General features: G+C 41.3%; 11 protein-coding genes and 21 non-coding genes across 42 annotated transcripts; 20 read left to right on the forward strand and 12 right to left on the reverse strand.

The window, feature by feature from the left end:
- Window positions 1-5,661: 5,661 nt before the first annotated feature.
- On the reverse strand, window positions 5,662-16,185 carry LOC139631139 (inter-alpha-trypsin inhibitor heavy chain H3-like). Of its 2 annotated transcripts, XM_071495121.1 has the most exons (22): window positions 16,006-16,185; window positions 14,016-14,051; window positions 13,847-13,870; window positions 13,106-13,263; window positions 12,909-13,013; window positions 12,623-12,785; window positions 12,330-12,440; window positions 12,080-12,208; window positions 11,887-12,003; window positions 11,641-11,809; window positions 10,823-10,948; window positions 10,460-10,641; window positions 10,143-10,328; window positions 8,858-8,997; window positions 8,507-8,667; window positions 8,236-8,265; window positions 8,086-8,127; window positions 7,581-7,694; window positions 7,296-7,497; window positions 6,692-6,867; window positions 6,437-6,548; window positions 5,662-6,308 (listed from the first exon to the last, which is right to left on the reverse strand). In XM_071495121.1, exons 1-22 carry the CDS (start codon window positions 16,111-16,113, stop codon window positions 6,170-6,172), a joined length of 2,730 nt encoding a protein of 909 aa, XP_071351222.1. In that variant the 5' UTR covers window positions 16,114-16,185; the 3' UTR covers window positions 5,662-6,169. The 2 variants fall into 2 exon arrangements, 1 of the variants encoding a protein (XP_071351222.1); XR_011693305.1 differs by lacking the exons at window positions 5,662-6,308; window positions 6,437-6,548 and having other exon boundaries at window positions 6,726-6,867; window positions 7,296-7,409; window positions 16,006-16,182.
- A 363-nt stretch (window positions 16,186-16,548) lies between these two features.
- On the reverse strand, window positions 16,549-24,889 carry LOC139631138 (inter-alpha-trypsin inhibitor heavy chain H3-like). The gene is made up of 22 exons (XM_071495120.1): window positions 24,607-24,889; window positions 24,294-24,323; window positions 23,907-23,930; window positions 22,925-23,079; window positions 22,625-22,729; window positions 22,348-22,510; window positions 21,860-21,970; window positions 21,620-21,748; window positions 21,302-21,418; window positions 21,059-21,227; window positions 20,801-20,926; window positions 20,505-20,686; window positions 20,063-20,248; window positions 19,808-19,947; window positions 19,424-19,584; window positions 19,169-19,195; window positions 19,000-19,065; window positions 18,331-18,444; window positions 17,941-18,142; window positions 17,645-17,817; window positions 17,336-17,447; window positions 16,549-17,218 (listed from the first exon to the last, which is right to left on the reverse strand). Exons 1-22 carry the CDS (start codon window positions 24,718-24,720, stop codon window positions 17,080-17,082), a joined length of 2,745 nt encoding a protein of 914 aa, XP_071351221.1. The 5' UTR covers window positions 24,721-24,889; the 3' UTR covers window positions 16,549-17,079.
- Window positions 24,890-26,886: 1,997 nt separating this feature from the next.
- Window positions 26,887-30,485, reverse strand: mustn1b (musculoskeletal, embryonic nuclear protein 1b). Its single transcript, XM_071495146.1, has 3 exons — window positions 30,342-30,485; window positions 30,082-30,205; window positions 26,887-28,332 (listed from the first exon to the last, which is right to left on the reverse strand). Exons 1-3 carry the CDS (start codon window positions 30,348-30,350, stop codon window positions 28,217-28,219), a joined length of 249 nt encoding a protein of 82 aa, XP_071351247.1. The 5' UTR covers window positions 30,351-30,485; the 3' UTR covers window positions 26,887-28,216.
- trnae-cuc (transfer RNA glutamic acid (anticodon CUC)) lies at window positions 29,306-29,377 on the forward strand. The gene has a single exon. It is a non-coding gene; the product is annotated as a tRNA-Glu (tRNA).
- A 1,666-nt stretch (window positions 30,486-32,151) lies between the features above and the next one.
- Window positions 32,152-32,223, forward strand: trnae-cuc (transfer RNA glutamic acid (anticodon CUC)). Its single transcript has one exon. It is a non-coding gene; the product is annotated as a tRNA-Glu (tRNA).
- A 148-nt stretch (window positions 32,224-32,371) lies between these two features.
- stimate (STIM activating enhance) lies at window positions 32,372-49,556 on the reverse strand. Its single transcript, XM_071495141.1, has 8 exons — window positions 48,549-49,556; window positions 45,868-45,916; window positions 45,680-45,775; window positions 45,367-45,488; window positions 45,022-45,134; window positions 43,398-43,475; window positions 43,033-43,176; window positions 32,372-34,371 (listed from the first exon to the last, which is right to left on the reverse strand). The coding sequence occupies exons 1-8, from the start codon at window positions 48,772-48,774 to the stop codon at window positions 34,258-34,260; spliced, it is 942 nt and encodes a 313-aa protein (XP_071351242.1). The 5' UTR covers window positions 48,775-49,556; the 3' UTR covers window positions 32,372-34,257.
- On the reverse strand, window positions 35,451-35,523 carry trnar-acg (transfer RNA arginine (anticodon ACG)). Its single transcript has one exon. It is a non-coding gene; the product is annotated as a tRNA-Arg (tRNA).
- On the reverse strand, window positions 39,379-39,451 carry trnar-acg (transfer RNA arginine (anticodon ACG)). Its single transcript has one exon. It is a non-coding gene; the product is annotated as a tRNA-Arg (tRNA).
- trnar-acg (transfer RNA arginine (anticodon ACG)) lies at window positions 40,267-40,339 on the reverse strand. Its single transcript has one exon. It is a non-coding gene; the product is annotated as a tRNA-Arg (tRNA).
- trnae-cuc (transfer RNA glutamic acid (anticodon CUC)) lies at window positions 41,384-41,455 on the forward strand. Its single transcript has one exon. It is a non-coding gene; the product is annotated as a tRNA-Glu (tRNA).
- On the forward strand, window positions 42,407-42,478 carry trnae-cuc (transfer RNA glutamic acid (anticodon CUC)). The gene has a single exon. It is a non-coding gene; the product is annotated as a tRNA-Glu (tRNA).
- Window positions 49,557-49,700: 144 nt separating the features above from the next.
- Window positions 49,701-67,158, reverse strand: sfmbt1 (Scm like with four mbt domains 1). Of its 3 annotated transcripts, none has more exons than XM_071495124.1 (21): window positions 66,737-67,158; window positions 62,603-62,660; window positions 62,408-62,502; window positions 61,145-61,388; window positions 60,166-60,254; window positions 59,168-59,420; window positions 57,956-58,053; window positions 57,665-57,766; window positions 57,170-57,329; window positions 56,909-56,991; window positions 55,871-55,997; window positions 55,041-55,154; window positions 54,809-54,851; window positions 54,639-54,703; window positions 54,403-54,542; window positions 54,059-54,168; window positions 53,453-53,628; window positions 52,752-52,930; window positions 52,404-52,628; window positions 51,817-51,945; window positions 49,701-51,624 (listed from the first exon to the last, which is right to left on the reverse strand). In XM_071495124.1, exons 2-21 carry the CDS (start codon window positions 62,625-62,627, stop codon window positions 51,484-51,486), a joined length of 2,598 nt encoding a protein of 865 aa, XP_071351225.1. In that variant the 5' UTR covers window positions 62,628-62,660; window positions 66,737-67,158; the 3' UTR covers window positions 49,701-51,483. The 3 variants fall into 3 exon arrangements, with proteins under 3 accessions (XP_071351225.1, XP_071351223.1, XP_071351224.1); XM_071495122.1 differs by having other exon boundaries at window positions 54,639-54,706; window positions 66,737-67,156; XM_071495123.1 differs by lacking the exon at window positions 66,737-67,158 and adding an exon at window positions 66,292-66,677 and having other exon boundaries at window positions 54,639-54,706.
- Window positions 67,159-68,745: 1,587 nt separating this feature from the next.
- Window positions 68,746-91,466, reverse strand: prkcdb (protein kinase C, delta b). The gene is made up of 17 exons (XM_071494361.1): window positions 91,327-91,466; window positions 80,186-80,316; window positions 79,662-79,934; window positions 76,888-77,056; window positions 75,158-75,189; window positions 74,968-75,053; window positions 74,322-74,451; window positions 74,100-74,200; window positions 73,874-73,958; window positions 73,568-73,695; window positions 72,469-72,642; window positions 72,157-72,248; window positions 71,344-71,406; window positions 71,100-71,238; window positions 70,675-70,863; window positions 70,370-70,498; window positions 68,746-70,221 (listed from the first exon to the last, which is right to left on the reverse strand). The coding sequence occupies exons 2-17, from the start codon at window positions 80,292-80,294 to the stop codon at window positions 70,063-70,065; spliced, it is 2,058 nt and encodes a 685-aa protein (XP_071350462.1). The 5' UTR covers window positions 80,295-80,316; window positions 91,327-91,466; the 3' UTR covers window positions 68,746-70,062.
- trnae-cuc (transfer RNA glutamic acid (anticodon CUC)) lies at window positions 78,924-78,995 on the forward strand. The gene has a single exon. It is a non-coding gene; the product is annotated as a tRNA-Glu (tRNA).
- Window positions 79,307-79,378, forward strand: trnae-cuc (transfer RNA glutamic acid (anticodon CUC)). The gene has a single exon. It is a non-coding gene; the product is annotated as a tRNA-Glu (tRNA).
- Window positions 91,467-97,315: 5,849 nt separating the features above from the next.
- On the reverse strand, window positions 97,316-133,517 carry fgd5a (FYVE, RhoGEF and PH domain containing 5a). Of its 2 annotated transcripts, none has more exons than XM_071493784.1 (21): window positions 133,242-133,517; window positions 128,622-131,394; window positions 120,921-121,038; window positions 119,910-119,968; window positions 119,473-119,503; window positions 116,561-116,712; window positions 115,088-115,244; window positions 110,614-110,704; window positions 110,346-110,396; window positions 110,080-110,138; window positions 109,279-109,350; window positions 109,111-109,179; window positions 106,316-106,399; window positions 106,119-106,198; window positions 105,917-106,013; window positions 104,834-104,971; window positions 104,472-104,574; window positions 104,221-104,357; window positions 101,465-101,566; window positions 100,913-101,067; window positions 97,316-98,966 (listed from the first exon to the last, which is right to left on the reverse strand). In XM_071493784.1, exons 1-21 carry the CDS (start codon window positions 133,249-133,251, stop codon window positions 98,930-98,932), a joined length of 4,575 nt encoding a protein of 1,524 aa, XP_071349885.1. In that variant the 5' UTR covers window positions 133,252-133,517; the 3' UTR covers window positions 97,316-98,929. The 2 variants fall into 2 exon arrangements, with proteins under 2 accessions (XP_071349885.1, XP_071349884.1); XM_071493783.1 differs by having other exon boundaries at window positions 101,438-101,566.
- Window positions 100,785-100,856, forward strand: trnae-cuc (transfer RNA glutamic acid (anticodon CUC)). The gene has a single exon. It is a non-coding gene; the product is annotated as a tRNA-Glu (tRNA).
- trnae-cuc (transfer RNA glutamic acid (anticodon CUC)) lies at window positions 101,835-101,906 on the forward strand. The gene has a single exon. It is a non-coding gene; the product is annotated as a tRNA-Glu (tRNA).
- Window positions 102,703-102,774, forward strand: trnae-cuc (transfer RNA glutamic acid (anticodon CUC)). Its single transcript has one exon. It is a non-coding gene; the product is annotated as a tRNA-Glu (tRNA).
- trnae-cuc (transfer RNA glutamic acid (anticodon CUC)) lies at window positions 103,477-103,548 on the forward strand. Its single transcript has one exon. It is a non-coding gene; the product is annotated as a tRNA-Glu (tRNA).
- Window positions 103,849-103,920, forward strand: trnae-cuc (transfer RNA glutamic acid (anticodon CUC)). Its single transcript has one exon. It is a non-coding gene; the product is annotated as a tRNA-Glu (tRNA).
- A 20,747-nt stretch (window positions 133,518-154,264) lies between the features above and the next one.
- Window positions 154,265-160,067, forward strand: uba3 (ubiquitin-like modifier activating enzyme 3). Of its 6 annotated transcripts, none has more exons than XM_071494873.1 (18): window positions 154,265-154,375; window positions 154,499-154,537; window positions 155,240-155,360; window positions 155,454-155,534; window positions 155,637-155,719; window positions 155,828-155,908; window positions 156,207-156,250; window positions 156,704-156,768; window positions 156,940-157,095; window positions 157,204-157,306; window positions 157,467-157,580; window positions 157,853-157,906; window positions 158,062-158,098; window positions 158,203-158,284; window positions 158,378-158,478; window positions 158,636-158,699; window positions 159,291-159,345; window positions 159,486-160,067. In XM_071494873.1, the coding sequence occupies exons 1-18, from the start codon at window positions 154,356-154,358 to the stop codon at window positions 159,572-159,574; spliced, it is 1,389 nt and encodes a 462-aa protein (XP_071350974.1). In that variant the 5' UTR covers window positions 154,265-154,355; the 3' UTR covers window positions 159,575-160,067. The 6 variants fall into 6 exon arrangements, with proteins under 6 accessions (XP_071350974.1, XP_071350975.1, XP_071350972.1 ...); XM_071494871.1 differs by having other exon boundaries at window positions 154,341-154,375; window positions 154,499-154,552; XM_071494874.1 differs by lacking the exon at window positions 154,499-154,537 and having other exon boundaries at window positions 154,293-154,375.
- Window positions 160,068-160,464: 397 nt separating this feature from the next.
- Window positions 160,465-171,690, forward strand: tmf1 (TATA element modulatory factor 1). The gene is made up of 17 exons (XM_071494337.1): window positions 160,465-161,087; window positions 161,183-162,570; window positions 163,243-163,346; window positions 163,720-163,846; window positions 164,027-164,132; window positions 164,830-164,972; window positions 165,687-165,853; window positions 166,351-166,507; window positions 167,078-167,170; window positions 167,273-167,429; window positions 167,527-167,719; window positions 169,651-169,720; window positions 169,804-169,896; window positions 170,028-170,150; window positions 170,256-170,414; window positions 170,690-170,815; window positions 170,944-171,690. Exons 1-17 carry the CDS (start codon window positions 160,952-160,954, stop codon window positions 171,082-171,084), a joined length of 3,483 nt encoding a protein of 1,160 aa, XP_071350438.1. The 5' UTR covers window positions 160,465-160,951; the 3' UTR covers window positions 171,085-171,690.
- trnar-acg (transfer RNA arginine (anticodon ACG)) lies at window positions 169,269-169,341 on the forward strand. Its single transcript has one exon. It is a non-coding gene; the product is annotated as a tRNA-Arg (tRNA).
- Window positions 171,691-172,913: 1,223 nt separating the features above from the next.
- eogt (EGF domain-specific O-linked N-acetylglucosamine (GlcNAc) transferase) lies at window positions 172,914-191,620 on the forward strand. Its single transcript, XM_071494625.1, has 16 exons — window positions 172,914-173,057; window positions 174,173-174,425; window positions 174,716-174,813; window positions 175,078-175,186; window positions 175,394-175,488; window positions 175,583-175,687; window positions 178,349-178,455; window positions 178,818-178,921; window positions 179,818-179,910; window positions 180,280-180,351; window positions 181,090-181,176; window positions 188,518-188,586; window positions 188,930-188,991; window positions 189,170-189,289; window positions 189,709-189,811; window positions 190,133-191,620. The coding sequence occupies exons 2-16, from the start codon at window positions 174,222-174,224 to the stop codon at window positions 190,277-190,279; spliced, it is 1,575 nt and encodes a 524-aa protein (XP_071350726.1). The 5' UTR covers window positions 172,914-173,057; window positions 174,173-174,221; the 3' UTR covers window positions 190,280-191,620.
- trnae-cuc (transfer RNA glutamic acid (anticodon CUC)) lies at window positions 176,133-176,204 on the reverse strand. Its single transcript has one exon. It is a non-coding gene; the product is annotated as a tRNA-Glu (tRNA).
- On the reverse strand, window positions 177,089-177,160 carry trnae-cuc (transfer RNA glutamic acid (anticodon CUC)). Its single transcript has one exon. It is a non-coding gene; the product is annotated as a tRNA-Glu (tRNA).
- Window positions 177,684-177,756, forward strand: trnar-acg (transfer RNA arginine (anticodon ACG)). The gene has a single exon. It is a non-coding gene; the product is annotated as a tRNA-Arg (tRNA).
- trnae-cuc (transfer RNA glutamic acid (anticodon CUC)) lies at window positions 182,322-182,393 on the forward strand. Its single transcript has one exon. It is a non-coding gene; the product is annotated as a tRNA-Glu (tRNA).
- Window positions 182,661-182,732, forward strand: trnae-cuc (transfer RNA glutamic acid (anticodon CUC)). Its single transcript has one exon. It is a non-coding gene; the product is annotated as a tRNA-Glu (tRNA).
- Window positions 184,381-184,452, forward strand: trnae-cuc (transfer RNA glutamic acid (anticodon CUC)). The gene has a single exon. It is a non-coding gene; the product is annotated as a tRNA-Glu (tRNA).
- Window positions 191,621-192,548: 928 nt separating the features above from the next.
- Window positions 192,549-232,222, forward strand: tafa4b (TAFA chemokine like family member 4b). 2 transcript variants are annotated; one of them, XM_071494627.1, is made up of 6 exons: window positions 192,549-192,895; window positions 208,312-208,478; window positions 209,632-209,747; window positions 218,660-218,815; window positions 228,853-228,977; window positions 231,211-232,222. In XM_071494627.1, the coding sequence occupies exons 2-6, from the start codon at window positions 208,405-208,407 to the stop codon at window positions 231,220-231,222; spliced, it is 483 nt and encodes a 160-aa protein (XP_071350728.1). In that variant the 5' UTR covers window positions 192,549-192,895; window positions 208,312-208,404; the 3' UTR covers window positions 231,223-232,222. The 2 variants fall into 2 exon arrangements, with proteins under 2 accessions (XP_071350728.1, XP_071350727.1); XM_071494626.1 differs by lacking the exon at window positions 192,549-192,895 and adding an exon at window positions 195,233-195,722.
- Window positions 232,223-258,506: the final 26,284 nt, after the last annotated feature.

Consider the following 258,506-nt stretch of genomic DNA (forward strand, 5'->3'; position numbering starts at 1 on the left):
AAAGGGCTGAAATGCAAATAGCCTACAACATGATCCAGTCATATACTAGGTTTTAAACTAGTCTTGTTTTTGTATCAACAAAATACAAATCTTATTCAATGCAGACCTGTCTTAAACTGGCCTTTTGGGAGTACAAATAATAACTTGTCCAGTTTGCCCCAAATATAATTCCTGCCGTCTGTCAGTCTGCTCTTTCTTTTTCCCCACTTTGTCTATTTTTGTATAATTGTTTGCTTGTTTTCTTCATTATCTCTCCATCTGGAATTCAACTCCCTGCTGTGATAAACATTAGGCCCCGCTCAGTCTCTTTCTCTTTCTCTTTCTCTCTCCAACTCCTTGCACCTAGATGAGATGCAATTGTGATTAACAGCGCCGTGACAAGAGGACACAAGACTTTCGTCATGATGGAAAAACAAACAAACAATAACGACAAGATAAAATGATGGAAATATGCACAACATCTTATCACAGATGTTAATTGTTTCCGTGTGGGAGGGGAGGGTGGCTGTGGGGAGGAGCAATTCACGTGAGGGAGGGAAAGAGGAACTTGAGAATATCCTCCTTCTGACTTTGGCCTGTGCCTGACTTTAGAGCTAAGCCCTCTCTCAAGAGAAGGTCAACACCAGGTTCAACTTTTCACCTCAGCAGCCTGAGAGAACACACTAAATACCAAGGATTACACCATGGTGCGCTGCAATATCTCATAGCCTCCCACTGCATTTCAGAACAGACCTACACAGCACATTTCAAAACCACAAAATTCAATAATGCACTTTTAATATAAAGTAAATGCCACAACAATGTGTCTGTTGCCATAGAGTTAGACACACTTTGTATAATTGAACAGAAATATGACTGCATGTCCCGGAAAAGCAATGGCATAAATTTACCCTAATACTATTATAAATATAGTACATGTGCAACAGCAGTAATTCAAATTTTATGCAGGATGCATTTTTTTTAGATTACTTGCAAACTGCATTTTGAAAAAAATTTTAGTAACACTCTTGAATTCACAGCAAGTTAGCAGAACATCAAAGGCAAACCCAAAGCCTCATGCCATCTTCCTATACTGGAGAGATGAGTGGGGAGACCACAATGGAAGGGAGTTGGTGACCCTTAATTTGACATTGGGCACCATGTATAGTGGTGCAGTCTATATCTTTCTGTGTGTGCATATTAGTGTGTGAGTGTGTGTGTGTGTGTGTGTATGAGGGCATGGCGATGTCAGCGCTGGTCAGGTGTAACTGAACAGGCAGAAAGACAGACAGGCAGGCGGCCGGCTGGCGTCAGCAGCCACACGCCTGTCACGACACACCACATGCAGGACAGCCACATACCGCAGCACCCACACTGCGTACGCACAATGAGCGCTCAGTCCCCCACATCACGCACCAGCGGCAGCAGCAATGTGAAATATTCACATAGGGACAAAAGGTAGAGAGACGGGCAGGGGAGGGGGGAGATCTGGGAGGTGAGGACGGACGAAAGGGTTCAAGAAAGTGGCGCTGAAATGGAAGGAGTGACATGAAATTATAACTTTTGACAAACTTGAGAGTTCAAACAAACGTCTCACTGCACAGCTGTTTGAGATCCAGAATCATCCGGGACAGCTGTTTCCAAATGCAACATTAATTTTGAGATTTTCTTTGATGAAAAAACTGTAAAAATATTTTATAATCAGAAAAATGTAAATGACCATTGACAGCCTTTCTCAGAAGAATTTACAGCTACTTTTACTTTCATCTAATGTATTTCAAGAATCATTACAAGAGCACAAGCTCAACATTTTCTAACTGACTGATTATAACTGAATAATTGTTTAAGTCAATATAAAGAAAAAAGTCTAGTTTCTCAAACATGATTATTAAACGTGATAAATTAAACTGCTGACTAGGTTGGGTTGAGTTTGGACTGATGAGGTCTCTCTCATGAGTAATGAGTTTCCCACAGTCACTTTGGGCTCAAGAAACTTGGGTGTTAGATAGACGAAACAATTAATAAATTAATTACAGTATATTCAAATAAAAGATTACCAACAACCATTTATTAAAAAAATTAATACTTAGTTGCAGCACTTATCGTGACTTTAATTGAGTCACTTCCTCAAAATATTGCAATATTTTCTATGTGGAAATGTTTATGTAAACCCTTTAAAATGTAATTTCAACACAGTAATTCAGTACAAAAAAAACAATGTTTCTGTGCTTTATATCAACTGGAAAAATTGCAAAGATCTCAAAAAAAACTAGCAAGGTACAGTACTCAATCCTGACAGTGGGAACAGAGTTCAATGCACTTGCAGATATTTTACAGCTCTCTCCCGCCCCCTGGTGGAGCAGAAGGACACCTACACTAACTCCCTGCTTCAGCTGCACAACCTCCTTATTAAACTTCCTTTGGCTCAGACTGACCTGATGTTTCAAACCTTGTGGGGATCTGGGGAATGAACAGCAGAGATATTACTCTCGGCCATGTGTGAAGAAGTCGCCTGAGCATTTTCTACAAGCAAGGCTGAATGGAGTACAGTGGGGCCCTCTCAAGCTATTGCCAACACCCTGAGCCGTGCACATCTGGTGTTAATCAGTGAAGCTTACACAAACACACCATAGACACACATACAAAGAGACAGACACACACAGGCAAACACTTCTGCAAAGATCCCCTTAAGAAAATCCCTCTCAACTCCTGAACTTCCGACATGACTGGGGTCAACACTCTTGCCCTGGATCTATTAGTGCACATGCCACGGCCGTGTAATAAGAGCTGGTGAGTTGTTACAGTACAAGGAGTTCTCACACACACACACACACACACACAATACATTTTAGGTTCACTGCATATGGGCAAATACAGCACATAACCACCCATGCATATATAAACACACATTCAAATGAGGGTATAGCAGGGGGCAGAGAATGAAATGAAACTATGCGTTTTAAGCTGTTAAATGAAGAATATACCTCACCAGTCACTGACCACATCCATGAACAATCTCACAACTCAAAAGGTGGAGCTCCAAATTTTACAAAGGCAGGCGATGCCTAGGTGTTATATTTTGACTTGTGCTCTTCTACTTAACAATAAAGCTTTACACAATAGAAAAAAACAAACAAACATCAGTACACATTAATATGCATTCATTGACTCAAAAACATAAAAAGGAGACCCCACATGAAAGTGAATAACTTTCCACAAGTATCTGGCAATAATTACATACTTAATTGGGCATGCTTTGGTGAAGTTAACAATTGTATTAAAGTGCTGCCCAAAAAGGAATTAAAAAGGTCTATGTCTTGATCTTTTGTGGTGATTATATGTTATGTTATTATAATCTTCTTATTTTTCATATTTTTATTATTCTGGTCTGAAGAGCCTATATGATCTATATGTGTATAATGTGTTGAATAATGGCTGATCTTCAATTCATTCAGTCTCTGGCTAATTAGACCTCTGCTCTGCTTGAAGTTGCATGGAGCTATGAAGTGCATTACATTCTTCTTCTCACTAATAAGAATGATAAAGGTGTATTTCTTCAATCACCCAGGTGAAACAAAGCAATTTAGAAGACTGAGGAAGAAGTCAATAAATTTTTTTTCATTAAAGACATGTTGGCATGTCACAGGAGAGAAAATACAGTGCTGGCTCATTGTCATGATTTACTGGTGTACTTGAACAGGACAGAGACATCATTAATGTTATTAGTAACGCGTGTGAATTTCCTACTGTGACAAGTTAAAATGTCTGCTATGAAAAATGTGTATCAACCACAGTCTGTGCAGACCCACAGAGACCAGGGAAGACATACAATCAGTGAAGTGAAATCTCCTGTGTGGGTGTGCCATGGGTGTTCAGTTTTTAAATATTTTTTTATATTAAAACACATCAGCATATCTGTTGCTTGCTGAGAATAAAATAACTAAGCACAAACTGTCGCCTTTTCAACATCACAAGAGTTACACCTTTCTATCATTATTTAATTTGGGGAAAACATTTGCTGAAATTATTTATTTTCTAAGGGTGCTGTCACAACACCCAGATGAGATTTATTCAAAGAGAACAACATCTTCATTGGCAATGGCATTAATTATTAAACTAACTGCAGCTTGATTACTTTTATCCTACACTATTGTATTAACCCGTATTTAACAGTATATATCTATATCATCATAGTTTTAGCACTTGGAAAAATTACATACCTCCGTCCACTCGTTTGTTGGACTGATATCAGACCTGCATTGGCTCAGTTTCATGCCAGATGCTTCAGGCCTTCCCTCCTCAGGTGAGGATCAGGCGGCTGTGGCTCAGTGGGCGGTGACCTGTCAACAAACACTGACCCATGAACAAGCCTACATGGGGCGACACATACAGCAGTATTGGTATATAGATAAATGTGAAGTCAATATAATATAACCACAATGTGTCAAGCTAACTCATATACTATGATTAGTTGTTGTTTTTTGTTTGTTTTTTTAATAACTCGCCCCTTTTATTGAAGTTTTAGCTGGTTTGTGTAGCCTGTGTAGCTTGCTAGCTAGTGCGGGCTAACGTTAAATTAGCTAACCGTTGCCCGGGATAGTTTTTCTCGGAAAGTCGTTAAGTTCAACCGGGGTACTTTTGCCAGTGTCTCCCTCCCGACAGTCATTTCGCTTGTAAATGTTGAAATATACTGTTGGAAAATAATTCTAATAAAGCACAAATCTTACCTTTATGTAGCTTCTCAAATTAAATTTCGGGTGCAGCGTCTTCTTTACCTCGGCTTGTCCGCGCAGCAAACCGTAATAAGCTCACTGCTGCCCCCTGTGGCCAGAAAACAACGAACATGTCCCTCCTTATATCTGCCTAACCAATGAATAAATAAATAAATAAACTTAAAAAAACCGTCACATTTACCACATGGAAAAGTTAAATAACTGAAGCAATGTAAATATATTCAGTGACAGTTAAATTGCTGCATCTAAAACTATAGTAAATGTACATTAGTGTTCTCTACTAAATACACACTACATCCACTCAAGACAACTTCATTCATTATGTTCAAATGAACAGTGGCAATACTGTTGAGTTAATTAAGTGATAGCTGTGCTTGGGCCTCTCCAACATCCCATGAGTGGCAACGGACCCACCAGCTGCATGTTTTCACAATGGACCATCTCCAAACTCAGCATCACCTCCAGAGCTTGGCCCCTCTGCTGCTCCACAGCGCTGAGAAAACATATCTGGCAACTACCATAAAGTCTGAGGAAGAGAGACGTGGTGGCATCCAGAGAGGCAGGACTGTGTGTTCGTCCTGCCCTCAGTAGCTGAAGCACCAGCCAGTAGGCCTCAAGCAAGCAAACTGTTTGATGAATCTCTTCTCAAACACAACCTTTATTTATTTATTTAAGGCGCTCAAAGAACCAATGTCAAAACAGTTATTTTTTTTATAGTCTACAACATTTAACCTGAGCAACACTTGACATTAATCTACTAAATGATTGCTTTGTTGTCAGCCCTGGCTCTCAGTGATCCAGTTTAGTGCAGAGTTTCCTTAGTTTCTTTAGATGACTCTTTATATGACAACACATTTGGTCATGTTTGGTACCTGCTGCAAAGCACATTATACATAAGTTCAACTTTTCTTTACATCAGCTATGGACATAAATAAACACACTGAATGTCTGACTTTTTGAAATTGCCTTTTATGTTATGCTGTGATAATATACACTGAGCTATGCTGTTATAATTTGGCATTATAGCTATGTCATTAGTAAGTATATGTAAACTGTATAAAACAAACTTTGCATTGCACAACTTTCACAAATTGCACACAATGTCATCGTTATCTTTTTTAACACGTCACACAGTTATCTCACAGGTACCATTCAATTATAAGTAATGCCCAGGAACGAGCTTAAAGTAAAGTGGTGATTACGCTGCTCTGATGTAACCGCACAGTTATCAAAAAAATAACACCAGTTCAAATCATAAATTGGCATTTTGTACTTTCAATAATTTCATTATCCAAGTCATTTTCAATGTGTTTGATTGTGTCTGTGTGTAATTTTTGAATGGCGACACACTGTGACTCATTGTAACCTGCTATCTCCCACCACACTCAACGCTGTCACCATAATCATGGACCCTGTGGCCCCGGTGCAATGCTACTGAGATTTTCAGTTTTCAGGACTCAGATAGTCTTAAAAAGCCCTGACACAATGTAGTCTGAGGCTCTTCCATCAATGAGGCCAGTTCCATCATTGTTAACAAACCAGCAGGGAATATTTTCCCCATTCTTCACATTCCTGCTGAAGTCCTTCTGCCAGTGTCTGTGCGGGAAAGAAAACTCATGATGAGATGAGGTGTGTATACATGCATACACGTTACCCTCACATGCATTCTGTGTCCGTATGTGTGTGTGTGTGGGTGTGTGTCTAAACTTCATGATCATGTGCACCTGGTCACGTTGATTGTTTGTCCCTTCACATACATGGTGGCATCTAATTTCTCCTGCTCTTCACCTGCACGCAGGTCAGTCACCTCAAACTCAACCCCACGGTAGAACTGACCTGGAGCAAAGAAAAAATCTTTTAACTTAATTAATTTAATACCATCTGATTTATTTAAAATTGGGATTAAGGAAACATGAAATAGCTATAAAAACAGTGCATCATACAATGGGAAATCTTCTCTCAGCTCCTTCTGTTCCTACCTAGGAGGCCATGAGCTGAAGCAGACAGGTGGTGGCTGTCCAGTGTGTAGAAACCTAGGTAATCTTGTTGATCGTGGCGTCTCTTCCACACCTTTGTGTGTTTGATGACCATAAATTTGATTGAGTGTCTCAGTGTCACTGTTAAGCTGCAGTTCTTTGTTAACTTGAGGTCCATACTGGAGGAGAGAGAACAAACAAGAACAGTTCATTGTCATTCCAACTGGCTGAAAGCAACAGCAAAGTTGTATTATTTTGTTGATGTCAAGTATAGCTTTTTGAGTCTGGGTTTGATAGTTTACATTTGGTTTTGTAGTTTTTAACGATCCTATTCATTGTTTAGTTTTCATTTAGATGACATACTCATACTTTGCTCATTAGTAGTAGACTGTAGGAGTGATATCGTTAAGGTACGATTGAACTTTAAGTTTTCATTGTGTGATAAACACATATTAAAAATAATTTTCAAAATGTCTTAACATTCACTTCTAAAAGCATTTTAACCTGACATAATGACAAAATAACTGCATTATTTCATAATTTCAGTTTAAGGCGTGTGTTGCTGTCCCTTAACTTTAGACAATATTTGCAAAGCAGTGTTACTCACTTGGCTTCTTTGATAGAGGCTGTATCAGACCACAGCAGCTTCACCTGTTTGCCATCATGGAGGACTGAGATGTCCTGCGTGCTCATCTCCAGCCTCACTCCCAGCTTCTTGTGGCTGATACCAAAACGCCCAAAATAGGTGTTAACGTTACCATCTGGAACAACTTTCTTTTTGCCAATAATTTGGCCATTCACCACAAAGCCTGGAAAATAATGATAGCTTTGTTTTTATCAAGACCTTTTGCTTCCTTTCAGAATAATTGAGCAAGTAAGAATCATGACTGACCTGATCCTGGTTCTCTGACCAGAGTGAAAATAGTTCCTGGTTTGTCATTGATGTTGAAGCACAGAGCGTCGTTTCTGTCTGGCAGCTCTATCATGAAATGAGGATCTCCATCCACTGCACAAGCATCATCAAAGTATCATGTCAGGCTAAATAATAGTTACACTGAAGTATAACAGGTGTATTACTAACTGCAGTGTATCTGATTTCTTCAGTACTAAATTCCTGCTACATATGTGGTGAATCAAATAACAACTGCTGAGATAGAAAATGAATAAAACTGAATAATTAAATATCACAGGTATATCTGATATGGCTGGCCACTGTAATGATTTAATTTTACAATGTTTTTTTTTACAGATAAAAAAAAAACATTACTTATTTCTGGATTATTCAATGTACCAATACAAACTTCTATTTGAAGATATAAGTGCAATTGGCAGCAATAATGAGAGCATTTATGACAAAATGATGTATGAGTGAAACTGCTGCTGTATGAGAAGCTTACCATCTGATAGGCCATGGAAACCTCGAGCATGGGGTGAGGAGCCTGTTATCACAAATAATAAAAGTAACTACATCGTCAAAGTTGTTCAGACAAAATCAGGTTGGTAAAGTATGTCATATAATAACAGTAAGTTAAAAGAGATTGTCATACTGCGGTGTCTCTCTGCTTTCTGTCGCTGGTCTGTGAAACAGAGCAAGAGTTGGAAAACTCAAAGTTAGATGGATGCCTTCAGTAAATTCTACTTACACATACTGATTCAACAATATGATATACATTTGCAAGAAAAACATATACTAGTTTACTTGTCAGTTTAGCAGATAACCTGTGCTATATATTATTTTTCTATTCATACAAATTTTAAAAATCTGTTGACAACTAATTATACCAAATTTAAATTAAACACTGGTTATATTTCCTTTACCCTCAGTTAGCTTGTCAGCAATGAGAGGGCTGTTTGATCCGTCATCAGTTTCAGGCTTGGTGACCACCATGGAGGTGAGAGGTGTGACGAAGCTGTACTGCAGAGACATGTCCAATGCCTTGGCTGTCATAATGTCTTTTTCTTGCTGAGTACCAATGTTACTGGGGGATAGAAAAGAAAGAGGAGTTTAGCTGATTGTTTAATAGTGACATATGATGCGTGTGATGTGCAACAAAAAGTCTGATCTGAGCAGTTTCTTTGAGTGATCTATCACAGTTCACAGAGAGTCTTACTTTAAGTCTTTGTGCATATTACAAATAAAGCTGATAGACAAAATTCAGATGAACAAACCTGTCCTCCAGTAACTGCTGGATGGTGAGGTAGGCCCACAAACGCTCTGTAAAATTCCCAAAGATGTAATTCTGTTCTGGGTAGATCATCTCCCAGTTTACCACACTGGCCTTTCTCTGCACTTGGAAGTCATTGTCTGGCTACAGAAAAAGGAGAGATTCAATGACCGATGACAGGAGAGAATATTAACAGTATAATTTGATAACAAGACTGAGAGTCCGCAGCTGAGGTAGCAGCTCTGACAGGCTGTAAATTGATCATTAGTAAACCAAAGTATTGGTCAAATAGAAAATTTAACGTACCTATACACAAATGTAATATATGTACATATAATATATTTCTATAAATGAAATATATATACATATTAAATAAAGAAATATATAAATCCTATTGGAAATTGGAACAATTTCAGATATTGAAATATCTAGCCCATACATATGTATATGTATGCATATGTACTTATATCTTATACATATGTTATGTAAAATATATATCCATCCCATAGCCTGTCAATATATGTTGATATTATATATAGTTTGAGGCCACTTTCCCAGAATGGGAAGCTAGACATTAAGATGAAATTAAGAAATACATAAATAAACATATAGAATTTTTATATGTAAGTTGTTTTAATAAACTTGCATATATATAAATTGAATATATATTATAAACATATATGCTTGCAACATGTTATACCGTATAAAAATTAATTATAGATATTTTCAATATATATGCATACATATGCTCCAATGTTATATTTTATATACTGTATGTATAAATGTGATAACAATATATCCCTTTATAGGTGACAAATTTGGCAACAGCACTCCTGATATAGGGACATATATTGTACGTCATATATAACATTTCTGTATGGGTAGCTTGATGAAAAGTTAAGGTCTCATCATTAGGATCTATCCTGAAGGGACCATGACTGTGTGTACAAAACTCCACGTCAGTCCAACAAGGGGTTGTTGAGATTTTTTGGTTCAGACCAAAGTGTTGGACGGACCATCCTTAAAAAAAAAAAAAAAAGTAAAATAGGAACCTCATGGCATAATGACTTGATCCTCACTGAAGCCCCAAGAAAGTCTGGAAAAAGTGTCTTACAAAAAGCTAAAGCAAAAAATACCTAGACCTACACTACATCAACCTACCAAGATTCATTTTATTCATAGTATCATTCCTTCATTGCTCAGTCTCATAACCCTTTTCTCTTATTATGAGAAAAAGTATGTATATTGTCAAATCTTATTCATGGCATAATTGATATTCAAGTTCTCACCCCCTGGGCAAACACTTCCACCAAGAAGTTATCCAGATCACTGTCACTCAGCCGACCAGCTACCACAATCTCTGAGCCATTAAACAGCTGGCTGAAGTGTTTTTTGGTCATGAGGTCCACTGCATTGTCAGGATAACGCAGGTCCACCTCCAATAGCAGAGGGCTGGAAATTTCGTTGTAGAAACCCTGGAAGAAAGACACACTCCGAATCATGCAATATCTGGTCACCAAAAGCTCCTGGAGGTGCAAACAAACATCGCTAAATTAGCATGGACCTTCCCTTTGCTGTAAAGCAGAGTTTTCTTGTTTTATCCCACCTTGAGTTGAACGACTGCATCTGAAGCCTCATATATTCTGCGGGCCACTCCTTTGTTTTGTTTGCTCATCACATCCAGGAAGGAGTAATCCACATCATTTCCAAATCCAAGACAGAACAGAGACATGTTTCCTCCAATAGCAGAACGCACATTCTCCTGGATCCTTGGGAGGTTAGACACCCCTGTATGCATACATGCATGCACACATGTATTATGTGTGAGCATGCAATGAAAGTCTTGTTCCAATAAGACACTTAACATATTTCTAAGATTATTCAAGAGCTTCTAAATCTTTGAAAATATTCAATGAACACTGTCTCTCCAGAATAACATATTATCATCCTCCAAAGGACGACATCTCACCGTGGTTTGGCATCCCATCAGTCAGTAAAATAATCATATCCGAACTCCTCTCTGGAAGCCTCTTATCTTCTCTTTGTCTCACCAGCATGCTCACTGCCCTTAGTACAGCGCCATTGATATTGGTGGCTGAAAGGCAATGATACAATGAGATAGTATTTATCATAGAGAAAATGAAGTTGCAATTTCTCAGTGGCCTATGTTCTTTAAAGGAATAGCTGAACCCTTTTCTTCTTGCTTCCTTGCCAACCATCAGATGAGAAGATCAACACCACTCTCACTTCTGTCCACAGTTAGCTTAGCTTGACATAAAGATTGGAAGCAGGGGGAAACAGCTTGTATGGCTCTGTCAAAGAGTTGCAAAATCCCTCATTTGTGTAATCTGTACAAAATCCTAACAGTAATTATGAGAATTAGCTGTTTTATGTGGGGTTATGTGTGTGAGTTAATGGAGTCTCCAAGCTGAGCTAACTGGTTGTGGCGTTGAACAGACAAATAAAAGAGTGGTTAAATCTTCTTATCTAACTGAACCTGTGTACCTGTGTTATTCATCTATAACTTATATACTCTGTTGACATCTCTCTTCACTACTAACTTTCCTTTCCCTATTTATAATATAGACGTTCTCTATATAATAAATAGGGAAAGGAAAATTAGACTTTTATCTCATAATAATAGATATATTATATATAATATATCTGCAAAAACGCATGTGCTAGTTTTTTTTTAAGTGCAAATTATAAAATGTATAGGCTATTTAAACTGGATTTCTAGTCATCTGAATGAAGAAGTGAACAAAATATTTGGCACTAAAGTTGTACCTCCATTTTCTCTTAGTTTGCTGATGTAGGCAATGGCTTTGGCCACATTTCCCGTAGTTGCTTTGGTAAGAACATCCTTCCAGGTGATAATGTCAGAATCAAACAGGATTAGAGCAAAGTGGTCCTCCTCATGGAGGTCTTTCAGAATAGCAACCATTGCATCCCGTGTCTGCAAAGGTTCACAGTTTAACATATGAATATGGACATACATCGATGCAGCTTATACCCACACGTGGAGTCTTCTACCTGCTCAATCTTTTTTCCACTCATTGATCCGCTCCTATCGATCACAAACACCACATTCTTTGGGACTCTGGGTAGGTCAGGGGGAGCGAAGAAGTGCACAAAGTATCCATTCACTATCTGAAGGGAAGTAAAGAATTTGATTAAAGCTAATGTTTGATTATGTGCTGCTGTAAAGTCTGTGTTGGCAACTGACCTGAACTTCCCCGGGGCCCCCTTCACGTTTCACATCGTACTTGATGATGAAATCTTCATCAATGATGGTGCCTTCGCAGCCTGGACACTTCCTCTGCTGCTCCAGTGTTGGTGAGAAAGAAATGTGTGCCTAAGAGACAGAAAGATTAATTTCAGTTGACAGTATAGTATTGAACAAAAAATAATTTAAAAAAAAAAACTGTTTTTATTCATCTATGAACGGAAGCATGGAAATCTTTGCAATGTTTTACCTTTGTGTCCGTGACAGTTTTCTCCACCAGGGGGAGCAGGTCATTGGTGAGGAAAGATGCAGTGGCATCTACAAAGTCAATACCCTGGGGCTCATAGATGTTTGCCACAATCTGTCTCCACACACACACACACACACACACACACACACACACACACACACACACTTAATCACTGACTCAGATCAAGTGTGTGATGTAAAGTCTCATTAATGTCGACACAAAAACACTGAAAAAAGCTCCTCTTGACCAACATGTCATTATTCATAAAAATAAAAGAGGAGAGTGAATAGAACCTGAAACTCCTGCACTGGATGTTTGGGTTTAACCCGGGTTAAAATCTCATATTGGCCCAGTTTCCTCTGAAGGAGCTCCTCATAGGTCAGAGTGAAAATCACATTACTTTTGGTTGCAATGTTGACAGACACTGAAAACTTCTCCATCTTTCTCCCAGAGGCCCTGTAATGAAACCCAGGCATAACTGACAAATATTAAAATGATCAATTGAGGCTTTTTACAAGAAGTCCATAAAAATGTAGATTTTGCATTTAATGTGTCTTTTTGGGTTTGCGACTGACTCACTTGACCAGGCCAGCAGTCTGTCCAGAGGAAACAGCCTTCTCATATTGATTCTTAGCTTTTTCTTTCTCCTTCACCTCCCCAACATACACCTGACCTTCAATTTCCCTGTGATGTGAGGCACAAAGACTTCTGTCAAAGGTATAGAAACACATACAGTAGCTGATGTTCACTGTCAAATATACTGAGTTTTGACTGACATGCTGAAGTTGGTGATGAAGGCGGTCTTGGGCAGCTCCACTTCGAAGAAGATTTCCTGGGAGGAGTTTGCTTTGTTCAGGGCCTTGGAGGTCATGACGGTGTGGGCGAAACGAGACGTCACCGTGCAGTCCACTGTCACGCTGTACACTTCCACCATCTGAAAGGATGCTTAGAGAGTAAAACGTTTTGTCTATAGGGATTCAGCATCAGTAAATCATAACCACACAAATTATAAACATAATGCCATACTACTGCAAACAACCAAGACCAGTGGCCAAGAGGACTCTCTGCTGAATTCTGTCTGTGATATCAGGAGACATGACCTAAAATGATTTATGTCACAAAAGAGATCACTTTTCTGTAAACACAATGTAACATGAGACTTAGAGTTTCTCATACTCACAAATGCATAAGGGAATAAAACACAGATGGACAAATCACTTCCAGCATGTTTATTGTCTCAAGTAAATCAAAGAGAAAATAAATGCATGCCAGTGGACACCACAGAGGGAAGTGGCATCTGGAAGCAATGCGGTTTATGGGAAATGTGGACTTCATTTGGCAACCAGTAACAATACCACTACTATGAGATAGAAACAGTCATCTTGACCAGGGTCTCGTGTATTTCTTATTCAGATTTCAATTTATTTGTCAATGATACATAAACATAAATAAATGTTAGGAAAGGTCATGCCTCTGTTTTGATTCTTTTCCTATCAATATCATAAATAGTTACTTACATTTGCAGAGTTTGTGCTTCTTTTCTACAGGAGATAAAGAGACAAAAATATTTTCACAAGCAACACTGTACTTTTTGAGTTTTATAGCAGGGTGTGACCAAATAATTAGTGATATATAAACACAGGATTGAAAGAAAGTTCAGCAAAATGGTAAAACTAAGCTGAATACCTTTATTGACCTGGTGCCCATAGCTTCTCTGTTCTCCTGGAACAGAACATAAAATGATGACATTGTTATTGAGAAAGGAAAAGCAAGAGTGGAGAGAGATGAGAGTATGACTATTTGACATCACTACACTTGAAATGTTTACCATTAGTTACACCCTGGCTCAGAAAATGCTGATTCCCAAACAGTCCCTAATCCCTGTTTGAAGCATCCATGCTTTTGATACTCGTCATCTCCTTTATGAAAAGTGCCTCCTCTTTGTTTCTCAAAATGTGAAAGAGCAAGTTCTTTGAAAATATAAAGCAAGCATTGTAGTAGCATGTCTAAGAAGCAAGGTGTGGACCCACAATCAGACAAAGGTGACGGAAAAGAGTTGTGGATGTAAAGGTCACACAACAAACGAGCAGCAACAAGCAGACAGGGAAGGCTGGCTGGCATCTGGCAAACTGGAAGAAGCACATACTGTAGTACACAGGTAAAGAAGCATGACAAGGTCTGAAATGATAGAACATGGTTAGTTAAACAAACTATTGCACTGGTGAGTTGGAGAAAGACAAAAGAAGAGAAGAAGAGGAACAGGAGGACTGAGAGGGACAGAGCCATCACCAGAACGGCACATAACCTGCTTGGTCGAAATGCAGCTGCAATGCATTCTGGTCTATTGAGCTTCGTCCTCTGCCTTTTCTTTAATGGTTTTCTTTGTGTTTTCAGTAAAGTGTCTACAGTAAAATGTTCTCACTCACTCATTTGATTGTGAGACGAACAGACTGTAGACTTGAAACTCGAACCTCGTAACCTTGTAGCCTGTCCCAGACAAAATGTCACAATCATGACAACGACGTGGAGAAATCCACTTCCGCTGACAACTGATTTCGAGCGTTGTTGACCAAAAACAGCCAGCATCAAATATTAGTTCTAACAATATGACTTTTTGAAAGAGTTTCAAAATATTTTGTATATTTTCTAGTGCTAAAGCCAAGAATTCAAAATTGATCTTGCACTGTGTGAGACCGATTGCAAGATTTTACCCAACCCATCCCAGAAGATCACTGTTAATGCACAGGGGCCTTTAGTGGCAAAAATTAGAATTGAATTGTACTTGACTGATGTGACAGTTGTCTCCTTGAAGACTCGGCTTAACTTATTACAAGTAGAGAAAAATCTCAAAACAAGTCTCAAGGTGTGAGCTGGTAAAAATCGAAAGTGAAAAAACGGTAAAAAGTAAATAAGACAACACTAGACATGCGCTGTCCAGTCTCCACCTTAAAGTATTAAGAATGTATATGTTTAAATCACTATTAATATTGCTCTGGAAGGAAAATGTTCAAGTGCAACATCATTTTAAGGGTCAGCATTGTGACACTTGAAAGACCTGAATCTTGACTTGCACTTTGCTTATGACAACTGACAAGGACTTGCACTCAAGGACATGGGACCTTTGGATGTGCATTAATTATCTGAGGCTTGACCTGGACATCCATCAAAAGAATTAAACTCAACTCTGCTTGCACCCCTGCCTACATCTAATGTTTCAATCTGCTGAGGTTTTCTTTTCTATGAAGCGCCATTGTGCCTACAGATAAAAAGTTAAATCACCAGCAAACAGCAATACTGGCTCCAAAATGCAACCCACACCACTGATATCTGGCTGTTATAATATACATATATTTTTAAAAATATACAGGATATTTCCTGTAAGCTGTCCTGGAGATGACTGAGTCACTGAAGTTTGCATCTTTTTTATTTTATTTTCTCCAGCTCTCCTCTGTTGCACTCCTTGAAAACAAAAGGCTGCTGCAAAACATGCAAAGCACATCACTTCCTGCATGCCTGAGGATTCTTCATGGGAAAGATGTGCTCTTAGGACTGCAGATACAAGCTTTCATAAACAGTTTATAGACTCTTCATCAATGACATATCAGCTGACATAGAAAATAAGAAGAGAGGCATTTGTTTACATGCATTTGCTGCACATAAGGCTTCTGTTAAATACCTGTGTCAGGACATCTCTCCTGGAAATGACCAGAGCTCCTCGGGCCTGAGCTGGAAGCCAGATGCACACACAAGCCCACAGCAGCAGGACACTCCACGCCACACTCATGCCTGGGAAACAGAAGAGCCTCTTCTCCAGAATGGCTGAAAACAAGTGTGGCAGGAATTCAAGGCATGTGGGGATCAACTCTTCCAGTAAGAGTTATACTCCGCCTACACTTTGTCCTGCAGGAGGAGGGACCCTCTGCATCAACACCTCTCATAGTATGTTTATGTCAGGTAGCCTGCATGGTTTCCCATAAACTGGCGGGGGTGTGTGTGGGTGGTCATCCAGTCCTGACTTGCCTATCTAGTGCTTGATTTCGGGTGTGTACTCATGTGTTTACCGCATGCTAGAGTTAATCTTTTCAGGTGCTATAAATCACAGGATTTTCAACCAACATTAATTACTGTTAAGTGTGGATTTTTCCTGTAGTGAAACAATAATCAGAATAATTTAGTACACAAAATACTTTTTCTCTCTATTGAAGAAATGATTCACCAATTTGTTACTACCAAGGTAAAATTTATTAGGCATCATGTTTAGGAATCCTACAGTAGACTTCACATGATATCTATTCACTGCTTGGAAACACTTTATATCCCTATGTATATCCTGTCACCTCCAGCCATTAACAAACGATTAGACATCCTCAAAGTCAAACATTTGTTTTCAGGAAAACACAGGAAATACCAAAGTAAAGATGTGATAAACACTAAACAGCCTTTTCTGTCATAATCAACAATGCTGGAAACAATGAAAAACTGAAGTATAATGAGCAAATCTAGCTCATCCATCAATCCATCTTTTAGAGCTGGGTCCCACTTATTGTAATACAAATGACAGTTGAGTCTGTGTCCCATTGTCACTATATTGGGTTACTCCTACAATTCCAGGAAATTCGCTCATGATGAGGCCTGTTTGCCTTTGGGTACATGATGTTAGATTATTCATGGTGTAAGTAAAGGCAGATTTTGATATTACTTTTTATGATTTTGACCATTCGTGTTGTAGAAATTGATGTGTAACCCGTTTTCAAACAGTTTTAAAAAGTCCTGACACGACGTAATCCCTTTCATCTCCATCGATGAGGCCTGTTCCATTATTGTGAATGAACCAGCAGGGAACGTTTTCTCCGTTCTTCATGTTCCTCCTGAAGTCTCTCTGCCAGCCTCTGTGGACCGACAAAGAAACGTCAGCAAGCACAAAGCAGGAGCCGTTTATTCATTGAGGACACACATTACATGCAAACACTGAGATGGGACATGCTTATCTGAGGCGTGTAGTGTACCTGGTCACATTGAGCGCCTGTCCTTTCACAAACATGGTGGCGTCTGGTTTGTCTGGGACTTCTCCTGGACGCAGGTCTGTCACCTCATATTCAATCCCATGGTAGAACTGACCTGGAGGACGACATTTACAGTAAATAGTATCTTATAATATTATCAGTCTGGCTCTGTATCTTTTTACCTTGTCAACTGATGTCACATAATTACAACTATTATCTACTATGAAGAAAGAAAAAAAATCCATCACATCACATTTCATCCACTGCTATAAACCATGCTATCCATTTCCTGGTAAGTGTGTCATGTGGTACCTAGCAGGCCGTGAACAGAAGGGGAGAGGAGGTGGCTGTCCAGGGTGTAGAAACCCAAGTAGTCCCGGTGATATGGATGCTTCGCCCACACTTTGTGTAGCAGGATCACAAACTTGACTGAATCTTTGAGAGTTACCATTAGGCTGCTATCCTTGTTCACGAGAAGATCCACACTGGAGGGGAAGAGTGAAGGGGAGGAGAGAAGATGATAATGAATTTATTACAGTTTATATTATTCGTGTTGAGGGTGGTTCTATCACTGAAGGAAATAACAATGTGATGGTGCAGCCACTCACTTGGGTCCTTTGAGAGAGGCTGTATCAGACCACAGCAGCTTGATCCTTTTGCCGTCCTGGAACACTGAGATATCATGAGTGCTCACCTCCAGCCTCACCCCCAGAGTCTGGTGGATGATGCCAAACCTCCAAAAATAGGTGTTAATTTTCCCACTGGGGGGAATTTTCTTGTCTCCAATTATCTGGCCGTTGACCAAAATACCTGAGGAAACAATTTGGGATTCAGTTATTTACTGTTTAACTGCTGGATATGATTTATTAGCACATAAGTTAACAAAGAGAGCAATATTAATCAGCAAAATTATTGGTTACTGAGCTCACCAGGGACTGCAATTTTGTACTTGTCAACTGGTAAGAAACTCAGGATGACAATCAGGGCTCAGGACTGACCTGATTCTGGGTCTCTGACCAGGGTGAAAATGGTTCCTGGTTTGTCGTTGATGTTGAAGCACAGAGCATCGTCTCTGTCTGGCAGCTCTATCATGAAATGAGGATCTCCATCCACTGCAGGTGATACCAGAGGATAATGACAGTAATAAACAAAATGAATATGATTTTGTTTTTGATATAGTCTTAGCTGATGACATCAACAAGCCTAAGAGTCCACAGCCATACTAGGAGCTCAGTGAGGCAACACTTGGGCACAGCTGTTATTTAGCTAAATGCTAACAACTGCATGCTAACATGCTCACAGTGACAATGCTAACATGCTGATGTTTATCATGTAATGTTTACCATGTTCACCATTTGAGTTGAGCATTCTAACATTTGTTAAAACTGTTATCTAAGGTTAAGGGATCACCAAAGTGTTTACAATTTATTCTTGTAGGGACATGAACATATGTTCAGTAAAATATTGAGACACCTCACTCAAAACAAAAAAATGTGAACCTCATTGTGGCACTAGATGAAAAGTCAGGGGATCCCTGAAGTCATGAGGACTCACCATCTGAGGGCCATGATTGTCTGTACTAAAGTTCTTGGCAAGTTATCTGCTAGTTGTTGTAATGGACTGACATTGTCATCTCATGCAGCTCGCACTGCTAAAAATGAACTTACCAAAATATGTGGGTGCTGGCTGGTGGTGGTAATGTGAGTGCAATGCAGGGCTTGCAAAGCGATGTGCTACATACAGGAACAATAAAATCCAAATTAAAATCAATAAACTGAATCAACTGAAAGCTACAAATCTTTTTTATGCTATATGGTAAAAAGATGACTGTCTTACCCAGTTTTTCAGCTTGTTGTCTTTGCTCTGTTAAAAAAAAACCAAAAAAAAAAACAGATGGACAAGAGCAACTTGGTATGTTACACAGTTCAAACTGGAGCACCAGCCTCTACTGGTATTGTTGAATAAAGAGACATAATATTATGAAAATGTGAATTGTAAGCCAGTGCTGCCTGTGAATGTATTACAGTGAAGTTTATCAAAAAAGCTTGACTGTCCAGTATCACTGATTAAACCCTCTCTTTCCTCCCTCACCCTCAGTCAGCTTGTCAGCAATGAGAGGGCTGTCTGTTCCGTCCTCAGTTTCAGGCTTGGTGACCACCATGGAGGTGAGAGGGGTGACAAAGTTGTATTGCAGAGACATTTCAAGTGCCTTGGTTGTGGCATTGCCTTTTTCATCTGGGGAACCACTTTTGCTGCAGGAAGAAAAATACAGTCAAGTTGCCACATATGACACTTGCATTCAGAAAACCACAATGGAATCTATAAATGGATATTACAAGATTTATCATGGGCTCCAGGTCAAAGAGGCATCAAAGGGTATCATTAAAAAAAGATTTTCAAGAGACCAGTGGTAAATAAGCATTTTCAAGCTAAAGCAATTCAGGTTTCAGTTTGAGTGAAATGACTCAAACGGACCTCTTCTCCAATAGCTGCTGGACGGTGAGATAGGCCCAGAGTCGCTCAGTGAAATCCCCAAAGATGTACTCTTCATCTGGGTACATGACGTCCCAGTCAAAAGCTGTGGCCTGGCCCTGCACTTTGAAGTCCTCCTCAAACTACCGGGAAGAGGAAATATAGAGGAAATGCTGTCTAATAAACATAGTAATAGAGTAACGAGTCTGCTCTTCACCTTAGCATTGTCTCTAAATTCTGCTATTTCCTTCTCCTTACCCCCTGCCCGAACACCTCCACCAGGAAGTTGTCCAGGTCATTGTCTGTCAGCCGACCAGCCACCACAATCTCTGAGCCATTAAACAACTGGCTGAAGTGGTTAGTGGTCAAGAAGTCCACCGCATTGTCAGGATAACGCAGGTCCACCTCCGAGAGCAGGGGGCTGGCCACTTCATTATAGAAACCCTGAAATAAATGCATGGACACTTTGTGTTACATGTATTTTAACAGCAAGTGCTATATATATATATATATATTTTTTTTTTTTTTTTTTTTTTTTCTCAAAAACTGCCAAAAAAGGATCACACATTGAAGAAATGAACAGAACAGAATAGAATAGAATAGAATAGAATAGAAATGGCATTATTTATATTTAAGTTTACAAAACTCTGATTGATCACTAATTGGCTCAGAAGTGTATTCATAGACTAAACCCACCAACCTGGAGTTGAAGTGTTGCATCTGAAGCCTCATATATTCTGCGGGCCACTCCCTTGTTTTGTTTGCTCATCACATCCAGGAAGGAGTAATCCACATCATTTCCAAATCCAAGACAGAATAGAGACATGTTTCCTCCAATAGCAGAACGCACATTCTCCTGGATCCTTGGGAGGTTAGACTCACCTTCAAAGCCACAGACACAACATGCATAAATTTAATGCTAAATATGATGTACACTGGTCAAATGTGCATTCACACAAATACATACTACAGTATGTACACACTCTGGATGCTCACCTGAATTTGGCATTCCATCAGTCAGCAGAACAATCATATCAACGCTCCTCTCAGGGAGCTTCTTCTCCAGCCTGTCTTTGACCAGCATGTCTACACCCTTCAACACTGCAGCATTGATATCGGTTCCTAGAAGAAAAGTGTGCAGTAAAATGTATAGTATCAGAGTGTATTTTTATACTTGAAGGAGTAAAGACAACATTTGAAAAAGAGCTAGTGCATAAGAACATAAAAGCTAGTGTCACTTGTTTTTCTCTTTACCTCCATTGTCCCTTATCCCTCTCACATAGTCCATGGCCTCATCCACATTTCCCTTCGTTGCTTTGCTAAGCGAGTCCCTCCAGGTAGTGATCACGTGATCAAACTGGATAAGGGCAAAGTAGTCCTCCTCATGGATGTCTTTGAGGATGGCCAGCAATGCCTCACGTGTCTACAAAGAATTACAAGGTCAAAATATGTGCGTGTGGGCATCAATACATTAGAACCACAGCAGCAGTCTCTCACCTGTGCCATCTTTTTTCCACTCATTGATCCGCTCCTGTCAATCACAAACACCACATTCTTTGGGACTCTGGGTAGGTCAGGGGGAGCGAAGAAGTGCACAAAGTATCCATTCACAATCTGCGAGGAAGAGAATCACAACAGTTACACTAACAGTCATATACATGATTGACTTAGAATGACACAGTCCAATCACAGAAATATCATAGACATATCATCCGTACAAAGAATGTAAAAATGATTATGTATAGTTTTAGATTTGAAGCATTATTTAAATGTGTGTTCAGCAGATCCTGAGTGCAGTAACTGTTGACAGCCAACCTGAATGTCTCCAAGGCTCTGTGCTCGGTTTACATCATAATTGATGATAAAATCTCCATCGATCAGGGTCCCGTCGCAGCCTGGACACTTCCTCTGCTGCTCCATAGTTGGTGAGAAAGAGATGTGTGCCTGACCAGGGAATAAATACAGTCAGTTTAGCTTATTCTTAATTCTTGAACCAGAAATATATTTACTGTTTATTTATTGTGATCATTTTTAATGATCCATTGCACCATGTACCTTTTTGTCTGTGACCGTTTTCTCCACCAGGGGGAGCAGGTCATTGGAGAGGAAGGTTGCATGGGCATCAACGAAAGCAATGCCCTGAGGCTCAAAGATGTTTGCCACAATCTGTCTCCACACACACACACGCACACGCATACACACACACATATACATTAGGGTCCAAATGTCTGAGACCACTTTGCCAGATTCGGAGGATAGACATGTTTAAAATTAATGAGAGATTAATGTTAAGAAAAACATATATAAGCATATAGACTTTTTTATGTTGTTTAATAAACTTGCATCTATAAATTAGATATATATTGTTAACATATAAGGTTGTAATATGTTATACCATGTAAAAAATCATCATAAAGATATTTTTAATGTGTATATATATGTAAAAATAACATTCCTCCTGTATATAGTTAACATATAGGGCAACATCACTCTTGATATAGGGGCATATATGTCATATATTACATTTCTGTATGGGAGCTCACCTGAAACTCCTGCACTGGATGTTTGGGTTTAACCCGGGTTAAAATCTCATATTGGCCCAGTTTCCTCTGAAGGAGCTCCTCATAGGTCAGAATGAAAGTCACATTACTTTTGGCTGCAATGTTGACAGACACTGAAAACTTCTCCATCTTTCTCCCAGAGGCCCTGTAATGAAACCCAGGCATAACTGACAAATGTTCATATGAATAATTTAGTATCTTTACAAAAAGACCATTAAAAATTTGATGTTGCTTTGATTTTTCATTTGGACTGACTCACTTGACCAGGCCAGCAGTCTGTCCAGAGGAAACAGCCTTCTCATATTGTTTCTTAGCTTTTTCTTTCTCCTTCACCTCCCCAACATACACCTGACCTTCAATTTCCCTGTGGTGTGAGGCACAAAGATGCAGAATGACATGCTGTAACATATGCAAAGTAAATTAACTGTATCATTGTGAAAAATCTGCTCTAGAGCACAACTGTGAAAGGAAGCAGGGATAAATGTTGTCCCATACACAGATGGTCATAACACATGCAGGAATGTCACCAGAGTGGAAATGGGAGTGGAGAAAGACTGACATGCTGAAGTTGGTGATGAAGGCGGTCTTGGGCAGCTCCACTTCGAAGAAGATTTCCTGGGAGGAGTTTGCTTTGTTCAGGGCCTTGGAGGTCATGACGGTGTGGGCGAAACGAGACGTCACCGTGCAGTCCACTGTCACGCTGTACACTTCCACCTGAGACAGAAAGGATGAGATGGAAAGACAGAAACACTAATGATTATGAGAAGCCTGTCACAAGCACATATGGCATTTTTAGTACAGTACCATTTGCTAATAATATGTCATTTGAAAATGAATTTTTTTGTTGAGTCCAGCCCACAGTGTGCTGCCCTGGTTGGTGCCAAAGAAAATTATAACAGCTTGAAAAAAAGTTTAAAAAAGACATTATGTCACTGATTCCACTTTGGGAGTGTTGTGATGAGGCTGTTTGGGCGAGTCAACCTGGGTGCTGTAAGCAGGGATAATGTGTATATTTAAAAACCAAATTGTTTTTCAGTCACTTCAGTTATTCTCAATCAGTTTTTGAGCCTGTTGACCTTTTCTTTTATGTGAAAGACAAACAGTTTGAACAGTGTTGTTTTGATCTGTTGCTGGAGTCACTGGGATCAGAGTTCGTAACCAACAAATCATAAGGAAATCAATGAAACCTACATGAGCAGATCTTGCATGAAGTCTCATTGCTTCCTGCAGGACGTTGCTATCCTTTACTTGCTTGTAACTGCTACTCTAAGAGCTTAATTCCCTCTGCTATCTGTTCTCTTAAAGCATTATAGGTTTTCTTATAATTTTATCTATCTATGTTTTCATTACCAACTTCACATACAGTGTTTAAACTTAGGCCTTTTAGTTGTTAGTTTACCAATGAACAGTTTATCCTTCTTTCCCCTCCTATCTGTTGTGTGTGGGTACCTGCTGATCTGGGTGACAAACTTAAATTATCCTTATAAAATAAATGGTTATCATTATAATCATAAAGAGATACAAAAAGATTATTTTCTTACCGTGGCATCTTTTATGCTTCTTTTCTGTGACATAAAAAAGAAAGAGAAAGAAAAAGGAGATGATTTACAGCTGCACAAAGCTCTGACTATGGCTTTATGATATATATATATATATATATATATATATATATATTTATGTGTGTGTGTGTGTGTGTGTGTGTGTGTGTGTGTGTGTGTGTGTGTGCAGTACCTCTTTAAACATAGTCATTTATCTTAGGTTGAGGTTTAAGTCATGTTGTTATGATTCAGTGCCTAATTACTGATATTTAACAAAGACAAGAACTTTGGTAAATGTTTATGAGAAGAAAGATGTAAATTCATAACAAGTCATTTTCACTGTAACATGAAAAGCCTGTGTGTCTGTGGATAGTTTTTATACCAAAATACCTGCAGTGATCTGGCAGCTCCGCTTGTCTCCTGAAATACAAATACAGCAGGGTGAACCAACATGGTGCCAGATATTAGAAAAAACAAAACAAAAACACTGCCTTAAAATTAAGTAGGTAACATTTGTCACACATACACATACAAACAGGAGAAGTCAGTAGGAGTAAAACTGAACAAGATTTAAAATGCAAACTCGTGATGAAGGAGCAGTTTGTGTCAAAGACGTTTTTCATAAGAAAGCAGGCTAAATCAGAACTACCAGATAAAATAAACGCTAAAATCAGAGTAGAAAGAGGTGAGTGTGTGAGGATACCTGTGGAACTTCATGGTCCTGGGAGATGACCAAAGCCCCGCGGGCCAGGCTGGGCAGCCAGAGGCAGGCGCAGCCCCACAGCAGCAGCAGTCGAACACCCATCAGTCCAGACATTACCAAACTTCAACTGAACACTGGCCGATTTCAGTGCTAAGAAAAAAGCTCTCAGCCCAGGGGGGAGGGACAAAATGTTTCTGTGTGTGTGTGTGTGTGTGTGTGTGTGTGTGTGTGTGTGTGTTGTCCTGCAGTATTGACCAACAGACCTGAGCTCTGTGGGCAGCAGGCCCTGTGGCAGAAACACTGATGCTTGTAACTCTTAAAGAAAATATCTGTGCTCATGTGGCTCCATGTGTGGGACTGGACTGAGACCCAACTTACACCTAATTAGATGAGCCAGAGCTTCACGTCCAATGTGAAAAATATCAGAAAAGCACCAATTAGTACCAGCAAAATTATTACTTAGTGTATGAGATAATAGAGGTTATTATGTCTGCTCATGTTACATCTACTGTAGACATCTGTGTTGTTCCACACAGTTTGTAATAAGTATACAGTGTCTATATGTTTAAACGGATATGATGCCAATATGTGTATTTACAAGGCTGTCAAGTGTAGTATTTTACAGTTACTGCAAGATGTTTGGTTTCAGATGTCTTTTTCTCTTGTTTCATGTTTCTGAATAATAACTAGATATGAAATTAAATCAATAGATTTGTTTTATTCATTTATTCTTCAGCATCAGATACGTTTGCTTAACTTACTTACTGCCTTTAATGCCTGGTGGCATGTAGGGCAGCAACAAGGATCACCACTCCTGTCTGTCCTGTGTCTGTCTTTATAGGACCCAAGGTGTAGTCTGCTGCTTTCCATCAGGTGTCCAGTGAGGGAAAGTTCATGTGATGTTGTCCTGCTCACTTCAGTGCCAAGTCCATTTCCATCGCCTTCTCATGGTGGTGAATGTTTCTTAACTCGTCCCTCGATTAGAGAGATTTCTTCCTCTTCCTGCTGGACTCTTTCACTCGGCAGCTTGTGCTGCCTCGCCTGATGTGTGTGTGTTTACATAATTTCCCATTTAGGAGCAAACAGTTGACTACTGTAAGAAAATCAGAAAGACTCTTTTGTATGTTTTTCTAGTGAAATTATCAAAACAAGACATGATTCTGGGCTACACATATAAACTTGATTACGGGGTGACTTGAAAGTAAATTTCATTACATACAAAAAAAAAAAAAAAAAAAGGAGACTCAGCAGCTCCACAAATGACAAGTGTAGATTTAACTTTTACAAACAACTTTTGGCTGTGTATTTGGAGTGGTGTCAATCTGAACCTGCTGAACAAACAATATTATTTTCCTACTTGGATAAACTGGGCTGTACTCTGCACTGCATTTGGTGAGTCATCGTCAGCTGGTTAAAGTGGTATGAAATCAGTGCTATAAAAAAAACAAGCCAATCATTTTGTGATGAATTTTTGTACTTGATAACATACCTTTACGCTATACAGAATGAGCCATTTGCCGCTATGTTATTTGCCAGGTTGCTTATTTTGTTATTTGGCTGAAATACTTACTCATCTCAGCCAAGGCCGAGTTTACCCACTAGAGTTCTCAGGGCAAAAAATGTGCTGTGTGCCACCACTGGCCCCAGTTTATCTGTGTATTGTGCATGTATTGGTTATTGACAGGTAGGTTGTGATAACTTGATTATTTGGTACAATGCACCATTTAAGCACAACATGAAAAAAAATGCCTTGAAACTATATCTAAATAAGAAGAGGCCAGAGGAAACTTCAGTGGTCAATATAGTAATAAAACACAAATTTGCAGTTACTTCAACCAATAACAAATCATTTGGCCAGTTGGGGGCAGTAGAAACAAGCCGATAATACAACACTGACTTATTATCACCCTTTGAATTGATATAGCAATCTCGTTAGCAAGGAGCTGCCTAACGAAACACCTAGGAGAAATGGAGCAACATTAGTATTCATTTAGAGTCGTGTTTCTGGCCAACTGTCTCAAGTGTGTCCAGAAAGAAAATGAAGCAAATTTTTCACCATGTGCTCCCTCACTCCCAGGAGTTGAGGGAAACTAGAGTGTCAAGTGATGGTTCTCTGTTGGTTTGCCAGTAGCAGTGAGGCCTGTCAAAGCTTTAAATTAAAATATAACATAGAGATCACCACATAGTGAACCTGTAGTCCCAGGGGTTGTTGCCTTCTTTTCCTGAATACTAATCCAGCCTTGGTCTCAGATTCCTTATTTATGCACAAAAATAATCAAATGTTGACAAAATGTTCTTTATTTACTGAGGACTTAATGTTGATTTACAATTACAAGCGGAATCATCACACTATAAAGACAGAGAAACTTGTACAATCAGGCCACTGTAAATGTAACGAGACAGTGAATGATAATCACATTAACACTCTCTTTTTAACACTTTCGTCTCAGCTAAAACACCTGAAAACTGAATCATTTCGAGGTACTGTCTTTGACCATAAAGAATAGTAAATCGCACTGATAGTCAAACTTGCCTACACTTGCAATAAGACAATAATTGATCAATTAATCAACAAATCTGTGTAGTACAAACAGAAGCTATGTGCTGCACATGTGCTGCATAACTCAGCCCTTTATGTTCATCATTGTGATTGTTCTGTTGAAATGGAGGAATTCAAGTTGACAGATCTGCTTGATGAGATTACCTGCCACAATTATTGTTTACCTGCATTTGTTGGTTTATGTTCATTTCAGGCCCTTAATGCTTCTTTACCCTCTTTTTGTACTTTACTACAGACAAATTAAAGGTCCCATATTTTATAAAGTGAGATTTCCGTGTCTTTTTTTGATTATAAATCAGGTCTAGGATCAATATTGATAATGTGTGCACACAGCCCTTATTCAGAAATTAAATGACACTACAAAGCAGTCACCGCCCTCAGCCTCGCCCCAAGCCCCGCCCACATGGACCCACCATCCAACCTTGCAGAATTTGGTTTCTCTGAGTGTTTCCCTGAAATCTGCTTTATTTTTACTTGATCACAGAAAACAGTCAGAGCCTCTCTTCTGATTGGCTCCATGAGCTCCAGAGAGAAGCCTATGAGAAGAAATGTAAAACTATTTTGAGATGGTTTTTGTTTCTTAAAACAACGAAAATATCTTCTTATGGATATCAGAACTATCAAAACACTGGAAAAGTGCAAAATATGGGACCTTTAAAAAAATTAACAAAAGAAGTTACATTTCAATAAAAATAGGTAAAAAAAAAAAGAAATTAAATAGCAAATGATTTTTTAAAAAAAACGTCTTTGTTAACACTGATATATAATGTTACAACTCATTTGCAGCTCATCAGCCACATTAAAGGCATAAGCCATTCTCCAAGTCTGATGCACAGTTCAAAGTACAGCAACTGCTTACGCAGGCGTACTGTCAACACACATGACAAACACAAAACAAACCTATTATCTCTCCCAAATTCCACTGCTCATTTATATGACAGAAAAAAAAACACACACTTTGCAATCCATATTAAGCAGTAACACCCTTCAAATAAGTAAAGACGACAATGTGTGTTTCTTTGGTGTTTTCTTCTTTGTCCTGCAGTGTGTCTACTTGCTGAACACACTGGCTCCAGGAGCTTTGGCAGCAGCGGGCTTGCTCAGGGCCGTCTCTTGTCCCGACCTCACACCACTAAATACAGACGGAGCCACTTTGCCCATACGTTCTAGACACAGAAAAAGACACAGATATGTAGCTGTCATCAGGAAACCAGCTGCTTTCTCATCCTCGACGAGCAATGAGAATGATCTCAATTGTCTTTGAGAGAAGTACGTGGGGGCAAACATATCAGCTGTTTCATTTCATGTCTGTGCTGGTCTTGTGTTTAGCATTTAGCCTTCTCAAAACAGGGATTTTTGGTTTTTTCATTCAGCTGACCGATATTTTTATGTTTTGTGAATTATCATTTTAGTTGGAAAAAGTATGCACATGTAAACATATAAAATCACATTCTCCCAAGTGGTATTCAACAGGCACTTCTGACTTAGAGAGTTGCAGACAGTGAACTTTGGCTAGTGATTTTGATTCTTACCACATACACAAATATAGAGCTAGAATCTGTAAAGTAAAGTTGAAAGGGCATAAAAGCAAACCTGGGGGCAAGACGTTTGAGCTGGTAAACAGTGGGTGGGAGTTATGCAAGCCCAACTGTTGTGTGTGTGTGTGTGTGTGTTAGTTACTGCAAGCAAAAGCAAATATTTAAGGGCAACTGCAGATTACTCAGCATTTGTACAATGAGCAAGAATTTAATTAAAAAAGGATGAAATATTACAATACGGACAAGAATTAACTTGAAGCTCACAAGTGAACAGCATTTGGATTATGTGTGAAAAAAGTTTACTATGCTTCCATCTTAATTAACTGGCAGAACCCACAACAGACACTACAGCATGAACACAACAGCACAAAATCCTACCAAACATTATAATCATTTAACAACAGGCTGATGTCTAAGCTACATCAAATAAGGATGTCGACCGTGTGAAGAACGTCACAAATACGCTCCTGACAATATTGTACCTCACAATAGCAAAACGGTACCAGCCCATGGTGTTTAGACCGGGTCACACATCTAGTCAGGCCACCAGTCGTCCGTTTTGCCTCAGAAAGAGAAACGCACTCACAGTATTTTACAGGTCTCCCTGGTGGTCTAGTGGTTAGGATTCGGCGCTCTCACCGCCGCGGCCCGGGTTCGATTCCCGGTCAGGGAACATATGTTTTAGAAAACCGTCTGTGAATCAGGACAACCTTATCTAAGAAATGTTACTTACTTGAATAATTATTCAAATAAATAAATGTTGGTTATCAAATGAAAACTAAATAAATAGCTTTAATTTAAAGAATTATTTTTCTACAAATTTACATTCATTAACTTCTTTATAAATTTCTTCTTCTATTTATTTAAGTTTTTAAAATTATTTCCAACATGCACTAATGCCTTATTTTAATTTTATTTTTTTTTAATTATCATTTCAATTTGATTATATATAGATGTATTCATTTCAGCTTTGATGCATCTGTTGTCATTTTATTTATTTTTTTTAAATATTCATTAATTTTCGTATTTACTTCAGCATTCATTTATATTATATTATATTATATTTATTCACTGATGACTGCAATGTTTTTTCTCTATAGAAGAGGCCAAACCACACGACTTTCTGGAACAGTGACATGTCCACCCTGTCACAATAATCAATCTTCTGTTGGAGTTGCTCAGTCGGATATTAAACTCTCAAGAAGCATGATATGTGAGATCTACCGTTCAAGCAGGAATAAAACACACACATTCTCAATGGAGAAATATTACATTTGAAAGAACAGACACGCAAATTATCTGATGTTAGAGCTGACATCAGATATAGTGACGTATCACTATGTCAGATGAACAACATGAATAAAAGGCTTTACTCACCACACTCCACCATGACCTCATAGGTCTTACTCTTGACCTCGCCCTTCAGTCCCAGTTTACTGCGGGCTCCTTTCAGGTCCTCCTCCTTCATTGGTGGACGCTTCTTTTTCTTCACCTCGACTGGCTGGAGTGAAGTAAAGACAGAAGGAAAGATTATGAATGTTAAGGGTGGAAAAAAGGAAATATAGCACAGTAATGTTGTAGTCAAATCTGGAGCAATATTTGCAATAAAACAGTAAATTTGACTTGACTTGGCTTACCTGTGACATGTTGATTTAAGTTGGTGTATTGATCCAACAGACACTTTCCAGTGTGACAGAGTCGCTGCTATTTTTCTTGTGTGTGTCTTTGTCCCGTAGCAAGCCTGCTATTATATACAGTCCTGGTCCAAACCCAGTGAGTCAGTCATACCCCTCCCCTCTACCCCACTCTGCCTGTTGTCAGTGTGTATTATTAGGTGTGACGTGAGGGATGGTACAGCTGGAATGGGTCTCCCATCTTTTACGATAAGCTTACAGGCCAACAGCTGATAATTCAACACAAGTGGCTTTCTGCCTCCACCTCCCCTGACCAACCTGGCAGGGACACCTTTTTTTTTAAATGTTGGTGTGGGTCTTGGCAATAAAAAGGCTACTGAGAGTGTCCACCACCCAGCAACACCTCCCTGCAGCTCCAGGGGTTGGGACACTGCCTGGCCATTGCAATAACTTGATTTAAGCCTGAGGGAATGTCTTTTTGGGTCTTATAAAAAGCATTTCCAGACAGTTAACACATGAGCCAATGAAATGAGGGCTGAAGCAAGCGGAGCACTATGAAAAACCGTCCAACTGTCTTGTTTGAGCCACAGAAAAGCCTTTGGTGCATTTCTAATGCAAGTAAAGGCAACAAGCAGTCTCCAGGTCAAATCTGAACCCATGCAAAATCCTCTATTACTGTGTAAAGCAGCTATAATATAATTTACAATCACAATTACACCTTTACCTGTAAACCAAACCAAATAAATAAAATGCAAAAAATAAAAAAAATGTGTGCACACAATTTATTGCACAAGCTGGTCAACATTTAGACAAAGACACTGAAGTGTAGTGTGTCATCTGTCATCAAGTCATCTCTGGCAATAATATCATATTATTTTCATTTCATGTCCTTTTGTTCACATTTTCATTTGCTGGCTCCTCGTGATGACAAGCCATACTTCAGGCTGGAATAAATAAGCAAACAGTTGAGGCAAAAGATGCCAGAGGCCTGGGAAACATAATCTGAAAATGATTTGAATACCTGAACTGACTCACTGTTTTTAAATGACAAACCCAGAGACACAGAGAGAATCCAGCTCTGAGATCCTGCACGCTCGTCCAAGCTGTTTTCTTGGCTTTAACACCACAGCACCAAGATAATCAGGCAGTCATCAGTCATTTTCCACATTAGCCGTCTCCTGTATTTGTCACAATAAGGTACATGTTTGTGCAGGTGCTTATTAGCCCTCCCCAAGTGGAAGGCTTAAGGTAATGAGCATTTCTTTGCAAATGTGTGTTTGTTGGCCAGTTAAATAGGCTCTCTCTTCAACTAGTCAATCAGAACCTGTAGTTGTGGCTCCACCAGTGCCTTTTAAAAAACAACAAACACAACAAATGATATGCTTGTGTCAGGCAGGGCTGAGTCAAATCACTGTGAAAGTGATACATGGAAAACTGGCGTTTGTTTCCTAAACAGAAGCTGAGCCAGGATGTTACATATTTTTTTTAAGTGCTTCTGAGGAATAAACGTGACTCCTGACGCTAAATGTGTGTCTGTGTATTTCCTTCAGTATTTGTCAGTAGCTTTAAGTCCAAGCTAGGTCTATTTCTGGGTACACAATCATGACTGTAGGTCCAGCGGCTCAAATTACCATTAAGTCTCTTCCTAAATGTGTCCTGTCCGCATGTGTCTGTGTCAGGGCGCTACATCCAGTGCTAAACCATAACCAGACCCGCGATTATTTTTACCTACATGATCCCCCTCAAAAACTATAGCTCAGGCTTGTAACAGTAATTTGTTTATGTTGCTATGCCTTGCTCTGGGACGTCATCTTCCCTGGTGGTCTAGTGGTTAGGATTCGGCGCTCTCACCGCCGCGGCCCGGGTTCGATTCCCGGTCAGGGAACAAGTGTTTTTGTTTAATCATTTTTCTTATTCAATATTATCTTTATAATTATAATTTATAATTTTATTCATAATATTATAATTTATATTATAACTAACTTAACTTACAAGAGATTCACCTATAACAGAAATGAAACATAGGCTCAACGTAGTGTATCACATCCTTTATTGGAAAAGCAGTTACAATGATAATTTACCCCCTTCACTTTCCTTTTTACTCATCTAGCAGTTTCACTTTGCAAAAATACTAAACATCCTCTTTGTCCTGGCTGGGCTGAGTTACCATTACTGCTGCAAGATGCTGTACTTTCCTCCTTTAAAATGCACACTCATTTATTCCTTAGCAACATGCCAAAAACATCATAATGAAATCATCACCAGCAACGTAGTCATTGCAGTCACAGTTTATGTCACTCTCCATTAACTTTAAAGAGAACCAACAGCCACACCAACTATGCACACATGCATCCAGCACAAGCCAGCGCATACAGGTATACTGTGTATATATACTGGCATGCACGCACAAAAAAACACACACACACACACGCACACCCTTTCTCTGGTCCATCTGGTCCACAGTCACTTAACAGTTTAGAGGTCTATGCATGTCACATTCTTAACATCAGAGCCTGCTGAATGCTGCTTCATGCCTGAAGATCTGAAGCTCTGGATAAAACCGTCAAAAGAAAAAAAAATCTAACAAGCAAAAAATAAACAAAAGACCTGCTGGTAATTTGACTTAGGCACATTATTGTAACACAAAAGGAAAGATGAAAGCTATGATAAATGGGAAATTGTGCAAGAGATGGTTCCCATATCTACTCTCCCTGTTGGAGTGAAGGAATAAAGAACACTTTTGGAACAAGCATAGTCACCTTTTTGGCCCAAAAACAACACTCAAAACTTATATGTTAAAAAAAATGCAAAAAAAAAAAAAAAAAAACAACTGAAAATGAGACAAAAGATATTCTAGGACAAAGAACACACAGTCAGAGCACATCAGTAACACACAAACAAACAACAAACAAACAAACTACAGTCTTTGTGTCTACAGACAGATGACACTGACTGAGCTGATATTAGGATGTTGCAGTGTGGCACTTGCAGTCCTACAGGTTAAACAGCTGAAAGAACGCTACCAGAAGATACAGTAAAAATGGAAAGTTGCTGCAAGCATTAATGTGCTCCCTCTGACACGAGTAACATTACATACAAGGTATACAGTAGTAAAGTGTGTAATTGTGCTCAAAAGTGTTAGAGTCACATCAATATAGTGATTCGAACACTCTGACAATAATGCTCCCTCTAAATTTGAGGCATGTCTGAGTGCACACACCCTCACATACACACACACACACACACACACACACACACACACACACACACACACGCAAACACACATCACAGGCCATGGTGGTGTGTCTACATGAGAAAACAAAAGCACAATGTTTACATGGAATCTACATCAGGAATACAATCACTTTAGGGGACATGTTACAGTATAAAATGTAATCAACTGTGTGTACAGATTTGTTTGCATGATGTCTGGCTCTGTTGTGGCCATTTCAATTTGTCCGACCAACTTGATCCTGGACACAACACCATACACGCTTATAATGAAGTCCGAACAGTATCAAACCAGTGTTACCCTTTTCCTACGTCCCTCACATTTAGGATTTAATATAATTTTGTTCATGGTAGAATCCCTTTTCCCAAACAGCGTCTTTATAACCACAACACTCGCCACAGGAGCGCCAAAATGCAACAGTGATCCAAAGTACCAGGTTAACTGCAAAAATATCTCCCAGTGTGTTAAATTAAATCCCAGGTTAAACACAGTTTATGCAGGAGTCCTCCAGGAGTCAACAGTGAAGAGAATTCAATTATAGTAAATTCTTCTGCCATCAAAGAGCATCCTATGTTTGAACACAGGCTGATATCAGAACCTGTAGAGAAACTGGGAATGTATGTGGGCCTGCGTGGTGAAGAGCTACCAGAGGAAATTAGCTCGGAGCACTTAAGCTAGGCACACAGGTCAAACAGGGATCCCCATGCGAAGCTTCTTCTTCTTCACTGTCTTCATGCCAGTTAACCGACGGATATCATCTTCATCTGACTCATCCATTTCATCATCTGCTGAGAAAAGGATCTAAGGAACAAGAAAGAGACACAAATAAATATCAAGACTAAATGGCTTATGGGGATATAGGTTCATTGCAATATTATAAAGATATACCGCAGTCTCTCAAAACTGAATAAAAATCTGCCCCGCCTCTATACTTCACTTGGCTGAGTGTTGTAATATGAGTCATAGGTACATCCCAAACTCTCAGACTGAAATTTTGAAAGACTTTACACTGCCTGATTCTGTCCATTTCCTCTGAGGATACGATGTAAAACTCATGGACTTTGCCGTGACAAATAAATGGGTCCAGCAATTTAGTATTTTTCACAAAGAGAGAGATTAAAAAAGAAGCAGGTAAAATATTGAGGCAGCACAGGTTGGGGTATCCTGTTCTTTAATCCATAGTATTGGTCAAGCTTCAAAAAAAAAAGGAGCCTTTACAGTATTTTTCCCACAATACAGTTGGAAAGCATCCTTCTTTAGAACCTCCTCGATGGGTAATGTTAATGTTTAAGTAAATAAAATTCAAAAGCAAAATAAAAGCAGGGATTCCTTTTTCATATTATAACTAGAAGCAAGTAATGTCTATTGTATATCTTGGCCATTGAAAACTCTTTTAGTGGGCCAAGTTTAATGACCAAACTTATGTAAAAGCTTGTGATAACTACCAATAAATGCAACCAATGTGTATAACTGGAGTTGTGACATTTCAGTCCCCTTGATACTTTTTGTCTTCAATTTAACTCTGTTCAGCTGCACTTCAGTTATATCCCATGACTCATTCTCAAATGCACAAAATGTGAGAAAGAGAACACACTTCATAAATGTCAACAATATGTCTGCTTATGTGCCTGCTTAATTTCCATAGTATCTATTGGACTGTGTCTCTGTACAGATGGAAATGTTTTCATTGTACCATGCAAGTTCATAAGTGAAAGCAACTTGCCAGTATGCCTGTCTTCCTCTCACCAGAACGAGCCTTTCACAGTGATCATTTTGGTTTTCACAATCAACAACAGATATTACTGCATTTAAGCAATAAAGGACAAAACAGAAATCCCAGTCATTCCCCAACGAATATGGTGAGACTAGAAAAAGACACACGAGCCAGCCAGGAGTCGAACCTAGAATCTTCTGATCCGTAGTCAGACGCGTTATCCATTGCGCCACTGGCCCGCTGTGCATAGCCTCTGCTGCTGAGAACAATACGTGTGTTTCAGCACAGCTCAGCCCATCCCCCACAGCTCAGCAGGCTGCTGAAGGCATGCGCTGTTACGGCAGCTGCTGCCACAAATAGGAAGTGAAACACGCCATGAAGCTGGCTCTTATCTGCACTGCTTTGACCATTCAGATATTCAACTGCCTTGTAAACCAGCTTTACAAACCAGTGATCTAAATACTTACTAACATGTAGCCCACTGATGAAATACAACTAGTGTTTCAACAGAATGAACACTCTTGCTCAAATATTTGATCAGGACCTGCTTTCAGTCAAAACAGCACTTACATATTCTTAGATACAAGTTGTCTTTGCAAAATGAAAATTACACAGGGGTTTTCTACTTCCCCCAATGGGATATTGAGCTTCATGAGTTTTTTTCAAGACCCTCATAAATAAAGTGTGAAAATGACTTGAAGCTGGAGTGTGGGTCTTTTATATATATATATATATATAATATATATATATATATATATATATATATATATAAATATAAACATCCTTTACATTCAAGCCCTTGCCAACTGAGTTCACATAATCCTGATTAAGCCTATCAGCGCCAGGTAAATCTCTCTCGATTTTGCAGTACACTGGAGTTTGTAATCTGTGTCTGTGGCGACATTCCTATGCTGGCAAAAAGTTTCTGATGCTCCAGATGAAAAAAAGTAATTTAGTGATCAGAGGAAGGATTACATTCTAAAAAAGAAAGCAATCAATGGCGAGGACAAACATGGATTACCATTGGTGTGGCTTTTCCTCGTTGGTGAGGGATGAAAGAAGAGAAGGGACTGAGGGCAGACAGATGTCGCCTTACTGCCCTTGGGCCAGTTGATGTTTGTTAAATATTTGGAGTAGGCTGTGTAACTTTTACATGTTTTAATGGCACTAAAGATGCATCAACCGTGTTTGTGTAATTACTCTGACTGCCAGAAGGGGGAGACAAAAGTTCAACACTGCAGGTTTGAAGGCCACTTTGTGGTGTGTTTTTGTTCCTTGTGGGGCAGGGAGACATGGCTGAACGGGAAAACACCAAACTGTTCATTGGAACTAGCAGGCTTCACACTAGTTCTGGTGGACATGGGAGAAACACAACTTTTAATTGTTTTTGTTAATTATTAATATCAAATGATGTAACCCAGGGCATGTTATTATGAATACAGATACAGCAAACTCCTACATAAAGCCTGTGGTCAGTGTTGGGAGGGTCAATTTTAAATTATATTCCAATAAAGATTACAGAATACACCCTAATGTGTAATTTGTAACCTTTTCAGTTAGATTCCTCAATATGAGTAACATATTCTAAGTATTTTGATTACTTCAACATTGTCTTACATTTTATGCAACAGTATGAATGTGGCATTCACACAATACTGATCGCTCATTATTTACTTGTTTTCTTGTACTTTTTAATCTGATATTTGGGCATTAAAAAAATAGGTTTGTCTTATATTTCAGCACTAGACAATTACATGTTTATTCATTACAACAGATATTCTTTTTGAATGAAGGGTCTTGCATTATGGGTTGTTTGTAGCCTTCATGTTGCTAGGCTAGTAAGTGTTTTCTTTCAGAGTTAATCAGCCTTAAAGGTGTTTCTGTCTGTCACCACCAGGACTGTGCAGCAGTGGTCTGTGGAGGCACAGGACGCCCTGAAGGAGTGTTACAGCATAACTGAGTGGGAGCTGTGTCAGGAAAACTATGGGGATGACATTGAGGCAACGTTCACACTCCTACGTTTTCATTTTAAAATGGTGTTTTAATACAGGAATGATCTCCATCCAGACAACCATTTTAGCTCCCTGTCAGAAACGATCTCTGTCCTTACTATCAAACCTGAAAATGCATACATGACCATTCATGTGCACCGTGCATGTGTGACCCAGTGTAAACAGGAAGCAAACCGTTTACTCTACAGTTGATAAATTGCAGAAAATACTATAAACGAGAAACAGCAAAGACAGTTGGAACATTAAAATAGAGAATTTAGCACCACAACAACTGCTAGCAAAGACAGCAAGGTCAGTAACTCCTGTCATTTGTTATCCATTTTGCTTTCACCACTGGTTGTTGAGGCAGAAAAGACCCAATCAGGGAGTTACAGTGAGTGGGTGCCTACGTAATTGTTTCCAAAGGTCTCCGGTTTTACCTGTGCAGACTACAACGCAACCCAGTGGCCAAACGAAACTGAGGCCAGCAGCGTTTACAGAAGTCTTCGTTTTAGGCACTCTAAAATGCTGGAGTAGTGTGGATGCCAGGCAAAAAACAGCAAAAGTGCTTTTTAAAACTAAAATGTAGTAATGTGGACGTAGCCTGAGGGTTTCACTCTGTATGTAACCAACTCCAGCAGGTTCTGTGAGAAGAGTGTTGTCCTCACCAAGAAGGTCCACTGCTTCCCTAACAACAAAACATGTATCAACAGGGACATCAAAGCCCTGAGGATGATTTCTGGCATGGAAAGGTCAGAAGGAGCAGTAGAGGGGACAAAGGGACACACTAATGAGTTAAACCAGTTTTGCAACAGGTTTCACTCACCAATGCAGGCTGAACCTACCCCCACCTCCTCTAATATCGCTGTTTTCACCTCAGCTACCCCCTCCTCAGCAGGTCTCCCCATACCCTCCCTCTCTCTCCCTGTGTCTCCACCACCCACTTTCTCCCTCTCTGTCTTCCTCCCCTCCACACACCTATTTTTTGTCCCCGTTCCTTCTCTCTCCTCCGACCCCTAACCGCCCTCTTATATTCCTCTCTGCCCACCACCTGCACCCAATTGGACAGTCCTACCTTCACCATATCCACAACCACCCCAGTCATCCCAACCAGCCAGGTGAGATGGCAGCTCACCAGGATCTGGATTAACGAGGCCAGAGGACCTGAGAACAACCAAATGAGGGAGCTTAAGGTATGTGCAGAGCATCTGGCAGGAGTAGTCTGGCATCCTTTTGACCTCTCCCTAGGGCTGAAAAAGGTCTGGAGGACATCCTGCATAATCTCTGCACCCAAGAAGGGACATCCCAGCACTCTCAACTACTTAAGGTCTGTGGCTTTAACGTCACATGTCACGAGGAGCCTTGAAAGGCTGGTTTTACAGCACTTGGTACCTGACTGCCTACCCGCTGCAGTTTGCATACCAGGCTGATACCAGTGTGGAGGATGCCATCATCTACCTGAGCAGCTAACATCAGGCTTTTGTCGGCAACAGAAATGGGTACAATCGGCAATCACAACCAGGTCAAATGACTCTGCAGTAGACGTGGCTATTTATCAGCTTTGGCTCCGATTGGCACTGATGTAGACATAACATCGGGGTGAACCCACTTGTTTTCACCCCTTTTCCTGCTGTGACGTCTTTCAGAGCACACAGACATAGGAGACAGACCTGTCACCTGCCCAGCACAATGCTGTTAAAACAGAAACACAGCGGCTAGGTTGCAGAAACACTGCATCTATATACACGGATCTATTTTCATTATATCCATTATTCCTATTTTGTTTGATTTTTTACTTATGAATGAGTATAAATGTAAGTTTCTTTGTTTGATGTTAACTACATTCCCTTGTGCTGCTGTGTCCATAGTATGTATTGGACTGTGTCTCTGTACAGATGGAAATGTTTTCATTGTACCATGCAAGTTCATAAGTGAAAGCAACTTGCCAGTTTGCCTGTCTTCCTCTCACCAGAACGAGCCTTTCACAGTGATCATTTTAGTTTTGACAATCAACAACAGATATTACTGCATTTAAGCAATAAAGGACAAAACAGAAATCCCAGTCATTCCCCAACGAATATGGTGAGACTAGAAAAAGACACACGAGCCAGCCAGGAGTCGAACCTAGAATCTTCTGATCCGTAGTCAGACGCGTTATCCATTGCGCCACTGGCCCGCTGTGCATAGCCTCTGCTGCTGAGAATAATACATGTGTTTCAGCACAGCTCAGCCCATCCCCCACAGCTCAGCAGGCTGCTGAAGGCATGCGCTGTTACGGCAGCTGCTGCCACAAATAGGAAGTGAAACACGCCATGAAGCTGGCTCTTATCTGCACTGCTTTGACCATTCAGATATTCAACTGCCTTGTAAACCAGCTTTACAAACCAGTGATCTAAATACTTACTAACATGTAGCCCACTGATGAAATACAACTAGTGTTTCAACAGAATGAACACTCTTGCTCAAATATTTGATCAGGACCTGCTTTCAGTCAAAACAGCACTTACATATTCTTAGATACAAGTTGTCTTTGCAAAATGAAAATTAAACAGGGGCTTTCTACTTCCCCCAATGGGATATTGAGCTTCATGAGTTTTTTTCAAGACCCTCATAAATAAAGAAATGCATGAAAATGACTAATTCCCACTTTGTGCTATGTTTTTGATCCTTCTAGGATGGGGAGTTACTGTACTTGTAATTCCACAACCTTTGGCAAAAATTGGTCTTGAAAATGTTGAAAGTGACCAAAACAGGAGATGTAAAAAAACACTATTTAAGGACAGACTGTGGGAGCAGGACTGAAGGCTGTTCTCCTGTTTTGATTTTGGCAATCACTTGACCACTCTGAACTCTGCCAAGTGAAACAAGTTAGCACAGATCTGGTCCTAGGCAATGTTTAACTTTTGTCTGCTATACGCACTTCTGATTGACACAGTGATAAAGGCTAAATCTGATTGGGTCAAGTGATGAACACAAAAATATTAAAAGTCACGAGCCAGCCAGGAGTCGAACCTAGAATCTTCTGATCCGTAGTCAGACGCGTTATCCATTGCGCCACTGGCCCAATGCAGTCACAACAAAGAAATACTGAACAGGAGCCGAAAACTCAAACATGCGTACCCAACTACTTCCTCTTGATTTCTGTCTGACCTATACTTCCGTGCCTAATTATCCAACCACAGGAAGACTGATGTGACATGATTAATAGTCTGTGCAACAACACTTTAACAGGAAGTGAAGCATGATTGAACAAACACTGCAAGTTCAGCATCAAACGTAATTTCTTTACTCAGCACGAGCTGTCTCAAGTGGTGGAAGGCAACTCTCTTCTTTTGCTTCCATTTCTATCACCTCTTTTCTTCTACTGAAAGTTAGCATGCTATCGAGCCAGCTCAGGCCTAGTTGGCCCATTGCATCACTTTCCGACAGCGAGTCACTGTGGTGTTCACTCTGAGTGAAGAAGTGTGTATTACAACCTCTTTTATTATAAACACAACGATGACTGAACATCTCTTAATTTTTGTTATTAAAAATGCTATACCTAAGTTTTCTCAGCTACAGAACATGCTCTCTAGCTGGGAGTGGGTGGTGGATCACAAGTGCGACACCCATCAACATGTTTATGTTCTGACCCATGAGTACTCAGTAGTTATTAATACATTATTACAAGAACACTCAGTGAAATATTATTACATGACTACTCAGAACTCAGTTCTCATGAGTGATGTCAACTATACACCTGTAAAGCCTCTTGACTATATATTGCACGGTTGTGTCACTATCGCAATGATAGTGACAAAATCTGTCCACAGACACATGAACACCTGCCACAATAGTCAAAACTGCCTCATTAGCAGTTACAGAAGCCATTACAGAAGGTGTCTCCAGGACCACACATTTTGCCATGATGACTGACTGACACAGCAAAAATGCCCTGGTTACTGTGGTCTGCTTAGACACATTGGACTGTCTTCTAAAATATTATTATTTCAAATGTGCATTCATGTGTCTCACTTAAAGCCTCTCACCCTTTCTATCAAATTAATAGTAAATATAGGACAGTAAAGGAGTTGATGGTAGTCCTCCAGTAAAACTTCACAGAGCCAGTTCCCTGGTGGTCTAGTGGTTAGGATTCGGCGCTCTCACCGCCGCGGCCCGGGTTCGATTCCCGGTCAGGGAAGAACTTCTTATGTATTTTTGCATACAATGAAATACAATTTAGCAGTGCAAGAGCGGAATGTATACTGTACATGTATGAAAAGAAACCAGATCACTGGGAGAAAGCAGTAGCGTGTCTCTTGAACTATTGGACTTCTAACAAAAATGGCACTCAGTGGCGCCAATACCTCCACCAAGGCCAAATAATCTGAGTCTTTAATAATAAATAATGTGGATCTGTCATAGATCTCAATGTCATTAACATGTCTGCTTTTTTACACCAAGATACATCATTTCCTGAGAAATGTCCTTTTCTTGCAATGTTAAGGTTAAAAAATATTCCTGGATCTGCCCTTTTAACTGGATTGACACCAAAATTTTTGCATCATCCCTCCACCAAACCCGGTGCAAATTGGTTCATTACTTTTTGAATAATCCTGCTGACAACCACCCGACTGACTGGCTGACCGACCGACCAACCGACACTAGTGAAAACATAACCTCCTTGGTGGATGTAATAATACATAGAAAAAAAAAAGGTGTACTATGAACTACAATCTACAACGTGCAGTGAGCAACACTGATCAGAGTCTGATTTGACATGTCACAAGTTGTTTTCATACAACAGAATAGCAGAGTGAAAATGATCACATTTATTTCTCCACAGCTTCACTATTTTTATAGTTTCCCACAAACTAATGACTATTCACACAAATGTGTTTAAACAATCACTAAATAATAAAACAGTAATTTTAATAGTGTGCCTTTTGCTCCACAATCAAACAACCAGAAGGAGTCTTGTAGGTGCTGCACAGGGCAACAATGATCTACTGTCAAGTTCATAGTTACAAGTATTCTGATACATTCATAGTTCAACAGCATCACTAGTGGCAGGTTGTGGTACTTGTGGTACCCCTGTCCTACTTAAAAGCCAAAGATTCCAGACAATATGCTTTCCACTTTCTAACAGCTGTCCCTGGTGGTCTAGTGGTTAGGATTCGGCGCTCTCACCGCCGCGGCCCGGGTTCGATTCCCGGTCAGGGAATGACTTATTGTGTATCAAGACTGCATGGGCTGTGTTTGTTTGTACACAACACACCAGATTACTGTGAGAAATGAGAGGCCTGTCCTTGGAAGTGCATTTGTTGGTAAATGTTCTTGAAAATGTGCATATACCAGACTGGTGTTATGACTTCATGGATATATAACTGGTGTGTGAGGAGTGGAGCGCTGCTCTGGGCTCATTTGTTTCACAAGCTTTGAAAGTAACTAGGAACCATGATCTAGGCAACCGTAACAGCTCAAGGGCATGCTCCCCTAAGACTGAGGGTGTGCTGAACTAGTGGCAAGTTAGTTTGTCCATAACAGGGTGCCAATAAGTACTGTAGACCAGGAACAACTGAAAGTCAAGAGACTATGTCATACTGAGAGAGTTTCAGAAGCTCAGAGGAGGGCTAATGACTGTGTGCAACTTCTGTGCCTCTGGGCATTCACACATCTTCAACTATCCATGTTTTATGAATAAAAACTGATGTCTAGGCTGTGATATTTTCCTATGCCTGGTGTGTCCTACAGCTACATCACTACAGGGCGACTTACCTCCGACTCTGATTCATCATGGGACAGAGCTCGTCTGTAGCGCACTTTGCTGTTTCCCCGCGAGTCTTCCTCTCTCTCCTCCAGCTTTGCTTTTGTCCTGTGCTTCTTCATTAGAAAATTATCTACCACCCAGAACATGAGCGCCTAAAGGAAGCGCAGAGAACACTGTGGTTAATGACGTTTCCTCGTGTGGAATTAACAGATGTGATTTTTACATTACTCATCAAAACTGGAAAGATTTTATTATACTCAAACACACAGGATGATGGCCATGATATGAACAAACACGCACAATTTAGGTTACAAATCATAAACTTGCGCCACATTGGCGTTGCAAGAAAAACACATAGGAACAGCAGACTTACGTTAACGAAGAATGGAACGATGAGCATGACGATGGCCAGTTCCAGATCAGGATTCTCTATGGGGTTGAGGAGAGCCAGCTGCGACACACATAAACATACATAACAAACATACGGGCACAGATATAAGCACACACGCCAACACCGACAGCACAACCAGCTTTTTACAGTCCAAATATCAGTAGGGACAGTCCCTATCTATTTAAATGGAAGCAAACAATTTGCAAGAAACTACCAGACATCATCAGTGAGTAACCTGAAGGAGTGTTTACTATACGTGATAATTTGCTTAACACATTTCTTCAACAAATGTGGATTATGAAAACTTTAGACTGCCCCTTTTAAAGCAAATGATATTTGGTTCAGAATGAATCTGCACTGCAGGCTACATACATATGGACTTGAAACTTGGCTTTTCTTTGTTTATTCACCTCAAGTGGCAAACAGTTCTCTAAGAGGCTTGTAGGTGCTGAATTTGACCATGGACGTCTTATCAAGAAAAGTGAGACACCACATTTATGGTTAGTGGTCAAGTTCCCTCTTGTTTTACTGTGGACATTTACCACTACTACAGGCAGCACTATAGTAACTGTCTGCTGTCAAAACACAGACAAAATGACACATTGTAACAGAGTAATTACAAGGATTCGTGACAACAGCTCTTCCAACTCTTCAGCCCTCCCTGGTGGTCTAGTGGTTAGGATTCGGCACTCTCACCGCCGTGGCCGGGGTTGGATTCCCGGTCAGAGAACAGCTCTTTATGAGTCCTAACTATGTTATATTGCATACAGTAAAAAGGCCCTCATCTTATGCTGTGTCTCATATCAGACACCTCATTCAGTACACTGTGTACACTCAGTGGCGTACTGTGTGAAATTTGACAGGGTGGTGTTGTCCCAACAGAAACACTGCCATTGTGCACTCACCGGAAATGACGGTCGCAACATGTGACCGAGATCGTAGCTTGCAGGCTGCTTTGCTCATCTGACTTAAATTGAAAGTTTTACTTTCTTGTATGCACCCCTGTGCCATGTGACACTGTAATTGAGCCGTCGACACCGGCGATGTGTCTTACTTCCTCTGTCGCCATTTTCACAAGTGTAAAAATATGTTGGCGGCCCCTCTCCTTCCATTACCTAACCAAGATGGCGACCACTGACAGTGAGAAGTGTCCATCACTCTACACTCTCAATTTTTTTACCGTTTTGAAACCTACGCACTCTGTGAAATCAAGCACCAAAACATAAGTATTTCAGTCCAAGTCCGCAGGTGAATTTTGACTAACTCATCAAGTGTTTTAGTAATCAGTCTGCCCTGATAACTCTTGCTATGTTGCTCTCCTGCGGGACTCGCAATCCTTGAGCAGGTGCTACAGCATTTAAAAAAGCACTCCTGCTGTTTTCTTTGTTAATCATATCTGCCACAATGATCTGCATCTTTAACAAGCTACCACAAAACCCACAAAATTGTTGGAGTAGTTGTGTAACCTGAGCAGGTTAATAATAGGTCTGGAGAATGCTAATACCCTTTAAATATTGAGAATTTGTCTCTACTTTAAAAAGAAATTTACAATAATTGCACACTAACTAAACCTGCAATCTTTTCAAATCATAGCCACTTTTCTGACCTTTTTCCACTGGGGAATGAGGAGGACCAGCATGATAAGGACTTTCTCAAACATCATGATGAGGATGTAGAGGATACACTGGCCCAACCAAGCTGTGCACTGCACGGGCTCTCCTATACACACACAAAGGAAACAAGAGACACAACATTTTTGCTTAGGTATGAAGATATGTAGCACAGACCATTATTCAATTTCACAGCTTCAGTGTATTTGGAGAAAAAGAAAGCACAGGCAGTGTAAGCCATGATACTGCAGCACTGCAGTACTGAGGGCAGCTACTGCCCTCCATTGGGCATTACAGGCATTTTAGGAATGCACTTTACCACTCAGACATATGGTCCTCACCGTATTCTCCAAAACGCAGAGAATCCCACTGCCTCCACTCTACAATGGCACTGACGGCTCTCACCCCAGCATAAATCAGCAACATGCCCAGAGAAGCATCTAACAGGAAGTTAATGAGGTATCTGGGAGAGAAAGAGAAAGAGAATGAAAATAGAATCTGCAGTCAGACCTTGGACAGTGTAGTGGTTTGGATTCAACACTTCATGTCTACAAGGCTAAATAATCTTAATTTTAACAGGTTCTTGGTGACGTATCTGTAAGATGCAGAATCACAGAGCTCTGAGGTGAACAGTCAAAAACAGGATGGACTCACAGTGAGCAGGGATCCTCCTCTGTGAGGTCCGACAAGTAGACATTAGCAAAGTGGATGAACAGCATCCCTATGGCCTGTTTTGAGGTATCCAGGAACCTGCAGAGATATGGGACAGTCGATATGCTTCTGGGGCACTCCATTTGATGCCTTTGCAGAGAAGGGAATTTAAGCTGGCTCAGCTGCCTTACCAGATCCTCCAGGGTCTCCTCTCATGTTTGGGCTCCCTGAAGCGCTTCACTGTGGAGAAAAGAGTGCACCACAAAGATTGTAGGATTTTACTACAGATCACTCATACAAAAACAGAATCAATCAAGAGTCAATCAAACTGATTCTTACAACTCTCCTTTGAGCTGTCAAATGACCAATGAGCATTTTATAGGTTTTATAGTAGAATATTTACTCAGCCCATCTGAAAATCTAGTCTTGTACAAACATGTTTTGATTTGGGAAGGAAGGTTTATGTGTCTTTTTAGGGCAGTTAAACTCACAAGTGAGACCTCAGACAGTTTCTCATCTAGTCCACAGGAAACTGAAACCAACCGGTCAAGGCAGACGGCCGCCCACCCTGAGCCCGGTTCTGTTGGAGGTTTCTTCCTGTTAAAAGGGAGTTTTTCCTCCCCCCTGTCGCCAAGCGCTTGCTCTTTGTGGGAACTGTTGGGTTTTTCTCTGTAACAAAGTAAGGTTTTGACCTTACCCTGTGAAGTGCCTTGAGATAATGATGATTGGCGCTATACAAATAAAACTGAATTGAATTGAACTGAATTGAAAAGCAGCTATTTGAGCTGAAGTGAGACAGAGTGCATGATACAGGCTGAATCAATGTGTGAATGATTTGTCGTCGCAGACTGAGAATTGAGCAAGGCCAATATGTTGTTGGTCACAGAAGAAGCAGAACTAGTGGCCCAGACCATAACTTAAAACCTGACCTAATAACCATGTGGAGCCGCTGTGAACTGATTAATTTGATACCCTTATTTTCAGACCAGCTAACAGGAATTAAAAAAAATGTTTCATGCGAGATTCCCAAAAGGAAGACGTGGATCAAGCCCTAATTCCTCAGTGTTTGGTAATCTGTCATCGAGCCTGACCATTTTTTAAAGACATGGTAGCAATAAAGTGATGAAGATTAAGTTGTTTTGTCCAGAATCAAACTGAAAAGAAATAAAACCTGTTTGTGTTACATTGCATGGAAATGGTTATTATATTGTTATATATATTGTTACAATATATATATATTGTTTACAACCATTGTTCCCCAGGCAACAGACTCTGCAGCTACTGAATATATATGTAAGTATGTAGGTAAGTATATGTGAAAGTAAGTAGCTTTTAAGAAGTCGTCACTTTAATTAATCCCTGTGTGTAAAGGAGTCTGAGCGGTTTATGCAAGAACGCTCATCACTGAAAGCAGTGAAATGTCCAACACAAATAAAGCTCTTGCTGTTCCTCACAATAGTTGCTTGTTTTCCATGACACCCCCACCATCCTCTTCTTTAAACTGCTATGACACAGAGCTGCATGATGACAGGGGAGCTTCAGTGTTATGACATGACTGGTTTACTTTTCTATCTTTAGAGATGGACATTAAATACATTGTTCAAAGCTGCAATACCTAAACATGACAGCGTTCATCAAACAATCTCAGCTCTCTGAACTTGCACTAAATACTGTAGTGTTGCCCAAACGTTTACTGAGGGCTTTTTGTGTTTTCATGAGGGCAAGTTATACTGTGAGTTATGACCTCACTTTCTGCTGTGAATGCAAGTGTGACTTCAGACTGAACACACCCTGCATGCAGCTGGATGTGATGTGAACACAGGCGGAGGCCTCGGCCTCTACGCCTTTTGCTCAGAGAGCTGCCTTGAGCAAAAAAAAACTAAACTAAAATGCTGAACATTCCTCACTGCACTGAGACGGCTGGGACACACCAAACTGAGGCTGCTCTCATTAGGTCACACGGCTGTCAGTGCAGTGCCAGACACTGACTGAATGGCACCATGGCAAAATCTTGAGTGTGATGATCTTTTCTATGTCAGTGTTTCCCTCTGTAATATAAGTTCAGCTGCCAGCTCTAATGTAAAGCCACCTCAGCCAGAGATAAAAAAAAAACAAAACATATGAAGATGATTCACAGGGAGAAATTAAACAAGAATGAGCTTAGCGGGCAACAGTTATGAAAATTCAGTTTGAGCAGTATCCTTTTAAAATGCACATGTACTAGTTCCTTTAAAAGACTCTGTAAAGAGAAACGATAATGACTGTTTCTGTCAAGCAGCTGCAGGGTATACTGAATAACCGTCACTTGAGGATGTATACTTTCCACTGGCAGTTTTTTGCATGCAAATCAGTATTGCACAAGTGAATTGGAGCTGCAGGAACTTATCACAAATTAAATGTACTTTCAACCCATACAATCAAAACACAAACAATCAATGTTTGCAGCACTCCCTTCCCTTGCCATTGCTCTCATCCGGATTTTTACACTTGCAAAACAAAACCTCTTTTCTGAAAAGCAAGGCTGTTTAGTTTTAACCTGAGAAGACCAAAATGAATACTATACGTCAGGAAAGGTCGTGTGACAGGAAGTGCAGAGAGTAAGCAGCTTTTATTATCCTCATCAACAATATAAGAAGTGACTAGGTGTTGTGTTATCTTGAACTAAAGCCCCTGCATTTAGTTCTCAAAGCGAATGAAGACATTTCTATCTCACTCTTGTTTGTCCATCTCTGTTCTTGAGTCGGAAGTGATCATCCCAGCTGTGATCAATATGGCATTCGATTAACCGAGTGATGTTATTGGATAATTGGCCGATTACATCAGCAGCTGGTGTCAGATATCTGGCACACAGCAAAGCCCTGGTCATACTCACACATCAGTGTGCTGAAAGCCATCACGGCTAGAAGTCCTTGCAGGAAAATCCCAAACGAGTCCATCAAGGCGCCATTCTCGCATCCCCGGTTATCAGTACCTGGCGTCGGGCTGGAAGACACCGACGAGTTGGTTAGGGACACGGCGGGCAGCCCTGCTCCTCCTGGACCTACCAGCGCCACGTCTCCGGGCTGGGACAGCATGTTGACACCACTAACAGCAGCCATGGGACACAAGAGCTGATCGAGACTAATAAAGAAAGCCGGGGACGCTAGCTTCTCTCGCAGAGACTCTGCAGGCTCCCCAGTCCTCGCCGGCAGTTGATGGTCAGCTAATCGATATATTGAGGAGGACAGTCTTCGGTGAAAGACGGTGGCATCCTCTCCCTCGCAAGCGTGCACTCATGCTCCTGCTTCAGACGCCCATGAAGACATGGCTGTTTATATCATCGGAGAAGTACCACCGTCGCTCAAACGGGTTACTGGAAGTTACAATAACGGGCTGCGTAGCTCCGCCTGACCCCTTTAAACACTTTAAAACAGGGCTGCAACATTAAAAAATCAATATCTGGTTTAGAGTGTCCGTGCAGAAGAGCAAACCTTTCCTGGCTCGACCCAGAATCTGCGAGCTAACGCCAGTGACAGACGCTCGAGTTTCACCTGTGTCACATAACTACTCAGACAGACAGAAGCAGGGTGATAACTTATCTTAAATGTGTTGTTCAGTGCGGGTCAACCCGGCAGAAGTGAATTCATGCCGACTGACTAACGTCAATTTAAAAGAGGGGGGGGAAAAACCCCAGCGGCTGAGACGCTGCTATCATTACCTACCTAGCTAGCCTTCGAGCTAACTTATCAGTTACATGGACATATACCAGGCTAGCAAACTTGTAGTTTTCTTCGGACACGAAAAAACCAGCCCGTACACTGGTCGGCCGTGACTTTAACGTCTGTACAAACCGCTGCCCCAAAATAAAAAAATTAATATGATGGATAAATGCAGGTCACTGTTCGCGTATATCCAGCTGCTTCTCTGCCCAGCAGTGCCCACTCATGTTGACAGACGTTGGGTCATGTGACCAACGTATACACAAATTGCATGCTGGGAATTGTAGGACAAACGCCAGGAAACGTCTAAAATTCATTGTTCGCCGTTTTTTTTTTTTTTTTTTTAATTTTTATTGCAGAATTCTCTTTAAATAGCAGTAATAATCTTAAAACATGAGATAAAAATATGCCCCATTGCTTTGAGTACTGCAGTAACTACAAGCAAATGAGTAAACGAATACCCACGGAGGTTTTTCTCACACAAAATGAAGCACATGACAAAAAAAAAAAAAAAAAAAAAAAATCTCACTACTGGAACGGATAAAAAGAGGAACAACTGATTTACAAAAGCATTTTTTGAGAGTATCCTCTTGCTTTAAAACTGCCCATTAAGTTAATTAGTTGATTAAAAAAATTACTAATCAATGATACGAAATGGCTCATATCAATTGTAGCTGAATTTGTTTTAACCATACCCCCCATATGAGAGTTAAGGCTCATTCTGTGCAAATATACTGTATATTTAGAACATTAGCTCATTGCTTAACGTTGCTCATTGCAGAAAGTTAATTGCTCAATAAATTTTTTTTCTAATCACCCTGTTGCACTAGAAGATATTTGATTATATACAATATATACAAACATGCACCGTCATATTTGCATACCACCCAACAGTACATGGTTTTGCTTGTGCTTGCATTACAGAATCCTTGCACTGTAAACTGGTCTTTTACAGAAGCTTGAACAAGAAAGCAATTTACTTTCTTGAGATGAGGGACCCTTTTACATCTGTTAAGCAGACGTGTCAGTACAGTATGTGTCCAGTGTTCACACTAAAATCAAATCCCTCGTCTTGCAATGAATCAGTTTTACATTTCTTTCAAATCTACCATAATCTGTAAATATAGTTTAATGATACTTCTGGTGCACTTGCAAACTGTGTTTCTCATCTGTAACTTGTAGTTTTATCTGTGTGTAGATATTTAAATTGTTTAAATTAACAGGCCCAATCATCTCATAAGGATCCCAGTGCTTCAAGATACAGCTTGGAGCTTTTGGCGTGAAACTGATTTTCTGAAAAACAATGTTCGTTTTTAAGTGCTTCAATGTAAGTGGGCTGTCATAATCTGTGTGCACCCTCACCTGCACTAAAAATGTTGAAATAATCTTTTGAGTGAAATTAGATTTCAGTGTGAAATCACCAGAATCACCTCATTTCTGACTCCAGCAAACAATGACAGATGTTGACTATCAGATACCAAATATTCTGGGCCATAGTATGACAAGTAAAAGCCCTGATTCAGTGTTATTCCCCTTTTAGAGACAGCAGGGCAGGCTAGAGGTCATGAATGGACACAACAGACCAATGGAGTTAAGCACTGGTGCTCAGTCACTCTTTGTTTATGACAAAGAGGAAATGAAAGAACCAAGGCACTCAGAAGACACAACTGCAATTAAAAACAAGTAAAATGGCCTTATTAAAACATGCCTAGAAACCAATTTGTTTCATCTTAAAAGCATGTCCATGATGATGGATTAGATTAAAGTCAAAATGAGCTGGACTTCACTAAGGCTCTTACACTTATTTATGGTATAGAAGTGCCTTTTAGTCTTCTCTTTCAGTCCTCCCCTGTGCTGTGCTTTCCTAAAGGGCACCTTAACTGTTTCTCAACCAACGCATCTCTTCTTTGCTTTTTTTTTTTTTCTTCAAGAACCAGGAAAATGTTGCTTCATCCCTCTTATGTTCATGCTTGCCTGACACGATGTGGTATATGCAGGATTCTAAAGGATGTCCAGTGTAAGAAAAGTCAAAATGGTAAAATACAGTGTTTTCACAGGATTAATACACAGAACAGGATGTAATCATGTCCATTCGTCATTCCCCATCAGCTACGTAGCAAACTGTTGATAAAATGCCAGCTTGACCCTCTCAATGTGGTGGCACAGCTTGATGGCGGGTCCCAGCTTCAGGTCCATGCACTCCTGCACTGTTGGGAGGTTCAGCAGCAGCAGCGCTTGTCCGTCAATCTCCTACAAACACACATAAGTTCATAGGAGATGCATTTTCTATATATGGCTTGTTTTTGGCTCAACTTTCTAAAGCTGTTAAAATGTTTTGATGTGTGACTGTGGATACAGTACAACTGTGTAATTGTACTCATTGCAGTTGAGTGGAGTGAGCTCTCATCTAGAGTGGCCATTAAGTCTGTGAACATTTCTTACCTGATCCAAGAAAATCCTTGCGAGAGGTGCACAGTCAGTGGTCCTGATGAAGCGAACCACATCAGTAACGCTCCACTCCAGGGGGCTGGTGTCCAAACACAACTTCTGAGGAGGCTCAGTCTTTGAGGTCTATAAACACACAAGACAGGGTGAGTCAGACAGAGACTCGGAGATCTCCCAGCTGGAGTGGAAAGGCTCACTGCCTATTTTAACCCCTGAGAAGAGGGCTATCGGACCAAAACCTTTCTCAAAAGAAGCACAGGCTGTTTGAGTCTTGTTGATTTGTTTTGAGCCAAGTTTCCAGGTCACAGTGATACAGCAGTTAGAGAGAAATTTGTTTCTTTGAAGCAGGACAATGGGATAAAGTGGTGGAAACATTGTTGAAAATGTTGCTGAGCAACAAGTTATATTTAATGGGGGAGAGTGCAAGAAGATTTATTACGAGCTGGAATATCTACAGTATTCACTACAGGTATAGTGTTTGGAAACATTGCTATAAAAATACCAGAAGATAAATATTTTGAAACGTTTTCGGAATTTTGTGTTTGGGCAATAAATACTGCAAAAGTTGTTTTTTCTTTCATTACTTTTGGTGAGGGAGGGCGGTTCTCATCATCAGAGAAAGAGGGTGAGCGGGGTTTCCGGCGTCGGCGTGTGGGCCTTGGTGTTGCTGGTGGGGAGGGGGACGGCGTTGTGGGCTGAGATTTCCCAACAGATTGTTCAGAATCATCCTGGAGATCATCCTGCAGCTCTGAGCCAGAGTCTTCACTCAGCGAGTCATCCTCGTCTAAATCCTCTTCCTCTCCACTGCCCTGCGAGACAAAGATAAGGACAAAATAAAAGTAAGAACCAGAGGTAACAATGTTAGTTAACAATGATGCATCCTTTAAAGTGATGCTTAATGAAGAACGTGTGTGTGTGTGTGTGTGTGTTACCTGTGGAGATCCAGCAGGTGTGTTGTCCACGGAGGCTGAAGAGCGTCTCTTCTTATGGACAAAGAGCTGCTTCCTCCTCTTCCTCCTCCTCCCTCTTCTCTTCACTCCACCCTCCAGGTTGGAGTGGCCCCCGGGTGGGCGGCCAACGCGTTTACTCTTCTTCTTACCATAGTAATACGCTACAGACAAGACAACAGGCTTATCTTGTTGCATCTGTAATGTCTAAAGGATTTTTATATATTATTGAGAGAGACAGGAATTTTGTAGTGAGGCCAAATTAAGCGATCAAACTGAGTTTAACGTGTACTCCTTTATACATGTATTCTCTATGGGAAAAGTATTGTTAAATAGGCTGTTGGAGAGTATGTGCTGTCTGGATTGATATGAAAACATAAGAGACAAAAGAGAAAGAGTAATCATTTTTCTGTTGCTTTCAAATTGCATCAGTTTCTTAACCCCAAGACTGTGGTGCAGCTGCAGTACACATATCAACACATCTAAGACTAATAGAGCAGAGATGCCAATACTCACACACACATACCTGCTTATTCACTGGAAAAAATAACTTTTGTGCTGAATGAACAACTGACAAGCAAGTATTCATAGTTCTAACCCACCGATAGTCAGTCATTAGCTGTTATGTTCACTTCTTCATTGATAATCTGATAAATCTACAATCTATAGTTGTGTAAACCACCTACTGTATTTGGTCTTGGTGAGGACAGAGCAGTTCTCAGAGCAGCGCTCCAGAACCATCCGAGGTCCAAACAGGTTTGGGCAGCACTCTAGCTTGATGCAGGTTTTCCTGCAGAAGTCTGCCACACGGTCTGCAGTGCGGACGATTTCCACAGTGGCCCGGTAACTCTTTCCCTTGTACCTGACATTTGAAGAAAAGCAATGTTGAACAGTGAACCCACTGTGATCAATCTTTCATATTTCCACAGAATACTAAGCTGAAAAAATGCTGGGTAGGCCTTCAAGACAATAAGGCAAAATGTATCTAACTCTTCCCACTCACTTAAGCTCCTATTATGTTCATGTTTGATCAAACAAGGTTGTTACAACCAACAACATCTCTCATAAAAGTTACCCACATGGCACAAGCTAAATCCCTGCTGTACTGTAGTATCAGGAGCTTGTGCCAGGTTCCAGTGTCTAGATATTTATTCCCGTTTGTGTATTTAAGTACGTTTTTAATCTTGCATGTGTCCTAAAATAGGCCAGCTGTGAACACTTGTGATATTCCTACGGGTTTTCTAAAGAGCAGAGAATTTTGATTTGAGGATTAAATGGTTTTTTCTACTCACTTGGCTTTGAGTGTCTCTCCATGGCCTTGCCAGCGGCTCTCCTGGTCCAACTGCAGCTCCCTCAGCACACGGCTGGGCTTGTACGCCGAGTTTATCAGTAGAGTCAAGACCTTGATACAAGACATGCATAGAAATGCAACACTTATAGGTTGGTTACAGGTTGGACGGTGAGGTCTGCTGTTCTTTAGTGGTGCTATGTGTAGCCTTTCAACATTAAAAACTCAACATACACATTTTGAGACCAGACTTCCATTATCCTAAACAAATGAAAATGTTGATGGTAGTACATCAACAGCCGCTACTGGTCTCTACATTGTAGTAAACAGCTAAATTAGCCATCTCACCTCTTTGAGCACAAGAACGCAGTTTCCAGGGCCGATGAACTGAGGCAGCTCAGCGATGCGTCCCTTGTTAAGGTAAGGTCCTGAGAAACAGCGGTGGTTGAAGTAGATCTTGGGACAGCAGTATTTCCCGTTCCCCTGCCCTGCACGTGGACACGCAATGAGATACAACAACTTCACACAGTCAGTAGAGATAATATATTACAGCCTGGGATCCTCCACTGACACACACCACTCACCTGTTTCCGACTGGTTGGCCATCTGCTGCTTGACAGCATCAGGAGATGAAGACTTCGGGGGTGTTCTGCTGTGAAGAGATGAAAACTGAGTCAGATGTTGAAAGGTGGTTGGACTCCGTCCATTCAAACCAATAAACCAGTCAATACCCCCCCCCCCCCCCCGTACTCACTGTTTCTCTGGCTGCACCACAGCAATCTTCCTCTCTTTCTCAACTGAAAAACAAGGAATGATTCATGTGTGCCCAGTCACACTATTACAATATGTCACTAATTTGGTGGTCAGAGCAAAATAAAAAAAAAGACTGTATTATGTTCACCACAGCATTAGTAACAGTCTTGTTATGGCAGATGAGTGAAGACCATGACAGTCCACCATAATGACTTATTCCACACATTGTGTACCTGAGGGCTTGATGGGATAGACCAGTGGATAGCCATTTGTTTCACACCAGCTGACAGGGAAGATGTCAAGGGAGTCCACATGAACTATCAGCTCCGGCATCGGCTGCTTTAGTCCTGCACAAACACACACACAGAGGTTCTAGGAAATCCCTTTTAATACACAGCGAGCAGCGGTAAAAATGTCTCACACTACATTCAGCTAGAGCCACTAGAAGTAACATTATGTCTCTGTAAATGAATGCAAGTGTACACACACACACACACACACACACACACACACACACACACACACACACATCATTGTATTTTAAATGTGCAAAGACAAAACATATTCTTACTTATTCTTTTTATAACAAATGACATCGTTCTGTATGAAGTGTTTAAACATCAAAATGTCTTGTAATAAGGGAAAAACAAACCACAGAAATTATTTGCTTCCACTTGGAAGATCATCTGTGACAAAACACCAAATTAGGTTTTTAAGTTATTAAGTTTTTATCATCTTTGAAATGAGAAGCTGAATATTAACATGTTGTGTCTGAGGGGTGTGATACTTATTTGTGTCTCTCTATGAACTATATGAAAACAGTGATTGTGCGTATGAACTGGATGTAATGTGCAATTATCCCGGTTTCTAACATTCCTGTCTTCTCCACTGAAGAGAGAAAATCACCTGCTCAACTAGGAAGGCTGGACATTTAGATTAGATGCACATGGGTTAATGTTCGACACGTCATTGTCCCATTGTCTGTGCTATTGGACTGCACAGAAGTTTCTATCTATTTTCATCTACTAAAATAAACACATATTCTGTCAGTACCCTATCTCACCTTCTAGGCTGAGCCAAATATATTGCCCTTTGACCCTGGTGACTGTTGCCACATGAATGTTCTCAGGTGACAACGGGTTGACAGCCTCCAGTTTCATGGCCTCTTTGAAGATGTGGTCACACTGCTCCTGGCAGGTAAACAGAGAGGGGAAAAAACTGTGAGAGCTATTTCACAGCCGTGGATGTTTGTATGTTGTGTGATTTTGATCCACTATGAAATCGCCACATATTCGCTCTCTGATAAAGCGGAGAAAAGTCACAGTGGGTCAGCTGTTAACAAACCATCACATTGCAGAAACATGGTTTCAGCACAAGCATTTGATTTATCTGTCATTCAAACAGGCAGTCTCATTTCCCACATGTTGTCTTTCATGATAGGCAGATGTTACAGCAACAAAAATATTCCAGCAGAGATTGCAGTATATGTAGATATATTTTCTCATTGTATAAAGCTGCAAGGTTGAAAAAAGAACATATCTGCTGTAGACAGAGCACTGAACTAAGCTGTGCTCAACCTGTGTTTCCTAACATGAGGCTGATCAGTCCTGAACTCTTGCCGCACCAAACCTGGTGATTTGCAATGTGCACGTGCTAAGCTATGTACACAAGAAACGGCACATGGTAGACATCAAAATTTAAAGGCTGCTCTGGAAAATTTGAAATTTCTACTGTTGATTTTTTAAATCTAAATGACATGATACAGTATACAAGGTGATTTTTTTTGTTTCATTAAAAAAATCACAATCCACATAACAACAACAACTAACAATTAAAAATGATCAATAAAAAAACAACATATTATTACTATAATATTAGTGTTAAAAAAAAAAAAAATCACATTTAAATTTCATTTTGACAATGACCTGTGGAGAAGACAAAATGCACTACGAGTTGGTTATTAGCTTTTCTTCACTGCACAGCTCATGTTACAAGTATGAGTCTAACCAGCATCTGATCCTGAACTGCTTGTGTTTTTTTAATACTAAAGCCTGAGCAGTGTGAACCTGATGTGAAAGGGGTAAAATGTAGGTTGACTTACAGTTGGGAAGCAATGCTGAGGAGCAGCCTCAGCCTCACACTGTTTCAGATAATCTGCCCAGTCAAAGTCTGGACCCTGGTATCCTGTACACGATGAAGAAGACAGATAGACAGAAAGAGATAAACAAGGGCAAATAAAGGAACCAAATTAAGTCAGGGAGAGAGAAGCATGATCTAATCACTGTCATTCCTTACTCTCTGATATCACATATATTTGATAAAAATAAGTGGTTATCAAGCAACAATGTTTGACAGAGCAGACCTGGTGGGGGGGTGAGAGAGAGCCCATTTTTGAGGCTCCACTGAGCAGGGAAGATCCCTGGACTGTCTCTGTGACACAGGAAGGACCGCCCTGCAGCTTCTGACTCCTCAATACCGCAAAGATCGTCCATCGTCACTTGGAAGTACTGCTCATCGAACACCTGAAGAACAGAGGAAGTCAATTTGGGACACTTCCAGACATTTGTCATTAGCAATCACCATCTGATTTGTTTTTCTGAGTCACACCACAGACTGTGTCCAGCTGATTGCAAAGTCAAGGAGATCTGTTGGGACTAGTGGTTAAACAGCTAAATTCTGAAATCCAGCGAATAGCGTTTCAGCCATGCTGAGGCATGTAGGGAACTAATCCTAGCTACAAAGTAAAGACAGTTTGGTAATGAAGATAGAAAGCATAAAATCTAAGGCCAATAAATATCAAACAGGAGGAAAAACATTGCAGCATAGCAGAGACAGATTTGATAGGAAAGTCTGTTACCTTGGTGACAGTGGCAGGCCTGATGGAAATAGGAGCAGCAGGGTCAACAGCCTCCAGTTTCATCCCTTCTTTGAAACAATGAGCAGCGATGGTAGGCTGTTCCTGAGACAAACAGCACACACATACATACACTCATCTTCAAATGCTCAGCACGTAGAAATGTTTCAGCACCCAGTCTGGAGGAGAATGTCACAACTCTTTGCTTAATGCATAATTATCAAATCTTAACTAGCGGATCAACAGAGAAATGTTTGTGTCAGGAGGCATAAATAAGAGCAGGGTGGGTAGTACCTTACTGAACTCTGCAGTCAGAGCTTCATCCTGAGGCAGGTCACTGATCCTCTGTCTCACCTCCTCCCACTCTTCCTCTGTCCGCAGTGCCAACAGATCTGACACAAGCAAACACACAAATGAGCTGCTGAAGAGCAAATCCTGACTTCCTGATGACTGCAGCATCAATTAATCATCAATGGCATATTAAAATTAAAACATCCATTTGAATTTTACTCTGCACACGTTCTTATTTGAATGAATCAAACCTGTATATCTGAGTGTCTAACTGCATGTCATCTTGTTCTTATCTACCCCTCCACCCTCCAAGGTCCCCACAACTAATTAAACAAGCAAAAAAATCCTCCACAATTTCACAACCACAAAACACACGAACTTCTTAACACAGGGCACTAGGTTCCAGGTGGCCTTATTAGCAAGACAATGTGCAGAATTAATAAGGCTCCACTCTGGCTGTTACCTTTCATTGGATATAAAAATGCGTTATATTTTTCCAATGACTTTACCTTTAACATTATGACATTACTTTTAGTGCTCACTAGATTCTGTTATTAACTTGCAAAAGCGGGGTATCAGGTATTAAAAAACCCTACAATTTTAGCAATAACAGCCGGAAATTAAATATCAATAAGGGTTTAGCTGCAGTGGCACCAGAAGGTGGATCAGCTTTGTCAGTAAAGAGATACAGCCTGCGGTGCTTCTTACATCTTGCATATTAACAAACTTTATTCACTTGAAGAGTATTAGCAAATCGTGGCCCTGAAAACAATGGTCTATCTAATCCTGCATGGAAAATCTATTTCAAGGTCTAGTGGGATACCATTACGTTTTGAATATTAGTGTATTTTCTTCACTATGCACTTGCCAAAGTAAAATGTTAATATACTGCACAAAATGTGAATGCATACAATAAAATGACAGATCTGATTGAGCAAGTATGAGTAAACATGGGATAATATGATGTTTTTTTGAATAATTAGTTGTAAAACATTGGATGCGATGCAGTGACTCTACATAAATGACAGTGTAATAGGCAATAATACGCTTATACTATACAAACGGATATGTAACCAGTCCATGTGAATTTTCCTTGTGTCCTTCCATCTGAAACTATTACTCATGCCTGCTTTGGCAGCAAAGATCTAGACATAATTTTTCCTTTCTTCCTTTTGTTTCTACATATAAAATCTGACCTGTGTCAGTGCCACTGACCTGAGGGAGGCCTGAGGGTACAGCCATGCTCTTTGGCCCAGCCTGGTGGGTGGAGGCGTGGGTGGAGGTAAAAGAGCCAGACAGTTGCGGGTGTGTCCGGGAGGCCTTCAGTGCCCACGAGGCGCAGCTTCAGCCTCCCTCCAACATTCTCCTCCACCTCAGCAGCCCAGGCCAGCCCCGAGTCAGCACTGTCCTGAAGCTCCACGTAGCAGCCTGCACACAGGAGCTCCACTGGGTCTCTACCACGCTGAGGCTGTGGGGTTGGGGATGGGGGGTGGGGGACAAACCCAAATGAAAACACACCTAGGCAAGGCAACGAATTTGTACTGAGAGAGAATGCACTGCATGACTAAGTGGCAGAACTGAAGCACGGTCACTGAAAGCAAACTAATGGCTCTAAAGAATTTCACAGGCTGTTCCTAAAGCCTTGGTGCTGTAAACAAAAGCTCAGAGCCTTGGGTTTTGTAGACTTCAGGCTGGATATACATGCCAGACCTCAGAAGAGATATAAAATCGAATTCAGTTTAAGTCCACATTTCTTCCAACTGACATTTTAAGTCCTGTCTTTTTGCCATTTCAAAATGGGAATTGCAAACTAGCTATATGCTTGGAGATTTAAGTTTAAAGGACATAACAAACAACAGTGAAACAAGACATGACAGTTGTACAGTGTGTGCATGTGTGTGTGTGTGGAGACTGCAGAGTCACGATTCTGATCACCTGAGGGTAAAACTGTCAACTTGGTGCTTTTCTTGTCAGCTGTATTTACCGAACTTGCCTCCCCACTTAAACAATAATGGGAAAAGTCTGACTTCATTGTTACAACCTCAACTGTTTTATTTATGGCATTATGTGTTTTTAAAATTGTCAGATGAATCATATAAGTACAGATAGAGGACAACGTTCATGGCACAGACAGAGACAGACAAAAGCTAATGCCACACCCTGGATGTGAATGTATTCTAAAGAAGGACAGTTGCTTTGTTCCCCTGCCTCACCAATTCCAGCAGGTTGGCAGGCACGCTGCACTCCTCAGCCAGCGCCCTTTCCAGCAGAGCTTCCCAGTCCTGGTGCTTCTCACGCACACCTGAGGAAGATCACATACATACAGCGTTTAGTTTATTCACCAAACAACCAGGAGGGCTCAGGAAACACCACAAACACAACACACTCTGACCATTCTCCCTCAGCGTCGGCTAATAAATAAGAAAAACTACAGGAATTCATCATAAACAACAGATGATCACATAATAGGATCTTCATACCGTGAACAATGTGCTTCTGTGTTATCTGTCAGCGACCATATCCAGAACACAGTAAACAAGTATTTTGGCTGCTCTGGTATTTCATTCCATAATATTTCTCTGCTTCAATACGTTAATATATCTAGTTATTAAGTGGTAATATAGGGTGGCATTAATTACCAATTTACATAATAAAAATACCAAAATTGCTTCAGCACTTAGCATCAAAAACTGTGACGCTCTTGTCATTTTTCCAGCCATGAAACTAGAACATCAGGTGCAAAATACAAGCATTTTCACCTGGAGCAGAATCGTATTGGGAGAACAGATACATTCATTACTCCTCATTATGCTGAACAACAGTGTAATTACTTAAGTAGATTTCCACCATCAAATAGCATTTTGACAACATGTGCATGATATGAAAAACTAAGTGACTTCTCCGCTGCTCATCTGTTCCTGAGGCACTCAGAAAAAGACAACAAATCCTAAAGCAGGGTGTGAAATTACACAAAAATATCAATAGAAATATGTATAAACTTGACATCTGCAATTTGTCAAATTTACAAAATAAAACTATGAATATTGTTTGTTGATCCTCTGCACATCAGCCATTTTTTTATTTTACAGGAAAGGCACCATGCAACCCTTGACAGTCAGTAGGTGGATTACAGCTTAAACATTACGTCTCATAACTAAGAAACAGACCCTGCCAACCCCAGCCATGCCTCACCCTCAGGGGCCCTCATGGTCTTGCCGTGCTGGCGGCTCCAGCCCAGCGGGTGGAGGTCTGCCGTCATGATGTCACACCAGAAATCGGCACGCCGGTCATCCTGGTATCCCTCATAGCGTAACAGCAGCAGCTGGCCACATGTAGTTATGATGTTGGCGACCCAGTAGGGACCGTTGGGCTCTGAGCGCACACACACCTCCAGCTTCATGCCCGGAGTCAGCCCGGTCTGTAGACCCTGGTCCACCTGAGACAGGGACAGAAGAACAGAGAAACATTGAGTCACTCATGTCATGAAAGAGTTCAAGTTAAACCAATTTCAGTTTTACACAAAAAAACCAACAAAAGTGCACAAAGAAAAGAAAAGAAAAGAAATTTTACTCTATGCTGTTATTGACTTTTATTCCAATTAAACCAACCTGCCAGTTTGCATCAGGAGTCAAGTGTGAGAGGTCCCATGTTATACACATGTTTAGTTTTATGTGTTGAAGATAAGAAGATATATTTGTGGTTTTACATATTTTAAGTCTCCTCTCTCACACCTCTGTCTGGAGCTCTAGTAAGAACAGGGATTTGTGTGTTGTCTCTTAGCCCCTCTGTTGATTGGATGACTGTTTTCTGAGTGATGCAGGCCAACCACATGTAATGGATTGTAGCCTACTACTGTAGGTTGGGAAAAATATAAATGCAAATGACAATGAGATGAACACATGTTCCAATTTGGACTAAAAAGTTTCTGTATTTCAAAAAAAATAAGCTTTAACCACTGGTCTCTAATATTACAGCCCTTGGGAAGGCTGTGCAATGATCTCATATCAAGTGATTGTGCAGTGTTTGACATTTTTCCGTCTTGTAGCTTGTTAGCCTGCTGACCACATGGTGTTGTGTTGTTAATAAAGCACCTTCACCTGTTTATGATCAAAAAAGACATCATCTCACTTTCTACATGGGTCCTTTAAAACTGTTACTTGTAGAAGTTTTGTTACAACTGGTGACGCTACAGTGACTTGTGTGTTAATGTGTTAAATTAAATGTGTGTTAAAACTGTTTCTTAGAGACCCCTTTACACACTACTAAGGGCTTTACCCTCAAACACATTCTATACACGTGAGCCATGGTTTCAGATTGAATACATGGTTTGAAACAATATACCATTGGCTTGAAATTTGGTAAGCATTTTACACAGAAGCTAAGTCATCGATTATGAGCAGCTGGCAGAAGCTTATCCAGAGATGTGTGTTAGCTGGGAGGGTTGTCAGCACCCACATGTTTGAAGGCGTGATGGGGGACAGACACGGTTCCAGTCTCCTCCAGGTAGTCATCCCAGTTGAAGTCACACACATCCTGAGCAGAGTCTCCATCTGGAAAACACACACACATAAAAACATTGCTCCTTTCCAAACTGCTTTCCAATATTTTATCTTACTCATTTCACGCAGCTGTTCACAGAGTAGTTCTTACCAGACTCCAGTGACTCCCGACTCATGCTGGTGCCCCCTCAAGGCCAAGACAAGGAGCTCTGTGGAGGAACAGAGGAGGATTATTATTATCCTGTGAGAGTAAATGAATGAGTACTGGTCCAAAACTGTGGTGACGCAGAGAAGAAAACATGGAAATGAAACTATTGCACTGAGCCACCCACCTCACAGTCACAGCCGTAGACCTCAACATTTATCAATAATCTCTGAGCTCACTACTGTTTTCAACAACTGTAAGCTTAATGAGACAGGTGATACCGCTGGCTTGTAACGGCCCGCTCAGCACTTCACAAGCCAAACTGTATCAGCAAGAAGGCACACAAAGAACTGGGAATCATGGTCTTACTCTAGCTGGCTACAGTACACCACTTAAAATACAAGACATCTAACAGCAAAAAAAATGTGTTACTAAAAATAAACAAAAATACCACAAGTCAGCATTCAAATTTTTATTTATAAACCAGCAATCGTGACACTATCCAGCAGGAAAAAAAACTATCTTAAGCCACGCTCCACACTCAAGAACGACAATTCAACAGCTTTCACTTGAAAACCCTGCTTCAAAGCCAAAATGATAAGAATTTGCATTTGTTCAAATTCTTCAGGCATCTAAAATCAAGGACTGTCTTGATAATAGAGCTGTTGATATAACAAATCTTTGGTTCAGTTACAACATTAATATTCAGGGGCTTCTATGAGGTCCTGGTCTCAGTCAATACAAACCTGGAGAAGTGCTGAATAAAATCACAAATTACATGCTGCATATTTGCCGTTCATTAGGGCAGCACAGGCTACCACCTAAGCAACACACCAGATGGTATGTGATCGGGGAAATATATTAAACTATGCTAATCTCATCCAGCCTCACCTCTACTTGTGAAACTCATTAGGGCTTATCTTTTAAAAACCGTAGTCTAATACCTTTTCCTGCCCCGATGTAAAGATTCAAACAGCGCCTTGACATGAATGTGGACACACACATCAAACTGTGACACATCAAACTGACCCGCAGCATTGTGAAAAGCTGATGCAATAAGTTAACGCAACAAGAGAGATGGCGTGAATGAGAAGGGAGTGCTGGTTGTGACAACAGTGAAGAGAGCCCTGTATGGGATGCTGAAGATAGCTGCTCTGTCACAGCAGCTCCATTCAGCTGGCCTGTCAGGCTCGTCTTTGTCACGTCTGACGTCTCTATTAAAACCAGGGCCGCCATCAGAATCTACCCCCTCCCGACCACCGGACTGCCACCGCGACCCCCGTGCTCTGTTGGGATCAGCGCCGCCTTTCACCCCTCGACCCTGCCCCAGACACCCTCTGTCTTTCTCCCCCTCCCTCCGACACATACATACACACACCAGAGGGCCTCATTGTCCCTGGGGGTCACACTCCTAGCACAAGAGTGAAGGAAAAAAAGAGCTAAAGTTAAGAGGCTATATTCCAACACCTGATGCCAACATTTTTACATATTAGGCCATTTATGTATTCAAGGTAAAGTGGATTCTGTTTCTACTTCAGTTCCCGGGACCTTCTTCTCCAATCAATTTCAGGGTTTTTCTTTGTTTGTGAACATTTTTGATTCAATTTAAACAAAATGAAAATGACGCAGTCCTTCTCACAAGCATAAAATTGTGTCTGTGTTTGAGTAATGCCTCTAAGTGACACTCTGATTGCAACATTTCTGACGACTGTCGAAAAAACTAAAGAAAGCTTTCAATATTCGCTCCGACTTTATTGACTGCAGCACTTAACTTTGTAGAACAGCACAGGAAGAAAAGCAACTTCCCCTCTTTCATATACAGTAAATGGTCTGTGAGGACCACAGCTATCAGCAGTCTGCCTGAATCTGTCTGTACCACCCGAGACTCTGACTGAACCTGAAAGAGAAAGGGCTAAATATGCACACACCCCCGCAAACACGCAAACACACACACACACACACACACACACACACACACAACTGAAAGCCACGTTACACTCTATACAAGCGCTTACTGAATCATATTCACTTAGCATGCGATTGAGCATTTCTAAACAAGCCTTCCTGAACCTGGGGTCCCTGGACAGGAAATGGAATCAGACAAAATATACATTCACACACATTGTACATGAAATAAAATCAAAGTCAGCTTTCAATAAAATGAAATTATGCACTGAAACATTTCCCCAAACACTATTTAATGGCACTCTGCTGATCACCAGTAGATGACTTTACATTACAAGCAGTAATGTAGCGGAAAATTAGTATGTCCTCCTGCTCGTGTCCACACTCTAATATATGTTAAACCTATTTTCAGAAAAGGACTTATTGATATCATTTCCACTGTTACCATGAAGTGTAATTAATTTGTAGCGCTAAAAAGCTTAAAGAGATGGTTCAACCAAATTACACAACCACACTGTCTCACTTACCCGTATCAGTGTCTAACTTTCAAAGAGCTATATACTGCGTAGTTTCGGTTTTATGGATACAGGTTTTGACACATCAGTCTTTGATATTTCTGCCTTTGCCACAACATGAGGGAGGTGAATTGAATTTTGTTTGCAGCGCTCACAGCATTGAAAATTGCATTAAAAAAATTCAGCAACATTGTGTCTTTCAACAAACTCTAAACAATCGACAGACTTTTCAGTGAACAGAACATTTCTTCAGTAGAAAGAAGTTCCATTGAAGTCTGCTGTTTTTAAACAGGGGCATTGTTTCTGCAAAGGGATGCTGCTGATGAATTTTAATATGTCAACTCTACACAAACAAAATGTTATTCTTCTCCATTTTATTCAGGTGATGGCAGAAATTTCCCCTACAGATGTCTCAACACCATAAAACCAACCCCATCTGGCTGATGGGTCAATAGCACAATAGGCCTATAGGTATGTGGGAAAACATGTCTTTTTGTTATTTGGCTGCAATGATTCCCAAAAAGGTTGGTAACTAAAGCTGAAGTAGTCGTCACTTCTGCAAATGATATGATAGAATTGAGAACTAAACTATTATGCAGCACAGTGGAGGTTCCCATCAGGTTTCTCCTCTGCTTTTTAACTCCCAAAGTGATTTAAATAACTTTAAAGGCCTCAATATGGACATTATGGTTGGCAACAAGGGGTTGCACTGAAACACAACAAATAAGAGTTGGCCTGCTCAGTGGTAATCCACCAGCTCCGCCTGCCCTGCTGTATAACTTGAGACCAAACAGGATGCAGCACTGAAAGAAAAAAAAAAAAAACAAAACCCCACATTTCTTCCACACAGCACGAATAAATAACAACACTATTTCGTTCAACTGGCCCATTCAGTAACAAAAATGCTGCTGGTTGCCATTGCATAGCGGCACGTCAACTGGAGCAGCGCTGCCAGCGGATCACTCAAGTTGCACAATAGGGAAGTTAAGAGCCAGAGGAAAAAATAGGTTGCAATAAGTCAACGAGGAATATGACAACAAAATGACAGCCCGAGCATCACCCCGTTTATCAGACCTTAAAAAAAAAAAAACTAAAACCAAAAAGCCTTTATAAACACACGAGTTTATGTAGCCTATTTGGTGAGAGCTACGCAGAAACACACATCGGCTGAGGTCGTGCAACCTTCATTATATAAGACTTCGACATTATAAATATACGGAGTTATTCGAGGGCATCTCACTGGAAATTTCCACACAATTCGTGAAGTGGAACTACCTTGAGACTGCACCGCTTGCACAGACTGACCGCAGCATTCAGAAACAGAGATGGGCCATTAACGCGATGGCTTTGCAGAGAGACACTACAGCGCCCACGGTCCAACTTTCACTCTGAGGGGAACATGACGGACAGCGATGAAGCGAATGATCCGACCGCTGCCTAATAAAAACACACGCAGTCCTAAATGCATAACGGTCGTGTGAGGCTCATCGGACACATGGTACAATCGCCTGTGTCCGAGTCAAGTTACTGAACGTCACGGCTTGAGCAATAAGAGCAGGCTGACGAGCAATAAGGGCGCTTACACTCGACCGAACCCGACTCATCTTTTTGAGAGACGGGAAAAAAGACGAACGCACCACCACAATACAAAACACCGTTAGGAATTTGTAACAAACAACACAGAGTATGTGAATATTTAGTCGCAAAATTCGCCTCTTACCGCTAAGTAGTTTTTCCAAGTCGGTTTTTAGATGCCGTTCCTCTCCGCCTGCTCGCTGGCAGCGATGTTAAGCTCACGGGAATAAAAACGGGGACTTCCGGTTGGAAGTTTCAAAATACAACGGTTGGAAGAGCGGACGTTCCCTCTGTCGCCGGGGCAACGGTGGGGCTTTTCGTCTCGAGGATGAAACCTCAGCACTTCCGGTGTCGCCCTGGCAGCGCCTCACGAGCTTGACGCACTTCTCGTTCACGACCTCATTCCAATATGGCACAAATGGCCACTGCGCATGTTCTGCCGCCTATATGCCTCTGAGCCCGGCTACATCACACTGACTTCCATCTTCACACACACAATAAAATATCACACAACCAGAATCAAGACTAATGTCTGTAGGACGAACAAAAGAAAAGAAAAAGAGCAGAGGGATCTCTGCCTGCCTTCATTCTTGTAAACATGGGGTGAAACTGATCAGTCGTTCAAGGCTTTTATCCCCAGCAGAATCAACACTTAGTTAATGGTTGAGCTGGAATTAATTGCACAAATCATCGACCCACTTTCGATAAGTGGAGTGGGTTTTTTTTGCCACGAAAAAGCCATTCGTTCAGTAACGAAGTTGTACATATACCGTGTTCTTGAAGATGACCTCGAGTTGCTTAATTTCTCTTCGGTGTAATATTTGTGAACTAAATGAAATATGCCACGATGCGCCATAGAGGCTGAACGGACCACTACTTTTAAAATAAATCACAACAGCGTCCCATCATAATGACCGGATGGAAATCCTGTGTGTCACTGCTGGCACGATACTTCTGCTGCACAGGGATCTCAAGTCGGGTTTTTGGAGGAGAGGGCGGGAGAAACTGCTGGAAATATGCGTTGACACTGTGGGTGCAATGCTCAAAGTCCATCTGTTTTATATTCTAAACGTCATTTCTTTATAAAAACAAGTGTATTTCTTATTTTGGAAAGCGTTTCCAGGAGCACACACGCCTCATCCGTTGCCTGAAACAGGTTTTGCCGCTCACTTGGAGCATAAATAGGGTGCTGCTCATAATCCTCCACAATAGACCAACCCTTCGGATGCCTATTATAACAAAAGAAAAAAAATACCCGCGTTTTGTATCCGTTGAGGTGGAAACAGTACAATAAATGTGGGCTGCAGAAAAGCGATCGGATCTTGCACGAACAGTCGAAACAATCGGAGATCCATGAATAAATCAAAAAGGGGGAGGCATTTACTCCCAAATTCATTCAGTCATTGTGTTAAAGTGAAAAGGTGCTCCCTCTGTAAAGCTCTCTAACAGAAGACTGTTAAACTATTGTAAGGAATTTAGGTTTAGAAAATATACATGCCATAGTAAAAAAAAAAAAAAAAAAATCTAGTTTTTTTTTTTTTCTATGACTGTGTTCGCTCGCTTTTTGGATCATACTTTTAATCTGACACTTGTGTGGTGTCATTTTATTTTTCAAAGGTTTGCAACTTGAATGCTGGGCTTAAGGCTGTTCGCATAGAGGCACATTTTTCAGTAACTTGAACAGGTTTTATCTCTTAGCGCAGGTTTGCGGTGTCTTGCCTCATGTTTGGTATTTGCTCAGTGTCCATATCCTGCAGCAGGCGGTGGATTACTGCTGGGGACAGAGGACGAGGACAGGTCATGAGCCGTGCGCACTGCAGGAATGCCCTTCGTCCACACATGAACCGGAGGGGTGTAGTTATAACACCTGACCGCTAGATGGCTGAAAAGCCAATCTGGTCTTTCTCTCACAGCAACAACGGCCCTGTGGCACTTGGAAATGTGCTGGTGGCCACACTCAGGACTTTTTATGTTCTGAGGCGAGGTGCTGCACACGCTATACCACAGCAGTATAATTTCTATAGCTGTGAGTCTTTACAATAGGACATCTGATATATAAATACAAGACAAATACAAGATACATAAATACATTTTGACATATGAAGCCTTATAGCATACATGTCTGCAGTAACAAATGTAAATGTTCATGTTCAATTTTGAGTTTATAGTATATTTATTTATAATCAGATGTAAAAGACGAGGATAGTAAAAAAGTACAACGTTAACTCAGAGACAGCTCATGGTTACATACATATTAGATTTCCATACACAGCACTATTATTTTCATTTTTAAAAATCCTACATTCAAGTAATTTAACACATTTCAATGACCCTGTGTTTCCAGTGGAAGGCCCCTCCCTCCCGTATCTTTCCACACAGCTACTGTAGATGTACAGGTATAGTACCACACCACTGCTGCAACTCTTTCCAGTATGTCTGCGGATAGCCCAGAAAATGAGCAGAAAAATTCACAGGTTTTTCTGGTACCAGGCCTCATGACTTCATTGGGTGACATTTACATAATCCTTAATCTTAGCACCTCAGAAGAAGGAGGTGAACTTCTTGCCAATGAGGTTTGACACCAATGGCACACAAAACACAAGAAGACTGCCATTTAGAAATTTGTTCTAAATTTAAAACAAAAACCACATAAACTCTTTCGGGGGTATGTGAGACAGTGCAGTCATTGACGGGGGGAAACTGTGCTGTTCCACAGCGTGACTTTATAGATTTAAGGCCCTCCCATCTTTATGGTACAATTCTTTCTATGATGCCTAGATAAACCAAGGATTCATTCTGCAACAGACAATGTTAACAAATCCAGTAGCACCATTTGCATGTAAGAAAATACCTGCACACACCCACACACTTGTATGCATTTGGTAACACACAAACACACACAGATGGAGTGCTCTAGGAGGCATACAGTAGTCAAAGCACACAGGGTGAGAGTGAGTACTGTATGTACCACTGAATTTTCCTGACTTGCATGTGAGATCCTGGCTGTGCATATTTGTATTCCTAAACAAAGGCCTCATGCTTATGCTCCTGCCTGTGAATTTAAATTTCAAGATACAGTACATTAGACGATTCGTACAGGTTCAAGATGTGATCACATGGAAAAATGACAGAAAAGCATGAACAAACACAATGGATCTTTGACAACCCCCCCAGCATTGATTATGGTAACACTGGTTTCTTCAGAATTTCCCTTAATTTCCTGTAGCTTAATACTCTTTTATACACCTACATAGTTTGACAGCTGAGACATGATAATTGCTTTAGACACCAGCAAACATCCTAGTATTTATCTCATCCTCTGATAGAGGAGCAAAATAAGTCAGAGTCAAGCCCATATTTTTTTTATGTTCTTATTATCCATCCAGTTGACAAGGGGAAGAGAATAGGAAACTGCCTATTTCAGAGTGGGCTGGGCTAAGACTGCATTCCCGGAATAGCCATTTTGTTTTTTCATTTGCTAATCATTTTCTCTAGCCTGGGGTTGACGAAGGAAAAGCCAGCGAATGCTTCCTGGTCCATGGAGTCGATGAGGTTCTTGTCTGCGTGGGAGAGGCGAGGCTTCTCACTCAGGAACTCTCGGTCAAAGTTGCTGCAGTCACTGGGGGATTTCTATGGGTGAAAGGTCAGGGATTTCAGTTAGGTTAATGTAACAAAGCACACTGGAGTACTCACTATCCTTGATGCACGCAATTATATTTACGCAAATGGATTCCTGGTACCACATAGTTTGTTCAGAACCAAAATTATAGGCTCATACCACTTTGGGCTTGAAAGGGGGCTCCACCTCTCTCTTCTCCAGTGCTGGCCAGTTGATGGTTTTGAAGAAGGGGTGTACACGGATGTCTCCCACCACACCTAATCTGCGAGTGGGATCTCGCTCAAACAACTGAAATAATGACAGGAGACAGTCAATGTCATTACAGAAACAACACAAAACAGCTCCCTGTATTATTATATTGTGAGAAAGAAAAATGCACGCTAGGACATCCATTCATATGTATGATGTAAATGCTGCATTAACCGATATGGGACAAACTGTGCCCTGTATCATTAGTTATTCACCAGTTCCAGCAGGTTCTTGGACTCTTTGGTGATCCACCGAGGGTAGTGAGGGGTGTCCGACCTGATGGATTCAAACAGCTCATCCTCATCATCACCTTGGAAAGGTGACTGACCAATCAGCATCTCATACACTAGCACGCCAAAAGACCACCAGTCCACTGAGAAGGTGTACTTCTGTCCTAACAGGATCTAAGACGAGAGACAGTTTCACAAAATGCATCAGAAGCGCACAAGGAGAATAAGCAATGTTAGGAGACTGTGAATCACTATGTTTTGATATTATCTGTAGAAACTGCCATACCCCCTAATGGCTGCACCTCCATTCATGTTTTATAATATTTCTAAACAAACCTCCATAATACATGAAGATTTTGATGGCAGTATGAAACTACAAAATGTGAGGTCAGCCAGGTCTTGAAACTGACCTCTGGTGCAATATAGTCCGGTGTTCCACAAAATGTTGTGGCTCTGGCCTCTCCGAAAACATTCTCTTTGCACATGCCAAAGTCTGCTATCTTAATGTGTCCATGCCTGTCCAGCATCACATTGTCCAGCTTCAGATCTCTGCAGGAAGACACAGATACATGCAATGTGCAATCAACTCTATTGCAGTAACAGATGTAATATAGAGATTGCAGACATCAGTGCATGGTGGTAATAGGGTCTTACCTGTAGATGATACCTCTTGCGTGGAGGAACTGCAGTCCTATTATTATTTCAGCAGCATAGAATCTGAAGATTGAAATTAAACCATTAAACACAGTTTTACGGTGATTAAAAGCTACAATTACAGATCCTCAGTTGTGGAAAATGACAATTGCTGCATCAGTTCTTTACATGGTAGTCCAGGCCCTGTCCAGACCTGGCATTAATATGCGTCTCAGTGATCTGATCACAAGTGGACAGCTCTAAGTACAGGTGTGAATGCACCCAAGATGCATTGAGGACGCATTTGAGATCCGATCACTCAGACCACATCCAGAGATGGTCTAGGCCACATTCTTTTAGGAATGTGAACAAAAATGTGTTCTACCAAAAATATTTCTACTCTTATCACAAAGTTTTCCATAAGTTGATATATTTGTGGCAGCCTGTCACAATATCAATATTGACCGCCACGTATTGATTTTCAATTTTTTTTTTTTTGTATTTCAAATAGCTCAAACCTCATTTCATTGTAGAGCTGTGTGCAGCACATTGATTCGCTCAGCCCCTCCTTGCTCTGCTCTCTCTCTCTCTCTCTCTCTCTCTCTCTCTCAACACATTGACAATAGACCCGTCTGTCATAGTTTGACTGGCTAAACAGTGCATACATGTTTATTTGCATATAAAGCGAGGAAGTGAGATCTGATCACAAGTGGTCACTTGAGATGTGTGTGGATTCTAAAACCAGGTGTGAACTGACGTGTTTAGAGCTGTCCACTTGTGATCACCTGAGACGCATGTTAATGCCACGCCTGAGCAGGGCCCCAGTGTACTCACGTGGCTCTGATGAGATCGAAGCGGCCTTTGTCTTGGATGTGGAACATCAAGTCACCTCCATTCAGGTACTCCATTACAAAGAAGAGGTGCTCCTGTGCAAACAACACATTATTGTCAGCTCACTGTCGCAGACAAATGAGACATGAAGAGAGTGTGAGAGAGAATGGATACAGATAAGAGGGGCTGGGAGTGTGGGTTCTTATCAACAACTGGGAATTGTTGCTTTTACCGCCGTAGCCCAGATTGACTCCCTATCAGAGAATATGCTTTTTAAGCTTTTACTGGTGAGATGTTCAGTATGTGTGTGCTTACTTTAGACTGGAATGTGGAGTAGAGCTGTGTGAGGAAGGGGTTCTCCCAAGCGAGGGACAGGACTCTCTTCTCCACCATGGTACACTCCACATCGTCATCCATGAGAACTACATCCTTCTTCAGAACCTTCACAGCAAAGTACTGACCCTGCCCCTTCAGCTCTGCCAGCAGCACCTGGGGTGTCAGAGTCACTTAGGGTGAGTAATTTAGCAGTATGATCACAGCAGTTTCATTGAGTACAATCGCAACAAAACTAAATCAAAGGAAGTTATGAGGAAGTTATTGATATCTCCTCCCTTTTGCTGTTCTAACATGCTCTGTCTCAATGCAGGTCAGTGAGGACACTGGGTGGACACTGCACTGCCACCAGGCTACAATGGGCCTGGATATAAATTAACCTTCAATACCTGGCTTCTCTGTTTTTGCTATGTCAACCTTGATGGGCTGAATAAATTGTCAGATGTTGCCTGGTATCTATAGTGATGGAGTAACACAGCTCTTTTCTCATCTGAAAAACATCTCCCACTCCAGTGTTTGAGGGAAGTAATTTAACAGTGGGAGGATGTATTGATCTACTAAGGTATTGTTAGCCTAGTCTATCATGAATGAGGTAAACAAAAGCTGAGTTGGTAATAAATAATAAAATAAAATGAAAGAAATATGGTTCAAGGAAGGACAGTGACAGACTTTGATAACAGAATACACTGAGTCATGATTATGTGATAAGAATCTGTCTCTTGAAGACGCCCACCTGTCTTAGAATTTCAAAAATCTCTACATCCTTGTTTTTCTCAGTAATGTCACTTGAAAATTGTTCCAAACTGCCTCAAACATGCAGATTTGGACCTTTTCGATCCTTCTTATCACCTCTTTTCATATTTGTTATATTGGTCAGGTCGTGTTCATCTACAAAGTTAATATTCATATGTAGATAATTTCAGGATGACTGTGATGCTTTTACTATGTATCCATAACAACAATGGCATGCACAGATTTATGTAACGCTTTAAGTTGACAGTGTCTTCCATTTTTGTGTCCAAACAATCATTTAATGTTAAATTTAGAAATGGGTTTAGAATTGGGGGACCATGGGGCATACCTTGCCAAAGCTGCCTTTGCCCAGCACCTTGTGGAACACCAGGTGGTTCATGGTGAGGTGTACCCGGGGGGCTATACGTGCTGATGGGGCTGGGCTCAAGCCCTCACTCACCTTGCCATTGCCACCTGCTATAAATACACATTTGTACACACAGAGTAAATACATATGCAAACCTGAATTCTTATGATTTGAAAAAATAAATTATGTTAAACAGACTATCAGCAACAATACCACACATATTTTACTCTTCAAGATAAAACCGTATTTAAATCAGTCACACTTTGTGCTACAATGATCACGTCTTACCACTAGGGTCTACTGTTGCACCTTGGATGTCTTGGTAGATCCCGATATCTGCTGCATTGGAGTTGTCAGACTTCTTCATAGATTTCTACAGAGGGAAAAGTGATGGTGAAACATTCCTGACATTGTACATACACAATCATTAATTTGTTCTTGATTTCTTGAGGCACATAAAATGTACACACAATCAACACCAAATACAAAAGATATGTTTTGTTACTGTGCTAACCTGGGTGACTTGAGACAGAGCCTCTGCCAGTAGTTTCTGGTTAATTCCACACAGATTGGCCACTTTCTTCTGACAGTAACTATGTACGTTCATGCCACAGTCTGGTCAGAGGTGCAAGGGAATACAATGAAAGAGAAAACTGTCAGATGTAGAGCTGATGCAATATTTGACACAAAGCAAAAAAAAAAACAAAAAAAAAAACAGTTAACACTTTGGACTCACCTTCACATTTAAGGCCCTGCCTGTAGAGACCCCACAGCAGACTTCCACAGTGGTCACAGAAAGTGGGGCTCTTGTAGTTGTAGTACTTAAAGCGATGTGGCATATCAATCTTGAAGCGCTCCTTCTGGAACTACAAACATATAGAAATCCATTAAACCAACAGATAGCTGCCATCTGATAATTAGAGCAGACAAATGTGGGACTATAGAGTAAATGTTGCAGTTTGGCAAATAAAAGTCAGAAAAAAAAAAATCCACAGCCAATATTTGAGAATGTCTCCATTGATTTTAATACTGAATTTAATATAGATGCTGTTGGTACACTTGAGCCTGGCCCTGTTTGGTTGGATCTGTATTCACTTGTGCCAAAAACTCATCAAAAACAAAGCATTGCATTCTTTATGTTAGGAATAACACAGTGACCAAATTATTGATTAATGGTCTACCACCTAACATACATAAGTCTTAAAATAATAAAGCAGGAGGGAAAGACAAACTCATTATATAACTATAGCTATACCTAGCTATAACTATAGTTATAACTATAGCTAGATATAAGTAATAAAAGGTAACACTGTAAAACAAAAAGATCTGAGGTGGAAGGTGCAAGTTTTGCATTAATGCTGGAAAACATTAACTTTGCTCACCACAGTGTCACGACTGTTGGCTGCTGTTCCAGTGCACCTGCCGATGATTATTTCGATGCATTTCTTGTGGATTGCTGCATTGCATTCTGGGAGAAATAAATGACCAAATATCGTGTTAAATGTGAAGACAACAAAAGGATAAATTGCGATAACAATGCAGATAGCAGTTTAACAAACAATAAACACTCACGTCTGCACTTGTAACCTTGCTTGTTGAGCCCCCTAAATGGGAGAAAAGAAATGGAGTTGAATGTGTGACATGAAACAAGAGAAGAAGAAAGAAAAGTGTGATGCTGATATCAGAGCAATATACTCAGGATGGTTTTCATTACGAGGATTGGGACTGTGACAATAATGTACTAAAGCATGGACATAAGACTAAATGTTTGCCGTCTCCTTTATGCAGCAGCTACCAAACGAAAAAACTGAGAAAAGGATGAGAGACCTGTTGTCAGAGTTGGCACAACAATGACTCACGGGATTAAGATTTGTCATCACCGAAACAAATCTTCCACATCTTAGATCAGGAGATTAAAACTTGAATGTATAAAAGTGCTCAGGTGATTTCACACACACATGTGCAGACTAAAACAAACATCTCCTCACGTCTGTGAAGGGAAGAGATAATACTCTAATTTGAGAGACAGGGGGAGGGGCTTGACTCAGTTAGTCCTGCTGACATAGTTGGAACACAGCATGAGAACTTTGTGAGATTTGCCTGGACAGTGACTCATTCTTACAATAGCAGCCCGGCTGTTGTTTCTACCATTACTAACCCCCCCAGGGCTGCTCCATTGAGGATACTAGAACCGCTACTAATTGGTATTTTGAGAAACACCCTTGGGGGGGCTGGACTTTTCTTATTGGACAACTGATGTTTTTGTCCAATTTGGTACCCAGAAAATATCCAGGAGGTGATGGCACAAATCGTCTGGAATTATTAAAGCTGTGCAAGTGGCTACAATGCTGGTTATAATACTGTAGAAGAACTGTAATTAAAATGTGTTTGACACCAAAATCGAATCAGTTCATTCTTGAGTCCAAGTGAACATTTGTACCAAATTTAAAGACATTCCCTCAAGGCTTTACTGAGATATTGCGTTCATGAGAATGGGACAGACAGACGTACGGATGGACAACCCAAAGACATAGTGTCTCTGGCCCTGGCTGTCGCTGGTGTGGAGGCATGACAAACTGACAGGCAAATTAGCTGCTTCTGCATAAGTCATGTCCAAACAGAGTAGCACAGTGTCTCACTGTAATTCAAACATACTGTGAAGGATTTTTTTCCTTCTTTAAGTATTTTTCCTCTATTATTAGGTCTCTGTGTAATATTAAGCCAAGTCTCTCCACAGGTCACACACAGGTCCCTCACTGTAAGCAATGGTTCATTGTTAATTTCTACCGTAGTGTTCAGCTGCCAATTCCCCATTGCCAGTTACCATAGCAACCAAGCGCAGACCCTCAGAGATACCGGTGAATAGTTATAGCACCCTATAACCACAACCCCCCTCAGGGTCATGATTTGCACACATCTTCTCTAAGAAGGCTGTGAGTGTTTCATACACACAACATACACACATCGTGACTTAGGTAAACGTGATTCTTCGTATGGAGTTAGGTGCCTAATAGTCTTCACACATGAATGGATGTGATGTGATTCCATGCAGAAAAATCTTATTTGGACAGAAAAGGAATCCTTCAGAGCTAGAGTCACATTACACAGGGTTAACTTGTACTGCTCATTTCTCTATTCTGTAGCAATCGCACTTTTGCTTTTGATATCATTTGTGTCTCACAGATTTCCATCACAATTAAAGTAAAAGTGAAAGAAATGTCTGGCATGCTAACCAGCTAAAGTACACAAAGATAACAGTAGCGTCAGCTGTCATGTAACAAGGGCAGAACTTGGCATCTCACCAGAGGAACTCTCTGCAGACAGAGCAGAAGGTGGGCTGGCCGAAGAATGTGGCAGTGAACTCATGGTTCTTGATGAAGTGAACCTTGGGCTGCTTGAAGGCTCCTCTTCTCCTGTTAAGGGTTGTGACTCCGTCTTCAGTAGAAACCTTCACTGATGGCTTGCATGTCGCTGAGGGAGGAGATTAAAAAAAAAAAAAAAAAATCGAAATCAAATTACTGTATTTCCGTTCACGTCTACAGACAAAGAATACAGGGATAACCTGTTTCTTTTAAAACAGCCATAAAGTCTTATCAAAATCCACTTTTTATTGATTTCTAAAGCCAATAAAATTATATTAAGAATGCAGTGAGGTGGAAGTGTTTTTATTTATTTAGTTAACCATCCTTTTTTCCAGTCTACATAGCTGACAAGCTTTGTTGAAGGTCTTTTAATCACATCACAGTGGGCATTATCATAAATCAGTCACCAGCTATAATAGCCAAGGCGTACTTAGTCCAAAATCTCTGTTAGCAAGAGAAGGAGGCCATAGGCGCTGCTGGTAAATGAGGGACATACACAGAAAAATCTCTTCTTGGATAAGTAGCTCCAGTGGACGCAAGTCAATGGGGTGGGGTCAAAAGTCAGAGAAGACAGCGTGAGAGAGGTAAACAAAGAAAACAGAAACTCTGGAACAGATAGGGAGAGTAGGTGGGTGGATGGGAGGGAGGGAGGGAGGGAGGGAGGGAAGGAGGGGTGAGAAAGAGGAACAATTCAAAAAAGGAGTAGCCTCGAAGAGACAATTGATAGACAGGGGGAAGTGGGAAGAGTGATGAGGTGAGGGAGATAAACTAATTTCCTCTATGCCATTCTACTGACAGATGTTTATGTTTGGACAGTGCTTCAGTGAGCCGAGCTAAGAAAGTGGGAGTGAGAGAGAGGGCAAGCGAAAGACAGACAGAGAAGGCAGACAGCGTTGAGGGCTGTTCACACATGCCTAAAAATACCCTGGACTGCTTTTCAGGAAACCTGTGGAGTGTGTAGGAGGGAGCTGATGGAGTAGGGAGCTCTTTCATAACAGGAGGCACACCTCCGTCTCATGACCCTCTCCAACCCTGAACAGTGAACCCCGACCATGCTTCTCCCACGCAAGGAACTCCCCCTACACAGAACCAGTTTGTAAATCTCTCTAGGCTGGGTTCCTTGTCTGGGCTACCAAGCTGGTAGCTGAATACAGCATTTGCAGGCCAGCACTGCTGTGTTTCACTTCTGCATCCGACAGCTGAAGCAAAACTAAAATAGCCCTTTAAAAGCTAATAATGATAGCAGTAAGATTTTTAACTTGGGATACCAATGGTGGTGCTGCTATTCAATGTGTTTACATATAATTTTTATAGAAAATAAATCTGAATGTTTCAATGCGTCCCTCTGCCAGGGTAGAAAACCATTTGAAATAGGATTTTAGATCACAGAGATCTGAAACTCTTCATTGAAAGGTTAATATAGGATAAAATAGACCTAATACACCGTACATGTTTGCTTAACCCAAATCCTAGTGAACCCATTAGTATGTAGTATCAAGAAAAATACATGTTTACACTGTTTGTCATATATGTTCAGCCAAATACAAATATTTATTACTGACTACTTAGTCAGGGTAAAGCCAGCCCTGAGGCCAATTTCCGACATGATCTTGAAGAATTGTTCCGATACATTAGCTACATGGCCACACCTGTAGTCACCTGACAGGCTCAATGTGAGATAGCAGACTACACAGACTAACCCTTGACAGTCTGAGGTAGTCAGTTTACTGCAGGGCAGGGCTTGGAGGATGATAATTCCAGACTTCACAGAGAGGTTTACAGTAACATGTTAAACTGTGGTTTTTCTGTATAAAGTGCAGGGAACCTAACATCCGATGAGGATCCTTTCTGCCTCTAGAGGGCACTACATATCAGCACAGCAGGAGAGTGGTTTTCTGCAGTGGAACAGAAAAAGAAAACAGGGAAGGGGGGTTCCCACTGGTCAGCAGACTATCTTCTTTCTTAGGGAGCATCAGTCCCTGGTGGTCTAGTGGTTAGGATTCGGCGCTCTCACCGCCGCGGCCCGGGTTCGATTCCCGGTCAGGGAACATCTCTTTACTGACTGAATAATATAGGCCATAAATTATATGTGTAATGTGACACACAGGTAGGTGCCAAAACATGCTGAAAGTTGGTGTCTTTTCATTCAAACAAGACTGAACACAAATAAAATATCAATATCATTAACTAAATATTTATCCTGAGCACATTTACGATGAGAAGTAAAGAATTGGTGAGATATCTGTGTGTCATTTGAAGCTAATTAACTGAAACCTACACCTATAGTGTATAAGATTCCTTATAAAAGTTTGCCCAAGAACAGCTCCAGTCTCACACCACTACCCAACTATCTGACAGGTCCCTGGTGGTCTAGTGGCTAGGATTCGGCGCTCTCACCGCCGCGGCCCGGGTTCGATTCCCGGTCAGGGAAAGCTTTTTTAAAATCCTGTAAAGTTTTGGGGTCCAACAAGAGCATTCAATTTTCTACCTAAGTGTGGTGACAATTGTGGGGTTGCTTGCTTATATTTCTAGGTCACTGTCAATTCAATCTGATCAGATCACACCCACACAGTCCTGATGAAGCAGATTATCTTTTTTTTATCTTAATAAATAATATTTATGGATGTTTTTTGTGAACTTCAACATAGTTAATATTACAGAACAATGCTTAAGATTTGAAACCATTCAGAGGCTTTAAGATGTAGAAGTTTTACCGGCATCACTGTCCTCCAGGAAGAACTGCACAGCCATCTGGACCCTCCCCGAGGGATGAAGGTCCACCCAGAACTCAGTGCGGCCGTTGCTTTTGGATTTCTTACAACGTTCTGCCAGTACAGACACGCCCACTGTTGCCTTGGCCAATGGCTCCTCAGTGCTCTGCATGAGGACCACTTCTAAGACACGCCCCTCATAGATGTGAGCATCAAAAGTGGACTTCCAGGCTGGATACATGGTGGGCTTCCTCTGGACCAACGTCATTCCTCGCTCTGTAAAAGAACATAGGGATCATCCTTTGGAAGAAAATGCATGTCTTTAACTTTTTCAATCTGAGGAAATCCACAGCACAGGAATGGCTACCTGGAGTTGGTAGAGAGTCAGTTTATGGACTTTTGAGCCCAGCAGATGGTGACTGTTAAGACAATTTAACTGGGGACGTCTGCTCTCCCTACTCACTGTGCCACTCCCCTGTCTAAATGAAATTATGATGGCACACATGCATTTGTGCATCTGTACATACCTGTGTTGACAGACTCCTTCATCTTGATGGCACAGATGGGAGGGTCAGACATAGGAGACAGAGCGCCCACGTCATAAGCATTAAGGGTGATACGCAGGAAGGGCGCCATGGTGATGGCTCACCTCAGCCTCCTAGAATGGACACAAAGACTGATAGTTACATACACACTCATCTTGTATCTGGGTTGCTCATGGTCCATACTTAAAACAAGAAGGAAGAAAGTCACTTAGTGTTCTCAGAAGAAGCAGAAGTTGCCAACTCAAGACACAACTTTGGAAACTTCCTGCTGGTAATGAGTGGGAACAGAGTAGTAATCCTGAACTGAGAGCAGGATGAGGGACCGAGACTGAAAGTGACACAAGGTCAAAAAGATGCCCCAGTGTTAGAGAAAAGTTACCAGATAAGCAGTGGAGTTTCTATGCAACTATAGTTGGCTGTAGATTTTTGTCTGTTTCTTTAAAGGACTTCTGCAGCACTATATCATAGAGAACTGTCAACACAAGCATCCTCCTTGGCGACTGACTGGATAAATGTGGACAAGGTTTAATCTCAGAGGAGATACTGGTAGTCCTGTTTAGTCCTTTGGTTAAATTTTAGTCCTTTACTATTTCCTTTTTCTGTTGGTAATATAGGGTGAAGCTCTGTGGCCAGTCCCAACAGACTGGTTGGACCTCAGTCATCATTCAGGTATCTTTTTTCTGTATTTCCAGGATTAAGTCCCTAAAATTTTTTCCATCTCTGCTGCTCCAAATGTTTGACTATAATCTAGATTTACGCAAAGTTATCTGAATACCACATCTGAAAAATGCAATATTATGCTAATAACAGGCAAAATACAAAAAATAAAAAAATATATATAAAAATTTTAATTACACCATCCTATCAAAAAGGAAAATTCTACAGAATTCTACGAATGAAAAAAACTTGAATACAGCTTACAAAAGTGTGCCCCTGGTTGCTTCATTCACGCTATATTGCTCCATTGAGAGATTTGTAGCATATACTTCCTCTTAAAATGGTTCTTGAGGGGGAGTCTCATTCTTTATCGACCCAGCTGTCCAGGTCCCTTCTGTACAACTTAAAGAATAATTACAAAGTAGTGTGGTAGAATCTCAGTTAAAGCATTGTGTTAATAAGATACAATCATCTATTTTTAAGAGGTTACAAATTAATAGGGAAACACATACCAAACATACATACATACTCAAAAGCTAAAAGTAATTGTGAAAAAGAAAAAAAGAAAATGTGTGAAAGGTCAAGCAGTTAACACTTCCTTTGGGCATCTTCTTGTGTCGGGCAACATTCCTGTTTTGTATTAGTGCAACTTGGGCCTGAACATTTTCTGTGAACTTACAAAATAACGACATGTATCAAATCCAATGTAGGAAATAGGGCTGCATGACATGCAAAAAATTATATTGCTGTATTTCAGTTGGAATCATCATTCAGTCATCAATCATTGAGTTTTTCCATTTCATTTTCACCAAAAAAAATTGAAAATGATGATGTGATTTTTGTTGGGTTTTGTACCAAACAAGAATATTCCCTTACGTGTGGAGAATATGATTTGTAGCTGGGGCATCTCTGTAGAACAACAGTGTTGTGTTGTGTGTTGTGTTTATCAAAACAATTGCAGCTCCAGTGATTTGGACTTGCTTGGACTGCTATTTCCATTATATTTTGGTTAATTATGTAGCCCTAGTAGGAAATATACAATGGTCCCAAAGTATCTGTAAGATTTAGTCAGTTGAAAGGCAAACACGTTTTCTGAAGGAGTAGTCAGTATCAGTAGGACACCACGCCACCACAGTGCCAGGAGGACAAACACTTGTCTTGTGTTTTTCAGTTTTGGGGCAGGACAGGGGGTTCAGTAAATCAGTGTTCTTGAATAGTAAACTGCCACATTGCAAAAACAGCAGCTAAATCTAGTGACATTTCCCTTTAAGGGGCCTTGTAATAACAGAGATTACAAGGGGTGAAATTTTCTAAACTTAGGGGGCAGCCAGTCAAATCTCATGCTGTATAAGGGAAATGTACTAACAAATACTTTCTGAACCTTTGAAGTTATCAAGCCTGCTTCATACCAGAGTCACACAAGTGCTACGTCACAGACTCGCAGGACCCAGAGGGCATATTAGCCTACAACCTAATTCTCAAAAGAGCAATAAAATCCCACAGAATTCCTCCAAGAATTTCAACACAGCACTTTTTGTGAGCTTTTAAGTTCCTTAACATGATCTCTTGAAGCTTTAGTTTCTTACTCCATTAACATAATCTTGGTTTAATAGTCACTTCAGAGATATGGCACGCCTGCGGTTTTAGGCAAACAGCATCTTATTTTAAACTCACATGGATGTTTGGCCGCTCTATGAAATTACTTTCCTGGGCAGTAATCTCTAAAAGCAAAATGCACAGAGACATGTTCTTCTCTTAAGCTTGAGCATGAATGCGTACATGAAACCCCTGGACAGGAATGAACTGTAGCTTCTTGTTTCTACTTAAATAATTAATCATTCACAAAGAGACAAGTTTTGTTTGTGTTTTTGATTCTTAATGCTGTTCACGTTGCTGAATGTCACGCATTATGAGGGATATGAGTGACTGAGCCCATATCTGCCAGATATATGTACATGTATTCTGCTGAGTCTTTAATGGTAGACTAGATGCTATTTTTAGCTCTGGTTATATCCAGATCACCTTTTAGTTTGTCCGCTGAATACCACTCTAATTTTAGAGAGGAGACATTTAGCTCTTAGGCATTTTTGTGCTGTAGTTGATCTCCTCTTTAACATCCACTATTTTTCTTAAATACCCATTGCAAGCTTTTTGGCAGTACAACCCATACCTGCACTGAGCAGCTCTCCGGTGTGAATGTTTTCATGTGTATAATTGTGTGCAGCTGTACATAATTCTGCGGTGGGTAAGAGACAACAGATCTGTACAGAGGCAGGCTTGTGATCTGGAGGTTGCTGGTTTGATATCCCAGACAAGCAGGAAAAATCTGGGCTGAGAAATGAGTGACAAACAGCGATGTCTCAGTGGCCATTGCTAGGGTTTGCTGTTTGAGCAAGACTCTTAACTTCTCACTCTTCCAAAAGTCAGACGTTACTCAGTAACCAGCACACAGCTGAGAAAATTTAAACAATTTAGTTTAATTAAAAGTCAACTGGCCACCAAAATAGCACGATCATTTTTTGACTAACTGACAGTAACTTAGTAACAGCTGACTGCGGGTAAGAAATACAACATGATTTTTCACACTTTAGTTAGTCAAGCCACTTTCAGAATGAGAAAATAGAATAATAAACCTTCTTGCTATGACCCAACATCATGGCCTGTATTATGATGAACCACACAAGAAAACTTGAAGGATCTTTGCAGAGAAATAGGATCACTACAGCTGCCTTTAGTCTTGGTTAAAGCAAGGTAAAAAAGGTCCAGCCCTATGTTTTTACTAGGCTAAAGTTAAGACATTGTTTTCAGATGAACATTTATAAACAGTGTCTAGGCATGTAGATGTGTAGCTACAGTACTTGAAAACACATGTTAGCTTCATCGATACATCTCTTACATCTTTGCATGCTAGGTATTCTTTGGATATGGATTTTCAGCTGTTCTCCTCAACAGTTTCTCCACTGGGCTGAGAATAACACATCTCTGTTGTTGCTGCTGGGAGCTTCATGTGACCCCCAAGGCCTGTCCAGTATCTAAAGAGGATCTAAACAAGCCACTGTTTCTGAGTGAGGTCAGGAGGGTTGAGAAATTGTCCGAGCTCTCATAATACTGCCCACACATGCACATGCACATACACAGACACAAAAACAATATTAATCAATGTCACTGAGTTTAACAAATATAAATACATTTTTACAGCCTGTTTCCAGTTTTCTCTCTGCTTTACACACACTCTCTCTTATGTACACAAACACTGCTACATAGAAAAGAAAGCCTTGTTTCCCCAGAGAGAGTGGAAAAAATGAGCACATGCAATTGGGGAAGGGGTGGGCAGAGGAAAAGAGCAAGAGAGAAAAAAAAGATAACCAACAAGGCAAGGCCAGTGGACATGAGGAGAAATCTGACTCAATGACAGAACCAGATTTGCCTTCACTGGATCCAGAAGTCTGCTTCCAGTGAGATGAGTGGTGTTTATGCATGTGTGTGTGTGAGTGGCTTTCAGGAGCTATTTAGTTACTCTTAGGTATGTCTTTAGCTTTTGTCCTTGACTGAAAGGTCTGCAAAGAGCCAGTACATGTAAAGCTGGACTCCCTGGCTGTGGTGTTACCCTTGTACAATAAAAAAGAATTTATAAATTATACATGTGCTGGAAGACAGCACAGTATGTGGAAGCATACAGACATACGTGACAAGGAAATGCCATTAAATGCCACTTGTCTTGACATGAAAATTCCTCATGTCCATCATAACAGTTATGAGGAAGTTTAAGGAGTGCTCCTGTTCCTGTGACTATATGCCCTGTGTGTATTGTTTTTCAAATTCAGTTTTTAATGAAAACAAATACCAAAATTAATACCTGGGACACTTTGTCACACGATAAACAGGGCAGCAAAAAACTCAGTTTTGCAAATGGCTGGTGAAATATGTAGAATGAACCTTTAGTTGTAATGACGTAAAACAAATCCTCCATTACGCTACATGCACAAAACGCAACACAATAGTGGAGATAGAGATGAGTGATTGTCAACAAGTGACAGACTATGATTAAAGTCATGCCAATGACCCAAACACAAGTCAAAGGTTTGGTATGCACTGAGTTAGAGGAGTCATTTAGAGGAAGAAGTGATCAAGCAGGTCTAGCAGGTTAGGGAGCTCTTGTGTGTCAGCCTTTCATCTGCAGGTCTGAACAAAGACGGGTACAATTACACAGAATGACAACAGGAACAACAACAAGAATCAGTCATCTGCAAATTGATGGAAGAGATATTTTATTCTATTATTTTTTATTTCCCTGTGGGGAAATTCTTTCTATTTACATGACGACACAGCACTGATGAACAGTTATCCCTTACTCAAACTAAGCCAGCCCATTGCCGCACAGGAAGGTTGGTTTACAAGGAACATGCAAGGAACAACGTGAGTGTTTACATCCATATTCACTTAACAATGCAAGACCTGAAGATTTTCTACGACAAACATGTAACCATGACAACTAAATAGTTTTTTTTATGGCCAAACAGAGGAATGTTCTTGCCTGGACATAGGAGTCAGTCACTTGACTTCAAGCCCAATGAAAATGTGTTTCAATGAAAAAGGTCAATTTAAAAGTTTGATTTTGATAGCTAGGTTTAAAAAAAAAATCAGGTTTAAATTCTGCTGATTCACCACCAATTGGCCATTTTCATGGAAGACATTTGAACATGTGACAAATGGAAAAGCACAGATGTTTTTTTTTTTTGGTTTTTTAAAAAGACATTGCTGAATTACATTTAGCTGCTTTGGTTCAGGTTCCTGCCATTGTGCATGCTGGTTCACTGTCACAGTTTACTGAGACACTTGAGCAGAGCTGTTGTTATCAGTAACAACTGTGCTTTGCTCCTTTGTCAAGTCAAAATGTCTCATGTGAAAAAGACCCATCATTAGAATTGACAGAACTGGAGAAGATATTTTAAGAAACAAGACCAGCAGCACATCCAGTCTCCCTGGACTCTGTAATTTGATATCTTTTGACCTGAGTGACAGAATATCTTCCCAGATGTTTTTAGTATAAGTACGTTAGCTGGTTGTCTACTAGGAAAGGGTGAAATGGTGCTGTGAGAGTATGGAAGCAAATCATTATAATTTGAATTATATCAGCAACTGAATACCGATATTGAAATTGAACCACTACTGAATACATTTAAATACGAATTCATTTACTGTGCCAAAATATTTTTTGTTCTCTGACTTTAAGTGGTCTGAATTTCACTTGGTGAAATTCTCAATTTCGAGTTATGCAAGTTCAAAAACGTTTCTTCCAGTTTATATTCATTTTAGGGTTCTCAAATTCAGAGTTTGCAAGTTGGCTGTCGCCATCTTGGTTTTTGAAACCATAGGAAGCCATATTTAAACAAAAAAAGTGGAGCTGAGGAGGAGTGAGAGGGAGAATGCATACCCTGCTTTATCATCTATTTTCCTTTAAATGGGACCATAATTTAAAAAATGAACATCATGCTGTATTGAAGAAGACCTGAAACTAGCAATTGAGACCATAAACTCACTAGGAAAACGTTTACTGAGGTAATAAATCAGGTGAGAAGTGGAGCCATTTTCCCATAGACAACAATACGATCAGACTTCTTTTTGCAACCAGTGGAGCTGCCCCCTGATGGTCATTAGATCGAATGCAGCTTTAAGACACTTCTGCATTTGCTTCACTTTTCAGACCCTGAGTCTACATCCATTTTTATATACAGTCTGTGATTCAGATAGAAAATTCACCTCCCTAATATTCAAAAGCTATATTCTAATTGCTCAATTTCAGTCAGCTCAATTCTTGTAATAGGTGGTGGTTCAGTCTCCTTCAGTGACAGAAGAAGACCTCAAGCAATGAAAACCAGCCTGACAAGATGCTAAATAAAGCTAGAAGACAAAGTAGGACACAGGTAGCAGATCAGCCTGTTCTGAAATCTTCAGTCTGGTTAAACTTAATCAATGTTATGTCATAGCAATTCCAATGCTACCTACATCACTTAAACAGAACTGTCAGCTGATATCAAACAAACCCCTGTGAGAGTACATCAGGTTTGGAGGTGGCTGGTTAATTTGATGGTGCCCTGAAGGTGCTGTGAAGTAAAAACAGTCTGTATTTTGACACGTTGCTTGACTGAATACCATCATATATTTGGTAAGCAAAAACTGGCAATATGGAGAAATGTGAAGGAAGAAAGTTTTAAAAATCTGGCCTTCTGCTTTCACCCCTTGTGATAAAAACATTTTTTAGTTAAAGACACAAAGGTCCACAACAGACCCAGGACAGCCTGGCTTAATGGAGTTGGTGGCCTAGCAAATTGGAGCTGAACAAACATGCTTCACATGATTATAATGAACCTGAACAAGCATGGTCAGTCGGGCAGGCTGCGCTCCCTCCTAAAGCTAACAACCTGGTTTACAGTTGTGTGTGTAAACATCCATTGCATCATGAAACTGCTCTTTACGATAGCTCAAATAAAAACAATCCCTCCACATTGGAAATTAAACAGTGATCATGGAAAATGGCTGTTCTCTTCCTAACTGTGATATCACTGTTGATTTTACAGTGGGCATCTACTGCAGGAACATTGTTTTCTTAGCTTTACATACATTAACTAGAAAGAACTCTGCGAGTACATGCTGTACCTCTGTCAAGTCTGTACAATCTCTAAATTTGCTGTTTCAATGACAGAACGTTCTCTATGTTCATCTGGATTTAGATCTACATCCAAACATACAAAATGAAAAATAATTATGCAGATTTTTGGATAAAACCTAAATACTGTGAATACTGGGGCTTTGTATGGAAGATTAATAAAGTATTTCTGATTCTTATTCTGATTCTGAATTGTGCACAATTTCATGTGAGTCAGAATAAAGGCCGCTGAGTTTTGTTCATTTCAAATATTGACGTTGGCTTTAGAGCTTTAGCATCTAAACTTTGCAGGAGTGGAACTGCACGTTTTCAAAATTGCTTTACAATCAAACAATGCCTGGAAGAACTGTAGCAATTTATGTCAAATTGCCCACACCTACAAGAATTTGGCAACCAGTTACAGAGAAATGGTATGAGGTGTCAAAAAACAATTGAATCAGCTTTCTTTTGAAGACAACCATGTTTTATATTTGTTGAAAACTAGCTACCTACACAAATATGAAGGGACACAGAGGACAAAAATGTCACCTCCTTGGTGGAGGTAATAACATGAAATAGGGCAATCAACCACTTTATTTTTTTCTTTTACTCCCAGTTCTGACGGACAAATTCAAAATGGTATAAGTCTCACAAAACCTTCCTTAATCCACAAGTCTTACTAGTCTTACTGAGGTATTATGGCATGTATTATTACCGCAGTAACCCTGTCTGGAAAGCACAAAAGTGTACTTGTGCACACACACAAATGCACACACTAATAACCTGGAACAAAGCAGCCTCTAATAAATTTCAGTGGAGACTGGCTTGAAAGACTCAAAGCCCTCCTTTCTTTCACGAACCCATGTTAATGTCAAACACCCCTTCCCCAAACACACACAAAGCACACACAGGTTATGTCAACAGACAGCATACTACAGATTCAGTCTGGGGAAATGCCAACACCTTCAGGTAGTAGGACGGGGGAGAGAAAAGTGAGTGACATTTGAAGAATGAGACCCGAGCTGAGGTCGCTCATTCAAGGTCAGAGTCAGGTGACTGGGTGTTGTGATACATCCAGTGATGCTGACCTAACACCAAATTAATACAAGCTGTTATTAAGTGCCTATTGGATGTGCAGACTGTCATTATACATGGACACAAACTTCACACTAACTGTTGTGATGTGACAACCTTTTCTGATTTTCTCTCACTTCTTCCTTAATATCACTGAGCTCTTTGGCATGGTGTAAAACCTGCTATACCAGCATGGAATGAATCCTGCCACTGTGTGTGTGTGTGTGTGTGTGTGTGTGTGTGTGTGTGTGTGTGTGTGTGTTCTCTCCACATGCATTAAGAGCGGTGTCCATTTCTGCCTCGCTCACAGTTCACAAAGCCTTGGTTAAGTCAGAGAAAATAGCATCCGAGCAAGGTGAGCCAAGCAGGGTATAATGATGTGAGGTGCAGAGAGTGACAGGGGTAGCGACAAAAGACCAAGGGCAAGACTGAGCCGAACTATCCTCATCTAGTGCTGATTTAGCAAACTTGTGCCGAAAGTGTTTGTGTATGTCTGCATGTGTGTCTATAACACATAACAGCAGGTGTTCAGGAGAATCGTGTCTTGCCATCACAACAAAAGTGTTGGAGTGTAGAGTCTGTCCACAAGTAGGGGTTTTTTGATTTTCTAGGTACATGCTGGGGGCTAAATAATGTTGTATATTCTTTTCTTATTGCCACAGTGATACTTGAGGTTGAAAGTGATACAAAAATTTTACTTTTTTACCATACATTACTTTGTGGAGTGTGAATGCACTGTAAAAAAGACCCTTTCATTTAATGACATACACCAGATTTATCAGCTGCATTGGTGTTTCATGTTTTCTCATGACAAAGAGTTGCTCAAGTTTGCCTATTAAAAAGTAAAGCAGAAAATTAATAAAGATAAGATTTAAATCATAAAATATCTCATTTAAATAGATAAACTTTTTATATACCAACTTTTAATTCTTTACTGTTCTGATGCTCAGTGTTTCAGACTGAGTGACAAGTTGATGGTTTTTGACTTTTCATTGCTGTACCTACTCAAGTTTACCCAACTAAGCCATTCTGTATCAAAATGAATAATTCATAAATACAAAAACGGTTTAATATAATTTTATAAAGTCTGAATTATATTATTAGTTTGTGATGCATCAATGTGTGTGCTGTCCTATCGAGGGATCAGCACTGAGCAGATGTCCCTGCTGTATCTTCCAAGCAGCTCAGGATGCCACAAGCCAATATTGACACACCAATAACTGCAGTCAGATAGTGTTACCTGCACTCACAAAGCTGCACTGCCACCAGAAGATAACAACAGGATACAGAGTCTTGCTACAAATGCAGAATTGTGTTATAGTGTGTGACACAAGACTTACACAAGCAATGGAAGGAATATTTCAAAATAGGATCCTGCGTTTAGGTACCTGGGCATCTGACAAGTCATGTAAGCTACTGTGGACTCAGAGGGCTGAGCTGTTTACAGCCACAAGAATTCAGGGTAATCTTCACACAGACACTTCCCTTAAGTTAAACTGTCATGCTTACCATCCGTCATCACCTTTTCTGGGTGAAGTCAATGATTGAGAAACAAGCCACAACAAAAAGAAGTAACATGTTAGAGGGATGATGACTAAATGCAACTCCAGTTGCCAAACTTGACTGCAATGAGGAGAGGACCTTTGACATATCAGGCTCGTGGACAGTCTCAGTTGAGTAATGTAAATCAGCTCCAATACAAGTTAGACCACAATGAGCCAAGTGATGTTGTTCATCATCTCTATTGTCCTTGTAATGACCGTAACACTGGCAGCTTTCTGTCAAACCAGACCAGAAACCAAAGAGAAACCTGAAATTTAATGGAAGTACAGTCCACTAAAACTCCTCTTTCCTAGCCATGTTCCAACAGACATTATGGTATTTAGTATATCCACATTTTGTGACTGATACATAATGACTCATGATGATGTGAACTAAATATAATATTTACTATAGGCACTGATCTGTGGAACAGTTTAAATGGTCCTTAACATTGTCAGGGCTGTTTTAATAATCTATTTAGCTGGAAATATCACTGACAGAACCCAGTGACTGTATAACTAAAACACACAGAAATAAGCCACATAATGGGATAAAACAACTTTTAAGCTTTAATACACAAAACTGCAACATGTTAATGTTAATGTAAGTTGCTTTTGTCAGCTTGGTTATTTTAAGGAGGTAATTAAGGTGTTTTAAGACTATAGCAAGTTTGCCCCCTAATTCACTACTGTGAGAGAGAAAAGGTTTAAAGGGGTTTCATTAATTCTTTTCCGGCTTTCAGTCATGTTGGTGGGATATAAACAGAAAGCCCACTGTGTGACCCGGCTCCACGGAGCAGGCTCCTGTTGCCACAGGACACAACGCTCCGCTGGAGGAATGAGTGTCCCCGTGGGTCTGAGGCTGGTCCTCACTGTTTATCGGTGAACACATGAAGTTTACATGTTGGCCTGCAAGTACTGAAACATAGTTCAACTACCTTACGTAACCACGACTGCAACAAAGCAAGAGTGGGCGACACTCGGCGACAACGACTGCTCTCAAAGCCAGACAGTCCCCGTACAACCACCAGCCCCTGATGCCAGACGAGCCGTGCCGAAACACAAGCCGAAGCCAGGAGGTCAAAGCACAGACAGGCGACTTTCTGACACCCGGGACCCTGCGAGTGCTGCCGTCCCAACTATCACGCAGCGAGCTCAAGTTCTCCCAAACCGACGAGCAACTTTCACATGAAACTGCGACTCACCTCTTCCGCTGAGCTGCAGCTGAGTCTCGTCGGTCGTGAGTTGGTGTCGGGTTTGGCGTCTGAAACACGGTGTTCCTGGAAGTTCCACTGCGAAATCTTTACCGGGGTTCAAGGAAGTGCTGAAGGCGGCCGCCGCTCGGCCCAAGCCGCCGCTCCTGTGTCTCTGGCTGCCGGGCGCTGCGGTGCTGCTCCGTGGCAGCGTGCGGTGCGGAGTAATGAAGCTGTGACGTCAGCCAGGTGAATTCCCCAACACACGCACGCACACGCACACGCACTTGTGTTTCACTGTGGGAAACACTGTGGCATAATGCATGCCCCTGCCCTTTACCCCCTCACTGTAACCATCACCACTGAATACCTTACCGCAACCAAAATCATAACCCTCGCCCTAAAATCAACCCTTCACCCCGTAAAAGCAGTTTCCACCTGTAGGGATTTCAGTTTTTGTTCTCACAGTGACAGGAGTTCCCTTGGTTTAGTGTGCGCTCAGTCCCCACAAGACACACACACACACACACACACACACACGCAGAAGTGAAGTGAGACTATGGCTGTGCAGCATTTGCAGTGAACACATGTCATGGAGTTACACAGTGGAGTCAAGGGTTATTGTTGAATGCTTTGTGCATTTCAGGCTTTGGCACTGACAGAACTGGGTCGACAACACAGAAAACCGGACCTTATCACAAGTAATACCGTGTCTTTCCAGGATTTAGTTTGTCTTGACCTCGCCCTGAGCCTGACACTGAATGTGTATCACACATCATGAGTGTTGAAAAGCAAAACAAGGAAGTGAATGAGAAGCTTTCCAGCTACACACTGAGTGTAGTAGCTACCCCAACAATTCTTTCCCTCCAGTGAAAAATGTGTATTTGGCAACAGAACCAACAAACCAGGAAATCAAAGCAATGTGTATGCTCAGATACACAACTGGTCTGGACTATCTCTCTTTCCATGTGTCTCTGTTACACACACACACACACACACACAGAGGTTTAGAGAGAGTACAGTTTGTGGGTTGATCCAGACTGCCATGAATTTCCATACTGGCCCTGCCCACAGTATGTCCACACTCCCTCTCCTCCTCTCCTACACAAAGCACAGAGATCCACGTGGTGCTGAGTCATCAGTCCCACCCACCAATACCTTATGACTATAAGAGAAAATGGACCAGTGAATTTAGTAAGCCTGTCTCAGCTCCTAGAGGGGTATTTATAGCTCTAAAAAGGATAACACAATGACGTATAGACCAGGGTTGAATGCTGATAGAGATTAGCATGAAGTTACTCATCACCACCACAAACATTTGGAGCAGAGGACAATAGATTTGGAAAATCTCTGTGCATTGGCACCACGACACAGATTTGTGGCCAAGCCCTTTTTAAAAAAAACTGATTTCAAGATATCTCTATAATGTGTGGTTGTGACAAAGAATAGTATTACGTCCCCACTAATTTCAAAGATTCAACGTGTTAGCAGGTGTCAATTGTAGTCAGCGAAACCTTCTTTGACACAAGGGAAAAAACATAAAAAACATAAACTCCTATTACAGTACAATAAAGCCTTATGACTGTTACCATTCCTTCCACTTCCTGGAGGACAATCTATCTTAATTGATGACCTCTTTCTGCACCAGTGGTTGTGAATAAAAAAAAAAAAAAGTTCCACCCAGTTAAATTATGACAGACTTTTGATCAGTCACCTCGGCCTGCCCCTCTCCCATTAGATAAATCCTGCCTCTGGCTTCCCCAGCTGGTATCCATTGCACTTGTACTTGAGTTACCCCTTCGCGTGTTTTGTTCTGCCCAACATTCTGGTTCAACAGGAACTACAACAAATTGAGGAAGCAAGATTTTCTCCTCAATGCCAGCAGGCAAAAAATATTTTCTCACCATCACCACTTTCTGATGGAAGAAATGTAAGTCGGAGGAGTGCCTCGTTTTATGAGGTCACAAGTTATGTGATGGTCATAAAGCCAATTTCTTGCTAACGCCTGAGGCTGAGGAAGTGCAAAGATACCCCCCCTCCAGCTTTAAAGTGTAAATTAGAGACATGATTGTTGGCTGGAAGAATTACTGCTTGAGGTTTTTTTTTAAGTTTGCACATTTCCAAAGGGATAAACCGAGCTGTTGTTGAGTCTCTCTGAGTTATGTAATTTCACTCAGAGGACACAGCTAACATGACGTAGCACAGCATATACTCTGCTGGTTTCATATACTGCTGTGTGAATTAGACTTGTATCTGGGCAGGGGACCCAGACACTTCCTGTTGTGATGGCCATTTCTGCCATCCCAGCAGTGCCAGGACAAACATGAGAGTGAGTAATGAGAGGAATAGTCAGAGGGAGGGAGGGATAAAAAAACAATCCCTAAAAAAGGAGAGAAATGGTCCTTTCATCAAGAGACATGCCACAGACTAAATTTGCCTTACTCTATCTGTCCTCATTTCCTTCTCCCTGTCACTCGCTTCAGCTTTTTCGTTCTTTGCCTTACACGGTCTCTTGTTCCCTCTTCTTTGCTTTAGGCCTTTTTCATGTTTCAAGGCTGAGAACTGCGTGTTTGTAGACAAGGAGAAGTTCAGCTGTTGCTTCATTTAAACCAGACCAGTTTTTAGACAAAAATAAGCTTGTCTGAGCCCATACATGGTGTCACGTAACATGAGTTAGGTAAAACGTTGTGTCAGAGGTTGGGTTATCTCTAAAAGCATTGTAAACTTACTTTCCTGTTTTAACCACTACTGAAGTGACTTTCCCCTCAAGCTGTGATAAAAACACCAAAAACATCAACAAGTGTTTGTGTTGTCTCTGGTCACCGAGGCAGGTGACACACACACAGTCTGATTATCAACAGGGCTTTCATACATTCTGTTGTGTACCCAGCTGCCTACTTCACAGTCATTCATACACATCTTCTATTGTGTAACATATTCTACGTTGATACTCTGAATAACAACATTAGATAAGAACAAAGATCAAATGAAACGCTTCATCTTCAGAAAATCCTTACCTCAGAGTTTGGTCAGGTGTGTTCACAACACTGCATTGGAACAAGATTTTAAGATTACAGCATGGGAAATTTACAAACCTGACTAGCCTGGCTACTCACTTAGGGCTAAGAATGGTCCCTTTGACATAGGTCCCTATCTGATCTTAAAATATAATTACAACACTGGCCAGTTTTTTCAGTTATATCTCTATTTTACCCCGATTAGCACTTTGATTCACTTTGATTCTAAACTTTATTTCCAGCAAGGGATTGCTCTCTCTGGTAATGCAATACAATCTCTGTTGAATTTCTGACTTGTTATTGGCCTCCTGGATGTGGATTTGAAACTTTTCGAGTGTGTACAAGGAGAAGCTGTCCTTTTACTATTTTTAGAGGCCATTTTCTTGCAGAGAAAAGAGAGAGACTTTGCAGAGACTACAGAAACTGAAGGCTATTGATTCAAGCGTGCAGGCAGTTACCTAATCTCTTTCTGCATCTCAGGTTCCCTGGCTACCGAGGGAAAGGTTTTGCAACCATGCGTCTGAGTCTACGCTCCCATCTCCCAAGACTAGAAGTTTGACAAGGTGTCTTTAACTTCCAGGTGCTGGAAGGAACTAAAGAACTTTCCACGCTTTCAATGCTTTTCTCACTTCTCCCTCTCTCTCCTGTTACTTCAAGTATGTATTGGGTCAGTGGTGCTCCTGGGATCATGTATCTAGAGCAACCCCAATCTTCCTATTTTCTGTTCTGCCTATTTTCTGACTGGCATATAATCACTTCATCTTTACTCATCTAATTGGAAATGATCTTTTGGTCTTGATCTTGGGATCCATTAACAATATTCTCGGCAAACACTCTCTCTTCCCTTCCTCCCTCATTATCTGTATAGAAAGGCTTTTTGAAATTATTAAATCAAATGCCATTTTTGAATTATCAAAGCACTATTAGGGCCGATAAATTAAAGCCACATCCTTTTTCTTTTCTTTAGTAAGCTCTCACATTGGCCCTGCTCTGGTTAACTTACGGTCATTAATACTGCAAATTTTGAAAAAGAAATACGCCAAAATGATTTGTGCTCTTTTATTGTCTTAAAATATTAATAGCCACTGTTTTCCTGGTCGCAGTCCATCGCTTTCTGACCTAGTGAAACTCTTTGGCACAGCTAATTAACTTATCTGAGAAGGCTTGAATTACCCTGCAGCCTGGCTGGGGCTGGGAAGCGAAAAGCTGGGAAAAAAGAAGTGTAGAGCGTCGGTACTGGCAGTGGATGGGGATGTGTATTTTACTAACAAAATCTATAACAAAGACATGGTTAACAGTGATGATGGCTATTCCCTCTAGCCTAGACAAATAATACACCTTATTTGACCTAGAATTAGAGTGTCTCCCTTAGGATCAGTTGATGTGTTGACAATTGATTGACAGCAGTACTGTCAAATTCTTATCTATGACTGATGTAGTTGTATGCACAAATACTTATTATTTTTAGTGGAGGCATTGCGGTCCTTTGAAATTAGATCTATATGCTGAAACATCCTAAGCTACCTTATGCATATTAAGTGTATGTCTGCAGAGATTTTTAGTATACCTGCTGCATAAAGGGGGACCTCTGGTAGATGATCATTCTACTGAGCAAATACTGACATTGTACTCATTTCTTTGTCTTTCCAGTTTTTGTTTTCTGTATAAAGAAATAAATGTTTTCAGTACAAGGCTGGTATTTCATTCATTCATTCATTATTCATACCACTTGTCCATATAGGGTGACGGAGAGGGGGGGCTGGAGCCAATCCCACCCAACACTGGGTCGCCAGTCTATCACAGCTTTGTAAAAATATTCTATAAATTTTCTATTAGTAATGAACAGAAATGAGAAAAAAAAGCCCTTCCCTGAACTTCTCTCCAGTCCATCACAGGGCTGACATATAGAGACAACAACCAAGCACACTTACACTCAGTTTAGAGTCGCCAATTCACATAATGTGCATGTCTTTGGACTGTGGAAAGAAGCCGGCGTACCCAAGGAGGAAACCCAAGCAGATACGGGGACATGCAAACTCCACGCAGAAAGGCCCCAAGCCTGGGGTTCACCTTCTTGCTGTGAGGCGATAGCACTAACTACTGCACCACTGTCCCACCCTTGTATCTCAGCTTTTTATAAATATTATATTAGTAATGAATAGAAATGAGGAAAAAAAAACCTTCCCTGAACTTCTAATACATGCCATACACAAATAAATTTGCTATGGTAGTGTTAATTCAGCTGTTGTTATCGTTTGTTGCATCTTATTAATCTTCTTTGAACTTTCAAACTCAAACACCAATTATATACTGGACAACAAACAGATATGCACGAGGATCTTCCATATTTTGAATCATCAGTGTATCTGATTTGGTTCAAGATGAGATCTGTTTGGCATGCTGTACTGCTGCTCCCTGCTGGATAAAAGAGGCATTTAACCAAACTGTTTTTGCCAATACCACAAAACAATGGACACATATGAGCTTGGTATGTACTTAAAAAAACAGTATTTATCCCCAACAGTGGATAAGCACAACATTATATTACTGTTCAAAGTAATGTAATGCACATCAGCAACCCTTCAATAAATACTGCATTTGTGAAGCACTGTGTTACTGAGATAAAAGAGCTGATTAAAATGTGTGGTTGTACTAGGTTCTGTCATATTTTAAGATGTTTAGATATTTCAGTCACCCAGGCTGAAAGCAGAAATAGGGGTCGGGCATATGAGAATGATGAACCTTTCAATAAATTGCATGAGTATAAAGACCTTAAATTTACCACATGTGAACATATTCTCAACAAAAAGGAACATTGTGCTTTGCAAAGGTGGTATTTATACATGGACTACTGTATTGGAGGGGGCTATCATTATAGAGATGTTTATGTTATTGCGTCCAGTCAGTTTTATAATTTTATGCTAAAGAAACAGATTAAGGTGTAAAAACAGTCAGTGCACTACACTATGAAAGCAGAATGAATAAACTTTTTAAATGAGTTTATTTTTATATGTATCTATATACATAAACATTTACAATGCACTATATGCAAGAGGTACAATCAATAATAACACTATTGGCATTGTCCATTAGAAACAAGTAGGAAAGCTGAACAGTACTTGATGAACAACTGTGTGCTTTAGAAATAATACAGTTTGGTGGGTGAAAGATCACATGTAGTATAGCTGCATTCTGAATAGAGCAGGTAATGCCTTTAGGTAGGTTATTTAAGAGAAACTATGGATGTGTGATGATGTTAGAGCAGAGAGAGGAGTGAAACTTCAGTGCCTTTCCTATTGCTGAGGACATAAGCGGCTCAGATTCTAACAATGACAGGTTGTAGGTAGTTAGACAGTGGCTTTTTCCTGCAGTTTTCATTATGTCCAAGTGGTTAAATTGTAATTACATCCAGCAGTATATATACAGCAGGAAAAAGGCATTGATAAAAATGGCACAATAGTATATTCTTATGTTACTGGGTAGTAACTGAACTGTTCAAAATACTAGAAAGTTAAAGTATATAAGAGTAGATAAAAAGCAAATGTTATCAAAGTCTCTTCTGGAGACACGACAGTAGTACAGTACTGTGATAACATAAAGATGAACGAGGAGTACAATTTCATTTCAGGCACATTCATCATCAACTGGAAATTGCACTGCATTCAACTGTCAGAAATCATTTGGCACTTCAGAAATGTATGACAGTATTCTGAGAGGATTTCATAACCTACAGAGTCAAATTCAAAGCATCTTTAAAGATTTTCATCCATATAGAAGTACTTTTGAGTGGTTGTCATGCTGAGGGTCATTCCATAGCTTTGTAGAGTCAATACAAGAATAAGAATGTGAAAATGCCACAAGGAATATAATGTACAGACACTGTGATGATGATTAAAATGACCTCTTACTCAGAACATCGTGTAACACCATTTCTATACAAATAAATCATATAATTCACTTCAGTATCTGCAGTGTATACTTCACAATATATATTCAGAATACCATATATCTCCTATTATTCCCTTTTATGAGCTGTAAAAACTACTATAGAGCAATGTTACTTGCAAAGTAATGTTGAAACTGTGTGATGTTCTCCTGCAGAACCAAAAGATTGGCTTAATAATCCAGTGGAAACTCTAGGGAAAGACACCAAAGTACAGCAAAGTAGGAACAGTTGCAGATTTTAAGAGTTGGCTCTTGTAAAAAGGCGACACTGAGGGAATAAAATGTTCTTTCTCAGGCTCTTATAAGAAGCAATTGATGTATCCAAGCTGCTCCTGTGAACTCTGCTGGATCAGAGTACTGGGAACCAAAGAGTTCTCATATGCTAAATCATATTCCAACAGGAGGTTTCCACTACTTCTTTCCACACAGTAGCATCCTTCTGACTCTGACCACTTTTACCTACCTACCACTGGGTGGCAGCCTTGTCTAAGATGCCCCTAGTGATTATATTGTCGTGTAATATTCCTCAGTGGGCCAGACATGAATCCTTACTGGTGGTCTGAGTTCAGAAGCAGCAGGTAGCTATGTTGTGCTCCACAGGGGAGTTTTAGCAGTCACAGACAGCAGGGCCCATTCATGTAACTGAGCAGGTGCTATAAAACGGTAGCTTCCTCCATGGCGTTTACCCATCTGAAACACAAGGAAAAGGAACATTAGACTTAAAGGGGCACCCCACCAATTTTTAAATGACAAAGTCACTTCACCAGTTACGGGCAGCAATATTTACCCTATGAAGAAAGCTAAGTAATGCCCTGTTTGTTGATCCTGGGCTTGGAGACTATATTTTTCAATGGGAAGCTGAAGAAAGGAGGTTTGCTAGATTTAGGTTTTTACCAGGCAGGGAGGGTCTTAGGGTCTCAATTAGGGGAAATGAATGATCCAATATTTGTGGAACTTGAGCCATACCAATGATTAGATATCAAGTCAGGATATCTTGACCCCTGCTCCTTCCCTTGCTCTTTCTGGAAAGTGTCTTATCAAAGGAGCTATTTGTAAGTTTAGCTATTACTACAAAGCCAACATTAGCATTAACAGCTGTTTACTTACCAGTCTTGCCAAGAGCTTCAGCTATCGTTGCATTTACAAGAGCAGCGCTACCTCTTCAGAACAAACTACACGCTAAAGTGACTCGCCATCGGAAAGTGACGAGACAGTCCCATCAAACCGGAGTTATCTGATCAGCATGCTAACTTCAGCTGAAGAGAAGTGATAGAAATAGAAGCAAAACAAGAGGATTGCTTTCCACCACAGGAGGCAGCTCTTGGTGAGTGTACAAATGAGGTTTGATGTTGATGTTGAAATGTTTCTTCCAGACTGGTAAGTAAACAGCTGTTAATGTTAATGTTTTAAACTTAAAAATAACTTCTTTAAAACTGGGACATGAAAAATGTACAACTCACATTGTTCAGAGCAGTTTTACTCAGTGCTTTATTCAGATGACTATCTATTTTAAAATAGCATATTAGCAACAAATTACGTTTAAACACATTAAAACTCATTTGTTTTCTTTGTCTTTTTCTTAATTTTATAATTGTATGTTTTGAGGTTGACTAATCTTTATTTATTTGGCCTGTCTACCTCTTTTATTGCTCTTTGTTCTCTTTCTCTTCCTCCTGCAAAGTATTTTATAATTTTGGTTTCAAAGTGCTGTATAGATTATGTACAGCCCCACTGATACTGAATTTTTTTAGCCTGAAAGTGAAATCAATATTTGAGGGTTAAAGAAAAAAATCAGAAAGCAATATATCTTTAGATACTTAAAAAAAACAACAAAAAAACCCCAAACATTTTGAACATATACAAACGATTTTGATATCGTTTGTTTTAATTGTGACCAAGATAGATACTGAAGGGGTATTTTACACCTGAAAAATCAACTTGCTGTACTGGCTCGACTGTAAATGACATTTATTTGTTGCTTGCTGCTGTACATACAGTATGTATACAAATATGTTTTCACAGGGAAAACTCTGAGATAAAGAAGCTGATAGAAAGTAAAAAGCTCATCCAAATAATAATTGGTGCCTTTAGGAGAGGTTAGATTCAGTTGGAAGAAATCAAAGCTAATACTCGTTAATAAACATGGTTTGTCAGCTTGATTGGTTCCCAGCAGTACAGGAATGTCCCAGAGTCCCACTTATTCATTAAAATACTGCAATGTCTGAACCTGTTGTCATCTCTCACAGATACAGACGGCTGTCAGATTAACGCTTTTTACCAAAACGTCTCAGCATGACAGAGCACATATACAGATAAAATAAACAAGTCAAAATTATAATAAAATACAAAAAGAAACATGAGCCAGAGTCATCAGTCAGGCATCCTAAGATATACAGGTCTTAGAGTAAGCAAAGTGCTCGATGGAGGCACAACACTGTGCACAGGGCAGTTAATCCTCAGCTTGCTGTCACACATTCCCCAAATGCCAACCAGCAAACCCATTACAGCTCCCTGGTGGTCTAGTGGTCAGGATTCGGCGCTCTCACCGCCGCGGCCCGGGTTCGATTCCCGGTCAGGGAATGTGCTTTTAATAGGACTGACAACCATGACTACATTAAAATGGTGCCATTGCTAACCTCCGTGCAGTGTGTTGATCGTCGGCCCTGAAGGTGTAGTAGAGGGTTTTCTTGTGGTACAGGTGGAACACGTTGCTGCTTTCCTCTCCCTCTGGTCTCTCAGTCAGCTTCACGGTGAAACCCTGTAGAGGTAGACTCTCTGAAGCCACTTTATCCTGAGGAAAGCAGAGTGAACACATCAAACACAGACGTACGGGTTAAAAACAGAGATGTTGCTGTCAGCAGCAATATGCAACTAACAAGTATTTCATGCTTCAATGTGGAGCAAAGCAGTGCGGCACTCAGATGTGTACTTGTCAAAAGAAAAGGAGAGAGCACAGAGAATCCCTTCATTAGTCACATGTAAAGTCTTCTGCCCGGGAAGAAAGCTGGAACACTGGAGACATGTGGGTTAAACAGATCTGCACTGCCAGAGGTGAAGGAGAAGAACAGACAAAGGTTGTGAGGAAGTGCCTCTGTAATTGAGTGATCATGACAGTGTGTGAGTGTCTTGGGGCTGGTGTGGGAGACTCTGTGCCCCCTCACCTCACGGGCTGTGAAGGTGTAGAGCACCTTGTCTTTGAGGAGGAACCACAGCCGCTTCCACTTCCTCTTGCTCTTCTTCCGGCGCTGCAGGCTGCCGCTCATGGTGGAGCCCTCCACGCCAAGCGACACCTGATGAAATTCATCACATATTATTCACACACAAACACACAAAACACAGTTATGTGGATAATATAACTGGAGCCCCTGAACATGAGAAACATAAATCTGGTATTTATTGCCGGACCAGGACCAGCACCTTGGATACTAAGAAGGGTAAAAAAGCAGATAGTGAACCCTATTGGCAGCTGTTGTGCACTATACACAAGTGTCTCCTTCTGATCAGTTGTCATAAATGCCTGACATTCCAGTGCACAAGCTTGGCAGTTCATTGTACAGGTCCCTGGTGGTCTAGTGGTTAGGATTCGGCGCTCTCACCGCCGCGGCCCGGGTTCGATTCCCGGTCAGGGAACACCTCTTTACTTACTGAATAATAAAGGCCATAAATCAAAGCCTATGTCATGCAGGTATGTGCCATAATGTGCTGAAAGTGAGTGTTTCTTCATTCAAACAAAAAACTGAACTTGAAGTATCAATAATCTTCACTAAACATCTGTCCTCTGCATATTTACAGTGAGAAGATCTGGTGCTCTAACCCTCGTGGATTCGATTCCCAGCCAGGGAATATATATCTAAGTTTGTGTGTTTACTTTCATTCATTTATGTTTCAGCGTATTCACAAAATACTTGCTTTTATAGCCCTTTATATTCAAAAGAAACATAAAAATACATGAAACATAGTAGAACAAACTCTTGGTCCCTTATTCATCCATACAAATGTTATACTGATCTATACTGATGTCTATACTGACGTCAGTTCATTAATAAAGGATCAGCAATCATCTCATAGGGTTATAAAAAAATCAAATTTTCTCAGTATTGCAAGAATATAACAACCTGTAGATTTAGTGAAAAAGTCAATGTCTCCATACTTTGAACATTTGTCACAATACACATCTATCCAGTCAGTCTTTGTTGGAGGTTCAGTGTGAAACCACTTTTGTGTTAGCATAAAATTAATGCTTATTTCTCTGCAGTTACAGTTCTTTGAAATTTCAGATCTCTGCATTGGTAAATGGTCAGCAGTAAGACAGCTGTATGTGATTTGTTGCTGATTAACCTAAACCTATTCAAGTGTATAAGTTCTCTTATCAAAATTAATCCAAGAACAGTTCCACTCTTGCTGCCCCAGCTACACAGCAGTCAGGTCCCTGGTGGTCTAGTGGTTAGGATTCGGCGCTCTCACCGCCGCGGCCCGGGTTCGATTCCCGGTCAGGGAACATCTGTTTACTTACTGGATAATAAAGGCCTATGACATACAGGTATGTGCCATAGCAGGCTGAAAGTGAGTGTTTCTAGGTTCAAACCAAAAACTGAACTGAAAGTATCAACAGTCTTAACTAAACATCTGAGCACATTTACAATGAGAAGTAAGGAATTATTGAGATATTTGGTTAGGATTTGATGCTGTAACTGTCGTGGGTTCGATTCCCAGTCAGGGAACATATAATTAAGTTTGTGTGTTTATTTTCATTCCTTTATGTTTCAATGTATTCACAAAATATATGCTTTTTTAAATACTTCATATTTTAAAGCAACATAAAAATACACAAAATGTAGTTGAACAAACAGTTGGTCACCTATGCATCCATACAAATGTTATACTGATGGAAATACAGGTCAGTTCATTAAGTAACGGATCAGTAATCATCTTGTGAGGTCAAACACAAACTCCATTATTCTCAGTATTGCATGAATTTATCAACCTGTAGATTTAGTGGAAAAGTCAATGTCTCCATACTTTGAACATTTGTCACAATATCTATCCAGTCAGTCTTTGTTGGAGGTTCAGTGTGAAACCATTTTTGTATTAACACAAAATTAATGCGTATTTCTCCATAGTTACAGTTCTTTGCAAATTCAAATCTCTGCATTGGTAAATGGTCAGCAGCTCTTGCTGGCCCAGCTACACAGCACTCAGCTCCCTGGTGGTCTAGTGGTCAGGATTCGGCGCTCTCACCGCCGCGGCCCGGGTTCGATTCCCGGTCAGGGAACATCTGTTTTTTACTGAATAATAAAGGCCATAAATAAAAGTCTATGACATGCAGGTATGTGCCATAATGTGCTGAAAGTGAGTGTTTCTTCATTCAAACAAAAAAAGCTGAACTCAAAATATCAATAGCCTTAACTAAACATCGGTCCTGAGCACATTTACAGTGAGAAGTAAGGAATAATTGAGATTTCTGTATGTGATTTGTTGCTAATTAATGTCAATGGAGAGTGTTCAAGATCCCTTATAAATGTTCAACCTAGAACGGTTACACTCTTGCCCCACTAATCAAACAACTCTCAGCTCCCTGGTGGTCTAGTGGTTAGGATTCGGCGCTCTCACCGCCGCGGCCCGGGTTCGATTCCCGGTCAGGGAACGTCTGTTTACTTACTGAATAATCAAAGCCATAAATAAAAGCTGGGTGCTATGACATGCTGAAAGTGAATCTTTCTTCATTAAAAAGAAAGACTTAACACAGATAAAACATCACTGCCCTTAACTAAATGTCTGTCCTGTCCTGTGCATATTAACAATGCAAAGTCAGGAGTTGGTGAAATTATTACATGTGATGAATTGTGATTAAACTGGGCCCATAAAATGCCATATTGTGAGGCTCGTCAAATCCATGTTAGAACTGAAACAGAGGCACAGTGGGCATATGGGAAATGTAGTCCACCTGATTGAGAGGGGAGGTGCTCTTTCTGCTCTTCCACAAACTCGGGGGCTGCAGGCTCTGGAAGACAGCAGAGAGGGGACGACTGGCCCGATGAGTCCGAGGGCTGGAGCTACCACATGCCCCCGGCACACTTCCACCTGCAGACACATACACAGTTAATACCATGTGAAAGAGGAAGGAACACACCAAGATAACTTTACCATAATCCCCCACCAGTGAGACACTTCTATGTATAGAAAGCTGAGATTCACCTCTTTTCCTGAGCTCAGCATAGCAGTGGTCACACACTTTGGCCACTCTGTCTTTGAGGTACTTCAGTGGGTATCTGTTCCTGGAACAAGCCCGGCACACCACCTGCTCAGAGAGACAGAATACAAAGAAAACTTATCAACCACGGTTGGACTTAATCCAGTTTCAGTGAGCTTCATTTAAAACCTCATTCATTCCTCATAATTAAAAAATTCTGATATCATTATTTTCAACAGCAGTAAAAGGTGATAAAATGATCAAACACACCACATTAGGTAAGGTTCATAATCTCCTAAAACTGATCTGAAAAAAAAAAGACTCATCACAGAGCAGTCACAGTGGTTTTTACAGTGTTGTATCTGACCTTGCCACAGGCATTGCAGTGGTGTCGTCTCAGTGTGAGGCTGAAGTCAGAGGTACAGTTCATGCACATCATCACATGAGAAACTGGCACCAGTACAGGAGCAGCTTCCCCCAGGGCCATCCACAACTTCTCACGTGCCTGTGTGGACAATGTTGGGTGATGTTCAAATGTTAGAACCAGAATATTTGAAGACACTGAGAACAAAGCCGGGTTTTATAGCTATTAACCCTTGGTTTCAATAATGTTATTGGTTTTTACCACACTCAAGGTGAATTGTTGTTTTACAGATATTGTGAGCTACAGTGAATCGATAGACATTATTACTGTTAAAGAATCTATGTGTAATAACCTCTGTTATTAATGACCTGGTAGCTGTTAAGTGAGCTGCAGTCAGCATCCTGTGTCTGCTCTGATTTTACTGTGAAAGTCATGACCGGAAGTTCTCATTCATATCTTTGTTGTTTGTCAGCTCGACACAATTCTTTGCCCCCAGTGCTGTCTTCTGTTTACGAATTGTGTCCAATTAAACTTTTTGCTTAGTTCATATGGAGTATCCATTTGGACAGTGCTGTTATTTATTCATGAGGTGCTATATGTGAGTGCTCGTCCTTTGGATGGACTGTAACTCCACCATCTTGGACTGCAACTGGTGAAGTGGTTTTTTGTTCTGCTCATGTGCAGAACTTGTCCGTGTGCCACTACACCAACAAGGACTGCTATCACCAGCTGCAGTTAGCGGACTAGCTGTTTAATAGTAAACAATGGGCTGGTTAGCAGTGATTGATCTTTTAAAATCAAATATCTAAAGAAATCACCTTTTAATGACGATTCTTCTCAAAAGTAGATCATATGCCAAAGTAACATCGTCCACTTCATAAGATCTTCAGATCACCCATCCCCAATGTTAACCCTAGTTTTCCCCTGAGGTAGGTCACATTCTTGTTTGACCAGATGGGGTTCACTAGATAAAACCTTTTCTATTGTTTGTCCTTCAAAGCAAATCAAATCAAATATAAATCCTCTTCTTCAACTAAGATCCTTTGCTGTTTTCATAGGTTGTATGATAAAACTTCTTTTTCTTACCTCACTGCAGGGCCCACCAAACGTACAGAGTCCTGCAGCATGGTCCGCTATGGCTCGACTTAGCGTGTGGAACCAGTCCTCCCTCTCGCCGACCGAACTGAAGAGATAAACAGACTAACCATCACACCTGGTGCTTTTGAAAGGCCAGAGATTTAACATCTTGAGTAGTTTTAAACTTTCGTTTTGGTTGTCAGATGCTCACCTGGCAGAGAGTGTGATGGTGATGTCAGACACCTCAATTCTTAGACAGTTCAGCACATTGTCCAGTACGGGTTTGCTCACCTGTGTGTGTGTGTGTGTTTGTGTGTCATGGGCAAAAACACATCAGTCCAGTCAAAACACTTTGTTGTGATTATGCTGCAAATAAGACAAAACTGTCAGAGAAGTGAAAAGTTGTACCTTCATTCCCGACAGAGATAGTGTGTTCTTGAGCCTGTATTTCCCATCCTGCTGAGGGTAGGTGTACAGCATTATATCATTCATCTGTTGAAGAACACAGAAAATGGAAATAAGAATTATATAACATCAGATTTCAGTTATTTGTTTGCTTTTCAAAAGACCAATATAGCAGATAAATGAGAATGTGAAGTGTCAGTTTTGGGTCCTAAAAAATGGTGAGTGATTCTGGACTATTCAGAATGAAATACCCAATAATTACCACAAGGTGGTGCTGTTATCTTGAGAGAAGTATCTAAAACAGCAGCCTACACCTGATTGTTGTTCTTAACTGGCTGGGCTCAACCTATTTACATTATGTTTCCTTTCACAGCACTCACACATGCATGCACACATACACACAGTGACCACAAAGTTCCCACGTGGAAACAAAAATCAAGCATTACCAGAAACAAAGTATTTATTTGCTTGTCAGACTTAAAGTATTGTGATTCCCTGAACATACTGAGAGTCCATTGTGTTATGAGAAGCATTTAATTTCTTCCCAGACAAAAGAAATTACATCATTGGTCACACCTAATGTGTGCTCTAAACATCCGCTGGGGCCATAAAGACAGCATCCAGGAATTCTCCACCCTGCTCCGGGCTCCAGGCCTCCCCTCGCCCTCCTGGCCTTCTCAGGCTTCACTGAGAACCAGGACTGGGTGGGACCGGCCACCTTCACCACAACAACAACAACACAAACAGCCGCAGTTACGGGTTCACTGGCTGACTGGCTGGAGACAAAACAGTGCATGATAGCCAAGCCCGAGCCCTGCCTGCAACCTCTGGGCTGCAGCCACCACAGTTCGCCTGCTCCACCCTGTGCTGCTCATTTACTCAAAGATTCCTTCCACAGAAACCCAACTGAATGCCAAGTTAACAGACTTCACAAACGACTTTCACGGATGGGACACAACGGGCACGTCCTTGACCCCTTGGCACGTTTAGACATTTACTTTTTCAACAGTGGCATTTCAGCTCATCCTCTCACCCTTCACCTCCCTCACCTGTCCTCTGGCATCTCTCTCGTGATCTCCATCCTCCTCCTAATCCCTTCCCTCACTCATTCGAGCTGATCCTTTCTCTTCTTTGAGCCCAGGCTTGTGACATGGTTGCAGCTTCTCCCTGTCGCTGTGAAGAGTGATGGCTTTCATCTTCGCTGTTGTTTGGACTCTCTTTCCTTAAAAGCCAATAAATAACACCTGACCCACTGAAGCCATCCACTTCAAGAAAGCGAATGGCTATATAACCCTAATAGCCTACAAGTATCAACCACCAAACCTTTCCAGCTATCGATCAACTGAAATCCTATTTAATAGGACTGGGAGGGAGAGAGATGGAATAGAACAAAAAGTAAAAAAACAGTATCTTCATGTTATATTCTGTCTGAATCAACTAGAACTAAAATTCTGCTGATATATAGCTCAAGAATAGATCATACCATGAGACAGCACTGATTGCACATGGAACAATAGAGTGGGTTTCTCTATTTTACGTTATGTGTTTGTGTAACACCCCCACCCCTCCTCCGCCACCTCCTCCTCCCTGCATTCTACAGGGTGTCTGGCCTTCACTTTGCTGTCAGTCCCCTCCCAATACACAGGAAGCCAGCATCCAGTGACCCACACCAAACATCCTGTAAGGAAGTGGGGCCCTGGAAAACAAGTCCTGAGAGGGGAGGAGAGGAGAAGAGCGGAGAGGGAGGCCCTTGCTGAACGGGTGTGGTGCTTAGTGGAGGTCTTACAGCCTTGGCCTCGAGCCCCCCAACTCCCAACCTCACCTACCTCCCAGACCAACCTACGCCCAACATTCCTTCATATTTTCGCAGATCATGCTAGCTTTGTTTTCACCATTGCTTCAATATTATGGCAGGTGTTTTCTAATGCAGTGAACCATGTCAAATCGTTGATGTAACAGTGATTAAATCCCTGGCAATCAAAGTTTCCAGAGATATCAAATACGTGAGGAAGTTTGGGCAAATTGTGTATGAAATGACGCACAAGACATTTGAGAACTTGGACTTGAACTCAAATAGAGATTTGGATTTGAATATGTCTATCAGTGTTTATAATATAGTTCCAGTGAAGACTTGGAACAGGCTACTGAATATATTGTCAGTAGTAAGATGATTTAATTTGATATTTTGAGAAATACAAAAATTGCCCTCCAGCTGAGAGTTAGACGAGAAGAATGATACCACTTCCATGTCTGTATCCTAAATATGAGGCTACAGCCAGCAGGCAGTTAAGTTAGCTTAGCATAAACTCTGGAAACGGTCAAACAGCTAGCTTGGTAATGTCCAAACATACCACAATTGGCCAAACTACGTCAGCTTTGTCTAGTCCCTACAAAAACTGTGATCGCGAGATTGCTAAAAGACCAGCAGAGACTCCAGGGCATAACTGCACATAGACAAGAAACAGTCCAGCAACTGCCTTGTTTTTTTTTTGTTTTTTTTTACAATTAGTTATTTTTTAATCAGTGAGGGGGGTTTTCTTCTCTTTCTTTCTTTTAAAAAAAATCTTTGGCCAGAGCCAGGGTAGCTGTTTCCCTCTGCTTCAAGTCTTTATGCTAAACTAAGTTAATCACCTCTCATCTAATAGGGCATATTTTTAAATGTCAAACTGTTATTTTAAAACCACAAAAGGGAACAAAAGGTGAAAACAGTATTTTACGGGCTTAAACAAACAGCTTTACCCTATCATTTTGTGCCTGATGTTGTGAAGTTAGAGTGCTATGAGAAGAAGAAATATTACCAGAAACAGGTGCCGAGGCTGCCTGCTTTTCCTGGAGACCTTCATGAGCGTGCCCTCTTTGACAAACATCTGCCAAAAGAAAAGGCATTTAAGCATTAGAAAAAACATGTTTTTAGGTCTAAGGTCTTCTGATGTGTTGTTGTGTTTTCTGGATGTTTGCTAACCCACCCTTCCAGGCTTCAGGAGGTCCCTCTTGCCTTTCACACTGAACTCTATGTGGACCAGACGCAGCAAGTTCTCCTGGGGAAGAGGAAAGAGCAGAGACATGGATGGGGGTTAACTCATGATGGACGGAAGAGGAGACAGAGAATGAAATTGTCCCTGTTTGTGTGTGAATGAGAGGGAGAGAACACGGAAATGGATGCGATACTGAAAACTGAGCGGGGGGGGGGGGGGGGGGGGGGGGGGGGGGGGGGATAGAGGGAGCCTGTGTTTCCACTGTCTGTCAGCTTGTGTGTGTCGGTGCATGTGCACAGAAGAGCAAAAAAACACACTGTGTGATAAACAGAGGAGGCAAGCCAAAGTGAGGCACAGGGGATCCTGACAGTGACAGCTAAGAGACACAGTGGGGGGAGGGCCTGTGAATTATCTCCATGGGCTGCTCATGTTTGAGAAGGAGCGTAGGCCATGTCCACTCTTACACTGCTCCCTTTGTAATGATACACCTGGGGCTTTCTGTTGACATCATCTTTCCTCGCCCCTTGCGTTAATCGGCTAGCTGTGGAGGCCAGCGCCAAAGAAGGATAGATCTCTCCTTCACTCCGGCATGTCATTTAGAAGAGGCAGGAAAACGTCGGCGGTTTAACTTGTTCACACTTGATCTCCATCTGAAAATTGCTCTTTCATTGCCAAGCAGTGTATAAAGACGCGTCTCAATAACACCAAGAGCCAGACCGTGAATATGTCAAACTTGACAAGAGCTTAGCGGGCTGAATGCAAACACATGGGGCGTATCCAGACAAAACTCACCCCCTGTTTCAGATTGTCATTGGCCTGGTCTGCCACTTCGGACACGATCACCAAGGCAGCTGCAACACAAACACAGAAAGAAAGAGAGAGATTTATGTGCAACTGACATCAATAAAGACACTCAGTGGCTGTGACTCAACAACTAGGCCCAGATACATGTAGAGCAGCTGCAGTCTGTGTGTGTGTGTGTGTGTGTGTGTGTGTGTGTGTGTCTTTAACTACTGAAAAAACGTTGTTATTATTATGCCTGAGGTTATGAGGTTTACCTTGCGTGTCCTCGTATTCTTTAGAGTCAGGAGAGAGGTTGTTCAGGTAATCTGGAGAAAAATAGTAATTACATGAAAATACTGAATTCAAACTGATTATTTCAATACAATTCAACGCTTACTAAGAAAAAATGGTGGCCTCATTCAATGCACGAGGCGAATCCATGACATTATGCTAATTCTCCCGTCTTCTCCAATTCAGTAGAAACTCAGTAAAAATTGCACGGGTTTGCCTTTAAGAGTGTGTGCGCATATGTTTGTGTCTTACCTGTGAGTAGCATTCGATATTGAAGTACTCTCACTATGACCTGCAGCAGCTGGTGTTTCAGAGGGACCTCAGCTTCTTCTGGGCCCCGTGTCTGTGCACACAAACACACGTGCACCACAGCAGTAGTTAGAATTGTAGAGAGGTAGATGTATTAATAACATGACAACTTTACAGGGTCACAAAAATGTTTGCACGAGAGATATAGTAAAGATGCTTTAAAGTGACACAAAGCATATACTTGAACCTGGCACATTCTATATAATAAGACAGTGTATATGTTTTAATATCATGATCACATGATTTATATGAAAAACCTTTTATTTATATTCAGTAACTCCATTGTTTTAGTGTGTACATCTAGACTCTAACATTTATGATGAATAAAACTGTCGCAAAATTACAACTAATCCCTGTGTCCCTGAAACGCAACCTCTAAACCATAGCTCTTATGTCTTCTAAACAAAGGTAACCTCTACCATTCGATGCTGCGTGTCAAGGTCATGAGTGACCAAGGGAACACTGTTGGGCAGGCTGACCTTCACACATCTTCCCACCACACAAAAAACCTGGGACAACTCCCATTCTTCTCCTCAGAGCAGTCATTTGCAGGTGAAAGGGGACAGAAATTGGCACAATCAAAGAGAGCTTTAGAAAATCAATCAGGATCTAATTGTCTCTGACAGGTATTTATGCCCTGAGCGGTGGAGGAGCAACGGGGGACTGGGCGTGCACACACACTCACACACACACACACACACACACACACACACACACACACACACACACACACACACAGTCTTTTCTAATCTAATGAAGTCCTACCCTTCATTAGAGAGGCACAGATAGCACCCTGCGGGAAACAGCGTCTTCATCTTATTTACACTGCACACACACACACACACACACACACACACACACACACACACACACACACACACACACACACAAAGGAACCCATGCAGACACACACTCAACTCATCTCAGACACATTCACACACCAATACAATATGTCATTGATACACAGCTCCACACACACACTCACATAGAAACACACACACGGACCTTAGGCTGCTGATAAGACAGCCCTGACAGCAAAGAGGAGAGACGGGACGCAAGTTATTACACACCACTCTTTGTCTTCATTATCACAGTCTGGAGTGCAGGAGTCATAAGTAAAACAGAGAGCTGTGGCCTGTTTTAATAAGCAGGCCTTCACAAATACTTATCTATATCTATCAACAACCTATCTGAGTTTCTCTCACTCTTCTCTCCTCCCTTTCCTCCCTCCCTCCCATTCCTCCTCTCTCCTGGTCACTGCATGATGCATCGAGTACAGTAATAACCAGCTTTTCATTATTAAACCCGTCTGGCTTCAGAACATCCTCTCTCCTCAAGTGTTGCTTGTAAATTGTCATCCAATTGACACTTGTTCAGAGGAAGTGGCTTTCCAGAGATGCTAATTAGCGTGTGGTTTGTTTGGGTGAGCTCGCCAAATGGAGGAGGAGAGGGAGTGTGTGATGCCTCGTGCTGGGAGATACACACATACACACAAACATGCAGAGACAAACACACCTTTCAGGCCCAGCTGATTTGCTGCCTGCACACACACAACTGATCTAATTGGGGAGTTGTAAAGGAGGCTGCTTCTCTAATTAGCTTCTGTCTGCCTCATTGCCCAGCTGCCTTTACAAGGAATTCACTCCATCGCTCTTTCCCTCTATCGCCCTCTGTCCACCTGCTGCACGGCCTCCTCCTCTCCTCCTGGGCTTCTTGCACGAGAGAAAACACACAGGCGTTACACAAACTCAGGCCATGACATGAATTTAAATCCAAGCGGAAGATCTTTGAAAAGAGATTTCATAAAACCAGATTCCGAAGATCCACACAATTTGTGTATGGACATGCCCCTGCGAAACAGTCAGACACAAATACACTGAGGCGCGAACACACTCACACATAGAGGACGTGTACAACTGCACACACTCACCCACATGGACACACACCACACTGTGTTGGCCAATGCTCATAGATGGTGCTGTAAACAAGCAGCTGGGTGTGGAGGGGGGGCTTTAATCCTGTAAGGGTCTAGCTCTGATCTGATCAGGGTCTGTGGCTACTTCATCACTGTCATCACCACATCCACAATGAAATTACTACCACTTATACTGCTGGACTTTGGCTTGTAGCAGTAATGGTGGAGGGGCAGGAGGGTGGAGAGGAGAGAGAGGTGTTGAGGGCAGTGAGGATTTAAGTCTGAATACAGAGAAAGAAAACACTCCTCTAAAGTATAATGACTGAAGAAATGTCACACAGCCAACAGACAGATGAGTGCTGTACCTCTCAGCAGCATCTGTACCGATTCCTGTGACCCCTTACAATCGTCTTTGCTCTCTCTCGGACCTCGCTCTCCCTCATTACAGAGGGGTCACACACACCATGCAACTCCCAAGGCAGTGATCTGATACAGCACAGCATCAATCACACACAAACAAACACACACACAGTGCTCCGGTGTGGCAGGGAGGGGAGGACAGAGCCCAGGTTACAGGCTTATATGCAATATGGGAAACGTAAATACAATATGCAGTGTGTGTATGACGTGGTGAATCTGCCGGCAGACCGAGGAAAGGCTATTGAATATGCCTCTGGGTGTTAATTCTAAAGGTGTAAGATGAATCATGGGCTTTATATTGAAACAAATGCGGAGAGAGAGAGAGAAAAAAACAAAGCTCAGCTCTCACGCATTGACTTGTGTCCTGCGTTATCATGATATCTGTTTGTTCTTTTGTTGAAAATCAACCCATTTATAGCTCCTGCAGACAGAAATTATTGGTTTATGACGTGAGAAAAGGATCTCATGGTGTAAGTGTCATGAGGCTAAAATAAAGCGGAACATTATTGACTTTGATTAAGGTTATCAAGGGCTGTGAAAACATGCTGTAAGAAACTAAAGACAACATCTCTCACTTCCACCCCCTTCTATTTACATTAGTTGCACTAAGGTCTGGCAGAACCAAAGTCTTTCTGGGAAGGGCCAGCAGCTGCTGCTGAATATTCATGAGCGGAGACAGTTGGTGCCTTGTCCGTTCACTTTTCTTATCAAACCAGAAACGCCTGGAACCATTGTGTTGCCCACTCACAGCGAATCACAGCACAGTATGGCAACATGGAAGTGGTAATGCGTAAATTTGGGTAGAAAGGTGCTGAGTTCAACAGGCAACTTTGTGAAACCCAAACTTTAACATGAACAGCACAGGAGCCTGTGCAGTGATTTTCAATGATACGCAGCAGGTAAAATGAATCCACAGAATCTGCACGTTAACTACTATAAATTAACAATCACGATGCCCATCAATATGTTGACGTTCTGACTCATGAGTGCTGTGTCGGACCACGCACACCCGCATCTTCGAACTCTGCCTTAATTTGATCTCAACTACACACCTGTAAAGTTTGGTTTGTGTTTTGTTGTGCAGCTATGTGTCCACAGACAGAAAACACAAACACCTGCCAAAATACTCAAAAGCACCTCTGTGGTGCTCCCACTACAGCAGGTGTCTCCAGGACCACAATGACATAAACACACACACACACAAACAGACCCACAACGTTAAAACATACCAGCCAGTTAGTTAGTTAGCAGCCATAACTGGTAACTGAATATTTTTTTCCCAGGGTGACCTGTGTGCGGTTACACAGCAGCTTTAACTCTGTAAGTGGTGAATCGATTGGATAGACAGAGCACACAGCTGCATGGAAATGAGAAATCTATTGCTGAATCTCTGTGGTCTTATCTACAGGCTCTCTTAATATCCTGTCTTTTAGTTAAAAACAGTCAGTTGCATCGTTACCAGCACAGGCTATACACATTCCTATTCAACACGCGGATGAAGTGCTGATTAAGTAATCCAGGAGCACAATTCATGGGCTACTGTGATGATATTAGACAGAGCCTTCACTGAGTTTTGATCCTTTTACCCAAATCGCATTTCCCTGCTCTCCAGGTAGTATCAAGGATGAAGAGATTCATGTTGGACAAAGAATTTGGTGTCAAGTGGGTATAAAATATGCGAGCATGACAGTGGAAAGGTCAGTCCCATGGAGAGGAGCGGGATAGAGTGGGTTTAGGAAGGTCATTATCTCCCCATGGAAGCTGTGTGACAAAAAAATAAGCTGAGAGCCTCTGAGTATCAGGGGAAGTACCAGGTTCAATCTCTGCTCTGGGAAGACAATCACAAGGTTTCACTTTCCCTCCACAAACATGGAAATGGAACCTGAGATTTAAATATGTGGGTGTCAAAACACTTCTACCAGTTCCCCTTTGAGGTATCATGCAGAGCTCCAAATCCACACTTGGGTGATACCTTATGTGTTCACAATAAGAAAACAAAGGAAAACAGAGCGAAAAGACTGTTGGCAAGAAAAACAAGGACTCAACATCTGGTCAGGTTCTCGTCATCGTCCAACAATTTACCTCAAATTTCTTGACGATGCTGGCGAAGGCTGGGCTGTTCCTGCAGCTCTCCTCCAGTATGGACATGCTGCGATCATACTCTGAGATGTAGGTGTCAAACACACCAAAGTCTTCTCGACGAGACAGAATCACATCCACCACCCTTTGGCTCTCCTCCCTTCACAGTGAGGAAAATCAAAGATGAAGTCTCTTTAAACACTGTATATGTTAATGGTTAATAGAGTCAATACTTAAAAGCAAAAATACTTTTTTAACTTTACTAATTTCCTATTTTTCCAGATAATTTTTGACGTCCTTCAACAAACAGACGAGAACATTTGCTTTTAGTAATTAGAAAGCTGTCTATCCCATGCGACTGCAATGCATTATGGTCTCATTATGATTGTGAAACACTGATACAAAATGTTGAATCTAGTAACAAGCTATTGTTGAGGGTCTCACACTAAACAATACCACTTACGCTTTGGCCTAAAAGACTACTTCAAAATGTTGGGAAATGCACTTATTTGCTTTTTTGCAGATAGTTAGGCAATTGATACCATTCTCATATCTGTCCACTAAAAAGACAATTAGCAACTGGTTAGCTTAGCTCAGCACAAAAACTGGAAACAGGGAGAAACAGCTAGCCTGGCTATGTCCAAAAGCAACAAAATCTGCCACGTAGCATCTCTAAAACTCACGAAACAACAGTGTCATCAATGTGATGCTGCACCCAGCTGAGACTAGGAATTCACGGGTGGTTAAGACATAGTTCGGCACGTAACCCTATGTAAAACCAAAACGTCTCATTTTTAATCTTTTAATCTTTTAATCAGATTTTTATTACATTTGGTCAGAGCCAAGACAACAAGTTATACGATGTTATGATACAATGATAAACAATGTTTGTGTGTATATTATATTTACTAAAGAGAGTGGTGTTTATCTGATGATCAAGCCTTTGGCAGAAAAAAATGAAAAAGCTTATTCCCAAAAATTCAGAACTATTCCTTTAAAATATCAGGATCAAATTAAGAAGGAGGAAAATACACTAGCTAGGCTTTAGGGTGAATTTTATTAAAAGACAGAGTAGTTGATTATTAGAATTAGAATTAAAACTCCAATAATACGTTTTTGCATGATCTGCTGCAGAACATAATCCCAACACTTGGAGGTAGATATTAGATATTCAGTGTCTAATGAATATCTAGCGAAGTGTATAAAGCACTTCACTGTGGTTGAACTTGCTGCCATGCAATGCCTTTGCTCGAAGAAGTCTCTCTAATTATTAAACTATCCCACTGTGCGTTTCAAAGCAGGGTTGGGATAGTGCGGAGTAATGACAGTGACCTCAGTGGAGAATGAATTTCTTTGTCTCAATACTTCATGAGGGTGAAAATACACCACAATAATAAATTATACGACTGAGGGTCAACTGTGCTGAGAAGAATAGGCCATGGAGCCGTCATCAGTGTTAGATGATATGTTTCTTACCATTGACTTATGCGTTCCTCCAGCTCGGTGAGGATGCTGCTGTGGAGGGTGTAGACCTGGGGGAGCACGCCCAGTATCTCTCCCAGCCTGTGCTCCTCCAGCACTGGCTCACCATTCTCACTGACTGCATCAGCCACCGCTGACCTAAAGTCCTGCACAAGGGAGGGAAAATGGGATTCATGAGCACAGATTCTTTTTAGAAGACAAACTTCAGGGGGCAGAAGAAAAAGACAGAAAAAGAGAGAGGAATGGAGGAAATGGTTGTGAGGATGGAAGGAAGGAGGAAGGGAGGGAGAGCAGGAGAAATTAAAGGCATAGAGGAATGTGGAATGAACAGGGGGAGAAAAATGGAAGGAAGGAAGGTCAGATCCTCCTAAACATCCTTCCTGCCACCCTCCCTTCATATCACCTCAGTACTTTGGGCTCTGTCCAGGCATTCAGGAAAGGCGGCACTGCTTGCACAAGAGCTACACACCAGGTGTTGTTGCATAATGACCTTGGTGCTCAATGACACGATGCTGTTTTGTACATAGCCCCCACTTTTCATCTCTTTGTAGACAAGGACCTGATATTCACTGATATACAGTGAATATAAGTCCAATGAAGTCCATTCAGCAGACATAAAACATGTGCAACAGGCCTTAATAGCTGCAGTGTCGGTGACTAAGAGGACTAATATGAGGAGTTATGGCACATGAGAGTGGAAAACCACAGGAGAGGTTATTTATCTACTCAGCAAATGAAGACAGGAAATAAATGCCAGGAGGTGTCGACATGCTTAAAAAAATCTCAGTTTCTCTATGGGCAAAGAAACAAGCATCATATATAAAGCCTGGATGAGTCTGTAAGGGATAAGTGTCTGGAGTCCGTCTGCTCCTGTTCTGAGCAAAGCACAGACATAAAACAAATAGAGATGTCCCAGCTGGGAGCGAAATAATGTGGTTCAGAACATGACGTTCATCATGCACAATCGATCGTGTTTGAGTTAACATTCATCGCGTCTGCTGGGGAGAAGAACAGCTACTTTAACGGTTCTGGTTGACTCTGTCTCCCAGGTTACACAAACACACAAACACACACACACACACACACACACAGAGCCACACACCCATGAATGAGAGGTGCTTTCCCTCCATTTCACCGGTCTACTCTCCACCTTATCCCTATTTTCCTCACGTAAGGTGGGTCAAGAAGCAGCGTTAAGCAGTTGGCCGAGCAGCCGGTCATGTTCAGTTATAATTCAACACAGAGAATCTGTTCAGAGGTCACAGGTTACAAACAAGAAAAAAAATAATAAGTCTGAGCTTCATATGTTGAAGCCGTTACAGGGAAAGTCCTTTAGAAGAGGAGCACGGCCTCCCTTCCTATGTGGAGACAGGGTCTGGAAATTCTTTGTATTCTTGTTATTCCTTATCAAACAATGGAACAATAGCTCATGTGTGCCTCTCACTTAACACTGCTCCTGTTTTTTTCCCCCCAAACTGTGGGTTTGTGCATGTTGTGCCGCTTGAGTGTTTCCCAGCTGAATTACTCGGTTTCATGCTAATTATGACATCAGTCTGCATCAAAAAGAAACGAATACTTCGACAGATCCCTGTCCGAAGACTAATAAGAGCCTAACACTGTATCTATGCATTATGCAACAGTATGATGAAAAAGCCTTCAATGTCACCTCTGAAAGGTGGCAAAGAGATTCAATTAGGTGGCACGGTAACACTGTGGAGGAGCACACGCCAAGGCTACTCTGTGTCGTTTAAAGTGAGAAATTTGTGAAAACAACAATATACACTGAGAAATAGTTCAGGCTACAAATTACTGTCAGACTGTCACTTCTGAAGCACCAGTGCCCACATCAGGTTGCAGCATATGTTTCTGTCTCCAATTAGTATCACTGAGCATCATGATGAGATTGGAGATTTATGATTATTAGAGGAGACCGCTGTATAATATTTGCATTAGTTGCTGTTTAATGGCCTCAAATTGCTTATTACACAACGCGCCTGCTTTTGTACTCACAGCAAGCTTTCATGAATCACTGCGAGGGGGCACACGTAAGAAATTCAGGTTATGACCTTATTCAAGGTTATAAGGTACAGGCTGACTGATGGGCTTCTCTCGGTTCAATGGCTCTACCTGTCAGATTTGTACTGGCAAACCATCACCATAATAGCAACTCTCACACACTATGCTTTAAAAAGGGTGTTGGCCACCTCACTCCGCCTTTAACACCTTCCTTTTTTTGATCGAAATGAAATTGTTGTTTTAACTGTTTCAGTGTCCGTCTTTGCTTCTAACTCTGCAGGGATGTGGTCTTGTTTTGACAGGCAGAGAGTGAGAAATGATGGAAATAGATGACGACAGTTGGCTGTGATACATAACTGACCTCCAGAGGGTTACCTCAGCTCACCTTTAAATCCTCTGTCATGACAAAACTATATTTGTTACGCTATTGAGAGGGAAATCTCCACTTTTATGCCCGACCTCTTCAAAAAGAGCTCATATTGTGCATCCAGTATAAACAATGTAAGAGGCCCCAGCAGCCTTTTCATGACCTTTAGGTAGCAGATTGCCAGACGAGTTGCTCATGTATCTACACATACAGTATCAGTTGAGTAAGGATACAAGGAAAGCATCAGTTAGAGTGCCTGCTGTATGGAAGCTGCGTCATCTTACAACTGACCACACCAGAGTACATGTCAACTTTGTCAAGACCAGGAAGTAGACCTTGCTGCAACAACATTGATAAACCTGAGCAGAGCCTTACAACAGGGGCGAGGAGGAGAAGAAGGAGACAGAGACTGGGGAGCAGACACACAGGATATGATGTTATCAGTGGGTTTTCGTGAAGGTTTAATAGGCCTTGAGCAGGATATGTTTAAAATGTGACATGGTGTGGTAGAAGGTTTTCTTACCTCTTCAAGGTACTTGATGGCACTGACGTGTCTGCAAAACAAGACGAAATGTAAACGTAAGATTTACTGAAACTTTTAAAAGGAATTTACAACCTTCAACACAATTACATTAATTTTACAAGACTCATTAAATTATTCAAATTATGCATGATGAGGAAAACTACATCAGAGGAATGGTTAAGAGTGTAGCATGGGCAAGGACAAGGCTGGTGTATTTAATAAGTTACAGCAGACACTTGTGTAATTGGCTGTCAGTCAGTCTGCAGGTAGCTCGATGAATTCGCTTTGGAGCAGGAGAGCTACAGCTGTAAAGGACAGGAGAGCAGAAATGGGGCTGCAAAAGTTTAAAACACCAGATGTGGATGCAGCGTGTTTGTGTGTGATGACATGCAGGAGAACAGGGCAAATGGGGGAATTCCTCGAGTGCGGATGCTCACAGTCTCTCTGAGTCGACGAGCTCTTTGGCGACGTAGAACGCTCGGGATCGGCCATCAATCTGCGTGACAAGGAGGGAGGACATTGGGAGATGAATGAACACAGCTAATGTTTAAAGGCTCTCTGTGGGCACTTACTCCTCTCAGACATTAATAGGAACAGCTACGCAGCAGCCAAGGAGACCGGTGAAAAAGCAAATTCACTTTTTTTTTTTTTTTTTTTAGATTTCTGCTGTCAAAATAAGACTGATTATTTCATTACAGTTCAGCATAGACACGAAGCCTTTCTCAAATACGGGACTTTTAAATTCAGATGCATTATGTATGAGATGCTGTGTGTGTGGTGACAACAACGCTGCCCATTGATTTAGAGGCTAATCACAGGCTCTCAAAACATCCAAGCCAAAACATAACATTGAAGCCATTTAGGGGGTTTACCGGCAAGGCTCCTGTGCTTTGTCAGTGTTATTATTTCCTATGTGGGGTATTTCACAAATACTCCATGAAAGGCACACTGATGCTCATTTCCTTGATATAAAACCAAAACACACTGCCATTAAATGAAACTGTTCCTGAGGCCAACTCAAGTCTCCCTGGTTCTCCTCCTCCCTGCGTTTTCTTCAATTTATTGTGTTTTTTTTCCTCGAAGAAGAATTAAACAAGGAAATACGTGTCACATGATGGGAGCAGGGGGCTGATATTATTGTGGTGGCAGCAGGACGGGTGGGGTCCATATCGGAGCTACTGTAAAATGGCTGCGTTTTGTTGAGGTGACACATTACAACTAGAATGACAGTGAATCAGAGGGAAAAGTTCATGTGTGTCAAATGGATCAATCTAGACCTGTATATGAACCACAGTACATAGTCTCTCCTTTTCTTTTATGGTATGATGTCATTTTTGTTCATATCTGTCAGGTCTTAAAATTCAAACCTGAGGCTTATCAATACATGATTTGCTGGACCAGTTTATAGCTCCTTCACTAACTGCTTGTCTCTGTATCCCATATCTCACCTGTCGGTCATAACTCTGCTCTGCCACCCCCTCTTCTTCCTCCGAGGTGCGGCCGTGGTCCTCGTCCGCCGACACCGCAGCAGAGGCTGGGTTCATAGGGAAAGGCTCGGTGTAGGCACTGCCAAGGTGAGAAAAGACAGACTGAGTACAGCAAAACAACGGAGTACTTTATAGTATACCAGTGTACATACACTACAGCACATCTTCAATAGCGTTGGTTCAACCATAAAAAAAACCAAACCTGAATATCTTCACCTGGAAATGCAAGGCAGCAGAGAGGACACACAGTCCAAATAGCACATTTACACTTGAAAGCCGGTGATTATATACTATCTTTGCAGCAGTTTATTCTCAAAACACTGAGCAATATTCTAAGTCCCCAGTAAATATATGTTTTTCCTTTTCCTGTGTGTGTCTCTGACCATTTCCATCCCTCACATGGAGTCCTCCAGTGGCACAATGTAATCCCTTTCATGAGTCGTTCCTCTCACAGATGGCACAGTTGTGTGCGGACTCTCCTAATCCTTTTGTGCGCTGCTGTACCTAAGGGAGCCATGCTGTAGGTCACTTCCCATGTAATCCCTTTAAATGTTACCTGCGGTAATTATTAATGTCCTCTGGCCCATTAAGACCCATTCAATATGTTCGACTGCATTCACACTGCCAGGATGACAACTGGATGACACCAAGTGTTGTAAAAGCAGATATAAGACTCCTATAGGACAGCACTGAGACTGCTGTCAGGTTTTACCACAAATGGAAATGTTTCATCCCATACTTGTTATGTTATATAACAAAGCTTAGATATTGTGTATGGCACATAAAATGGCACCCAAATGGGAGAGAGTTACAATGAGATAAAGAGTGCAGCAGGGTGGCAAAATGTGCAGAAATACACTGCCACAAGTAACTTTGATGTCTTATCCATTAGGTCCTACAATACTATGTACTGTATGTACTGCAGTGAGACATAGAATAATACATCAAGTTACAATGAGTCGAAAGGACTCAAAGGAAAAATGTAAGTCATAGAAACCCCATTAAAAAAAAAAAATTACACTTATCCAAAGTCAACAGGAGCTGCAGTGCATTCTGGTCATTTAAGTGTAACACTTATTCTGCCTTGTCAACAAATTTCTTTATGAGGGGCTGGTTGATAGATTCAATTGTTAAAAACCAATTCATATGTTCACTGCTGTGAAATATGTCATTTCATTGATGTTTGATTAGCCACAGGAATACAAATAATACACCAAACAATAAAATTGTATAAAAATGAAAAGTATTTTGGAGGATTTCTCTTCCCTTAAATTATGATGTCAAATAACCTCACAGATGTTCCTATTCATAGCAGGGATTAGCCCAACATATGCTGGTTCCAGCTCTTCGGTTGTGAGGATTTGCTGTTTATCTTTTGGGATAGTAAACTGAATTCTTTTCTTTGTAGTTTGGCCAAAAGTTACATTGAACTTTATGATGTGATCGGGAGAAATTGTGATTTTTCTCTTTTTTTTCTGGCATTTTACAGACTAAAGAATAATTCAACTAATCAATAAAATAGTTGTCAGATTAGTGGATAATGACATGTAGAAGTTGCAGTCCTATTCCAGTCGCCTCCTGCTTTGAACAAACAATAAAATATGTCAAGGAGACAATGTGATAAATTTCATGCAAATAACATAAAACAAACGCAAACTAATATAGACAAACATTCATTTACACACACACACACACACACACACAAAGAAAAGCCCCCTGTGTGTGCAGGGAGTATACAGCTATTAGAAGACCAAAGGTTAACAGAGTGGACAGTGTGGACTTCATCTCCATTCAGACATGCGTGTACTGCATGAGATTCACACAACACAAAGCCCTTCAGACATATTGGGTGGGCTGGAGAAAGCACCTACAGCCCATTACTCATGGTTGACCTCAGAGTAGACAGGTCAACCTGCTGTGGGCTCCTGGGTGATGTTGGGAAGTAAAGAAAGCTTGAGGGTTGTTTCTTCTTTGAACTCATTCTCACATTTTCTTTTTTTTTTTTACAGTCGTTTCACACTTGTCTCATGTCGACTTTTTCAGCAGCGCTTAACACATTCACCATATCAGTAGACTGTGGGAACTAAACTGTGTATACTTTTGCATTGCTCTGATACACGAGGTGTTCAATCACCACCTCCTCCATAATTCATGAATACCTCTCTCAGGCACTGCTCACCAGCAGCAAATTTTGCAGACATTTAGGTACTCTGCTCAAAACGGTAACAAAATTCAGGTCAGTGTGGATGGAAATATGCCGCATTTTGACAGACAAATCAAACTATAAGCTTGAAATAAGACAGGTTATTTTGATTTTAGCAGAAAGTTTATTTATTTATTTATTTTTTGCTTGTTTGCAGGCTTGTTACCATCCATACAAAAGATGAGATATTTTTCCTTCAGTGTACATCAGGAGATAACATTCAGTGTGATGTTGATGGAAATCTAGACCTCTGATAACAATAGGCAGACAATAAATGTATATATTACAGTGAAATGATTATTTGGTATTGGTATTGATTTTAATGCATTTTGAGCAATTGAATGTGTTCTATTTTTCCTGTCTGAACTATGGAATATTGCAGAACAAATGGTAAAATACAGTAAAGCCCAGTGAAGAATAATGTTGCTTTTGAAATTTGTTTCTTTATCATTTATTGTTTTACATTACATAGTAAAAATTGTTATTCTTGGTTTCTGATACAGTGAAACATTCATTAATTTACAGTTTAAATGTATCACATTCAGTCATCAGATCAGATCAAAAGTTTTTTTAGCTGCTTGTCTTGAAATATTTGTGGATGCAATAATAGAGACAGAGGGAATGGGAGTTTGTGTTTTTCAGGTCATTAAGAGACAAAGTAGGAGAGAGCTTATGTTATAGTTACAGCAGCATCACTCACTTTGGGGTGAAAATGAAGTGTTTTGGTGGTTGAACTGCATTTTGTACCAAAGGTTAACTGATGTGCTCAAGTGTGCACACTGTGTGCGGTGACAAGGTGAAAAGGTGGACATGGTGTTGAAACAAGTGTGAAAACAACTGGAGGCTCTCATTTATTTTCTGAATGAGGCGTATTCTTTCTGTTCTCCAAAAGAAACTCTGAGCTGAAGCTTCTCACCTTTACCTTTTCACCTTCGACTATCAACAGGACAATCTTGGAAACATACATTTTGTGCTGTAATGGAGGGTTGTGTCCAATTTATAATAATACCTCCGAGAAAATAATACATAAAATACATACCAAAAAAGCAATTGCTCTTCAGTTCATTTTAAAATCATAACTCATATTAATGTTTAAAGCTGCTTTTGTTGTTGTGAATATTTCTTTACTAACATAGCTCAAAGTAATATACCAAATATACTGTGTTTGTTATATAGCTCCATTCAGCTTATATATACCTTTATCATATTAAACCTGTGAATAAGTGTTTTTGTAATATGGGAATAAGTGAAACCCTTTCACAAAACCATTAAGGCAATGCCATTATGCCGGCTGAATGCAGTGTCTTTTATAACATGGCAGAGTTAAATGTACCGTGTCAAATTCAACAGAGGACACGATGACTCTCTGTAAAAAGACCTTTACACCACCAATCTCCCGTGAATTTGATGATGCTTGTAATATGTAATTCAATTGAGCTAAACATTGACTATTAAAATATAAGAAGCAATCAGACAGGCCTTTTCCCACTTGTAATGGCACTATTATACCAAACAGGAGCAGATGAATATGCTCAGTAGCTGGCTAACTATAGAAGATTTTGATACTAATGAGGGAGGGGGTGGGGATTAAGAGAATAGGAGCACTCTTAAATCGTCTGCTGCTTTTAATGATGGTGATTACATGTAGCCCATGGCTGTTGTGCTGCTGTGACTATTGTGACAGAGTGCGATGAAGGGATATGTGAAGATGCTGGCGCTCCGACTGCTGCTGCCTCACCTGTGTTGTGATAGAAGATGGCTTAGGATATCGATAACCTCCTCATGTGACAGGCTGTGATTCAGGGTCACATATGCAACAGTTTTACAACCTCTGCTCTCCTGTTTCCAGTTGATTTATCCTGTATGCCACTGTACCGGCAGAGTCAGACATGCACTTTGGGGTATATGAAGCGAGAAGAGACATTCCTGACAAACATGAGCAACAAAAAGCGCAGACCTGGCATTCCTGAAGGGACCACGCCTCATCTTGTTGTTTAAAGGAGAGTCTGGGAAACCTCCACCCCACGGCTCTGACCCCCTTCTCCCACCTTCATCCTATCTGTCCTCCCCTGTCTCCACCTCCCTGCCTCCCACCAGAGCCCCGCCCTTGTCCTGCATTTCCTGTAAACAGGCTGGTGGGAAGCTCCTAGGCTGGACACTTCCTCCCCGGGGATGACCTGGCAATGACCCCAGGCACCAGGCCTGGCAAGCCAACGACACACCCTGTCCACCACCTCGCCACACAGCCAACACCCAGTACAACAATGTACTTAAGATGGCTCCCTCATCACTGCTAACACTAACATAACAGTGGGTGGAGGAGCTGTTTTAGAGACTATGGCAGGGCTTTGTCATCACTCTGAAGAGGTTCATGTCGAACTGTTTGAAGTGAAAATGATGCCACAGGGTGAGCTAGAGATGCACAATTTTGCACACATTAGCAGTTCCTTACTGAAGATCCCGCTAGAGAAACTCGTTACTATGTGCACTGGGAAAACAACACATCTGCATTAGTATTGTAGGTTGTCATAAAGACCACTTAACAGTCTCTAGGTTGAGCACTAACACAAATCGTAGGCTTTCTTGGCTAAAATGCCTTTTTCAAAACTCATTTGTTGCTACACAGCTTCATGGCAAGAGCAGTTCTGCTGAGACAGCATGCTTGGCAGGAGCTTCGGTGTTGATAAAGCAGCACCAAGTTGTAACTTAGTCTGCATGCATGCATATGCACACTCATGCCTACAAACAAACACCTTGTTTAGGCTTGGGATGAATCATTAGTGTGATTTTTCTTCTTCCACTGTACACTATGGAAGCTTGCTAATGAACATGTCTCTTTGCTCAGGCTGAATACTTGTGCTGAAGCAGCGTCTGAACGGTGCTATACATTAATCACACGAGTGGAAACAAGCCAGGCCAGTGTCACAGCAGCTTTGTAAGTTCTCTTTAAAATGCGTGTCTGCTACCGTAGGCATGGTCCTTTAATGTGTAGTGCGCTGAGGCCATTCAGTCATTTTCCTCACCACAAAAATCTGTTTCTCTGTGGGTCTACAACCATGTTGACTGTTGAATGCGTTCTCAATAAATCACTGCCATCATCAGCTAGGCAGCCCTGGACTGTGGCAATGAGGTGCAAGATGTACACACAAAGACAGGGACAAGCACCTACACTGACAACAAATGAGTTATATTGTGGGCACACACGTACACACATACATGCACTGGCACTCAAATAAACATAAACCAGATGCACACAGACACTCCAAAGAGTGGCCCTGGCAACAGAAGCATCTCCAGGGGGAATGTGGTGAAGATGAAGTGACAGGAGAGATAGTTTCTTTGCATCACTGTGAGCGGTGTGAGACCATCCACCACACAATGAGCCGCATCGATAACATCACTGGGAGAAAAAGAGCCCTCACTAAGGGACCATTGTCTGCGAAACAGAAAGGTTTCAAATGTTGAGATTTAAAGTATACATTTAAATGTGTACTGGACATAAACAGTGGAGAAATCATGGTATAGAGTCTGCTGCACAGAATGTCTGGAGGAGAGGTGACTACGAGCTTTATGTGTTTGAAACTTAAATAAATGATATGAGACGCATGCTGAGCCCGTTTCTATATAGGTGAAATAGTTTTAAAAGAGAGAGTCTGCAAAATTAAACAGTTAGCTCCACATTATAAACAAAGGACACCACAAGAAATAAAAACAAACTGATGCAAACGCATTTTGCCCCAAGAATATCTTGGGCCTTTAAGGGAGGTCTTGGTAATGGCCCATCTGTTTGACTCCACACAGGTCATCAAACACAACTATTTTATTAAGACTGGGGGAGGACTGTGGCCCATAGTGTCTGACGCTGTGGCACGGACCAGGGCAATTTGATACAGTGACCCCAGTGATTCCTCACTCTATCACACACTGCAGTAAATCCTGAGGCCCCTCAAGGGTCCATTGAAAGAGAAGCACTTGAGAGAAAGCTACTTTAATAAAAGCCCTCCTAAACTTGACTATAAGTGTCAGGTACAGGAGAGCAATTACACCAGAACCGCTCTTGCTCCCTTTCTCCTGTTCTTACTTCCCCCTCCCCCTCTTCTACCGTACTTTATCACCACACTCTTTGTTTTTGTACTCTTCTGCTCCTTCTATTAACACATCCCCTCCCCTTGCTCTCTCACCTTTTCCCTTATCATACTCCACTTCCTTGTGTTAAAAGAACTCCCCCACATTGTTTCACTTTTAATTGCGGCCCATAATTACTTTCTGTAATGTGAATAACCTCCGCTTAGTGAGCCTCTCAGTTGCCCATACTGTTCTATCACCTCAGCAGTGGCACCAGATGCGACCTCTAAATCTACCAAATGAAAAACAGGAGTTAGCTCTCCCACATGCATTGTCCATCTTCCCAAAGCCAGCGGTGCCTGACACAGCAGGCTGCTCATCTCTCACTGAACACTTGGATACAAGAGGAAGATCTAATTCTACTCAGCCAGGTGCCCCTGCTCATCTGTGATACATTGTAAGAATATCTGTCACCTGTTCAGGGGTAAAGATTACACTTGTGAGTGGATAGATACAAGCCTAACAATTCAGCTGAATACTTTCAGTGTTGTCCCAGTGATAAAAAGTCTCACCTATTCTGTGGACTAGAAAAGTGAAATTACAGGATGTGATTTGTTTCCAGAATTGAATACCTGCATGTACAAGAAGATTCACTAAAACACTCAGCTGACAACTGTTTTATTACCGTTATCCCCGTTTCCCAGAGTCCAATCTTCAAATAATAAAAATAGATTTGCATTTGATTAAAATGATTGAAAAGTGGTTTCAATGATTAATTCATTGTCAAAATATAAATCTGCCAATTAACTAATCAATTAATAGACTAATTAGTAAATTGACTCATTCAGTCTAATTATTAGTCATGGGTAAACGCTTTGTACTTTTGTAAGAAAGGATCATTACACTCAGTTTACACACTGAGCCACGCAGAAGGTTTTGGTTTTATTTGCCCCTGTTTTGAGCTATCTGCCTCTGAAATACAATGTAGGTGAATGGAATTACATCTGGGGTGTTTATAGTATTGAAAAAAATTACATTTATAAAATTCAGCAATAACACTGTCCACAGTTTGCCGGGAGTATTTCTTCAAACTACTCACAATGAGGTCTGCAGTTTATCTAGAGTAGATCTAATTTTCAAAGCTGTAAGCACCACAAACAAAACAGCATTCAACTCCACTGGTGTAGGTATGTGTCAACCTTGTGATTTGGAAGCAGATATTATAACACATATATCTCCAAACATGGTCAAATAAAACCAAAAGAACCGGTATGGCTAGATACCACTAGTATGGTAACATACTGTATGTGATTTTTGAATTTGGCTGAATCAACCGTTTAAAGTTCATTTGAGATGATACAAAACCATTTTAATTAAATGACTGATTACTATACCTTTCAGTGTCTACTTTCGATGTCTGGAGTTTGCTTTCAATCCCGGGGAAACTGTTCATATCCACATATCCATCATTCTCATTACAGGCAGCTGTTGTGCGGTTTGGACCCTCAAAAAACTCAGTCACTGTGTGGGATCTGGTGGGCCTGCCTGGGATCTGGATGTTCTCATAGTCTGAGCTCATGGCTGGGATGTTTTCATAGTCTGAGGTGTCTGCGCTGGGGAAGGAGATGGAACGGGGTTTGGTCATAGGCAGTGGCATGACAGAGCGGCGAGAGCGTTCCTCAAAGGACTCCACTCTGGAGACGCTCCTGCCGTAAGCTTTGGGGTCACCTTTCCTCCTCTGGTGGTCATTGTAGAGGACAAAGGTGGATGGCAAGTCTGAGAGACGCTGCTGGGGGTTCACCATACGGGACTGGAGCTGAGGAGAGCTGCCGGTGCTCCTACGATCAAGCTCGATGACTCTTGCTGGGCCATGGTGGCTGGACTCGGAAGAGGAACGTGAAGAGCGGACACTTCCATCACTGAAACCCTTTGAATCTGTCTTCCTCTTGAACTTGAGCGCCAGAAAGCGTTTAAATGAAGACTTCTTCTTCTTGGGTATGTCACTGGGTTCATGCTGGATCAGGAGGGATGGGGAACTCTTGGTGACTGGTCTTTTAGTGATATATGCCAGCTCAAAGGGTGGTGGGATGTCCACTAGAGAGGTTGGTGTGGAAACACCACTGGAGGATTGATGGCTACGCTGGGAAAAGCTTCCAGAAGAGGTTATGACACATGGGAGGGAAAGGGTATCATCTTTCCTCCTCATCCTGATCTCATCCTTCAGAGAGTGGTTGATCTCTGTTGAAGTGGTTAAGGACAATTCTGGACCCTCTGCAGAGCGGGAGTATAACAAGAAGCGCCGAGACTTCATAGACGGGATCACACAGTTGACCCCAGGCTGCTGTGAATGGCTGAGTGATTCACTGTTCTTATCCAAGGCCACTGTACAGTAGTCATGAGTCTGGTACTCTGTCCCTGTCTCTTCTGGTACAGTTTCTGGGACACAACCTGAAACTTTTCCAGAATAAGAGCGTGACCGTGTGACAATAGTCTTCCGATCGAGTGTTACAAAGTTCTCCCCTTCTGAGTCAAACCCTGCCTCTTCATATATATGCTCTTCACTGTCAGAGTCTGTGTCCTCATAGTAAGGCACAATATGGCAGTCCAGTTCCTCAATGTCTTCTTCAAAGGCCTCAGTGGTGTGGGCAAACACCACTCTGTTGGTGAGCTCTGGGGTGCGGCCCAGGTCTAGGTCTGATGGCACTGTGATGTTGCACAGCCTGAGGCGTGGCTGACAGCTTTTTCTCTGGCTGTGGAAGGCCTGCTCTCGTTTAGCCGTTCTCTCTTTTGCACTTTTTCCTTTGATATGTTTCTTTTCTATTTCTTCCTCCTCATCGTCATCGCCTATCTCAACATAATCCTCTGATGAGACACACTCCAACTGCTCGAAGTCATCTTTAGGACAGAGTGAATCGTCAATGTCTGCATACTCATCTGCTGACTCACCGTCCTTTGCTTTGTCGTTGTGCTGATCCGACTGCTCAGGGCTCTCCTCAGTCTCACCCTGGTCTGAGAGGGCTTGCTTGTCCTCTAGCTTGTCCACATCATCTGATGACACATAGTAAGGTTCCTGGTTAGAAGCACCTGGTGTTTGCAGGTCATGTGAAGGTTTGTCATCAGTATCATCCTGACTCCACTCGGGGTCAGCAGTGGCGGACATATCTTCTGGAACAGCTTCAATGACTGAATAAGGCCCAAACACATCCTCAGTGCTGGATGTGAATCGAAAACAGCCAGAGAGGTCCTTGGTGGCCCGTTCTGGTTGCCATACCTCTGTATCCCCTGTTTCGGCCGGATCACATGACTCACATGTATCACTCGCATCATCAGTGGGGCCAATCACATCGTAGGGATACTCCTCGGTTACAGTTGGAAGCACGCTGAATCCAAATGCAAATCCTCCAGCCTCCATCTCAGTCTTGTCTGCGAGAGAGTCACACTGCAAACAGTCCTCACTTTGGTCACCGTCTGCTTCATTAAGTCCAATATCATTGTCCTTGTCACCCTGACTGAGTGACTCTGTTTGATCAAGGTTTTGCCCCTCAGAGGTTCCTGTAGAATCAAAGGGTATTTCAGTCTTTTTACAAAAACTCTGTTGCTCCCCTCCTTCGTCTTCTCCTGCTTCATCCTCTGTTTCAGTCAGAAGAAGAGAGGGTGTTGATGTATTCTCATCATCAGTGTGATTGCCACCTTCAGACTGTTTCAAGTCATTGTCAGTGTTTTCATCTTCAGTAGTGTCAACAGCAGAACCATCATCTCCTTTGAGTGTGTCCTGAGAGCCAATGCTGTCTATGTCACCATCATTTTCTAATATGTCTACTTCTTTATCTGTTTCTTCCTCGGTTTCTACTGTGTCCTCTTTGTCATTGTCTTCTGTGCCATTGTCATTAGCCTCATGGTCCTCCTCCTGGTCCTGATTCTCCTCAGCCATCTCATGGAGATCTTCAGTCTCCCCATCAGAGTGAACCAGGTCTCCGTTACTGAGGCTCTGTGGGGGACAGGGCTCCCCCTGTGGGTGAGACTCATGCAGGGGTTTTGGCTTGGGGGCGACAGGAGGTTTTGGACCACGGACACGGGGACACGGCCTGGACATCAGCTTGGACTGTACTTTGATGGTCAGATGACTGCGGACCTTTGGCTGAGGGACTTGCAGCGGATTTTGAAAATCTGCACAAGAGTGAAATTAATTAAAAAACGGTTATAACAACACAAAGAACATTTTCATTTCTTTGGTACTTTTTACTGTTTACTTACTACCTAGGGATAATAATGTAGGCCCTGTTTCTGTGAAGAGAGCAAAGGGGAAGCCCAGACCTGTGCAGTAGTCAGAGACATGCTGAATGCTGCAGGGGACATTATCAGCAGGAAAAACAACAGAGCCACAGGGTACTTACAGGAGGAACAATAACATCTCCCCGTCTGGGAGATGACACATGCAGGTTGGTGGCTTATAGCAGGATCGGATAAACAATTATTTGAGAGATAATTTGTGCAACGATTTCATATGCGTTTACGAACGTCCTTATGCACATTGAAATGGCAACATAAGGGATGGTTACAGTTCACAGTAAGTCTCTAATCATCCTAATTTTGACACTGGGCACCACGTCTTGATTTTCAATTTAGACTTTCGTTTGGATAAATTTAAAAAATTGTTAAGTCATTAAAGAGTACGGCTTGTGAAATTTAGTAATGTCATGAAACACACCCGTACTTAACAAAGTGTGTACACCCCTAGTCTCTTCCTGTTATTTAGTACCTGCCCTGACGCACATCCTATTAAACCCTGTGTGCACTCTGGCTATCTCTGAGTGTTTTCTCTCTCTTTCTTTCTGCCAGTGTGTCTGCCTCTCTCGCTCTCTCTCCCTCTCTCTCTTTCTCTCTCTCTCAAGAACATTAGTTTGAATGTGATTTTTCTTGTGATGGGTATACATATATTTTCTCTATGAATGTCACCATGCTCTTGCTTTTAAGAATTCCAGCAGAGCCTACAAACAGGACTCCACACAGGATGTCCATGGGGGGAAGGACATTAACAGCATGGCCCCTCATCACTCCTCCATGGACCTCTCCAGGAGTACACATTTTCACAACACAAATGGACTTCCTTCTCGTCATTCTTCCCCGATTCTCACGAAACATACACACACACGCACACACATATAGATACACACACTTTTTTTGGGGGGGAAAGGTCTTTTGAGTGCGTCAAAGAACAATAAAACTGGGAGAGAAAACAAGGGCCCCAGTCTGACAAAGCACCCAACTGCAAACAACAGGATATGAATTATGCAACAAGAATTCAATTAAAACAAATGTTTCTAAAACAGAGGAAGAGATAGACACAGGGACCTTGGCTGTGCTAAACTTACCGGATATGTTTAAAATCTGAAGTGACATGTTGGTACAATAAAAATGGATTTCATTTTTAGAATTACAACTTTCTTTGAAAAATGTTATCACACACAAAGCACATACATGAGAGCCATTTCTCAACTTCTTACTTTTGACGAATGATTAATACACAGACACTACACAGGACAGCACAGAACAATGGCTCTGTCTACTGTCACAGATATGGATTATAATCCTATTTAACCCCAATACTAGAACAGAACATTTTTTCAGCGGAGACCTTCATTAAAATCAACTTTACTGATACTCATGCTAATCCAGAACTATGGCTATAAACCAGTTCAAAATTGTGTACATATTATTCATTGTATTACAATTGTTGTTGGGGGGAAAACAGATCAATCCACAGTTGTGCTGATGTTTCATTTTTATCGGTGTACTAATTTATTTTAAACATTACAACAGGAAACATCAAGTTGCAATGGATATTAATTCGCATGTTAATTTGTGCAAATGAACAGATGAAATATTTTCAGTCAGATCACCAGTTTCATAAATCAACACACGCTCTCTACCACTTCCTTTACCATATATAAAAAAATACATTTAAAGTTTGGTTTCTGGACTTTTAACGTGAGCGTAAAAGATGCACAACCAACCTGCGTTCATTGTGGGACATCATCATCCACGGGATCCGACAGTTATCCTCATGTTTCCCCGCACCGACGGCGTCCCTCCAAATGACGTGGAAACTTCACTCAAATACAAACACATTGCGGGGAAATCAAGTCGCAGTGCAAGAGTTGAGGGGCATTTTCGTCTTGGTTTTTCTGCAGGTGTAGTCTTCTTGAGGAGGACGCCCGTGTCGGCAGAGCGAGCGGCGGAGCCCTCAGCCGGCGTGCGTCTCCAGCGCTGATGCGACAGGAAAGTGGTGCGCTCCTGCGTGGAAGCGGGAGGTGCTGCTTGGCGCTTCCTGAGGCAGGACCACGGAGCGAACTCACTGCTTCGTACGTTTCATTATTTCAGTGCGCGCCGTTGTATCTCTGTTTCCTCTATGAGCTCCACTACAGAGAGCATTATTGGACTACTGTTTTCGCATCGGGTCATGTTTTATTTCATGTTTTACTTCATTTTGTCTGCTCCACAGATGTGTCCAACGGCGCCACAGCCTATTCTAAAGGCGGTGTAGTCATTGAAAATTATTAGACCAAACCCACTCAGCGTGGGAGATGCGGATTACAAATATAAGCCACACTTCATCCCCAGTGTTTTACTGAGCTGATGACAGCTTGTACATCTGAAGCGACCGATTTTGTGCGAATAATATCATTGTCTTAAATCATAGCTGCCCACGTTTCGCTGTCCATGGCACATGTCCCATCGATGCCACAGCTACAGATGTTAGAAGTTCAGATCCGCAGCGTTACATGAGCTACTGGACTGTGTCATGCCATACTTTGCATGCTTGGAATGAGTGGAGAGGGTTATGGCCAGAAGTCAAGCACTGATTCTTCTCACTGTTTTCTCCGACATGTTTTTGCTCGTGGATTATTTCCTGAACCAGAACAGTGCATAGAGAGGTTCCTAAAAGCAGTTTCCAAAAACAGTTTCTCTAGGACACCAAAGCTTTTGCTATTGGCCGGGCTTCCTGGCGCGGCATCTGTTGCATGATTGAATGAATGCAACCCTTTAAAAACCTTTCTTCATAACAGGAAACCGCTCTCCCTGTTTCCTGCACAACAGGCAACACTTCCCTAGCAACAGATGGGAAAGGTTGGCGGTGTTAACCCCTTCGGCAGCCTCTAACAGAGCTGAGTGACTGGTGCCTGATGGTTCGAGGAACAGACAAACTTTGACCAGCTCCAGTCATGGGACCCGTGGTGGGCTTTCAAGGACAGACGCACCTTGTGCAACACACTGGGAGGCTGGGATCGTCGCCCACTTGGGGTCTTTGATTTGACAGCTCCCAATGCTGGTTAAACGCCCACACATTGGGAGGGGAATAACTCACCTCTTTTTTTTTTTCCTTTTCTTCTTCTCTTGTACACACTTGAAGGTCAAACAGCGCAGCAGACCTCAGGGACTTTTACAGGAGAGTGGATAGTGATTGAGTAGAGAAGCACAATAAAAGAATCAGCTGTGCTGTATCACAGTGGGGCTCTGGTCCTGACTGCTGCAGTGGCACACAGACCCATACATTACACACACAGCAAAATTCCCATTCCAGATGGTTTGGTGCAGGACGGATTGAGCCCTGCTGCAGGTGCAAAGCTCTACCAGTGTCTAAGAGGTGGTTAGAGAGTGCATTTCATAATCACCTCGTGTTGTCTTTGCATTTGCATGAAGCTAATCCTATTAAAGACTAAACATTTTGGTGTATGGAATGATACATTTCTAAATTATTAAGCGTGTCACTAAAGAGGGTATTAATTATGCAAACATTTGTGTTGAAGATGCAACCATTGTGCTTGCTGCAGCAATTAAGCTGTTTATATGTGTAAATAGGATGCTGACTAATGTATTTTGCAACACCACCAAAACAATTAGATCACAGTGACTCAGTTGTTTTGTTTCCACATGTCACAATGTGATACTGTAATGACTGGAGTGTTGAAGCCAAGACAGTTTTTAATGCGTCAATATAGCACATTTATAGCTGCCATAAACCCAACCTTTTGTTTTTGAATTGGACGACTAAAGATAGCTCCACTCTGGTCTTTTGGCAGTGCCAAATGTGCCTCTCAAGAGTATTCCACTCACAATTGCTACACATGACCTTATTTTTTTTTTGCTTTCATTTTGATAAAAATATGTTTTGCCTTTGCAGGGTGTGCAAATAGAACCTGTCAAGAGTATTGTGTCATGTGAGCGCAGAGAAGAATGGCTTTAGGAGTAAATATCCCTCCAGATGTGGCACAGACGGTCAAAACATGTTTTTGGACGGAGGACACAAATTTCCTGGACGGCTTCTGGCTGTGTGCTGCGCTCTGTCACCCCACCTGGAACATGACTTGACTGGACGAAAAAAAAAGGGGAATGGAGATATTAGGAAAAACATGCCGTAGTAGCAGTGAACACACTGACTCCATCTCCCCTCCACTCGGCTGCACACACAGAACGCCAAACAGGAAAGGGATCAGGGGAAGGGGTCAGCAACTTGTTCCCAGAGCTGAGACAATCCATAACACCTGCTTTGCCAGAGAGTGGACACTGAACTGAATGGATGTGCTGAGTGTTTTTATTCCCCTGTGAGACTAAAAGCCATGTGACATCACACTTTCATGCAGCTGATTACTGGAAAGCACATGTTTTGATTTTTGCCCTGTTATGCCACAGTGTGATACATTAGCGTGTGCCAGTGGCAGCTTTGCTACAGGATTAATTTCTAAGAAAAGAAGGCACTTAATCAGACCGTTATGCAAATGAGTTGTAGTGTATTAAGTTCAGGTATTGATTTATGTGATACTCAAGTACAATCAGGCAGAGGTCTTTCACTCTTTAAAGTGACCTAAACACTTTTGTAATTGGATGGCAAAGCATTTGACTGCTGTAATGGATCGAATCATTATTGACATGATTTATTGATTGCCAGCCGTGCACAGCCAGTAAGGAGTGCTCCTCTGAGATATGTGTATTTGCTCTGAGCTTTAGATCCTGATTAAAAGACTTTGGAGCAGGGCATATGTACTTTATTAAAATGTCAGAAAACTGAAGAGTGCAGAGATGATTTTAGGATTAATGGAGTTTGGTTGTTTTTGACAAAGAACTGCGACAAGAGAGCTGATGCATTATTAAACGAAACCACATCAACCGCTGGTACCCGAGAAATGCAGGTGTCTTTTAGCATAAAAATAGTTTTGTGTAACCTGAGTGAAATAAGAAAACCCCATTGTCAGCAGTGTGTACTCCACTCTCCCAACAATATAAAGCCACATCCCCCCTCCCCCTCCCCTTCAGTGACTGCCTTTGCATGCACACGCACACACACACACACACACACACACACACACACACACACACACACACACACTGCAGAGCTTTACAGTAGACAGGTGGAGCAAAAAAAGCGGCAAATACAGGATTAATTCCCCACAGGACCTGCAGACCTCAACAAATCAATGAAACTGGCCTATATCATTCTTGTCATTTGAATAACAAAGAGACATTATATTACATTCAAAAATGTTTGAGGTATGTTATTGTTTCTGTGCTGTAGTCATCACATTGTGGGTTTCTCCCATGTGTAAGCACTTAAAAAAAAATTAACACACAACTTATCCAAATGGTGACTGAGTGGTGTGTCAGTGGCTCATTAGGTCACATTTAAGTTGTAATTTCGGCAGTGCTGTTTGTGTTAAGTCTAGCCCACTCTAAGATAAAGTGGCAGCATTACTCCATTACCGAAAAACAAAGTCTTATTTCTCTGTAGTAAAAGGCCATGGCTGCAGCACAATAGCTGTCACACTGCCGTTAATTAGCCTGAAGCCCAGAGAGTAGGTCAGAGTCTGATAACAGATGAATTTGTTATTCTTTTTCTCTATTGCTGCACAGACAAGCCTCCAAGCTGCACTGTAAAAACAATGATTTACTGGTTCAAAATTAAATTCTCATGGAGCCCTACAATAAAAAAAGAAGCATTTATGTCCTTTCAAAATAAAGCACAATAGCTCAGTCAAAACATTATACACTGGCTTCTGGTGTCATAGATTAATGAGCACTGTGGAGGCTTTTCATTGTGAGAGATTGTTGAGTTTGTGTGGTCTCTGCTACTGCATTACATATTTCCTCAATATAAGAATTTCTCTGCTCTGAGCGTTTCAGGTGTGTGTTAATGCATGTTCACGCACATGTTTGTCGTACATGCCTACATATGAGCCAACATAAAGCAAGTATGTGTGCTATCCACAACCACCGTTCTGATTGTGTACAGCGCTAAAGGATCTGGAGGGAAAACAATAGGATCATGAAAAAATCCCCGAGCCAGAATTTACTCTTCCTGTGAGTGTTTTCACATTTCTTAGCCAAAGGAGACTGGGCGGATGCAGGTACTCCTGCTAGTGAAACACACGTCTTTGGCAGAGCTTTTATACAGTCTCACGCAAGTCGAGAGCGCACTGTATGACTTATGTAACAGCATGCAGCGAAACAAACTCTGTCATTTAACCACACAATGCGAGGCTTAAATGTGTCTGTCAGTAGTTAGGATGGAATTCACTGTAGAGCTAAATTGTATTGCTTTGTGATATGTCAGAGTCCTTATCCTTGAAGGTTTGCAACTTGAACAGAAAACACATGGCATTCTGCATAATATCAGCACAAACCATAAGTCAAACCTTTGATAAATCAGTGCGATTCATTCCAAGCGACAGCATGTGCATAAAGTGTTTGTGTTACAAAAACAACTATACTCAAACACACACATCACGAGAGGGAAAACATATCTGGGGGCTTTCCAACTTCTTCTGACAATGCATCTTTCATCATGCTGCCCGTGTGCACAGATATGAGTGAGCGATGTGATGTCTGTGTGCATGTGTGTGTTCACTCAGCCTGGCTCTCATTGGTCTAGATAGCTGTGTGGAAAACACAGATGGTTGTTGCTTTTGCTTCTTCCGCCAGACCTATGTGACCTTTTACACAAAGATAACAGGGCGGTCTCTTATCCCCAGGACCCCCCCCCCCCACCAAAAAACACCCAGGCCTGGCAGCTCAGACAGAGGACTTCCTCCCTTCGAGCTGTCTGATAGAACAATATCAACAGCCAGCGCGACAACCTCGCTTTTGTGTCTCCACTCGGCTTTTGTTTTGGAATAATTAAGTCCTTTCTAATCAAGACAGGTCGCTGACAGACAGGAAATGAGAGATCTGCATTGAAATAAGATTAAGTTCATATTAGTCTTTGTACCCTAACAGTCATTTTAACTCACTGGTCATGTATGTTTTGTACTCAGATAAGACTTGCTGTTCATGTAATATAAGACATGTACTGTCATAGTGACAGAAAGTAAGTTTGAGCATCGTTTGAAATTTAAATCATGAAAAAATTATTTGTCATTTAATTAATATTTCAAAATGACATTAAATGTAGGTTTCTATTCTGGATCATTGTGTTATTTTTGCGTATTACTTTTTTATTTTTACTCACACTGTGTATCTCTGTTCTGTACATGAACTTTTAGACTTTGGAAATAAAACCATTCAAATACATATTTAAAAGATAAGGCTGCTAATATTCTACAGTTTTGTTATTTGTCGTGTCACCGAATCCTCTGAAAAGACAACAGTGTGTTCGTTGGAGTTCCCCGACCTGTCTGTGACTCTCAACCCATTTGTTCCCATGAGGACTTAAACTTTTAATAATGATGGTGTACTTTAAATTTTTTATTTTTAAATAAATTCATAAAACTAAACTGAACAATTTTGATTATAGCAAAGGTTGTTCAAATAGGGCATTTGTTGGGGACTATTTTTTTCTGTGGATTATTACACATTTGAGGAACATGCTATAAAGAGTTTACTTGTTAGTAGGACACACTCATTGATGGTTTTGATGTTTTTATGGGATTTGTTGACAATAAGAAAAATATACACCGTTAGACTTACAAGTACTATCCTTTTTACAACTCCTCCCTTCTATAACATCACTCTAGGCAACTCATTTTGTTCTCCACATGCATGACCTGTGTGTAATTGTGTCCTTTCTGTATGTCTGCTGTGCCAACATCACGTCAGATCATGGTGAATTTTCCTTTGACAGGACAGTTTTTTCCCAGGAGATGTCTGTCCTGTGAGCACAAGGTGACCCTATAGAAAGCTATTTTGTCAGGATAGAGAGGTTTATTTGAATATATTTGACTTTGCTTATTCTTTTCTCTCTCTTCCTCTGTCATTCTCAGTATTGTCCTCTTTCACGCGCTTTTTTTCTTTACCTTTGTTTCTCTTTTCATCTCTTTCTCATGGCCTCACACTCAAGGGACATGAGTGGTCTAGCTGTCCTGTCTCTGGTCAGATATTTTGCTGAGGTGGTTTTAGTCGGGCAGCTTGTGTATTCTCATGCGCAGTGAGCCTCAGGGGATGAGGGGTGTGGTGACGGCTTGGAGGGGGGGATGCTTCATATACAAACTGGAGGGTTTTCTACCGACATCAGCACAAACAGCACGGTCAATTTTCATTTAGGGAAGCTGCAAAACCATCAAAGTGTGGAATATGCCTCAGTGCGTACATTTGATCGCGCAATTTATCACGACAACAATGTATAGGTCACAACATTGCTACAGTCTGGTGGTGTGGTTAAACTGGTGATAATGAAAAAGCCGTTGACCTGCAGAGACCTTGTTGTGCGCTCATCTGTTTCTCAGTGGGAAACGGATGAAGGAGAGGACACTTAAAGTAACATTATCTATAAGTAATATCTGCCCCAGGTGATGGGTGTCAATCTCAACCCTGTGTCAGCTGATGTCAATCAGCAGCTATCACTCCCAGAGAGACGATGTGTTACCATGGCAACATGGAGGTCAAAAGGGTCAGCTTTGATACAACGCACCGCAACCAATCGTTACTGTCGTCACAACACATTGGCAGGGTGATATTGCCTGAGTTGTCATTATTTGGCGCAGTGAAAATCCCTCTTGCTCCATCCCTTGGGACTCACTTTCTTTCCTCACCCCTCATTGACCCAGCGGCCATTGTCTGTAATGCCCACGCTCGTTTTCTTGAGCGGGGTCTTGGCTCTGCTGTGTCGTATTGGTTTATGAATTCAGCACTGTGGCGCCAGAGCAATAACTGAGATTTAAATGTCAGGTGATGGAGCCACTTTAAGCTGAAGTCCGTAATAAAGATATATTGTAGTAGAAAAAGTGTCTTTTTAAGTGTCGTGTGTACAGGTTGAAATATTTGTTTGGATTTTATGTGAGTGTGCATATATGTGTGTGCATAGGTTGACAAACATATATTTTGTGTGTGTGTTTTTTTTTCTTCCATTTCCCTCTAATGTGGTTAAATGGCACCTAGAGGTGAAGCACAGCTGAGGTCATAGCCAGATCGCATTCATTTTTTTGTCATGTTTTATTCAATTGAGTTTGGTTCCCCTGTAGTGAAGTCAAATTCAACCCAAAGTCATGGCAAAACATATCTGACTCTTATTGAGAAATACATGTTGCAGTAGAAGCAACAATTCAGACTAAGCTAATGAAATGTGGCTGATTGGATTAAATGGATGCATTCAAACGGCGTAGCTGTCATTGAAGTGAGTTAGCCAGCAGACTGTCATGAAGCACAACTGTCATTATCATCATCTTCAGACTGTATCCTGCATTAAACTGATTTAACCTTGTCATGCGCTCTGTGGGTGTTGACATTGCAAAGCAGAACATTTTATTGTATCGTTTCAAAGTGTCGCTATAAAGGCAAATGATTCTATTTTGTCAGTTGTGTTGCAGAATATATGAAGATGAAAGAAATAAAAGTAACATTCAGAAAGTACAAGCATCAGTGCTCTTTCCATTGTGGCAGCCATAGGTCCCCACCGTGAGAAAATCTGTACCTTCTAGCAGTATGCACATTTTATGAGCTCCATTACAAAGTTTGTGCTAACACAGACATAAACAGGCCATAAAATGGGAGATATCATCCTCGGGGTAAAACTCACTATTGGATTCCTGTTCTCCTCAGGATGGACACATGCTTATTGTGCTAAACAAACCCCTGCTCCCTTTCACAACGACACCTTTCAGCATTTTTCCCCTCCTGCCTTTGGGAGGTGTGAACGTGTGTGCGCGCTGGGAGGTGGCCTACATTTAACCACAGCTGCACTTTTCATTACTCTCATAAGGTGAGGTCAAGGGGTGAGGTGTGCTCGGGTCTTACAGCGTAGGTGCACAACTAGTGTCGGTGAAATGAGATGTAATATGTGGCGGAGTGGCTGTTATCAAACTCTGCGTCCTTGTGGCAGACAGTGAGCGGGGCGGACGGTGACAGGCAGGGAAATGGAGCTTTATGTGGCCGCTGAGATGGAACAGGAGATGTCTCAGTCAGATAGATAGCTGCAAGCTAACAGCAAGCCACTGAGCTCCCTGCAGAGACTGTCAGCGGAGCACAAAGTAAGTTATAAGACAGACACATCCTCTGAACACTTTATGCCAGAAGGGAGCACAGAATCACAAATTTTCATCCGTAAGATGTTTTCAAATATGAAGTTCAAGTTTGATAAGATGAAAGCACATTTATAAAACAGAATTTGTCTTGTGCAGCTGTAACCAGCGTCCTAACCTGCAGAGGACAAGGCTGTCACAATCTCATCTCCGATGTGCATCCATTACTGTGTGGAATTATAATGGGACACAGCCACTACAAGGGCAGAGCCAAACACTAACATGATTATGGTAATGACTGCCAACAGCTATCCCTCGAAGCGCCAGGGAGATGTGCACCGAAAAGGCAATTCCTAACAATTAATCAAAACACATAAATAGACATAATGTCATTGACTTTAACTCCTGGCAGACAAGCGATTGGTGAATGTTGTGGATACCTCTAAAGCTATTCAATCACTGTGATGCATGGGGTTGGAGGTGGGCGAATTTGGCAGGCTACAATACATCATGTCAACGTTTAGTTTACACTTTGTCAGCAAATATAATTAGCCATAATTACAGTTTTACATGTTTGAGACCTGAAGCAGATATAACATCTATATCAGCACAGTACAGAAGATTTGAAGAGGCTGGTTTTATTTCAGATAAAACGAATCGCAGGTAGTCCTGAACAGTTTACAGCCATGCTCTGTGAGGCTGTGCTGAGACACAGCAGAGCTTTGAGCTTAATGCTAACACGCTCACAGTGACAGTGCTGCATGCTTGTGCTTGGCAGGTTTAATGTTCACTGTCACTATACACAAAGTAGTACAGCTATGGCTGAGGAGAACGTCATTTGTTTGGCAGGCGCTGTACTTTGTATTAGAGTCATTGAAATATTGACCTGATGATGCAGCTAAATGAAAAGTCAGAGGGTCACCAAAGTTATAACAACTCATCCTGAGGGGGGACATGAATGTCTGTACTAGTTTTCATGGCAATCCATCAAATAGTTTTCAAGACATGTCTCTTAAAGTCACAGATGTGAATCTCATGGTGGCACAAGAGGAAAAGTCAGGAACTCACCAAAACCAGATTCATCCTCTGGAAAGCATGAAATACTGCACCAAATGTTACTACTGGATAATACTGGACCAAAGTGGTGGATCAACCCACCCACAGACCAGGAACCATGCCACTAGCATAGCTAAAAACATAAGCTACTTGCATGAACAAGAACTTAAATAATTTATATTTCAAGATAAATGACATTCTGTTTAACTGGCAGCGAAATGATGAGGTGATAAGTCATGAATATGCTTCCTTACCTTTATGTCTGATCACGTTAATGTAAATATACACACTGATCACAGGACAACCTGTATTTTATAGATGGATTGGAATCATATATGATTCACAACAACAAGTCTATGCTAATTTCTGGGCTAATCAGAGTCAGTGTGAGGTTTAAAGCATATTATAGCAGTTCTGTATCTGCTTGACAGCCTGCTGATTGGATCTTCCACCGCAGAGGAGAGCAGCAGTCACCCACACAGGGTGTAAATCCCAGCTCCTCCTGTGAGCCACCAGCCTTTCTGATCTAATGCATGTGTGATCAGTCGAGCATGTGTTTAAATGCAAGTGTTGACTACTACTTTATCCACAGAGACAGATGGTGCCCCCTCCCTCCAACACCACTTTTCCCCTCCCCTTCTTCTCAAAAATACATGGGTTTGATTTAGGTTTTGCCCCCATAGGCAACTTTCTCTTTTCCCTCTCTTCTCTTCTTTTAATTGCCACAGTTTTTCTGTCTCTCACCTTTTCCTCTCTGCACACAAAGGCTCTGCTGCTTCTTTGCAGTGGAGCTGCAGTATATCGCTGTAGGCTTTGAATCAGCAGATGATTATATAAAGCCTTTGTTGAGACTGGACCTACACGCAGGACCAGGCTCCCATCAGGGAGGACTTTATATATGTTTCATATATATTCACCATCCTGGAAACCTTGAGGGATCTCTCTGTTTATGTTTCTGGGTTCAGGCAATATGAAAAAATGAAAAATTCCAAAACCACAATAAACAATGATCTTTTCCTTTTTGCCCCCATTTATGTTTTTATCGCTTTCCCTGTGACACATGGTGTGATTTTCCATCTTCAGTACCACCATGGGAAGTATACGACCAAAATGTATATATGGCTCTTATCAAACAGTGGCTTTAGGGTCTCTGTATTTCAGCAGGAGTCTGTGCTCACACATATCCACCTTATATCATCACATTATGACAAATATAGCACTGGAATATGGAAGCATATGGAGGCAGTGGTTGCTTTGCTAATGTTTAATGTCTAATTCTTAACCCTGTGGACTGTCAGCTGTGTTGGATGTGGTTTGTCCGTGAACATCATAAAGTGGTGAATGGTTTGTGTTTATTAGCAGGGGGAGGGCGGCTTAGCCATGATGGAGATGTATTGATCCTGCATTAACATCCCACATGCTAAATCCTCATCTTGACAACTGTGACTGAACATTTTTTTGCCTGTGGGTTGTGTGTAGCCACTCATGAAGAAATCAGTGATAAAGCACAAATTGTCAGCAATTCCTCTGGTACCTAGAGGAACTGCTTTTTTTCCCTCTCGTGGGTGTGTGTGTGTGTGTGTGTGTAGTCTGTCCTCTTTCATGGTCTTCTTGGGGAGGAGGTTATGTTCCTGGAAGTTGGCACAGTATTAACCTCATGTTGTCATTCAGACTCCACAGCGTAAATATCTTCTTGGGATCCTCAGCCTGATGCTACAGATGGTATTAGCCTTTGCCTTTGAGGGAACCTATATATACAGTAGTATCTATATCTATGTCTCTCTCTCTCTTAGAGAGGGAGAATTCATATAATTTATATTTTTAGTCGCTGCTGCCTTGCAATACAGTGTCATGTGTTGTATGCTGGGTGGTGCATATTCATGATTTGTTCTGAAAGTTAGGACTAAACTAAACTGAAATTCCATCTGCCAAGGTAAATTGATTTGTCCATAATATAGCTTGATGCTAATGACAACTATTTGTCCCCTGCTGTGGCAATAGATTGCTTCAGTCTGAAAACAGTCAAACCAGCGGAGAGCCCGCCCTAGGCTGTTTGCTAAGTGTTTGTGTGTAAAAAAAAGTGCCAGTTCTGTTCTACATACCTGTGTGCACAAATAATTTTCTGTAGAAATGAGGTAGAGACTTTAACAGTCTTTGACTCAGTGAGCTGAAACTGCATTTTGTGGAGTGGCAATTTCATGTGTGAGGTGCCCATGAAATGTACATGGCAGGGTGTAGAGACAACAAAAGAAAAAACAAAGCTAGAGTGTAATTTTCAGTTACTCTGTGTCAAGTTTTAGAGGATGGAGTTAAAATAAATTATAGATCACAAATCATTTAGCTGCTTTTATGATAAAAATCAGTTGTTTCTCATCGTATTTTAATGGTAGTGTCTGCCTGAGTTTTATTTGTGTTGTTTACTACTTCCCTTTTAATAACAACTGCTGTGACTCATAAACTGACTTTGCACTTCCCAAAAAAAGTTATCGAGCCCCAGTGGTGGAAGATTTCAAGGACTTCATTTATAATCAAGCATCGTGGTGATTTTGCGCCAACACTTATGATCACTAGAAGAACCATTATCTACTTTTACAGAGAGTTATAAACTTAATGACTTAGCATAATCTCATTTTCTACTTCATTATTAATCTGATGCTCCACAGCTGTAATCAGGAGGGAAAAACTATTCGAAATGGATGCTTTTATCATGTTTGTTGCAGACACTCTTTGATAAATCTCATCTAGATGTTTGTTACTGTGGTTTCTGTATCTTCAATTGTCTTCATTTTCTTCTTGTTGGTGCACATTTCTGACTTCATTTTGATTTTCTGTGTTTGGCTTGTTTTTTCTGCTATATTGATATAGTGTGATTTTAATAATTGTTTTATTTGTTGTTTTTGTGCGTGGACCCCAGGAAGACTAGCAACCACTGTAGGAAGCTGATGGTGATCCAAATGAAGAAATAAAGACACTTTCTCCTCCCATATGCACAAAACCCACTTACAGATAAGACAACACGCCATGCGAGCATTGTAGCAGTGTAGCAGGACTTTCATCAAATATAACAAATCGCAATAAGATGCATGAAACTATATCTCTATAGAGTCTAAGTAATGACTCAGAATATTTGCGCACCAGCATGAACTGCACATGACCCCTGTGCACCACAGGCAACAAGACTAAAGCTGTGGGCAACCTGTTTTTGGAAAAGCAGTAAATCCCCACTAGATGAGGTGTAATGAGGGAGCGCTGGGCTGTGATCCCCTCTGTCTGGGCTTAATATGGTAATACCTGCCCCCACAACACTCCGGCTGTCGGCAGAGGACACAACTAGGATTTACTCTCTTTATTACCTCGGCAGAGCATTTCATTTCCTGGGCATTTGGGTGGGTTAGTGCTACAAGCAGGCGAATGTCAGGACTGGCAATCACTCAGGGTGATGCTGGGAGACCCTGACATACGACAGAGTCATCACTTCAGGCAGAGGCGAGAGAGAGAGAGACAGAAAAATCTTTTGTTTGGGATGATGAGGCCTCAGCTGGCCTTGGATGAGAAAGGGGGTGTGTTCAACACACACTCACAAGTGTAAAATATGAATGTGAAGGTGTCCCTGTGTTTCTGTGTGTATTATATATTCTGCATAGTGAGTCATGTGGCAGTCATTCTTTCACCCTTAGGAGCTGATAAACACCACTTTGCCACCTCCTTCATGAATAAGTGAGCTCCCAAGTTGTTTTTAATCAAGATCTCATTTTTGCTGCGCTGTAATGAATTCATTATGGGGGACTGGGGAGAAGCTTATTGCTAGCTGGCTAGCTTCTTCCACTGAATCAGTGACAAGAAAAGTAAGTTCCAGCAAAAAGTAAAATGGAAGAAGTCGGTGAGTAAAGATTAACAACTGTTCTTACCCACGTTTCCATACATGAGTGATTCTAGCTGAGATAATGACCTTTACTTTTTAGTGACATTAGGACAAAGCATTTAAAATGTGAGTGAAAGCTTCATTATTACAATGTATGTCCAGTGTATACCCTTTTTCACTGTAATTACAGGTTGGCTATAGTTACAGGTTAAAACAGATGGTATCTACAGGGCTTACAGGCTGGTCGACCCTTTTTCACTCTGTTTATTGTGTAGTTACAATGTGAGCAGCAAAATAACAACAGCCCCTGGTTCTGTCCCTGGTTCACCCCTGACTGAGAAGGAAGGCTGAAACTTAGTGCCTACCTGGAGTCTAGAGCATTAAAGATGGTGAAAATCTTGGTGTAATCATGGATAGGGATCTTAGTTTCAGTGACCACATCAAAGCTATAACTAAATCTCAAAAACATAGTAAAGGTCAGAGACCTCATGTCTAACCAAGACTTGGAGAAACTTATTCATGTTTTTACATCCTCCAGAGCTGATTATTGCAATGCTCTCCTCAATGGTTTCTGTTGCATTCTGAATCAGAAAAGAGAGCATATTACTCACTGGCTTCCAGTCAGATACAGACTTGAATTGAAGTTTTCATTATTATGTACAAATCACTAAATGGTCTGGGCCCTAAATATATTTGTAAAATGTATATGAGCCTAGTAGTTCTCTAAGATCTGCAGGAGCTGGTCAGTCAGTGATGCCTAGAGTTAAAACTGAACAGGGCGAAATGACTTTTAGCCACTATGCTGCCCACTGCTGGAACCAGCTCCCAAAGGATATCACATCTGCTCAAGGTGTAACTGGCTTTAAAAAGGAGTTTAAAACAGCTCTATTCTCCAATGAGAATTTAATCTTGCACTTTAATTAGATATGATCTGTTTTATAAGATGTGTTTTTTATTCTATATATATTTTTTCTTAATATGGTTTTATTTCTATTTTGCTGTTTCTTTTGACCTCTGTGTATGATAATGTGCTATACAAATACATTTGCCTTGCCTTTTCAATGCAATTACAAAGTAAATATTAGGTACGCAGGCTGTAATTACACCGTACAGTCCATCATAAAAAATGTTTAACAGAAAACAAAATATGTCCAACTCAATTTTGAAGTAGTGTCAGTGTGTCAGCAATAAGGAGAATGCCTGTGGATAGACCTGAATGACTTGGGATGACATGTTAGCCACATGGTAACATTTGGAAGTGCCGCAGTTTAGTCTTCTTTTCTTTTTTCAAACATAAGGTAGGAGTTTGAGATAGGAGCACTTGCAGTGTAATTTATTTCTGGGTCCTTTCTTCACAAAAATGTGTTATTTCTTTATTATTTGTACTTCTTCCCTTGTGCCTACCAGTAGACACCCATTGCTTTTACCAAAGTACTGAGAAGTGGTTACGTGGCAACACTGCAGTCAAACAGGGTCAGAAACACATGCAGTCAGATGATCACCTATGTTGTAAAAGCAGTTTATCTAAACCACTTTATTTGAGATAAATAAACTGTGATAATGGAATGATCCTTTACAAAGAGGAGCATACGGTCTTATTCTTGCCATGTCATTTGAGCAGGGGTGTTCAGACAGACTATACCCACTGTGTCTCCACCTCTCAGAGGTGTTTAACTAGCATGCAGTCACATCATATCTCGTTGTTCTTGATTAATGTGGTGATAAATTGTATTCATGGATTAAACTATGACTCTTTCAAGGCAGACTGCATGCAGATGTCTAGCAGTCATAAAGATTAAAAGTCAAGAAAAAAACACCACAAACAAATTATCACACCTTCTTTAATGTGTGACATGTCAAGTAATATTATGCATACTGAGCTCAGCTAAAAGTCTCTGCAGTTATGATCATTGGAAGCCACTTTGTATAAATCTAAGTGAATTATATTAGAATAAGAATGTTACTACTTTTTGCATTATGTAATATAGTAGATCTTGAATACCATTATGAGTGCATGTAAAAATGAGTTATTCTTTCAGTGGATGGAATCTAAATCACATTAATCTAGGCAGAGAGAACTACAATACTGTGAGTCTGAAGCACATTTTAATACATAACACTGACAGAACAGCACCTCTTCTTTTAGGTGTCACTTTAATAGTGCCAATCTCACAGGCAATTTAACTTTAAGGGCTGCCATGCTGCTAGGTGCACTACTGTGTGTACTTTTAAAGGGAATAGTGAAAGATACCTGTGACCATTTCACATGTATATTACTTGTAAACATCAAAAAAAAAAAAAAAAAAAAAAAAAAATGCAATGACAGAAGAGATAAGCTGTAAGTTGCTAGTGGCATCAGGTCCAAGCCTCTAGCCTCTCTCCTCAGTCATTCTCAGTGGAGAGGAAGGATATACCCCACTTCCTTGAGCTCCACCCTGCCCCATGCTCTGCAGAGGAAAGAGGAGAACATAAAATGCAGGGCTAAGAAACTCCCCGGGGGTTAAACCTTAGGGTGTGAACAGTACAGACAAAACACAGTAGCTTCTCTATCATAAATCATGGCTGTTTATTTGCTATGGCAAGGTGTGGAACGTGTCACACCTTAACCCAGGTGAGTTTGACTTCGATTTTATAGCGTGGATTACTGGATTTACAGTATTTGATTTGATTAAGGGCAAACAAAACCTGCCGTAAGAGGAAATTTCTTTCAAAATGTTCTGTCATTGACCAAATGAGATCAGCAATGAGTCATTGTTTCGCTTTGTCACACTAAAAATTTACTGGATCAATAGGAGGGAGTTTAAGAAAATCACATTTCCTGCACCACAGACTCTGTCGAAGGCAGGCGCAGGAATAAGAAAGGGACACTTCTTCAGGGTTATAGTTATGGTTGTTTCTGCCCCAACGTGACAAGAATGGCAAGGGGCAGATGGCTCACCACAGGGGTACTTTCAGTGACAAAGTGCTACTAGTGCACTTCGACATTGTATCTCTGTTGTGCATACTGCTTACATCACCGAATGTCACTTAATAAAACACACCACAATAAATTTTAGGAAAAAAGCAGCTCCCTTATTGTTCTTATTTACCTTCCCTGTCAGGTTCCTTCTTAGATGGAAAATCTAAACATTGTACTATCTGTTGTTTGCCTCTTTATTCCTAGGTGTGTTTCACTCTTGTGAGGAAATTCTTGGGTGACTGGATGTTGTCTTCACAATGCACAATGTCTCTTTTCAGCAAGGAGGGGACAATGGTGATGGAGGAACAGTAGGAACGGCAGAGCAGGAAGTATGCTGAGGAGGACAGGAAATAGGAAGCGCAAAGCAGGAATAAACGCTGTTGAAATAGTCAGAGGGAAATTTCTGTGCCACTGTCTTGAGGTTCTCCCACAAGTCATTCCTCTCCTGTCCTTGAAAGACACAGAGAGCACGCCTCTCCCGAAGGTGAAAGGTCAGATAGAAGGAAAACATCAGTGTTGATATTAACACTACACTGATACACATCAGCTCAATGGAGACAAGAGGACAGTACAGTTATTTGTCTTGTGACATTTGACTGGCCTGAGCAATATACGTTGCAGTATGAGACTGTGCCTAAGAGCTGCTGGCTGTAGTCTTCTAGTGGTGTAGCTGTCAAGAACTCACACTGTCATGAACTGTAATGAAACTTAAAAAAATACTGTGATGGGAAGATAGATATCGATATCACTCTTGAGTATGTACGCTGGAGCCAGTGCCTGGTTAGCTTAGCTTAGCACAAAGACTGTTATCAGGTGGAAACCGTTGGCCTGTCCAAATGTAAAAAATATCAGAACCACAAAAACACACTTATTACCATGTATTGTGTTGTGTTTGTGAGATTTTTCCCTCTGTATCTGGTCTTTATACATGGCTTAGCTAATTCCCTGTTGGCTGTGGCTCCCTGCTTACAATACAGATAGTCCCTCGAGTAAGAAAGTGAACAAGCGGATTTACCAAAATATTGAACTATTTCTCTAATCTTGACAGCAGATGGTTGAAATTAAAATTACATTTGTATTTCCATTGGTTTTTGTTGGGATTATGACTCTGGCATCTTACTGTAGTTCAGCTTTTTGCCCTGCATGCATCTGTATGTATCTTTCCATCTCTTGAGAGCTAGTCCCCTCTTTTGTTCATTGTAGTTATTTGCCAAGTTTGCTTTTAGCTTGTTTTAAGTTGCAATCTATAACTAACATGAGTTCAAATATAACCTTAAAATGTGCCCAGGTTTACTGTTTTATCATTTTGAAACGTCTGTCTTTGTAGAGTTTAGTCATAACTGGAGTCATATGCAGAGAACCTTCAGACTTATTGAGAGAACCTATATGGTCAAAGTTATGTTGCCTTTAAAGTCAAATGAAACCACAGGCACATAGTGGGGCAGGTACTTTGGTACTTGGTCCAAATCCTCTGTTTTTCCTTCATCTTAGAAAATGGTCTTCGGTACCAAACACTGGGGAAAATAACATGCAACAAGGTCACGGCAAGTCCTCCACCCCTGTAGGCAGGAAGTGCCGAGTACAAATCGTCTGTGGGGCTCTGCCCATCAGAAACAGGAAGAACATAGTGCAAACCAGCAATGACGCCACACCCCTCACACCAAGAAGATGGATTATGTAGCTGAACACCTTGGTGACGTTGCAACAACCACTGAAAATGATGATGGTAGCCAAAGATTAGGTATAAGTGCCACAATAGTCCAGTTTTGAAAATAATTTACAAACACACTGGAAGTAACAATGTGAAAAATGTATTTAATGGGGTTTTAATGGTCCTCAGTTGAGAAAATACCAAACAAAGCCTGATTTTTCACCCGTTATCAGGATAGTATAATTTCAGATTGAATCTGTAGCCCTTGTGGCATCTATTATCTACCTTTCCTCTTCTTTTATCAAACTAAAGAGACTAAGACAACCCAAAACCCACAGCTCTGAACCATCAAGCACAGCTTGGGTGCATTTTCATAGCAAATATCTCTTTATAGAGCTTCTTGGTAATTGTAAATTGAATACACTCCAGGCAATTTCAGTCAAAGGTGAACACATCCATCATATATTAAATAATTGGAAAATACTTCACGTGCAACACATTTCCTGCCTTAATACAAAAAAGTGAACGCAGGGGTGTGTTTCCCTGGAACTCTACTCAGGCAGACTTCAGGAGGGACTTATATGTATACACCACTGCAATATGAAAATGTATGAAGATAACACATGAGAGCTCACAAACACACACACTCACTCACTCACTCACTCACTCACTCACTCACTCACTCGCTCGCTCACTCACTCACATGTATTGGGATAGCAAGACAACACTGTTTTGTTGAGTGTATATATAGAGTCTAATTACATTGTGAGCAGTGGCGATAAATCACTGGAGTCTTAATCAAAGCACTACAACAGAGAGAGTCATCAATCACTTACTACAGCACAACACAAAATCAGCCCGTAGCGTCTCCTTGTCTTGTGGCTGGCAGCCCCTCTCTGAGCCCAACATGGGACATATCGCCGTGACACATTATCATTAGCACAATCAACACCACTTTGGACGCACTGATAGAAAGCCATCAAATGGCAAATGGATATGGAGATATATGGGGCCATAAAGCTGACAAAGCCTGATTCCCATGTCAATGTTTGTAAAGGAAATGTGCGAGGAGAAAATGAGATTTTCTTCTCTGTTTTTTGAAAAACTGGAGAGCCAGGTGTGGACAGGCACAGCATATCAGCAGCTCCTCTGAGGTTCCTCTTCCAGTCAAGGTGTCAGTCTCTTGATAGCCTGCTATAATCAAATATTTCACGCAACGGTCTCTTCAGCTCTGGACTCTTCGATCTCTGCATGGACACGTTAACTGGGTTTGGCTGTGATGGATGGCAGAGGGCTGGGTCACCTCAAAGGCACGGTAGTGACATTCAGAATGTGCCTGCTTAAGGTGGGAAAATGACAGATGGCATTTTAATGGAATCTATAAAAATGTGTCAGCACTGGAAGATGTTTTGACTTCTAGTCCTACGCTGCCCTACTTTAGATCCAGAGTACATTCAACATCACATGAAGACCCTCAAAATAATCCTGGAGGTAAAACCAATAGGGGAGACATTGGATCAACCTGAAGAGCTGGGTACAGTCATGTCTACTGAAGTGCCCAAGACCAATACTGTTGCAGCAATGTACCTCTTTCATAATGTAATCGATTTTTAAGTGTCCCCTGGGATTATGTCTCATTTTTTTGGGATGAAATTTCATCAAATCGCTGTTTAACATGAGAACATAGCTGAGGTTAAATGAAAGTGGTCAGGACAGACAGAACAAATAGAGAGAGAGGGATAGGAGGGCTGAGATGGCAGGCAGTCAGCTATGAAGGACATGGTCGCAGCAGTTATTTTTAGTTATCAGTTTTCGGAGGCTGTCATTCGGAACATCTCATTAAAATTCAGAAAAAAAAATCTTGAAGCGCCATCAAACCATTCAAATCACAGAAACTACGGAGAAAAAAAAAGGTATTTGTCCTGCTGCACACGCACACACACACACACACACACACACACACACACACACACACACACACACACACACACACACACTACATCTAGATCAAATAATTTTCCACCAGTCTATCAGTTCATACATTAGCCAGATTTTTGGTGACCTCTGCATAAGGCATCTCCTCCACATTTCCTTTAATACCAGAGGGGGTGTGGACACATGGATTAATTACATCTTGTGCCCACGGGCATGTCTCTTAAAATGCATAGAAGCCCATCCAAGTTTTATTAATCATTCTATAATGAGAGATTAAACACTGAGATTCATTTGCCCAGTGTGGACACAGTAAATCAGACACTTGAGGGAGAAGCTCTTGCTAGTAAAGCTGTTATACTTAATAACAGGATCTCAGTTTCCTGTATTCTTCATGCTAAGTGCTTCATGCAGCAAATCTCAATGAAAGCAACTCAAAGCAGTAAATCTGTAAAATGGACCTCGTTTATTTTTATGTTTTTTTACTGAGTTGTTTTGTTCTGATGTCTGTTGCAAGTAAAGGGCATAATAATAACACAAAGAGAAAGGCTGTAAATATATGGACAGATTAAATTAATGATCCAGTTACAGTTTGCATCCAGGCCAATATCTGATAAATTACTGTTTTTGAAAAAAATTAATTCAACACAAATGGGCCATTTTCTCTCATGCTGGCTCTCCTTGACTGTTAACTAAAATTAAAATTTGCCATTGGTGAAACAACTGCTGCTACATTTTTTGCAAAAGCCAAACTGATTTTGCATGAAAAAGTACCAACATTTGGACAAATGTGCCACAGACACTGTTTGACCATGAATATTCGTGTAAGAAGTTGAGTTTAATAGGTTATACTCCAAGGTGCGTACTCTCAGCGGTGTATATTCTTTGCATTGCATGAGCCGGACAATGTAAAAGTGAAGTGCTGCCACCTGTTGGATCTTTGGTGTAAACGCTGTCTTTGTTGTGGCCTTTTGACAATGCTGCGTTTAAAACCATCGGAAGTATTGGTATTCAGTTTAAACAATATGGGTATAGCTATGGCAGTTTATATGCCTTCTATCCCCTGTAACCTGTGGCTATATGACAAAACAGGTCTGCTGCTCCCTCGTTAAAACAGCGCTCAAATCTACCTTTGTCCGAGGGACTATTCTGATTTTACTGCCTAAGAGATTTTGAATTTACGACTGCTGTTATTGACATGTGAAGGCAGATAAGTGGCCAAACATGGCGGACACGGATGAGCCGTAAGTAGCTGCCGAAGAAACAAGCAAGAAACACAGTTATTAACTGCCCGAAAGATGCTTTCAAATCTCATTAACCTACGAGAGCACAGCATGAATGAACCTTCTTTTATTCTCTCTTTTTAGGGAGAAGAAAAGAAGGAGAGTAGTGGAGCTGACTGAGAAGTTAGTGATGAATTGGTAGAACTGCCGGAAGGTTTGAGGTTATTAGACAGAAGGAAGGTTAACGTTAGCTAGCTGAGGAAGCTAACCTGATACTGGTTGTGAACGAAATATAAAAGTAGCTAGTCTACGAACAAAACTACTGGCTAGCTGAGCGTCAGTAGCTAACACGTCTGTACAGTGATTGCTTTGTAGAATAACTCACCTCTATTCAAAGTTAGAGGTCTTTACTGCTTGTTCTCACTGTTGACATGTTAGCTATTCGCCTAGCGTACCAACAGGGAGCTGTCCAGGCAGGAGAGTTTGAAACCCAAATGTCATAGGGTCACAAACGCACACTTGTCAGATATGCAGTGGAAGGGTTAAACTTATTATATCATATGGATTAGATATGTTAGAGAGCAGCCGCTGACACAGGACAGGCACCAGAACACAAGTGAAAGTCTATATTACCCCCATTTAGTCCCTCGAACCTGTTAATTTATTGCATGATCAGCTGTAAACATAATACCCGTGCTATGTGAAAATTAATCATTAATCAGAGTACTGAGTTTAGGTCTTGACTGATTTTAATATTTGTGCATGATCTCTTTAGATTTTGTGTAATATCAAACCATTCAGTATTATGCATGCCATCTACCCTTAAATACTCTGAGATTGTCAGAGATGCTGCTGATGACTAAATGTACATATTGCTGTTTTCAGGATGGTGGTGGATGGAGGCAATGGACGCACCTGTGAGTGGGAGGGCCGATGGAACCATATCAAAAAGTTTCTGGAGAGGTCAGGGCCCTTCACACATCCGGACTTTGAACCAAGCACAGAGGTAATAATTACATTCACACAGCTTGTATGATTCAAGTTTTGTATTTATCATTGTATTATACTTACATATAATGTCCATCATCTCTCACCACAGTCACTACAGTTTATGTTAGAAACCTGCAAAATCCTGGTGATTGGTGCTGGTGGTCTGGGATGTGAGCTGCTGAAAGACCTGGTAGGATCACTATCATCATGAATACTTGAAAAGTTTAATTTAACTTTTAATGATTGATAAAGTTTTTTTTTTTTTTTTGCTTTTATTTGTCTTGTGGGACAGGCTTTATCAGGTGTTCGCAACATCCACGTTGTCGACATGGACACCATTGATGTTTCCAACCTGAATCGACAGTTCCTTTTCAGGTCAGTATTGTTGTGGAGTGCTTTCTGTGAATGGTTTATGACCTGTATTATTATAATGTAATGTTTTAATCAAGTAATTATTTTCTGTTATTGTGTAACGTTGACCAGGCCAAAAGATGTAGGTCGACCCAAGGCAGATGTTGCAGCTGATTTTATCAACAGCCGAATACCTGGATGCTGTGTAGTCCCGTATCCTTTTGATGGTGATGCATGGTGTGGCACTGGTTCGAACATTGTTGCAAGATTTTAGATGACAGACAAAAATGGAGTTGTTCAAAATGCAAAATCAATAATTCATAATCCAAACAGAAAGAACAAGGTTGCCCTGCTGTAGTGTGTGAACTGTGAAAATTCACAAACTTTGATAATAAAACTGCAAGCAGTTGTACATAATTTCAGAATAATATAGTTTAATATGTAATGCAGACATACAGTAAACACCATTCTTAGAACAAGGTCTGTTTGAACTCCTAAATGCTTTGTGCAGACATTTTAACAAAATTCAAGACTTGGATGAAACATTCTACAGACGTAAGTATCTTTATGATATAAATGTCCTACTAGTTGGAAATGGTTGGCGTGGGTGTAACAGTACAGCCAGTTTATGATTCAGTTCAGTGCAGAATACAGGGCTCGAGTTTTGATTCACTCACAATACTTTTCACTATAATAAACTACTTGAGACTGACAGACAGACTGAAAATTTAAAAGGGTAAAAGTGTTATATATATATATATATAAAACACTGGCTCTCTGACCAAAAGGCTGATACAGTCCCGCTCAGCACTGCTCAGCTAGCCTGTGCTGAATTATATTGGGATCCATTCTTCAGCTCTTTGATGAACATTGTGTTTTATATTATGAAATATTGTTCAACAAGATTTCTCGATGCAGTCTAACTTGTACTGGTAGGACTGCACCATTATCAGACATTATTATATATTATCAACATTTGAATGTATTCATCTCCCTGGTTTCATCTAGAATTCCACATAATTGTCTGTGGACTGGACTCCATAGTTGCCAGGAGGTGGATGAATGGTATGCTGGTAAGTTATTCTTTTTCATTGAACTTTTTTACAGTCCTTGTTTTCTTCTTATATTTGCCAATTATCTATGCTAGGGTTTCTTTGAGTAATGCTTGCAATTAATTAATGCTAAAGCTGCTGGCGTTGTGCAAAAAAGGAAGTTTTGTGTAACCCCTGTGTCTTTCTGTGCAGCTGTCTTTGCTGTTGTATGAGGATGGTGTCTTGGATCCAGGTTCCATCATTCCTTTAATTGATGGAGGGACGGAAGGCTTTAAAGGTAATGCCAGAGTCATTCTCCCTGGCATGACTGCCTGCATTGACTGCACCCTTGAGCTTTATCCTCCTCAGGTAAGATTGCATTTTTTATTAAATGTGTTGGTGTTTACAACATCTTAATGGTGTTACACAGTAAGAGCAGTTCCTTGTCAGCCTCCTAAAATACACTTGTCTTTGTAGATCAACTTCCCAATGTGTACAATAGCCTCCATGCCTCGCTTGCCAGAACATTGCATTGAGTATGTCCGGATTCTGCAGTGGCCCAAAGAGACACCCTTTGGAGGTACGAAATTACCCTGCAGTTCCAATAATTTTGGTTAAAGGGTGCAGAATGAACATTAAGTATGCTTGAGCTTGAGGCTCAACAAACCCTGCCCCCTGACTTGCAAGACCCATTAATACAAAAAGTCAAATGTAGTTTTTTGTTTGTTTACGTGGATTAGATGGTGTGGGCCTGGATGGAGATGACCCGGAACACATTCAGTGGGTGTACCAGAGATCTCTGGAGAGGGCAGCAGAGTTCAACATAACAGGAGTCACATATAGACTAACCCAGGGTGAGCACACATCTATCTGTCATGACCAGAACAACGCTATATGTCTTGCAGCTCCGCTGGGAGACAGGCCAAAGTACATAAAACACAGCAAGCTGTTCCTGTTTGAATCGCTTTTGAACCTTAACATCTTAGCCTGTGTCTGTAAAACTTTCTAAAAAAAAAGGAAAAACATTGCAACCAACATTTCTTATGGATGTTCACTCTGATCAGCAGAGTTGTATAGCTTTTATTTTTAGAAGTAAGCAAAACATATTTTCTATATCCTGCTGCAGGTGTTGTTAAGAGGATAATCCCTGCTGTAGCATCTACAAATGCTGTTATTGCTGGTAAGTAACTGCAAGCAAATATTTGAGAAAGTATTTTAGTGGAGAACTGTGGACCTTAATAGAAGATTTTATGCCCTGCCATATAAGAGTTAATCATTTCCAAACAGTACTAAGTATGCTGACTTCCTGTAAACAGAAATCTTTTTTTCACCCAGCTGCTTGCGCAACCGAGGTTTTCAAAATAGCATCAAGGTGAGTTTGCAGGCTTTGCTTGGCAGCCATATGCACACAACAAATGTTTGTATAAAACTGTGCCACCTCACCATTTCTCAAGATGTTACCTTTTTGATCCTCAGTGCCTATATGCCTCTCAATAACTACATGGTCTTCAATGATGTTGACGGCCTATACACATATACTTTTGAGGCAGAACGGAAGGTTTGTCCCTGAATTGCATTTGCCAGTTCATGTTTGCTACAGTGATCAAGTAGCCTTTTAGATAAGGTATATTTATGTTCACTGTTGTTGCAGGAAAACTGTTCAGCCTGCAGTCAAGTACCTCTGGACTTGCGCTTTGCTCCATCTTCCAAACTCCAGGAAGTGCTAGACTACTTGACCGAGAGTGCTTCCCTGTAAGTTTGCCTACCGCATTAGAATGTAATATCAATTCCCACAGTATAACTAACATACCCAAGTTCTTCTTACGGTCATACTGTGTTATCTTGCTGTTTGATTTGCAGGCATGTATTGTACATTGTCTTGAACAACCAAATATAATATTGTTTTTAGACAAATGAAATCTCCTGCAGTAACAGCAACAGTGGAAGGAAAGAACAAGACGCTATATTTACAGGTAATAAACCTCTGGCTTCACACTGTTTTGTGTTTTCAGTTCAGTCTCATGGGAGTCTAAGTCTGAGTGTCTTGTGGTATTGAGAGGTGTTTCCTAGGAATGCTCATTTTTATTTATTTTTTTCTGACTATTAGCTGACACTCGTCAATTGACCATTAACTGTTAACAATAAGATTAAAATGCACTATTTAGACTAGACAAATGTTTGTAAATAAAGTATAATATCCTCTCCTGTGTAGGAAAATAATAAATAACTTATAAATAGTAAATAGTAGCCAGACTTTGTAATGTATGAACAAAAAAACAAACAAACAAAATGAAAACACACATTGAATCCTCAAGAGCATTGTAACAAAAGCCTCCTCCTCTGCTCAAATACTGTGACAATCTGTTGCTTCTGATTGGATGATTAGAAATAGCCAACAGGTTAACCAAATGGAAACTTGCTGTTGCATGCTGTGGGGCTGGTCTGTTAACTGTGAGACCTGCTGCAGAGAATACCTGCTCAGATGATACTGATGGATACCTGAGGATATTTTAACTTTTTTAACTTTGTTTGAGCTTAAGTTCAGTGGGTGTTTTGTTTTACAGTCTGTTGCTTCAATTGAACAGAGGACTCGACCAAATCTCTCCAAAACTCTGAAAGGTGAGGTCTATATTTATACTGGATATGTTTTCTAGAAATGGCACAGGATACACTTTGAATTGGTCAGAATACAATGAATATATGAATGAATGTACTGTAAATATTCTGACTCAGTTATGTTGTGAACATGTTTTTTCCAGAGCTGGGGCTGACTGACGGACAAGAGCTGGCTGTAGCTGATGTCACCACACCACAGACCATGTTGTTCAGACTCTGCTTTACCTCATAGGATAAACTCAAGCACTCCCACAACCAGTTGATGTCATTCTTGTTTCTTGGCCGACTATGACTGGATGCAGAATGTTGAAAATGGCTAAAAACTGGAGCGGTTTACAGTGTATTCAGTCACAATATAAATGATTATACATTAGCTAATTTTATTGTTTTAATGTACTTATTGACTAAAGTTAATGTTTTGCACTGAAAAGCCAAATCATAGGTCACACCTTGTTGTGTTTAAGTGATACATCGACTGCAGGTGTAAAGGATTTCTGCAGTTATGTGTTATCTGCACTACAACCTAAAGTGTGCTCTGTGCAAAGAAAGAGACAGGCAGTGGGTACTTTGAAAAAGATTATTCTGTACTTCTGCTCTGGCATAGAATATTTTAAATATTTATTTATTCCAACACCGTTTTTTTAGTTGCAGTAACCACTGAAGTGGCAATGAAGAGATGCTGTTAATGATGTGTGAACTGGAATAAAATGTTTTTTTCTTACATAGCACAGTGTCTGTGTTTTTTATGTATATATTTTGTTTATATTATATTTTTATATTATAATTGTGGGAGTGAAATAATATTCACTCAGAAAGTATAGCTGGACTGAGATGAGCCTGTCTGTATGAGATCCACCCTTTGCCTATATGTATCAACACAGAGTGTGTATTTTCAAGGTAAGGGTGAAGTTCTGAATAAGCAAAGGCTCAAGCAGTAACATATTGAACTAATAATAAATACGCACTGCACTTGTGTAGAAACCCGAGTCTGAAAGCTGGACGGTTCAGTAGTTAAACTAGGTTTTGGAGGGTCTCCCCCTGCTGACTGGACTTCCTTACATCATCCCCGGCCAGGCCCAGTCAGACCGGATCATGACGTCACGGTGCTACGTGGAAAGGAAGTGGCAGGCAGGCTAATGCTAGCTGGGCTACAAGTTGAGAGCGACCAAAACAAACGATGACGGCCGAGCTAGAGACCACAAAAAAGCTTGTAATGATTTGGCTTTGATAGTAATGGCAGAGTTTCTGATGCGAAATTAGATACACGTGTTTGTACATGACTGACTTGCATAGATTATACAATTTTCAGTGCCAAATGTAATTGGGAGCTGTAACAGTTGGGATTGATGCTGTCCCTATACACCAGCGTTATGCGTTGGCTAACTTACAGCTTTGCTAACTAGCTAGGTGGTAGCTAGCTGTCAACTGAGCTTTTTCTAGGCAGAACAAAATTGGACATATCTGAATACTGTTCGCACCAGGTAACAGCTGACAACGGAAAATGCCGGGGCAGATAAAGTGACTGCTTTGTGTGGTGACGCCAGTTTCCCAACAAGAAGCGTGTAACAATTTCTGAACTTGGTGGTTGCTAGCTAACTTAAGAGTCGGAATGAGTTGGTTCAACGCATCTCACCTGTCCACCTTCGCCAAACAAGCTTTGACCACAGCTCAGAAGTCAATCGACCGTGTTCTGGACATCAAGGAAGGGGACCAATGGGGTGACACAACTGTAATGCCCTACGATGGTAAGTAACCGTACGAAGGGTGGCAACGCTTCATGTTGCCAGATGCTAATTTTGGATTACTGCTTCATAGATTAAAAATTATTTATTTTTGTCAGATGTCACATTACCTGGAAAGCTGTCATTAAGTGGAGGATGGGGGATGACGCAGTGGGAAGCACCCCCTGAGGAGAAGACCACCACTCCTCCTCCCTCCTCTGAGGCCATTACTACTCCTGTCACCCGCACAGTTGTGGATGAATCAGAAAACTTTTTCAGTGCCTTTCTGTCACCTGGAGATGTACAAGGTGTCCCCCAAAGCCAGGTAGTGTCTGTACCCCCGACTAAGTCCCAAAGGCGGCCTCAGGAGAAGCAGAAGAAAAACAAAGAGGCTGTGATCCAAAAAGACGTGAACACTCACAAGTCAGCACCTGCTGATAAGAGTCATGAGAATCAAACAGTTGCTGAGAGCCAGCCAGCGGAGTCTGAGTCTTCACCAGTAGCACCTCATCAAGACACTGTCCTCCTGCAGCCTGTTTCTCCTGTTTCTGCTGCCAGTGAACTACCTTGTAACCCTGACAGCGAAATGAATAGCGTAAAAACAGATGTTGGCTCAACAGTTAAACTAGATTCAAAAGCAGAGCAGTCACAGCCGCCATCGGAACACCAGGTTCAGCAGGATACCACTGACTCCGCTGAACCTTCTGCTGTCAATTCTGAGCCGAAGAGCTCTACTCCTTCTGATCCTGCGCCCTCGCCATCCTCTAAAGAAGTACTCTTAGAGCATAAAGACTCAAAGGTGGAAGACCGTCAAAATGATACTCCCTCCCCTCCAGTAAGCGCTTTCTCCTCAGGAACCTCTACCACCAGTGACATTGAAGTGCTCGACCACGAGAGTGTGTTGAGTGAGAGCTCAGCCAGCTCCAGACAAGAAACGGGCGAGGGTAAGGCTGGCCTTCACTTGATGCAAGGCTCATTCCAGCTTCTCACTGCCTCCACCTGTGGAGATTTCCCCCGACTGGAGGACTACCCCAAACTCACAGAGAGCTGTGGTTCCTCCTCAGATGCATTTGAGCGCATTGATTCATTCAGTGTGCAGTCACTGGATAGCCGGAGTGTCAGTGAGGTTAACTCAGATGATGAGATCCCCGGCAGTCGGACACTAGCATCTGTCACTGCAGGTCCTGCTCCTGTAACAGTGTCATCAACTGTATGTCAGAAGCAGGAAGATGGTGTAGTGGAGAAGGTAGGAGAGGAGGAAGAGGAGGAAGAGGAGGGATTCACTGAAACAATGAGGGAGCAGTCGCTGGATGAGATGGAGGAGAGTGGACGGAGTGCAACCCCTGTGAATAGTGAGCAGCCTGAAGACTTGACAGAGCAGGAACAGGAATCTGAGGCTAATGTCACACTGTCTGATCCTTCCTCCAACAATGAACAACAGATCACTCTTCCAATCACAGAGGAGATGAAAAGTGTCTCAACAGTTCAGATTCTGGAGCTTCAAAAGGTAACAGCTTTTCTTTGAATTCGTATGTAGCTGGTAATATCAGGTGTTAAAATGTGTTTTATGAACATATTGTATAGATGTTTTTAATACAGGCATGAGTCGGTCATGAGTCGATAAGATATTCTGCAAAATTTAAGTTTACAAGGTCCATGTATCTTTGTGGATCACAATGAATACACTAGAGCTTTTTGTTCGACTTTAAAACACCCGACCCTTTTGCCACAGCATTTTGGTAAACAAATATGAGGGCTAGTTGCCATAAACTAGTTGTGTATGTGCAGTACAATACCATGCAAAAGTCTTCTTGCATTCCAATTCCTTAGAATGCAAACCAGAAGTAAATCATTTTATTACACTGTCATGTCATATTTCCATTTCATCCTGTCTAACGTCTTTAATCTGAAGTTTCCCAAGTTGTCCAAGACCATTCCACAGTCATGTATGTTAAAATATCTGCCAGTACATAGTGTAGTCAGAATTATTGTTGCATCAGATATTGGTATTTCCCCTCTAAGTCCCAGAATTTGTTTTGCTATGTGAACAAGGCCATTGTAAACATCACAGAGTATATTTAAACACCACCACACTGCTTTCCCTGTTAGTAAGTTTTAAATTTTCAGGCATTTCTCTGCAACTGCTGTGGCAAACATAAAGAATGTTGATATGTTGTAGATGATGGATGAGCTGTCAGGTCGCCTTGAGAAGAGAGAGTCTCAGCTGCTAGCAGTCAGCAAAGACAAGGCCAGGCTGGAGGAGGAGTGTGACAATCTCAAAGAGTGAGTATATGGCACATGCACCTGCTTCACAAAGGCACTATAAGTGATCTTGATAAGGAAGTTGTTTTGACCAACATTCTCACTGGTATCCATTTCAGGCGTGGCTTTCCCAACACGAGCTATATTTAAGATTTTCAAACTGTTGTTGTTTTAAATATGAAAAACAAACAGTCATATTAAATATGTTTTTGTACTTATGTAAATACTAAACCTACAATATAGAAATACTGCTCAAATGTTCAGTGGTGTTTTCTTTAAGTAACTCTGCCTGTTTAATGCTTGAAATAATCTATGTATGCAGATCGTTTTGGCCTTGAGGCTGTATAGATTTTGACTATGAGCTCTTTCACTAATTAGTCTGTTCATCCTTCAGTGAAGTGATAAGCCTCAAGGAGGAGAGCTCCACTGTTCAGTCCCTAAAGGATGAGTTCACCCAGCGCATAGCAGATGCCGAAAGAAAGGCTCAGCTGGCCTGCAAAGAGAGAGATATAGCCAAGAAGGTAACTCTCATATTAGTGATCAGAGGCTCTACTTTCTCCATCTCCCATCAAACAAGTCGATAAACAGTAGTTCTCCTAGAGCTACAAAAGCATTTCATTTTTAAAAGCATGTATTTCTATGTTCAAATCCAAAATCAAGGTCCAAAGTTTCTGTGTCAAAGATATTTTTCTGTTCTACAGGAAATAAAGGGCTTGCGAGAGGAGCTCTCTACAAGGCTGAACTCCAGTGATACAATGGAGATCATCAAAGAGAAGGAAGAGCAGATCAGGGGCCTGCTTGAAGAGGGTAAGACACCTTTTCAGAGCAAACTGTTATTCACCACCTCCACCAAACCTGTTCACTCTAAACAGGTTGCACAGTCAAAATATATGTGAACATAAAGACAGTTGTTGACTTGGTCTTGAGTAATACTGCAGTTGCTTTTACTGTCTCCAGCTTCACAAAAAGTTGCTCATGTAGCACATGAGGTATTGAATTAAGAGTACGCAAGATGCCAGGTTGTGGTTTTAAAATTATAAATGCATTTACCAACTGAATATATACCTGTCTAAAGGTAATCTAACACATTAACTGTGTTCCAGCATACCTCAGTTATTATTTTATTATTTTTTTTAGCTTTGTCTTACAGTTAAAAAAAAGTTTGCAGATTTGCAAAGTGATTGAAATTGTGTAAAAAGACAGATCCTTCACTAATGTGTTCATTGTACAGTGGGACAGCACTAAGCCCTAAACAACTTGTCTGGAAATTTTAGATTAACAGAGTAAATGGATGGAAACCATGATTATAGTGTTACCACCATAATTTTAAAGTTATGGCAAATTATTTACTGGGGCTCAACAAATCTTGAAGTAGTACAGTGTGGATGGTTTAAAGAATTGCAGGTGCCTTTTTTACCTTTTTACTGAAATACAGACATGGTGGGTTTGTCTCAGCGTGTGTTTATAACTTTGCCTAAGTGGGTTTTGTTTCTCTCACTCTAAGGTGAAAAGTTGTCCAAGCAGCAGCTGCAGCACAGCAACATCATCAAGAAGCTGCGTGTGAAGGAGAAGGAGAGCGACGCAAAGATCATCAAGCAGCAGAAGAAAATCAAGGAGCAGGAAGAAGAGCTCAGGGACCTGCAGCAGGTCAGAATTCAGTCCAGTGTTAAAAGGTTGTACTTTTATACTGTCAAATTCAGACTTAACTGGCTTTTAGGACAGGTGTTGTTCCATTGTTTGACTTGTTTCTAGCTTTTCCCTTGAAAAAACCTGTTACCTATGCTACACTCTTTGAAAGGAATAAGCCACTTGAACCACACTCATTAGACTTTAGAAAATGAAAATAATGATGCCCAAATACACACCTCAGAACAATGTTATTGCTGCTGGCACTGGTCATTTGAGTGATCCAGGCAGGCTTGCAGGTTTAACATAATGATGGGTGTATTAGGCTGGATCATGTCAAAGTTATTTTTAGTGTATCACAAGATCACGTCAAAAAACCCCAAACACAATGACATCAGAACATCTCTTAATAATTCTTAATTAGTTAGCAAAGACATAATTAATACCTTGTTTTTTTTTTTTTTTGCATTGTCCTATATATAGTTCAAATAAAGCTGAAGAACATAAAGCCTTAAAATGTTTTATATCTGTGCATTTATGATTTGCTTATTTCTGTTAGTTACTAATTTTTCTTTGTCTTTTGTTGTAAGAAACAGTGTAAAACATGACTTGTTCTTCCCCAAAGACCGGGCTGGTGTTCCTCAGATACTGCCATGATTCGAGAAAGTGTTAGTTGTAATTGACTGCAATTCGTATAATTATCATTATCATTTTGCTCGTGTTTTATATGTTTAGGTTCTAGATGGGAAGGAGGAGGTGGAGAAACAGCACAGGGAAAACATCAAGAAGCTGAACGCTGTGGTGGAGCGGCAGGAGAAAGAGCTGAGCAGGCTGCAGTCAGACTCTGAGGAGCTGCAGGAGAAAAACAGAAGCCTACAGGCTGCTCTGGACAACTCTTATAAGTAAACACTGCCACACCCTACTGTTAATATTGAATACTGAGAACCAGAGCTCTTACTGTAAACATATTCCCTCAAGTTGGCCGTTATGTTCTTCCATGATTGAGTAAACAACACAGTATTTGGAAAGTGACAGGTTCATTGTGTGGCACTTCAGTTTATTGTATTTGAAAGGTAGCAATGAAACTGTAAGTGAACTGAAAGTGTTAACTTCTACCTTCCTCTATTTTTTTTAGGGTTTACATCTACATTGGGCATAGTGTAAGAATTGTAAGCATTTTATACATAGTCCTCCAGTTTTAAGGGACAAAAAATAGTTGGATAAATTAACATGTTATTAGATAATATTGTATATAAATACCCTGTAGTCATTGTTTCATTTCAAATCCAGTGTGCTGGAGTGCAGAGCCAAAGCAATAAAGAATGCTTCACTGTTCTCACTCTGACTACACTGTAATAAGGTCATGATGTTAATGGTCTTCTTCAACATCTGTTGCCAGGGAGCTGGCAGAACTCCACAAAGTGAATGCCAGCAGAGCCAGTGAGGCTGAAGAAGCAGCTCTGAGTAGGGAAACACAGGCCAAGGAGCAGCTAAGTGTGGCTTTGGAGAAAGCCCAAGAGGAGGCCAGGATGCAGCAGGAGGCACTGGCCAACCAGGTAATACATGCTCAGGATGTAGAAAACACACCATGGAACTGCTTGTTTGCTGGATTTGTGCTGTGTGGGGGACACAGGATATACTGAACTGAAGTTCATGCAACGTGTACAATAGGTTTTGGTAAAGAATCAGTAAACCTCAGGCTTCAAACATGAGTCAGTATTGCATCTATAATTTGTAACTGATTTTTTTGCCGTGGGGCTGGAAGTACTGCAGCCTCAGGGATTCTTAGTTGATGGTGATTGATTCTTTCACTACACCCAGACTTTGCTCAGCTACTCCTGCTTACATTCACAATATTACTATTAATGAGATACCACCTACAGCAGAGAAACAGAATGCAGAGATATTTGTTGGAGATACCACATTAGACAGAAAGTAATGTGAATATAGCAGTGACATTCTTTTTATTCATGCAGACTAATTTCATTTAAACATAAATGACACAGCTGGTACAGTCTGGGTTTATTGTTATGCCAGTACTGAATTTTCTGCACTTGACAGGTACTTTCTCGTTGCCATGTTTAACTGGACATTACTCCACCAACTCTTTATACTGTCGTGTACAGGTGGCTGACCTGAGACTGACTCTGCAGAGGGCTGAGCAACAGCAGGCAAGGAAGGAAGATTATTTGAGGGAGGAGATCAGTGAGCTTCAACAGGTAACATCATATGCTTGATTGAAGATGTCCAGCCAAGCAAGCTTATTGTGACAGGGCAGGATTTGTTCAATGTGTGCCATATTTTTCTTGTCAACAACACAGAGGCTCCAGGAGGCAGAGACGAGGAACCAGGAGCTCAGTCAGAGCGTTACCTCTGCAACACGGCCCCTTCTGCGACAGATTGAGAACTTGCAGGCCTCACTGGGCGGACAAACAGCATCCTGGGAAAAACTGGAGAAGAACATCTCTGATAGGCTCGGTAAGTTGCAGGAGTTTAACTGTATGTGTAAAACAATCACCATCACAGAGGTTAAAAATCTTAACCACTTTTTGTTCTCCTGTTTACTTTTGAACAGCTGATGCCCAGGCACAACTGGCTGTTGCTGTGGAGAAGGAGCGTTCAGCAACGGAGGAACTGCTGTCCATCAAGTCCCAGCTGGCTTCTCTGGAGTCCCAGAATTCCTTGCTCCGACAGGAGAAAGCCCGCCATCTGGCACAACTGGAGACTGAGAAGAGCAAGAGAGAGAAACTGGAGGATGAGAGCAGCAGGTAATGAATTACAACTTAAAACTCAGGTCTACAGAGTTTAGTGATGATGTACATCCATCCATCAACCAGTCACCATAAATATATTGTCTGTTGTCAGTATATTTGGAATGGGGAGTGGGATTCATTTAATTTTGTTCTCAGGAACTTATTTGCTTTGCAGTCCTTGTGTACAATGTATGGAGGAGTGAGAGCATCAAAGGATGGCTAATAAATACAGATTTTTCCAAGTTGCATCAGAAGCCCTGTTCAGACCTGGCATTGACATCTGTCTCATGTGATCCGATCCAAAGTGAACAGTTTTAAGTACAGATGTGAGCGCACCCAAGATGTATTGAGGACGCATCTGAGATCCTATCACTGAGACCACATTCGGAGGTGGTCTGGGCCAATGTAGCCACATTCTCTTAGCAGTATGAATGTAAATGTGTCCTGGGCCACATTGAAGGACTACCTACTCTGCTGGCATCCTCTGCCACAGTCTAATTAGTTCCAAAACAGTTCATAATGATTAGAAAATATTTTACTGTTGCAAATGGATAAAACTTTATTTCACTGTAGAGCTGTGAGCAGCGCATTGGTTCTCTCAACCCCTTTGTACAGCTCTCACTCACTCACACATCTGTTGCATTGGCTAAAAACACTGCATAACTGTTTATTTGCATATAAAGAAGGAACGTGAGACCTGATCACAAGTAGTCACTGGAGATGCATTTTAAAGCCAGGTGTGAACTGATGAGAGCTGACCACTTGTGATTGGATCACTGAAGACACATGTTAATGTCTGGTCTCATCAGGGCCAGAGATGCACTAAGTAGCAAATTTCCATGACTGGAAATTGAACTCGGACTGCTGTAGTGAGAGTGCTGAATCCTAACCACAAGACCACTGAGAGTGTATTGCAGATGAAAGAGACGCTGTATTACAAAAATAGAAGAGTTGTCTTTTTCTTAAGCTTTTATCTAAATTCTTAGTGTGTTTGCCCACAGTTGGTGTTATTTTTGTGCCTTTGTGCTGGCGACAGCCAGGGCCTGAGACATTCTGTTTTCAGGTTGTCCATCCGTCCCATCTTGGTGAATGCAGTATTTCAAGAACATTCACTTGGACTCAAGGTTGAGCTGATTAGATTTTAGTGGTCAAAAAGTCAAGGATTTGTGAGTTTTCATAAGTTTATCTATTGATTATGTGTGTTCCTGGTCACAATTGGGTGCCACACTACTTTGTTAAGGGGAAGGGTTAAAACAGAATGGTGGCCCAAAAGAATACTGCCTTAGACCTGTACCAAGCAGCTAGACATGTGAATAAAATCACTAGCACTGTTTTTCAGACTGTGGAAGTTGTCAGAAACATTTAGTCATCACATCTCCCCTTGTTATGCTAATGCTTCCTGGAGAGTGTTTTATGTTTAACAACAAAGCCATTTGTGAGTCAGAGTATGAATGTAGGCAGGGGCCTGGGGAGCCCCCTCCCCCTTCCAAGGGAACCACTCATGCATGTGCACATGGCCGTGTGTGACAGGGCCGTGTTTTGTGTGGAGGGGGGGTTTTGCAAGGGGCCAGTGGCGCAATGGATAACGCGTCTGACTACGGATCAGAAGATTCTAGGTTCGACTCCTGGCTGGCTCGAAAAGTTTTTGTCTCATTTTGATGGGTGTCTTTGTTATGGTGCACTGTGCAGGAATTATGTGACACAGAGGGAGAAAAAATACCACATGGCAGTAAATAAAAATGATTAAATATATTTATTTAAGCTGATGTTGTATAATTCTTGCAGAACCATGTGTCTCCTTCAGTGGAGAAGCTCACGGAGATTGTCTCTATATTTCACTCTTGCTATGCTTTTGATTAAGCCTGTCAGAGAGGTATTATGTTAGTTTTGAGTCCTTAATACGGTTGATTGTTTGTTGTCACTTCTTGCTTTTTATCTCAATGTAGGGAACATGTTGACCTGGAAAACCTGCGAGGAGAACACAGTCGAATGCTAGAAGAGACCAAGAAGGAAAAGGTACCACAATGCTCTCTCCTACTGTTGTTGTTGCTCTCTATGAAACAGTTTCTTCATATGTGCATTTTTGCTTCTTCTACCAGCTGCTGCTGACCAATCAGCTAGAAATGGAGAAGATGAAGGTGGAGCAAGAGAAGAAGAAATGCTACTTAGCACAAGAGGCACTCAAGGAAAAGGTTAAGGAGGATTTTAGAAGTTATTAACATCAACTATGATCTTAAGTCTGTTTTATTTAATCAGCATTTCTCCATCTAAAGAGGGAGGATGTTTTAGTTTTGCTCTCTAATGTGAAATTATTTCCTCTCAGGAGCGGAAGGCTATGACCCACTCTGTAGGAGAGCCTGCAGCATCTTCCACACCCTCCTTGTCCCGCTCCAGCTCCATCAGTGGGGTGGACAATGCTGGTCTACACACCCCTATTCTTTCCCAGGTGCACACTTGGAAAAAAGTTAAAATCTAGAAATGAATTTGAGTTTGTACATGCTTGGATTTGTGTAGCTTCTTTGGTTTTATTCCTTGTTTTACTCTTCCATAGGATGACTCCTTAGACCACTCACTAGGCACCATGACCATGTCTGTTTCGATGAGCGGAACCAACCTGTACGAGGCTGCCAGGCTGTCTGGAGGATCCAGCATCATAGAGAACCTCCAGTCTCAGCTCAAACTGAGAGAAGGAGAGATAGCTCAGCTGCAGGTAGCAATTCAGAACAAAGTTGTGAAGGGTACTGAAAACTTTATTCATGAGTTTGATGGTTCTGCTACATCTCAGCACCACCTGCCTGTAGATAGAGGGCTGAACAAATCTAGGTTTTCTTTCAATAAAAATAAAATAAAATAAACGTGAAAAAAACATCAATAGCAAAAGTAACATTTTGATAGAAAGAAATTAGTCATCTCCTGTAATCAAAGCCAGTTACAGTATGTACCAGTGGTTTTTACTACACTTTTTCTTTCCTTCTGCTGTTGCAGCTTGAAATCTCTAGTCTGGAGAGGAGTCGCTCTGTGATGGCAGAAGAGCTGGTTCGACTTACCAATCAAAATGATGAGATGGAGGAGAAGGTGAAGGAGATTCCCAAGTTGAAAATTCAGCTCAAGGTGAGAACTATAAATCTTGCGTATAGTCTCGGAGATCGGAAAAGATGTGTTGTTGTAACTATGAAACTCTTCAGAAGCACTGTGTCAGCACAGGTTCATATTCTTCTGTGTGTGACTGTGCATAACAGGATCTGGAGCAGAGGCACAACACCATCCTGCAGATGTATGGAGAAAAGGCTGAAGAGGCGGAGGAGCTGAGATTGGACCTTGAAGATGTGAAGAACATGTACAAAACCCAGATTGATGAACTCCTGCAGAACCAGAAATAAACTGTCTTTACTTCACTGTTACGTCTGGGACACTCACAAGCAAATCAGTCGGTCATCTTAGCCACAAATGCGTTCACAGAAGAAGAGAGGACATAAAATTTAAGTCTAATCACTCTGTCAAAACAAAATTCATTTATCTTTATCTATTATTTTATTTTGATTAATTTTAATATACTCTATTTAAGTGGGGTGTTGGGATTACACATAACATACACTGCATTATTACAGAATCATTATGAAGGAGAGCCACAGTTTGTGATTCAGGTGTCCATTTTAAATCTTTGGGCATTAGTACAAACTTTGCTTTAGACCTAATTCCTCATGATTAAACCTTTGACGTAGTATTGTATAGACAGTTTATAACTGTAGAAGATGGTGAAGGGTTTTTGCACTATACAAAGTCATACTTCTTCATTTCTTGAGGCATAATCAGAATGGTTTAAGAAATATATAAAAATTTGTACAGAGAAATGTATGTATTCTTAACTCCTTACAAATCACAAAATGTGGTCTAGATCTGAGAGTAGTATGTGATCGAAATCCTGAAAATGGGATTTTAATTATATAAATATGTAAATGAATAAACATTTATTTGAGTGGTGAAAAGTACTGTCATTCTTGTTTTGTGTGGAATCCCACATTGAAAGTCAGCGTTTTCATTGCATTTCCACAAAATACTACATTATCTGAATGCTACACAAAACTAACTTAAATAAATTTTCATGTGCTGAACAATTCCACACAGTTGTCCAATCTACATATATACATTTTATATTGAATGTGAAACATAACCTACATAACCCACATAAACATAACCTTGTAATTACAAAATTAAGAGAAGCAGGTGTGCTTCTAAGGGTAAAGTGTGGTTTAAAGATAAAGTGTAGTTTAAGGGTAAAGTGTAGTTTAAAGATAAAGTGTGGTTTAAGGGTAAAGTGTGGTTTAAGGATAAAGTGTAGTTTAAGGGTAAAGTGTAGTTTAAGGATAAAGTGTAGTTAAAGGGTAAAGTGTAGTTTAAGGGTAAAGTGTGGTTTAAAGATAAAGTGTGGTTTAAGGGTAAAGTGTAGTTTAAGGATAAAGTGTGGTTCAAGGGTAAAGTGTAGTTTAAGGGTAAAGTGTAGTTTAACGGTAAAGTGTAGTTTAAAGATAAAGTGTAGTTTAACGGTAAAGTGTAGTTTAAAGATAAAGTGTAGTTTAAGGGTAAAGTGTGGTTTAAAGATAAAGTGTGGTTTAAGGGTAAAGTGTGGTTTAAGGGTAAAGTGTGGTTTAAAGATAAATAGTGGTTTAAGGGTAAAGTGTAGTTTAAGGGTAAAGTGTGGTTTAAAGATAAAGTGTAGTTTAAGGGTAAAGTGTAGTTTAAAGATAAAGTGTAGTTTAAGGGTAAAGTGTGGTTTAAGGGTAAAGTGTAGTTTAAGGGTAAAGTGTAGTTTAAGGGTAAAGTGTAGTTTAAGGGTAAAGTGTGGTTTAAAGATAAAGTGTAGTTTAAGGGTAAAGTGTAGTTTAAAGATAAAGTGTAGTTTAAGGGTAAAGTGTGGTTTAAGGGTAAAGTGTAGTTTAAGGGTAAAGTGTAGTTTAAGGGTAAAGTGTGGTTTAAGGGTAAAGTGTAGTTTAAGGGTAAAGTGTGGTTTAAGGATAAAGTGTAGTTTAAGGATAAAGTGTGGTTCAAGGGTAAAGTGTAGTTTAAGGGTAAAGTGTAGTTTAACGGTAAAGTGTGGTTTAAGGGTAAAGTGTGGTTTAAGGGTAAAGTGTGGTTTAAGGGTAAAGTGTAGTTTAAGGGTAAAGTGTAGTTTAAGGGTAAAGTGTAGTTTAAGGGTAAAGTGTGGTTTAAGGGTAAAGTGTGGTGTACGGCGCCGCTCTGTGGCTGCCGCTGCTCACGACAAGCCGGTGTAAGGTTTCCGGTGTTATGGCGACCACCGGTAACATCATCGCTTCACACCGGAGTCTGGCTGGAGAGTAGCAGGCTGTGCGTCCAGGTAAACTGTCTCTCACACAAACTCACACCAGTCTTTAATGGACGAGCACTAACAGTGCACATTTTTGTTCTGTGAAAACATTACACATCGCTTCTTGTGCAGTTCTCCTGCTCCACATCGCTACCGTTAAATTACCGTTAAGGAGTCCTGGCTTTGTCAAGAACTAACGCTACATGTTAGCCAGCACCTGGATATTTCACACATTAGCCTTCAATAATGCATTTCTTATATACTTTACACCGCCAAGAGGAGTTAGTAATGCGTCATTACCTCAGCATCTCCCCAGTCTCAACATTGTCTAACCTACCGGTCCAGTCGCTGAGTTTCTGGTCGGTAACGACGTTAACATCACGTTAAACTAACGGACGGTTAGCTAGCTAAAAGTTTGATGGTCCCAAAGTTCATTTAATTAGCTGGCTGAAGTGAAGTTTGCTTCTTCTTCTTCTTCTTTGCTTCGATTTCGTGAACGACAAAAGACAAGGCGTTTCATTAGATTTCACTGTTTTAATGCAGCACAGTATTTAATACGTCCATAGCAAAGACTGTCAGACTAATTTCACTAACTTTCAACTAACTAACTCCCAGTTAGTAAATTCAGTGAGAATGAGTAATAAGTGACTTTTCATACCCTAACTCTTACCGCCTATTGTTACCAAATCTGCAGAATAGACAGTACAATTTTTTTTTTAATGCAGCAACATCAGTTTCAGTTCCCTCAAACAGCACATTGTGGTTACAGCATTAACAGAGGTCTCACCATCGATCATTGATTTTGGGAGTGAAAAATGTCTTTGGCTTTATTAGGCTTTGTAAGCACATTCATGCTTGAGATTTTAAGAAAATAGCTTGGATTGTGGAAATATGACTGTTGTAAATAATGGTTTGGCCACCTGGAGCCAACCAGGTCTTTACATGTGTCCCTCCAGTCTCACTTATGAGGTCAGTAATACTTCCTGCAACAGGACCTTTCCTTATGAGGAGCTCAGATCCGCCTGGAGCTCTGTTCCCACACACTTGCTTGTGCCCACATGCTTGTGTACTGTGGTGTTAGGCTTTTAACCAAGATTACAGAGTGCAAGTCTGAGACTGTGTCTCTGTCTCTCCCCTTTTCACAGAGGGCTGTGAAGAGAGGCAGCTATTTCACATGTCTGTGTAATTCTGACTATGCTGCTCTTGGTAGCGCTGGGCATAGTTTTTTCTTCCACTGTGGTCACCACTGAGAAGGCTGCGGACACCAACCACAAACCACCAGCACCACTCCTTAACTACAGCAGGATCTCCCTGCCGCCGGAGCACGTACCCTACTTCCTCTACAACAACAAGAGGGTCGCCAAGCAATGTCATCTGGACCCACTCTGCCCTTTTAAAGTAAGATATGCACCCTGTCAACTTTCACCGTTGAAATAATTTTTTCAGTGTAGAATGGCAGCCTGTTAGTTAGTTCCTTTGAGTTTTGCTGTGCTGTGAGGGAAAGCTCCAACAAAGCCCAGTTAATTACTGTCAAGTGTCTTAAGAGTTAGATTGTGATTGTGATTGTGTCACACCAATATGTGTAGCTTCTTGCGTTGTTTGGTCTCTCTTTCTCTCACTCCCTCTTACACACACACACACACACACACACACACACACACACATTTTGACACTTGTTTTTATAACAGGATGCGCAGGATTTGTTTGCCTGTTGGGGTTACGAGAAGAACTGTGATCCAGGGAAGCGCTTTAGCTATCCAGTGTGTACCAAAGCTGACTCTGGATGGTACTGCTCCTCACTTCACATTCTAACACAGTTCATGTTCCCACTCTGTCCTTCTCACTATTATAATGCAGCCGGCCATGATGTGTCAGATGCTCAGTAATCTTAAGTATCACAAATAATAATTCGTAGATATTGAATTTGCTGTACCACTGACTCTATTGTCTTTCCAAAGTAAAAGTGTACTCATTCACAACATGCATCATTGATAAGCCATTTAAGTTTTGGCTTTGCTGATTTGCCTACAGTAAATCTCTGATCTGTTAGGACTCGTTCACTGGAGGCAGCCCAGGAGCTTTTCTGGAAGCAGGCTGATTTTGGCTACGTCAAAGAGCGCCTCTCTGAGCTCAAAACACTCTGCAAGGCCAGCAAGCCAGTAAGTCTGCTCATTTCCTTAGTTCCCACAGGCCTACTGAGTCAACAGGAAGAAACAACAGGTAGAAAGAAACACAGTGTTAAGCAGACAATAGGCCTGATTATCCGTGGACATGATTTGCAGTTCAAAAGCAGTTGCATTGAGAGGGTATAATATAGAGAACACACAAGCTCCGAGAGTTTATTAATATCACTTAATATTTTCCAGGGGGACTCATCATTAAAGTGCAGTAGCCACACTAGATTCTGTAAGGCAACTAACCTTTATCTGGACTTGCGGAAGCCACGCAGAAGTCATGAGAGGTCAGTACAATTTAAAGTGACATATCTTTATAAAAAGCATGACACTGATACTGATGAGAAAATGCCTTGGAAATCATGTGTTTTGATTCTGCAGGTACATGGAGGACTTCATTCAGAAGGGTGAGATTGGTGGTCATTGCAGACTGAACAAGCGAGCGCTTGCTGCCGAGGGAGAGCACAAGAGCCCCTTGCAGTCTTGGTAAGGCAGGACACACACATTCATGCACTCAATTAGCGAGGAATATAGCAGCAACATAGATTTATAGTTACTAAAAGAGGCCAAAGAGGGAGAAAGGCAGAATCCTAATCATTAGACCATCAGTGAGTTGATAAGTTTTTGCAGACAGCTTTTGTGTTGTATATTATAGGCGTTTATTGTATTATTCAGTAAGTAAAGAGATGTTCCCTGCCTGGGAATCAAACACAGGCTGCAGTGGTGAGACCACCGAATCCTAACCAATAATCTCACTAATTCCTTACTTCCCGTTTAATTATGGTCAGGTTTTGTTAAGGCTAGTGACATCTTATTTGAGTCTAGTCTTTTGTTTGAATGAAAAAACACTGACTCTCAGCATGTTTTTGAACCTACCTGCATGTTATAGGATTTTATGCATGGCTTTTATTATTCAGTAACTAAAGAAATGTTCCCTGACCGGGAATCGAACCCGGGCCGCGGCGGTGAGAGCGCCGAATCCTAACCACTAGACCACCAGGGAGCTGATAGCTGCTTGGCTGGGGCAGCAAAAGTGGAACCGTTCTTGGATTAATTTTCATAAGAGAACTTATACACTCACCTGTATTGTGAGGATAGACGGTTTTTTTTGAGGCTAGTCACATTTTGTTTGAGTCCTTTCTTTGAACGAAGACATGCTCACATTCAGCACATTGCATATGAAGGCAATCCCCCTCCATAGTTATGGCACCTCACTGAATGGTATAGGCTTTTATTCATGGTCTGCATTATTCAGTAAGTAAAGATAAAGGATTATAAAAGCAAAGATTTTGTGAATACACTCAAATGAATGAAAGTTAAAACACAAATTTTATTATTTGTTTCCTGACCAGGAATCGATCGCTAGATGCAATGGTGAAAGCACTGAACCCTAACCACCAATCTCACTCAGTGCTAACTTTCATTCTAAGTATGGTCAGGCTACACATTTTGGTAAGACCAGTGACATTTTATTTGCGTTTAGTCTCTTGTCTGTGTGAAGACATGCACACTTTCAGCACATTATGGCATCTAACTGCAGATTATAGGATTTAACTCATGGCTTGTATTATTTGGTACATTATTCAGTTCATGACACAACACAATTGAAAATAAACACACAAATTTGAATAAATGCTCCCTGAAAGAGAATCGAACAGAGGCTGCAGTGATGAGAACAATGAATCCTAACCAAAACCCTCACTAATTAGTTACTTCACACTATATATATGGTGAGGACAGAAGTTTATTTTGTGAGGCTAGTCACATTTTATTGCAGTCCTTTCTTTGAATGAAGACATGCTCACTTTCAGCACATTATATATGGAGGCAATCCACCTCCATAGTTATGGAGGTCATGGTCTGCATTATTCATTATATAAAGAGACATTCCCTGACCGGGAATCGAACCCGGGCCGCGGCGGTGAGAGCGCCGAATCCTAACCACTAGACCACCAGGGAGTTGCTGATGTGTTTTTGCAAACAGTTTTTGCATTCTATGACACACATTTATAGGTCACATGTATTTGGTTTGTGCCCCCACATGAGATTGGTTTGTAAATTGCCCGTTAATAGTCTTGACTGAATGATCTGGGCGTACACCCCTCTGTCTTCCCTGATTTTGTGAATTGAACAGAGAATGGCAAGTGATGAAACACATCTGCAAATAGATATATAAAAAGACATGATTTCAGCATGACTTTAGGGTGCAGCTGTCACAGATACAAACATGTAGAGCGATCCGTAAGAACAAGAGGCTGTCAGCAGGAGTAGTTGAGGAGGAGTAAGAGGAGCAGTGATCTGACTTGAAATATTAGACAGAACTAATGAAGTCACTCTTCACTGATCATATACCAGAAGGGAGTGGAAAACACATAGTTTCTTCTCAAAGCGGTGCCCAAAGGGGAGGGGAGGGCAGGACCAGTCAGGAATGTGGGGGGTGGAGTTTTTGCTTGTCTTTTGTTAAACCATGTGTTGCAGCAGTGGGCCAGTGGCGCAATGGATAACGCGTCTGACTACGGATCAGAAGATTCTAGGTTCGACTCCTGGCTGGCTCGGTTCACATTTTCCATCATTTGTAGAAATAATCATACTGCACTAACCACAATAGTCCTGCACAGAATGAGCAAATCTGACAGGGCACTAATCTGTAAAATGGTGCCCATAATATGCACCTAACATAGCAGTCTGTTATCTTGTGTCTTATTGTCACCATCAGACCTGTTGTCTTAATATTAATTGTTATTCATTATGAATTAGTAATGACATGATATTGATGGTGACAGTAAGTTACTGCATTTGTAATAATTGAACCTCCATACTCTGTAAACTGGATTCAGACCAACATCAGCCTTGTGTGAAAAAGCTGTTGTGTGTCTGGACACAGCCTTACACAGTTGACAGCTGGACCTTTGATAATCTTCTGGATTTGCCTCACCACTCTAAACTGTTCAAATAATCCTGTCTGTGACTTGTGTATAGCATTGAAGCAAAAGGAAAATGCCCACTCGCCAGGCCCAGCGTTGTTTGAAGTCAAATCACTGTTTTGGATTGTAATGCTCATCATTTCCATGGTTTGCCACCTGTACCATATTAAGATTACATTGATGTGATGTGATCACATTGATGTGATGTGCTCTTTTTTTATAGGTATGCTGAGCTGCAGACATACACAGAGCTGGACTTTCATCCCACAGAGGATGGACACTGTGAAGTCATCATTGAAAAACCCACTGTGTTTATGAAACTGGATGCTGGTAAGTAAAAAAGATTTGTGTCTCAATTTAATTGATCTAAACAAGTATCTAAAACCTTAACTGTCATTATGCCATAATAGAATACAATACACTTGCTGTTTTGTACATGTGTTCACATTTAAGTTGTTTGAGGCTAAATACTGACTGAAGATTTTCCTTCTGTCGATTCACGTTTCCAATATATAATAGTAATGATTCTGCCAAAACTGGCCACTGATAATAATGTATTGAAAACTTTGCTCTATTCTTTTAAAAGAATAAGGCCTGGAACAGACTGGTGTCCACATGTGATGATGATGTTCATTTTCTATTTTAATTTGTGACAATGACAAAGAAATAATAACTGTATGTTTTTCTAATAGGGGTCAACATGTACCATCATTTCTGTGACTTTGTCAACCTCTACATCTCCCAGCACATTAACAACTCCTTCAGCACAGATATCAACATTGTCATGTGGGACACGGTGGGTTGTTATTAGCTGAATGTTGCTGTTCAAATTGAGTGGAACATGGCTGCTATTACATACATATGAATGATGTACTTGCTTGCTGCATTTAATGGCACCCTTTCAGACTTTGGCAAAATAAGATAAATGTTTCAGATGCTCATGTCACACCTTCATTTATATGCCAAAATAAAACATAAAGCAGGGTTTTCCAGTGCTTCCAGTAAATTAGTGACGGCCACTTGTAGCTACATAAGAAATAAATTCACATTTATTGAACAAATCCTTAGGCTGGGCTCAGATTTGAGGTGTTTCGGCTAAAATCTGTTTTGGCAGATGGAGCAACACATTTTAGCTTTCTTTTCCTGAAAAACTACTTGTTTGACGTTATTTTCCAGAGTATCATGAAAACACAAGAATCAAATTAATTTGACCACTATAAACTAGCAAGCAAGCCAAACAGTACTTTGTCTGCAGAGTACTACACTCACAGTTTTTGTATAACAAGTCAGTGGTATGGGTGTCTCATGAAGACATCAATGGAAAATACCAGTTGAAAAACACAATGATTTACTGGCAGCCTTATCCGGCCCATTGTTCCCTCTCTGTGCATGGAGGTAAAGAGGAAAAAGGAAAGAGAGAAAAAGAAGAGGGAGGGAGACAAAACTGACAGGGAGAGGGAAATCAGTGACCTTTCATCACAAACTGCACACTGCAACCAAACAGGATCATGCTGTCAGATAACAGTGTGCGAACAGATTTTGTATGAAACCAAAACAACCAACAGAGTTTGAAAACAGCCTCTGGCACTGCTAAAGGCTGTAGTTGATTTAATTTTATGGCTTTGTTTTTCATTGTCGTTGTAACATAATTTAATCAACATTTGTTCCCTTCTTTTTTACATCTTTTCCCAGAGTTTTTATGGTTATGGCGATCTGTTCAGTGAAACATGGAAGGCCTTCTCAGATTATGACATCATCCACCTGAAGACCTATGACTCAAAAAGAGTAGGTATTATGTCACCTCTGGGTGGTCAATGTATGCTCCTTTTTTGTAAAGAAGTTGAACTCATCACTTAAGTAGTGTTGTTAAGAAATACTAACCAGATGAGTGGTTTTAGTGGTAGCACATTAAGGTAATTAAGACCTTCTTTTTCTTGAAAAAAATCCACTGGCACAAAGAAAATATTATGTTTGGTGTGTTCACAAGCTGCAACAGTGGTCTGGTTGAAATATAAATATAACAAACTGTGTAGTTTATATGAATGAACAGAAAGGAAATTATATTTACAATATTCTCTCATGTTTGTATTGTAATGTGACATGCAAACTGTGCCATGCTATATTCTTCCTTCATTGCTCTATTCACACTTGTAGGTGTGTTTCAAAGATGCCTTCTTCTCCCTCCTTCCAAGAATGAGATATGGCCTCTTTTACAACACACCTCTCGTAAGTTACCTCTCACGTATATATATGTGTGTGTGTGTGTTTGTGTGTAAAGCCACTAATAGGGTGTACTTTACATATGTTTTTGCTTTGAACAAATTGCAGTGTCCCACACTTTCAATGCTGCCTTGTTTGTGTCTTTATTTTATCTCACATTTTGTGATAGATTCATAGTGATTGTTTAGTCATAAACATGCAGTTCGGTTCAAATATTTATGTGATGTATTCAAAGGCTCAGCAAGTGCTTATGTTATTTAAATGATAATTCCAAGGAGATTACTATAAAGATGATACCATGTAAATATGTGTTGTCCTGTGGTTGCTGCCTTGAGGTGTGAAATATTGATAGGTCAGCCTGCAGCTGATGCTTTTGATTGCCCCTGCAGCACATGTCATGTTTATATTCATGTGCTCACATTTAGAGCTGCAGTGCAGCAGTATATGTGAGAAATTCTCAGACTTGAGTAATGCATAGGCTCATATGATATTCATTCCTGGAAGATTAAGAAATATGTTTATGATTGTCAGATTCCCCGTCCAATGCGGAAGTGCACAAGTGTTGCCAGATTCAATTTACCTTCAATTCATTTCATTTTCTAAAAATAATAATAGCTAATATTTTTGCATGACTATATACAACCCATAACAAAATAATCATTATAATACAATATTTTGAATTGAATGGATGAAAAATAAATTGCGTATGTGACTAAAATGGACACTGTCATGTGCTGATAACAGATCTCAGACTGCTACAGTGAAGGGATGTTTAGGGCGTTCTCCCAGCATGTCCTCCATCGGCTGAACATCCTGCAAGATGGGCCAAAGGTAGGAAGATCGTCTTTTAGAAACACTAATCAACATCTGTTACTTATACTTACAGATATGAATGTAAGGCCCTTCATTTGAACCAGTCGGTATTAATTCTAAATATCACACAGCATAGCTACAGTTATACTGATAACATACAAGCCATATGAGCTTGACCAGAAGCCTCTGTGCCAGATTCGAGGCCCCAGAAGTAACAAATTAGTGAGATTATGGGTTAAGAATCAGTGCTCACAGTATGGGTTCAATTCCCTTTCACTCATTTAAATTTGTGTGTTTATTTTCAGTTGTCTTATGTGTCATTAAATTCACTAAATGGATATTTTTAAAAACTTTGTATTTTAAAGAAACATAAAAATACAACAAAACATAGTGAAACAAACACTTGGTCGTTTGTCCATCCATTCAGATTCTATACTAATGGAAATACATATCATAAAAGCTCATCAAAGAACAGCCCCACTTGTTTCGGACAAGCCCGTTTGTATACAGCTCCCTGGTGGTCTAGTGGTTAGGATTCGGCGCTCTCACCGCCGCGGCCCGGGCGGACCAGTCTTCCCAGAACGTGTATCCTCACCATACTTACAGTTAGCAATTACTGAGATCAGGATTGGTTAGGATCTTACCAAGAAGCAAGCAGTGAAGAAACATAAAAAATACAACAAAACCTAGTGGAACAAACGGTTGGTCCCTGATGCATCCATACAAATGTTATACTGATCTATACTGATGTCTATACTGATGTCAGTTCATTAATAAAGGATCAGTAATCATCTCATAGGGTTATAAAAAATCTATTTTCCTCAGTATTGCAAGAATATAACAACCTGTAGATTTAGTGATGAAATGTATTGTCAATGTCTCCATACTTGAAACATTTGTCACAATACACATCTATCCAGTCAGTCTTTGTTGGAGGTTCAGTGTGAAACCACTTTTGTGTTAGCATAAAATTAATGCTTATTTCTCTGCAGTTACAGTTCTTTGAAATTTCAGATCTCTGCATTGGTAAATGGTCAGCAGTAAGACAGCTGTATGTGATTTGTTGCTGATTAACCTAAACCTATTCAAGTATATAAGTTCTCTTATCAAAATTAATCCAAGAACAGTTCCACTCTTGGTGCCCCAGCCTAACAACTACCAGCTCCCTGGTGGTCTAGTGGTTAGGATTCGGCGCTCTCACCGCCGCGGCCCGGGTTCGATTCCCAGTCAGGGAATATTTCTTTAGTTACTGAATAATAACAGCCATGAATAAAATCATGTCTTTTTATATATCTATTTGCAGATGTATTTCATCACTTGCCATTCTCTGTTCAATTCACAAAATCAGGGAAGACAGAGGGGTGTACGCCCAGATCATTCAGTCAAGACTATTAACGGGCAATTTACAAACCAATCTCATGTGGGGGCACAAACCAAATACATGTGGCCTATAAATGTGTGTCATAGAATGCAAAAACTGTTTGCAAAAACATGTCAGCAACTCCCTGGTGGTCTAGTGGTTAGGATTCGGCGCTCTCACCGCCGCGGCCCGGGTTCGATTCCCGGTCAGGGAACACCTCTTTACCTACTGAATAATGCAGACCATGAATAAAAGCCTATAACACTGGAGCTACATTACTTCCATATATAATGTGGTGGAACCACAGACTGTATATAAAAATGGATGTCGACGTCGACGCCGGCTCCGGAAAATGAAGCCAACGCGGAAGTGCCTTAAGCCTGCATTCTATTGAATGACCATCAGGGGGTGACACCACTGGTTGCAAAAAGAAGTCTGATTGTATGGAAGTCTATGAGAAAATGGCCCTACTTCTCACTTGGTTTATGACCCCAGCAAACATTTTCATAACATGTTTATGGTCTCAATCGCTAGTTTCAAGTCTTCTTCAATACAACATGATGTTCATTTTTAAAATTATAGTCCCATTTAATTTAAAATAGACAATAAAGTAGAGTATGCATTGGGGCGTGGCTAACATGATTGACACATTTTGGCTTGTCAATCAAGAGCAGTCCCTTTTAACTATTAACTATTAAAAGTACTTTAACACTTCGTTATAAAAAGTTTACCTCGACTTATGGAAAATTACTTCGGATTTAGCAGCGCTGCGTAGCCGAAAGATTGATGCCGTTGTCAGGTCGACAGTTTAGGTGGGCGGGCATAGTGACCTCGGCTCTCAGGTCAGCCCCACCCCTCGCTCCTACTCAGCTCCACCCTCTTCTCCAAATATGGTTTCTTCTGGTTTCAAAAAATGAAGATGGCAGCGGCCAAATTGCAAACTCGAGGCTTCAAAACGGCAGTTCGCAAACCAATGGGTGACGTCACGGTGGGTTGCCACTTGGGTGGAACTGAGCATGTCTTCATTCACACAAAAGATTATACTCAAAATGTCACCAAAACATCTATCCTCACCTCAATATCCTCAATAGCAAGTAATGAATTAGTGAGGTTATTGGTTAGAAATCAGTGCTTTCATCATTGTGGCTGGGGCTCGATTCATGATCAGGAAGCATATAATTAAATTTGTGCATTCACTTCAATCATTTATGTTTTGGTGCATTTACAAACTATGTGCTTTTATAATCATTTATATTTAAAAGAATCATAAAAATACAACAAAACATAGTGGAACAGAGAGTTGGTCACTTATGCATCTGTACAAATGTCACACTGATCTATGCTGACGTCAGGTCATTAAGTAACGGATCTATAATCATCTCATAAGGTCATGAAAAATCAATTTTTCCTCAGTATTGCAAGAATATATCAACCTGTAGATTTAGTGAAAAAGTCATACTTTGAACATTTGTCCTAAAAAGTTATACAAACTTGGAACGACAACAGACTGTTGAAAAAATTAAAACACCAAAACCTGAGCCCTACACCATCAGAGAGTGCAAACAAGTTTTCTGATTTAGTGTCATTTAACACATGTACCAAAATAGAATGAGTGAAGGGAGCCACTGGCACAGAGCGATGACAGAACTTACAGATGACAAACCAAGGCAGTGAGAGTTGTTCTCTGTGATAGATAAGCAATCTCAAGTTCAAATCTCTGCATTGGTAAATGGTCAGCAGTAAGACAGCTGTATGTGATTTGTTGCTGATTAACCTAAACCTATTCAAGTGTATAAGTTCTCTTATCAAAATTAATCCAAGAACAGTTCCACTCTTGCTGCCCCAGCCAAACAACTACCAGCTCCCTGGTGGTCTAGTGGTTAGGATTCGGCGCTCTCACCGCCGCGGCCCGGGTTCGATTCCCGGTCAGGGAATGTCTCTTTATATACTGAATAATGCAGACCATGACCTCCATAACTATGGAGGTGGATTGCCTCCATATATAATGTGCTGAAAGTGAGCATGTCTTCATTCAAAGAAAGGACTGCAATAAAATGTGACTAGCCTCACAAAATAAACTTCTGTCCTCACCATATATATAGTGTGAAGTAACTAATTAGTGAGGGTTTTGGTTAGGATTCATTGTTCTCATCACTGCAGCCTCTGTTCGATTCTCTTTCAGGGAGCATTTATTCAAATTTGTGTGTTTATTTTCAATTGTGTTGTGTCATGAACTGAATAATGTACCAAATAATACAAGCCATGAGTTAAATCCTATAATCTGCAGTTAGATGCCATAATGTGCTGAAAGTGTGCATGTCTTCACACAGACAAGAGACTAAACGCAAATAAAATGTCACTGGTCTTACCAAAATGTGTAGCCTGACCATACTTAGAATGAAAGTTAGCACTGAGTGAGATTGGTGGTTAGGGTTCAGTGCTTTCACCATTGCATCTAGCGATCGATTCCTGGTCAGGAAACAAATAATAAAATTTGTGTTTTAACTTTCATTCATTTATGGTTGAGTGTATTCACAAAATCTTTGCTTTTATAATCCTTTATATTTAAAAGAAACATAAAAATACAACAAAACATAGTGGAAACAATAGTTAGTCACTTATGCATCCATACAAATGTTATACTGATGGAAATACATGTCAGTTCATTAAGTAACAGATCAGTAATCATCTTGTGAGGTCAAACACAAACTCATTTTTTCTCAGTTTTGCAAGAATATAACAACCTTTAGATTTAGTGAAAAAATTATTGTCTTCATACTTTGAACATTTGTCACAATATCTATTCAGTCAGTCTTTGTTGGTGGTTTAGTGTGAAACCACTTTTGTGTCAACACAAAATAACGGCTTACTTCTACTTAATATAAGTCATCAATTCTGCTCAGAGAAAGCACAACAGACAGTAAGGCTTTTTATCACATTGCCCTAAACAGTTACACAAACTGGGAACAACAACGGATTGTTAGATGAAAACACCAAAACCTGAGCCCTACACCATCAGAGAGTGCGAACAAGTTTTCTGATTTGGTGTCGTTTAACACATGTACCAAAATAGAATGAGTGAAGGGAGCCACTGGCACAGAGCGATGACAGAACTTACAGATGACAAACCAAGGCAGTGAGAGTTGTTCTCTGTGATAGATAAGCAATCTCAAGTTCAAATCTCTGCATTGGTAAATGGGCAGCAGTAACACAGTTCTACGTGCTCTGTGGCTAATTAACTTAAACCTATTCAAGTGTATGAGATCTCTCATAAAAGTTAATCCAAGAATGGTTCCACTCTTGCTGCCTCAGCCAAGCAACTATCAGCTGCCTGTTGGTCTAGTGGTTAGGATTTGGCGCTCTCACCGCCGCGGCCAGGGTTCGATTCCCGGTCAGGGAATGTCTCATCTGTTTACTTACTGAATAATAAGTGCTTCAAGCATACAAGATTGTTTATAGAAGTTCACTTAAGACTGGCTCTGGCCTTGCTGCACTAGCAATGCATTCACCACTAGTAGTTAGGATTCACTCCTCTCATTGCTGCAGCCTACATTTGAGTCCCGGTCAGAGAAGACCATGTGTTATTTCTGTATGTGCTTTAGTTTGGACATCTACTAATGCATCCGGTGTGTTTGATCATTTCCACCATTCTTTCTGCTTTCTATCTTTGTTCAGTCTGCTTAAGTTCTATGTAACCCCTGCACTCTTTCTTGCAGCTCTTGCTTTCTGATTCTCAGTGCGTGTACCATTATTTCTCCTTCGTCGAACCAGTGTCGTATGTGTCAGATATAGCAACTGGATATTGTGTAAGAAAGAGAGAGCAACTCTATTTGATCATGACTGAATACTGAATATTCAAATGTCACAAAGTATGTCAGTGTAGACAATGGTATGATCTTAATTTGAATGTATGATGAGGAATAATGTCTTGATGCTTAAATTTCCATTCAGTCCATTCAACATGACTAATCTGTCGCTGTACAAGCTTTAGGTGGGTGCACAGCTCTCTGGTGCTCTAATGGTTAGTGTTAGATGTTTTCATCACCATGTCCTTGGCTCATTTCCTGATAGGGGAAGATTTTTATGTATTGGTTTTTGGCATTCTGGTTTCTTATCAGCAAATGTTATATTATTTCACCTCAACAAACCTAAATTTAATACATATATATACTAATTTTTGAATGCTGTAATTTACCATATGTTTTATTTGTACCAGATGACCAGGGCAGTGACTTCCTCATTTTTACAAATGGACATATTGACAAGTCAGAATCTTCCTTATACATGTTTGATTTGGGCTCGTTTGACCTTAATATTACACATAATCTATTTATACCCTTAAAACTGCTGCTACTCTTTACTTCAGCACAAACTGGAAGCTCAAAACGCTGCAAACTAGAGGCCTGAGAGTTCAAGCTATATTGTTTGAGAGAGGGTTTGCTTTTGTTCACATTTAGGGTATAGAACTGTGCCAATCAACACAAATCTATGCTGAGGTGCCTTGATGTCAGTTCACAGTGAGGGGGACAGGCCCAGGGGAAGCCATTTTAATGCTGTATGATCAGTTAATCTCTTTTCAGTCACCAAGTTTTAGACTGAGGTCCCGTTCACATCAGAAAAGGCTTTTAGATGTTTTGCATCATAGACTAATAAAATGATAACTAGTGATAATATTGTAAATCCCTGGCCTCTATGCTGGGACTGTGTTTTAAGGACTGAGTTCATAATGTTTTTAGGAGAAAATAGGAAACAAGAACTATAGTTTTCTAAGCCTGTATTTTGATGTGGAGCTTGGAAACTTGTTTGTTTTACCGATCAGACTTTCCTTGCCATTTTATGCAAAGATGATGTTGTTACAGTAAATTTCACACTGAATAACAGACTAAACAACCACCCTCGATGGAGAGTCGCTACACTTACTACAGCTTACTACAACCACACTTCACTGTAGGTGGTCTCCTCACTACGTTAAACTCAGGGAAAGAGCCTACAGCTTTCTGAAAGAGTACATGCATAAGGCCTGTACATGCACGCATACTAAGAGTCTCACAGCAATGCATTCACCTCCTGACTGATCTCCTCCATCTATATCTCTCCAACAGTCCTCACAGGAGTTTTATGATCCCAGGTTTGAAGTACTTCACTGTATCTTTATGACCAGCAAAGCCCAATAACTTCCTCCGTCCCATGGAGCAGCTCATTGTGTATTCATGGCCTTCACTGGAAATATGCTAAGAGGCTTTTAAGCGAGACATGGGGCTGTTGGTGATAGTAGACCAGCTACTGAATGAGAGGTCTTCTCGGCCCTGACCCTCTCCCCAGCTCCTCCTTTCATCCCTAGATTAATGGCACAGCCAGATACTCACACTGCTGCTCTCGTCTATTGTGTTCTATTCATCCGCCTTCACTGCCCCTCTCTTCCTATCTCCCCCTCACCATAATTTGCTCTGGTCTGATCTTGCTCAGAATATCATCTTTTTCAATACTTTATGAAATAGTTTTTAAGTAGAAGAGGAGAAATTAGATCTGTTCTGAATACGTATATGCCCATTGCTTGTAGTAAGGTGTTGTAGTTGAGGTTGATTTGTTGTGTACAGGAGATTTCACAGGTTGTAAGTCTCTGTAATTATCATTACTTGGATTGAATGATAGTCACGTTATGCTCCTTATTAGGTACTCCCATATGTTACAAATGTCGACACCTCAAAAAAGTCTAAGCACTCTTTCAGGACACAAGGTGGCAGTAGATGAATACAGAAAAAGAAAACCTTTCTGTTCTGTCTGTATAAACTGAGAAGACCATATCAGAAAATAAACCTTTTTAATTCCACTTAAACAATGACTTTTTAATATTATTTCAGCATTTTTTTTTTATCAGTTTCTCTCTGCTGTATTGAAGAAGAAGCCTTTAAATTACTCTGAATGAATATCATGTTTTCCCAGATGCCTGTCTTTTCTGTCCTTGGCTGATTGATTATTGGGTGCATTGCTGTTTTCAGGAGGGGCGTGTTCGTGTCACCCTGCTGGCACGCAGCACAGAATACAGAAGGATATTAAACCAAGTGGAGGTGAGTCCAGCCCCACCTTCCCTCCCTCCCTCTTTCCATCACTTCCTTCCTTGCACTTGTTCTCCTTCTCCACCCTGTTCTAACACCTGTCCATTTCCTTTCTTCTGTCTTTCTCTTTCCCTCTTTTTGTCTCTTTCTCTTTGTTCGCTTTATACAACTCTCGCATTCCCTCAACCCCTCCTTTCTAACATTGATTTACTGTCCGCCTCTGTTAAGTGCCTATTTAAAATCTTATTTGCTATAAACAGTAGGAGTAAAAAAGGCTTGTGATTTATATGGTCACTGCCCATATTTGTCTACTCTCTCATTGATCAGACAACACGTCCCTCTGTTGTTGTTACAGCTGGTAAATGCCCTCAAGACTGTGCCTTTACTGGAGGTCAATGTGGTGGACTACAAATACAAGTGAGTTATAGAGAGCTCGCCACATTACTACAGGAGCTATTCAGTGCAGCTTACCACGGGCGATGTAACAGTGCCGTATAATAATATAAAGAAAGTGTTTAGCTCTTTTAAATTGTGTATTATGACAGTGTTCACACAATGAAGATGATTGATGTGTGACTCTCCGCCTGTCTTTCAGGGATGTTCCCTTCCTGGAGCAGTTGAGGATCACCCATAACTCTGACATCTTTATAGGGATGCACGGGGCAGGTCTCACACACCTCCTTTTCCTCCCTGACTGGGCTGTCATCTTTGAGCTGTGAGTGACACTTTTTTGTCTGCCTGTGTGTATGTGTGTATGTGTGTGTGTGTGTGTGTGTGTGTGTGTGTGTGTGTGTGTGTGTGTGTGTGTTTGAGAAAGACAAAAAAGACAGAGAGGTGAGCGGGGAGAGCAATGGGTTTGAGTACCCCTCAGCCACTTGGTGTATGACTGTGAAATACTGCCTAATTAACCAGGCATTCATCACACCTGGCTACCCTGGGTAGCAACTGATAGGAATGTGTGTGTGTGTGTGTGTGTGTGTGTGCGTATTTGGGAGGGTATTGTGTGCATTTTGGTGAGTGACAGTGAGAACCAGAGTGGGCATACAGCGAGAGAGAGAGATGGAGCAAGAAAGAGTGAAAGTGAGGCAGACAGAGGAGAGCAAGAGATAAAGTGTCTGCATCTGTCCCTCGCAGATATAATTGTCAGGATGAGAGCTGCTATCGAGATTTGGCTCGGCTGCGGGGCATTCGATACGTGACTTGGCAGAAAATGGACAAAGTGCTCCCACAGGACAAGGTAGGGGAAACTCCCGTACTAACCATCAGCTCCCCAGCACCTCAGCATGCGCTTCCTCAATTCATCTCACCCATCTCTCTCACACACACAAACACACACACACACACACACACACACTCAATGCCCTCCCATGCACAAATTAGGTGCAATTATAGACACAGCAGAGCAAATGTACAGACTTCAGACTTTTCACTCATGTTGTCGGTCACCTGAGAGGACAGCCTGACAATACACACACACATTTCTATGCTGTCTTGTTGTGTTGTTTCCCTGTGCTCTTATATGTCCATTCACTGTATACACTCTCCTCCAACACTTCAGGGTCACCATCCCACCCTCGGGGACCATCCGAAGTTTACCAACTACTCTTTTGATGTGGGGGAGTTCATGCGGCTTGTGCTGGAGGCAGCCGATTACGTCACACACCATCAAAAATGGCAACGCCGAGTCCTTCATGATGAACTCTAGAGTCTCTGTGAGCAGAGGGAGGGATACACACATCTGGCTGCTGAAGCTCTTAACACGACCCTGCCTTTTGTTATGATCAATAGACAGTGGCAGTGTACCTTTGGTGAATTTTTTTTTTTTTTTTTTTAAAGTTACCTCATTCACCAGTGGTCTGACAGAGTAATTGTCACCTCCTGTCCGCTGCTATGATAAGTCTGATGGACAACTCGGGTTTGAATAGCTTCCATCAGCTCTATTAGTGTCAAATCAGTTAAAGGACGATGCTTGTGCAGTCAAAGCATCTGGAGAACGATAAGATGTGTCCTATGTTTCTTCATTACCTCCGCTGCGTCTACTTCATTCCACGCCGACAAAGTTAGCTAATGAGCAGCTGTTACAGCGTCCCTTCACATGCGACATCGTGTCACATTTGATCAGTGTCAACTTGATGCGAGCTTCTTCAGAGCTGTTGACAATCACACCAGAGTTTCTCAGCACATCCAGCATCCACCACTCCAATATGGCGTGCAGTATTTACGTGCCAGATTTGCGCACCTACTGTAGTTGCAAACTTAGACTTTCTTTTGCAGTTTGTTTGACATATGAAATCATGTGGTTTTAAGTCATCAACAGTAAAAACACTAAAAATAAGAGACAGAAGGTAAGTGAGACACTCCTGCTGCCAAGAGGCTTTTTTTTCTCTTGTATCAGTATATATGTTAAGTGAATGTGAAAGGACATTAATATTTTAAAACACTTTAATATCAAGTATTGTGAAACATATTTGTTTAAAAGTTTCAACACTCCATTATTTCTTAAAATATAATGGCATTTTTTGTCAGCTGAATAGGAAAACTATCAAAGAGGCTTTTGAAATTTGTCTTTTCCGGCATCTTTATTTAAATTTTACACAGTTTTCTTTTATATTTGTAAATTCTTATTTAAACGTGTTTGTTGGTTGGAATATCCTTCTCAGTGTCTCTTTTACTGGAAATTTCCTTTGCATGTTATCAAAGGAAATGTATGATCAGTATGGTCAAATGATGAGGGTGCTGCTGCCTGTTGTTACCTTTCCTGAAGCCTTTTGTATGCTTAGTTTTATATTTTACAGTAAATTAGTCTGAAAGAGAATGAGCACAATTTGCTTGCAATCTAATGCAATGCACAAGAGTATTTTGAGAGATCGGAGGATCATTTGCATGTTTCTTGGCCTCTCCATGAGCTTGATGTTTTATTAATCAATGAAACCATGTAGAACTGAGTCAGACATTTTTGGTCAAGGCTTTGCTAGTGTTGTAGGCAAGTTCATATTCTAAAGCTGTGGTAATATTTTGAAATAAATAATTCTGAAAAAATGCTGAAGCATGTCTTCCTGTCTGAGTCGGCCACATTTAGCATCAGAGATTTAATTCATCTTAATTTAATCAATCATCCTTTGAAGTCTGACCTTGGAGGGTAAAAACTGAAGCCTCTGTCTTGCCAGTTCTTGCTGATGCCAGACAGCTCTTTGCTGCGGGTTTCATTATTTTAGTGAGTTCAGGTCTAAGGAGGAAAAGGGCTCTTCGCAAAAGGGCACTGGTTCAGTTTTTACTGTCACCATAATAAATCTGCATGGCCTCAAAAACTACAGGAGTTACCAGTGACGCATCATGGCCACATGGGGGCAGTACAACACCGCACATGAGGCCACAAATTCACCCCGCGCCGTGTGATCGTCCCTGACAGACTTGTTCCAACAGTGTATAGAGTGAGAATAATTTATGCTCAGATATATCCACTAGGTCACAAGAAGACAATGTTTGTTAGACTGTGTTTGCTCCAATATCACAAGTTTGCTGTCAGCAGTCGCGCTCCTCCCCGCTCTTTGCGGATGTTGTGTCTGAACTTTCGGAGTATTGACGGACACCGGGCCTGTCTGGCATGGACACTATTTATGGCCCTGCTCGGGTTACTGCCAGTGACCTCGTAAAGAAATGAAGAATCTCTATGCAGGGGGGGATCAAAAGCAGAGGAACCAAGATGTCTGTTCTCATTAACCTTCATTGCGGTTCCAAATCGATGACCAAGTCCTGTTCTGTAGCGCAGAGCCTGGCTGCTGGATGTATCCAATATGGAGCATCTGAGTGGAAGATGAGACGTCAGAAAAGGAGGAACACACCCCACCACCAAACCCACCCTTCGACGCAAAGTGTGAAGCGTGAAGAAAACACAGTTAACAAAGTCAAACTTTGTGCTGTGTGTGTGTGTGTGTGTGTGTGTGTGTGTGTGTGTGTGTGTGTGGTGTGGTCGTTGTTGGCACAGTATAACCTTATATGCTTCAGTGGCCGTGTTGGCGCAGCGTGTGTGTGCGCCCGCGTAATTAGAGGTGTTGCAGACACACTTTCTCTCAGCAATCATTAACAAACAGGCACCACCCTCACTGCCTCGGGCCTCGGGCTGGGGTCCTCTGGAAATGACCCACTCACAGCTCTTCAACAGCCCCGCTCAGGTGGCCTCCTTTCGTCCCGTGTGTTTTCTTTTGGAGATGTTGAGTGACTGATCTCTGTCGCCTGCAATACAGGTCGTAAGCGCAGAAGAAATGGGCAGGAGATCTGATGGCAGGCGAAGGCTGAGGAGTAATCACCGAGGCGGAGGGGTGTGAGTAAAGCCGCCATTCACACTTCACAATTAGGAAGAAGTTCATACGCATACACGCTTTGTTTGACATCCCCCACCCACAAAGAAAATTGTGTCTGTCTGAGGGATTCATGCAGGACTATCGGTTTATGAGGAAGAAATATTCCTAAAGTTATGAGCAGATATTGTGTCCCCTGGGCGATGGTTGCTGGGGAACTAATCCCACTGGAGATCCTCTGACCCCCCCCCCCGTCTCTGATACATGACACTTGTAGACGCCTCTGCCAATGCTCTTACCCTTTTTTTTTAACAGTAGCGCAGTATGTTTGTACGATTGTGCAACCTTTAACATGTGAGCCCTGCTTAAACACGGGGAAGTGGAACTGATACATACTGTGAAACATGTTAAGAAAGCGGTGGGCCCTGTAACAGCAACTGGAAACGTAATGGGAAGTTGAGGGGGGGGAGTAAATTAAATTTCACACCGTTCAACCTCACACTCTAAAGTCCAGCAAAGTGTTTAGGCCACATGGTGCGGTTTCCCTTGATACTATCTGACCCCTCTGAGGAGGGAGAGATGAGATAAGTGCAGCGGGCGGTTGCATCCATTAGCTGCCTCACTTTAAGATAAAAGGCCGCAGGTTCGGTTCGTGCAGACAGGATATGTTATGCTTTTTCAAGAGTCCCCCCTCCCCCACTTACACTTTACACAGTTAAACTACTTTTGTCTATTTTGTCTGCAAACCGGATTAACTACTTGACAGCAAAGCAAGCGCGCAGAGACGGAGACTCTGACAGGACGGTCTGGAGCTGTCCAGCGTGCTGAATTTATATGCAGCGCGACTGGCTTTGTTCAAGGTGCTGAAACTTCAGTTAAAGGTTTTTTATCTGAATCCTGCAACTAAAGGGCCGCGTATACTTCAGTCCTGGCAAACCTACGCCAGTGTCTAATCTGCTCTCAGTTCAAACCCAGACAGATCGATTTGTAATAGATTCAAGCCTAGATTAATCGGTTGAAAATAGAACAACACTTTCTCGCTGCGCACAGGCAGCAGAAATGGTCATAGGAGGTGGAGAACAGTGCCAGACAAGGATGCCTGAGATTGCTCCATGTTGCTGTCCCGAAACTCATTACAGTTCATGGCACATGGCTCCTTTTTCTTTTCTTTTTTCTTTTTTTTCTTTTTTTGGGGGTTCACTGTATCTTTAAAGAACTGCCAACAAAACCCCCCTCCAGTGACACGGGGCCCACCGTGTGGCCCGGTAATGCTGGAAACAAGGCAACAAGGAAGACATCTACATGTGTCGGATACTCCTCACCTTGGGTCGTTAGCAGACATCGACCTCCTCTAAGTCTTAACGACTGCAAATACAGCGCAAAGCAATCAATCGCCATCAACACACTAGAATAGTCCGGGGATGGAATAATTGATAGGCTGTCTCCTGGTGCGTAACGGAGAGGCGGCGGTGATTAAATTCTGTTTAACATCTCGGTGGGGGTTGGCGTGGGGGGGGCTAGATTTACACCATCCGCGCGTATAGACGAGCACAGAACCAAGTATTGATATCCAGACACCATTTGTAACATGATCGACGTGTAGAAGCTAGGTGGACTATTATGTGACGGGGGGGGGGGGCATCGACTCATGCTCAGCGTCAGCGGAGCACCTGTCAGTCAAGAACCATGACAGTGCTCGGGTTATACACTCCTAATGAAGAGGAGAAAATGTTGGCTGAGTCCAGGGTGTGACCTCCAGCCTGTGTCATTATCTGGCAAACTTTGGAACAAAACTCACTAATACTGCCGGAGACCTTGTGCTCATGTACAGGCTATCTCAGTGCTGACTTAGGATAGGAAAAAAATGTGTGGCAATCCTGTGCCGGGTCAGGTGTAGTCGGGTTTAGATCCCTTTCTCTTTAGGAAGATCGGTCGTTAGTTCGTCTGTGATCTGTTGAACCTGCCGCGTTTCAAGCCTCCGAAAATTCATTCACACAAACCATTAAGAGAAGAAAGATATTTGACGAAAACAAAACGAGGCTGAATGACTTGTTAAGATGAACTCTCTGCAATCCAAGAATGGCGGCCGCGTATCCGATCTCCCCTTGGACATATAGCCACTGGGCTCCAACCGCCCCCCCCCCCCCATCGTCCCCGACACCCCAACAGTCCAGGCTACTTGTAGACTACATGACATCAGTGATGGGGGGGGGGGGGGGGGGGGGGGGTACTTGGGCGCTGGTGAACTGGGCGGGCGCTTTTGCACGTGTTCTGAATGGGGAAGACGGGCTCGCATTTCTCGTGTCCAATCGATCCCCGCTCGGGAGGAGCGACGGGAGCGCAACTATCACTCCCACATCACTACACCATCACTCTCATCAGCACCTCTCCGGCGGCTGTAACGCCTCCCTGTGACACTCTCGAGCAGGTTGATGAACTTGTGTGTGTGTGTGTGTGTGTTTGTGTGTGTAGTGTTCGCCAAAAAACATCAGCCCGGCGTCTCTTTTGGGGGGGATTACGCACTTTTGATGACTTTCTCCTCAGTCTGGTTTTGAGATGGGACGCGGTGAGATCATGGCAGATTGGACCACATCACTACTGCGTGAGCTGCGCTTTCTCAGCCGGCTCCACGGGGCTGGCTCTCCGGCGTGGCAGTAGCCGTCCTCACCCCTGCTTCGCTGCGTCTGTGCGCGGGCTCCGGGATCTGGACAGGAGGCTCAAAAGGATTGCCCCGTTTAGTGGGGAAAACAAAATCAGTGGAGTTGAAGCAGGAAGTGTCAAAGCGCTCTGTTGTCTCACCTGGATCCTTTACAATTCCCAGTGATCATGTCATCGAGTTTATAGATTTGGGTAAGGTGTTTTTTTTAAATTCAAATTCAATTAGTATAGATTCCCATTTTAATTCCCAGTCTCTGTCTATGGCGCACGGTCAATAGGCCACTGATATGAGGATGAGGTCGGGGGGGTGGGAGGGGGACTTTTTCTGTAGAGATGTGGAACATCTTTCCATGGTTAGCAGGGAGAGAAGGGGTGGCGACTGGCTGACTGACTCCCTAAATGATTGGCGAGCTGAAAGCAACTTTGATGTTCTTGGCTCAGGGCGCAGCGACCACAGTTTTTTTTTTTTTTTTTTGCTTTCTTAAAAAGAACAGCAGGATTTCCAACAAAAACCTCCCTGATCTCCAAGTGACTCCGCACACACCGGCCATGCGTGATTGCCATGCGTAAAAATGGAACACATGATGAGCCGATTCAAACGGCCGTCGGTTCCGCCGGCCGCAGGCTGAGGTGAGACTGATGCAGTGTTTCAACCACTGTGAGGCTAAATAAACGATCGGTCGGAGCCCGGCGCTGCTTAGCACCTATTGAGTGATCTGCGAGGACGATCCGCTGACCGGGCTCTTTTCTGACGGCTTTGCATGGATCGTGATTGGCGCGGAGCTCAGACGTATAGGAAAGAAATGAGGTGTCGCCGGGTTCTCCGAGCAGATTGCGCACGGAGGAAGGGAGGTGTGTTGCAGAACCTAGTGGGCACACTCTATTGGGCGCACACGCACTCACTCAGCACGCACAGACACCCCCTCCCGGTTCCTTTTCTCTCTCTCTCTCTCTCTCTCTCTCTCTCTTTCATGCGCACACACACAAACCTAGAGGGGAAAATTACTTGGTGCATGTTAATGGGCGCAGTAATGAGACCCAACCCCTATCGTGTTGTAATTGTTAGTCATCCTTGTCTCCACCCCTCCCTCTCCCATCCTCTCTCTCTCCCCCCTCTCCCTCTTCGCTTATATCTCTCGCTGTCCCGCTGCTCGACTGTGCAATTTGTACTGTATTGAGAGAGTATAATTATTCCCCCATTGTTTTCAGCGCGGCACTGGCACTCCACAGAAAGTGGTGTCATTAGTGTGACAGGGCCGACAGGAGTGGAGAGAAGGGGAGAGGAGAGCCTGGTGGAGAGGATTGGTCCAGGGACTTAATTCTCATTGACAGTCACATTAACACAGGAGCAGCACTCTTAATCCTGGGGAGATTACTCTCTCCAACCTGACCCCCTGTCACCCAGCCATCCTCCACTCATGCACACACGCACACACACACACACACACACCTACCTACCTGTATGAGGCTGGCACTGTGGTGCCTGGCTGTGTTTCTTTTCCTGTCCGCAGTGGATGGCTTCTCCTCTGTCTTTGTCACCCTTTTCCATCGCCTCACACCCACCCTCCCTTCCTCCCACAGCACTTTTCACAGATCCACACATGTACACACATACACAAAAATTCACACACTTGGCAATTACTCCACACTCCAGGCTCTCTCTCTCTCATCTGGACCCTTCCTCTTCGCCCCCTGTTCTCCTATAGCAGCTCCCAGCCATGGGACAGACGGTATCCTCAGAGGGCCATTCGGCTCTACATGTTTCAACAGCCTCCTATCTACTTATCCCTCAGAGGGCTGTTCAGGATGACTGGCTGGGAATGAGGGGGAATGGATATTGTGCATTTGTGATTGTGCATGAGGACACGTCCAAGCAGAGAGGCGATGGACGGCAGCGGGGAGAAAAGGGAGGCGAGAGAAATGAGCTGGAGAGACAGAAAAATATTTGTGAGAGATGAAGCAAGCGAAGGAGATTGCCGGTGTGTGTGAAGGAGAAATAGACAGCCTATAAGTGAAATGACCCATGTGTGTCTCTGTGTGTGAGTAATAGGAGAAACTTTGCACAATAGAATCTTGTGTATGTGCACGTACTCGTGTGTAAGGGAGAGAAGATTCGGCTCGTGTGAAAGGCGTCTTCGGTGATATGCTCGATGAATAAGCAGGGATCAACCATGTAGGACTGGTGAGGTGACAGCACCGCGACAGATTGGAGATCACCTCCACACACATACACACACACACTGGCATTAACAGATTGACTGTGATGAATGGCTACTTCCCGACTGAGAGGAGGAGGAGGAGGAGGAGGAGGAGGAGGAAAGAGAAAAGAAGAGAGGCATTCTTTCACGCCATGGGCAGAAAGATGGAGAAAGGCCTCTCATTTGTAAATGACAGTGTGCTGGTCAACTTTTCATCTTGGGCAGTTTCTGGGTGTATTGAGTCTGGGAGCGCGAATAAGGTGTCACGCAGAAGCAGCTGACGATAACGCCTCCACTCATCCTTGTGAAATCGGGTTCAGGGAGAAATCCACTCAGGGACCGATGTCTCTTCTCCAACAGGAGATCCATGGCTCTAATGGAGGAAGGAGAGATATTAGATCAATGAGTGTGTGCATGGTGTGTATCTGATTCTTGTCTCAACCACAAAACCACAATTGGACAGAGGTCATGACCCTGGGTAGGAAAGGGTAAAGTTCAGATGTTGCTGACAGGCTACAGTGTGACATGTGATACTTTGTTAACAGTGTGCTATGGCTCAGACTAGATCCACCCAATTTGAGCCCTCATGAATGAAATGGGTGCTCGGTTACTGCAAGGATTTTATTAGTATTTTGTGCTCTTATTCCCTTCTCAAATATTTTTCTGTCATTCTTTATATATCAGTGGATGTACTTAAACCCTGTCTGCCTGCCTTTTTGGTTTTTTTATAATGCCACAGTTGTATAGCATGATCTGTCAGAAGACATTTGACATAATGTAACCACGATCCCCCCTTCACTATCATTACCAGCACAGACTGGGATCAAGCATATGAGCACGGGGAAGGTCCCAGTTTACCTCCATCCCTGTACATATCAAAAAACCTGAACTAAAAACACAGTTGCTCCAAACCTTCTTTTAAAATGTCCCACAAGCGAAGGTTCCTGCACTTTGCCTTTACTTTCACACAGCCATCACTTCATGAGAGTAGGTAGCAGCTGGTCCAGGCGGAGGTGGAGGTCTCATGTTGGTCCCCCACAGCTGTGTGTGTGTGTTCTTTGTCCTCCGTTCTCCCCTCTGTCCGTCAGTCAGTCAATCAGTGACAGCGAGGCCTTGGTCTCCTGTGTAGCGCCATCACACCATCCAGGCTTTCTAATTCCATCTAACAGGTCCCGCTTTGACTGACAGCTCACACGGCCACATGGCCTCCTCCTGTCCAGTCTAGAGAAGACATTGCTCTCATGATTTGAAAGCAGTTGACAGATTGAGGGTTAGTGGATCACTGTTCTTTATGAGTCAAGTGCTTTTTAATAGTCAGCCGTGTACCGCTGAGGGATTATTTTTTCAAACATCTGTTTTTAATTTTGTGGCAATTAATTTATGTTTTACATTAGTCATTTTCAATATGGAGAGTGTTTTGAGGACGCCGTAACCCTTTTATGAAAACTGAAAATAACACCACTTCACAGGCCTCAAGGTGATTTTCTCCACAGCTCTGACTCACTTTGACCATGACAAATCTCCCTAAGTGATAGTAATGATTGTAATTGAACGGGCACAGTTCCTTCCCACCGTGCTCTATCTATCACCTTGGATGCAATCTGCTGCTTCCACTTGTGTGTGTATCTGTACTGGTGTGTGTGTCCGTCTCTGCGACAGACAGCATGCCCCTCTGGCAGCTGGCAGATGTGCTGGTAACCGTGAGCGACACTGTGAGTGTGTAGGAGTGTTAGTGTGTTTGTGGGATTATGAAAATCTCCCAACATGCTCTGCAGCGTGGGTCCGCTGTGAGGCTGCGGCGGGGAAGCGGTGCGGTGGTGGCGGAGCCTGGGGCGGTCATCACAGCAGCCCTCAAACAACACTGCACCTCATGAGGGAAGGCAGAGGGTTTAACCCTGTGGGACGCAGAGCAGGAAAGGGGGGAAACGGTGGACGGATGAGGGAGGAGAGGAAGAGATAGGGCAACAGAGGGGGAACCGGGACCCCGTGTGGGTGTTAGCTGAGCTGGATTGAACGGATGTGTGAGAGAAAGGGCTTCAACAGAGAACAGTGTGATAGTCAGGGCTGAGGGGAAATCTGTCAGAGGAGTGAGTGAGTGTGTGTAAATGTGTATGTCCGTGTGTGTGTGCGCACAGTTTATGTGTGTGTGTGTGTGTGTGTGTGCTGGAGGTGATGGCTCTGTAATGAAAACAGCAGGCAGCCAGCGGTCGAGGATCCCTCTTGGTGGCTGACTGATGTCAGTCACCAGCGGACAATAGCCTCCCTTGGGGATGACTGCTTGGTTGAGGATGAATCTTTATTGTGTGTGTGTTTACGTGTGTGTGTGTGTCTCTCTCTGTGTGCAGTCACTTCACATTTACTGTAATTTACTGGAATTCATCCAGGAGGTGGATTGAACATATTTACCCATATGTTATCCAGGATGAAACAACTCACAATTATTGCTATTAAGCAATTGCATTATCATTTATGAAACTAGAGGTGAAATATATGTTTTTGTATTAATTGCACTGTGGATTCATTCAAAAATATGCTCACTCTGTTACATTATGGGGACTCCAAGAAAACCAATACATTTATGGCTGTTTTTTGGTAGGGCCAGGGTTAGGCATACAGTGATTATAGCTGAGGATAGGGAAAGTCTACAGAGAATGAATGTAAGTCAATGTGAAGTTCCCCCAAATCATAAAAACAAGTGTTTGTGTTTGTGTGTGTGTGTGTGTGTGTGTGTGTGTGTGTGTGTGTGTGTGTGTGTGTGTGTGTGTGCTTGAGCATCTGCATCTACAAGCACAAGTACATTTGTATGAAAATGTTTTTGTGTCAGCATATTCGTTCTTGAAATCCGTGTGTGATCCTTGTGTGGAATTCCTTTGTAGGAGTGTGTGAGTGTGTGTGGCTGCTTGTGCGTGAGAGGGGTAAGAGGCCCCGCTTGTCTCAGGGGAGCAGAGTGATATGGTGTCATGCTCTGGAGACCCACAGACAAATTAATTCACTTATTGACACCGCTGACACGTCTCAGTGACTTTGTAAAATGAACAATTGATCAGGCTTCCTCTCTCTCTCTCTGTCTCTCTCTCTCTCTCTCTCTGTCTCTCTCTCTCTCTCTCTCTCTCTCTCCCTCTCCCTGCTCTCTGTCTTTGTCTCTCTCTTGCTCGTTCAGACTTTATTTCCCCGACCTCTCTTTCCCCTTCTCTCCCTCTTTCTCCGCGATTCCCCCCCTGACCGTTCAACTCCTTCATCTATAGGTTTCTTCCTTTCGCTCCTTTTCTTCCCTACTTGTAACAAGCTCTGCCTTTTCCTCTGGCTGGCCAATTGGCAGGCGTGGCACGTACGGTAATTAATATAATTACGCGCAAGCTGGTCATTAGCAGTAGAGGCGACTGATATAATCAAGATGTCGGTTTGTCTGCATATGAGTTTCTGTGTGTATGTGGATGTGCAGAGATAGCAAACCAGTGTGTGTCTGTGTGTGTGTGTGTGTGTGTGGTGTGAGAGAGAAGGAGAGGCTGTGAAAGTAGCAGTGAGTGAGCTTCTTTATCTGTGTGTCCATTGATTTAAAGCTGTTGTGCGAAAGCCTCATGAGGCCCAGAGTTGGAGTTCAGCGAGCGTTCGTCCGGTGCTTTTCTCTGGGCCCAAGGAGGAGCTACAACTATACAGAGGGCGAAACACATAGAAAATCAAAGCAGGCTCCACATCAAGGTTGTTCATTTTCCATTAATCATAATTCGGCCACAAAGCACAATGAATTGCTGCTGCTCTCAGGAGACTCACTGTCGGGGCCTCGGCCTGTTTTTGTTTGGCTCCAGGCTGTCATTCGATACAAGAGCTACAGAAGAAGGGTCCAGTCAGGGTGGGCAATGCACTGCCACTCTCTCTCTCACACACACACACACACACACTTTGTTCCTGTCTGTTTCTGTTTTTCACTTTTTGTACTGAGAGGAGCATAGATCAGTGACTGGGTTTGTAGAAACTATGTTTTATTAGTAGGTTAGGTTGTGTTGCCGAACTCCCACCCTGCTCAGATTCACCTGTCCTTGTTTTGGTCCTTCACTTCCACAGGTTGGAAAGTGAAGAAAAACTTGGTGTGCGAACTGGTGAAAAGAGGGAAGATAATGAAAGAAAAGAGAAGCACCCTGTAGACCAAAGAGATGGCTTCCCATTACTGGAAAATTGCTCTTTCTGTGACAAAATTGAAGTTACAAGATGCAAAATTTAGCATTTTTCATAAATAATTCCCAATTAATTAGTATAAGTTCTTACAAATAGTAAAGTCAGGATGCAAAAGGCAACTTTACATTTGCAGTTGTGCATGATAGTGTGAATAAAATGTGTAAATGGGTGTGCATGTGCTTGCATGCACAAGTGCTGCTATGAAATCACTGTAGTTGGAAACCTCACAGTGCAGCTCGCACAGAGGAAGGTGGATCTGTGGTGGAGGCAGAGAGCGTACTGAGTGAGCAGAGCAGTACATAAAGATTGTGATTCACCATTCTAAATCACAGTGTTTACTTTTTTTTTTTTTTATCACAAAAGCAAGCTGCAGCCAGCACGAATAAAAGAGGAGTAACAACAAGAGAAAGACATCAATATTGCGGATACCTAGTTTGTCTCGAGCAGAGAGGTGAAGAAAACCTGCCAAAAATGCGTGTGGGTGTGTACAGCCATCTAAAAGTGTCTCCTTTTCTTTCCAACTTTCCATCCATCTTCCAGTGCTGAGGGACACAGACTTTTAATGGCCTTTTATTGCTTTATTAGAGTGAGCCGGATTTACGGGCCAGGCCGTGCCTCTGTCTGTCAGTGGCTCTGAGGAGGGCTGCTCTGATCTATGTTGGCCCATGCTCGCTGTCTGGGTTTTAAACAACAAACTTGTGAAGAGGAAACCAGAGACTGGGCCGCGGTCACAGACTTGTTGGGTTAGTGATCTAATGTTTATTGGCCTGTTAGTGTCTGTGCTTGTTTTCCCCTCCATAAAACAAGTAACAGCCTACATCTGCCCCCCCCCCCCCCCCCCCCCCCCTCCCCCACCCCCCCATCCTCCTCCGCTTTAGTGGGAGTGATTGTTAACAGGCTTTAATGAGACTGTCATGCAACGTGTGAATGTGACAGGTAGCTTCAGCAAAACCATCAAACAAATACTCCTGTTCCTTCTGTGTAAGCTGTGCATGAAGACTGATCTTTGTGAAAAGAGCACAAGGCTGCAACACACAGATAGATAGATAGATAGATAGATAGATAGATAGATAGATATGCCAAGACAAAGGTTGGTAGAGAAAGCATGAGTGGATAGACAAAGAAAACACCAAGGTCTAGACACACAAAAACAGATGAATTTTGCAGCCTCTTGCAAACACACACACACACACACAAAACTCCACAAACACACATAGATTTCGTGGTCACTGGATCCTGAGACGATGGCTTGTGCAGCAAGGTGGGATTTGGACTTAAGTGCAGGCCGATCAATTGAGCTGTAATGGTACCTCAGTGCCAAGGCCATTCTCTGAACTCTGCAGTCAATACCAGAGCCAGGTAATGGCCCTGAATTCAGACTTTCACTCACAACTCTCTTTCCTCTCTTTCTACCCACTCGGACATTTCACCAAACAGAGGATCCTCCACTTAATTGCTTGTTGGTTTATTGGAGGAAACAATACAGTGGGGGAGGTGTGTCAGAACGGAGGGATAACAGTAAGCAGGTGCAATGTTTTTCTATTTCCCTCAGGTGACTTCTGAACTTGTGGCCTTATATAAGGACCTATGAGAATCCTATGGCATAAAATATGAATGTAAAATTAATGTATACCTTACAAAGGGCCACATAAGTTTGCATTACTCAGCTATAGACACTGTCATACAGGATCCATACAACATTATACCTAAATATTTGTGAATACTTGTTTAAGAGAACACATTTATGGCATGTATGTCATAAACAAAACAACCATAATGCAACCATCTACCATATGTAACATATGTGAGAAGTATTAGTAGGATGTCATATGAGAAACATTGGCATAAACAAGAACATAAATTACACTAAAACAGAGTAATTTATGCACAATGTAAACATATAGAGGGTATATCAGAGTATAACATTTCATGACTAACAAATAGTTTTTTAAATACCACAATCAGACTAGAGCTGCAGCCTATACTGTGTGTGTCTATAATGTGACTGACTCATATGCAGCATGTTCAAAGTTTCTGCTTCACCTCCTCTGCATAGTGCCACAATCAGAAGAAACATTCTGACACAGTTTCAAACGCCCTGTGTCACACACACAAGTACGCCTGGTAACGTGCTTGTGTATCAGGTGAAGAAGAAAAATTGGGATATGATTAGAACTTGGGGAGGAGAGAGAGAGAGATGGAGATGCACACACATGTACAGGAGCATGGATGCTGCAGAGAGCAACAGTCAGAGACATAACTGAGAACAAACAAGAACCGGGAAAATAGCAGGCTGATCATGAGGGGATGGAAAAACACGAGGGGCTCTGGCTTTTGAATACATACTGGTGTGATAATTTAAGTTTGTGTGCGTCTCTGTGTGCGAGAGTGTGCGTTCGTATGTGGGCACACACCCGCTCTATCTGCCCAGCGACCCAGAGGAAATGGCGAGGGGCAGCATGCTGTAATGGTTTAGAGTCGGAGGCAGACAAATATACAGAAGCAGAACATTACACACCCTAACTGAATGTTAATACTGTGCATATCGGCAGAAATCTGAAACGCTTCACACAAGATTCCACTGGGCTTTGTGCTTTTGGCCGTTTCATTTTCAATATCTTTCCGCCTAAGGGAGATGCACTTTGTTTTACACTGATATGCTTTTTGTCTGCTTGGTCTGTGTCTGGGCACAGAAAATCAGCATACACAGATATACTGGTGCGATGCTTGTGTGGTCTTCAATCTCATTGTCTCTCTGTTTTTCACACATACACACAGGAGTACAACCAAAACCCACGTGACAAAAGCAATACTGACATTTTTGCTTTATTTAGCTTTATTTCATTTCATATTTCATCTAAATTAAACCCACTTGTGTTCAGTAGAGAAATCTGTTCTCATCAGAGGGAGCAAAGGCTCCAAAACAGCATTTATTGCCTCATGGGAGACGAAAACTTTACTCTAAAAACAAACTAAAATTATTATTGGCTGCCACTTGGGGCAGGTGATCCTCTGAATCTGTTTTATCATAGAGAAAATTCCAGGACATGACACTGCCTCTGAATAAATAATATATAAAAGGCACATACTGAATGATTAACAACAAATAAATTAAACGTGCAGAAAATTTTAAATTGCGGTTTGACTTCCTATTTTTATGTAACTGTGGTCATGAAGAAGCATCACCCTCATCAGATGTCCCAGCTGGCTGAAAATAGTTAAATATCAGTAATGGAACTGGAAATGTAGTTTGCCTTAAATGAAGCACAAAGAGAAAATTTAAAAGAGTTGATCCTAATGTGGACATAAATGTGCTCAGTGAATTTTCAAGTTAATTTGATTTTGGTTTTGTTATTTCCTCACCACAGCACTGAAACCTGTGGCTTGTAAAGTAGACTGTTATAAAACTGGGGGATTGTTGTCGTCCAGCATCATATAAAATATCATAGATCTCCAGACATTAGTTGTCAAATTACTGTGACACTGACTAAAATATTAATCAAGGGGAAGTTTTGAAGTGTTCATGTGCTAGACAAAAGGTCAAGGGTCACCAATGTCATCCTTGTGAGGACGATGAATGAAACCGGACCAATAGTTGTTGAACAATCGTGCTCTGATGGACGTGTTTGATGGATAAACCAAATGACCAACATCTTCCTACTGAGGTTGCCAGTGAGGCAAAATCAATCACAACAGCACTTTAAGAAATGAGAGATAATGCATCAATATAAGAAAGACAAACCAGAGATGTTCACAAAAGCCTGGGGATGAAGACTGTTACGAACTAAACAGGTGAGACTCGGATTATCCAGTAATAATACAGTTTGGATTCTTCGCAGGAGCTCACACCTACTGAACGGGAACTTCCTGTACTGTCCTGACAAATGATATATTCTGTGTGACTGACAAACAGCAACGTGTCAGTGACATCCACATCATGCAGGAAGTGGCTCACTGCTTTATTTTTGATGTGTGGCATACATTTTTCCTGATGTGGCAGATAAGGTCACCGAGGTTGTATGTACAGGTATAATTTTGCAGATGATGTGTGTGCATTTCCACGTTGGTGATTGTGCAGGAGTGTGTGCGGGAGGAGGATGTGCTGTTTGGATGCAGGGCACACAGATATATTTGTGGCCGAGGTGGGTTTGTCTCATCGCATGTCAATGAGCCCCCATGTCACTCCTCTGTGATTACTGCAAGAAATGACACAAATCAGCCCTTCAACCCCAAGAGACGCACAGAGCGAGAGGAGGTGGAGAGGGTGATACAGAAAGAGGGATAATTTTAGAAAGAGCGGGACTTGATGTTCTCAGATAATCTTGAGCGTGTTTGCGCCCTGTTTGTTAACGTGTGTGTGTGTGTGTGTGTGTATGAGTGTCCTTTCTGCTGCCAAATCCAACAACTTCTCACAGCCGTGATGACCAGCTGAGCCCCACACACACCTCTGCTTCCTTCAACATAATGCCCTCAGGGACACTCGCGCCTTTTTTGGTTTATATGAAAATGTATGAGATTGTGTCTTCATGAGCATTAGCACAGATTGTTTTTTTTTTTTTTTTTTTTTCTACTTATTTATTACTCTGTCGTAAGGCCACAATCTGTGTATACGTGTGACACCCAGTAGAGGTGACAACACCGCTGTGACTGATGGGATGTTTTGTCCCTGAAGTCCCGATGAGACTGAGCTGCATCTGGAGACCACACATACACATACACACACACAGACACACACACACATGCACTATTGTGCTCTTTTAATGAGTGTATCAGAGAACAAAGCTGATAAAAATGCGTGCCATGGCCCAGCCTTTAAAAAGAGAATAAGAAATAGGCTACTCTGCTGCCACGCAGCATGCCTAATCACTGCACACACACACACACACACACACACAGAGCACATGCACAGCACATACTCTCACATACTGTACTGAAATGAAACACACACATGCGAACATACACATACACTGACACAAATATACACATTGCACAAAACAAATAAACACACAAAATGCTAATCTAAAATACACAAATATATAAATACCTTACAGGATGGCACTGATATTGTTTCTGCATTTGCATTCCACTTCCTCTGCAGAGGCACATATTTAAGAGGCACTCACATATTCACCCCCTACTTTATGCAGTGTGTCTGCTAACATAATATATTATGCAGTATATGTTTAAACGGTTATTTCTCAATGTCACCACTGCTCCTATGGTATTGTTGCTTTTCTTTCACTTTCTGCTCTCTCGTTATCTCACCACCTCTCTTGTCCTCCTTGTGATCCCATCTTTGTCTCCCTGGCCTGTGCCACTCCTTGGTGTTGTGTTGAAAGATAATTTGGGTTTATTGCTGCTAACAGTATCCAGTCATTCGCTCTCGCTTTCATTGCCTCTCCAGTTTCTCACGTATGTAGAACTAATGTGCGTGTCCCAAAGGCAGCCTGTATCTGACTGATTTGTCGCCTTTGCTGCCTTTGCTTTGGTTTTTTCTCCACTAGGGGGCAGTGGCACTACACCAATAGCTCAGAGGGGGTCTCAGAGTTGGTTGGAGCGGACACCTTCCTGGGGAAGCTTCTGAGCAAATCAGCAGACTGAGCTGCATATCAATGAGTCATGATGAATAATGAAGGTTCGAGGAGGGGAGAACATTTTGTTATTAATGTGAATCGGTTGTCTTTCATTTAGATTGCAGAGTTAGTCCCTTTGTAAAGAGAGGTGTGTTGACACACTCTTACAGCAGGATGGTAATTTACCCAGTGAATGTGCGAGTGTGTGTGTATGAGTGTGTGGAAGTCCACACGCATCAGACGCTGTCACTCAGCTGTAATTAGGGAGAGTGTCTCCTGCTGTCCTCTGACACTGTTTGAATTTACCCTGCAAACATTGTGCAAATGTACTGTATGTGCGTGTATGTGTGTGTGTGTGTGTGTGTGTGTGTGTGTGTGTGTGTGTGTGTGTGTGTGTGTAGAGCACCAGCTTGTGTTTATGGTTTGTTTGATCATCTGATTTTCTGCCGGTCAGTGCTCTAGCTATGAGGTTTTTCTTATGTACACCCATCGTGGAATCAATTTAAGTTTTACTGTGTTAAGTACACTGTTTAGTGTGTCCATCAGTGTATGCATGATAGCATACGAGGAAGTGTGTGTGTGTTGTTGTGCGTGTGTGTAGGAGAGAGACAGAGGGAAAGCTGTATGATGTCTAGAGTGGGGATCACATTCAGCCCGGGGGTAGGTGAACCTATTGTAAACAATGGATCTGACAGAATCTAGGCCTTCACATCTCTATCTGTGTGTGTGTGTGTGTGTGTGTGTGTAGACCTCCATACAAGGCCATTGGAGGCCACTGAGGAACCCCAGGGCAGACTGACCTCTCTGACCTAATGTCTTTCTACCTCGTCTCTCCAGTGGCTTCTTCAGTTTGAGGTGAGGAAGAGAAGCAGGAGGACGAGGAGGAAGAGGAGGAGGCTGCGGAGAGCTGAGGTGTGAGTGAATGCAGCCATGGCCTGTACACTCTGTCCATTGAGGAGCTACTCAGTGGAAGAGAAATCAAAGGGGACAGAGACGACCAACAGGTGAGATGATATTCTGCATAGATGCACATGATAGAAAAAAACATCCCAGGCTCTAACTAATGATGTTTTAATTTATTGTTTAGTCCTAAAAATGTCATAAAATAGTGAAAATGCCCACCACAAGTTCCCAGGACTAAAGCTGACATCCTCAAATGACTTCTTTTGTCCAAGCAACCCAAAGATATTGAAGTTATATGAATATAAAGCAGAGAAAATCTAAAAGTGTTCACATTTGTTTAGTGGGAACCTACTTTTTTTCTTCTTGAAAATACCTTCAGTGATTAATCCACTATCACAGTTTTTGTCCTTTAATTTTCTGCTTGATTGACTAATTGATTAATCAGCTAGTTGTTTTAGGAAAAACAACATCCAAACCACAGTGGCGCTTAAACGCTTAAGTGATCAACAGAAAATTAATCAGCAACTATTTTGATAATTGATCGTTATTTTTTCCAGCAAAACTGTTCACTTGTTTCAGCTGCTCGACTGGGAGACTTTGCTGCTCCTCTTTGCCATTTCTGATTGTTAACAGAATGTATTTCAGTCCTGTACCATTGGCTGGACAGCATAAGTAATTTAAAAACATCACTGTTGAGTCTGGGAAATTGTGATAGATCTGTCTCTCTAGTGTTTGAAATTGTATAGACAATCAATCTATTGATTCTGCAGAATAATCAAGAGTGAAAACAATGATTAGTTGCAGCCCTTAACGTCATATTACTATTTCTGGCCCAAGCCTCATGTTTCTGTCACTGTAACCGGTCATGAAATTTCTGCCAGAAGAAAAGTTTGAAAATTGGAAAAGTTAATCCTAATGTGATACTAATAGGCATGAAAGGGTGCTGGTAACATAGTGGTACAGTAGGTGATTTAGCTGTATCCACTCTGCCTACAGTACATGTATGTGTGTGGGAAGACATTCTTCCTCAGGTCCATCCTGTTCCCCAGCCTGTCATTGTTTCTTTTGACCTTTGCTGGTTCACCTCTCATATTGTTCTGCTTGTTCAAAGAGCAATATTTTTGTTTGCTGTGCTGTTCTGTAGCCTGTCCCTGTTTGTGTGTGAGGGGGGTGGGGGTTCTAACCTCTTCTCATGCCCACTTCCTCCCTCTTTGCTCTCTCTTTGCCCCTCTCTCTCCTCTGTCCCCTTCTTAGGATGAAACTGTGGGGGAGGTCAGCTTGGCCTTTGCAGGTGGCCTTCCTCGTTGCCTTGGTGATGCTCTGCGTTGACCCGGTGTCCGCTGGCAACCGTAACCATCGGGGACCGACAGGTACACCAGGTCTCGCTCTGAACCCCCCCTTCCACCGCCATGAGAGGTTAATTACACTGTCACTGCAGAGGTACAACACATGTTCCCTGAGCCTGTCGCTGACTGAGCCATCCCCATCCTGGAGGAGGGGGCTGAGTGGGAACAATTTGCTCTGTCCCTCAGTATGACAGAATGTAATCTAGACGAGACCTCGTTTTGGGCTTGGATGCAAACATACCCCTGTTTGAGTGATCGAAAACCCAACAGATACAAATGGCACTTAAGCTGTCAGGAGCTGTCAACACAAATAGATCAGTGTAGGTGTGATCTGATCTATTCAGAGTGGTTGCAGACATTCAGCAGTTCAGAGGTGGTGCTGTTCTCAAGCGGCCTGACTCTTTGTGGTTAGGGTTTGCTTTAAAATACGGTGTACGTCTCATGTAGGCCATGTAGGCTCATGACTTCTAATCCTCAGGCTCATAATTGCCAATGCCTGCATTAATATGCATAGCTCTGCACCCCCTCACCCCTAAACCAAGGCACCACTGTTCCCTAAGAAATCCATGAAAAAAGAGAACCATTGCCACAGCTGACTTAATTCGGGCCCACAAGCTAAATCTATTCTCTGTCTTTAATTTCCATAAGTCATGGAGACAGGCCTCCCCCCAACCAAAAGATGACCAATACAGTCTTATTAATAATTCATTGGGGCTGGCTACAGGGACAGTTGTGCTGAGTCACACAGGATCTTGTGCCTCGATTTGTTGGTGACAACCTCCCAAGTCACCTCTTCCTCGGACTTAATTATGACAATTTCCTTAATTATCTCTGGGTTTCTTTGCTGTCGCAGTTCGTGTTTTGCAAGGTGACCTTTACGTGCCACAGAAATGCTACCAGCACCCAGTCTGTGCAAGTGAGTGATGGTATTAGTTTTCTTTTTGACGGAGAGGAGGCAGTCTGCTTACGGCAGGGACACTACTAATTGCAGGCCCTGTGTATTGTGAAGGTCAGCATGAGTACCCGCCTCCTTCGTGTTTCACTTGTGCTGTGAAACAAGATGACTCTCTCCCAAACCGACTGGTGCTTTTTATTAGAGGGTTTACTTTAATTAGTGGAAGTTTAAGACTTGTTGGCTGTGAATGTTTGAGGCCGAAAAATAATTGGCTGCATGTTATGACTGCAAGATACGTTTTCTCCTTAAGTGCTGTTTTGTGGGCAGGTCAGTGAGGCGTCTGTTGGAGCCATGTTTCTGGTGATGTACCATTTGCTGCCACATGGTGGCTCTAGAGGTCAAAAAATGCTCCTCTAGAAATATGTTTTTTTTTCTTAGTCCCATTTACTCAGTGTCATTCTCAAAGGCAATCTGTCACTTTACAGGAACTCACCTCAAAAACAACTCTATAATGGGAATAGGTGGAATGAATGTCAACTAACCATGCATACATGATATAACTGACAGTTGTCACTTTAAATAAATATAAAGTAGCATCTGCTTTCTTTTTTTATCCTCCAGCAGTACTCTTATGGGTATAAAAGGTAGAATGAGCCACCAAATGTGTTCCTCACTCAGTCTCAGTCATCTCAGAACAAGACCACCCTGGCAGGTGTTCCAGTGGCTTAAAAAGTAGTTTATGTCGGTTTATGTAGCTTTTTTTTATCGGACCTACAGATGGCATGTACTGGATACATCTTAAATTAATCAAAAATTAAACTTCACCATCACCATTATAAGTATAAGCTTTTACATTTGTATGCAGTCCCAGTTGCCTGGCCTGAGAGGTTTTGCATCACTTTGAAGACAGTAACAGTATTCAAGAATAGAAATAAAATCAGCCAATCATTGCAGGTTGTAGGTGTCTGTTGCCTGGGATGGATCCCTGTGTCCACGTATAGCAGCTAATAGCACAAACAAAATGCACATCCAGGTTCACATCTTAACGCTGAAACGTTCAGCCTTCAAAAATGATCAGCTTATCTATTCATTACTCTTACTGCCGTTTTCAGAGTCGGTCCTTTCACAAATAGAACAATGGTGTGAAGAAAATTATGAAACCTAATGCAAAATATTTACATTAACACACCTGTCAGGTCTTTATTGCTTCATTTAGCCCTGTGCTGTATTTCATAACAATTACAAGGAACAATTCATAAGCAGTTCACACAAAGTATTGCAGCTTTCAAGGTAATGCAACACAAATGATACCTTTTGTGCTGTTTCTTATTGAAACATCATACGTACCTGCAGGTAAAACCACTGACTGTGTCCGTACAGGTGTGATCCTGAGCAGGTTCTGCTTGTATTTTGAGAAATTCTCATATTCACTTCCTCTTTTTCTTTTTTTTTTTAATTTCAGAAATGAAATTATCTGAGACTAACAGTTCAGTCACTAGCTTGCAGAACTGATACCAGTAGTGGGTATGGCAGCAGTCCACAGCTTGTTACAGCATGATTAGAAAACCAAACATTATTTTTGGCTTCTTGGACATATTGTTAATCCCTGGTTCAACATGTTAACTGTTAATCACAAAAGATATCTTACATTCAGAAAGATATATTTGTTCATGAATTCACAGTGTTCGTGGGATACCCTGTGTTCACCTTGGCTAATGTGAGGATCTGCCTCTCTAGCTATTTCTGCTTGTAGAAGTCTACTGTCAAGGCTTTTGCCATATTCATATTTTAAATATGTAAACAATCTTACACTACATTTGCATGTGTATATACTGTATGTGTGTCCCTGCACATGTTTAAACAGGCATACCCAACTCCAGTCAGTGTTATCTAAGGCTGCTTAGAAGATGCCTCCTTTAAAAAAAACAGCCCTGGCAAGGTCTCAGCAAGCAGGTTTTATTGGGAATAGATTTGTTGCACCTGAGCACTCAGCCGTACCAACAACCTGTTATGATGATTAGCATAAACCTGGGTGAGGCCTGATGTGGGCCTGTTAAACACTGATAATGTCAGGAGGATTGATGGGCTGTGCTGGACCAGGGTAAAAAGGACATTGAGCAAGTGAGGAGAGTGGAGGAGAGGAAGGAAGGGTGACGAGTGATCTAAAGGCTTAAAGCGGAGAAAGGGTCAGAATTTAGGATAAGTGTAGTATGTGAATATGTTTCTTTATACCAGAGAGGATTTGGGATTGTGTTTGACATCACTGCATCATCATCATCACTGCAATCGTACTGCCTTGAAACTTACCAGTGGGTTCCTACAGAGACGCACAGTATGTCCCCTCTGCATTGACTTTGCCGCCTCCGACAGATTTGCTAGATATCTGGCCTTTCAAAGCGGTGGACAAGCCTGTCAGATATTGACAGGGGAAAGACACAGCCTTTTGATAAATTGCACAGTGTTCCTGCTTGCCTGTGTCTGTCAGAATACATCAATCGCCCGGCTAACCCATCAGTTCAAGGTAGCTTGGTTTGTTGGCTGCCCAGCTACTGTTGCCATCCCACCACCACCCCACCTCCCTTTTGCCTGCTGCGGGAATAGAAGCATTTAGCCATGCTTGAGAAGTCTTTTCATCTCAGCGTGTGCTGGGCTCTATTACACTGAGACGGCCATAACAGAATGGTTTAAAGGCAACATTGAGACATTAGATACACTGTTATTATGTGTATATAGCTGGAGGGTGACTGCTCAACACATGAATTCTAAGCAGATGAGGTGAGAGGCTGCAGCACTCTGAGCAGGGGCTGGTGGAGGGGAGACAAAACAGGCAGTGGAGCTGCAGTATTTCAGACTGCTCTCCAGACTACTTTTCTGCACTTGCTCTGGTTTTGGTTTAATTTAGTTCAGACTTCTTGGGTCTGTACAGTTTTGATTTAGAGTTGGTTTTGGTCACAGCTAGTGTAGATTTTGACCTTACTTAATGCTTTTTACTGCTGGAACAGTTTACATCTTCTTAAAATTCACTTCTCAGTAGCTCTCATTTTGACAAATTCCAGTGTAGTTCAGTACAGTTGCACCAACCATGTAACATTTATGAACTGTTTGTTCTACACACACACACAGCTATTTTTGGCTGCTGTTTCAAAACTGAGATATTGTTGAAATATGTCAATTATTCATCAATAATACTTTCATTATATCATGATGGAGAACTTTTTTTGCACTAAAGACACAAAATGGCTTTACAGCTCTTGTTTCTGAGCAACATGCGTGGGTGATTGTGTGTCGATTTCTCCCACATTAAATAGATTTTGGCTGTAAACTCTATATGACTCTCTAACCTCTGTTCATTGATTAAATACTTTGGATGCTCAAGGGTATAAATCATCGATACCCCTTCAAAGACGCATATTTTTGCTTAGAAACAGGCCCACACTTACAAGCTGACAAATATATCAGTACACACTCTCTTGCACGTACTGACTTATCCTCCTGCTTTTATGATTCTTCAGAAATGAGTTGAATATTTTGACCTTTTCCAGCACATTATCACTGGTGTCGCATGACAGACCTGCCAGCTGCCCATAGTTAAAGCGAAAAAAGAAAAAAAAAGATAAAACAATGGTTGTCAGGATGCCAGTGATATAGAACGATAATGCTACAGTTTTATTCTTTATTCACATTTCTGTGACACCACGCCTTACCACCGGCCTGAGGACAGTTTTTCACTGTCAACTTGTTTGATTCAGAAGCTGAGAGTTAAAATCCCAAACGAAACAGACTTTCACGTATTCTCAAATTATATTATAATATTATGTTTGACTCTTTGTAAACACTGATATTAAAGCAGACAAGATTTTGAGATATGTTGTGATTTATCATTGGAGAGGAGCTTATTTATGCAGGTCCAAAAGATGCACATTTCCTTTAGCGTGCACGCTCAGTTTCTGGTTAGTGACGTCTACAGCCACAGTTGGAAAGGCAGCTACCATCACACACAGAAAAATCGTAAAAATAACTTTAATTTTTTTTTGGCAGCCTTTTCATCTGCAGGATATGATTTGCTCTTAACTTTTCAGGGTGATATCAATTCCCACACCGTTGTCACATTTTATTCATCATTTTATTCCATTTACTGATAGTTACACGGCAACAAACCATCATCATTGAGTTTCTGCATCCAGTTTGTTGTGCTGCTCCCCTGGTGAAGGCTGCACCAGCAACACATCTTCCACTGCTCACACACACCTTCAAAAGCTTTGCAGTTTTAAAATACAAACAGCCTCGGCCCAGCTCTGATGTCGGCAATAAACAGTGGAGACCTGTGAACCTTCTGACCTCATTATGCCAGCGAGAGGCGAGTTGCTCTTTGTTCTTTCCTCTGCCTGTGACACCCCTTCTCCTCCTCCTGTATGACTCTCTCCCTGTCTCACTTTCCCACTAACAAGCTGCCTGTTTTCTGTGATGGGGGCCGGCCGATTGACCAGTTTTACTCAGTCACCACTCTACACAGTGGAATTAATTTTCAGTAATGATACTGAGGGCATGAGTCTGATAAAAAGAGCAATTTGATTGTATTAGAGCTGGATTTTTTTTTTTCCCATCAGTGCTTAAAATGTGATTATTACAGTTATGCTTATGGCTATACTGATATATCTTCTCCCTTTGAGTTCTGTTCTATTTTACTCTATTCTAGATTTCTATCAGTAGATAAAGGCTATATGTGTGTGTGTGCATGTGTGTGGGGTAATCTGGCAGCTGCTCCAGCCTCAGGAGAGCCTGAGACAGAGGAGTGAGGGAAATGAAAGTGGAGGGATGATAGCGGAGGGGCGCCCTCAGAAAGCCAGGGATCATTGATGGGGCTCTCTAGAGAAGAGAACAAACAAACTTTAAATCAGAAAGGATGAGAGGGGCCATGGCCTGCAGAAATGGAACCTTCTGCAGAGTGTGTGTGTGTGCTATGTTTGTGTGTTTGCGGCTGAGTGTGTGCGTCTGTGTGCGCGCACTTTTGTGTCTGACTGCAAAGCTCATTCAGCTGAGCATGAAAAGTTTTGGAGTCTAGGTAAAGTCACGTACATAAATGAAATCTGGGCTTATGGTACAGTATAACCAAGGTTTTTGCAGGGCTGTAAAGAGGCTTATAGGTAGTAATGTCGCCAGCAGGGTTTGCTGTGCTCGGGAAACGGTGCCAGAGACTCTCAGGAGTGCACAACAAGCTTTGAGAGTGAAGATAAGGCAGCGGGAATCCTTTCAGAAGCCATAAGCAAAGATTAGATTTGCTAAACATTTTACCCAACATTTGTGGTTGGTGTGTTTTCCTTTAGGTAGCCTCCTAAGAGATTCATGGATCAATGTGCTTGAGTGAATGTGACATTAGCATAGACACTATGAAGTACACATTTAATATACAATATAAGCCTATTCACACATTCTCCTTGTAGCATCCTCATGAACAAGTTGTCAAAATGTCAACTGCTACATACGTGAATGTCCCAGTGAGTTCTTTTTATCAGTGTGAATGTTTATCTTATAGCTTGTGGATGCTGCTGATTTGTTTATCAAAAGACATTTCCCCTAGGAGGGGGGTAATCAAGGGAGAGATTTGAAACAATTTGCCTGAACAGAAATAATTATGATTAAAAGCGTGTTGTTTCAGTGACATCACACACGCAAATAAAGACGCACTGTGTCACTGGGCAGAAAGCTTTGGGTTAAAATTTACTTCAAGTTAAACATGCCCCCTCAGTCCCGTTGCTGTCAGGAGACTGTTATAATTAACCAGAGCGAGGTCCCCAGGGAAGTGTGGAGACAATCATTGAGATTAGACGCTGTGTTTGTTGGCGGTGTCATGTCAGGTGAAAAGCAATTATCCTAACATAAGATTTGACTTTCAAGAACACACACACAAATGCAGAAACCAACATACTGTACATCAGTGCCGGGGAGCTACTTTGACAGCATAGCTTTGCGAGCTACAAATTACTTTACACTGTAAGAAGTTGAACTACAGCAAAGCTACCCAAGGGAGAAATCTAGTTAACTAAAGCTACTTACATAAAGTAGGTCAAACTACTTTGTAAAAAAATATACATGTGAAATGAAATGATAATAAATATAATAAAAAGTCACATGATGGCAAAAAGCCACTCAGTTTTTTGCAAAAAGTACTTCCTTATTCACAGGTCGTACATTGCCTGGACATGCCCTCGCAGCGGTCAGGATGAAAGAAAAACGAGGTGGGGCTGGTGAAAGGGGGTTCGATTACAGTACAGAAGCAATGGCACAAGATACAGTCACACAGTCACAAGATAATGTCACACAAACAGTTATTATCTTTTGAATTTTTATTGAACTTAGCAATTAAACATTCACAGTGCTGGTGGAAAAAATAGGAGCTGGTCAAACCTCCTTTGGCATCAACAACCTCAAACCAGCTCTTCCAGTAGCTGCTGATCAGACCTGCACAATGTTCAGGAGGAACTTGGAGCATTCTTCCTACAGACCTGCTTCAGCTCAGACATATTCTCAGGAGGTCTGGTGCCAACGGCTCTGAGGTCATTCCACAGCTTCTCTGCTGGGTTAAGGTCTGGACTCTGACTGGGCCACTTCAAATTGCTGGATTGTCTTTGGCTGAATTCATTCTGTGGTAGATTTACTTCAGTGTTTAGGGTCATTGTCCTGCTGCATCATCCAACTTCTACTGAGTTTCAGCAGCTGAACAGCCACCCTGACATTATCCTGTGAGACACCCTGATAAACTTGGGTTGAGCTGTTCAGGCCCAGAGGCAGCAAAGCCCGAAATCATGATGCTGTCTCCAGCCTGCTTCACCTTTAGGATGTTTTCATGTTGGTATGCATTTTCTTTTTATACCACACTGCTGCATGTTCTTCCCAAACAATTCAACCTTAGTTTCATCAGTCCACAAAATGATTTCCCACTAGTGTTGTGGAGTGTCAAGATGCTCTATGAGAAACATCGGTGGCTCAGTGGTGTTGTTTTTCTTTTTTTTTTGTTTTGTTTGGAGAGCAGCAGCTTCTTCCATAATGTTCTGTAATGTACAATATTGCTCCTTGCAGCCATGCGTGATCTTTAGCTGTTACTCCGAGGATGCTTGTTACGTTAATGATCACTCTGTGTTGTGCTTTTGGAGTCATCGCAGCTTGGCGCTCACTTCTAGGGAGAACAGCCACAGAACTAAATCATCTCCATTTACAGACAGTTTGTCTGACTGTGGACTGATGAATATTTAAACTCTTTGAAATCACTTTGTAACTCTTTCAGCTTTATGCAAATCAACAACTTCTGAGGTCTCTCTTTTGCATGATTCACATCAGCAGATGCTTCTTGTGAGTAGCAAACTCAAAATGTATTTCTTATAAGTCACAATAACTGTAACCCACATCCCCAATCTAGTTTCACTGGTTGGACTCCAGGTTTGAAAACTGCTGACTCCAATTAGCTTTTGTTAATGCCGTTAGCGAAGGGGGTTCACATACTTTTAATAATGATGGGCTCTGGCCTGAAGCCATAATGCTTTAAGTGTATTCTATTAGTGGGTTGCTCCACCACAGGACTCCCTCATAAAATGTGCATGCCTGTTCTTTGCTTGGATCAAGTGGCTTTTTTTGTCTGAAAAGAGTCCAAAGAAATGATTATTTTTTCAACATGTCTTGCTCCCATTTCTTCTCATGCACACAATGACAACAACAGAGCTGCCTCTGTGACGATGTTAATGAGGGCGGGTGGGATGAGAATAAAACCAGAGTGTCACTAAAGAGTGGTTATTTATGAATCCAAGGCTATGAGACCAGAATAAATTGAGGAGTTTATGCAAAAGTAAATAATTCAGCAGATTTGTTTAATTTTCAGAGAAGTGGCTTTTGTGTATATTTGATTGTTTTTTGGGTTTTTTGCATCACAAATTTATTTGAATTTAAATGACAATTTTTGCAACAACAAACCATCAAAATACCAATAAGCCACCTTTTACAGTCTATGAATTTCTAATATATAATCCCTTTCTCTCTTTCTCTGTCTCAGTCTCGTACCAGGTGAAGCAGGGGACATGTGAGGTGGTGGCCATCCATCGCTGCTGTAATAAGAATAAGATTGAGGAGCGCTCTCAAACCGTCAAGTGTTCCTGTTTCCCGGGGCAGGTTGCTGGCACCACCAGAGCCAGACCTTCATGTGTGGAAGGTAAAAACCTGCGTGTCTCTCTGTGTCTGTGGATGTGTATATGTGGATGTGTATATTCATATATATCCCTGTGCAGTATTTGCAGCCCCATAATCCACAACCAGCCATCATTTCTTAAATGGAATGGGAGCCACTTCTGTCACTTTCAGTAGAAATATCAATTTGTATTTCTGTGAAGGAAAGATGCTAGTTTGAAGGAGAACTTTCCACTGCATGACAATCATGTCAGTAGAGCTGCTCATTGACCATCACTCTACCTGGTCATTAAATTCACCCTGAAGTAGCTCTAAAGATTCCACTGGCTGAAAACAGACTGTATATCCTGTCTGGACCCATTCAACACTTACAATCAGGAAAATATTCAAACCTTAAAATGTTGTGTTTTCATGGCTGCATCACTCAATCATAGAGAAATATTCAAGATGTCTTGTGCATTATTTTGTACACTTTCCCTCACAACTCTGCAGCACAGCCTCTTCAATTCTGCTGGACCTGTTTGGTATCTCTTGGAAACCTTAGGAACACGACTAGAGTTTAAAATGAGGTTGTGCACATTTGGGCAGTGCTTGGCTGCACAACGTGTTTTTATAATGATTGACGCGCTGCAGATTCATTCTGAGAGATTAGTAACATAAATAAATGGGTTCATTGCAGGAAAGATGAATAGCTTGGCTTTATGTGAAATGGTTGTCAGGTTGGATTCTGTGTCAATTTTTTTTTTATCATGCCAAAAGGAAGACACTGCTCGACTTGTAGCACAAACAGAGCTAAGCCTTTTAATGTCGACTGAAAGCAGGAAAAGCTCATGGAAAAATGGCGCCTGGTCTTCCAAACACAACCACGGGTGAGAAAATGTCTTCTCCCACTCTCACCAGGGGTCAGACAGGTTCTCACACTTCATCAGAAAGGTATTTTAATGTTTCAAAATACCACTCATACACTGGAGCACTTTTGAAAGGGGGTTAAATGATATGTTTCTAATGTATAATTGGGATCTAATCAAGCTGTACATCTCTGCCCTGCTAGTCCAACAGTCTGTGATTCATCATGTCCCATGGAGATCGTGTAACATGAAAGGTTACAGCCACTAATGCAGGTAATGGAAGCCCAGCCAACAGTGTCTCCTTGCCTTCCTTATTCCCCCGTGCTGTACGAAAGGAGAAGTTAATATACGACAGCTGTCGGCTGTGACAGCCTTGGCCTCACGACTGGAAATTTAAACTGCAGGTTAAAAGACCTGATTTTATTTGGGACATCATTCCATTTGATATCTGGTCGAGCCACTAGAGTATATGACAGATGGTGATAGAGGAAGTATTTTCTTCTGATAACTTTTATAGGTTAAGACATAACATTTGTTTGGGTGATAACCCAAACAATGGCAAGAGGGAAGTTTGGGGAAAATCACCAAATCAAATCAATGTTGTTCTTGATGTTGAGTCAATAATTAAAGAATATGTGTAATATGTATTGGCTAGAGGAAAAATAGAGCAGATCATTAAATATCCATAGAGTTCTGCTCACACATACACAGACACACCGTGCATGGACACGTGCAAATGTGTTTATGCCTGTTAACGTGTGCTTTATATGTGCGATTGTTGTGATGACAGACAGATGAAAGCTGCGGGTCGTTTTCATAGACCTTTGTTTTATCCATCTGTCCATGCTGAGAGCTCCTGCCCAGCAAGAAACAAGCAGTGTCAGTGACCCCTATCATCCACAGACGCTCCACTGAGATCACAAACACACACACAGTGTGTCAGCCAACCCGATCCAATCATTCTGTATTAGCCCCCTACCAGAGCAAAATACATAGTTGTCTCATACATGAGTGGTGTCAGTGAATCTCCGAGGCACATGGGTTATTCAAACTGTTAGGGTCAGCTGGGGGTTGGAAACTGATGCCACACTCACACAGACCTGAACGACTGACACACTCACTCAGAGGGAGACCTTGACGAGTATTTTCTCAGACTTGGGACTTCAGAATCAGTCTTTTTGGTTTATGTTCTGTGAGCGTAAAGTGATTGTCATCCTAATGCAGTAAATGAATGATATGGTAAGATGGAGAAACCCTCATCTTGATCCACCTTTTGTTTGTCTGCTTTGACTGACATACAGTATATTGTGCCAACAAGAAGAAACTCACCTTTTAAGCTCAGTAAAAATAAGAAAAACCCCAAAAAGTTATCAAGAAACTACTCCATATTCTTTGTGTATTTGTAACCCCTTGGTTTTGTAGACATTGACTTTATTTCCTAATTTTTTGGGGTCTCACCGCTTTATGTGCAAAATAATAACAGCAATCATAAGATTTTTCTATTTCTAAAAACTTTGTTGGACTATATCACACCCCAACACTGTATGCAGAAAGGTGCTGCAATGTTAATCCTTCAGTTTTCCACAGACTGGGCCTGAACATTTGATGAAGGTGCTGTGATGAAGGTGTGAAGATGACCATGAAATAGTTCATGTTTTATTTGTTATAGGGGCTGTGAAATAACAAATATATTTTCCTCTTGTTGGACCCCAGAGGTGTCTAACTCCCTGTTAAACCTCTTATAAACAACCTTTTGTTCAACAACAACAGAGATCATAAGTGAGTCATGAGTTGTTTGGGATTTGAAAAGGAAAATGCTGTGTAAACAGTTTCCTCAAATATAAAGCCGATGAAAGTCTACTGTATGTAACTGTGGTTTCAGTCTGGCTCTGGGCGGTAGCGGCTTTTGTCAGTAAAAATATAATAATAATAATAATAATAATAATAATACAAATAATAGTTTATTAAAGGCACATCTGGCCCATAGGACACTCAGTGCACAAATACAGGTACAAACAAGATGAAAAGTTATATATCTAGCTAATAAGATAATATGAAGTATGTTTTTGTGCTTTTTACAAGGGCCCAGGGTCTCCCAGAGCTCAAACATAGCATAATAGTTTATTTACTATTGCTCATTTTTGTTTCACCCTCACTTGCTTCTTATTTTGATCACTGAGTCATTTTATTCTTTTGAAATGAAACAAGAAAATCTCACTTCAGTGTTACTTACTTCTGACTTCATCCACTGTGTTGCTATTCCTGCATGTGGCCAGTAGACGGTGCTTTTCTCATTCAAATGACTCTGTCAAAAACATACCTGCTAGTTCATTTCAACACTATTTTCACCCAATAAAAAAGTAGATTTGTTGTTTAACCTCTTTGATGAGTTCCTAGATGGGAACAATTGCTTGATAATGATAAAATCAGGCAACCAGAGCAGAGATGATTGGCTTTGTAATGAAAGCTGGGATAAATAAGGAATCATTTGAAACTTTGCTAACCCCTCAGAATAGGCATTGCCCTGATGCTTTGCTTTTGTTTGTTGACTTCAAAGACTTTGTGGGCCTGTAGTTTTCTAAGAGGAAGGAATGATGAGAAACAAATAGACTGACAGTTATTAATGCATTACCGAATTCACTTCTTTTTGATGGTCTGGTCTTAATTACTTCTTCTCTTTTTCCCTCTGCAAACACACAGCCACACACACACACACACACACACACACACACACACAGCCCAAATCCTCCATCACACTAGTCACGAGGATTTCTAATTTCCTATTCAGATCTCACCTCTGAGTCGCACCACCTCTCACTTCCAAATCCACTGCTCAGCAGCACTTACCTCATGAGTCATGCTTGACCTCTGAGTTCACAGTTACAAAAGATCTCACCTCATCCAACACAGTTTTACTCACACAAAGGCACATCCACGCACACACTTCCACTCACGTTCCTCTCACTTTTTTAGGCTTGAGCACTGATGGAACGAGAGAACCCCTCTCAGTAGTCAGCCGTTGTAGAAAAGCCATAGTGTAAATGGAGTTTCATTATTAATGCCGACTGAAAGAGGAGTAAATGGTAGCAGGTCCCATTACTGGCTGCAGCGTGGGGCCCATTACTGTAAGACTAACTTTTTCATGTGATCCTCATTCATCACAATATTTTTGCCTTGATTTTTTTTGTGATTAATTATGAAACAACTTCTTTTTGCTTTTATTTTCCATTAGAGTTAGTGTTGGTAGAGTTGTGTGTGAATGAAGAGTTGGCGCAGTAAATACTAAGGTGATAAATACTAAGGTATATTGTGTTTTTACAGGTAGAATTGATAATAGCCCATAAATAGAAGTCATAAGGTTAAGCTGCGTTCCTGTTACTCTACAGGAGGAATGCACTGGGTCCACTTGTGTGTCTGTGTCTCATAGATTTCACATTTGGGGGCAAATTTTGCAGAACGCAGTGGTTGTCTAAGTGAAGAAAAAAGATTCATCTCCAGTGTTTGGTTTCACTGCAGTGGCATTCAGGATAAATAAAATGCTTTTGTCTCAACTGGGGTTCTGACAAGTTTAGTTAAGCTCATAGGGTTAGTTAGGAAAGTGTTGGCTATGGTTTGGACTTGTGTGCACCACCAGGGAGTGAATGGAAATCTGTACTATGCTCCATAAAAAAAGCTACCCGCTTGTACAATGTGTGGGGAATTGTTTCTTGCTAGAAATATTCCTTATCAAGTTTAAGTCTTGGTTCCAAAATGTTACCTAAATGGAAGTATGTAAGTATTAGTGTCACATTGTACAAGCATGACAAATGTAAAGGTGCTCATTATGAGGAATGACCCCTTTTTAGAGTGTGAAATTATCAACACATTCATGTGTATAGAACATTTTAATATTGTAGCCGATACATGGACAGCTAAATGGAACCACTTTATATACTGCTGAGTCATTTAAACTTTAACTATGTGTCACATTAAATGAACCTCTGTGCTTTCATCTGCATAGTAGTAAGTAGTAGTAAAATATTTTTCTGGAGTGGAGTAAAAGAGAAAGTTGCCCATAAAAAATATATACAAATTGCAACTGCAGATTGTTCTGACCAAATGTACAAGTTTACTTTCCACTGAATCTGTGTGTGTGTGTGTTAGTGTTCTGGGTTACAGTAAAAAGGAGCTTTATATCTTTCCACAGACACTGCCATTAAAGTGTGTTTGGTGGTGGAGAAAGACAGAGAGCACAGTGACCTGATAAAAATGGTTGAGTGGATTCAGTTTGGTGTGAGATATGGTGACAAACTCTGTTTCATTACGCGACAAAGAAATCAAGTTTAGTGTTTCAGCACACATCAGCCTGCTGTTGTTTACTCCAATATCTGCTCCATAATGTCGTGGTTATGTCATTTTGTCAGTCTATTCCTGTGAATGTGTGAGAGCATATGTGTGTGTGTAACTGTTCACCGTGTATAATCTTTTTCTGGCAGTTTTTCCACTACACTTTCCACTTGTTTTTCCTCGTCATGCATACCTGTGTGAGCCGGTGCAACTGAGATACAGTGTGTTAGTAAATCCTTGCAGAAAGAGATGGATGCTTTTCTCCATCTGCCTCTGCACTCCAGGATCACTGAGTGGAACAGTTACAATGCCTGAGGGTATTCATACCTCTGGGTCCACCCCCAACTTCTTGTGTGTGTGTTTGTGTGATGGTACATCATTTTCCCTTTAAATAGTAATGATCTGGGAGAAAGGGCACAGGACTGCTTGTGATTGTGCTTTTACGCATGACACTTTCTGCACAGTGGGGACTGCAGACGTGTACACACACAAAACACACAAAGGCATCTACGCGTGCTCACATGCAAATGCACAGACAAACTAGCACGCACACACATGCAAAGCAAAAGTAAACTCCCCTTCGCGATTTGTGTAGCTCCACTGAGTGAGTTCAGGCAGTGCCTTTGTAAAGTATTAATGGGCAAACACTCTGTCACGCCTGAGTGCACATATTGTATTAGTATGCCCTGCCTTACATCAAACAGGCTACATTTGAATGATACAATGGGATATGTAGACATTGAGTTAGTTTTTGTTGTCTATATATCAAAGGCTGATCTATTATTCTTTATCATGTAACTTGACTGACTTTAGATGAAAGGGTTAGAGGTGAAGAAAGTCCTTTTGAACTGATTGACTTCAGTTTAATCATCTGAAATACAAATAATCCATGTCACTGAGTTAGTTGGCTGATGTGATCACACATCTCTCACCTTCGTGTGTTTGAAAAATAATAAGGTTCATTCACAGATGAAAGCTATATATTAATATAGGGTGAGATTTATTTAAGCCTGGTTTTTGTATACCTAGGAGAACACTTTGGGTGAAAACTTGTTTGTTGCGTATACTTTTGGTGAAAATGTGAGACATTTCTTCCAGCCAAAGAAATGCTATGTATCAGCTTTAGTGTTTTTACATTGAGGGGGTCATGTTTGTCAAGAAGCACTTACAAGTATTACAATAATTAACATGCCTGCTTGTATTCGGTCACAGGAGTCTGAACTATGCATCAACTATGTGTTCCTGTAAAATCACATGGTAAATGTGGATGGGGGGGACCTGCAGTTTCAACTTTGTCCACTTGATGTCACAAACATTACAATGACAATGCGGCCGGCAGTGCAGGAAGAAATGAACAGAAGCTGTGTTGAATGCTCACACAGCTGACATGCTCGCTCGCTCACACAAACAAACAAAAATGAAAAGCTGTAACCACAACCAGCATAACAGTGAGTGACATTTATCAGGTGTGTGTTGGATTGACATGTTGTGATCAGTAGGAGGAGAGAAGAGCTGTAGGCAGCCTCTTAGCGTAAAACCTCCACAGACCTTATTTAGAGAACCCCAGAGACGAGGCGACAACCTGGGGAATAACATAGCCCCAGTCCCTTGTGTTGCCTAATCACCTGCACCTTAAGCAAAGCACTGTCTAGACGTTTGCCCTCAGTTGATCCCGTGCTGAAAGTTTGAAAGAGAACTTAAAAGGGAGCCATTCTGAGTGCAGGTTCCATTGTAATGAGCTGATAGTAACTGTGATGAAATGAGTGCCTGAGCTGTAAACCTTTTTTTAATAAGCATATCCACCTTTTGTGAATATAAATGTAGACTCTTAATGAGACTGATGCAATTAGATTATGTAGGCTGAGAGGTACTCCATGCGTTACAGACATTTTACCTGGAGATTATGCATCTCTTTCTATCTCTAGAACTTGGCAATGATTCATTTTCAACATTACTAGTTTAATATGTAGTGAAAATTTTCACAGCAGTGCAGGAAAAGTGTAAAGCTGCCAATGTAAAATTAGCATGATCAATTTTAAAAGCACTCGTGCTAATTCAAGTATAAGCTGTTAAAGTATTTTCTGATCAAGAAAAGTTGGCCCCTCTGACTGTGTGTGGATTTAACTGTGTGACTCATGAACAACTTATGTATATGAGTCACGACAAAGTGTTGGTGAGTTCACCACTCCCATGTTTGCACAGAAAATGTGAAGCTGTTGAACCAGCAGCTGATTAGCATAGCTTAGGGTAAGACTTGAAACATTGGGAAACTGCTAGCATGACGATATCTATGCTAATTAGGATGGCTAAGGTGCTAGTAGGTGGACTTTGAACAAAGTCAAGCTAGCTGTTCACTCCACTGGCAGTAGCTTCATACGTGCTGTACTCTAATTCTTGGCAAGAATGCAAATAAGCATTTTTTCCTAAAATGTCAAACGTTTCCTTTAAAATAGAATTCAAGACGCCCATCTACAGTGGAAATCAGATGCCACATTTTCAAAAGCAGTCTTGCAGAAAGACACTTTTATAGGCCGTCTGTACAGTAGCTGACCTCGAAGGCCTCGTAGTTACAGGGTGACGCCAGCACCGAGCACTGGGCTCTGCACATCCACAACAGGGCCTGGAATAATATGATCCCAAAGGTGATGATCACAGAATTAACTACTGCACACACAGTTAAGTACCTCTGTAAGCACCTCTGTAATCTTTTTATCATTGACCTGTTGAGACCTGTGTCTGAGTGCTGTTCGACATCTGAACTATCCATGACATCACAGACCACGAACCAGCCCTTGTTCATTTTCCGACTTGACAGGCAGGTGCTTATGTGTCACGCCCGCCCAGCCCCACCCTCCTAGTATAGCATGAGATAAGCTGCAGGGAACGCTAACTCCATAATAGCACTCACAGGCCATGCCCATTAGCTCTGAATAACACTCTCGCAGCGCAAAGCACCGTCGTCGACACCATAATGGCCACATTAACGAGCATTACACAGCCATTGGTTTTTAGAACCGCTTACTGCCACTGAGCTCATGCATCACAACAGTGTGTTCAACATTATGCCTTGTGATAGCTGTGAGAGTTTTTTTGTGGTGACTTGGCAATTTGGCGCTGGGCTCCTTCTTCTTGCTATATGTCTTCCTGTCCCTGTCATTGCATTTGTGCTGCCTATTTTCCACTCTGCTTCAGTTTGTCACTCTCCTTCCCTCTGTTCTCTTTGTTAAATCTGCTCCTTTCTTTGTTGGACTCGGTGATAGTGATCCTCAAAGGCCCTCCTTCCTTCCCACCCTTCCCTCTCCACTTCTCTTAGTTCCCCTCGCTGCTCATTTCCTCACTACAAAGATGTTTTCTTGGTGAACACGTATTATTTAGCCTCGTCTTCCTCCTTCTATTTCTCTCAGCCACAGTGTTTTCTTCTTACACTATATGCTTGAGAGGATTTGTTCATGTTCTTTTGCATTATGCAGTTGAAAGCCCATTTTCCTGCCAATACCACCTCATCTCCTTCTTTTGTTGGAAACAATAGTCACAACAGATCAAAATTCCTTTCTAAACACTGTCAATTCTGCAGCTAAATGAAGTTTGAGAAATGGATGCTCCCTTTTATCCCTTTCTGTCTCCACACTTGATAAAGCAGAATGGATGGATGATAAGTTTAGTCTAGAGTCTAGACATCTGGGTCAGATGATCTGAGAGATTTGATTGTCAGCTGCTAAGATATCAAAAAAACTTGAGGTTTAATAGCAGATTAACTGTAGATCAGGCTGATCTCTGGAGATGGATCTTATCCATTTTCTTGCACCTAGATATGCAGCAAGCCATCCCTTTATTCTTTCTTAATTTAGATACAGTAAGTGAAATTTGTTCAATTGATTTTAAAAAATAGAAAAAAAAAACTCTAGAAGGCCCTTTTTATATTTTCTTTTTCACAACATTGCATGGAATGAGAGACCTTTTATTCTTGCAAAAATCATATAATAGATCATAAATTTAGTGTTTCTTGTCTCAAATATGTGAGAACAAACTGTTTTAACTGATAGCACTTCTTCATCATAATCCTGTTCTTACTCCTTGTATTATGCCATAGCAATAATACTCATTGGTTCACTGTCTAGCTGCGCTTTGTGTTTTGCTGATTATACCACAGACAATTGGGAAATTAGAAGTCGTCATTTATATAGAAGCATCTCACACATCTGCACAAAATGCAAAAATACACATACATTCACCACATTACAGGTTGGCCACATCAGATTGGCTTTATCCCACATAGTTTTAGGACTTTTATTAGTCCTTAAATGATGCCTAAGCCTGACAGTGAAGTTTTGTGTCAAATTTCCCCTGTTCTTCCTACTTTAATTTTTTTTTTTTGTCTTGCGGATGCCAGACTTCCCCATTCCACACAGGGTTTAAAATCACATTTTGAGGGATTACATTAATCTGATTATAATGAAAAAAAGGGTAACTGCTTTGCATTTGAGCTCATGTGAAAATCACAGTTATCATAGTACAGATGAAAGAACACATGACTGCTCAGAGATACTGTAGAATTGAACAGAGCCGCAGTGTTTGTTACAAGCGCTGTCCATGGTGCTGATTCTAGTGCAGTTCCAGTGGCAGGATCAGCACCATGGACAGCGCTTTTGTTATCTTATCACTGTAAAAATGGTATCAGAATTATTTTCTAAAATAATTGTTTATGTCAGTTGTATACAGTAAATTATAACAGTTACTGAGTTACCATGTTTCTTGTTACTGAGTTGAAGGGTGTGTGTTATACCCCTGTTCTAGCATTCATCTTAAATTCAGTCCTCCTCATCATATCATCATCATTTGAGAAACCAGCTGTCTTTCTGTTCTCCTGAAAATCCATTTTCTGCTTCAGCCTCCATTGTAGCCCAGAAGTGGTGGTGCCAAATGCAGCCATGTATGGATGGGGAGGAGTGTAAGGTCCTGCCTGACCTGACTGGCTGGTCCTGCAGCACTGGCAACAAAGTCAAAACCACCAAGGTGAGAAAAATGACTTTTTTTGTTTGTCTGTTTGTATACTTCTTATACCTCTTTGCATCCCTGTGTCAACACTGGCCTATCAGTGACGCTGATGTACATTTTATCCATGTCAACTCACACATGCGGCTCTTTTCCTTGCCTGCGTTGCCTCTGCTGTTTTCTGTACTTGCAGGGTCACCTACATGTATATCCAGCCAAGCCCAATTATTACAGAGGCTTTGATATCTTCTAATTTGTAGATAACAACAAAGCATGTACCCTTATCAGTGTTCACATCAAATCTCAATCCCTTGAGAAAGACATGATGACCAGAAAGAATAAATAAACATATTACTTAGCATCTCCCAGCTTGAATAATATTTGATGTAGCTAGAACTGACCTTGATCTTCAATTGAATACATTTTTTTCCCAGGGAAACAGCCTGTCTCAATTAGTATCTGGTAAACAAACTTTAAATCAGATGTCTCCTATTACTATTTTTATGGTGTGTATGACTGTATAAGAAAAGAAATAACTCAGAAGTGCTTACAAAGCAAATTAGATATATCATTGCAAACAATGCTTGTTTGGATCTTCAAGATGCCCACAAATGAGTGCAGTCTAATTGAAGCGCAAATTACAAATATCAATAAATATCAGAAAGAACATACAAAGCTGATGAATATGCCAGTCCCCCAGTGAGCCATACTTGTTAATCTGCTGTAACTCTATCTCCTCAGGCAAGAGTGAAAAAAAGCACACAGGTGATGGAGAAAAAAACAACACCTCTGTACACTCTGTGCCCCACACAACCACTGTGTGATACCATGTCGATTGACGCTATTCAGATGAGATGAATTGATTTAAATGAGGGTCCTTCATGGCCCTTTGTAAACTGTTGAAGTGTGAAAGTTAATTTGCGGGACTGACGGCTGGAGTGCGTGTTGTGGGATGGAGCAGGTGCGGTTTATTTACAGGTGAAATATAAAAAGAGAAACAGTTGTGTGGGAAGCGGTGCAGGCGCCATAAGAGTAATTGCTCGAGAGATGGCATAACAGCACAACATCTGTCGCATTCATTAGAATGCATTATGGCTGGGGCCTTCCACAGAGGCTTTACAATTAAGAGTCATAATTAAATTGGTGAGTGGGATAGACTGAGAAACAGAGGCACCGCTGGGCTCAGTCACAGGCAGTGGAATTAATGACCCTGGGCCTAACACCAACTCTGGGACTGATAGGTGCAATTATCCTCATTCTGTTGCATGTTGCCATCTCTCTTCTTCTCCCTCTCTTCCCTCCTTCTCTCTATTTTGTCCTTCCCACCCCGTCTGACTAGCCGATCGGCTGAGACAGGGATGAGGAACCAATGGCTGACTGCATCAGCGGACATTAATTGTGCATTTGCAAGGTGCTTTGGGACCAGAGAGCAGTTACTTGGAGACTTGGTGGCAGATGTCACTGAAGATAGTTGCAATGAGACATTGATTCCCTAGCAACTGCTCGCATGGCCCTGCTCTCTCGCTTTCTCTGTGTCTCTCTTCTTTATCCTGCATCTCCCTTTCTACCCATGACCTCCTTTCACTGCCTCAGTGTCTCATTCACCACAATGATTTGTATCTGTCCGGCTCACTTTCACTCCCACGCAGCGTAGGTGTTTTGAGATGCATAGCTTGCGTGATTGAGGCACCAGAAGACTTTTTTTTTTTTTTAACAAGGAACAGCAAAGATGCTCCACCATAAGATACATACTTTCACATGTCCCATTTCATACATCTGGCTCTATTATAAAACATTTGCAAAATTTGCAGGTGTGGGACTGGAGAGTAGGGTTTTTTAATATGTGAGCATATCTGTTCATTATAACGGCACATTTGGTTTGACTTGCTGATGAAAAACAAGCTCTTTACATCTCCAATTATATGCCTTGAACTTACTGCCCCTGTGTAAATAAACCATTTCAGCGCAGAGACATGTGAGATCCACCTTTAGCAGTTGATACACTGCTGTTCCCTGCAATCAGTCAGCCAGTTAGACTGCAAACAAAACATTTTCAATCCATTGAAGGACATCGAGCCAGAAATAGCAAGGAAATGGTTTGATTTGAAATATCCTCCTCTGACCCCTAATGGGCTCTTTCAAATGGAAACTTTCATTCATTGAGTGTTGGAGTGGGACAGAGTCACTCCATGTTATTACATGCCACTGTGACACTGATTTTATTCTCTTATCTGTGGTATTTTTTCTTTTTTAGGTCACACGATAGCAAGAGAGCCACTGAGCCATGAGGAAGAGGATGGATGACTCACATATTTACTGTACGATGGGGAAAAATATCAAGGAAAGGACCACTGTCAGGCTTTCCATCACTAAACAATGGGATAAAATGTACTCATCACAAACTATGTACACTGGGCTACATGGAGCCACACACACAGCATAGACTGTATGCTGGTCAAGGACAATGGACTACAATAATGGACACCCAGGGTACATATGGAAACAAATGGACTGTTACTTTCCGATAATGGACAATGTGTGGATTGATCGACAAAGGTCAATTTTAAACACTGATTAAGCATTTCAAAGTATATATTTCAACAAAGCATTTGTGGATGAGTGTGAGATGTGAACTAAAGCTGTGCTTAGAGTGCTGCTGGATACAGTCCAGAAGTGCTGTCAATGTGTAGAGCTTATACTGGAGACAGTGGAGAAGATTTGGCGGAAATTAAAGCGATAGCAGCTCATAACTAGCAAATAGCAAATTAGCGTCAAATTGCTCTTGTGGGTCAAGTCACTATCATGAAGACTGTTTTGCGGGAGTCATTTTGCAGTTCTAATTAGGAATTGCAGTGTAGGATCATAACAACATATTAAAAATTCATGTAAGATATTTGCACTAGTTGAAACCGTTTGGGAATGTTTTGTTTTTCTAGATATCTCCCATCTTTTGTGGATGTCACATGAAATTGAAGGTGAGCATTTTGTAAAATGTCTGACACTTGAAGTAGATAAATATATATATCACGCCCCATTATTCCTGAGTAGTTATTGGTTAAAAATGGCTCTGACTTTTGAACCTCACTTACATACAGCTTGGTACAATATGAACTAGCAAGGTGTGATTCATCTGTCTCATTTTTGCCCAGAAACATTTCCAAGCTCAGCCTTCAAAGTTATATATCTTTGATCTATTATATTCAGTCTGTGACATCTCTTATGTTAACTGTTAAAAGGAGGCCCATAAAATGTTCAAACAAACAGGATCAGTTGTCTTTATGTTGTTATTTCACTCTTTCGGAAATGTTTTCTTCTTTCTCTCTCTGAATGCTCAAATTCTTAATCTGTAGAGAGACTGTAAATATAAAATAATTGTACAAATGAGGGCCTTTTTTAAACGACCTTTATTAGGAGATACAGTATGTTTTTGTGTTTTATGCACATTGCCCATTGATTGACTCCAGAAACCCCCTCCACACCAATGCTTCAGAGAGATATACTGAAATAATTGCTACAGATAATGGCATTTCAACCCTTTGCAAACAGGTTTTTTTCCCCTGCAGGGCTCAATCATTACTGCACTGAGTACAATAACATAGTGCTCCAAACAACCATCTTAAATCTCTTAATTATGCCTGTCCATTCTTCTTTCCCCACTCCCCCTTTCTTTGAATCTCTCTGTCCCTCTCTTGTGCCCCTCTCTCTCTTTTCTGTCACATTGCATATCATGCAAAAGATGGAATAGTTAAAATAGTTTTCACACACTCTGTCCCACACAGTATATCTTTATTTCTCAGCCGCCTGTTTTAGTGTGCAGCCTGTTCCTCTTGTGCTCTCCAAATCCATTTTTCCCTCACAGACACACATCCAAGTGCAAGTCTTTCCCAAACTGTTACTGTCTGCCTCTCTGATATGTGAATGTGTTGGGTCAGTGTGCCCAGGGGTTAGCCCGCTGGGGGCTGCTCCTCTGCGAATGAGAGCCTCTGCTTTCAGACATGCTGCTTTGTGAGCTATGATTAATCTGTGGGAGCTGAGCTGCAGCCTCTCCAGCTCCAGTGCTGAGCTCTGAGCCAGAGGGAGCTGGGGGACAGCAGGGCTACCAGTGGCAGGCAGCTCCACTCTCTCATTACTGAGAGGCCTGGATAGCACTGGGCTTCTCTCGGGACCGCTGACATGGAATATTTTTAGGCCTACGGTGCAGCACTGCAGTTAGGCCAGTCACACCACAATGCCCTCTTTCCTTGAGCAGTGTCTCAGCAACAATGGTCCATTTAGAGTGGGGATGCAATGACATTCTGCAGCTGCATTCGCACACAAGCAAATACACCTACAGTCACATAAACACACTTTTTAAAGCAGACAACATGACAAGCCTTAATTACAGCCAACGTTAGACACAGTGTCTCCAAATTTGTGCCTCCACTCCTAAGATGATCGTGGGGCCTTGCTCCCTCTGCCTGCATGGCTCTCCGCAGCAGAATCAATATTTGAGGACAATTAACGCCGCGCTGCTCCCTGGTGGCTGGGGTTTCACGCTGCAGCTCCACCTTCAGTTTCAGACATGTTTAGACCTCCAACGGACAGATTCACAGCTCATCTCAGGTCACTGCTATTTAACAAGAAATTTTGAAAAGTGCACCATACATACATTCACACCTGCTGTGCAGGCTAGCCGGCCCTGCACCAGAGCAGTGGCACACTCTCTGCACTCTGCCAATTTATGAGAAGGAAGACGACTGAACTTCTCCAAGGTATCTTGAAGGGATTTTGTATTAGCATATTCACCTTTAATGAGATCTTATCTAGCATACAAATTTAACAGACATCAGTGCCTAGCCATGGATCTATACATTGTCTGTTCTTTGTATTAAAAAACCCTAAAACCCTACTCCCAACATGCTTGTTGCCAGATGACCTCATAAATAATGAAAGAAATCTATCCAATGTATGAATTGTGTTTACAGACACATTCCACAGTGTAAAAAAACAGTCTTGTTTTTAATTGTGTGTGTATCTGTAGTGTGCGAGTAGGAGACTAACCTCTCAAATGTCCCATAGAGACTGGTTGCTTTCATCACCACAGGCTAGCAACTGGTGGGACCCAGAGGGCAGGACCCACAGAAGCAAACAAATGGCGTGGAGGAAATAACTGCAGAATAACATGCTAATGAGAGTGGATAGGCGGTTTAAGTGAGAATGGAAAACAAGAGAACGATGAGATTCCTAAAAGAAAGAACAGAGATAAAGAGGTGTAGCTGTAATGTTTGAGAGGGGGAGTGTGTGAAGAATATTTTAAGTACGTCTTTGTTTATGCACTAAGCTTGGGCGGCTCCCAAGAGGCCACTTACATCGTCAAACCACAAACGCCTCCAATAGTCCATCATCACACTTGTCAGCAATTCACACAATCAGTACCTAGAGAGGGAGAAATAAGGGGATGAAACACCATTGTCTTGGCTTATGCATCATCTTTTGTCAAGTCCAATTTGTATTAGCCTCCAGCCATATCCAGGAAATATGGGTTCAGGATTCATGTTCAGTGAGAATGGTAATCTTCAGATGAAGTGAGTCTGTCAGAGGCAGAGAGATGTGTGACAACTTGAGTCAGCTCTAGGAAAAGAGAGCTCTGCCATTGTTGAGGAAAACGGCTCCAACTGTCTCAAACTGACAGTGATTTAATATAAGTCAGAGTGAGATTAGCTGATGAAGAAGATCTGATCAGCGTTATCAGTGCCGGATGACATTCACCGGTCTTGTCACTGTCACTTCGGAGAGAACAAATCAACTCAAGCCAAAATGTTTCCTGCAGAGAGATCAAATCTTTTTAGTCCAATAACTGTGACACATAATTACTGAAATGTGCTTAGATGTGTGCACAAAAGCTCTCAAAAATACATTATTCAAACCCCATTTAATTGTTTTCATGCCTTTTATTGTCATTCAGCTCACTCAGGAACACAATGCGGTCAATGCCCTTCATTCAGTATTCTGGTGCAACACATTTGAATAGTGCAACATGGTCATGTGGTTTAATTGGCTATCACAGCTGGTTAGCCGTCAGGTGATGGTATGGGGATTAATTGCATTAGCTCCACTCTCTTACCCAGCATAGAATATGTGACAAAAACACCACAACACAACCCATTAAAATTCAATAAAACCAAGCAAAAAATAAATAAATAAAAAAAAGGCAAACAATCAAAAGTGTCTTTAATATTCATTTTGTAGCAGGCCTGCGACAGGCCGATATTGACGGTGGAGTGAACGGGGGAATTCATTAACATCTCCTCCCTGACTGCTTCCTCTCACTGAGCTGTTCTTTGCTGCGTCGTCAAACTCACTTATCTCTCTGAAGCAATTAGCCACTTGAGGCTCCATTGACCTGAGCCTTTGTTAGACTAACGGGTTACATTAGCATGGCCGTAGCCTGGCAGTCTTGGCAATGCATGTGTTGGCGCCAATGTGAGCGGCACTGATAAAGAGGAGCCCTGCAGTCTGCACATGTGTGTGTGTGTGTGTGTGTGTGTGTGTGTGTGTTTTGGGAGGATATGGGAGCTACATACATGCATATTAACCGCTACCATTGTGCCACTATTGAGCCCCTATAGCAGGCTTTACTCTGTATGTGTGTGTGTGTGATGCTTGCACAAGGATGGTGTGGATAACTAAACAGTCAATGTAAGCAATTCATATCTGTGTGTAAATTTAATTTTGTATGCCTTTATGCAATGCCATGCAAAAACTTAGGAGCTGAATGCACAGTAGCACTGATAATATACACAACCGCTATCAGACTCCAGCAATATACATTTCAATGCACAATATCGCCATTGTATTATGGGGTATGTGTTGCACTTGTGTGGCAGATGTGACAGATTTAATTTTGTCTCCTGAAGCTGTACATATATACACATGACAATGTGATGAGTTGCAGTGCTCGCAGGGGGAAGGAATTGCTAGCTGTCACTGCTGAGCATATAACTATAGAGAAAGTTGTGTGGTGTGTGACCTGTGGCACTCAGTTTTTGAAAATTGTATGGTAACAGTGCTATTTAAAGCCGCCTTCTAATTTCTAAATGAGAAATTGCATTTATTCTACTGTCATGCTGTATTACTGTCAACCATGAAGGGAGCCTCCTGACATGAGAACACAACAACAGAGAGAATCCACATTAAGATGACATATAAATATGAATTTAAGACAAACAGCTCCCATTTATGCTAAGCAGAGAAATAGCTTACTAGAAAGTGTTTCAGTGTTTGAGACAATGACAACAACAGCTAAGTATGCATGCATTATTCATAATTAATTATCCAAATGTACTACTCCTTCCTTATTTACCAAATTAATGGTTTGTTTTGCTGAGAAATGTTTTCTGTCTCCTACGTTGGGTGGAGACACAGCATCCTCATAAATTTCCCTGGCAGGTGAAGTATGGAGAGAGTGATGAGACAGAACAAGGGAGGATCAAACACACAGAAACCATTAGTTCCGCTGCTTCTGCGACTCACCTGCTATACAACTTTAAAATCACCACAGACCTCACAAGTTCTACAATGTTGTGGCGCGTGTAATAAAACTGAGTCAAACTCCTGCCCCATCTGCTAGGCAGCTGCAGTTTAACTAGCATTTGTAGTGATGTTTCTTGTTCATTCTTTGCAGCTGACACGTGCTCCTGTAAAATTTCTGCCTGTATCCTAAGCTAAACCAGCTAACCATAAGTTAACCTTAGCCCAGACATCACTGTGGAGGCAGGTGCTACAAGAAACCCACTTCCTAAGAGCAGGAAAAACTACTTGAGGCGGGAACAGACTTTAAGAAGATCTTAATCAAAATCACACTGACATTTGTAGTACTGCAAATTACAAAGAATCCTAAACTGAAATACATCTTACTCAACACTGTGTCATGTGTTTCACTTCATTCTGGTGTTTGTAGACATCATGGATAATCATGTTGGAAAATGTTCATGGGAGCTTTTTATATGCTAATAAATTAATTATTGTCATGTTCATTGACATTAGAAAAGGGTTCAAAGTGTCATAGCAAGGGTTGTACCACAGAGACTAATTTGAATCCTCTGTCCATGAGCTATCCTTTTTTAGACGCATATTTTCAGAGCCTCCTGTCCTGACCGAGGTTGCACATCTGCCGGGACTGGCAGCCAGATGCTGTGCCCTCAGCCAGACCTCAGCCCAGACAGCAAGCTCCACAGACGGTGACTGGCGTCTCTCATCCTGCACTACCATGTTCACCCTGAGAGCTCAGGGCTATACGCCTCTACGGCTGCTTCTGTGCCAGCCTGACAGATGCCCTGTCAACGCAGATGTGAGCGGTGTGGGGGTGGTGGGGGATGGCAGAATAGAGCTAAATCACTGTGTAATCAACGTGTGTGGCTGGAAGGTGATGGGGGCTCAGCGGGCACGCAAACATTTACAATTGGCCAGGCAGTCCTTGTAAACAGAAGTGGTTGTACAAAAGAGGCAGGTTGAATAATTGATAGGATGTAAGAGGATCTGGCTTTGGGGGATTTTGGAGCATTGATTCTGGCTGAGAAGGAGTCAGCAGGAGGGGGTGGGGGATGGGGAGTGGGGGTTCCTGGTGCTAACCTTTATAAATGCCTTTCTCTTTCCTTTAGCCCTGGCCTCACCCAGCCCTGGTGATTCTATGCACGCCAAGTGTAGTTTTTCCTGTCTGTCTCCATTCCTTTCCAGCTCCTCTCTATGTTCTCCTTTTGTGATGTTTTTCTGTGTGAAATGGTGGGTAAGCCATCATGCCAGCGCATGACAACAACACAGCCAGAGAGAAACAAAAGAGCAGATGGCTGCAAAGAGAAAGAGAGAGACAGAGAGAAATAATAGAAAGAAATGATAGAATAAGAGAGGTACAGGACAAATTGCACAAGAAAGGGAAGAGGGAGTCAAAACAGACAAACAGGAAAAGGATAGAGAGATATAGGGTGGAGAACAAATAACGGTGTCTCGGTAAAAGGGTAGAGAGAGAGGAACGCTGTCATAGCAAAACATTCCACTCTGTCTGCCGCTGGCACAAAACGTCAGAAAACAACTAATATAAGTATGTGATATTTCCCCACTTTACCTGGATGAAAGTCATTAATAATCTGCTCTCTCTCTCTCTCTCTCTCTCTCTCTCTCTCTCTCTCTCTCTCTCTCTCTCTCTCTCTCGCTCGCTCTCTCACACACACACACACAGATGCACACACACACACACACACCATCTACACTGTGGTAACCCTTTCATCTCGCCAGCTGCAGGGCTCATAAAACGAGCTGATATAAATAAATTCACCAGCTTGGTTTCAGGCCCTGCTCTTAGTGTGCCAACACACACACACGCACACATGCAAACAAATGAGAAGATGCACACATGCACACAAACACAGACACAAACACACACATTTTCACGGGCTCTTTTGACTTTGCACACTTCACATTCACATCATGTCCGCAGACTGAGAAACCAGCTTATCTGTGGTTGTTTCAATCGAGCTGTACTTCCCATCAAACAGAATGGGTATCAAGGTGTGACATTTCTCAACACTGGTCACTGGTAAAAGTGCCTCTGCCTTGGTATTGTTGTGCAAGTGATGGGCATTCGCTCTATTTAAATGCAAATATCTCTTTGAACAAAATCACACAGCTGCACCATCAGGTGCTTTGACTCTCCATTGCCTGTTTTTATCAGAATACATCACAACCATTGCACTTGGATATTGTACAGTACAACATCAAACTAATTTGTGCTTCAAGGTGATACACAGTAACTTATTTTCTTCATATCCAAATAACTGCAGTTGCTGCAGTTATTTAAAGTCCCGGTCTTGTCTCACTATAACAATTAGCAATTAGCTATGATGGCTATGCTAATGCTTTCCCTCCTCATGGCGTCTCTCTTTGGTTTCCCACTGAGCTCATGTGTCTGGGGAAACTGGATGGCGATGGGGCCTTTTTTGGACTTCGTCTTGCTCCGGGATTTGCTTTATCTTTACTTCAAATGAGGCCCGTTTTGTGCATGAAGTAACTGAGAACAGTGGGTGGCTTCTCCCAGACAAGAGACATGTGTTTGTTTGGCATTGGGTGGGTGGGTTACATCATATAGCTGTCCGCCTCATGGCCATGCGCTCCTCTGTGCCGACACAAAGACAACGCGCTAAGACCATCATCAGAGGAAATTAGCTCAGTAGCGTTGAAAGCGCTCGCTTCTCACAATAGCCAGTGGCCATGCTAAATCATTAGCCTGTCACTTCGTTGGGGCTGAGTCCAATTATTCTCTCAATCCGCCTCCAAACCAAATTGCATTATTGCAATTATATCCATTGCATGACATATTGTCGCAGCAAGGCTGTACGAGATGGGGAAAGGAGGAGAGGGGCTGAGAAAAATGAGGTAGATGGAGGGGAAAATAATTTTGGTGGCATTATCAAACACCAGAGAATATCTCACTGTTTGCTAGCTGGCTCTTTAAAAGGGCATATTGATTATGTTTTCTGCTGTAATGGTCATTTATATTTACCACATAAACATCTCTCCCAATCACCCTTTCCCTTCCACCCTCTCACTTTTTCTCATTAAGATGTTTCCGTGTCAGACTTTGTTATAGGACCTATTCTTGTTACTTGTTGCAGACTTTTTCCACTTCGCTCTCTCACTTTCTCATCACTCTCTTTGTGTGTCAACCTCACTCTCCCCCTTCCTCTCTATCACAGAGTCTCTCACCGCAGCTTTTTGCTATCACAGCACTCTTGTCATCAGGTTGTCAGTGCTCATCAGGACATGGCGCTGCTGATCATTGTGAATCAGATCATTATCCAGACCTTCCACTCTGATGAAGTCCGAGGTGTAACACTGTGCGGTCCTGTCAAAGCCTGCCTCTGGTTCTGTTGGCGTCACCTGCTTGAACTGTAGATCATAGTTCTTGCCAAGAGAGTCAGCACTGTCACTGGGATGTGAGAGCATCGCACTGAGGTGTTCAGCAATTACACTGACTTACTTCATAGTGCTGCACAATATCTAGCTCTTCTCTAGCTCAATCTCTTGATACGCATATTGGCTTCCAGTTGCAACAGTGGACACCAAATCATATCAGAAAATAATATTTGTTCTTGCCTACAGTAAGATTAGGATCAGCACTCCAACTGTCAGAAAAGTTCATATTTGCAGCAAAGGCTTCACTGTGCAATTTCCAACTCTCCAACACTCGCCAGCCGAAGAGTGTTCACCCTTTAACCACTGTTTTAGTGTAGTAAAAACCTCCTCTCTCCCTGTTTCTTGCACTTGACAAGTGAGTGTATGTGTTTATAAGTGTGCCCCTGTGTGTGTGCCTGTGTCTGTGTGCAGTGAGACCTTGGACCCAAATGTAATTAGACTTGGTAATGATGTGGCCTGTTTACAGCTTAAGCCCTCTGCTAATGATAAATGCACTTGACGTATGTAGTCCAGACTACACTTCAAAAAGAGAGTGTGGGACAAGCTCCATGTCATTTAGTCAGCCAGCGGTAGTGTGTCATTCATTTATATCCTGGCCCTCGTGCACAGACACCCATGTCCCCAGAGATGTTTTGGACTGACCACAGTTTTGACAGCTGACTAATCACACTGTAGTCCTGAGACTCAAATTACACCAACTGCAGAAATCCTCCAACTTAGAGAAGAAACTATGACTTTATGTGATTAGTTCACACTTAACAGATCATTGAATGTTACATGCTACCTAATCATTTTAGGGTTGCTCCAACACTATCATCTTTTAAGTCTTAAAACATGCCTTTAATTTACCATTTTATTTAATTTTTTATTCCTCTTATAGGTTTTATGTGTCGTGTTATTTTATTGGTCTAATTATTATTTTGTTTAATCCCATTTTATTCCTAATTTCTAATTGTTTTAATTCACATATCATATCATATCATATCATATCATATCATATAATATCATATCATATCATATCATATCATATCATATCATATCATATCATATCATATCATATCATATCATATCATATCATATCATATATCATATATATCATCTTATTAATTTTTTTAATCATTTGTTAGTCTTGATTTTTTTTATTTTCATAATGGTTTTTAATTCATATGTATCATTTATGTAGTTGTTTTGATTTGTATCTAATGAATCTAATGAAATGTGCTATATAAATAAAGCTTTGCTTGCTTGCTAATGAATGTTAACTCAGAGTCGGCTCATATACAGATTGATATTCAACCAAGTTATCTAGATTTGAGTTAAAAAAAAAGGCAAACTTATGATTTGTATCATCAGTATCTTGAATTTGCTTTAGGGAGACAAGTCAGGTAAGTAATAGTGTGTAATGATTAAGTTATGATGAACACTTTATGTATGATATTTACATTCACTTTATTAGGTGTTTCGATTAAGCTTAAACAAGCTTGTCCATTCTCCCCAAATATACTTGTCCAGTGTTGATGCAAAAGGTCTTTAAGTTGCTGGTTTAAACTGTAATAACAATAATGTCCTGGTGTAGTAATGGACTATGCATTTAACACTGGCTAGAGGCCAGGGGCTTGACATTATGATAGAGGGAGAAAGAGAGAGAGAGAGAGAGAGAGAGAGAGAGAGAGAGAGCGCGATATGCCTTGCTATCCAGACCCCTGACCACCTGCTCTCCCTCCTTGCTCGCCATGCTGCCGGGGGTCACTGTGGACACACTCAGCAGACATCCACTTAAACACCTTGGTATCTGACTGAAATACATGTTCTCCCTCATTAATCCACTCAGCATGTGTGTGTGCGGCAATGTGTGCTTTTACATGCGTGAAGCCAGGAGTGCATGTACAGGCCTGTGTGTCCTTGTGTGCCTGTATGTGTGTGTCTGTGTATGCACAAATAGGGTGGTCTAGTTCCCCAGGGGGTGAAGGTGAGATGGTGGGATGTTAGGGGCTAGGTGCGTGGTGATGTGACAGCACTGGGGCAGAGCAGGGCCAGTTGGTGCAGGTCCATCTGTGGCCCTTCTGTTCCTCCACTCGCTGACCTTTGACTGTCTTTAGGTGTTACATGACAAGGATATTTGAGCCATGGCCCTATAGGGCTGCAGGTACTGCAGACTCAGTATACACAGAGCTTCACAGAAATGTACATGAAGTGGCTGCAGAATAAATCACACCTCTTGTCAGATGACTGTTAGATTCATGAGTCTATGCATGTGTATGTGTGGACAGGTGTCTCTGGATAAAACTGAGAGGGGATTTTGTAGAGGCTTTGATTCACACTTGACACTGTGCTAATGAGAAAAAAAAAACAACTTCACAGCACTAATTTGGGTGTAATATCCCAAAGTCAGGCGATCCACTGAGGACAGGAGAGAGAGAAAATTAAGCATCTGCTTCATTTCCCTAACTGGCCGTAGCCAGACTCATTAACAAGAACTATGCTCATCCAGAGAGGCTCCACTGAAGCAAGGGTCCTCACAGAAAAATGCACACAGCCAGTTAAGGAAGTAGAGCACGTAGCAGACTATACAGTCTGCATCACAGCTCACCTCCATTTATGGAGTAACAGAATCCAAATGAGAATCTCAAAGGGAAATCACACAAAGAACGAGGATTAGTGACAACTAGTGACATTAACTTGAGGGAACCCTTCATAATATCAAAGGGAAGGATGTTCCACACTTTCCTGCTGACATGTGTTTCCAGTGAGTGTGAACATCCTTCATTAACCTCCATGGTGATGATTGTGAGCCGCAAGGCCAGCTTAAACAAAGCTGCCTATCAGGCTGCAGAGCTGCCTGGCAAGATTTCTGGGTCACTGAATGTGAGAGCTGAGCTCATAACAAAATGAAGGCTGTTGTCACTGTGGAGCCGCACGACAGATGGGGTACAGAGACTGAGACGGAAATGGCAAAGTTTTCAGTTAAAGAGGTTAGTAAGAGTCGGAGGAATCAATTAGCTGTGGATGGGGTGAGGTTCTTAAAATTCATTAGTGATAGTCTAATTACAGAGGAACAATGGGCTGATAATTACATCTGCAATAATTAATACAGTTATTGTAACAAAAGGAGCGTTGAGAACACAATCATCAGCTAATAGCTTATTACGGAGTTGATACAATCAGCAATTCTGTAATGAGAGACGACAGAGCTAGAAAACCCGGTGTGATGAAGGATAGGGCTGTTTATACAGATGTGCAACACCAGAGTGTAGCCTACTCTCCTGAGTCTGAATGTTGGTGATGAAACACATGGCAGTCACTGAACTGTCTGTCTATGTAATCACTGGCAAACTTACTTAACATTGAGCAAAGTACCTGGCCAGGTGTGGAATCAAAGTTTGTTGACTGCAGAAGAAACAATACTCCCCCACTACACGAGGTTTTCTCAGCTCAGATGTAGCCTATTTGTGTGTGTGTGTGTGTATGTGTGTGTGTGTTTTATTGACAACGGCTCTGAGCTCGGCAGTTTTAAATAACACAATTGCTCAATTTTATACAAAGTCAATCGGTTATTATAGAAATCTAAACACAGCCAACTTGAGCTTGGTACACTCACAGATACAGAGGACTTCACACACAAGATAGGGGACACAAGTCATGCTGAGGGAAGCGGGCACTGCCCAGTATTGTCACGTTTCTGTCCTTTTAATGACCGACAAGGTGAGCTGAGACTCGGTGGGAATGGTGAGGACAGCAAGGTCTGGCAGGAGAGCTCTGTGCCGTCATTGGCCGTTCATCTTCTGGGTGGTGTACCCACCCTAGAAGAATTGGCAGCAAGGTCACCGCCAAACCGAGGGAAGTGTCATAATTACAACACCCCGGAGGTGTCTCAATGCCGGTGTCAGATTCCCTAGTGGACACACACAAGACCTGGGCAGGAGACAAGGTCATCCTTGACTGCAGGTAAGTCATCGTAGCTGTTGAGTTGCTCTTCTTTCAGCTGAGAAAACAACGTATCCCATCTGTAGGTGTGACAGATGTTCATATAGCTGGTACTGGGTGCAGCAGAGTTTTGGTGGGTTTTGTTCTTATTGTTCTTATTAAAATTAAGCACATAGAGGATGGAGCCTGTAAATAGAACATTACTTAGTTAAATTTCACTTCATTCCTTTATTCTTATTTTGAATTGATGAATTTTATTGAATATATATGTAAAGAGTTATACAGCATGACAGGAAGCCTTGGTGTCTCTAAATGTAGCAGCAAAAATGAATCCTAGAATGAATACCACTAATTATCTCAGTAATTATTGCCATATCTTCACAAATCCTACCAGTCCACTCAGTTGTAACCATCTCTCTGGTAATTTAGACCCATGAGAGGAAGGTCTTTTTTAATTGATTGTTGTATGTTTGGCAGGTAGTGCACAGGAAACCCTGGGCCATGATCAAGGGAGCTATAACTGCTCATTAGACAGTGTAATAGCATAAGATGTCCATAGGGAAAGTCCATAAACCACCTCCTCATTATTACTCCTGCACACCTTTGCTTGAGTGAAACGGCATAGTCCACAGCAGTGTAAACGCATGAAAAGCCCCCGAGATCAGACTGTCTGCCCTGCTATCAGCCGGCTTGACAGATGTCAACATGTGAACGATTGTCCTTGTGTAAACCTCTAGTGGGTTGGGGGATATGTGGCTATATATGATGTAAGCTGTAGGAAATGAAGAGTCCTTGAGAGAATTGGAGGCTTTATTTGAAAAACTTGTCATATTTGCTTGTGACTGCGGGTGTACTACTGAATGTTCAAGAGGCAAATGCATCAGTGCCTAGAATAAACTAGCACCTTTGAAAACAACAAAAATGACAAAAAATCACAGCAACCTTAACATTAACAGGACTACCAGTTACAATTACAGTGGGTGAGTCAATATTATTCTGTGACCTTCACTGACTGAGCCGCAAAGATTTTCATTTCTTATTTTGTATGTGCACACGTAGGCTAAGGGATGCTGGGTGAACTGTATAAACATCGGCAGTGGCTAATTCACTAATTTATCATCTCTGGTCTGAGTTGATGTCAGCTGCATAGAGCTGTTTGTTTACGTTATTAAAGCTGTTTAAGCAGAGGGCAAGCAGGTTATTTCTGTATTCTGTATTCTGTTATTCTTTTGCAAGAATATTGATATAACTAATATGTGAAAATATCTATGAAAACATTATTGGACTGAAATGTCAAAGTAATTTTACACTCCGATCCTTTAGAGGCATGTCTCATTTCTGATGGTTTTACACAGACTGAAAAGACAGCCACAAAAACACCAAAGCAGTTAAGCTCAGCCAAATCAGCAAACGCAGTATTGTGGGAGCATAATATGACTTTGATTAGTCTGTTGTTTGGGTTGTGGTGTATGTTCTTGAGGCAAGGAAACAATTTCCCACTGAGGAATGGTGGGCTGGATTCTGTTAGGAGGGCCTCTGCCAAGTGGTCTTTCCCTCTCCTTTGGTCTGTGTTGTGCACAATGTTGGATTCAATATTTCAATCAAGGACACTTCAGCTGTCTGGTTTATTTTGATCACAGTTACTGTCTCAAAGGTTTTCACAGGCTGGCATTGAACATAGAAACAAATGATAACCCCTTTGCGAGGGCGAGAAAAACATCTGAAATAACCTGAAGAGACTATTGGCTCAGAGGATACCCTTGCACAACGAGAAGTCTGCGTGAGGAATACAATAAAATGGCAAAAGAAAGATATAATATACAATGTCGGCAGAGCAGGCAACAAATATATATAGAGTGAGATTCTCTTACAAGGTCACAGCAAAACATTCTTCTGAACAACACCACCAGTGTAATGACACACAATCTGGCAGGAGAAATAACTTTTGTACATGTCAGTGAGGGCAACACCTGCAACCGCTGCCAGGAAGAGGACTGTGTTGGTGAAGGTCTTCAGCTGGAGGCAGTGACCAAAGAGTCAATGGCAGCATCCGCATCCACTGCCAAGCAGCAGCCCTGGTGTTTGACATGTGGGTGGAGAGGAAAACAGGAAGCACAGGCAGACACATTCAGCTCACACTCACAGTGTGCAGACCGTCAGTGAATGTAGAATTACAACAGCGGTGAAGACGCTTACCATCGAATTGGTGCTTTTTAAAAAAATGATGACCCCTCTAATCGTGAGGCTTCTCTGCTGGAGTCTCAGCACGTGTAGCTTAATGTTTGGTTAATTTGAACTCCCTTACATCTGTATTTGAAGCATCAGAGCTCTTTACTGCATTGAAATTAGTTGAAATCATTACTTATGTCGACCTTTTAGGGTCTGCCAACACATCTTGTGCATCACTGCAGGAAGCCGTTGGAGGCAGAGGACTCAGACATGACTAGATCGGACTGTGTATCCATCTGTTTAGGAGACAGGTATATTGACTTTCATTTACAGGACATATCTTGCCGTTTGCTCAGGGTAAATGTTAGAGCTATGAATATGCTTGACGGCTGCTGTACATCTGCCTTAGACTAAAGTAAATATGCCATTCATGAGCAACCCTGACTTGGTAGCTACTGGTTGTCAGCAGGACATTCACATCTCTATTACAACTGGCAGGGCACGACACAACTCAGCCAGATCGCATGACTGCTATTTGCACCTACTCACATCATGCACAGTGTATTTCTGACAGTTTGGCCTGTTCCACCTCCAGCTTCGTCCATTTCTTCAGGAAAATATGTGTTCATACTTACAATATGTATCATCATGTATAGTCAGTTAATTATGTCCATCACTTTTTTTTTAAACCCCATCCTTATGGTTCACAGTTCCTCCATCATTTCTAGCCTGTCAAAGCCAACCCACACTTTTGCCTCTGTCACTGTCTAGCAAGGCCACGGATAAATTGGCTTGAGGCAGATATCATTTAAAATGGGTTGTATAACAGGTAAATGACACTGTTTTCACACAGACATCAACACAAACCCTTCCTTCAGCTGTTTGAGTGAAATGGGCTTTCATTAGTCCTTGTATCCAAGCTGAAAATACATGGTTCTGACACAAAATTACTTATAAAATTACTTTCAAAGTCTACATCAACCAAGTTTATACATAAATTGACACAGTAAATAAGCTGTGCAATTGCAAAATCATATTTCATTTTACATATATGAAAGTTTCAGTAGATGTAAAAGAGGTTTTTTTGAAATCCAGTATGTGGTGTTGTACATCACCATCAAACCACTCAACATTTTTTAGTAGATATTTTCAAGAGTGAGACTTATGGGGAAACTGAACTCGCAAGATGTGTCCTGGCTTTGTGAGGCCACAACATTCATGCTTAACTGACAACATTTTCCTTGTTCAACTGCTATAATCTGCCAAGACAATGGTGGACACAGCTTCACAAGTGAGTGGACAAGCAAATCATAAGTTGCAGCAGTGGGTGAAACTCTGCTTGTGTAGTTGCATTGTGCATTTGACTTGTAAAGCTGTGTCTAGTGATGTTGTTGTGCCACCATATTTTACAGTTAATTGAGTAAAATGGTCCCATAACTGAGGGGAATTATGACAAACCCTTAAAATTAAAGAAAGTTCAAAACAAGCCCGAATGCATTCAGGTTAAGCAAGAATGTTCTTCTTCCCATGTGTTCCTTATATATATCTGCTAATGGCTAAAAAAAACCTACACACATACCGAGCCTTTATTAAGAGCACCAGTACATCTGTTTATTCATGTAATTATCAGCAGCAGTGCAATGTATAAAATAATGCAGATACAGATCAGCAGCCTCAGTTAATGTTCACGTCATACTTCAGAATGAGGAAAGATTGTGATCTCAGTGACTTTGACTGTGGTATGATTATTGGTGCCAGACGGGCTGGTTCGAGTCCTTCTGAAACCGCTGATTTCCTGGAATTTTCACACACAACAGTCTCCAGAGATTTTACTCAGAACGGTGCAAAAAACAAAAAACATCCAGTGAGCAGCAGTTCTGTGGATGGAAACGCCTGTTGATTACAGAGGTCGATGGAGAAAGGCCAGATGGGTTGAGTTAACATAAAAGACTTCTGTAACTCAGGAACTTGAGGTGGGTGAGCTGGAACAGCAGAAGACCACGGTGTGTACCACAGACCTACAGTGAACATGGGCTGTCCAAACTGGACAGGTGAAGACAGAAAAACATAGCCTGGTCTGATAAATCTGGATTTCTGCTCAGGCAGTAGATAATACAGTCCGAGTTTGGTCTCATCAACAGCATGAATCCATGGACCCAACCTGCCTTGTGTCAACAGTCCAGGCTGGTGGTGGTGTAATGATGCGGATTGTTTTCTTGGCACATTTTTGGGCCTTAATAGCAATCAATTGTTGTTTGAATGCAACAAACTATCTGAGTATTGCTGACCATGTGCATCCCTCTATAATCACAATTTACCATCTTCTAATGGCTACTTGCAGCATTATAATGCACCATGTCACATAGCAAGATCATCTCAAACTGGTTTCATGAACATGACAGTGAGATCAGTGAACTTCAGTGGTCTCACCAGTCTCCAGATCTGAGTCCAGGGCAACACCTTTGGGATGTGGTAGAACAGAAGACTGGCAGCATGAATGTGCAGCTGACAAATCTGTAGAAATGATGCGATGTAATCATGTCAACATGGAGCAGAGTCTCAAAGGAAGATTTCCAACATGATGTGGAATCCATGACACAAAGAAGTGAGGCTGTTTTGAGAGTAAAGGGAGACTAATAGCTTGTGCCTGTTTTTGGGGATAACATGATGGAAATTAAAGCCACTGGATAGTGGGAAATGGGATAAAATGCCAAATTCATTTTACAGTGGCTACATAATTCTCATGTTCATTTCAATATTGTTTTTCTGAGTTATTTTTTTGAAAAGTTTCTATTTTATGATTTAATGAGCACACTTTCTCTCTGGATCCCAGAAGCCTTCAGTTCAACCTTGATAACTGTCCCCTCTATAAATACCTATGAATATGCAATTACATCAAAGACATGTCTTATCACATACATGACATCCTATATATGAAATGGATAAAGAGCTGGTGTTGCTGTGCATAATGCTCCCTGCTTATGACATCTTAATTAGCAGCATCTGCAGTTGTTCACAGCAGTGAGCATGTGTGATAAACTCCCCAAGTCACCAGAGCCTCCTGGGACTTCACTGCAGTCCTCAGAGGGTTGGTACCCCACCTGCACAGTCCTAGGTCAGGCCACGACCTTGTCAAGCTTACCCAGCTGGGGGATTAAACAGAGAGGGGCACGAGTGGTTTGTATCAGAAGAAGTGCCCTGGAGGCCCCTGGGATAATGTGTATTGAAGTGTTTGGTGTTTATAAGTGTGTGCATGTGTGTACATATGCAAATGTCTACAATTGGATAATTGTTTTAATTGCAGTTGCATCCATGCCTTGTGTATGTGTATGCCTAGGGCTGGGCAATTAACCAAAAAAGTATAAAAACCAACTGTTAGTACTGCTCACCCACTTAGTTTTACTCATGTTGATTAAGTCAGTTAATACTTTCCCCAAAGTGCATTCATGAACTCTCCCCTTCATAATATATTACTTTCTGTTCAGTTATATTTCTCTATCTAACGTAAGTCTGTGTTCACTCAAAGTCAAGCTGGTGATATGGATGACACGAGAGCAAACACCAAGCCTCAACCCGAGCATTATGTACCCAAAAAGAATGCCCTGTCCATCGTTTGGACACATTTTGAATTCAGTGAAGACAACACTGAACAAAAAGAAGTCAAATGCAAACAGTGCAGAAAAACAATTTCAGCAACCAAAGGTAACACCAATTTATTTAATCACTAAATCAGCTAAACCGTGACTGCTTTAATAAGATGTTTTCATTTCAAGCGATGTGTTCTTTGATTGCAACTGTTTGAAAATATAAAAAGCCATGGATAATGTGTGTTTCCTTAATCTATTTTAAAATCACAAAGATATTCTATACTTTATTAGAAAAAAATATCCAAGCTTTAATAGTTCAGCATATTTACTGTAGAGACCTTGTCAGAGACAAGGGCAGTGCTGAAAAAGAAGTAATCGTTCATTAATTGTATTTGGGGTAAAAGTTTGAAATAAATACACAAAAAAATGTGAATGTAGTTGCTCTTGCATGTATTTCTACGTGGACATGCAGATGAGACACACATCACATGTGCTGCACCATTGCCTCAAATACCACCATAAAGTGGGTTTAACACCCCAACACCTCTATCTGTGATATTGATTCAATATCTCTCTATCTGTGATAGAGGGATATTGATTCAGTATCTGTTCTTTATAACTGCTGGTCTTCATCTGTAAGGCTGATGGACTGAAGCTTAAAATCGAACATACGTTTATCGAAGAATCAAGAATTTCATGCAAAGCTGCAGGACTGCATCATGTTACACGGGTGTTCCTATTGTTATGTCTACCCTCTGCTGGGGTAAACACTATAAGACGCAACCTCCCCCACAAAATATAAGACAAATCAATTTGAATTCACTTTGGGAGATGAATGACATACTGTTTGCTAACCTCCACTCTGTTTTTTATTCGCCTGGATCACCTGGATATAGCAGGAGGTGAAGTGTGTCATATTACAATGACAGCATAGAAATAGACAGGGGTCAACCCTCCTTTTATAAAAACTTAATCTCTGCGCTTGTGAACGTCCTTTGATTTGTGACCTTTTGAGCCATGTGTGGCTCTGTGTGTCCCCGTAAGAGGACTGCACCACCCACCCTCCATTCTGTGGCTCAGTGATTAATGCCCTGCCCTCATCTTTTACACTTTTACAGCTTGAACCTGTCACATAGTGTTCTTAGCTTCTTACAAAGTTCATGTTATCTCTGTATTGTAGTTTGGTCTCTGCCTCCATTGGAGAATATTCTGGCTTGCACTTGTTGCTTTTTAAGCAGCAGTCCAGACAAGTTATTCAGTGATAACAATAATGTAACATCAGAGAAACTGATTAAATTCCAGTCACTCTCTTGACAGTGACTTTGTCACAAGGCTATCTATCCAAAGACTTCTTTAATCTGATCGCTTCATGTGGATCACAAGTGGATTTTTGTTCCTCCCTGAGCCCCCACTATTCATGTTTTATTAATGTCATATGCTGTCGAGTTGGGCTCTCCTAACTGACTTACCAAGTCATCCCTTTCCTTGTCACAAATCAAATTAGCCCAGGCTGTGATTAATCATCAGGCGGAGCACCCAGTGAAAGGGGGCTGACACCTTATTAATTTCCTTAATTACATCTTGTATTAGGTTTCAGCATCGTCCCGTCTAATTATGCTGCCTTTGACTCCTAACTCTTTCAACCTGGCTACACAAATTATTTGTGCAACCAGGGGTATTTAAATGGATTTCATTTAATATAGGCGAGTGTGATTAATGTAATGTAGACAGGGGGTTCATTCAAGTGGAAGGTTTTCAAACTGCTTCAGATTCACTTCTTTCTTTTGTTACGCAACAGAAAGTCAGGGGTAGGCTGGAAGGTAAGGTTATACAAACCGTGGCTGAAAGAGACATTACATCATCTTATGAAATTTCAGCTTGAGTTGATATTACCGGGAATTATTGATAACTGTAACTTTGCCATATTGTGAATGGACTATGGAAAACAAGCAGAGATGTTTTTTGTGTCTTGTATCTTTCACATAGATTTCAACAAAAGGCTGCCTTGCTGAATGTTAACAAAAGAAGGCAAAGGTTATATATTTCAGGTTACACTTTACATGGTAGTCTCTTCACACTGATAAAACATTATGTTGTTAAACTTACAACAGCATCTTTATAGGGTGTAATTTCTTTGTCTCTCATTTAAAGCTCAGGCAGTATCAATATATTGCCATTTAGCATTCAGTAAAACCAATATCTGACTGCTGCAGCACAGCACTGTGCTTCCGGGTAGCAAAAAATTATGAATCAGCCAAATGATCAACACATTTCATATTAGCTCGTGGATAGGATTGCAGAGCTTTGCTGCCACTGTCATTATTTGTGTTTAGAAGGCAATTCTGGAGGTGCTGAAATGAAAAAGAGAGATTATGTGGCTGAGTGCACACACACTGCCAATGAATCATAGGAGAAGGACTATGCTGTTAAATCGATGACACAGTCCAGGCATTCATTTACTAAGTTGTTCATATGGGGAGCGAGTTTAAATAGTTTTGCTCTGAGCACTTCAGGAAAATGCACTGCCAGTGTTATATGAAATGAGAGCTGTGGCTTGGGACATCCCTGTATCGGCCTGCAGTGTGCTGGGGATCACAGTTTCTCTCCAGCTGAACCTTTCACATTAAAGCTTTACTATACTGAAAATTGCTTCATGTAAAACACATTGAACCGCTTTCACATGTTCACGTGGACATGAGACATTATGTCACTTTTTGAGGCACATGTAAACACAGACTGGAAAGGCACACTATGAGAACCTATAACAGTGTCTTTGACTCAGAAATAAATCATACATGTGTGAGGCTTCGGTGGCAAAACAAAAGTAACTTCACAACATTGCAAAACGACATTGTGAGCATCAAGTTGAACACAAGTGTGAGCTCTTCTGCTTTTGATTCTTCTTATTCGATATAGTCTTCTTAAATGACTATTGATATTAACTATGGAAAAATTACACCAACAAATAAAATTTGCCAACAAAATGCAATAACCACTGCAGTTTTTAAAACTTAATACAACACTGGTCAAGTTGGCATCACTTAATATAACCGTGCACACCATCTGCCTCTTTGTAAGCGTACATATGCTGTGGGAAAAAATAACGTGCCTCCGTATTTCAATGGCTCTAATTAATCTGTCAGTTTTCATTATGACAGCTTTGCGTCACCTACAGTTATTATGTATACATAGACCTATTTGTCTTGTATTTGCTGTCTGTCATGGAAAGTAGGAGGGCACTGTGCACAACTGTGAAAGGCAAAAAGCAAGCCTAAATAGATAAATAAATACATTTTGGTAATGACAAAACCCAGTTTCAGTATCTCTACATTTATTTATTTCTACATTCATTTATTTACATATTTATTTATTTAGACATTCCTACATTTATATATGTATTTTTTTTATTCTAAATTTAGTCATTTCTGTTTTTCTGTGTCTGTATGTTAATTAGGTAACCTGTCCTATTTCAGTCAAAACCTGGGTTGGTTATAGCGGTATAATAAATTGCATGGTTCTAGTATGAGGTCGACTTTTTCTCTCGGGTGAAAGGTTAACCCAGTGCAGTGCAGGTCTGTGCTTCTGTAAACTGAAGCGTTACAGTCCTTACAGTATCTTGTTTGGTTGACTAAAACTGAATAAAAAAAATAAACAGTAGTGTAGTGGATTAGACAGTACATTTCCTTCTGTATTGTAGTGGATTAGAAGTACAATGTAGCATGAAATGGAAATACTCAAAGCACAAGTACAACAATTGTACTTACTGTAAGTACATTACTTAAAATATTTAACTACTTTTCACCACGATTACTTAGCTCTCAGCATATATGTATTTTAATATTGTTTAATTACCCAACCAGGTAAAACTCCTGAATACCTGAGTGAAAAACTCGGAGGGTAAGAGCACAACGTGTATTAAACAAGCTAAATAGTTAGTTACTGCTTCTTACATTCACCTACAGCAGGGGTCTGCAACTTGTTATATGCAGTCTATATGCATGACACATAGGAGAATAAAAGTCGTGAGTCACTAATGGGAAGAGGCACACAAGTTGTTCAACTGATGTTAAGGTTAAGAAATGGTATGGTCTACTTTAGGGGTGAAATCATATTAAAAGATTTTTCTAGGCATGAATATGGAAAATATATCATATTATTCATAATTACAGGTAAGAAGGATATAGAAATGTTTCAAATCCCCCAAACTGTTGTTTTTACCTCTTTGGGGAGGGTACAAGTCTTAAATAGGGGTCAAACCCCCCCATTACCCACCATAATTTGAACCCTGTCTACTGTTATTTCCTTGACTGACTGGTTAAAAGGAGCTTTGCACTTCCAGTGTTGCCAAGTTCGCCAATAAAAACCAGCTTTTTGGACAAACCTTAGCAACTTTTCATAAAAGAGAATCAGTACTGCCCTATAAGTGGCAGCCCTCTCTCTGCATCTACTCCCCTGAGTGAGTGCCAGGGAGGCTGAGCAGCACATTTAGTCTGCACAACAGCTGAAAGTAGAAATAAGAAAGATAATCTGTCACTTCTAACTTTCTCTCTGAGTGATCATTTTACAAGTAAATATAGCCAAAATCACAGAACAGCTGTTGTCTTTAACTTACATGTTTGGTGATTTTGTCAGCAGCAGAGCAGCGGCTTGGAAATGGCTTGACTGCTGGTTAGCATGTAGTCTTAATGGGCCACATTTCAGTCACTATTTCATACTTGTTCTGTTGTCTGTTAACAGAAACAGGAAAACATGTAAATGAGAACAGCTTTATTGGAAGTTCAGCTGCATTAAAACACTCTATATGTGAGCGCACAGAGCAGGAGAGAAGCAAACAGATAGACGGCTGAAACCAGCTGACACTGTGAAGAGTACGAATGCAACATGATGACATACAAACCTTTTCATCAATAAGTCAGGGATTCAACTATCACTTTTATTATCATTATAACAACTAGCCTGATTGTGCTTGAACACAACAATAGGCCAATTCTGGTTTCTTCCTGTTGAAAGGGAGCTTTTCTTCTCCACTGTCACCAAGTTCTTACTCATGGTAGGGGACTGTCAGGTTTCTCTCTATAATATTGTAAAGTTTCAACCTTACTCTGTAAAGTGCCTTGAGGTAATGTATGTTATGATTTGGTGTTATATAAATAAAACTGGATTGAATTGAACAACATCAGTTTAACTAAGTGGCTAGTAGTGAGCTCAATGCAAAGCTCCTGTTACCAGTCAAGTGAAGACAGTGGCAGTTGTACAACATTTGCTTGTTGTACAAGTTTAGTCAGAGAATAAAACTACTCTATATGAGATAAAAATGAGAGGTACTTGTTTACTGCATCTATCCAGGGGGCAGACAACTCCTCTATTTCTCTACAACAGATCTTTTAGGGACAAAGAATGAACTGGCACTTTTTGTGATGAATCCTGGATATTTAGCATTGATTCCTGCTCATAGGTGTGTTTTCAGGACTTACATTTGCTCAGGCATCATGGTCATTTTAAATTTATGCCCACCAGATTTCCTACACTCATCATCTAGTACAAGTATAAAGGCCTGGCATAAGATATATTATGCTGCAATCCTCAAACAGAATACCATACTTGAGATGTGAGAGGCTATTACATAATACTATTTATGTAGACTAATTCTAATGGGTTTGTTTCATACATGTGAAGAAGAGGGATCGGGTTATGCACAGAACTGCTGCAACATAATTTAATGAAATGGGCAATTCACAGATCTTCGGAAAACATTGTCATGCATAGCAGTTGGTTATAACACAGCCCATTCTGTTACAGCAGGACTTTTTGCATGGTCTGTCTGTCTAGTTGCACTCATCAGTGTGGCCTGACAAATAAAATGCATTGTGCTGATGGCTCAGGCAGTAGTATCTCACTTCCAATGTGGATCAATGGCCATCGCCTTGAGACAGAGACACCATTCTATTTGGGATGATAGCTTGGGGAAAAACAAGGTGCGGACGGTAATACAAAATAGAAATACCCTGGATAGTCATACCCAGGCACTGTCGTGGGAATAACATCTAAATTGATTTCTGCACCGTGCTCATGTTAACATTCCATTCCAGCAGCAGGGCTTGCTATACCGGCTACTTAGATAAAGGAATGCGTCCTGCCCTTTCGCGTGCTCGTGTGTCTGTAAGCTTGTTGCTAGGTTATGGTGATTTGCTGAACAGCTGTGAGTTATATGCATTTAGGCCCAGGATGGCACATTATGGTAATTTACACTAAATCCTGGTAGCCTCGACAAGACTTGCAGAATGACTACAGGTCACAAACAACTCTCTCTATAGCTTATGCAAGGAACGCCTGATTGTGCTCTTGGGTCTGTACACTTAGGTTTCACCTGCCTAAGTGAAACGATAGCGTTGAATCTAAATGAGACATGCTCAGCCCTCCAGGGTAGCTCTGTCTCCTCCAGGTCCAAAAACTGTGTCCTTCATAATCCGTGCTTGCCTTTGGGCCTCTCATTTGCATGGAAGTGAACAATGCAGCTCATTGGCTGAGGGTGGAATTGGGAAAAGTGGGTCCATCTTGCACCTATTAGATGATCACCTTTAACAGTAACCCAGGCAAAAGATTCTGCTGAGAGCAGTTTCTAACTCTGCTGCACCAGTGTGTTAAGAAGATGTTAGTGAATCTATCACAGATTAAATAAAAAAGAAATTGGTAGTACATTAAAATCCATGTCTACATAGTCAGTGGCCAGTTGGATTTAAATAAATCTGGAACTAGTTTTTATGCATCGTGAAATGAAAGGAGATCTCCAACACAATGTTTAGCAGCTAATTATTATTGATACCAATGTTGATCAAGTGGTATCTGGCATGTTGTACTGAGACTAGAAACAGCATTTTATATTTGTTTTAAATTAATTAGCCAAAAAAATTATATAAAGCTCATATGTTTTGAATTGTTGTGGTTTCATGCTTGGAGTTGTGTGACACGTTTTAACAGAAAAGGGCAGTGATTCAGTTTCAAAGGCAACATATTGAAATCCTCTCCCTGACAGAGTCAGGTAATGATTGAAAGACACTCAGACTTTCATCTTGACAGTTTTTGTTTGCAAAAGGTGAGAGTTAAAATTCATTAAATTGTCTCTTAGAAAAAAATGTGAGCTTGAGTTTTATTTATTTTTTTATTTTTTAATTAAGCCTTCACCCAAAGATACTTTTCATTGATTGAGACTCACAGCCACAGTGTACCACTGTAAAGACAGGGGCTTTTTTTATATTGCTCTTCATTCTACGTTACCTTGTAGATTACTGCAATAGAAACATTTTAACTGTATGGGGCTCAGTTCTTAGCACTGTGGCTTAATGGAAAGAGGGCCTGGGGTTCAAACCCAACTCATTGAGCTGGGTGGCATAGAGTTTGTTGTCTGTGTTGCATGGTTTTCTGCCACAGCACAAAGACCTGCAGGTTAGGTGAACTTGAATCTAAACAGATTTCTTGCAGATTTGAACAGGTTAATTTGTATATGAAAATTATATTTTATGTAGAAATACAATATCAAAGAGAAACAGACCTATTTTTTTAGTCTCTAAATCATTGTTCCATCCTAGGTATTTAATCAGTTCTTACTGGTGGTGATTCCTAGTCATTGGAACCACACTTGTGATTGTGTTGAAGCCATGTGAGCTGTAAAGGTCATGGAGCAGTCACACAGTATGCAGTCATTAACTAAATAGTGAATTGTTGGCATAGAGCTGTGAAACCTCCTATAATTTCAGATTGGGATTCAACTTGAAGGTCTCCTTCACTTGTACCATCTGTTAAAAATGTATTCACATTTATAGAATGGAAACTACAGATTAAGAAAGACAGGAAGTTTAACAGAGACTGAAAGAGAAATATTGCATAAACCCAGTGACATGGCAAAACTTTTTGGTCAGTGTGTGGGCAAGACAAATGCTCTAATGCTTTCCATCGTCCAAACTTTAGATAAGTTTACTGCAGCACACTGTGCGAGTGGGCAGGTTTGGACTGACGGCACAATGCTTTGTCTTTGGCAGGGAGCCTGAAGGCCTGGCTGCTGTTGTGAACTCTGCATACAAACTTAGACCGATAACATGAAAATTTCATCTGACCTCCAAACAAAACATGAAAAAAAAAAGAAAAAAAACTACAATCTGGTCCTGGTTATTATAAATATTGTATACTTTTGCACATAACACATTTGCTAATATACTAGGAAAACATATTTTTATCCCCAGATTAAAATGATCTATGCAGGAAGGTGACATTTAAAGAATGATATCTAACTGATGGATAAACAAATACACAGAGTAACCAGAAAACCTATTTGATGTTATGGAGTATCAAATCATAAAGATGTTTTTATTGTACTGAAATGCATTACACTTGGTTGTCTTTAAACAGGCCTGTAAAAACATGCACTTGTGCCTCTTGGTTTTTACACATGAAAGAGAAGGGGGGGCTGTGCATCCTCATCCTCTTGTGATGGTCCCACTCTGGCAACAGCAGATTGTTTGCACCGTCGGTGGTGACCAGAGACGCTCCTGTATCCCCTGTGTGCCACCATGAAAAGGTCATGGAAACAAATGATTGAGAGCGAGTATTATTCTACATTTCTGTGCTATTTATACAATATATTTTGATACTGTTTGAGATGTTTGAGACTCAAGCTAAACCTATGTGACTTACAAAAATATACTTGTATACTCCCCTCAGGCCTGGAACAATGTATTAGTTCCTTTTCCTACTTGATCCCTCCTCTTTTCCTTTTGCTCATTCATTCTCAAGTGGCAAAAAATTGTGAGTCAGAGTGTTGATGTTGGTTCGGCTGTCTGGAGACACTGCTGTGAAAAATGCTCTCTGTTTAATAGGAAAGTGTGAAGTCTGAAATCTCCTAGGGAGGCTGGTCTGTGACGACACTGGT

This window comes from Trachinotus anak, unplaced genomic scaffold (assembly GCF_046630095.1).
Source record: "Trachinotus anak isolate AG129_WGS33_773 ecotype Australia unplaced genomic scaffold, CSIRO_AGI_Tana_v1 ptg000013l, whole genome shotgun sequence".
Taxonomy (NCBI): Eukaryota; Metazoa; Chordata; class Actinopteri; order Carangiformes; family Carangidae; genus Trachinotus; species Trachinotus anak.

Bases quoted from the DNA above. Each gene is read 5' to 3' on its own strand.
- LOC139631139 (XM_071495121.1), bottom strand. From the start codon at position 16,113: ATGAGTGTGGCGTGGAGTGTCCTGCTGCTGTGGGCTTGTGTGTGCATC. The intron at 8,998-10,142 runs GTGAGAACTTGA...CTTTTTCTGTAG, and splicing joins TGGAAGTGTTTGCCCAGGGG to CCAGACAATGACTTCCAAGT. The intron at 8,266-8,506 runs GTAAAGGAAATA...TCTGTTTCACAG, and splicing joins TGCTGACAAGCTAACTGAGG to ACCAGCGACAGAAAGCAGAG.
- LOC139631138 (XM_071495120.1), bottom strand. From the start codon at position 24,720: ATGTCTGGACTGATGGGTGTTCGACTGCTGCTGCTGTGGGGCTGCGCC. The intron at 23,080-23,906 runs GTAAGAAAATAA...TTTCTGTCTCAG, and splicing joins GAAGCATAAAAGATGCCACG to GTGGAAGTGTACAGCGTGAC. The intron at 17,219-17,335 runs GTACACTACACG...GTCGGTCCACAG, and splicing joins CAGGCGCTCAATGTGACCAG to AGGCTGGCAGAGAGACTTCA.
- mustn1b (XM_071495146.1), bottom strand. The intron at 28,333-30,081 runs GTGAGTAAAGCC...TTCTGTGTCTAG, and splicing joins TGAGGTCATGGTGGAGTGTG to AACGTATGGGCAAAGTGGCT.
- stimate (XM_071495141.1), bottom strand. From the start codon at position 48,774: ATGGCTGCTGTTAGTGGTGTCAACATGCTGTCCCAGCCCGGAGACGTG. The intron at 43,177-43,397 runs GTAAGTCTGCTG...CGCTTCCTTTAG, and splicing joins TCGTTCCATTCTTCGTTAAC to GCGCTCATGTTCTGGGTGGT. The intron at 34,372-43,032 runs GTAAGTCGCCCT...CTTGTTCCTTAG, and splicing joins ATGATGAATCAGAGTCGGAG to ATCCTTTTCTCAGCAGATGA.
- sfmbt1 (XM_071495122.1), bottom strand. From the start codon at position 62,627: ATGAGTCGGGAGTCACTGGAGTCTG. The intron at 62,503-62,602 runs GTAAGAACTACT...TGTGTTTTCCAG, and splicing joins TCGGGAGTCACTGGAGTCTG to ATGGAGACTCTGCTCAGGAT. The intron at 61,389-62,407 runs GTGGGTGCTGAC...TCCCTGTCTCAG, and splicing joins CCCATCACGCCTTCAAACAT to GTGGACCAGGGTCTACAGAC.
- prkcdb (XM_071494361.1), bottom strand. From the start codon at position 80,294: ATGGCGCCCTTCCTGCGTATCACCCTTAATGCTTATGACGTGGGCGCT. The intron at 73,959-74,099 runs GTTAGCACAGTA...TTCCCTCTGTAG, and splicing joins CTCTGTCTCAAGTCACCCAG to AAATCTATGAAGAAGTCTGA. The intron at 70,864-71,099 runs GTCAGTTTCAAG...CTCTCGTCTTAG, and splicing joins CGGACTATATTGCACCAGAG to ATCCTGTTAGGACAGAAGTA.
- fgd5a (XM_071493783.1), bottom strand. The intron at 119,969-120,920 runs GTGAGATATGGG...CTTGTCACGCAG, and splicing joins AGCAGAGTTATGACCGACAG to ATTGATGGCCGATCCCGAGC. The intron at 110,397-110,613 runs GTAAGACACAAA...ATTTTTCTCCAG, and splicing joins ATATCGAATGCTACTCACAG to ATTACCTGAACAACCTCTCT.
- uba3 (XM_071494870.1), top strand. From the start codon at position 154,470: ATGAACCTTCTTTTATTCTCTCTTTTTAGGGAGAAGAAAAGAAGGAGA. The intron at 156,769-156,939 runs GTAAGTTATTCT...CTTTCTGTGCAG, and splicing joins GGTGGATGAATGGTATGCTG to CTGTCTTTGCTGTTGTATGA. The intron at 158,479-158,635 runs GTAAGTTTGCCT...TATTGTTTTTAG, and splicing joins TTGACCGAGAGTGCTTCCCT to ACAAATGAAATCTCCTGCAG.
- tmf1 (XM_071494337.1), top strand. From the start codon at position 160,952: ATGAGTTGGTTCAACGCATCTCACCTGTCCACCTTCGCCAAACAAGCT. The intron at 167,171-167,272 runs GTAACATCATAT...TCAACAACACAG, and splicing joins AGATCAGTGAGCTTCAACAG to AGGCTCCAGGAGGCAGAGAC. The intron at 170,415-170,689 runs GTAGCAATTCAG...CTGCTGTTGCAG, and splicing joins GAGAGATAGCTCAGCTGCAG to CTTGAAATCTCTAGTCTGGA.
- eogt (XM_071494625.1), top strand. From the start codon at position 174,222: ATGCTGCTCTTGGTAGCGCTGGGCATAGTTTTTTCTTCCACTGTGGTC. The intron at 175,489-175,582 runs GTCAGTACAATT...TTGATTCTGCAG, and splicing joins CCACGCAGAAGTCATGAGAG to GTACATGGAGGACTTCATTC. The intron at 188,587-188,929 runs GTGAGTCCAGCC...TTGTTGTTACAG, and splicing joins GGATATTAAACCAAGTGGAG to CTGGTAAATGCCCTCAAGAC.
- tafa4b (XM_071494627.1), top strand. From the start codon at position 208,405: ATGGCCTGTACACTCTGTCCATTGAGGAGCTACTCAGTGGAAGAGAAA. The intron at 208,479-209,631 runs GTGAGATGATAT...TCCCCTTCTTAG, and splicing joins GGGACAGAGACGACCAACAG to GATGAAACTGTGGGGGAGGT. The intron at 218,816-228,852 runs GTAAAAACCTGC...TTTCTGCTTCAG, and splicing joins CAGACCTTCATGTGTGGAAG to CCTCCATTGTAGCCCAGAAG.